This window comes from Triturus cristatus, chromosome 7 (assembly GCF_964204655.1).
Source record: "Triturus cristatus chromosome 7, aTriCri1.1, whole genome shotgun sequence".
Lineage (NCBI taxonomy): Eukaryota > Metazoa > Chordata > Amphibia > Caudata > Salamandridae > Triturus > Triturus cristatus.
This window is the reverse complement of record NC_140590.1, coordinates 219,403,782-219,655,225: the sequence shown is the minus strand read 5'-3', so window position 1 is coordinate 219,655,225 and position 251,444 is coordinate 219,403,782. Positions and strand designations below refer to the sequence as shown.

General features: G+C 43.8%; 1 protein-coding gene across 1 annotated transcript; it reads right to left on the bottom strand.

Moving 5' to 3' along the window:
- Nucleotides 1-18,903: 18,903 nt before the first annotated feature.
- On the bottom strand, nucleotides 18,904-178,611 carry LOC146809261 (inducible metalloproteinase inhibitor protein-like). Its single transcript, XM_085616083.1, has 4 exons — nucleotides 178,578-178,611; nucleotides 176,295-176,368; nucleotides 139,503-139,538; nucleotides 18,904-19,481 (listed from the first exon to the last, which is right to left on the bottom strand). The coding sequence occupies exons 2-4, from the start codon at nucleotides 176,332-176,334 to the stop codon at nucleotides 19,096-19,098; spliced, it is 462 nt and encodes a 153-aa protein (XP_085472209.1). The 5' UTR covers nucleotides 176,335-176,368; nucleotides 178,578-178,611; the 3' UTR covers nucleotides 18,904-19,095.
- Nucleotides 178,612-251,444: the final 72,833 nt, after the last annotated feature.

Sequence of the window (251,444 nt, the reverse complement as noted above, 5' to 3'; positions counted from 1 at the left end):
TTACTTTTTCTTAAGGCCTCAGTGAACCAAGGAGCTGAGGTTCTTCCCTGTACGGCACTACGCATCTTGGGTGGGGCTAAATACAACGACCATTTCTGAAGCCAGCCTTCCAGAGCGTGTGCCTCATCTTCTAAGGAGCCTTTCACAGTGATAGGATGGTGGTTCAGTATTTCTGCCAAGGAGTCAGACGTAATCAGATTAAAAGATCTATATTCTTTAGCTCGTTGGGTACAGTGGGGCTGTGCTCTTCCCAGGTCTTTTTTTTTAACCTAAACGTGATAAGAAAATGGTCGTACCATGCAATAGGGAGGGGATTGTCTAAGTCGATGTTACATGTTGAAAAGATCTGATCCAAAAAGTGCCCCTTTTCGTGCGATGGGGAAACCACTTAAGGGGTCAGGCTAAAAATATTCAAAGATTCGCACAGCTTCTTGCTATCTGGATCTTCCGTTTGGTCTAGGTGTATGCTAAAGTCTCAGAGAACTAAGCATTGGCTGAATCTTGTGACAATGGGCGCAATGGCATGACCGATAGACTCCAGAAAACGTCCAGCCGGCCCTGGTGGTCAATATGTAATCAACCCTGCAACCGACTGGTGGGCGGAGACCGTCAAATGGAAGCCTAGACCTTCAGCTCCCTCCAAGTCGGTAATAGATATAGACAAACATGAGAGAGAGCTCTTATAAATAATCGCTACCCCCGCCTCTATTTCCCACTCTATCTTATCTGATTATCAAATAATTCGGGGGAATAGCATTTGCGAGGGTTAGATTAGATCCCTCATGGAGTCAAGTCTCTGTAATAAGCATATCATGGCTTCAGAAAGGAGATCATAGAGTTGGAATTCATGTTTTTTAGTAGATCTGGAATTTGTGAGGATGGCTTTATGGTTTACCCTGGTCTCATCATTCAGGGAGGTTTGTACACATGGTCATTTTCCCTATGAGCACATCCCGCTCCCACATGGGGGCATGCACTCCAATTACAGGCATTGCATGGCAGTAAGTCTGAATCAACAGAGAATTTAGCCAGGGTATGGCATATTGCCTGTCTACCAATACTTATAAGGCTATCCCTGCTGTATTTTGCCCTAAGAGTGCTGATACCTCCACAACTTCCAGGAAGACCGGCAGCATTGCGAGCTCTGTCCGCCTCCGGGACGCTGACGGGTGCAGACGGGCTTGCCTTAGGCGCGCCTTCGGTGCCCCAGCGGCACGCCAGCTTCGTGCGTCTGCTGCGCGCTCGTGCAGCGTCCCTTTTTATCCCCTCCAGTGAGTCACTAGACCGCACGCCAGGAGAAAAAATGGCAGCCAGGGAGTGTCGGAAGTCAGTCCACACCCCGGATCGAATCCCACCTGCACCGAGTGCAAACACAAATTAAAATTCCCCACAGGACAAAAATCAATAGCCTCTCAGAACAATTTTAAAAAGCATAATTTTTCAAAGTACAATTCAGTTAAAAAGTAATTGTGCAAAATATATTATGCATATTTATTGCTATTTTTATGTACCGTGGGACTCCTACTCTGAAGACTGGGAATGATTCAAGCATGTGAATCTATGAAAGATACCAATACTGTAGAACCACAGTTTACAGGTAAGTAACCTTTGTTCATATATTATTATCCAGTGTCTAAAGCTCACCCAGGTTGGTGAGCTAACAAGTAGATTTCTGGACTTCAAACACAGAATGATTGGTGGGACCTTTCTTAATTGTATAGAACCACCGGTGGCAAGATCTCTATACTTAAGGTTCAGATATGATATTCTTCTGCTGAAAGAGACCTGGAGCAGATGGGTAGGAAGCATTGCCTCTCCAAATTATCCCTTCTTTGAAACTTTGGATCACTTTTTGTTTCTTTGTACTAAATATACAGCCACCAGGAGAGTTTGGTTGTTGGCAATCTGCCGGACTTTTTCTCTGCTGCAACTAAAAGAGACCGTTAGAATCTTAAGGTGTGATACTACACATTGTCTAGTGTTTGCTGTGTCAGGATAATTTGTTTATAAACACATTTTTATTGGGTTTTAGACCAGTAGCACTGATGAAACAGTTACATCATTGCAAGTCATAAATAGTCCGTACAGGGCAAGACATTCATAAATTGTAAGGCAAAACATGCCTGCAAAACCCACCAGAACAGGGATAGAGCCAATTAAGCAAGTTGTCCAAGCCATTTCCCCCACACCTGTGCATGTTTCTGGGGGCAGCCACCTACTTCAAAGACCCCAATCAACATATCTTCTTGACTTCAATAGAGCAGATGTTCTGGAAGCCATCCATTGCAAGGCGATATTGTGCTTCACCACCAGGAGGGCCGTACCAAGGAAAGACCTTTCAGCCCTTGTACCCCAGAACCCTTGAACACCCCATGAAGGACCAATAAGGAGGAAAGAGGAGCCTCCTATCCCAGAACCTCCGATAACTCCCGGGTCACCCCTCTCCAGTACTGGAGCATTACAGTGGAGGCCCACACCATATGATAAAAATCTGCTTGGTCAGCTCTGCACCGAGAACATGTGGAGGCGTGTTGTGGACCTGCTCAGTGCAGACGGAGTGGAGATAGGTATACAGAGTAAAGGTAGTTGGTTTGAATAAGACGCGGCTTAGGGGAGGCGGTGAGTTCCCGGGCAGCCATCAGTGCATCCTGCTTGTCCTCCACGGAGCCTATTCAATCCTCCTACTGGGTCCTAAGGTGGCCTAGCGATCCAGGCCAATTGATAATAAGTTTGCGGTAAATCTGAGAAATCCCACCCCGGCCCATCAACATCTAAACCTCCAAGGGATTGAACTCTGGGAGAGCATCCGTTGGGTAGGAGTAGACTTGAAAGGAGTGACTGATTTGAAGATATTTATAGAACTGGGCCTGTGTAAAGCTTTACACCTGTTGGAGATCTTAAAAGGACTGTACATGTGTCCCTGACCATACATCCCCCAGTCTTGTAATGGCAATGAGGTCCCAGGAATGGAAGCTGCTAAGAGCCATTGTTTCCTTTAACCAGGGCCATGCCCAAGTGGTTTCTGCTGCCTAAGCTTGGTCTCCCATTGTACATGCCACTCGGGTCACCAGGGGCAATGGGAGAGAGATTGGCAACCAGTAGAGCATGGCTTGAAGATAGGTTCAATCTAAAAGGGAGAGTTCTACCTGGTAGGCGGGGTCCTACCAGCCCCCATTGAACCAAGTATGGATGACAAGCAGATGAGAGGGTAGATAGCAGAGATAGAGATTGGACATAACCAGGCCTCCGTCATAGGACCCCCGTTGACAATACTCAAGGGTGACCCACAGCCAAGAGCCCCACCACAAAAATGATTACACAGAGCAGAGAACCAAGTTTGGGGCAAGTCAAGCGGTATATTTTGGAAAACATAAAGAAAGCACAGGAGAATCATCATTTTGTAGAGGGAAATATGCCCTAGGACATTGAGGGGGAGAGTGTACTACCTAGTGAGGTCTGACTTGGTTTTCCGGACCAGAGGCTGGAGATTAAGGGCCCAGGTAAGCTCGGGATGCAAGGTTATCCAAATACCCAAGTATTTAAAGCTAAGCCGAAGCGGAGCAATTGTCGTTTGCCAATCAAAACAGTCCCTAGCTGGTACCAGAGGAACTAACACTGACTTAGAGGGGTTCATCTGCAGACCGGATGCCTGCTGGAACTGCTCAAGCAGCAGGAGACACCTGGAGCCGCTCATAGCCGGTCAGGCCAGGTATAGCACAACACCATCCACCTAAAACGCAATGCAGTCCTCGTGGCCCCACATCCAACCAGTGTAATGGGTATCCGTATGGATGAGTTCAGCCAGAGGTTCTATCGCCAGAGGAAAAAGGAGAGGAGACAGGGGGCAACCTTGTCTGGTCACCACCTCTACGGGGAAGACGTCGGAGAGGACTCCATTTACCTGAACCCGGGCAGTGGGATTTCTATAAAGAACCTGGACCATGCCCTGAAATTTAGGCCCGAGTCCTGCCCGAGCCAGCACTGACTGTAGATAGCCCCAGTCCACTGTGTCGAGACTTTCTAGAAATCGATAAGGGGTAGAGCTGAGCCCGGAGGAAGTCAGTGAGCCAGGGCCACATGCAGCCCTGGGATGGCATGAAGCCACTTTGCTCTGGGATGGTATGAAGCCACTTTGTTCTGGGTGCACCAGACCCACTAAGATTTGCTGAAGCCGGTTCACCACAATCGCCGCAAAATGCTTACTCCACAGTTAAGGAGCGATATTGGATGATAATCCACACATGAGGTGGAGGGGGCTGCATCTTAGGCAGCACTACTATAGTAGATGAGTCCACCTCAGCCGGAGAGGACCCAACTTGACCAGCCTCTTGGTAGAGCTGCAAAAGATGGGGAGTGAGAGTTTCCTGGAATGTATTATAGTACTCCACGGGGAAGCCATCGGGCCCAGGGTTTTGCCCGGTGCCATGCCAGTCATTGCTTCTCCAATTTCTTCTGCTCATCCAGTGAGTGGGCCTCAGAGGGGGATAGGCAGGGAAGAGGGAGTGTGTCGAGGAAAGCCAGATATACCGTCACGTTCCCAGCTACAGGTTTAGTATGAGCTATCTCTGGGAGGGAGTGCCCGGATTGACCGTACGCATTGTGGACATCAGGGATGATCCTGTTGGCCTGTTGATGGGAGACCAAGCAGTAAAGTGGTTTCCTGTTTTTGTCCCCCCTGCTTAAATCCTGGATGTTGTGGCCTTCTAAATGTGCTTGTCAGCCTCTAGGGAGTGTAACCAAATATCCTCCCAGATGGGGCTCAACTGGCGAGCAATGCCCATCTGATAGTTGGACTCCAGCTGTTGCTCCAGCTGGAGGGTCTGCGCCTCCAGCCGAGCATAGAGAGCTGAACAGTCACGTTCCCAGCCCTAATTTAGCTCTAATGAGACCTCGCATTCTAGCTTTACTCGCGTACCCTAATTTTCCCACCCTGGCCTCGGAGCCTGTATTGGTCTCAAAGTAGCACAGGAGCTCATACCTGAGTGGGCGTATGAACTCTTTGTCCAGGAAGTATCAGGGTTTTATGTGCCACATTAGTCGCTGAGCCATCAAAGGGCAACCCAGGTGCAGGAATAAAGGATATTGGTCCGAAATAGCACAGGCCAGAATCTGAATCTGGGTCAACATTTGGCAATCAGGAGTGGGTAAGAAGGCCAGGTCTATACGGGAGTGGGTGTGGTGAGCCGCTGAGGTTTGCATGAATTTCCAACACTGGGGGTGCCAGAATCTCCAAATGTTGCAAAGCCCCCAGGCTGCAGCCAAGTCGGTGAGACGACGGGCACCAATTCCAGGGCAAGCAGTGGGGGCGACTATGCTATCCCTGTCAGGGTCAGGCACTGCATTAAAATCACCTCCTATCACTGTGAGCCCTTGAGGGAGGCGGGTCAGGAGACGGGAGAGGTCCTGAAGTCCAGAGGACAGAGATGCGGGTGGTACATAGACTCACACCAGTAAAAACACCTGGCCCTCTAAGGTGCCCTCCAAGGTGATAAAGCCCCCTTGCCCCCTTCCCTTCTAAGCGAAAAAGAATGGTGCAGCAGTATGATAACCCCCTCACTCCCTGGGAATACCTCGCATGGGAGACTCTGATGTAGCATATCCGGGCTGCGAATAGTCATAGGTCCTCCCTGCAGCAACAGGACTTCAGGGCGGTTTCGGTGAGCAAAATCAAATACAGTTGCACATTTCACTCGGTCCAACAGGCCATTTACATTCCATGACATAACTCAGAAGGCCATATGGGTGTGAGTTTAAGTTTATTATGAAGTGGCCTGTGAAACTCTAAAAAGTGTGCTAGTCGAGTGTGGTAAAGGGATGTTACCCCAGAACTGTGCATAGAAGTATAACATGTGAGTGTGCCAAGACCTAAGGAGGAAAAAAGGTAGGTTAATCGTAAGAACAAATAACAGTTTGTAAACATAGCCCCACCCCCAACATCCACCCCCTCCCCATACTTCTACCCCAGAAGAATCTGTTGCCCAGTAAAAATGGTAAAAAAAGAAAACAGCATTCTGTACGCCTTGACAGGGGTAGAGAACCCCCATCTTTCCATAGAAAGTTTGACAAAAGTTGCTGTCAAACAGACAGGTGAAAGCTACTTAGCCATATGGGAGGCCTAAGGGGCCCAGAGGAGTTAGCTTAGCCACATTACGAGTAGGCCGGTGAGGCAGGATAAAGATTAGGAGCATACTTTGTCATTAGGTTCAGGTTCTTGGTAAGCCTGGGTGGTGAACTCTGCTCATGGAGTTTGCAGATTTTTCCTCACTCTCATTAGTCAACATAAAGTTGGCAAGAGTGCGTGAGGGAAATCCACCTCCCGGTGAGATTTTTCAATGCTAGCGGTCAGATTTCTCATTGCGAGTGGTCAAGTATGCTCGTGTGAGAAACCGTCCAATCTTGCAGAGAAAGCTGCCGCTCGAGTAAAAAATCTACTGGAGCAGCAGAAAAGAAGCAGCGCCCACTTGTGCTGTGCATGGTGCTGTTTGCAATGACTGCATAGTGAGGACAAACACCCAGCGCTGAAAATCAACATGAGCGGCATTTATCTATCGCACTCCGTGGCTTGTGGAACTCTGCGTAGTGCGGCAGAGTTTTTTTTGCACTTCACAGAGCTCATCGTAGCGGAACTCAGCAAACTCCGACCAGGCCTAGCTGCAAGGGAGCGGCAGCCGGGTCAAGCGATGTATGATGAGGAAGGAGGCTGTCCCTTACCCGGGTGCCATGGTGTCTGCACCCGCTGATGCTACTCTTCCTCAAACTAGTCGGGGACCCATGGGGGGATATACACAGTTTCTTTGCATCCTCTGCATTGCTGTGCCAGGACAAAAAGGGGAAAGTAGGTTTTCCTTTAGATCAGGGAGTAGCCAGCCAGCTGGCCATCAAATGATGGGGCTGCCGAACAGGTCGGAGTCAGAGTGGGTGACAGCCAAGTCCCGAAGTGAGGCCACCTATTATTTGGCCGCTACTACGTTTTCTTCACCTCCAGAGGCAGGAATCAAGGTTATCCGAGAAGATGTTGGGGGCCTCCTGGGGGATCCCACATGTCATAAAGATCACCCCATCCTGCTCCCTCTCTGTGACAGGTTACGTTGTCTATGTGGTCTGCATTCCTAAGGTGCCGGGTGCGTCCCAGTGCCGGGAGGGGGAGGCAGCAAGGCGATGCAGTAGACGCTCCTCCTTGAGCCACTGCCAGGCTGCTTCAGGTGTATCAAAGAACTGTGATTTGTTCAGGTGGAGAACCCAGTGGCGTGCCAGGAAGAGCAGGTGATATTGGAGCCCCATCGCTCTCAGCTTCTGCTTAACCTCTGTGTAGGAGCGCTGGTGTTGCTGCATCTCCTGGACCTGCTGTAGGGTTTGTTGAAGAATGGCATCCCTGACCTGAAAGCTGAGGATTCAGGCAATCATGGGACAAGGTATAGCCCCCGTGGAGGACTGGGGATCTAGGCTTGATGTGCCCTCTCAATTGCAAACCATGAAGAGAGGAGATTGGCCAGCATCCAAGACCCTATCCAACTCTCCACACGGTCCACCACCTGTCAAGGGTCGTCTCCCTCTGTCCGCTCTGGGACTCCAATCAAGCGGATATTATTGCATCAAGAGTGATTTTCGGCATCCTCCGTTCTTGTGAGTAGAGTGGATACTTGTTTTTTTGAGAGTGGAGATGTCATCTTCACTGGAGGAGATCTGGTATTCGGCCTCCATGACCCATGCTGTACCATTGCGGAGATCCTTGCGCAGTAGGGCCACGTTCATTCAAACCTCTCCTATCTTGTTGTCCACCAATGATTGTGAGGTATGAATCACCTGTAGTATCATGGTAAGGTCTGCAGTTGAGGGGCCAAGCCCGTTACTGTCTGGTCGACCTGAGGAGCCAGTGGAATTGCCAGCTGGGAACTGATTAATTTTTGTCTGTGTCTGTGTAGGTGCCGAACGGGCAGACCTGTATTTGCCCATCTTGCTGAGGTGGAACTTGACAAGGCTGGCAGCTCAGCATTGGGGTGGATCACATCTGGGCCACTAACAACTATGCTGGAGAGGAGCGAGAGGGAGGACGGCCAGCCCCAGGTGCTCTAAAACATTGATTGTCCATCTGTATATAATGAAATAATATTTTTAGGGCCTGTTTTAGATATAGGGTTGTTGCACTTGCACTTTACTGGAATAGATCGCCATTACAGCAGAGTAACTGGTTGATAAGTCCCAGAAGCATGTATATTTTTATTGCATGAAAAGTTTTGAATACCATACAAGTGCTGGTAAGGAAGCCCTGAGTCGTTGTTCCAGATCCGTTGTCAACGTCAAAATGGAAGGCGAGCCGTACACGGCCCACACTACTTTAAACATCTCTCGGACTTGAAGGAGTTTATAATGCCCGAATAAGTGATTAATCGGCCTTCATTGCTGGATTTTATCCTTAAACATGTAGCTCCTGATTACTCACAATTCAACCAAGATCCATGCAGAGGACGTGATTCACTCAAGTGCATAAGGAAGGTTTTACACCTCGACATTCGCCTTTTTTGATGACGCTGTACATTCTAAAATCTATAGTGAGATACTAGTCTTACCCTGATAAAGCCCTGTTTAGGGTGAAGCGCGTTGGCTGCACATGTGTTGAATTAAGAATATTAAAGAAGAATACAGACGCAATATTGAAGACTCAAGAACCTCGTTCTTATTTATGTTCAATTACTGTTATTGCCTCTCTTTTTTTGTTATTAAGTGCTGGTGATTGTCATTATGCAAAAAGATGTGCGATCTGAGTATTACCTTGTATTTTAGAGCTTTCATCTCCTTTTGTTGATGTTATTGTTCTTTATGATTTTATTTTAATGTACTTTTATGGTTTTTAAAAAGATTATTAAAAATGATATTATATTTTATTCACTTACTGTGGTAGTTCCTCACACATGTGAGATTTTTTAATCTCATATTCTACCACAACACATGACAAATAGCAGACTCACCAGATACAAGTAAAGGATTCTAGCGACTGAAAATGTCACTCTAAAGTGATGCCACACTTTGGTATACTTTTGTGTTTTCCTATGTCTGATGAAGATGATGATGGGGTTGACCATGACTGTCTGGTTGTGATTGCCCCCCAATTAGTAATGGAAACTATGTTATGTCCTTAATGTATTCATTGCTATTGACCAATGAGATAGCTGCCGTGAAATGTGCAGCACACAATAGTGGAAAGGTTTTACATTACTGCATACTTAATATTGATAACGCTGTTTCGAACATGCTGTTGAATGTTGCTGGAGGAAGTTAAGAGTATTCAGGAATGAGCCCGAGAACACAAACATGAGATCTGCATCAGGTCTTGGTGTGTGAGGAATCAGGATGAGATCTGGGTTTCAAAAAATGGGAGCCCAGACCTACTGGATGCCACATTGTATTCCAAGGCAAGGTATTCCCAAGATCGTGCTCACATGGGGAGAAATGCTATGGTTTCTTTCTTCAAGTCTTTTGGGCTTATTCCCCATTTCCGTGTCATTGTTAAGAATGTGTCACAGATATGTTACTTTCCAGTAGTTAGGTGCGGGCAAAATGACAATCATGACTGTGAGTTAGATAGGAAGATCAGGTGGTGCCTTTAATAGAATTGACTTTGTGGAAATGTCCATTTGTAATGGATACCACTATATCTTGCTTGTAGTCTGTCTATTTTCTCATTGAGTGGAAGTTTACCTGACATGGAAGTCTCACAGTGACCAAACTATTATAGAGGGAGTTGATCCCTCGGTTCGGCCTGCCAGTTTCCTTGGGTTCCGATTCCTGGACCCAGTTCAAGAATGGTTTTCATGAGGATTCTGTGTGTGGCACTTCAAGCAATGCAAAGATTCCATTACAGTTACAGGACAGAGGTGTCTGAGATTGTTAAACAAATAAATGGGACACTGAAGTCTCGATCTGTCAAAGTGTGCATGTCTATTTCCCTGAAATGGTCTGAAACCCTTCACCTAGTTCTGACAGGTCTCTGAAGCAGCCCTGTTCGGAGAGAGGGCCTCTCCCCCCACAAGGTTCTGATGGAGAAGACCATGAGACTTCCTAGGGTGCACAGATTAAGGGCTACATGCATCAAAATTGTAAATTGTGCATACCTAATTGCGAATTCTTGAGAATCTCAATTAGGTAATCACAATTTACAATGTATGAAACTCAAAGAGTTTCAAATAGTGATTCCTAGGGATTTGCAAATTGCTCCACCTCATTAAAATTAATGAGGTTGATCGCAATTTGCGACCCCCTAGGAATCGCAAAAATCACATGGATGGTGGCCTGCTGAGGTCAGAAGACCATCATGTCCGTGATTGCTTATAAATAAAGTATTTATTTTTTTAAAGCAGCCTGTTTTCCTTAAAGGAAATAGAGATGCTTTACAAAAAGTTCAATTAAAACTTTGCTTTTCATTTTCAAAGAGTAGGAAGTTGCCTGTGGGACTACTGCCTGCTCTCTAAAAACACAGTAACAAACATTCACATAGGGGAAGGGGTCCCTTGGTGCCCCTTTCCCATTTGCAAATGGGTTACCGCCTACTTTGAGGAGGTGGTAAAATATGAATGTTTGCGACTGCATTATGGTCACAAAACATTCCTACATAAGGATGCGATTCGGCATTAGGAAGGGACGCCCTAAACACACTCCTTCCTAATAGCGAATCGCAAACCCATTTTGCAATTCGGTAACAGGTTACCGAATCGCAAAATAGGGTTTGCTGCATCTTAAAAGCATTTTTGTGTTCGCAAATGGGAAGATTCTGTGAATCGGACTGTTTGCGAAGGCAAATATGCTTGATGCATGTGCACTCATATAATTTATGGCTACTGCAAATGACTTGTTGACATGGTGCATTCTGTTCCTTACCAGTTTGAGTTGGCTACACCACTTTCAGAACAAGAACAGAGTCATGACCTAAGTCTGGGGCACTGGGTCTTGGGGAAGAAACACATCAATAAATCATGCCTGGAGCACTACTGATGTGGTTCTTACCAAGTTATCCTTATAACAAACACTGCTGTGAAGTCTAGAGTCCATCTGAAGTGAATTAATGCATCCCATACCTAAAGAGTGAGACAAGGTGATGAAGAAGTGGTGACAAAAACCACTGATCTGCAGAATCAAACTTCAGTGCAAATCGAACGTCCCGAAGGAGGACAAGATTGTGCAAAAGTGTCTCAGAGTCGAAGCGAGACAAGTGTAGAGCCTGTGGTGAATTAGCCAAGAGTAGCCACAGTAAACCAAACTGCAGAGATGGGAAGTGTGCATCCCAGGCTTGAAGAAGGTAGAAGCAATTTTGATTGAGCAGAGTGAAAAAGAGATAAGCAGCCAAAAATTGGTGTGGGACTGATGACTGTTGCATCAGAGGAACATGTCCCAGAAAAGACTCATAAAGAGACAGAGAGAAGTAAAAAGTGACAGTTACAGTGAACAGCCAGTAGTCAGAAGTTCAGGGAAACAACGGAGGCCTAACTAAAGGGACTCAGCCTCTGAAAGGGCTTACTTTTCTGGAAGTGGGCCTTACTTGAGAACATGTGAGACTGAGAATCAATAGAAAGATTTTGGAAATCCTCTATGAAGAGTGCTATCACATTGAAAATTAAACGATTTTTCAGTGATTCATTTTAAGTGACATATTCGTGCTTCATATACTAAATATATTGTGAAGTTATTATGGCTCAGTTCTACAGCAGAAGAGTAGGGCTGTCACTTTAGAGAATCTGGGATGCAGGGTTAGTTTCTGATTCTGAAATTAACTGAGCTGATACATCAAATAAACTAATATGTTTGCTGAATTTGCACAGTGGAATCAAGAAGTAGAATTCAGTTTTTTACTTTTTTTTTATCTTACTTGAGAAAAACCATGGTGTCCAATTCACCAAACAAATGTAGAGTTATATTACCTAGATGTGGGTAAAATCTCAATTGCGCCCGAGCAATTTTGATAATTATGCATTGCTCTTTCACATGGAGTTATGGATAATAATGCAAGTATGTCTACTCCCAGAGTTAAAAGTAATTTAGAAGAAACAATCCTAGTGGAATAGCACATTTAGTGAGCTTGTGAGCCTTCGGTTGCTGCTGTTCATGTTCTGTTGCATTTAGTGCTATTTTCTTAGCCCTAAATACATTCACATGTCCATTTTGGATGCAATGGTGCATTTTGCACTATGAAACACATGCTAAAAGCTAGGAGTAAGCTGGGGGAAAATCCTACCCCAAGTGCACAGTCAGCAAGCGTGAGCAGCTGTTTGGTTACACTTAGTGTTATTTATCTATTTTGTATGATAGGGGACATTTTAGCCCTAAGGAAATAGAGGTAAATGAAGAATGACTCTTCTTACATAATTCCAGTGAATCTTGTGGAATTTGTAAACGATTCCGCGTAGTTATGCTACACAGAATTACACAAGTTATGCCCATCCACTATTGTAACAATATTGGCAATCATTCCAGTTTCTTGGTGATTGGTGTATTAGTGAGTCTGAATTCTTCAGCTGAGCATCTTCCGTCGACTAAGCCTATGTAAAAGATCAACATAGATGAATATATTGCATAGAGATAGTTCCAGGGGAAATATTGCTGAGAATGTGGTCTTTTGGTTATTGCTAGGGGTGGGCAGAATTTGCGAAATTCACTTTCGCAAATTTATCGCGAAAATGTTAAAAATCTCCGTAAACACACGGAAATATCGCGAAGATCCGGAAGTTTTTTTCCCGCCCGTTCGCAGTACTTTCTGCGTGGTCGTGGCTCACCAACTTACCCATGCGGTTGATCGCGGGTGCGGCCATCTTGTTTTCACTTGTCTCGCGGTGCATGATCACGAGAAGAAAGACGTGATCGCGCGACAATAACGTTACTGTGGGCGCGAACTGTTGCGAGACAGCGCAAATGGCTACCAACAATCCAACATCTCGTGGAGAACGCGACCGGATCGGGAAAACTTGTCGCCGAACGCGGGGATTCAGGTAAGGCGATCGCGCGCATGCGAGAATGTATTACTTTACAGCACGAGCAAGCAAAAAATTTCCTGTAAAATGCTGATTGCGGAAATTTTGACATTTTCGCGCTCTCCGCGGAACGCGAAAATGTCAAATTATCGCAATATCCACGAGCGGAACGGATTTTTAGCCCAGGCCTAGTTATTGCAAGAAAATCCGAATGTTATAAATGCAAAGGAGTGCAATATTTGCAGTTATTTATCTGCCTCAACAGCAGTTGGTGACCTCATCATTTGTCATTAATCTACGCCTTGAAGTATTTATGAATTTTTCTTTCATCCTGCATACTTCGAGTATTATTTCTCAAACTGTAACCTGCCTTTAGATAATTTACATATAATTAGGCTTGTGAATTTTCAGAAAGGAGCCATTCTGTTCTTTGAATGTTGACTTTAATAGGACCATTCTCATAAATACAGTCTAATAACTCATCCAGTTCTAATGTCTCATGTGAATTGTGCAGGGATGAGAAACATTTTATGGAAGAATTAAATGAGAGGAGATAGAAGCTTGAAGAAGAAGAAAGGAGTGGCTAAACAAAAAGTTTGGGAAAGGAGGAAGAACCGATGAAGGTTTTAGAGGGTACATCCAAAACCGAGAATGGACTGAGGATGCAGAAGAGAACCTTTTATGTTGTAATGGAGAATGATGAAGTTCAAGATCCAGAATTTTTGGCATGGAGTGAATGTGAATGGGCATATACGCCTAAGGGAGTTGTTGAAGGGAAAAGAGCCTGTTATTAGGGAAGTTATGCAGAAGGAATGCTTATTTCCAACTACAGTATATCGGATTGGTTGTTGCTACTTAGCTATAGTGTTCCCTAATGTGTACTACCTAGGTGAAATAGGTGATAAGTGAGCAGCGACTCAAGCAGGTGCCAAGTGTAGTACTTTATAAGAGACCAAAATGCAGTACATCTTCAGCGCTATGATTCCTTCTGTAGGGGTAGTTTTAAATGATTTATTGATTCGAAAATGGTCTACTTTGGTAGACCACCTCTCTACTAACACTGCTGGTGATTTAACAGCTAATAATTCTGCGTTTGTGGCAAGAATGGCAATTGTTTTACCAACAGGCTTGCTTTAGATATCTTGCTCGCACAAGGGGGCAGAGCCTGCTGCATATTACTCATTCAACAGGGCTGAACCAGTGAAACAAAAATTAATACGTTTGTTACTAACATTTCTGACTCTCTAGAGATGTGAAAAATGTGAAGGGGAGATACATTCCTGGGAAGCAATTAGGGGGAAGGATGTTCTGTGGCTGGTAGATGGCATAGTAGTTTTTGTAGTGCCTTTCTGGGAAGCATACTAAGCTCTATATGAATATTTTTCATTTGCGTCATTTAATCAATCAATCAGGATTTATGAATCTCAGCTAATCACCAGATAGGGTATCCATGTGCTTGAAGGCCTTGGATGCTTATTCGAACAGCCAGGTCTTGAGGGCCATTTGGCAGTTTTGTGATATGCCTATTTCTTTTTATAAGTTGGATAAATTTGATCACCACAAAGGGTGGGCCAAAATCTAATGGCAGTAAACAACTGATGAAATTGAATGAGAGAAAAAGAAATCAAGCTGAGGTGGAACTTAAAGAGTTGCAGAGCCACATATACAATGAATTACATGATTTTGGGATGTCCAGACACAATCTTCAAAAGTTGACGATTGCTACGTAATGTGAGTTGTTGGAGGGAATTATGTGTGCAATGTCTGGTGACATCAGAGAGAGGGATTGGGAGAGATTTGTTCATAATGTAATGTTTTAATACAAATACACAAATTAACAAGCAACCTGCACATTTTTTCTGTGCATTTTCCATACAACCGACTGTATTTAATATAGGCAACCTATTTAAATGCATAGCACAAAAAACGGAGAAGGGGGTGTCCAAGGGAAACTGTTTAAAGACCTGCAAGGAAAATATTTCCCCTATAAAATACACTCTCGACATAAACCATATCCTTGGGTCTATATTACCATACACATGTACCCTATGAGATAACAAACTGATGTCCCACACAATTCTCCACAAGGGAGAAATCCCTTTCACAATGAATACCCTCACCCACCATAGATGGCATGCTTCATCATTTGGGTATCTCCTCTTAGTGGGAAGACCTAGTCTGACTAAGAGCTACAACTTCCTATCTAGGAGGAAGGAGCTCGCGGATGTTTTTAGATGTCACTACACTACCAAGGATACTAAATCCCACAGATTTAGTATCCTCAGTAGAGTAGAGTGATGTTGTGGTGAGGACACAATGCATAGCAAAATATAACGAGTGAGATAGTGAGGTTAAAACTGCCTAGTAGGGACAAAACACATTTTTAATAACTTGTACCCAGTGACAGGATTCAAAAGTTTGTGTTCAGAACATATTTAAATGGCCCAAGTTAGGCTACCATATTTGCTCTTGTAGTGTTTATTCTTTTTTCTCATTTCTGGAGAAAGGCTGGGTTAGCAACTTTGAACGATTTATCATTTATTTTATTTCTCTGTGTGAAAGTTTATTTTACGACATTCTTATGGTATGTGAGTTGGAGCTGGACATCTCTGTACAGTCATCCCAAATGTCTTGTCTTCACTCTTCCTGCTTTGCTGAATTTATTAAAGTCGACTTTAAGACTCTTTGCACTTTACCAGTGCTACCCAGTGCTACCCAGTGCTAAAGTACTTGTGCTATCAGCCTAAAACATGGGAAAGTGGGCCTACATCTAATTGACACATTTAATTATGGAGAAGTGTGGCTCAATGGTTAGAGCGGCAGACCCTGATGCAGAATTCTGGCCCGGGACCAGAGTTCAATCCCCCGCCTCGGTGGGTCTTGGATTCAATTTCCTCGGACCTGATAATTCCCGCCTTGGTGCCTATTCTTATCATGGGTCCCATGCTGCAACTCTGGGCAATAACTTGCTTAATCTCCACAACGGCCCCAGCAGCGCTGGGATGCCTGTCTTCACCATGGGGGTGCCCAGGAGTGGACATTTCACAGGGAAAGGCCAGGAAGGGTTCCACAGCGGTATGAGTAAAAGCGCCAGGATACCCCCGTTGGGGGTGGCAGTGCGCTATACAAGTACAAACACATTTAAATTTACATTAGTATATGGTACTGTATGTACCCAGGGCCTTTAATTGAAATGTTACTAGTGGGCAGCAGCCACCCACTAAAGTTGCACTTTAAAATGTGTCTTGGGATTACTACTGCAACCTTAAGTGCAATTGTAAACTGACATATTGACCTGTCAAAATAAATATTTTGCTAGACCTAAACTTTCCATTTTACTTTCTATAATGTACCCCTAAGGTAGGCCCTAACCTCTTATAGTGCAGGGTGCATAATATTTAAAAAATAGGGCATGTGTTTAAGTTTTATATGTCCTGGTAGTGAAAAACCCATTAAGTAATTTTTCACTACTTTATGGCCTATCTCTGCCATAGGCTAACACTGATTTACCATGTTCAAAATAATAAGTATTGACTATGGATTGGAAGCAGGTAGATATATGATGTTTGCATTTATTGTAATGTAAAAACAACTTTCATGGTAAAGTTGGATTTTAGATTAGATTTGAAAATTCCACTTTTAGAAAGTTGGCATTTTCCTGTACACACGTTTCTGAAGCATTGCAGGAGTATTCATCTGTCTAGGCCTGTTAATGGGCCACCCATTAGTAATCCATATTGGGCCAGAACAGTGAACAATAGGACCTTGGTATAGCTGGGAGACAGGATGATTGGGACCGAGCTGTACCCTGACCAATTACACTTTAAAGACCCTATCTTCCAGCATACACAAAGGAACCTGACATCAGTCCTGCCCTGCCTCTTGTCACCCCTGACATCTTGGACTCTTGACAAGTTTAAAAGTTTTCTAGTACCAGTCCTACCACACAATAACCGGTAACATGTATAAAAATGAGACAGTTAAGACCGTTCTTAATTACACTCTTAGGCCTGTGGAAAATTCAAAAGAAGGCCTGCTCCCTTCTGCCAGAAGAACTGCCCTGATCTAGAAGGACTGCCCTGATGCTTTCTGAGGAAGGAGGACTGGACCTGCTCCATTGAGCCCAGCACCACCAGTGTGACCCCAAAGCTACTGTGTGAGCTACAGGGACACATTAAGCTTCCAGAGGCCTCCCTGCACCTGACCAGATGACCAGTATCAAGTAGACCTGCTTTGAACCCTACTGTTGGCCTGTGCTGGAATTAGTGCAAACCCCCCCAAGTGATGCCCCTCTAGTCCTGGACCCTTTGAAGGCGTGTAAGTGATACTCCTCCTACATAATCCTAAATGCTGAACCTAAGAAACCTTTGCACCTAAATATGCCTGGAGAAATGACAGAAGATTGTGACCTTTCTGCCAAGGAGCATCGCTAGTCAGGTACCATTCCAATTTACTCCGCAGCGTTGAATCCTTTTCCTTGGGAATTTTTGGTGTAAGTATCCGGTCTCTCTGAGCCCTCTTTGGCTAGAGCATGCAGTTTTACCATGTTGAAGCAAATATACTTTGGAAGAGTCTTACGGTAGAACTTTTCTGCAGAACCTCGTACAGCAGCTCCCTGATGATGGCGGCTTCCACTTGGATATTGCCTGCTGGCTTCCCTGCTTCAAGTCTCTACCTTCTCAAGAAATCTTCAAGAAACTTTATAAGTCTTAAGGTAACTCTGGTACCAGTGCTTCATGGTTGGCAGTCTTAAAGTATGACTTTGACCAAGTCTCACACAACAATATTTTCGTAGTTGGCACTTTGTTCTTTTTACCACTATTTTTCAATAAAACATTTCCAATTTTATAACTCTAGTTCTACTTTTCTAAATTGGCTTTAGATTTTTATTGTGTCGTATTTGTACTTTATTATTGCGCACTGCCTAAATTCTTTGCACATTGCCTCTAAGTTAAAGCTGACTGTTTTTGTGCCAAGCTACCAGAGAGTTAAGCACACGTTACTTTAGTGACTATTGTGGTTCACCCCGACCAGGACTGTGTTTGTTGTCTGAGTGAGATTTCCACCCGTCTCAACCTAGAACCCAAATTCTTACATTGTGTTAATAAGCATCTACCAAGTACAGTTTTCACCCAATGTATCTCGTTATTGCTGCTGAAAACTGGAGTCTGAAGGACATTTAGAAAGCTGGAAATCTGCTTCTGCTTGTGAAACCGATGACAATATTTTATCCCTCTGTTACTTTAAACTGATTGGTTCCCCTCTTGGGAATCATATGTAAGTGTAGTGAAATGTTAGAGATGAACAATTTACAACGAATGCAATGTATAGATAGATGCCCTTTCCTTCTTGTTAGAAGAAGCTTTACCTTACTCTTGGAGAGAATTCCCTTTCCATGTGCACCTGAGCAGATGCTGTTTACTGCCTTTCAGTGGTTTCCTTGCTGACAGGCCCTGTTCTGACCACTTCCCAATTTCTCCTGATCCTTTCCTAGGTTTTCTGTGTAGAATCTTCTCTTCATGGGTAACAGAATTTATTTTGCTTTTTTAAGACAACTTTATAACAGTTTGCTGCTCTATTAGGAATTTGGAAATGCTTTGAAATAAATATACTAATTTATTCATGTATTGGTCATTTAATTTCAACTAATTTGATGATCTGAATTCGTAACTTTGCTAACTGTTTAATAAACCTTCATGGTTTGTACATCTAATATGCTCTGTTATCTTTGTGAGGCATTGATTTTAATGTCAGCCTCAGTCTAAAATAAAGATTCATCAAAAGACGCTCAGTTTAAACCCAAGTTTCCACCAAAATTAGCATGGTGAAAGCTCTGCATCACATCTATATAACAATAAACATATGGAAGACACAAATGCATTTACCAAATCTATAATTCTAAATCCATTTGCAGACCTTAGTGCATGATCAAAAGGACTTCACAGCATTACTAATATGAATTTAATGATGCATAGAAAGCAGAACAGTTTTTGAAAAAACATGCATCATTGACAGATCATTCGGGAAACAAGAAGGTAATTCAAGAGAAGAGCCACTGAGCATTAAATGCATTCCTTTTCTGAAAAGATAACTGATGGAATGAGCGCAGACATTCTTTTCATGACATGTCTTCCTATTCCTATTTGGGGCACTCACTGATGGGCACACATACGAGATCATCAAAACTTTTAAAAGAGCGGTGCACAAAGCCCTCATTGCAGACACACCAAGGGGAGCAGGGGCTCGCCTCAATAGGTTTTACATCCGGATTGTCACAGGTCAATCTGGGGGATTTGGAGCAAGGCTCATAATGCATGTTCTCAGGGCAATTTACTTGACAGGCTGCATACTCTACACACTCCTCCGATGTACTGGACTTGAATATGTAGCCATCATTACATTCACACCCCCACGGGCATGACACGATACACACAGGAGGTCTGATATCATTTAGCTTGTCGCAGTTTTCTCGACAGGTTCTCTTGCATCCATAATGGGCATTGGGTTGGCACACTTTGGGGTCACCTAATGGGAAACACAAACGTGTTAGTCATTTTTTGTATTTGTTTTAATTTCAGCATTATTGTGAAAAACATAACACACAACAACCACTATACACTTACACATGCAAATTAAAATAACATTTTAAGAATTCAGAAATCAAAAACAGTCAAGCTAAATAATTTCTTTGAATGATATGTAAATGTGCTGGAGCAGAGTTTTCTGTTGAAAATTTATCGGGTTTTGAAGCTCCAGTTTGTCTATGTGTTGTGAATTAAAAATATTAATCGTAATCTTAATTATTTGTTTTTGTGTGAAATTTTGATTAACCAACACGTTTAACAAGAGAAATTACACGTTGGAATGCATATATGTTGCTTAATAATAATGTGCAGGTTTTATTAAATGAATGTTGCTAAGTGTTGTTTGTTTTAAAGCACAAAACGCTTTTGAAATAATGTGTACTAATGCTTAAATATGTTGCAAAAGGCTAGATAATTGCATACACATAAGGGTATTAGTGGGGTTAACACTGTTTAATCACTATGCTGTGGTAACGTTGTTTTTGTCTCTTTTAATTAAGATGGTCTGTTTTGGCCTGTGATAAAATGGCTGCCGTTTAAAGCCTATGTTCGAGTGATCGAATTTTGATGAGAGGGCCTTGCTGAACATGGTCGAGAGTCATTTGACCACAGTCTTCGCCTGGTTTGAAAGTTTTCCGTGAGGACAGCAGCTCTGGGCGTGAGTCCAAGTAACCTTGGAGGACAAGGGAGCCACAATGAACTTTGTGATTACAGTGGTGGCTTCGTGATGATTCCGAGGAAGAACATTTTAAAAGTTACATTTGTAAACTCGAGTTTCCTTCTTCCGTCTTTTTATTTTTGTGATTTTTTCTGAGCGGAGATTTTCCAAATGTAGCGATGCTACATCCTTTCCTGCTCGCTCTGCTCAGCGGTTCAGCGGATATCTAAAACATTTTATGTTACTTTAATTTGTAAAATTTACTATAAGTATTGTTAGCTTAGAGAGGGTCTGAGGCCACTTCTTCCCAAACTTGCGTTGGTGAGGATCGATGCTGTGAGGACGGCGACTTGGGAGATTTCTACTGAGAGACCTGTCCTGACCCATTTATGACATTTAGCTAGAATAGGTAACTATGAGAATAATGATTTTGCTTTTGAATTGATTTTTTCTTTTGAACTAATTTTAGATAAATTACCATTATTTTAAATACAGTGTTGGTGGTTATTTCTTGTCAATTATTGAGTACTCTATTTTGATTATTGTTGTTTAAATCATGACTCAAGACAGTGTCAATTTGGTCTTATCGACCTTAGTGTAGATGCAGGGCATTTAGGAGGTTTCTTTCCACAGGTTCAGTAATCTGAGTGTATGTTAGTGAAATGGGCCGAAGTGTATGGTGAGTGTATGTGCGTGTAACTGTGAATTTACTCTATCTGTGGAAGTAGGGAGAATTTATATGCCCTAATCTGCACCAATTTCCTGGTAGCAGAATTTGATGGTTTTGATTATTGTCTTGATCTGATTAGATTGCTTGTACATTGGCTTTTTTGATTTATTGATTATTGATTGATGTTGGTATATGTACTAATACTATATGTTGGAGTCGTCGTATTGAGTTTTATGTAGTGCTTCTGGAACTTGGGAGCTAGTAGCAATTCCGTAGTAGAGCAGAGGGAAGTATATACTGCTCTCGGGAAAGATGGGATTGTTGGTCCTGTACGTATGCAGGAGAAACGTGTGACAATTGAAGTTGCGCGTCACATTGTCTGGGTTCGGAATCAGTGACATCGTCGTGTGTTACTATTAGGGATATATTTCTGGTATAAAAGGAGTGTGTATGGTAGCGAAGGTTATCTGTGAAACTCTGGTCTTAAGTCCTAGGGATCCGTAAGGTTTGCCGTTAAAGCTTATCGCGGGAGAAGTAACGGTATTTTCTGAGCTTGTCTGAAGGACTGGGCAGAGGTAAATACTGCTTGGTTAACGTGTGTTATAATTCTGTAGCAGGGCAGACTGATAGCTGTTCTCGGAAAAGCAGGATTCTGTGTGTATGTACTATATTTTCTTGTATGAAAGTGCGTGAATGTATGAGCATTTAGTTGATTGTAAGACTCTTTGGAGCAGTCCTAGAGGAAACAGTTAATGAATGCATGTTAGAAGGGCAGAGTAGAGAGATGTGCTACTGTGTCAACGAGAGTATTAATTCCGTAGTGGAACAGAAGTGAGTGCTGTGTCAGGGAAAAGACGGGATTCTTGAAAAAGATTTTCTTTACTATTCTGTGGTTAGTGAAGCAGACAATGGAGATGTTTATATGTTGTAACTAATAGATTTTGTAGAATTTGACACGAAGTCTACTGAGAAGTTTTGTAAAGGAGGGGTAGACGAGTGACAGGAGACAGGAGCAGGAGCGACTGCAGCGACTGCTGACGTCAAACAGACCGCGCTCTGATTGGATATTGGATCAGTACAGTGTTCGCGCTGGGATTGGTGCGTTGGTGTGAGCCGCGCAAGGATTGGAAGGGGTACAGGGTGACGTAGACGTTCCAGGATTGGTGCGTTGGTGTGAGTCGCGCTGTTATTGGATAAAATATCGTACAGTATAGTTGTATTACGGAAGGGATTATAAAGTTTTGGTAAACGCTAAAATGTATTACCAAGAAGAGAAAAAGAAAAAATCCTTGTTCGGAAAAATTAAAAAATGGTTTGACAAGGATAAAGATGTTAAAACAAGAGAAGGTGAATTGTTACCTCCAACGAAAACGCCTGCATCCTTCATGGTTGCGAGATATGGGTATCATACCTGTATATGGTTGGAGAATTGGGCTAGGTATACTAAGGAAGATGGTGTTCTAGCATTCCCAGAACATGGTTCATTTAATTTGGCCGTGTTGAGAAATTTGCGGGAGAAAATGATGGGTCTAGAACCTAGACCAAGGCCGACACAGTTTGAGGCTTTGGTGGAATGGGAAGAGGAAGTACATGAGCGAGAAAAACAGAGGTCTGGAGGCAATTACAGATACATGTTTGGGAGAAAACATGATCGTGAAACTCATCATTATCGAATGAGGAGATGGCGAGATGCTAGTATGCCAGAAGGATTATATCCTATGAGAACAGTTGACGAAAGGGAAGAAAGGAAGGGAGCGGAAAGGCTTCCTGAGGCAGAAGTGAAAAGATATGGAGTTAGTGAGTATGAGGATGAGGTCTTGAATGACATGATTTACAAGAGACCACCTCCATATAGACCAGAACCAGAAGAGAGCACACCAGTTGTTTCTCCGATAAGAGATACATTGAGTATCAATGAGACAGAAGTTGTGACACCTGAATTAAGAAGTGGTAACCCTTTCAGAGAAAAAGAGAGAGAGAAAAGATGTGGTGATGAGAATACGAGAGAATTAGACAGAACTATATCTGAACTGACTGAAAAGATTAGAGAACTGACGAAGAATCTAGAAGCTGTTACGGTGCCTGTAACCATAGGTCCGGTTATGCCTGTTTTTGATAAGCAGAGGACGGGTGAAAATGGTTTGGTGATTCCATATGTTGGGAATAAGATAACAAGTTTGGCTGGTCCCTCAGGAGACTCAGGAAAAAGGACAGAAAGTGATGATTTGAGACAATCCAGACATGACACATGCAGTGGGGGATTAGAGGTACAGTTTAATTCGAGATTGGATGCTAGTGATGCTAGTTGTTCAGGGATGCCAATTTTAGAACCACAGAGGAAGCCAGAAAAAGTGGTTCCAGTGAAGAGAACTACTGAAATAACAGCTGAAGATTTGAATGATTGGATGAGAGTCCTTCAAAAGAGGGATAAAGATTCACAGGCAATTGATGTGGCCAGGTTACGCGTAGAATTAGAGGAGCTTGTTGCAGGGACAATTCCTACAGACATTCTAAAAAATCATCATGATGGAGAACTGTTGTTCATGTGTAAAAACATAACCTGGAGAGCTAAAAATACGCATGACAGGTTAAGAGCAATAGCGAATGAACAAGGAGTAGACATAGATAAGGTAAAAGCATTGCAGAAGACTTACAGGATGGATTTTACGGACAAAGACATTGAAAATCTGAATGGTGCTGGTAGAACAGGTCAGATTAAGGAAATGATTGCATTGTTGCGAAAATGGGGTGATGTTGAAAAGTGGAAGGATAGGTGGTATAAGAAAAGGGAAGAATCAGTGGATAGGACTTATTCAGCATTTCCTGTGAGAGAAAAAGAGAAAACAGTGGATGCTTATCCTATGAGAGAAATACCTGGAGGAGGATATGTACATGTTCCATGGACCAGACAGGATATTTTATCATTCACGAATGATTTCCCTCGACTGAGAGAAAAGCCTGTCGAGTGGTATAGGCAGGTAGACAGGTTTGTGAAGTTGTCAAAAGTGCTGTGGATTGACCTGAATAGTCTGTTTGATATAATTGTTCCAGCAAACTTGTGGGCTGAGTGTAAAATAGTTGTGAGTTGGCCTACTGAGGAATATCCAAGAGATCAGAGAACAGGAGCACCAGATCCAGAAGTGATGAGGAAGTATGATCAGGTGATCGTATACCTGAAAAGTAAAGTTCCTCCAAAAGAAACAGACTGGGTTAAGATAGATCGAACACATCAGGAAGCAAAAGAATCAGTTCATGCTTTTTATGAGAGGCTGATACTGGCTTTTAAACAATTCAGTGGAGATGAGCACCTGGGTGACAAAGATTTGAGTCATTTTGTATACAGATTTGTATATGGCCTGAGACCAGAGATTAGTGAGAGAATTCGTGAGCATACAGTGGACTGGCAGAGTAAGAAAATAGATGAGATTCTGAGGCATGCAAAGTACTTCAGTGATGAAATTGAAGCAAAACAGAGAAAGCTGAAAGAAAAGGCAATGTGGGCACAAGTGAAGGTTGCGGAGAGACAAGAAGCACAGATGGTGGAACAGGCAAATAATCCAGGGAATAGGCCCAGATATGTGGGGAAAGCAAAGGGGAATTTAGAGGAGGCGAAAAAGAAGTTCCCTTGTCACAACTGTGGCCAACTGGGACTTTGGAGATCTGAATGTACCAATCCACCATTAGCGAATAATGAAAGTAAAACCTTAAATCAACAGGTGCAGAACGAGGGGAATAATCAACAGCAGCACCAACAGAAGGTTGTAAGACAGCAGAGTCAAGAGCCAAAAACGCCCTTGCCGCAGAATAGAGGGTCACAAAAGTACAATCAGGATTCGGGATTCTACAATGAGGAGCAGGTAAACAAACCAAAGCGTTCTAACCAGGTACAACAGTATTTGTTAAAGAATGAAGGGAGTGAGTCTGAAGGTGATTATTGACGGTGCCGAGGAGAGGAGGAAGAGTGCATACTTGGTGCAACTCTAGAAATAGACCAGGCAGGATCATTTGTAGATGGGAAAATAAATGAAGAAAGTGTTACTTTTTTAGTAGACACAGGTGCGACGAGATCAACTGTCAGGTCAGCAGATATTAGAAATCTTCCTCTATCGGATGAAGCAATCCAAGTAGTTGGTGTAGCCAATACACAAATCAAGACGCGTCTTACTGAACCAGTAAGGGTACAAATAGGGAAATTTTCAGACATGCACAGAGTCGTAGTCTGTGACACTAGTCCAGTGAACTTGTTAGGCAGGGATCTGCTATGTAAAATGAATTGTACAATTTTTTGTACTCCAGATGGAATAGCTTTTGAAACACAAGATGAGGATGTTTTGTACCGAATGACTCTAGATAATAGAGAAAGTGAGATGATTGGTACATATGCTGTGTTTAATCCAGAGGATTTACCTCAAGAGCTGAGAGACACAGTGAAAAAGACAGTTTGGGATTTTACTGGAGAGGATGTGGGATTGATGAATAATGTAGATCCTGTGAAAATTTCAGTGAAAGAGGGAATTACTTATCCTAACATTCCTCAGTACAAAATGACACCAGAAATAATTGAAGGAATAACTCCTATTATTGAGAAAATGATTCAGCAAGGAGTTTTGAGAGAACTACTGAGTAGCCCGTGTAACTCACCGATAATGGGGTTAAAGAAACCTAATGGGAAGTTCAGGATTGTACAAGATTTGAGAAAAGTTAACAAAATTGTGGTGGCATGTTGTCCTATTGTGCCAAATCCTTCAGTGATTTTGTATCAGATTCCACATGATGCTGAGTGGTACACAGTGATTGATTTGTGTCATGCTTTCTTTTCAATTCCATTGCATCATGACAGCCAGCCGATTTTTGCATTTAAGTTTGGCCAGCGTATTTTAGCATGGTGTCGAATCCCACAGGGGTACACAGAGAGTCCTTCGATATTCAATCAATTATTGAAAAAGTCATTGAAGAGTTTGATCATGCCTGAAAACTCGGTACTAGTGCAGTATATCGATGACCTACTTGTGGCATCGAAGACACGTGAAGCTTGTGAAGTAGATACCATAGCTTTACTCAATCATCTGGCAGATGGAGGGTTAAAGGTATCTCCAGCCAAATTGCAATTTTGCAAAAAAGAGGTGCATTATCTTGGACACAATATTGAAAAAGGTCTGAGAAAGGTGACTGATGACATGATCAAAATCATCAGGGGAATGAAAGCCCCAAGGACCCAGAGAGAAATGAGGATGTTTCTGGGGATGGTGGGTTATTGTCGTCAGTGGATAATTAATTTCTCCCTGATAGCAAATCCACTGATTAAGCTGACAAAAAGTGAGATGACAGACCCATTGGAACTAGATGGAGAACAAATGGCAGCATTTGAGGAATTGAAAAGCAGAATGTGTGAAGCCCCTGCTTTGGGTATGCCAGACTATGAAAAAGAGTTTGAGCTGTACTGCAGTGAGAGAAATGGATGTGCACTTTCAGTGTTAATCCAGAAGCATGGACTACTGAGAAGGCCTATTGCGTACTTCTCATCGACACTTGACCCTGTAGCTGTAGGTTTACCAGGTTGTCTGAAATCTGTAGCTGCAACATGCAGAAGTCTGGAACAGAGTGAGGGAATCATAATGGGATATCCTGTAAGGGTATTCGTACCTCATAATGTGGCAATTCTTTTGACGAGAAGCAGAACTCAGTACATGTCACATAGTCGGCTGACTAAATATGAGAAAGTCATTCTGGGAGCATCAAATGTGACTCTTGAGAGATGTGTGAATGTGAATCCAGCGACATTGTTGCCGGATATTGAAAGTGTGGGAATAAAGACAGAAGATGATCACAATTGTTTGGATGTGTTGGATTACTGTACAAAACCGAGACCAGACATAAGAGATCTTCCATTGCTTGAGAGTGATCATGTGCTGTTTGTGGATGGATCCTGTCTGAGGAATGATGAGGGTGTGCTGAGTGCAGCATATGCAGTGTGCAAGGTTTCAGAAGTGATGGAAGCTTCACCATTGAAAGGAGTGAAATCTGCACAAGTTGCTGAATTGGTGGCATTGACGAAAGCTTGCGAAATTGGGAAAGATCTGAGAGTGACTGTGATGACTGATAGTCAGTATGGATTTGGAGTTGTGCATGATTTTGGCCAGCTTTGGCTACAGAGAGGTTTCTTGACGTCGAGTGGGACTCCAATAAAGAATGCTGAAGTGATTGGAAAATTACTTGAGGCGATACAGCTGCCTAAAGAATTAGCAGTTGTGAAATGTGCTGCTCATGGACAAGGAGATGATTTTGTAACACTTGGAAACAGGTTTGCAAATGACATTGCACAGTATTGAGCGAAGAATAATCACTCAATTAATAGGGAACGAGAAGGGGAAATGTCTTTTTGTTCTGTGATGTTTACTAATGTCCTAGAAACGTGGGATGAGGTGAAACAGTTGCAGGATGAGGCAGGAAAGGAAGAAAAGAAAGACTGGATCAAGGCAGGTTGTGCCCCAAGAGAAACAGACCATGTCTGGATCTATAGAGATGGTAGACCAGTCATGCCTAATTCCATGTTGTCGGCAATGGCAAGGATGTATCATGGCCAGGGACATTTGGGAAGGGATGCGATGATCAGGTCTTTTAAACAAACTTGGTACAATGCAAAGTTCAGGATGATTGCAGAAAGCATTTGTCAAAGATGTTTGATTTGCCAACAATTTAACACTGGGAAAAAGACAGTGGTGAGTTTGGGAACGATAGGCAGAGAAGGTGGTCCTTTCACGAGAATGCAGATAGATTTCATTGAAATGCCCCAAGTGAACAGATTGAGGTATGTTCTAGTGGTAGTCTGTTTGTTCTCAAGATGGGTGGAGGCCTATCCGACTAGGAGAAATGATGGAATAACAGTGGCAAAGTTACTGTTAAGAGAGTTGATTCCTAGGTACGGGTTTCCAGTAACGATTGAGTCTGATAGAGGTGGACACTTCTATAATGAGCTCATGAGTTTGATTTGTGAAGCATTGAGCATACAGCAGAAGCTACATTGTGCTTACAGACCAGAGGCTTCTGGTGTTGTGGAGCAGATAAATGGCACAATCAAGAATAGAATTGGTAAGATGTGTTTAGCCACTGGAATGAAATGGCCTGATGTCTTGCCTCTAGTGCTAATGACTATTAGATCTACTCCAGATAGAACTACTGGTTTGAGTCCACACGAGATTTTGATGGGACGTGCAATGCGTCATGCATTTGTACCTGTCAATAAGTTGATGACAATAACTGATGACATGATTTTGGATTACTGTAAAGGCCTGGCTGACGCAGTTCATTCTGTGTTTCACCAGGTTGGAGAAGACGCTACCACACTTGAGAAGAAGCAAGCTCATGATCTGAGTCCAGGGGACTGGGTGAGGATTAAAGTGCACAGAAGAAGAAATTGCTTGGTTCCAAGGTGGGGAAGGCCAAGACAAGTTATTCTGACTACGACAACTGCGGTGAAGTGTGCTGGTGTGAAAAACTGGGTACATGCAAGTCATACTCTGAGAGTTCCAAACCCAAAAGATGGGACTGGTAAGGAGTATTTTGAAGAGTCAGATTCTAGCGATGATGAAGAAACAGAACCAGTGAGAAAGAATCAGAATTGTGAAAGAACTGAAGGAGGAAGAGAGTCAGGTGATTCTTTCTTTCCAGGAGAAGCTTCAAGAGAAACATTGAGAGTTTCAAAAGGGAGATCAGATTCTGTAAGAGAGCCTGAAGTTCCAACAAGCAGTGGAGGGAAAAGAAGAGAAAAGAGCAGTTCCACAGAGACTACTCCTGAATCAGATGAGGAGGTTGAAGAACCACTTGAGATTACACCTGAAGAAGCAGGGTTAGAAGAAGATAGAGAGGGACAGATTGCGGAAGACCCCCGAGGAGGTGTAGGGAACATTCCTGATAAGTTAGGTGAAGGGACAAGTAGACAGCAAGAAGATTGCGTGTTGGAGACCCGAGGAGGGACAGAAATAGGGAAGTCTCAAACAGTGGTGAAAAAGACGGTGGAGCAAAAGAAAACTGCTGAAGAACAAGAGGCATTTGAAACAGAAACGGATGAGAGTGAGAATGAGAAATCAGAGGGTCGAGTTCTGAGAAAGAGAACTTGGATTGGAGAAAGAAATAATAAAGAAGTAAGACCGAAAAAGATTGTGAAAGGAGATCTTTGGCCTAACAACAGAATAAAGAGGTTGAGATATAGACTGATAAGAGCAAATACCTCGAAAGCTGAACAAGTGAATGAGGTATCGAGTCAGAATTCAGCAAAAGGTGAAAAGCGAAAAGAGTCGAAAGAACCAGAGGAGATCAAGAGGATAAGGAAACCTAACCAGAAGTATAGGTCGCCTGAATGGTCGTACGTGGCACTGTCTGAAGGTGAAGAGGCAGAAAGTCAGGGAAATCCAGAGGAGACCTTACGTGAAGTGGTTGAGGAAGATACAGGTGAAATCCTGAAAGTAATCTTGACTGACATTGGAGAAAAGTCGGATACTGAGGATGATGTTGGAGATCTAATACAATTTGATGTTGAAGAAGATGAAGTGAAGAGTGATGAGTATCCAAATTGAGTGAACAGAAGAAATCACTTGGATAAAAGTGAAAAGAAGAAAGTCTGAAATTAATTGTTTAAAGTAATCCAGAGTTTTAGAAATTCAGTAGTGGAGTAGTAGAGGCTAAGTCAAAAGACACGGTCAAAGTAGTAAAATGGCTAACATAGAGAATAATCAAAGTAAATGTGCCTTCTTGAAAAGATGGTGTAGAATGTGCTGTTGCTGTACTGGATTATTAATGCTACTATGGGGTGTATTAGCTTTATTAGTTACTTTTAAGAGTTACAATAGGTACATTTGAGATACATACTGAGAATGTGACTAATGTAGAGAAGAATTCACAAAAAGTAGTTCCAACTAGAATTAGTAATACTTACATACATAAAGATAGGTCAATTAATGATTTTTCTAGTAATGTTTTTTCAAAATTGTTATATGAATATGTGAAGACAATGGAAGTAAGGGATTGCTACGTATGTATGCAGTTACCTGCATCCGTTTCAGAGGGTGTTACTTATCACCATTTACCAGCTACGTATGGAATTTCATGTAGTGTATTGAGTAGTGTTTTTTATTTGTTAGGGAAAATAGATTATGTGATGTCTAACAAAGATAGTATTTTTGGGCAATTGCCTATGAACAAAAAGCTGAATCCGGCTAAAGAAGCTAACATTTTTGGTGAGATTTTTATTGAGAAAGAAGAATTAACACTAGATTACATTTTTAAGAACAATTTAACTTGCAGCTTGAAAGAAGAGGAGAAGGCTTTCCTAAACATGGTGGAGGAAAGGAGAATGAGCATGCATGAAAAGGCAGGAAAATACAAAGTGAGTGAGACAATTTGGGACATTGAGATGGGGAAAGAATTGAGAAATGGGGCTAGTCCAACTTTAGCTCTAGATGCACCACAGAAGGGTAAGCTATGCATTACAAGAAGGAAATCCCAATATGATACATATTTTGTTGGGACTAGTGAGTGTCATGATACATACTTCATTGCAACAGGATGGGGTTTCAAAGGAGGAGAGGATCCAGTTTTCCCAGGAGTGTATTATGTTTGTGGGAACAAGGCTTATTACAAGTTGCCTGACCATTGGTATGGCACGTGTTATGTGGGCCTGGTTTTTCCAAAGATTTTTCATATAGATAGAATAGAAGATGTAGAACATATTAATTTACTAACGCGTTTTAAGAGAGAAACTTGGTCTGAAATTGTAGGTGATATCTTTGGAGCTTTAATTCCAGCAGTGGGAATTTCTTTGAATGCATATGGAATTCGGAAACTGTCAACAGTGGTGGATCGCTTATCGACAAATACCGCTGGAGGGTTTCTTTTGGTGAATACGGAATTGATTGCCGTACGTGCCATGTCTATGCAAAATCGACTTGCCCTTGATATTCTATTAGCCAAAGAGGGTGGGGTTTGTGGAATGCTGAAAGTTCAACATTGTTGCACTTACATTCCTGATGAAAGCAAAGACCTGAAGGTCTATATCAAAAATATTACTGATTTGCATGAAGAATTAGTACCACTGGAAGCTGAAAGTATCTGGACAAAAATAGCTAATAAAATAGTTGCTGTTAAGAGTTTTATTGCAAAAATAGGTAGTACTATTATAGGTAAGATATTGTTTCCTTTGACTTGTGTAATTGTTGCTTTATTAATACTAAGATTGGGGTGTTTGTGTTGTAAAAACAGGGGAGGGAAAAAGAAATTAATTAAAAGAAACAGTGAAAAGAAACATAAAAGGTCAAAAAGAGATCCACAAGAAATAGAATTAGAAGAATTGAGGGAGAGTGTTTACTTGGAAACGAAGAGGGATGATGAAAGGGAGTCTGGTGTGTGGTGTTGTGAAAAGAGAAAAAAAGACATTTTCAATTTCTCCTAAAATGGGACTAAATTTTTACAAATTTTTTTTTTTTGGGTTGTTTATTTGGTGATAATATCACCAAAGGGGGGATTGCTGGAGCAGAGTTTTCTGTTGAAAATTTATCGGGTTTTGAAGCTCCAGTTTGTCTATGTGTTGTGAATTAAAAATATTAATCGTAATCTTAATTATTTGTTTTTGTGTGAAATTTTGATTAACCAACACGTTTAACAAGAGAAATTACACGTGGGAATGCATATATGTTGCTTAATAATAATGTGCAGGTTTTATTAAATGAATGTTGCTAAGTATTGTTTGTTTTAAAGCACAAAACGCTTTTGAAATAATGTGTACTAATGCTTAAATATGTTGCAAAAGGCTAGATAATTGCATACACATAAGGGTATTAGTGGGGTTAACACTGTTTAATCACTATGCTGTGGTAACGTTGTTTTTGTCTCTTTTAATTAAGATGGTCTGTTTTGGCCTGTGATAAAATGGCTGCCGTTTAAAGCCTATGTTCGAGTGATCGAATTTTGATGAGAGGGCCTTGCTGAACATGGTCGAGAGTCATTTGACCACAGTCTTCGCCTGGTTTGAAAGTTTTCCGTGAGGACAGCAGCTCTGGGCGTGAGTCCAAGTAACCTTGGAGGACAAGGGAGCCACAATGAACTTTGTGATTACAGTGGTGGCTTCGTGATGATTCCGAGGAAGAACATTTTAAAAGTTACATTTGTAAACTCGAGTTTCCTTCTTCCGTCTTTTTATTTTTGTGATTTTTTCTGAGCGGAGATTTTCCAAATGTAGCGATGCTACATCCTTTCCTGCTCGCTCTGCTCAGCGGTTCAGCGGATATCTAAAACATTTTATGTTACTTTAATTTGTAAAATTTACTATAAGTATTGTTAGCTTAGAGAGGGTCTGAGGCCACTTCTTCCCAAACTTGCGTTGGTGAGGATCGATGCTGTGAGGACGGCGACTTGGGAGATTTCTACTGAGAGACCTGTCCTGACCCATTTATGACATTTAGCTAGAATAGGTAACTATGAGAATAATGATTTTGCTTTTGAATTGATTTTTTCTTTTGAACTAATTTTAGATAAATTACCATTATTTTAAATACAGTGTTGGTGGTTATTTCTTGTCAATTATTGAGTACTCTATTTTGATTATTGTTGTTTAAATCATGACTCAAGACAGTGTCAATTTGGTCTTATCGACCTTAGTGTAGATGCAGGGCATTTAGGAGGTTTCTTTCCACAGGTTCAGTGTTAACAGAGTAATCTGAGTGTATGTTAGTGACATGGGCCCAAGTGTATGGTGAGTGTATGTGTGTGTAACTGTGAATTTACTCTATCCGTGGAAGTAGGGAGAATTTATATGCCCTAATCTGCACCAAATGCATTGTGTAAGAATAACAGCAGTTCTTCTTCAATTGAAGTACTCTAACCACATTGCATGGATAAGCCCAATTTTCTCTTATTTCAGTGCCTCCTTGAAATCCTGTGACTGGGATACAACATCAGGATTGCATTTATGACCCTGTGTGGAGTGCCTGCTAATATCTTTGCAGTTGTGCACCCTGAGATCTTGCACTGTTGAGTCTGCAAGTGTAGCAAACACGTCTCCAGGCTATCCTGATACTTTGATACTGTCAGCTAATTTGTTACTCTTTATGGCCATCTGCTTATTTATGTAAGAAAATTCCTCCTTTTGGCAGAATCAACTGCGTATTTTTCTGCACTGATGCTGCTGTTTTTTCACTCTACTTGGACTCTACTAAACATGTGCAATGCACATGCTCTGACCAGTAAAACATATAAAAAATGGATACACGTTTAACTTACCTCTAAGTCTCTAGTATATGGTACACAAGTGTGGTGCACATACATGCCCTTAGGGCATGTATGTGCACCACATGTGCACACATGCAGATTTCAGGGGTGCAACAGGGTGTCCTTTTGGAACCCTTGCACCCTTGAAATTGCATGCGCAATTTGTGAGTACCTATTGCGTACTCGCAAATTGCGCATGCAATTCCCATTCATTCCAATGGGCCTCTTGACCCATAGTAATGAGGAAGCCATTCCTTAATTGTGACTTGCAATTTGTGAGTGGCAATTAAGGAATGCGAAGGAATCGCAAAATATTTGCAAATATTTAATTACATCTCATTTTGCGATTCTCAAATAGCGATTCTCTAAAAATCGCCATTTGAGAATCGCAAAACCATTCTTTGATACATATACCCCACAGTCTTTTGCCATTTCTAGACCCAAATCTCTAAAAATAGGATTAGCTATTGCCATCCATGCCCAGCTGTAAAATGACAAAATACCTTTACCACTTCAGGCACAGTATTACAGCTTTGGATTGGTAAAATACCATCCAAGCTAACCTGGAATCAATAAAAGCAACCCCTGACACATATTTCACTGTCATTAGAACCCTTCAAAGACATTTAGCCTTTTTCAGACACATGGGAGCACCCAGTATAATTCAAAACAATGCCCGTTCACTGTTAGAGTGCTGCGTATCATATGCAAAAAATGAAGCAAAGAACTATGGGTAGTTTCCAAGGTCAGGTGGAGAGCAGCCCCTTTATAGAGAACCCTACAACACCAGAGACAATCTGGATCTGCTCACCTCAAATATCTGTATCTATGGCACCACTAGATAGTTTTAGTTGGGATGGCTTTTCCATAAGAAAAGCATTTTTTTGTGTGCTTCTAATAACTTTAGAGATGTTTGACGAATCTCCACGAAACTTTAAAAAATGGGCTACTTTTTGACTAGATCACAATTGGCAAATTTTTGGTGATCCATCAAATGGGTTTGAGAAAAAAAGGGGGGCCCCAAAACACAAAATTCCCATGCAAATTCTATCGGCTTCTTTACGACCGGCTACAGCAAAAACTGCTAAAAGGAATAACACCACATTCAGCAGAAGACTTGATCTTGGCACGCAATTGTGCTTTTCGTGATTTGGTGTAAAGCGGTTCAGCAGTTTTTGAGATATTAGGTAAAAAATATAGATATTTGAACGGTTGGGTTCGTAAGAGTCTCACAAGCGTTCCTTGAGAGCACAAATAAAAGAATTGAGCCCTGTGATTGATCCAAAGGCACGTTTTTCCAGAGAGCCTTAATGCTCTCTTTGGAGTGAGAGGATCCTGCGAGATTTGCAAGCATTGTCATATGTCCCGTGTAGACCCATTGTCATTTTCCGTATGTTAGCATGTTGCAGGCGGCTCTCTACTTTGCATAAGTTACTATACAAACGTATTTCGCTTTGTGCCAAGCTGTACTTTCACACAGAACCTGGTGTTGTTTTTGCGTCTGAACACCATAGGCAGGTCATACAAAAATACCCCTTGATATTCTGTTTTGGTCAGGCTCTAGCACCTAGACAAAACATACAAATGAATGTCATATAGGTATGCACGGACATGCAAATACACACTTGCAGACAGATTTTACACAGAAGAGATTGCCTCTACACCTGAGATGTAGAACTTTCATCTGTGCATGCTAAGGTAAGGGGTCTGCTATAAACCCCCAGAGATCTTCTGATATATAATCACTTTGCTTCTGTAGAAGGGAAGGAGGGGAGTTTACCCTGTCTAATACAATGAAGCTCCTTTTATGATCTATTGATTACTTAAGGTGCTGACCAGATTTTTTTGTTAACCATCTTCTTACTTATTGTGGCATGTATACTGCATACTAGAGCCTGGTAGTTAAAATAAATATTTTAAACTTTTCTAATGTCACTGTCAGATCTAATTATGGAAAAGTACGAGTGTGAGAGCAAAATGGTGTGTCCTGTCACTGCGATTCCTGAGTGAGTCGGGAGTGTTGTGCTCTGGGGTGTCTAATCACTTGTTCCTCTGTGAGTAAGTAGGAGAGCAAGTGATACACCATAGCTAGTTGGTCCCGGGATCATGGGTACTAAGGTGGTAGGATGACTCAGTCTCTACTAGTAAGGTTCTATTGTCCCAAGCATAGTTCTGTGTCTTCACAGAATCCCTGCAACATGACGTCGCCAATGTTTGGTCTGGTACTTATTTGCAGGACCCCTGAGTAGCGTTTGTGCTTGTCCTCAATACCATTGCACCATTTCCAGGAGACAACCGTGGTGCGGGGGCTTTGCCTCCTCAGTTTGTAGGAAATGTATATTGCTGTAGTTTTTTCAAGCTTAAAAGGTTTTGACCCTCTTTTGTGCTATCAGTTGAATCCCTTCCTTTTCCATATGGTTCAACCCGTTGCGATTCCGGCACATAGGCATGCAGCGTTTACTCATCACTTGTTATAGCATGGGCACGTATTGTGTCCCTTCTATATAACATTGATCCTGATTCTTTGTCATTTGTCGATGACATATACCATACCATTGATGAACTAAATCCTAATTTGGCTGGAGTGGATCGCATTATTACTCGATTTGCTGAACTTGGTTACAAGTTCAATTTTGCAAAGTCCCACATTGTGTTTCTTGCTGTGCTTTTTCTTAGTTATGAATAAACCAATAAGGGTAGGGGTTTGGTTCTTCATTTTTTAGAAAAATGTTAACAATTACAACCCTGTTCTACCCTCAAGAAATTGCAGTCTCTGCTTGTTTTTTTAAAAAATTTGGTAGGACGTATATTCCTGATTATGCTCAACGAATGAAACCTCTTTATGCTTTAATTCACTCTCAAAGTGTACGCTTCAGTCTGATCTACTTGCTGCGCAATTCTTACAGACCAGGCTTAATACCATCAATTTGGTCATATGAATAGTACGGCGTGCAATTGGTTTTACTTATTTCATGCTCACTGACATAGACACTGTTCCCATTGCTTATAAATTGCTTCTGTACACTCCTGCTGGTGTGCGTTTTTCTTCTACTGAATTTTTTTAAACTCCTGTGCAGATGGCCACACTGAAAGAACGGCCTGTCACTCAAAGTAAACACATTTTTGTCATTGCACCTGTGCCTTCCTCAGAGGCAGTCACAAAGGCTAGTGTTCCTAATTCTAAAGCCCTTTACCCACTTTGGATACAATGGGCTTTATTGTCTGTGGATGTTTTTGACCCTTCCTTGCAAACGCAAGAATTTCTTCAATATGAACATGTTCATCCTTTGCCTTCTTCAATCCTTCCTCTTTATCAGTATATATGTATCATTTACACTGATGGTTCAGCCTAAGCGGCCATTGCTTCTAGACAGACTTACTATGCAGCTTGCGCTATTGTTGTAGGCACTATGATCGATGGAGTTTTCCAATCCAGTTTAATTCATACTCAGTTTCTTGGCAACTGTACGGCACAGTTGGCCGAGTTGAGAGCTTTGCTTTTGGCTCTTGAGCATTCTGATCCTGAGTTACCCATCCTTGTGGTGTGTGATTCTTTTTATTGTGTACAATCCTTTAATGACAGTTTGCATTTTTGGAAAGAAAATGATTCTCAGGTTTCTAAAGGTAGCACAATATATCATAAAACGCTTTGGGTTTGGGCCTACCGCTTACACATGTTCTACATACATTGGGCCATCAACGTGCAGGTCTGCCTGCTGTTGGAAATGCAGTGGCTGATGAAGCAGCCAAATATGCAGCAGTTGAAACTAAAGTAGCAGCACTAAAATTGATGATGACATCCTTTCTGCCATCGCTCCATCTCAGATGGTACTGCTTTCCCTCAAAGATTTCCTCCTAAGTATTCTCAACAGTTGACTTCTGACGAAGTTCCCTTTGTGAACATTCCAGGGTTGGGTGATATTTTGTTACCCAAACTCGACCCCAGACATTCTTTAACCCCTTCAGCGCGGCGCGGATTCCCGCGCCACGCTGAAGGTTCGTTGCGCGGGCGGGCTCATGACGGAACGGTTCCGTCATGAGCACAGCCCAACCGACGCTCATGACGGAACCGTTCCGTCATGAACGTCAAAGGGGTTAATAGTGCCTGCTCATCAAGGTACAGCTTATGCACATGTAGTAGTTGCTGCAACAATTTCCCTCTTACAGCAACGTTATTGGTGGCGATGCATATACCAGTAAGCTTGTTGTTATGTCCTATGTTGTGACGTTTGTCAACAAATTAAGTGTTCTACTGTGTCCCGTCCACCACATCTATATATTTCCAATCAGCCATTTGGCTGTATTTATCTTGATCATTGAGGTCCTGTTATTTCTGATAATGCATTCAAATATTTAATCGTTGCAGTGGATTCTTGCTCTAGGTTCCTCTGGTTCTGACCATAGCGCTTGGCTAAAATGTGAACTGTAATTAATGATTTGCAGGTCTTTGTCAGATATTATGCTTGAGGTGCTTTCCATTTAGACCAGGGTCCAGCTTTTACCTCTAAGGCATACCAAGATTCAATAACATCCATGGGGGTGCAGGTGCATATATTGTCTCCAGTGAGGACAAATGGCAATTCTGTTGTGGAGCGGATGAACCGTGCCTCAAAACAGTCTTTAACTGCAAGGGTATTAGGTACAGGAAGTGGCAGGTTAACTCATTGTTATGGGGTGCAATGAGCTCTTAAAAACCTGCATGAAAAATCTCTGGGTGGGCGGACCCCGTTTGAAATGCTCTTTGGTTACAAGATGTATGTTCCAGACTTTGATGGTCTAGACGTTGTGGCAGCAGCCGCAACTGTTGATGTAGATAACCACTGGGCTGTCTTGCAGGATCTACAAAAAATGTCATGATGTTATGGTTAATAGTCATTTGCCTTCGACTCTCCAATTGAATTCAAAGATTTGGATTCCTGTTTCTGGCTCGCTTACTAAAGTTGGTGATCTGGTTCTTGAAAGGTGACTATCAAGAAAGATTTCGGACTCTCCTACTGTGCTCCTGTTGCAGCGCATGGTCTTCAAGGTACCTGAACTGTGATTTTGCCTCCACTTCCAGGATACAAAGAAAATTGCTATATTTCCATTGAACATGCCAAGTTATACCATAGGGCCAATTCTAAATAGTATGCCTAGAGGTGTTCCAATGCAGAATATTGCTTTACAGCCAGGGAAGACAATCCTTGATGCTTCTGCCTGGCTGCATGAGGGGGATATCGAGTCTAGAATTGACGTGTTTCCTGTTACAGCTTCTTCACACTTCATAATGGACATTGTGTATTCTGACCCACCAGTCGAGGCCACTTCTGCATTGCATGCCTCAGGTGTCCATCCAGAATTACAGCCTTCTTTATTGCAGCTGAGTCCTTCTGGTTGCTATATCGATGAAGATAACTTTTCTTCGGACAGTACTTCATTGTTTTATTTTGCCTCCACCACCAGCACAGATTTGTGTTTTAGTCTCCTGGTTAAAAGACACTTATCTGGTTCCACCGTAGATATAAATCTGGATTGTGTTTTCAATGGTATTTTTGTTCATGAGGAATGGATTTGTCACAGTTTTTCTTTTGATCAAGAGCACTACCGCTCAGAACGTTCTTCTGTAGAACTGGTCGATGGAATACTGGCCCCACATTCTTCCTCGCATAAAATAAAAATACACCAGTCCCGTGTTAACATTTCGGTGGTCCCAGTCACGGATGGAATTCTGTGTGGTAATATTACCATTCAATGTATTCTGTCCTGTGGAGACCATGCAGATACCATTATGTTCCGAGTTTCCATGGGTGATGTTATAGTGCCTGGGTTGCATTTGGATGATTTAGATGTTGACAATGTGAATTCCATGTTTTCTGAATTGCAATATTACACTTTCTCTGAGGATTTATATTTAAATTCTGCAAACTATGCAAAATTGTTCTGTTACCAACATTATGGACATCATTTTTTGCATAGAACAAATGTACAGCAGCCCAATATAATGATACTCAATGGGAGCATTGCCTAACTCCACCTCAGGGTAGCTCAATTACACAAAAGATGAAGTTTACATATTTCATCAGTTATAATGCTTCAGACTTGAAATCATGCTATTTTAAATTGGTTCCCACTATCTCGAAGAAATATATGCTTACTCAAATCAAGCTAATCTATACAGAATCCTTTATTGAGGACCTAGCCTTGATAGGCTATGATTATTGGAAAGACAACATTGACTTGAAATCAATTTGGGGCACTAAGTCTTGGCAAGTCCATGGTACAGAACCTCCATTTTGCACATGTATCATACCTACACAAATTATTTTTCTAAATGACACAATTCAACAGACAAATTGTCTGGGATTGGCTAAAATGAGTATGATACAAGATGGTATGTTTAATTATTTAGTTATTGCAATGAGTGGGTGGTTTGTATGGCAAGTAGACACTAATGTTTGCCATGCGCATATTTTAAACTCCACATCTGGGTTCAAATCAAATAGACCTGATCCCCAATATTTACAATCTACGCACCATTATACTGTTACTACTTGCTTCATGGGTAAACTATGCCAACAATAGTTAGAACATTCCACAAAATCTGCAGTGAAACAACATCTTTCCCTCCTGTCCGAAAACACAAATCTGTCAGACTTTCTATTGCATCCAAAATCTCCCCATTCTAAACAATTTGTTTATGCTTCTTACAATGAAATTTGGAACTTATCTCATATGGAAGATGCAGTATGTTTACGCTAAATTGATTAAGATAATTTTGATAAAGTGGTTGCTGTAGTAGACAACAATACTAATACTTTATCATCTTGTATATTTAGTTTAGATACTATTGTTTCATCTGTCATTGATATTGGGCAAAGTGATGTATCTACGTTGTATCATGGCCATTTGGCTGGACACTACCAACACTTAAGAATGGGTGCATTCTTTGGCATTATCTCAATACTACCGCTTTGTTGTTACCCTTTAATTTAACAAATAAACAGCAATCAATGGCAATGAAATAGGTTAGTTACACCATGTTACACATAGAGAAACTTGAACAACTTCCTTTTACTATAGCGGAAACACTTTCAGCAGTCTGGTTAATACACTGGGTTATTTTGTTGCCCCTCTCGACCTTTCAGTTCACTGCCTTCATGAAATATTATCAAATAGGTAGATATGAACCCCTTGGGAGCAGTTCTATAGTTGAGTTGTGGTCCCTGTCATTTACATATTATTGTCAATGGGCTGAAAGAGAAGTTTTTCTTCTAGGGGAGGAATGTGACTCCACTGCCGGTCATTACCTTGTTTGTCAACATGTAATCTAATGTGTCTGCCCCTAATTTGCCTTGTTATTTAAAAGGAACTCATGTTCCCACTATTAATCCCACTCTCACATTACTTTTGAATTGAGGCTATCCCAGTCAGTCACTTGCTGCAGCAATGTCCTGTTTCCCCGTTCGCACAGGAGTGTAGATAGTTCATTAGGGCCTTTCATTCCAACTTTTAAAACAGATTTCAAAAAGCTAAGCAGACTCAAAGCATTGTTGTTTCCACAGGAAGTGGCTCTCACTTCAGCTCGCAAAACCTTCAAAGTGCAGGTGGAGAGAATTTCCAGTGAAGTACAGTCATAGTCAAACACAAATTTCCTTCACAATTTCGGTGAACTGATACAACAAATATTTTATGCTTCTGACACCGCTGATGTAGTACACTTTTTAAACTTGTGGGCTCCGGCCTCGTGACATCTTTTAAAACTATTTTTGGAGCAAAATCAGCTTTTATGCATTCCATTTCATCCATCGTGTTCCACGAGTTTCCACTGCTGATTGTCTTTATTTTGGGCGTTATACTGTTGTTCCTTCCCTTCTACAATGGATGCTCCCTCTGTGGTCCTTCCAGGCTAGGCATCACTGCAGCTGCACTGTGATCGCATGCTATGTTTTGTTTAACCATCCACTATGCTTACTTCACCTGTGTGCAACCAGTGTTTCATTGCATCCAGAGCCCCCTTTTAATAGGTTCTGGGTGTCAGCCTAGTTACGCCATTACAAGCTGCCCTCCATTTTGTACTGTTGATGAGTCCCTTAGTGACTTTTTTGGGGGATTGTGACTTGTTCATAACCCAATGTTATGGCCATTGGCCTGGAAATGGTCCCTGTTTGACGGCACAGCGTCTTCTGGATCTCAGTTTCATCAAACCACTTGTTGCTCCATGATGGTCTAATCAACAACTGGCACTGAAGAACATGTTTGTTCCTTTGACCTGCTCAATTGGATGGCTGATATATTTACCTTGAAAGGTTCAGATTTGTTATTGGAATCATTGGCTTTTTTACCTGGCATCCCACATTTTGCATCTCAGCGGCACACTTTATTGGTTTACAATGACGCAAACATATTTTTTTCTCTCTTCTACATTTTTATTGCTGTTCCCTTTGTCTATGATACAATGACTGAACTGATCTTCAAAAGCTTTGTTTTTGCTTATCTCTTGATTCCCGTCATCACTTTGGTGCTATCATCCTGACCATGGGTAGGTTGTCATATGTCCCGTGCAGGCCCATTTTCCTTTTCCCTATGTTAGGATGAGCATGTTTCAGGCTGCTCTCTACTTTGACAGTTACTATGCAAACTTATTTTGCTTCATGCCATGCTGTACATTCACGCAGAACCTGCTTTTGTGTTTGAGTTCTGTTCTTTCCTAGGATTTAGTCTGAACACCGTAGACAAGGTCAAACAACAATGCCCCTCTGTTTTGGTCAGGCTCTAGCACCTAGACAAAACACAGAAATGCAGCTGGTGTTCGGGAACACGTACTCTTTGTCACATAGGTATGCACTGACTTAAAAATACACACTTTGAGAGAGATTCTACACAGAAGAGATCGCAAGTACACCTGAGATGTAGAACATTCATCTGTGCATGCTAAGGTTCTGGGTCCACTGCAAATACCCAGAGATCTTCTGATATATAATCACTGTGCTTCTGTAGAACGGGAGGGGGTTAGTTTACCCTATCTAATACCATGACAGCTCCTTTATGATATATGGATTACTTACCGGATTTGTGTTGGGCATCTTCTTACCTATTTTGGCACGTATACTGCATACTAGAGCATGATAGCTAAAATAAATATTTTTTACTTTTCTAGTCTCTCTGTCGGATCTTATTGTGGACATGTCTGAGAGCTAAAGAGTTTGTCTTGTCACTGCAATTCCTGAGAGGGTCAGGAGTGTTGAGTTCTGCGGTGTCAAATCACTTGTTCCTCTGTGAGCAAGTAGGAGGGCAAGTAAGACACTGTGGTGCCAATTCCGATCCTGGAAAAACCGGGTACGAATCGTCAGACGGAGCGTTTTCTCTGTCCGACTCGTACCCGGGAAAAATACCCTACAAACATGCAAGTACGATTCGTACGGAAACACCATTTCCGTACGAATCGTGAAAAACACTGACCGGCAAGAAAGTACATACAAATCGGATCCGGGACACCACATACGTGACATTCGCACGGAGTCAGGCAGCGTTTTACGGATCAGCAAGTACGATTCGTACCCACAGCACTTCGCACGGCAAAATTTTTAGGAGACCCAAAAAGTGCCGGAAAAGGTAGGTACGCCGCGATGCACGACGAAAAGGGGGCCCGATACGCACCGTACCCCCAGCCCACCCCCGTAGGTACGCGCCGTACCCCCAGCCCACCCCCGTAGTTACGGAGCGTGGGGTGGGGGTACGGCGCGTACCTCCGGGGGTGGACTGGGGGTACGGCGCGTACCTACGGGGGTGGGCTGGGGGTACGGCGCCTATGCGGGCACATGTTTGGACGTCTCCATGGATTGCTATGGGTGTTTTTTGCATACGGTTGTGCATTCGGACGGACGGGACGGATCGTACTTGCGCGCTCGGACTTCAGTTTCCCGATTCGTACGTAAAACTGTCCGGGGACGTGTCGGACACTTTTTCCGACCCGAGGACGTGTCGGGGAATTTTCCCAATGCGATTCGTATAGATTTTTTTACATACAAATCGTACTTGCCAGTTTGTATGGGACTTGTACGATTCGCATGTAAAAAAATCCGGATACGATTCGTACAGGGAATATTTTTCACGGATCGGAATCGGCACCTGTATCTTTTACTGTTGAATGGTTTTAAGTAATCACGCAAATAAAGATATTATTATTTTTTTTTTTATTATTATTATTATTATTATTATTATTATTATTATTATTATTATCATTATTATTATCAGTGTCCAAGCTTTGGAGTTGATACCTCGTAGAGGGTGCCTTATAGTTGAGGAGATGTAGTGCCAGGTTCTGATTGGCTGGGACAGATGGAATGCAGGGGAGATTTCTGTGCAGCACATGCGCGGTGGTACCTTGGTGGCTATGGGAGTAATAGATTTGCTAGTGTAGAAGAGATGGGATTGGCAGGGGTCAGCAGGAATTGGGGAAATATTTGTATGGTTATGGCTGGGATGTTCCTCAGTGGACTGCTGGCCTTGAGATTATTGCATGGCCTAGTTGAAAAAACTAGTTATGCTGAAAATTAGGGTGGGCTTGAATGGGCTGGGCGTGGAAGGTGTGAAGTGCAAGAAAATGCCTCTTTTAATGTTATTGCAAAATGTTATTGCTAGATTTTATACCCAGGACAATGGCAACTGCTGTTCAGTGGCCAGTCTATGTGTTTTGACCCGAAAAAATGTAAAAATTGGCTAATCCCTAACTGATTTATTTAACTTTTCTATAAGTCCATAGTATATGGTTTTGAAATGTACCCACTGTATGAAAAGTTAAATGTTGCCTGTGGGCTGTATACTTACTGTACCATGCACGTGTGACAAAATTAAAAACTGATTCAGGCTTGCATTGTAGCTTTCTCCTGCAGTGTCAAACTACAGTGCACTATGTTAAAATAACCCTTTGTTGACAGATAACAACCATGTTTTAAATATTAGCCCTTTCCGTGCGTCGGCCGGCCAGAGCCGTCCGACGTCACAGTGGGCATGTGCGTGGGATGGCTCCCGGACGATCTATCACCCACCCATTGGGGAAGCACTGGCGCTCTCCCGTGGGCCTCCCTTCAAGATACCTCCACCGGGGAAGGCAGGGGAATCCCTTCCCCTGCCCGCCCCCCCTCCACGTCATCTAATGACGTCAGTGCGCGCGGTTGTATCAGCCCCCCAGGGGGGCAGATCTCACCATTTGTTTTTAAACTGTCCCACTAGACCACCAGGGATTAATTTGTGGGGAGTGTCCCCTTGGGCAAGGGTCGCTCCCCTTTGGGTGCTATATGTCTCAGCCCAAAGGGCAGACCTCCCATTTAAAAAAAAAATTGGGCCCACTAGATCATCAGCGATTTATCTGTGGGGAGTGGCCCCTTGGATAGGGGTCACTTCCCCTTGAGGGCAATGTTTTTGGCTGTGTCTGCCCCCTAGGGGGCGGATCATACCATTTATTTTAAAATCGGCCCACTAGACCACCAGGTATTTATTTGTTGGGAATGGCCCCTTGGGCAAGGGTCACTCCCCTGTGGGGGCAAATGTTTTTGGCTTTGTCTGCCCCCCAGGGGGACAGATCTCGCCACTTTTTTAAACCAGGCCCACTAGACCACTGGGGATTTGTTTGTGGGGAGTGGCCCCTTGGGCAAGGGTCGCTCCCCTTTGGGAAGCATTAATTTGGCCGTTTCTGCCCCCTGGGGGCAGATCAGCTGATTTTTGTTTTTATGGCCACTAGGCCACCAGGGATTTCTTTTTATGCTGGGAGCGGCCCCTTGGACAAGGGTTTCTACCCTTTATGGGAGGATGATTGTGGCCATATCTGCCCTCTTTGGGTGGAAGATCAGCAGTATTTTTTAGGACCATCTGTCCCCAAGGGGGGCAGAAGCCACTAGACATCAGGGTTTCTTAAATTTTGGTGTTGGGGAGTGGCCTCTTGGGCAAGGGTTGCCCCCCTTTTATGGGGGTGAATATTTTATTTATACTCTTAGGCCCACCTACCCCTTAGCATGGCTGGTGTATTGTGTGCGGACTGGTGCATTATTTGCATATGTGATTGTAATGTTTTTTTCTCCTTTTATTCAAGTGCAAAGCTTTTGATTCTTGTTTACGGTTTTGGCAGTGGTTGTTATGCAGTTTTGCGTAGTTGCATTTATTTTGTAAGTGTTAAACTTGACATCTTTTGGTATGTTTTCCCCTGAGCTTTTGCTTTCTGACCTCCCTGTTTTGACTGCTTTTGCTGGCTTAGTGTTTCTGCGCACTTTTCTCACTGCTATTCAGTGGTAATGTGCAAGTGCTCCTGTGGTAAAATATGTCATGGATTGGTGTTTCCATGATTGGCCTATTTGATTTATGTGTCAGTCTCTAGTAAAGTGCACTGAGTGTGCCAGGGCCTATGAATCAAATGCTGTTAATGGGCTGCAGCACTGGATTGTGCCACCCACACAAACATGTAACTCTGGCCTGCCATTGCAGAGCCTGTGTGCAGCCTGGGACTGCCATGTTGACTTGGCAAGTGTACCCACTTGCCAGGCCCTAACCTTCCCTTTTCTTACATATCAGTGACCCCTACGGTAGGTCCAAGGTACCCCTGTGGGCAGGGTGCAGTGTATATGAAAGGTAGAACATGCCCTGGTGTGTGTGGCATGTCCATGATAGTGAATGACTGCCAATTTCGTTTTCACTATTGCAAGGCTACCTGTTCCCCATAGGACAGAATGGGGAGTTTGTTTATAACATCTTATAAACATAACTGGCCCTGGGAACTGGGTGGGAAAAGAAAGTTTAGTATGCCTCAACTCAGACTTTAAAGATGCATATTTTACTGCTTTTAGAAAGTAGGCATTTCTTGCTCAGCCATTCAGCAGGCCTCTGCTGGGTTTGTGGATTGACGGTCTGGGTTTTGGATAACAGGGGCTGGGGAGCAGCAGAGGCTTCAGATAGTCTAGGTGGGTCAGGAAAGGGCTAAATAGACCTGGCCTGCATTTAGATTAGGGGGAGATTTCCTTGCACCTAAATGGGCCTCTGGCAATGCCGTCTCCACCTCCTGCCAGAAAGCCACACCAGGGAGGGCAGAACTGGTTCTGGCTGGGCACAGACACTCTCTGCCTGGGAGGACAAATGATTTTTGTGGTATAAATATTAGGGCCCAAACCCCTGAACTTTAGAACTCTTTTGGACCAAGAAGACTGTCAAGAAGATGGTCTGGAGAAGCTGTGAGGAGGAACTACCACTTTGCTGTGTGCTTTGCGGTTTTGGCCTGCAGTGGCTGCTTCTGTCATGGGCAGTGAAAGGACTGGACTGAACTTTCTACAATCTACTTTTGTGAGTTTCTCCAAGGGCGTGAGGTAGAGCTTGCCCCCTGTTCAAGAAGTCTAAGGAACAGCAAAGACTTCAAGTTCTTCTGCCCTCAGCACTGGGAACTGTGTGTTTTGTGCTGCAACAGAAGAAAAAGCAACCCGACGCCGTCTACAATACCGCTGCCGAATCGTGTCCTGAAGGCACCACAGAGGACACTGCCGCAACGTAGCACCTTGACCCTGGTCTCACCGATGACGCCTGCTGATGCTGCCAATGAGCCGCTGCTCGCACCGTGACCTGTCGGCACCGCACTCCGCACCACCTCGCTTCACGACTGCTCCTTGGTATCCCCGACGACCCGCTCCATGCTGAAATCGATGCTGCTGTTTGCACAGTGGTTTGAGAGCACCGCTCGTAAAGTTACACGATGCACCGCCCTCATCCCGCACCGCAGGCTTGGCCTATGATGCCGGTGCTATCGACTCAAGTTCGCCAGCCGACGACAGCCCTTCAGCAACGACAATGTAGCTGCTCGTACCGTGACCTGCCAGCACCGTGACAAGCACTGCACTCACTTTGCACCTCGACCTGAGGGCACCGCACGCTGCACCGCTGCACTTTGCACTGCAGCACCCGACACCAGCACTCCTGGCTTCAACTGCGAAAAGTTCGATCTGCAACGCGTGTGACTTCAAGGGCTCAACGACTCCTGCACTGACCTCAGGAACTGACGCTGTGCTTTCGGAAGCTCAACACGAGGTCGCCGACGCCCTGCATTTCTAAATGTACTGTTTTGCGGGTCTTCCAGACACCGTAGCTGGCCCATGACACTGCAGTCAGCCAGAACTGTTTGGATTTGTTTGTTCACGACGCTGTGAAAGCCCCAGAGGGAGCTATCAACTTCTAGGAACTGTTTTTCAAGGTTATTTGATTACTGAAGATTTTTAAGTACTGTATTGTGGATTTTTATCATTTTTGGTCTTGTCTTAAGTACATAAAAATATTGGATATTTTTTTTAATTGGTGTGGTGTCCTTTTGTAGTGCTTACACTGTATTACTGTTGGTTATGAGCAAATGCTTTACACACTGCCTCTAAGATAAGCCTGACTGCTTGTGACAAGCTACCAAGGGGGTGAGCAGGGGTTATTTTAGGCGTGTAACTACCTTATCCTGACTAGGAAGTAGGGTTCCTACTTGGACAAAGGTACCTTCCTCTGCCAACTAGAGACCCCCATTTTTAACAGGAAGAAAAACATTTTTGTTGTGTTTACTCCAAATCAGTATTATTCTCATGCATGAATGAATTTTTCTGTAAGTGGTGTCATAATGGCAGCATATTTAGTTAGTGTTCTGAGCATGACATTCTTTGTGATGTGTTTTGCATTGTCTTATGTGTAATTTTCTTTTCTTTTTTCTTTTTCTTTTTTAGTGGGCTATTGTTGATCCTTACTGTGTCTGTGCAGAGTGGGTGGTGGTGAGTCTAGCTGCTTCTGGCAAGTGAGTGGTATAGTTTTGGAGTATATAGGTCTTTGTGATAAAGACACTTTTTGTTTATTACTTATTTTACAAAGTGTTTGTTGTTGTTGACTTGTTTGACAAGTTACCTTCATTAGCAAGGATTATGGCTAGCCATTGAATTACGGCTCAGCAGGTGGTTGGTATGCTTTTTGAACCTTCCTCTGAGCAGGATTATCAGACTGACAGTGCGTCTGAGGTAAAGGAGGGAGTGCAAGATTCTGGCAGTGAGTTTTTTGTCCACGAGGAATCATCTGATGATGAAGCTACTCTCAGTGCAGATGAGGCTACTATAAGTGCGGATGAAGTGTTTTACAGGAGAACACTGATGTGTCAATGGTGCAGCAAGAGACATCGGGATTGCAGCCTGAGGCTGCAAGGCTTCCTACGGGAAGTGCTGGACTCTGGGTTGATACAAACATGGTGCAGCTGGTGTTGCCTGCCTTTAGTGGTGATGCAGGGTGTAAAGTGGATTGCGAAATCTTTTTGCCTATACATTTTTTTCAGTTGTTTAGTGATAATGTATTTTTGGCTGAGATTGTTGAGCAGACTAATTTGTATGCTGAACAGTTTTTGAGGGACAACAGTGCCAGACTTAGGCCCCACTCTAGAGCTACCCGGTAGACTCTCACAAATCTGGATGAGATGAAGAAGTTTTCGGGTCTGGCTTTTTTGATGGGCTTGATAAGGAAGCCATCCCTGGCTTCATAGTGGTCTTACAGTCCCTTGAAGGAAACTGCCATATTTCCTGCTATTGTGAGTCGTGATCAGTATTTACTTTTACTTCGGATGCTGCATTTTGTTGATAATGCTTTGACGTTGCCATAAGAACACCCTGACTGTGACTGTCTTTTTAGGATTCGGCATGATCTTGATCACTTTGTAGATCGATTTTAAGAGATCTATACTCCAGGGAAAGAAATAGCTGCTGATGAGTCTTTGGTCCTGTTCAAGGGCCGTTTGGTTTTTAGGCAGTACATTCCTAGCAAGAGGGTACATAATGGAATTAAGATTATTATGCTGCCTGAGAGTAGGACAGGATATGTCTATAATTTCAGGGTGTAAACTGGTAGGGATTTTACAAATGACCCCCCTAGTTGTCCGTCCACTTTTGGAGTTTCAGAGAAAATTGTGTGGGATCTTAGTAGAGGACTGTTTAACAGAGGTCACCATTTGTACCTTGATAACTTCTACAATGCTGTGCAATTGTTTAAGGAATTGTTCAAAGTGGACAGTTTTGCTTGTGGCACTATCTGCTCTAACCGTAAAGGTTACCCAAAAGAGCTTGTTTGCAAAAAGCTTTAGAGGGGATAGTGCAGTGCCTTGCGTAGTGAGGAACTGCTGGCTGTGAAATTTGTGGACAGGAGGGATGTGTACATGCTGTCTACCATCCATGATGAGAGTACTTCACCTGCGACTGTTTGGGGTCAGGTTGCTGAAGTGCACAAACCTGTGTGCATAGTAGACTACAATAAGCACATGGGTGGTGTCGATAGAGTAGATCACAGGTTGGAACCTTACACTGCTGTTCATAAGGCTTAAATTGGGTATAAGAAGTTTAGCAACTTTTAATTTTTTTTTTGTGTTCAAGGAGTGTTCTCCTGCGTCAAAGATGACTTGTGTTCAGTTTCAGGAGTCTGTGATAGGCAGCCTTGTTGTAGTGGAACAGCAAATGTTCCTAGAGTTGGAGTGGTGGAGGATGTGGCTAGATTGAAAGATTGCCGCTTTCCTGATTTAATTCCTCCCACGCCCAAATATACAATCCCTGTAAGAGATGAAGAGTCTGCTTGCAAAGAGGTGTGCGGAAGGAGAATCGTATGCACTGTGCTGATTGTCCTTCTAATCTGGGCTGTGTGTGCCGACATGTTTCAGATTGTATCACACTCAAAAGAGTTTTTGGGAGCAACCGTGAGTATAATAGTGTACTGCCTGGTCTGTATGGTTTTATATAGTTGTTGTTCAGTTTCACGGTTGGCATTAGAATGATGTCTTTAGTTACTGTTGTTGTTTTATAGTTATAGTTTTGTATCTAGTTGCAATTATTTTGTGTTTTCCTTGTCGTTAAAAAATATTTAATGGCGGTGTGCGTTGACTGGCGCTTGTCTGGCGGTGTGCGTGGACTGGCGCTTAGCTAGCGGTGTGCATGGACTGGCGCTTGGCTGGCGGTGTGCATGGGCTGGGGCTTGGCTGGCAGTGTGTGTGGCTGGCGCTTGGGTGATGGTATGCATGGGCGGGCTGGTTTTTGGCTGGCAGTGTGCATGGGCTGGCGCTGGGCTGGCAGTGTTGTGGTAAATAAAATAAATATTACCGGACTGAATTTCATGCGGAATCTTAAATTAAAGTAAATAGCTCAAAATAACAAGAGGCAGAATCCGTGGTATAAGAGGTTTTCTAATGGGCTTTATTCCATTCAAAATGGCCGACTCGAGTGGCGGCCTTCAGGTTCCGTCACCACGAGGGTTCAGGAAGTGAAGTACAATAACTTATTAACAGACATACATTTTTATAATAAGTGCATTACAATGAAACGAATGTAGAAGGCGTAACATTTGATAAGAAAAATGACGTAACAGTGACATAATCGAAACTAGGCGTAATAAGGAATAAAAGAAACATAATTGGCTTGCATTATCAGACATAGGTGGATCTATAAGATAATACTTGGCATAGATGCGCGCGCAGCAGCATGACGTGTAATTGACGTGTAACTAGGGGGTGAAGGGGACTTGACATTTAGCTCTACATGTGGAGACGAGAAGTCTGGGGTCAAGTCATCCTAATCCCAAATCATATCTAACATCCTATGTTTAAAGAACTATGTTATCCACAAGGAAGAGACTCTCGGACAGAATCTATTCTATACTGACTATGTGCGTGTACAAGCGTCTAAGTGTCTATATGAGATGCGAGGGGCAGAAAACTTTCCATAGCAACAGGGCTATGAATCACTTGCATGAAGACAGAGAAGCCTGGCCTTTTGCTTGGTAACTGGAGGAATGTTTACTTAAACTACTAGGCAAGAATGCATCGGCTGAAGAGCAAAATAGATAATTCGAAGGTGAAATACAACTTCTTGGCAGACAGGCGAAAACTGGCCGAGGCAGGCACCGTTAGCTGCACAGAGAGTAGGACAAAGTTCATGGATACAGATGCGAGCTCAAGCTGAAGCTGTCAGAGACAGAGAGCAGGGAAAGGCTTTGAGGACAGAATCGGGCCTACTCGCCTGAACTGTAAAAATGGAGTAACTTGGCCATATAAAGTCGGTGGCCTTTTATACTTAGGAATCGAATATCCAGCCCATTGATGGCGGATCTGACAGAGAACATGTTGACGGTAGACACACATATGTTTGCGTCTTAGAAACTGGAACTGGAGGGAACATACATGTACTTGTAACATGCATATAGAACCGTTGGGGTCCAAGATAGGGGACATAACTGACCAGGAAAATCCACATTTCCACATTCCCTCCTTGTCCCCTTCTTGCCCTTCACGAGACATCAATCTTCATCATTCCATCGATTTGCTCATGGAGCATCATTTCTTCTTCCTTCTTCTTCCGGGATCTTGAGCGAAAACCTTGATGTGGAATACACGATGTGGCACACAGACCACAAATCGCTGGTCCACATTGCAAACATATGCAACAACTGAAAAGCATAAGAAGGCCAATACCTAGGAAGGATAGAACTCTCCATCCCCAGGCTGATATCACACTCCAAAACCACCCGGACCACGTCCAAGTGCCTGGATTCTCGTGTATCTGGCTTACAATCTTATGAAGGCGTGTTATAGCTTTATATACAGATGGCGAATTTTCTGGTATGAAAATGCAGCAGCTGGATCCGATGACCCTGCAAGCTCCGCCCCTATCGGCCAGGATGACGTCAAGGACAAGACGATTCTGGAGAACAACAATTCTCATCACTGATTGTTCCTCTGTCAGATTGCCTAGGGCGGCTATAGTCTCGTTTACTACAGCTTCAAGAGTCTTGGTGAGTCTGCGTATCAGCTTACTATTTGATATTGTACCTATATAGGGAAAGATACCTTTATTGAAATCTACATACTTGTCCCATGCCGTCTCAGTATAATCGACAACTGGGAGATCTCTTCGCTCTCTATTGTGTACTAAATGAACATTTCGATAATAATCAGGAGGAGCTAGGAAAACAGGTGGCAGAAGGAATGCTATGTAACAGGTACCATCCCAATCTAGAGGCAGACGCATATATGCCGTCTGACCACATATAAAGTAAGAATGGCGAGAAGCTCTAAATGAAGATTTGCCTTGATCACTATATTCTACTGTAGTAACGCATTGGCTATGGCCCATATGTATGGAACCAACTTTTCTCACACATAATTCACCCTTTACTGGAAATACTGACATAGTGGGCAGAATTAGTTCAACTTCGGATTTGACATTCAAAATCATAAGATTAGGCGTAAAATTACCTAATTTATACACTTCATTTTCTAAATCAGTTCCTGTTCTACTGGGGTGACCCTCCTTATTAGGGTGACAGACTTTGAATAAAACTAGATTTAGATTTCCCCATATCCAATGTTGTTGATAAACTGCTGTGTCTGGGTCTATGGAATTTAATAAACTAAACCATGCTCCACAGGAGCCATTGCGTGTAAATGGATGTGGAAAGAAAGGCAGAACTCCTTTGTTATTCTGATAGGGAGGGAGTCGGCCACACACCCAACAATTGGTCACATTACTAGTCTGATGGGAATGATGTAACATACTAATGAATGTGTTATTGCGCAGCGCAAGTCTATAGGACAACTCATGTGGCGGTAGGTCACTAAAAGAATGTTCATCAGTTATATTGAAAACACGTTTAGAAACAGGATGATATATGTGCAAAATCATACTCGTAATAATTACTAAAATACTCAATAAAAACAAAATTAATAATGTCACAATACAGTGGTTACGCAGTAATTTACAATAAGCATGTTGTTTCATTATGATTCTGGACTCTGCATCATTCAGACCTAAGGGATACATGTCGGGACAGATTCAACCGCTTCACCTTGGAGAGGACTTAAACAATCAAATCGTCCGACAGTTTAGATCTGGACCTGAGTTTCTGTTTATAGCACTGAGAGTCATTTTGTTCAACAAAAGGAAGTTTTGAATCAGTCTGTGAGGGAGTGCAGGGCACAGTGTCTATATCTGAAGGTAGTCCATGAAATTTTTTTATATGGGTGGAATGCACCCATCCTTTCCGTCCTTCGATCTTCACAGCTGTTCTGGTCGTCAGCAGGACCTGCTTAGGCAACTTCCACCTAGGATCCAATTGGCTTTTCCTATCAAAATTCCGAACCAGGACAAAGTCCCCGGGGACCACGTCATGGGGTTTCACCTCAGTGTTGTCAGGAAAAGCTGCGACCACCTGTGAACGAGAAGATTGTAGTGCAGACATCAAGGAAGCCAGGTAATCTGTCAGCATATTACAGTCAACATCAGTTATTTTACGGGGTATAGGCGTCCCCCACATATTCGGTGGTCTACCAAAGATCACCTCATACGGGGATAGCCCTGTTCGAGAGTGTGCTACCATTCTCATGTAGAATAGCGCAACTGGTAAGGCTACTATCCAGTCCACACCTTTTTCCTGACATATTTTGGACAATCTGATTTTTAAAAGTTGATTATGTCGTTCCACGAGACCTGCTGCCTCGGGGTGTCGGACACAGTGGAATTTCCACTGATATCCCAACAAAAGTGAGACATGTTTCATTAATTCGGATGAGAAAGGCTGGCCGTTATCTGAATATACAACACGTGGTAAACCGTACCGTGGGAAGAATTCTCGAACTAGCTGCTTGGCAGTAGTCGGGGCAGTGTAATCTGATACGGGATACGCCTCTGTCCAACGGGAGAGAGCGCAGACAACTACGAGGACATATTTGAATCCTCGACAACGTTCCATCTGAATATAATCCATCTGGAGGACTTCAAAAGGATGGTCAGGAGGCTGAAATCCACCCTGCTCTACGGGAACACTCTTTCCTGGATTAAACTGACAACATATCATACAGGTACGAACTTTTTGTTTAGCTGCTGCTCGTAAATGTTTGTTGAACCAAATGTGCTGAATGCTGTCTAGCATAGCCTTCTCTCCTAAATGTGCTGGACTGTGAACTGTAGCTATAATGGCTTGAACCATGGAATCAGGGAGAAACCATACAGATTTCTCTTTCGTCATCCATCCTTGATCTGTCTGGATCCCTCCTAGTTCAGTCCACTTCTTTATTTCTTCTGCTGTGGCATGTGTCTGTATGTCAATTACATCAAGTGTGGGATCCTTAATTGTCATACACTGTGTTGGTGTCTGAACTATTGGCTTTGTCATGTCGGATGTGCAATTCTGAGCAGTCTGTTTGGCTGTTCTGTCAGCTAAATCATTGCCTTGAGAAATGATATCAGTAACCTTCGTGTGTGCTTTACATTTCATAATTGATATTGCAGTCGGTAAATGAATCGCGTCTAACAGAGCATGAATGAGGGACCCGTGTTGAATATGTGTTCCATGAGAAGTTAAATAACCCCTCTCCCGCCAAAGCACTCCGAAGTCATGTACGACTCCAAATGCATAACGTGAATCAGTATATATGTTGACTTTCTTGTCCGTGGCTTGAATACAGGCTTGTGTTAGAGCAACAAGTTCTGCTGCTTGGGCTGACAAAGTATCTATACAATTTGTCTCAATAACTTCAGTGTCTGTTGTGACTGCATATGCGGCAACTAAATTTCCTGTACTTGTCCTCATACACGAACCATCTACATATAACGTCAGGTCTGGATCTAGCAATGGAACGTCTGTCAAGTCTTGTCTAGGTTTCGTCTTTATTTCAATGATTTCAACACAATCATGAGCTAGTGGGTCTGTTCCAATTACAGGTAATAGTGTAGCAGGATTCAATGTATTACACCGTCGGATCTCTATGTGTGGTTGAAACAATGTCAGTTCATAACCAGTAAGTCTTGCTATGGTCAAGTGTTGTGTTTGTGTTCGGTTCACAAGAACCTCTACTGCATGTGGTACTTGTACTGTCAATGGGTGTCCTAATACTATGGCATCGCTTTGTCTAATTGCTAAAGCTGTCGCTGCCACTGATTTCAGGCATGCAGGCAAAGCCTGAGCTACGGGATCTAATGTACTGGAAAAATAAGCACATGGCTTGCGTGATCCTGCTTGATCCTGAGTGAGTACTGATAAGGCAGTACCTTCGCGTTCTGTAACAAAGAGTGTAAAATGTTTGCTATAACATGGTGTTGCTAAAACAGGTGCTTGACATAAAGCTTCCTTTAGGCTTTCAAAAGCTTGTGAATGTTCCTGAGTCCAAGGGAGAACAGTCGATGTGGCTGCCTCCTGTGTGGTTAACTGAATGAGTGGTTTTGCTAGAAATGCGTACTGAGGGATCCACTGTCTACAATATGAAGTGAGGCCTATAAAAGCCCGCACCTCCTTTTGTGTCTGGGGTATTGACATGTTAGCAATTAACTGGATGCGATCTGGTGTAAGCTGCCTTCCCTCCTTGGACAGCGAGTGACCAAGATAAATAACTCGCTGAACACAGAATTGCAGCTTAGAAGGGGACACCTTGTGCCCCTTGTCGGCTAGGAAATGTAAAACTGTCAGAGAAGCTTTTTCACATTCTGGCTCGCTTCTCGCGGTGATCAGCAGATCATCGACATATTGAGGCAGTGCTGTATTGACTGGCATGTGGATACTGTCAAGTTCTCGTTTCAGTGCTTGGCTGTAGATGCTGGGGCTTTCTGTAAATCCTTGGGGAGCGCGTGAGAATTTAAAGCTGCGCCCATTTAAACTGAATCCGAATAAGTATTGGCTCTCCGGATCTATTGGGACGCTGAAAAAGGCATTCTTGAGATCAATTACGGTAAAAAATGTAGCTTGAGAATCAATGGCTGTCAGTAATGATGAGATATCGGGGACCACGGGGAATTGTGGCACAATGCATTTGTTTAATTCCCGCAAATCAATAACTAATCGATATACTGGTGGGGCCATAGGATCAGTTCGTTTAAGAATCGGAATTATCGGTGAATTACACACATTGGAGTTGGTTTCTACAACCACTCCTTGCGCAACTAGCTCGTCAATGATCTTCAGTAAAGCCACTACAGCATCGGGTGGTAACTTGTATTGTCGCATTCGTGGTAGTACCACTCCTGCCTTCAGTGTGACTCGGTATGGTGTAATGTTCATGCAGCCAACATCAGTAGGGCCTTGTGCCCATAGATGCGCTGGTAAGTTCTGTAGTCGGGAATCCATGTCTCTGGATACATAGTGACCTTTGAAATCACGTAAAAACAACCTTACTCCTTCCGGAGAACAACATATTATGGCTCCTAGTGCTTTCAGAGTTTTAATTCCTAACAGATTTTCTGGGCATGATTTAGTAAGCAATAAATCTGTAGTTCGTGTCAAAGGTCCTATCGTAAGTGGTAGAGGCTTTGATACTTCATTAACAATAGGTTTTCCTGAAAAACCAAGGGAAACATTTTGAGAGCCTGAGAGGGGTGCCCCTGGAACTTCACTACGTTTTATAGTTGTTCGACTTGCCCCTGTATCGAGTAAGAATTTTCTATCTTGACCTAATAATTCACTATGTACATAAGGTCCTTCTTGATCTACAGGAATCTCGATAAGTGGTAAGTCAACTTCCCTCTCTAGGCTGGTTCATGCGTAACGCTGGTATTCAGGGTATTCATACTGTGCAGTCTGATACAGTTGTCGTGTTGCGGTTTGTGTGGCAGTAGCAGGCAACGGTGGTGCAGCTGGCACAAACTGTATGGGTTGCTGTGAGGCTGGCATGGACTGTTGCTGAACTGGCACGGACTGTCCATGCAGCATAGCTCCTTGTTCATTCTGATCTTGTCTAACTAATCGTGGTCTCTCCTTTGTAATGCCTGTAGCTATATTACGTTTCAGGACTGGACAATCGTGTACATGATGGCCCAGTTGTTTACAGTAATTGCAGGTTCCTTTTACAGGAACTGCAGAATCACCAGAATGTGTCACACTCTTTTTGTGACCATCTGCTGGTACTGTCTGAGAAACTAGCATTTTCATTTTTGTATCCTTCATGCGTCTATGCTCGTGTTCTTGTTCATCCCTAATTCTATTGTGATGATACTGTAACATTTGTAGCATTTGCGACGGAGTGTTACTTTGCCAGGTACTCTCGAATTTCAATATTCTATTCTTTACTGGAGGTAATGCATTTTCCACTAATTTTGTCACAAATAAATGTGGATATGAGTCACTACTTGCTTTCATACCACTATTTATACCAAAACATTTTTCAAATCGAGCATAATAATCGCTTGTGTCTTCATCTTGCTTTTGTTTGCAGGCTGTGATTGCACCCCAATCTTCCTTTTTTGTAGTTAATAAACGTGGCAGTACCTGTACTAGTAAACCTGGTAATAGTTTAACTTTATCCCCGAGCCCCGAACCTGCAGTTCGGCCCCTTTCTTCCTCTGCTAATGCTGTCCAGTCTATCTTTTGGTCTCCCACTTCCCACTCTTTTTCTTTCAGTTTTTCATAAATGCCAGCAGGCAAAAGCACCTTTAATATCGTCATAATATCAGGAAAGGTGTACTCTCCCATCAGTAACATGTCTTTAATTTCTCGGTGGAAACCCGCTGGGTCTTTATCATGGCTAGGTACTACTTTCTTCATTTCTAATAATTCCATTTTTGATATGGGTGTGTAAACAAATACACGGTGAAACTCATTGTCTTCGCCTTTTATTGGGTGCACTTCTCGTAAAGGATTTTGTCTATCCATATAGTACGGCGTTCTTTCTCTATGGGGCAGCGAGAGAGAATCCGGACTTACAAAAAGGACATACTGTTTACGTGACACTAATATCTCTTTAATTAACTTGTTACTAGAACCTCTCCATCTGTTCGTGAGTAGTTCCGTTAATATATCAGGTAAAGGACCAGGATCAGCATGTTGGCTCTTATATAATATGAGGAGTTGCTGAATCATATAGATTCCAGCTAAACGTTGTTCATCTGTACTGAGATTGAGAAACGTGTGTGCTACGGTCTCATCACCATATTTTTCAGGACTAACGATCCAGTGAACGGCTGATCTGGCTAATTCTTGCTCATCCATGGAATCGAGGAGGTGGTAACCCCTTCGTTCTCGTAGTATTTTATCTGCGGCTTGAAACGAATGTTCAGGAGACTTCAGATTTATTACAGGCGTTGGATACGTTCTGCTATTATTTGGACATACAGAATGTATGGGATCAGAAAAACATCTAGTATTTTCACAGGATCTTCCTCTGCCTACATAGGCTATGGTCTCTGACTGTCTTGCAGAGTCCCCAGATTCGGACACTTCATCTTGCTCAAACTCGTCTGTTCCCAATCTTTCTGCATGAATACGTTCTATTTCTTTACGGATTTTTCGGCACATGGCTATTATACAATTTTGCTTATCGTGTCTCCCTTCTGATATATTCTGACTCCATCTTGTAAGAGTAAGCATTACGTTCATGTCTACCCCCGGACGATCTTGATTTCTGATCACACAGTTTATGAGGAAACGTAACAGTTCCCCCTGTATTTCTACTTTCTGGAATTCCATAGCTCTGTTAATACATCCTGGATCTCGTCCTGTTTGAACAAAATGATATATGTTATCCAGATGCGTAGCCATCCCTGGTAACCTTGCTAAATACTCTGCGGCTCGCCTAATACGTAATGATGCCAGGACCATTTCATCCTCTTTACCAACCACCGGGTCATATCTACAATTTACAAGGAGTTCCTTAAGCGCACGTTCACTTACGAACTTAGGTGTACGTGAATGTGCTGACTCTTGAAAGACAAGTTTATTTATTCTAGGTGGTGTAAAAGTACTGCTAGCACCTCCCGTGGCCCCATCTGGGGCGTCGGGTGTGAAAGGGTTCGTTGAACGTGACACAGCAACTATGGGTGTCGATACCCCTGTAGAGTCGACTGCGGAAACAGATGCGGAAACAGATGTGCTTGCCGAAACTTGCGTCGGGACTTGCTGTTGCACGGGGACAGATACCTGATCCTGACGTTGAACCCCTCCGCCAGACGGTCTATGTGGTGTGGCGTTAGCATACTCGGGGGCTGCATCATCTAGATATGAGGAAAGGAAAACGTCTTCTGCGGTTCTGGGACGCCCTTTTGGATGTACCTTAATTGGAAATAATGGGGGTGGCAAGTCTTTTGGTATCTCTGGAGCAGCCTTAGGTAATCCTTCGGCTAGAAGGGGATACATACCATTCATAAGAGCATTACTTTGTCTATTTACTTGTTCTGATTTCACTCGGATACCTTCCTCAATTAATAGATTTTCTTGAACTTTATTTGAACTTTCTTTACTCCTCTCTTCTTGTCTACGTGCTTTTTCTGTTCGTCTATGAGATTCTTTACGCCATAACTCGATAGCGTCTTTCTGTGACTGTCTGACCTTTCTTTTCCATAACTCTTCCTCCACTTTCATGATGCACTCTGCATCCCAGGTTCCCGCTATGGGCCACCTTTGACTTTCCGGTAATCCCTTGGTATAATCTACCCATAGATCAAGAAACAATATGGCATCTATGCCATGTTTATGGTACATGAAATGTCCTGGAGTGTCTCTAGGAGGAATAGGAACTGCTTCTTCAAGCACCCCTTTTCTGGTGGTAATCTGTCTTAACTTCGAGAAGAGCGGCATATTAACAACTGATCTGATACTTACTCTTGAACTTACTTAATACGAGAAACACAATAATGAACAGTGAACAATGAACAGTCATTCATACCACAATATGCAAGACATTTTCTGAATACTTTAAACATTAAACATTAAACATTTAATAATGGTCGACAATGATGACAGTCTGCTTAACTAATCACCACGCTGAATTCTTGACAATAACTGAATACTTCGGAATACTTGATATACTGCTAAACAGTACATATACACTGCTAAACAGTGCAGACCGGATTTGTGTACCCAAATCCGTCTTGACCGGCACAACCTATGTGCACGTCAACATGCCTCCCCGGCGATGGTACTCACCGAGTAGCTCCTTGAAACGGAAGGCCTCAGAGAATGGACAGGACTCGATAACTGCGGACATCGGACCCTCTGGACGTCGGAATTTCGGAAAACCTGGTGGGCCTCTGTATACCTCGGATCTTGCTCTCTCAGCTAGGCTCTGGTCGGGATACTTCGCACTTCTCACCGCCTCGTCTGGGTTGATCGCAGCCTCAGTCGCCCCCGCTTGACCGGAGGGAGCTTACAGGAAATCCTGCTGGTACGCGTTTATGGTCCGTCCAGCTGTGGCAGGAGACCGGGCCTGCAACGCACCGCCGGCGCGTGAGATGAGAAAGTGTCCCTGTTCGGGCGCCATTATGTGGTAAATAAAATAAATATTACCGGACTGAATTTCATGCGGAATCTTAAATTAAAGTAAATAGCTCAAAATAACAAGAGGCAGAATCCGTGGTATAAGAGGTTTTCTAATGGGCTTTATTCCATTCAAAATGGCCGACTCGAGTGGCGGCCTTCAGGTTCCGTCACCACGAGGGTTCAGGAAGTGAAGTACAATAACTTATTAACAGACATACATTTTTATAATAAGTGCATTACAATGAAACGAATGTAGAAGGCGTAACATTTGATAAGAAAAATGACGTAACAGTGACATAATCGAAACTAGGCGTAATAAGGAATAAAAGAAACATAATTGGCTTGCATTATCAGACATAGGTGGATCTATAAGATAATACTTGGCATAGATGCGCGCGCAGCAGCATGACGTGTAATTGACGTGTAACTAGGGGGTGAAGGGGACTTGACATTTAGCTCTACATGTGGAGACGAGAAGTCTGGGGTCAAGTCATCCTAATCCCAAATCATATCTAACATCCTATGTTTAAAGAACTATGTTATCCACAAGGAAGAGACTCTCGGACAGAATCTATTCTATACTGACTATGTGCGTGTACAAGCGTCTAAGTGTCTATATGAGATGCGAGGGGCAGAAAACTTTCCATAGCAACAGGGCTATGAATCACTTGCATGAAGACAGAGAAGCCTGGCCTTTTGCTTGGTAACTGGAGGAATGTTTACTTAAACTACTAGGCAAGAATGCATCGGCTGAAGAGCAAAATAGATAATTCGAAGGTGAAATACAACTTCTTGGCAGACAGGCGAAAACTGGCCGAGGCAGGCACCGTTAGCTGCACAGAGAGTAGGACAAAGTTCATGGATACAGATGCGAGCTCAAGCTGAAGCTGTCAGAGACAGAGAGCAGGGAAAGGCTTTGAGGACAGAATCGGGCCTACTCGCCTGAACTGTAAAAATGGAGTAACTTGGCCATATAAAGTCGGTGGCCTTTTATACTTAGGAATCGAATATCCAGCCCATTGATGGCGGATCTGACAGAGAACATGTTGACGGTAGACACACATATGTTTGCGTCTTAGAAACTGGAACTGGAGGGAACATACATGTACTTGTAACATGCATATAGAACCGTTGGGGTCCAAGATAGGGGACATAACTGACCAGGAAAATCCACATTTCCACAGTGTGCGGGGGCTGGCACTTGGCTGGCAGTGTGTGCATGGACTAGTGCTTGGCTGGCGGTGTGGGTGGGCTGGTGCCTGGTTAGAAGTATGCGTGGGCTGGCGGTTTGGATGGGCTGGTGCTTGGCTGGTGGTGTGCATGGGCTGGTCCTTGGCTAGTGGTGTGCTTGGGCTGGCACTTGGCCGGTGGTGTGCGTGGGCTAGCGCTTGGCTGGCAGTGTGGGTGGGATGGTGCTTGGGTGGCAGTGTGCGTGGGCTAGCATTTGGCTGGCAGTGTGTGAGTAGTGACTTGCTGCTGGTCATTACACACTCTGCTAGTCAAACGCCACTGCAGACAACATGTCAATCACCAGCTGGTGTGATTGCTGTGTCATTCATGTGGGCATATGAAAGTGATGGGCCCTTGAATGACGCTGTCTGTTGATGTGAATGTTATAATGTGCGGGTGTGGGAATGGTCTTGTGTGTCATGTATGAAAGGTGTGTGAATGACCTGTAAAGAGGTTGGTGCCTTGCCATGGCTTCACAGATCACAAGCTGTGAGTCATTGGTTCAGGTTTTTAACCTTTTAAATATTAACAGTGCATTTCCTTTTTGTGAAATCTCTTGTTAATAGAATTTTAAGCTCTGAACCTTCACTCACCCTCATGCCAAATCCAACTAGAATGTGTGAGTACTTAAGGAATTGTTCATTTTGAAGGAATACTTGTCTTTTCTGTCTCTCTCTGCCAGGGTGTACATTGTCTCCACATTTTCTGTGGATGTGAGTGTTGTAATGTGCTGGGGCCACAGCTGGTGGTGTGAAAGTATGTGTCAAGTATGAAAGGTGTGTAAATGGCCTGTAAAGAGTTTGGTGCCTTGTCATGACTTTGCAGCTCACGAGCTGCGAGTCATTGGTTCAGCTTTTTAACCTTTTAATTATTAACAGTGCATTTCCTTTTTGTGAAATCTCTTGTTAATAAAATATACATTTTGAATCTTTCACTCACCGGTATATGTGTGTACTTGAGGAACAGATGGATAGGCAGTCATATTTGTCTCATCCGTCTTTCTGTGCTGAGGTGTAGTCTGTCTCTAGGGAAAATTTACCAACCTTAGATATTTCTATTAAGTAAAAAAAAAATGGGGAGTGCTAGGTGGTGTGCCTCTCATGGATCCCAACACGTTTTTTTTACTTACAATGCCATGCAAACCTCAAAATGTGACTATAGTCACGCATTTTCCTTGCATGACTGTGTCATAATATTCTGGTGTCAGAAAAAACACAATTTTCCTACCACCCAACATTCCCCCCAGGTCTCCCACTAAAAATGGTACCTCACTCAGGTGGATGGGTCAAGTCCCCTGGGTTTTTAGACCCAGGCTCGAGGGCCATCTTGGGAAACATACCCAACCCACACATTTCTGAAAACTAGACACCCGGGGAGTCCAGTGAGGGATAGCTTCCATGGATCCCCGAACATTTCCCTACCCAGAATCCCCTGCAAACCTCAAATTTAGCTGAAAAAAATCACTTTTTCCCTACATTTTTGCGTGGGATCACCATGCCGGCACAAATGTCCTGCACCCCAGCGTTCCCTCTGTTCTCCTGAGTAAAATGAAACTTCACTTGTGTGGGTGGGCCAAAGGCCTGTGACGGAGAAGAGCCCAAAACATAGGGATTAAGGGTACAGCACAGAGAATCCTATGCGCTAAATTGTTTTAAAAATACGTTTGTAGCCAATTCTGCATTGCACACCCACACAAGTGAGGTATCATTTTACTCAGGAGACTGAGGGGAACGCTGTGGGGTAGGACATTTGTGCCAGCATTGGGATTTCAGCTAAATTTGAGGTTTGCAGAGGACTCTGGGTAGGAAAACGTTTGGGGATCCACGCAAGCCATACCTCGCTGGACTCCCCTGGTTATCTAGGTTGTTTTGTGATAGATCATTTTGATGTCTCCTCAATACGTTTTGGGCGATTGCCTGTCGCAGGTACTTGACCCACCCACGCGAGTGAGGTACCATTTTTATTGGGAGCCCTGGGTGAACGCTGGGTGGTAGGAAATTCATGGATCCATGCAGATTCCAGAACTTCCACACACCGAAATTTGAGAAGAAAATGCTTTTTTCAGCCAAATTTGAGGTTTGCAGGGGATTCTGGGTAGGAAAACATTTGGGGACCCATGCAAGCCATACCTCACAGGACTCCCCCAGGTGTCTTGTTTTCAGAAATGTGTGGGTTTGTTAGGTTTTCCAAGATGGCTGTCGAGCCTGGGGCCAAAAACCCAGGTGAGCCCCCTTGCAAAACCAGGTTATTTTTTGATAGGTCATGTTGATGTCTCCCAAAACATTTTTGGGCCCTTGCCTGTTGCAGGCACTTGACCCACCCACGCGAGTGAGGTACCATTTTTATCGAGAGACCTGGGGGAATGCTGGGTGGTAGGAAATTTGTGTATCCATGCAGATTCCAGAACTTTCCCTCACAAAAAATTGAGAAAAAAATGACTTGGTTGGTGCTGCTGGCCATCGGTGGGACTGCTTGGACTTCCACTTCAGCCTTTGAATCACTACCGCGCCTCGCGGCCCCCGCTTCGCGGGAGCCGCTCGAGGGACCGGGACTCTGCTGCTTGTCAGTCGGGGCATTGTTGGTGTGCTGACCCCACGATCCAGGTTACTGGCATTGCTGCGACGAACCGGCGTATTCAGGACTGCGAGGACCAGGGTGCTGCGCGCGAAGCAGAACAGCCGCACTTGGTACTCTTCCTGACTCCTCCCCCAACACCTTAATCAGGCGGTGTAGCCTCCGTATCACGGGCTTCGTCTGAGAACTTGGTTGGTGCTGCTGGCCATCGGTGGGACTGCTTGGACTTTCACTTCAGCCTTTGAATCACTACCGCGCCTCGCGGCCCCCGCTTTGCGGGAGCCGCTCGAGGGACCGGGACTCTGCTGCTTGTCAGTCGGGGCATTGTTGGTGTGCTGACCCCACGATCCAGGTTACTGGCATTGCTGCGACGAACCGGCGTATTCAGGACTGCGAGGACCAGGGTGCTGCGCGCGAAGCAGAACAGCCGCACCTGGTCCTCTTCCTGACTCCTCCCCCAACACCTTAATCAGGCGGTGTGGCCTCCGTATCACGGGCTTCGTCTGAGAACTTGGTTGGTGCTGCTGGCCATCGGTGGGACTGCTTGGACTTTCACTTCAGCCTTTGAATCACTACCGCGCCTCGCGGCCCCCGCTTTGCAGGAGCCGCTCGAGGGACCGGGACTCTGCTGCTTGTCAGTCGGGGCATTGTTGGTGTGCTGACCCCACGATCCAGGTTACTGGCATTGCTGCGACGAACCGGCGTATTCAGGACTGCGAGGACCAGGGTGCTGCGCGCGAAGCAGAACAGCCGCACCTGGTCCTCTTCCTGACTCCTCCCCCAACACCTTAATCAGGCGGTGTAGCCTCTGTATCACGGGCTTCGTCTGAGAACTTGGTTGGTGCTGCTGGCCATCGGTGGGACTGCTTGGACTTTCACTTCAGCCTTTGAATCACTACCGCGCCTCGCGGCCCCCGCTTTGCGGGAGCCGCTCGAGGGACCGGGACTCTGCTGCTTGTCAGTCGGGGCATTGTTGGTGTGCTGACCCCACGATCCAGGTTACTGGCATTGCTGCGACGAACCGGCGTATTCAGGACTGCGAAGACCAGGGTGCTGCGCGCGAAGCAGAACAGCCGCACCTGGTCCTCTTCCTGACTCCTCCCCCAACACCTTAATCAGGCGGTGTAGCCTCCGTATCACGGGCTTCATCTGAGAACTTGGTTGGTGCTGCTGGCCATCGGTGGGACTGCTTGGACTTTCACTTCAGCCTTTGAATCACTACCGCGCCTCGCGGCCCCCGCTTTGCGGGAGCCGCTCGAGGGACCGGGACTCTGCTGCTTGTCAGTCGGGGCATTGTTGGTGTGCTGACCCCACGATCCAGGTTACTGGCATTGCTGCGACGAACCGGCGTATTCAGGACTGCGAGGACCAGGGTGCTGCGCGCGAAGCAGAACAGCCGCACCTGGTCCTCTTCCTGACTCCTCCCCCAACACCTTAATCAGGCGGTGTAGCCTCCGTATCACGGGCTTCGTCTGAGAACTTGATTGGTGCTGCTGGCCATCGGTGGGACTGCTTGGACTTTCACTTCAGCCTTTGAATCACTACCGCGCCTCGCGGCCCCCGCTTCGTGGGAGCCGCTCGAGGGACCGGGACTCTGCTGCTTGTCAGTCGGGGCATTGTTGGTGTGCTGACCCCACGATCCAGGTTACTGGCATTGCTGCGACGAACCGGCGTATTCAGGACTGCGAGGACCAGGGTGCTGCGCGCGAAGCAGAACAGCCGCACCTGGTCCTCTTCCTGACTCCTCCCCCAACACCGTTGCCCCTCACTATATGTACGTCTCCCCGCCTACACGCGCTAGCGGGACGCGCGAGGGTCTAAGACCGGGCAAAGAGCGGGCCCTCTGAGGCCCTCAGAGGCACGAGGAGACCGAGGTGACCGGACCGGGGGAATCCCTTCTTCCTGCCAGCAAACGTGAGTCTTGACCCACAGAACTGCATTATTCACCATGGCTGAGACTTTCTCTACAAATACGCCCATAATTACTGGTGGTACAAACAAAGGTACATTGGTCGATTATTTCATTAAGGCTGCTGCGGCCACTGGAAAGGAGACTATGCTAGCTGAACGAAGGGCCGAGCGACGTCGGTCCATAGAATGTATAAAAAACAGGATGCCTATGGATAACCCGCTTCCTATTACCCCTTTTGAGCTAAGTCCCCCCACTCTTACTCAGGAGGCACTAGCCACTGACAATGTTCCTGTGTTGCTCAGAGACATAGAATCTCCACCTGATAAACCCAATTGTCTACATGTTTCCACTGATTTGCTCACCTCCAGCATTATTATTAAGGAAACTGATACGATTACTATCCCTTCTCAATCTAAGGTTAAAGCCACTAACAAGAAGGTGGGGAGGGTTGCGGTGCCTAAAGCTCCAAGGCCCCCTCGCACTAAAAGAAGGAAGAGGCTAGGTGATCTGCCAAGGGATAAGATTAATCACTCAGATTTTGGCAAAGGACCCATTCATACCTCAGAAAAAGTATCCTTGCCAAAGGTAACACCTACTTTACCTACAGTAAACACCATGGCCACAAGATCCTCTACCTTATTCGTACCCTCCTCTTCTGACCCGATCTGTCCCCCGCTGTGCCTACCTAACGAAGGTCCGATGCCAGCCCCTCTTGAGGGCATCGAACAATTGATAAGGTCATTCGTTCTACCTATAATCGAAAGATTAAAAAATATAGAGCAACGCCTAGGGGATCTAGAATTAGATATCACTAAACACGCGGGGGCACCCAAAGACCACGTACATCCAGTTCTGCCCCCCCTGTGGTACTAGTCTCATCCCCTATCCACACCAGGAAAAACGATATGGCTGGTCTTGATAGCCAGTCTATGGCCAAATCTTCCAATATAGCCCACCACTACCAAGTACAAAATGATGTGGGTGAATCGTACCAGACCCTACCCTAGGAATGATTCCAAATGAGAGGGGTGGGAATCATCCCCTAGTTAGGGCAAGAGACCGACCAAGGCACCAAGTTGACTTACCCCCAGAAGCAGTCCCATATGTGGTAGTGCTCACGAGAGTCCCGCTTCTGGAAAAGGGTAAAAAGGAAGGTTTCCATGAGCTTAAAAATAAAACCATGCATTGGCTCATGCTAAATAGACCCCTTCCCTTCAATGTCAACTGGGAGATACTACATGTCCGGAGACTCCCTTGGTTAGGCTGTAGAAATAAGGATATTGAGGGGGACATAATCATCATCTATTTTCGAGACCCCAGAGCAGTTACCCACATTCTTGACTATCCTTTGGGTAATACTCGTGGGTCCATTAATCCCCGTGAACTGTTATATTTTTATCCAAGATCTCCAGTCTTTCATAATGCATACCCTAGGGCCCCAGCCCGAATGCCGACATACCCCTTTGCATTCTGTGTACCCTCTGACAACCATTGTCATACTTATGCACCCAGTTCCGCGGTTCATGAAAACGTACCAGATTGGGTCACAGTGCCCCTCGGGAGCCACCGACATGGCCCAAGGAGGGTGAACTATAGATTACCATTTACCCCCCTGGAAGTCGCAAATAGATTCGATGCCCTATCACGCATTGATGACTGCGATTGACAGAGGAGTCTCTCTAACAATGGGCCCAGTACTTTGGAGTTTCAGGTTGTGGATACTACTGATCTGACTCCCCCACCGCAGATTTCTTTCCCGCAACAATCCACTCTTTCTGGGCTAGCTCTATCTTTACCTGACCCCTACGAAGCGCCTCACGAACACGCTTTTGTGTTTGTAGAGGAATCAGCTATAAATCCCTCCCGTCCCGTATTCGGGGCGGAGAGTAAAAATGCGGTGGGTGGGGGTTTGCTAAGACAGATCCACTCGACACAGGTTGTCCCAGCCAGGGAACGCTCTGATATCGGGGTCCGCGCCCCCTCAGGGCCAGCACAAAGTAGTCCAGATGAGATTGTTATAAGTACAGATAGGGTTTTGAGGTCATTAGAAATCCTATCTTGGAACATTGCTGGGTTGCCCAATAAGTTAGATTGTAGTGAATGGGCAACCTTCATAAAGAAATATGATATATGCATGTTCCAGGAGACGTGGGCTAGAGAAAACTATTGCTACCCTGGGTTTGCAACTTTTAATGTCCTAGCCAGATGGGGAGGGAAGGGACGTCCGTCCGGTGGTTTGTCAATATGGATTGGCTCCCATCTTGGCTGCAAGGCCGAGATTGTAGAAACCAACTCAGTTGACATCCTGTGTGTGGTCTTACGCTGGCCCACTGGGATGGGCCTGACACTGGTAAACGTATATTCCAGACCGGTCGGAGTCGCGGGCACTTCAGGGACAATGGAGGATTTGGTGACATTCCTTGACTCTCTCTCAGGTTCAGTAACACTCCTGGTTGGAGGTGACTTCAATATTCAGTATGAACCATTCCCGATTCACTTAGATGGGCTTAGTAGTGAGGAGGATGATCTCTGGGATATTCCAAGTATTGCGGGTCCGCCAGTCAGGTCATCCTCACCACTCCTACTCCAAGTAATAACAATGACCCTTGCAAACTCACTTAGAGCTTGCAATGGCAGGTTCAAAGGGGACACACCTCCGCAACCAACCTTCAATAGACTAGGCCAGGAGTCCCGGATAGATTACATAATGATCAAACTTCAGGACTGGAAACTAGTTTTAGATTTTAAAATAGCCCCCAGGTTCGACAGTGACCACAATGGCCTGATCCTCTCCCTGGCTGTTGATGGCTTTCTTAATGCTGCTGTCCCAGAAAATAAAGCAAGCGCCCCAAGTCTAACCTTATCTAGCAACAGGCGAAGAATAAGGTGGGACAAACTCTTAGAGAAACCAAACTGCATTAGGACCATCTATGAGCTAGTAGCATCAGCCCTTGAAAAGGTGGGAAGACTTCTCCCACTACTGCCCTCGCCTGACGGGTGCCTTTCCCTTGGGGACATTCATCAGACCCTGTGCAACAATCTTGCCGAGGTATTGAACCCTGTGGTCCGGGACAGGAAAGTGAGGAGAGAAAGAGCCTCATGGTTCAATGCCAGCTGTAGGAAAGCCAAGGCAGACCTTCTCCGGGCATTTAAAAGTAAGGAGGCCTCATCGGTAATTAGGGAAAAGCGGGCTGCTTACAAGCTCCTCCTTGAAAATGCCAAAATAGACTGGGACTGGGAGAACTGGTCAGAAATGACAACTGCACTTAAAATCAGAGACCCAAGGAAATTCTGGCAAATAGTCAAACATGGCTCAGTTGAGCCTGTTCTGGCTATAGAGGGAAACATCGCGCCTGAAGTGTGGGAGGAACATTTTTCATTGCTCTACAGTGCGCCTGGGCTGGACCATCTAGGAACTCAGGTTGGGGCATTAGCCGCCCTAACCACTGATAACTCTTCCGAGATGGGAGACTTTAATTTGGAGGAATTGGAAATGGCAATTACTCGCCTTTCCTCGGGAAAAGCGCCAGGTCTTGACAAGCTTCCAGGCGACCTTTTAAAGCACGAGGTTAGAATCTGGGCCGCCTACCTCTTGGTTTTGTTTAACGCCATCGCCCACGGTATGGCGGTCCCCCCCACTTGGCTTGGGGCAGAGATCGTGCCTATTTTTAAAAGGGGCTAACCTTTAATCCCGGCTAATTACAGACCGATCAGTCTGATAGACGTCCCTCAGAAGCTTTTTGCGAGGCTTCCGTTGGATCGTCTCTTGGACTGGATCGAAGACAGAGACATTTTGAGCCCCCTCCAGGCTGGGTTTCGGCAAAAGACTTCCACCATAGACCAGGTCTTTAGACTGTCCCTTTTATACTGGAAAACAATACAGTTGGAGGGTGGCAGCCTCTATACTGTATTTGTGGACCTAAGGGCAGCCTTCGACCTGGTTCCACGTGGTAAGCTGTGGGAAGTGCTGGCTAGAGCCGGGGTGCCAGGTGATCTTTTGTCAATGATCATCCGCCTCCATACCAACACCTCTGCTCAAGTGAGGTGTGGCAGGCATGGCGCCCTATCAAATAAGTTTCCCGTTGACAGAGGGGTAAGACAGGGGTGTGTACTCGCACCGACCCTGTTCTGCCTCTTCGTCAATGGGGTTATTGATCACCTCAACAAGGTCCCCAATTCCGACGTCCCAAAGCTGGCGGGAAGGAGGGTTCCGGTAATTATGTTTGCGGACGATACCCTCCTTCTCTCCAAGTCGCCGATGGGAATCCAGCGTGTGTTAGACGGCTTTGGGGACTTCTGTAGAGAGCACGGATTGGAGATCAACACTCTAAAGACCAAATTTATGGCCTTCAATTCGCCACCCAGGTTCCACCGTATCCCACGCATAGGGAACAATACACTAGAACGAGTCAACACCTTTGAATATCTTGGTGTAACCCTTAATGAGGAATTGGGGTGGGGTCCGCATCAGGAGAAAGCAAGGCTGAAACTAGCGCAACATGTGGGTGGGATACTAAGGATGGTGGGGAAGAATAGGTCGACCCTCAAACCCATAAGCCCTCCGCTCCACATCTACAGGGTGCAAGCCAGAGGAGCCGTTATCTATGGCAGCGAATTATGGGGTCACAAAGTCTTGGCTAGTCTGACAAAAGAGGAGAATAGGTTTCTTAGGTGTCTAGTAGCCCTTCCTCCAAGTACACCTTTAGTGCCATTAAGACTTGACCTAGGCATCAGACCCCTGGAAGAAGAATTGGCGCTTCGCCCTCTGATTTATTGGCGTAGATTGTGGGCTCTACCCGAATTGATTCATTACAGACAGGGCTTGCAGGAGGTCCTTAGTCTTCCAAATTCGGGGAACATTGCCTGGTTTAAATTTATAAGGAACAATCTGGTGGGCTTAGGTCTTGATGCTCTTTGGAACGACCCCCTGGATGCTTGCCCCAGGCTTCCCAAAAAGGTTCTAACCAAATTGCATTATAATTCTAAGGCTCCCACATTCCGACCTTCTATAACCCTAGGGACTCTAACGCACCAATTCCTCTGTATTAAAAATGCCTACAGCTTTGAACTAATCCTGGACAATATTTACCCTGTACTAATTAGGAAGCTTTATCTACAATGGAGGCACAGGTCCCTGCCAATACGTGCACTCACTAGTCATTGGTCTGTGTCTGCACCCAGTACTTGCCCGGCATGCAGAGTATGCGATGAAACTGAGCTGCACATTATATTTTTTTGTCCGGGCTAAAGTGAGGTGCGCAGAAAATGGATCATTCCCGTTTGTAGGAATTTGGGTTTTACCAGGTGCCACGAAGCCTTCAGAATTCTTAAGAGTGAAATGGCTGCTCACATTGTGTTTGCTGTGGCCAAATTTCTGGGGGCTTTCTGGCATAAGAGAAAACGGTACCTGAAAATGCTAACCTGATTAATCTTGCACTGGGTTAAATTGTACATGATTTTATGTAATTAGCAGATATATCGCTGTCCTGGTGTTTTAATGTTCCAACCTTTTTAACTACTTTTTAACTACCCAATGTATGGTTTTAAATGTTTTTATATTCTTATTTTATGTACCTTTTATGGAGAGTTTCTCCGAAATAAAGTTCTTTTGACTTGACTTGATTTTTTCAGCTAAATTTGAGGTTTGTAGGGGATTCTAGGTAGGTAAACATTGGAAAACCCAGGCACGCCATACCTTGCTGGACTCCCCTGGGTGTCAAGTTTAAAAAATGTATAGGTTTGCTAAGTTTACATAGGTGCCGTCAGAGCTAGAGTTCGAAATCTACAGCTAGGCACTTTGCAAAAAAAAAGGGTCAGTTTTAACTGTAAAAATAAAGTGTGTCCACGTTGCATTTTGGGCAATTTCCTGTCATGGGCACTAGGCCTACCCACACAAGTGAGGTACCATTTTTCTTCGAAGACTTTAGGGAATGCAGGGTGGTTGGAATTTTGTGCATCCACACAGATTCCAGAACTTTCTACCACAGAAATGTAGGAAAATGTGTTTTCTTTTACAAAGTTTAAGATTTGCAAGGGATTTTGGGTAACAGAACCTGGTGATAGCCGGACATATCACCCTATTCTGGATTCCCCTGGGTGTCAAGTTCTTTAAAATGTATAGGTTTGCTAGGTTTCCCTAGGTGCTGGCAGAGCTAGGGCTCAAAATCTACAGCTAGGCAGTTTGCAAAAAAAGGGTCAGTTTTCACTGTGAAAATGTAGTGTGTCCTTGTTGTGTTTTGGGCTGTTTCCTGTCGAGGCCACTAAGCCTACCCACACAAGTGAGAATTAATTTTTCTCTGAAGACTTTGGGAGATGCAGGGTGGGTGGAATTTTGTGGATCCACGCAGATTCCAGAACTTTCCACCACAGAAATATGGGGAAAATTTGTTTTCTTTTTACAAAGTCTGAGATTTGTAAGGGATTCTGGGTAACAGAACCTGGTGATAGCCAGACAAGTCACCCCATCCTGGATTCCCCTGGGTGTCTAGTTTTTTAAAATGTATAGATTTGCTAGGTTTCTCTAGGTGCCGGCAGAGCTAGGGTTCAAAATCTGCAGCTAGCACTTTGCAAAAAAAGGGTCAGTTTTCACTGTAAAAATAAAGTGTGTCCACGTTGCGTTTTTGGGCGTTTCCTGTCATGGGAACAAGGCCTACCCACACAAGTGAGGTACCATTTTTATTGGGAGAATTGTAGAGCAACTGTTATTATTCATTGCCTTTTGATGCATTTCTGCCTTCCAAATGAAAGACAATGTGTTAAAAAAGAAAAATGTCCTATAATTCTCCTGCTAGTATGGGTACTCACAATTTCGGAAATGTGCAAATAGCTACTGTTTCTAAACTCTATATTTTGTCCCGATTTCTGAAATTTATAGGTGTCTTTCATTCAGATTTTTCACTGTATATATTTTCTCAAATGAATTGCTATATAGCCGGTACATAATAAAAAACCATTGCAAGACGCTGCTCAGTTATTGGCTCTGGGATCGTCGGACTCTTGGTGAACCTACAAGTCCTGTATATCTCCACAACCAGAGAGGTCCAGCAGATGTAACGGTATATTGCTTTCAAACATCTGTCATAATTAGAAGAATTTACAGTTGAAAACGTTGGCACAAATGGCTGTTTCCTTCAACTCATTTTCAATTTTTACTATTTTCAACTGTTAGTTTCTATAAAGACACCTTAAAGGATCTACGCAAATGACCCCTTAATGAATTAAGAATTGTGTCTACTTTTCTAAAATGTAAAGCTTTCCAGGATCCATTATTGCTTTCATAACCATTTCTACTATTAACTGGAAGAAGGTTTAAAGCACAGACAAATAGCAAAAATAGGTTATGTCCCAGTAAAATGCCAAAACTGTGCAAGAAATGTTGGTTTTCTGACAAAAGTCTGTCAGTATCTGAAATCTGGGAAAATGTTGATTTCAGCCCCACAAACCCTTCGTTGATACCATTTGCAGGGAAAAAAACTGACAGTTTTCCCATTTTTTTAAAAAAACCCACAATTTAGCTGTATTTTTTTTTTTTTTTTGTCCTCATTTGCCAATACCTCCATCTACCCACGAGAGCCAACCACCAGACGTCTGCCTTAGACTGATTTTGATGGTCTATCCGCCATATCGTATTCCAGGCAGGATTTGTTGAATAAGGCGGGAGACTACCTCATTAGGCAGAAAAACGGAGAAGCACCAGTCAGTAGTAACAAAGACCCAGAGCTTACATGCGAGGGGGACCGCTTCCCAGGATCTTCTGGAGCCTAGTTGACATAATCATCGGACCCGGGGAAAAAGAAGAATAAAAAAAAACAAAAAAAAAAACCCCGGTATCCTAGCTCCAATTTATTAGGAGATCCCAGAAAGACAAATTCTTATTGGAGCATGATCTGGCCAAATCAGTCTTGGAAGTTTCATACAATGATGTCAGCCAAGCTGTGTGTGATGGGGCTTTAGCTTCTACCCAAACTTTGCATATTTGTCGTCTTGCGAGAATAATGGAGTAAAAAAGAAAAGACTTTGCCTGTCCATTTATGTTTTCCTCCAGTCCAAAAATTATTAACGGGAGAGTAACTTTCAGTGATATACTTAAAATAGATTCCATAGTAGCTGTTACTTCTTCCCAAAATAACCTAATAACCGGGCATTCCATAAACATGTGTATATCTGAGGCAGCCGCCAAATTACACTTATTACATTTCTTCCCTGGAAGAAACTTGGACAGCCTTAGAGGTGAAAAATAGGCCCAGTGCAGGGTAAACAGGTGGTTACGTCTTAGCCAGGCTGGTTTCACTATTTTATAAAGAAAAGAAAAGGATCTAATCCATAAATCCTCACACTGAAGGGCAAACTCATTTCCCCATAACTTATCTGGTAAGATGAAATCTCCATCCGCCTCCTCTACCATAGACCAGTACCAGACAGCCACTTCTTTGCCCCCTTCTTGCTTTTCTACAAGTTGTTTTTCAAATTGGCTATATTTCCCCACTTGAAGACCCTTCCTATTCTGTGCATGTACCCAACTGTCCAACTGTAAATATTTAAACCTAGAAAAGGCCATACCCACCTTTTCCCGCAACACCTCCCAATCTTGTACCCTGCCATCCTCCAGTAATTCTCCCCATCTTTGAATCCCAGCGTCCTTTAACGGAATTGCTAACATGTCCTGCATACAAAGTGGGAGCCCGGGAGAATCCCAGACCGGCGCAAAGTTTGAGTAATAATGTAGCCTGACATTTTTTCTAATCTGAACCCAGTTTGATATGGCTGACTGCAAAATCTTTAGTCTAACTTTCTTGAAGTATTTCATGTCTCCAAACTTAAATAGAAAGCCATCAGGTAGTATGTCTACTCCCCTTAACATGGCCCTGAACATAACCCCCAAAGATGATATTGCGGGGGTTTTCAAAAGCATGCTTGAATAGGTTAGCTGAAATGCCCATGCATAATATAACAGGTCTGGCAAAGCCAACCCCCCCTTTTCCCTCCTCCTTCTCAACTTTTTCCAGGCCAGCCTAGCTGTTCTAAAATTCCAGATGAAGGAATTTATTTCTCGCTGGCATTTCTCCAATTTTTTCCGATCGAAGGACAGGGGAATTGAGTTAAAAATGAAAGTAAATTTTGGTATTATGGACATTTTAACTAGATTTATTCTCCCAAAAATCGAGAGTGGCAGAAACGTCCATGATCTCAGAAGTTTCCTACAGTCTGTAGCAACCCGATCTAAATTGATCTGTGCCAAGCTTCCTATATCCTGAGTGATACGTATTCCCAAGTATCTCATTGATGTTACAACTGTAGACTGTATATTTGGAACGTTCCAACACATAATCTCTGTTTTACTGGGATTGATGTCATATCCAGAAATTTGCCCAAATTCTCCTGCCTTTTTAATTACCATCGGGAAAGCTCTCCGCCGGTCTGACGTATACACCAGGATATCATCCGCGTAAAGTGCTGTCCGCTTCTCCCATTCACCAAATACAAAGGGAGGAATGTCCACTTCCTCTCTCAGAGCGTAGGCAAACGGCTCAATATAAAGGTTAAATAATAACGGGGATAACGGGCAGCCCTGTCTAGTGCCTCTAGTAATTTTTATCGAATCTGTTAAAGTGCCATTGACTAATATTCTGGCGGTGGGGGCACTATACAATATCTCAATTACCCGACAAAAGGGATCCCCCAACCCGAATCTTCTCATAACCTCCGCCAGATAGGGCCAGTTGACCCTATCAAAGGCTTTTGTGGCATCTAGGGTCAGGATGGCCAATGGGGGAGAGAAGGTAGTTGCAATATCAATTGCCCCCACTAAGTCTCGAGTATGGTCAGCCAACTGACGTCCTCTTATAAAGCCCCTTTGATCTTGATGGATTATTGATCCGATTACCTCCCCCAATCTTTTTGCTAAGATTGATGTAAAGATTTTGTAATCATTATTTAGGAGGGAAATCGGCCTATAAGACCCACACTCTGAAAGCTTTTTTCCAGGCTTTGGAATGAGAACCATCGTGGCCTCTTTCCATGATTCAGGGGAATTCTCCCCTCTCAAAAGAATCCCATTAAAAAGACTTGTCAATATTGGGGTAATGACGGGGCTTATCACTCGATATAATTCTCCAGGTAGGCCATCCGAACCTGCCGCTTTCCCCTTTTTTAAATGGCCAATCGCAACTCCCACCTCCTCTTCTGAAATCTCCTTTTCTAAGCTAACCCATTGTAATGTTTGCAGGAGTGGTAAATCGATGTTATATAACCAACTCTCCCTGGCTTCCGGGTCGTCCCGGACCTCTTCCTTGTATATTTCTTGAAAAAATTCTTGGAAAGCAGTTCCTATTTCCCGATCTGAAGTCCTGATAGTGGTCTCTCCATGTTTTTGGATTTCTTTGATATATTTTCTAGCCTGTTCTTTCTTAACCTTCCATGCCAGAACTTTTCCTGCAGCCTCCCCAAATTCAAAATTGGAAATCTTGCTCGCCTCCCATCTTTTAGTTAATCTTTCTTGTAATATGGTTTCAAGCTGACATCTCAGATTAGCCTGTTTTTCTGCCACCCCCAAGGAAGCGATGTTAGGACCCAGCTGTTGCTCTATTCTAGCTAGCTCCATCTCAATGTTTTGTATCTTCTGCCGATAAAGTTTCCTTCTGTAGGTAGCTCTATTAGTTATGCAGCCCCTAATGAAAGCCTTCATGGTATCCCAAACTAAGTTAATATTTGCCGAACCCAAGTTTATATCTAAGAAGGACTTCACTTCTGTTAACAGGAAATTGGTCTCTTCTACTTCCAGTAGTATCGTGCGGTCAAAAGACCAGGAAGATTCTTTCTTAAAGGTGGCCCCTTGAAGATCAAAAATGATGGCCATATGATCTGACATATGTGAGGGAAGGTATTTAAGCCCTGTTAAAGAATCTTTTAAGATGTAGCTGAAAAGGGCATAATCAATTCTTGATTTGTGTTTATATTTAAAGTTTTGAAAAGAAACCCCCAGCTTATTACCTGACCTTTCCCTCCATACATCTGCTAGACCAAGGTTTTCCATAATATCTAAGAGAGCCAATCTTGATTTCGATAGGACAAGTGCTCTTGAACTAGAGGATTTATCTAACAAAGGATTAAGGACAATGTTGAAGTCACCAACCCATATAACTGGATCCTGTGAAAGTATAAGGTGTTCCTGAATTACTTTCAAGTGAGAAGGGTCATCTTGATTCGGTCCGTAATACCCTACCAATGTTAGCGGAATACCCTCCAATAGTATCCTCGAAATTAACCATCTCCCACTGCGATCCTCCTTACATTCCAAAATCTGAACCTTGACTGGTTTTTTAAAGATAAGTAGTATCCCTCTGATATTAACCGCTTGGTCCGTGCATAGGAACGTCTCTACCCAACTCTGTTTTTTTAATATCTCAGAGACCTCTAGCTTTAATAAATGGGTTTCCTGGATGACGATGACCTGTGCAGAAGAATCTCTCAAGTACTGTAAGATTTTATGTCTACGGCTTTTTACTCGCAGGCCATTGACATTCCAGGATAGAAACCTGATAGAGATCATCATCTATAAGGGTTTATATTATTCATTCTTTTGTTGTTTTTTTTGTTTTTGTTTTTGTTTTTTCCTCCTTTTTCCAGCGTTGCCTTCGACTGCCATAGAAAATATGATATCACATGTGATGCCACGAGCTAGAATAGACCCTTTCTCTAATGGTGTAAGGCTTATGAAAGGTACAAAAATCCTATCCTTTATGAAGTCTGGCTCTTGAGAACTTTTTATTGCTTTTCCCCACTTCCCCCTATACCCCCTGTGCCCCCCCCACCCCTTCCCTGGAAAACCCTACCTTCCTAACTCTTGCCAGATGTATAGCAAGGTTTACGTCTCTCCCTCCCGTCCCGCTCCTTGTTTTAAAGAAAGAAAAATAGTTTCTGTGAGTCCAGGATCTCTTTTCCTTGGGCTCCTCTCTTACGTTAGAGTAAAAAAAATCGTAGACAATACCTAGAGGGGAAAAAAAATTAAAAAAAATAAAAATAAAAAAAAAACCTAGTGCCTCCAAACGGAAACATTGCTTTCACCCCATTGCCCCCTTCCTGTAACAGGGAAAGTAGGGAAAGAAAACTACTCGATAGAAAAAAAAATAGAAAAGAAAACTGGAAAAAAAAGCTTCTTAGACCAGACTTTAAACAACCGTCACTTCAATTTGATCCAATTTTTCCTAGGAATTCATCTACTTCAGTAGGGGAACAAAAGTTATGCATCTTATTGTTATACATGACCCGCAGAAATGCGGGGAATCGCATCTGAACGGAGGCCCCAACCTCCCTAAGCTTTTGCATCCTCTGGCCCAATTCCCACTGCCGCTCCAGTGTTACTTTAGACAAGTCTGACCTAATTTCCCAAATGAAGTCAGGACCCTTGAGAGACTTTGATTTTAAAGCAAGAGTCAGAATTTTTTCTTTCAAGGAATAAGTCTGAAAGTTAACCAGAATCTTACGCGGTTTAGTTCTGCCAGGATTAAGGCGGAAGGGGTCACGGTGAATCCGTTGTATATCATTTTCTAGCACCTCTGCGGTCTCGTCGAGTTTAAGTGAATCTCTCAAAAGTGTCACCATGAACGCTTTTAAGTCCCCCCCCTCTCTTCCCTCAGGAACCTTAAGGATCCGCAGATTATTCCTCCGTGAAAAATTCTCCAGCGATTCGACCCTCTCCTTCAAAACTTCCCCTTCCTTTCGTAAAGCTTGAATCTCTCCCTCAGTATCCTCAAATGTTGCTTTTAAGGTCCCTACCTCTACCTCCAAAGAATCTGTTCTGTCGCGAAGGATATCCACCTTTTTATCGAGTGTATCACAGACTGCTCTTATTTCCATCTGATTAGTCTTGGATATTGCAAAATCACTCCGAATCTCCTCCCTCATAGCTAACATAGCTGACATAATAGACTCAAGAGAGTAGTTTGACTCTCCTGCCCGTCTCCCACCCCCACCCCCACCCCCGGTAGAGCCCAACGTGAGCCCTGCGCTCTCTGTGTTTAATGCTTGCATGAGAGTTGTATCTATATTGTCAGAGGGAGCAACTATAGAAGCGGGGGTAAAAGCAGGGGTGGAACCGATAGTAGGGACGGAAATGTGTTCAAGGGTGGTGGAAGAGATGGGAAAGGGAAGAGGGGGGTTGGGGACTACTAGGCCCCCTGAACTAGGGGCCGGTAGCACTTGTAGAGGCGAGAAAGTTGTGGGGGGAGCTATGTAAACTCCTTTGTCCGGGACATCACATACCTCAGGCAGGTAAGCCTCAGCCATACCTGCCCTTTTTGTTAGGCTATCGGGGCCCTCTACGTTGATGTTCAGAACCTGGGGAAGTACTTTGAAGAAGGAGCGAAGGGAGGGGGTTACCCGCACTACGCTATTTGCTCTGCTGTTATTTTTGCCCCTTCTTTTTTTTCTGTTTCTTTACTCAAATCACCCTCCCTGTTTTTATCCGTAAAAAAGTCTGAGCCCCGGCCACCTTCAGCTTGATCTCGCCCAGCACAGGAGGTCACGGAGGATTTCTCCACTGCTGATTTACTCAGACCCTCTTTAATACCGGATTTTAAGCATCTTACACTTTTACCTTTTCCCTGTCTTTTCCCTTTGCTTTTTGTGGGAGACCCCCCAGGTATTCTCTTTAGGTTATAATCTCTGCTTCTTGCCTCAACCTCCTTTCTCCCCTCCTCGTCCCTCCTCCCCTCCACGAAGTCACACCTCCCTTGAGAAGGGACTGTAGGGCCCCCCTGGGCATCCAACGTGGCAGTCAATGAGAGGGCCAACCCTCCTCCTGCTCTCCCCAAACCTCTACACAGGAGTCCACGAGCCGCCGCTCTACGTCCTCTCCTCAGCTCCACGGCTGCTTCTCTCCACTTCAATATATATGAGGGAGGGCAAAATCCCTGTAAAGAAGCCAAACACATCCCCTCCGATTCACCATCCACCGGGTGGGGTCCGAATTTACATAGTAAAATCACCGGAGTCAGGTTTGGGTGTCTTGTTGAGGCGGAGTGAATATCCTAGATCATATTTTATAACTTCTACCTAGTAGTGCCTCGCTGTTTGTAGTGAGACTTATGCAGAGAACAGATAGAGGCTTATGTGATGTTGGAGGATTCCCTTCAGAGAGTCAAACCCAGTGGTTGACAGCGGCTGACAAAGGGAAGGAAAAAAAAAAAAAACGGCATAAGGAAATTTGCTGAGTGCTCGGCTCCGTGCACCTCCGTGAACCTCTCAGTGGAGGGGGGGGCTGGTGGGAGAGTTCACCAGTTCCACCGGCTCCCCTTAACCGCAGTGCCAGCTTCTCCCACGCTTTCCCGCACACTGCACCACGAAAAGAAAACTTGACACAGCAAACAGCTCCCCAATCTATGGGAAACTTGAATCTTGAATCCGGAAGCGGGAGGTGCTTCAAGCTGCTTGCAGTGCTCCCCCAGCTACTCAGCTGCTCTGTCACGGCAACACCCCAGCAGCGCGGGTCCGTAACTAGGAATCCCAGAAAGCACTAAAACCAACAGGGTCAACAAAAACAACAGTCATGGTAGAATCTCCAGAGTCACCAGAGTCCGGGCATCCACTCCGTTTCACAAGCCGCCGGGTAGGACTGAATTGCCTCTGTCAGGCTCCGCGAGGGCAGCCCTCTCCCCCGTCTCTGCCACAAAGCAAGAAAGCGACCACAACCGCCAAAAAACCGTTCCGCAAGACTCCCGGCACTCCAACAAGCCCCGCAGCAGGTAACGTGACAACGACGATCGAACCGGATCCCGACTCACCACCACCAGCTAACTATGAGCGGAGCAGGGACGGGAGCTCCAAGAGAGACGTGCGCACCGCGCTAACCCGCAGCCGCCATGTTTTCCCCACAATTTAGCTGTATTGTGGGTAATTTATGGGTCCCCTCCCGGGGGAGGCCACAAACCCTTGGTACCTTTAGAATTTTCATGATGTTGGAAGGAAAGGACGTAAATTTGGTGTGGATACCTTATGTGATCGAAAAGTTACAGGGGTCTAAGCGCGAACTACCCCAAATAGCCAAAAAAAAGGCAAAGCACTGTGGGGGGGGGGAGGCCTAGCAGCAAGCTCTTTGTAAGCCTTGTAGTTCAGAAGGTAGGGTGTGTGATATTTAACACAGTGACACTTCGAAAGTATATGTTAGCATAATTCCACAGTGAAAAGGACCCCCAAAAATATTTGCACTGTGGCAGGCCAGGCTGTCCTGCGTAAAGTACAGCTTACATGCTAATACTGCCACTTCAGAAATGGAACAAACTAGAAAAATAATTAAGCAAGTATTTTCTAACTGTTATTAAAAGTCAAATCTAATAGTCTGAAGTCTGATTTTTAATAAATATAAGGAAAAGTAACTTTCTTTAAAGAAAGAGTAGGGGCTGTGGGCATCCTTTTGATAGCACACATTGTCAAATCCTGTTTGACAGGTCTGTTACACCACATGCAACACCTGGGGCACATTTAAAAGGGTAAAAACAGGATACCAAGATAATTCTTGCTTATCGCCTTTCCATATTTCAACATTTTTATCAAGCCAAGCCAATCTGGGATACAGCTACCATAGGTACCATATGCTCCATGTTTCTTTGCATAGCCCTGCCTCATTACTCTTAACACTCATACTTCCGGTGAGGTTCTGAGGTAAGAAAGTGAAGACATACATCTACATTTTATATGCATGTAGGTGATGGATTTTATCCTTTGCATAACTTGATTTCCCTGCGAAAACGGAAAGGAAAATAAGTGAGATGTACACATTTAAAACAACCCTAAAGGTGACCTATCTGCCAGCGAATAACCCACTGGTTTACGTTTAACCATATATATGGAAAACCATGATTTGTATACTGCTCCTTGCATAATTCTGAGGACTTCTGTAAGTACACACTCAGTCAATATTGTACAGACACTATAGTAGTAAACATGTTATTCAGGTTTTGCAACAATGTTCTGACTCCATAGCCACCTTTACTTTGCCTTTGAATTATAAGCAGATGGTCCAAAATGCTCCCACAGGACTAACATTCATTCATTCATGAATTTTCCCTATTACACATTGATTGGAGTATGTGCCAAGAGCAGCACTATAGTTTTATGAGACAGGCAATTTAGTATTTTGCAATAGAAACCTTAATAATAAGGCACTGACCCTCCTTATTTCTATATCCCTTCATTGCTTCAGGAAGGTTAGCTTGTCATTTTGTTGAAAGTTGGAGTGTTCGGAAAGTAGTGTTTTCAGAATATCTCTAGTCATCTTAAGATAGTTTCAACTCATTGTTTTTGGAATTTGCTGTCTGAATACATAGTAAGTTACCAACAAAGATGTGTCTAGTCTCTGGGATGTAAGTCCTAAAATGATTATGATGTCAAGGACCAGTGCTGTGTTCTTCTTTTTATTTTCTCAGCATGGTTCTGAAATGTAGCCTTAATAGATGCACAGCGTGTAGCAATATACAGCCATTACGTCTCTTAGGAACTACTATTTTATGTGACATTACTGAATCTCACCTAATGTTGTGTCCAGATACTGTATCGGCTCTTTTTCAGTTTTTACCTCTTCACTTAAACCACAGTCATATTTTCCATTTTCCAACCACGCTCAAATTTTCTTCTCCATTTCCAAATGAAACATTTAGCAGCCATTTATTTATTTTACCACATCTTTACCATCACAACCACATAAAACTTTCCCTTTTAATACTCAGAAACAGTGTGTTGACCAAACCAATTTTTTTTAATACATATGAAGTGGGTCTTGGCTCAGCCTCTTGCTCATGGCTGGGTGGCTTTGCTGTCTACCTCACTTCCATGCTCCTGAGTCAATAGATTTCCCTCCTAATCATGCATTTGTCCCACCCAGCTCTCACAGTGTTATGATTGGTTGACTTTTGTCCTTCTAGCGCTGACCTTGCTATTGTAGTTTAAGCACCTAATTGGATTACATGTGTTTGCTCGCTCTCTTCTTTTATTTTGGGTTTTGGTGCAAAAACAGTGATGTCACTTTCTGTGCAGATGAGTGATGGGAAATTCAGTGATGTTGCTTACTGTGCAGGTACATGATTGACGATCTAGTGATGTCACTTCCTGTGCAGATAGTTCATTGGAAATACAGTGGTGTTGGTTGCAGTGCAGATGGATGAGGGAAAATGTAACCGAGGATTCACAAATGACTAGCTCAGTCAAATATCTTCTATATGTATCTTCTCAATATAATTTCCTTTCTCCTCATGAGCAAAACTGACATTTGGTGAAATTCCTACTGTCTTGCGTTTCGGTTTCTGCCACATGCGTCTTTCCATTGCTGCTTATGAGCCGGATATGTATAAAAATGAGTACATTGTGGGAGGAATTAACACTGTGTTGCTCATTATGTAGGGGGTTGAAATTCTCTCCTTCTGAGTAATTATTTGTTTATGTAGGCGTGAAAACGTTGTCTTTCTTCCACAGGTAGAAGGAGTATTGGTGTCAGGCAACACTGAGCACAATTAAGAACAACACATAGTTTAACTATTTTCTCAGCAGTATAAGGTGGACAGCTGTTGACATCTGCTATATTCAAAAGGATTTTCCCCAGTCTTAATAGTACTTTATCTATGCCTGTTCATGTTCACAGTAGGTCATGCATGTATGGTACCACCATTTCAGATGGAGAGATCTAATCTGACAACTCTCACGTAGTACTAGGCATCATATTTTAAATGGATAATCTCACTTATAATATGTTATGCTATGCTAGGTTTTATTATGCTATGCTATGCTATGGTATGTTATGTGAATGTATAAAGGCACTTAGCAAAATGGTAGGCCTCCTGGAGGATATTTGAAAAGCCAGGTCTTTAGCTTCTTGTGGAATTCAAGAAGTGAGGAGAAGCCTCTGATGTGCTGTGGGAGGTTGTCCCATGCGTTGAGGGATATGTAGGAAACGGAGCAGCTGCCTGCTTTCCTACTGTGAATGAAAGTACTTGTGCAAGTGAGAGTATGTCCTAGTGGAGGAGTCTGGAGTGTTGGTGGAAATATGTGCAGCTGTTGAGGTATGTGGGGCCAGTGTTGGGTAGTGTTTTGCAAGTTTATGTGAGATAGTAAAAATGGGTGCATTTGTGTAAGGGACTCCAGTGGAGTTTCCTGAGGTGATGAGATCTGAGAGTTGTGTAGTAAGTTGAGGACATGTCTTGCTTCTGCGTTCTGGATTGTTTACAGTTTGTTCAGGAGCTGTTTCGTCATTCCAGCATAAAGTTGTTTTCGTAGTCAAGTCTGCTGATTGTGAGTGCATCTGTTTTTTAATGGCAGCCACTTGAAGATTTTTCACAGCATCCTCAAGATGTGGAAGCAGGTGTAGGTTAATGAGTTGACCTAGGCAGTCATGTTGGTTTGTGGGTATTAGTTGTGTGACGTCTGAGCAAGAGAGAATATTGATGTCAGGTGACTGGGATGTTGGTTAGTGAAGTCATGTATATGTTGAATAGAGTCGGGCTGAGAGATGATCTTTGGGGAACTCCAGATATGAGGTTCCTGTCTTTCAAAGGGTAGGCTGGCATGATGTTCTTCCAGTGTGGAAGGAGCAGATCCAGTTGAGGGTGGGTTCATATATGCCTGTCTTGTGAAGTCTTCTAATCAGGGTAGAGAGTGTGACTGTGTCAAAGATCTAGTGAGATGATTGCCCCTGTTTCTCCACAAATGAAGATCATCCTGATGTTGTCTGTTGCTGTGATTTGGGTGTAAAACATTACTGAGTGGTATTCAGGAGTTAATGTAGGTCCATGTGGTCTGTGAGTCGCTTTTCAAATGCTTTTTCCATTACCATATCTGGGTATGGTATTGGGGAGATCAGGCAGTAGTTTGTTAGCTTGGTAGGATCTGCCAAAGGTTTCATTAGTAGTGCATTGACTGCTGCATGTTTAGGATGCAAGTCAGTCCTTCATAGATCGGGGAAGTTGTGAAGTTGTGGATGTGGTTGGGACAAGGATGCTCTGGAGTAGATGGTTCTAATACCAATTCTGCCACACCTTCCACCTTGGAAGAGGATGCCTGGTGATAATACCTGCCGTCTATGCAATCAAGGACCTGAAGATCTCGCCCATATAATCTGCATCTGTCCAAGCATGGGAAAAAATGTTTACTACTTTGTCCCCTCTTCAATCAAGCAGGGATCCGTACCTGCAGACAGGCGGTGCTCACCTGTTTTAAATCCAATTCTACACAACTGATATGCTGCTTCACAAAACTCCTTAATACAGTAGAGAAGCGTCTGAATATCCCAAACAATTCAGCTGATAACAAGAAGCAAATGAAACAAGAGACATTCTACGGCGGATCCTCTCAATCACACCTACTCTAATTAAAAATAAGGACTTTTTAACAAATTTCTATCTGGTCTATTAAGCATTTTATATGTTTTGTATATGCAATGGCTTTAATTAATTAAGCATAATAAAATTGACTTGGTTCTCATGATAACTATTTCCTCCATGGTGATATATTTCCAAGTTTTCATTGCATTTTCTGAGCTTTCTGTGGGTAGGCTGGAGGCAAAAATGCTGAGATTTGGTTGAGGTTTAAAATTGTTGCAGGTTGTTGTGATTTTGTTGCTGAAGAATTCCGATAGGTTGTCACAAAGATCTTGGAAGGTGATGATACTTTTGGTGGTGGATGCTGGAGCGGTGAAGTACTTGAAGATTGTGAACATCTCTTTGACACTATTGGAGTCCTGGTCTATGCACATGGCTATGGACTACTTCTCAGTGTCTCTGATTTTTTGGTGGTAATGTCTTAGGGCTGCTTTGAAAGTGGACTTGTCAGTTTGATTCTGACTGGTTCTAAATTGTTTTCAAGTTGTTTGGAGTACTGCTTGGTTGATTGGAGTTCCTCTGTATACCAACTGGCCAAGGAGGTGATGCAGTCTCTGATCCACTTTTTGAATCGGTTAGTGTTGCTCATTGTGTTTCTATTGGGGTTGAACCAGTTCTGGCATAGGGTATGAGACATATGCGATTCCATGATGTTGTTGCAGCTGCGACTGGTCAGGTCTGTAATGGTGAAATATTTTGTGGCAAGAGAAGTTGACCTAGAAGTGCATAATGTTGTGGTTGGTCAAGCTGACAGGTGGGGCTGTGATGATCATTATGATGGTGAAGGAGGTAAAGTTAGTGTTCAAAGGCCTGCCCAGCAGAGTGGGCGGGTCCATTGACATTTTGTGTGAGTTCCAGATTCACAAGACTTTCTGAGTTGTGGTCGGTCTGGTCTTCCAGGTGGAAATTGAGATTCCCTAAAAGGATACATATGCTTTGTAGTCAATGGTGTGGGCAGATTACAAAATCTGAGATGTTGTTGATGATGTTTGCTCTTGGTCTGGGTTCCTTTCAGGGTGGAATTTGCAGAAATGTGTAGCTTGAAATGCAGGTACCCCAAGAAAAGGCCACATTCTCTATGGGTGTTTGCAGCTGTAGGTTTCCTGGAGATTATTGTGATTTGTTCTCCAGGTCTGAGTTGGGTGTCTTGTGTGATTTTGTACCCAGAAAAACTGGTGCCGGCACAAGGGTTAGCCATGTCTTGGCGAGGAAGAGGAGGTCCGGAAGATTGATGTGCTATTTTCAACTGAGACTAAGCTACCTGAGTCTACAGGACTTGACCTTGCACTCTCTATTCTGGATGGTTTTATAATTCTTGGTGGAGACACAGTCTCACTTGTAGGTGGAGGGTTCGCAGTGATTTAAAAAAAAAGAAGTTCTGTTTTTATTATCAATATATTTAAAAATGCTGAAGTACTTGGATTTAAAATTATGCTATCATTCTCCTGCACCTACAGTAGAATTCTAATCTATAGTCCTCTGGAAGTAATACCAATTTTAGTTTGTAATTGATTGCATTTAATCATTTTTAAGGTTGTAGTATGATCCTTGACATTTTGAACATTTGAACATTTGTGGAAATCTTCGAGAGCATTCTGTTTAACAGACCCTAACAGATGTTTGTTCTACCTTTGGACTGACTCAATTTGTTTATGGCCCAGTGCAGGGTAAGGCCATAATAGTAAATTTTATCTTTACTTCTCTATCTAATATTCCAGAGTTGGGTGTCTGCTCCCTTCCTTGGTCTGATTATTATTTGAATAACTTTAATTGACTACTAAATTACAATGCTAAAACTAGATTTCCGAGTGAGACCTTATTTATATCCTCCATTCCTCATGATACATGAATCCAGGTTTTTAATACCATTTTGTAGGCAAGGCTAACTACATTTATTTAAGGCATTGCACACATAAAGACAATCCACCCCAGATATTTTCATCCCGCTGCAAACTGTTTTTTTGCAATACTCACACCCACTAAATGTGAATGTAAAACAATCTAGGGTAGCTGAAAACAGGACCAAAATATTGATATAAAAGCAAATATTTAGTGGCCTTCAAAGCTGTAAGGTAATATTGGAACTGTCATAATTTTCTTTATCCTCTAATTCTACTAAGAAGAGCTTAAAGGTAGTTGTCTTTTTTCTCCATTTTTCTCCATTCTTCATGTGGCCACCACACTCTTACTAATTTGAGCAAGTTCTGTGAATTCTGAGCAGATTTTTCTCCTGCCTAATTACAAGTACCTGACCAAACAGTTTGGCTATCCATATTTTTTGTCTTGTTCAGCTACATTAGGAGACACTTGCTCGATTATCTTTCCTTGTCAAAAGCAGGTTGACCTTAGCACTACTTAACTACACTTGGTGCGTGACGTAAGCAACAGAGCATCTTTGATTCACCTTGATCTCTCTGCCTCCTTTGAAGCCATAGGATTTTTCCGTTGCAGCTCTATGCTACTGGGATTAGCAGTGTTGCCATTGATTGGATTACCTCTTTCCTTCGAGGTTGCATCCAACTTATTTAGCTTTCTTCTTAGTTTGCTACAACTAAATTGGTGTCTCATAGAGTTCCACAGGGCCCTCCTTCATCCTGACTTTGTTCAATACGTTTGTGGTCCCTCTATCCCACCTCATTGGTTTATTTGGTTTTACATTTATGACCTTCGTAGATCACACACAATTGGCCATTTGCTTAAGCAGATCAGCATTGCAGGAAAATGAGCAATTCATAAACTTCCATTCAGCAATGACTCTCTGCTTACGAGACAATGCCTTAAGACCTAATACGGATAAGATTGAGGTCCTCCTCATCTTTAGTGGCTCCTATGTGATTTGGTTGAAATCCTCCCAGAAGCCTCCACCCCCCCACGTACCTGTGCTTTTCACAGTTGTTTAAAAACAGTGCCTTTTTTATTTCACTAACTAACACTACTTTCCCAGGTCAAAAACGTCATCTAGCTAGATATGCCCATTTCTTTCTTTGGAGTGCTGATACATTGTGGCTCAGGCATTGATCAAGTTTGAGACTTGATTTACTGTAATACATTGTTTCGATGCTTTACTATGTGCTTTATTGATAAATTATAAACATTTAAAAACAGGTCCTTGTCGATCAATTTCCGCCTTCAAATACACAGTCTCTTTCTTCAGAATTTTGTTGACTTCCCAATTGCATTGTTCTGTTCAAGACACTTTGCTTTGTTCATCGAGCCTTCTACCAGAATCTTCAGGATGACTTCCAGCCGTACCACTCATCTACGCTAATTATCTCTGCTATAACTACTGTAAGGAAGAACATACTGGAAGGTGCTCTTCTGCAGTGCAGACAGCCAGAGAGTGGAATGTCCAACCCCATCATCTCAAGTTCATCTCCAGACATTTGATTTTCAGGAAAGTAGGGAATGCACTGTTCTTTCAATAGGGCTTTTTTTGTCTGGAACCTCTTTTGTCTCCTACATCAATGCCTCAGTATAGGTGTGAGACCGGCCTCACGGCGTTGCCCCCTCCATCATCCCGCCAACCTGCAACCACCCTCAAGACACGACATCCCCGACTCCGGCCGCCCCAGCCAAAACGATCCACGGGCCGGCCAGAGACCTGACAGACTCAACACCCTACCACGCATGCCCAAACGAGGGAGCGGGAACCCTCGAGCCAGACCCAGAGGCGCCAGCCCAGTCACACCTCGGGTCGCCTTCCCCGGGAGGACTCAATCGGCCACCAGGCCCCTGGGGAGCAGGCGCCTCCCCTACCGAGCGTCTGGGGTCTCTCCCAGACCCACCTGAAAAGACCAAAGAAGTGAGCGGCAGGAAATCCCGCCGAACCCCCTCCGTCACCCCAGTCCCCCCTCTGCGAGCACTCCGGACTTCAAAGAACGAGCGGAGTATAACAAGGGGTGCCGGAGGAACAAGGAGGAGAGACCTGGAACCATCTGAGCCTGCTGACGCTGTCGCGGCTCCTGAAACGCTGAAGTCACCTGGGCCTGCTGAGTGACTCGCGGCCTCTTGCTATTTGAACCATCTGAGCCCTGCGGACGAGGTCGCGGCTCCCGAACATTGAACCACCTAGGCCTGCTGAGCGACTCGCGGCCCCCAGCATTGAACCATCTGAGCCTGCTGACGGAATCGCGGCTCCTGAACTCCGACCACCGGTGCCTGCTGAGAGACTCGCGGCGCTCCCCTTGAGGACGACTCGATAAGAGATCACCCAGAGACACGACACCCTCCAGCTCGAGGATTGTGAGCTTCCGCAGGGTATTTCGCAGAGACACTACCTTGAAAGACTGTCCCGCTACCCCCATTCCCCACGACTGATTTGTGGTACGTTGTGCCACTGCTGTACTATTTGCCTTTTTGGGTCATAAAGATCCCTGAAATCATCGATAAAAGAACTTATCGTCCTACAAAGAATACGTGTGGTGTCCCTCTGTTCACAGTGCAGCTCAGGGTGTGCGCGCCTGGTTCGGCTTACTTGGGAGAGGTGGGTCAAAAGGGGTGGGCAAGACGTGGTCGAACCCCCTTCCGGCGGACGCCTTTCCAACAATAGGACAATGGTTTGTGCCTAATAAAACATTTTAACATAAAAACAATATGCAAACAAATGTAGTTATTGCATTGGAGTAGTGCACAGTAAAGAGTAAGGAAGTGAACATCTGTAATTACAAAAAGCATTGACTAGAGCTGAAACACATTATAGAGAAGAGCAACAGGTAATAATTAGTCATTAAAGCTTGTTGCCATGAGATTCCTTCATTCAGGCTCTTTAGTACACGATTCCTAGATTGAGCACCTCATGTCTGAATCTAGGTGATCCAACACCTGATCGGAGATGTGATCAACAAAGTCACTAAGCAATGGCTTAAACAGTCCACTGGATGAATGGGGCTGTATTTACAAGCAAAGCTGTCAAGCTGGACCTAAAAGGTGATAGCCAAAAGCAAGCCATTACTAGGTACTTGAGGAAAATTTCATGCCATTGTTGGTTTGCTCACCACAACATTACTGATAGGCAGTGCTTAATTTTTAGCCGGTGGTTTCCGGTGCTCAGAACTGTCACTTAATTGGTTTAAGGTGCTCAGCACCGGCCCTTAATTGTCAACACCACACTTATGACAGTCTGCCACATGGTGGTACTGCTCATTTAATTTAAAGCGGAGCAGAACAACTGTTTTTTATGAATACAATATACATAAAAAATTACTAATACCTGCCTCCCCAGCCATTCCTTTAGCTTTTAGGCCCTTTAATAATCTTAACTGTCGCACTTGCAGGTGAGAGAGGTGGTTAGTAGTTGTTATGGTACTGCCATTGGCAGCGATGTCTGGGGCAATGGGTGGCACAAGCTGCAGTGGCCTCCTGGTCAAATTATTAAGCACTGCTGATAGGGACCATACATATTCAATTCAATTCTGTATTAAAATAAACTCTTTTCAGTCAGGAAACCTTGCATCATCTGCTCTGAACATGAAACTCAATCTACCACTGACATTTGTTTTTGTCAAAAAAATGTGAGACCATAAGGGAACAGGGAACTACGAATGCTCACATCTGAGCACATCTGTATCTCTTGGAGTAATTCAGTGACAAAACAGAAATGGAGGAACATTTAGATAAAAACCTTCACGTTCAGACAGTACTTCTCTTTAATGTTTATGTTCACCCTGGGTCTGAACAGGATACAATACTTTTACATTTATTTGATCAAATAGATATTTCCCTAGGCTCAAATGAAAATATGCAGGTACTCCTAATGGGTGATTTTAATGCAAAAATCATATTGGAGCGAATTAAGGAATTCAACAGAATAATTTTAAATGGGAGAATGAGAGGAGATGTGCCGGGTTCATATACCCGAAAAAGTCCAACAGGGTTATCTATATTGGACCATGCCATCAGCAACAATGATTTGTTTAATAACTCTTGCAGCTTCTCTATAGACTTTGTCCAAAGTAGTGATCACGTAATACTTCATCTTGAAATAGACCTCCACCTTAAACCAACTTCCTCATGGTCCCTATTATATGGTAGGTGGGAGGTAATAATTAAACAAAAGCCAGCTCAAATACAGTGGAGCAGCAAGAACTATAAGGAAATTTGTAATGAAATCAATAAGATTATAGAGTCCCGAATGTATGAACAAACCAACAAGAGAGTTAACCCAATCTCCAATTTTGAAAGCTTAAAAATATTAATATCTACTATTTTGGAAAAGAAACCTCTTCCTAGTAAAGTCAAAGCACAAAAGACAAAGGACCCGACAATAAATCTCCTGTCTAAGAAATTAAACCAGCTGATTAGGCTCAAATTTATGAACTTTTCTCCAGCTAGGAAGGCCGAAATTTCCATCTTGAAGAAAAGGCGATAAAGGCTATGCAGGAAAGAGAATAAAATAAAAATGGATAGATGTTGGGTGGACCTGCAAGAAGCGGTGTGTTAAAAAAACTCTAAAGCCTTTTGGGATATAGTTAAAGAATCTAGTGGATATAAAATACCACCGAGAGATACTCCTGTCCCTCAAAAAGAATGGGCCACTTATTTATCGAAACTATATGAAGAAAATCCACCTTCTACTGACATTAGGAAATCCCTATGCGATGGACCGACAGCGAGATCGACCTGCAGGTAAAGCCACCTACTGATCAGCCAATTGCAGTGTATATAAGGAAAGCAAGAGACACAGCAGCAATGGGACCAGACAGGTCAGGTGAAGGTCCTAAAAGAAAATACTGAAGGATGAAGTAAACTCTTGGCCCCCCTATTTACATACTGCTATCGAACTGGCAAAATTCCGAACTCATGGAAGGGCAGTATAGTAGTTCCCCTTTTGAAAAAAGGTTCTCGCTTCTATCCGAGTAATTATCACCAGATTGCCCTCCTTGATGCTACAGGAAAAATATTAGTGGCCAGCATTTTGGAACATCTGAATGATTGGGCCACAGATAGGGGGGTAAAAAACATTCTGTAATTGACAATATTGTCATCCTTCAAATTATTATTAATAAATATGTCATTAGTAGGGCTCATGTAGTCTACAGATTATTTGTAGATTTTTCTACAGCTTTTGACAAAGTGGATAGGCCTTCCCTGTGGAGGAAATTATTGAAGTTAGGCGTTCCGATAAGTTTGCTAAGAATAATAGTAGCACTTCATACAACCACATGGTGTAATGTACAAATGGGAGGAGATAAGGGCTTAAGCCAAGAGATATCCACGCAAAACGGTCTCAAACAAGGATGTTTACTTGCCCCCCTCCTTTCCTCACTATTACTTTGTGATTTACCAGACTGTTTCGAGGAAGTAAATAATTTCCACCACAATTATTATCACAAAAAATTAACCTTTTAATGTATGCCGATAATGTGGTTTTATTCGATCCGACCCCAATTGGACTGCAGCGTAACATGGAGGCCCTTTTTAATTATACTGAAAGTCACTTTATAAAAATAAATATTTCAAAAACAAAAACGGTACCATTTAGGGGAAGGAATAAAGCCATATATTTTACCTGGAAATTAGGAGGAAGAACAGTAGAAATAGCATCTAGTTATATCTATTTGGGGTGATTTTTCTCTAAGTCCACTGGTGCTGCCTCGCACTTTCAGCAGATGGAGCAAAAGACAGTATCCCATGTAAGTGTATAAAAAAGTGTTACTACTCTACCGGGAGGCACCATTTTTCAGCTCTCTTTGAAGTTTATCGAACAAAGATTACCCCGATTCTATCATATGGCTTGGAGTATATTCCAACAGGCCATTGGGTTTCCAACAAGCCATTGAGTTTTTTTAAATCTCAGGAAGGGAAAACTCTTGATCATGCTTATGACTACAAGCCAAGCCACTCCTGTTCAGGCACTTCAACTGGAATTAGGGGTGGTGAGTGCATACGCGACAGCTATGGCAAATCTTGTTGGATGGGCATATAACATACTCCCGATGGTACATTAAGGGCAATTTTACGTCAGGAAACTTTTAAGGCGGATTTAGGAGTATATACTTTTAAGCAAAATTTAGAGTTTTCTCTGGAACACTTTCAATGCTCAGAGAAACCTTTTACAGAGCTGGTCCACGAACTTTTGAAGTTCTTTCTGGTAAAAACTACCCCGAGGTTGAGCTTCGAAATGGATAAACTTTACTGTCATCAGTTATCGCACTACAAGCTGGCGTTAGCTAGTGTGGAGTATAAAGAGTGCCCAAAATATTTCAGGTGTTGCAGTCAGATGTTAAGGCTGAGGATACTACCGTTAAAAGATGTAACAGAAAATTGGGGCTGCAACTTTAATAAAACAGGCCAATGTGATTCATGTAATGGAAGAATCCAAGACTTGGCACATGTTTTATTTGTCTGTCCAAATAGTATTCTGGTTGAGGCGCGTCACGATTTTTAAAACCTATCTGTATAAAACATAGTATTCTTAGAAATACGGATCTGATTGAGATCATAAGAACCCCTCCAGATGAATTTGTATGCCATAAAGTTTTTAAGTTTTTTTAAAGTGTTATTTCCGCTATTTTAGAGATATACAAGCTAAGAATAAATTTTGCTTATAAAGATTTTTATGATATATTGAAATACAATGGTATTGGTAATTTGTATATGTTATTTCACTATATTGTTGATCTCAAATGAGGTCTAAATCGCTAAAATTTCAAATAAAAAAAAATGGATGAATAGACGGCTTGACTAATTCATAGTTCATTGCAGTTTTATAATGTGAAATTACTTGAAAAATATAAATATCCAGACCAAAATATAAAATGTGGGATGTATAGAACTATTTTATGTAACAAACTTATTTTACCCGGAAGTTGAATTTATAGAAAATGGTTTCATATTGAAAGAGTCCTAATGAGGTACGCCTCCTGAAGAGAAAACATTAGACTTTAATGATAGTTTTGATGTATTCTGTTTTTATGAGCAACATCAGTGAGGCTAGTCACATGACAACTGAATCCACTTAGGAAGTTGTGGATATTTGGTGTAGCCATCCGGTCAGAATGAGTGTTCATAAAAAAATAGTAAGTTAAGTGAGGGGAGAGGATTTGATCTAACGACTAGGGCGGTCGACCACGAATCTGGGGAACTTGGTTTGAGTCTATGAAAATGACGCTGAACATCCTGTGATTCTGGGCAAATCATTTAATCTCCCCATGCCTAACAAGAAAATGAATGTGTCCTCATGAAACGCATCTGGTGCTTTGTAGAGCGCTATGATAAACAATACCTTCGGGTCAAGTTCGCACTATATAAAACTCTGCAAAAAAAATAAGAAAAAAAATACAAGAGTGGGGCACTTGGAAGGGCAATGGGCAGTATTTAGGTTTGTGGAGGTTCAGCTGTACGGGCTGTACTAGACTATGATAGCCCTCTACTCCTGCCATTTCTCATCATCAGATACCCACTGCTGCTTGAAGAAATTCAAGCATTTGGCAGGCAGCGGACAGGGTACATCCTCATAACCTGAACATTCCTTCGATCAGCTAACTTTAATGTTTCCCAAGTTTTGATTTTTCTGGTTGCAGGATTCTGTTTGTTTTTTCACTGCCAGAGTTACAGCGCATGTGCTATTCCCCTGAACCATATATACCGCAAGAGTAGCTTAACGCAACTCTCAACGTTGCAGCCTATCGCGGGAAAATATTGCTGTGCCAACCAAGTATTCACAACGCGGCGGTAGCATCCGATAGTCACCAGATAACACGTCAAATGTCAGTGTGAAAATCAACGCCACGCTGCAAAAATGCAAAGCGCGAATGCACAAAATCATGCGATGAGGCCAATCGCGGTACAAAAATTTGCGACAACAAACCCATGCCTGCAAATCCCACGCATCTGGCAGGAAAATGCACTAAGAAAAAAAACACCAAAACCAATTCAAAATGTGTAGCACCATGGATGCACCCAGACCGAGTGCAGAGAACAAGCCAAACTCCACAATCCCCATGGAGGACAAGCCAGGAACCCCGTGTTCAGGGAAGGGCAAGGAGAAGAGGAAGAGGAAGACGGGGTTCGGTCTGCAGGAAGACCGGATCATCGTCACGGAGGTGATAGAACACCATCAAGAAATGTTCGTCAACTCCACTGCCGCACTGGCAACCCAAACGGAAATATAGCAGGCCATCATCACCAACATCAATGCAGTCAGAGTGTCGAGGAGGTCAATGGAGGAGGTCAAGATGCGCTGGCATGATGTGAGAAGGCAGGCCAAACAGAAAGGCAGCAACGGCAACTGGAGGTGAGAGTCCTGCGACACAGGAGGAGCTGGATGAGCTGGAGGAAATGGTGGTCACAGTCAGCAGTGTGGAGACGGTGGCAGGATTTTGGGGCCTGGACACAGCTCGATACGACCTTACCCAACAGCAACAGGGTGAGTAACAACCAGGGACTGGGGGGACGGGGCGGATGGGCACAATGGCACACATGCACAATTATGTGTAGCACAATGCACACCCACAATGATCATGGAACATGTCCCTGATAGCCTTTGCCCCCTCAGCACACATAGAAACACCAAGTAGGCTCCCCTCCACAATGTGCACAAAGGGGCCCCCCTCCCTATCATCAATATCACAACCGAAACATGCACACGTGCTGAATCCAGCAAAGCAGCGGCTCTGTGAGCCACACTGACTATGCAAATGACACTGCATGCCTGATAGCAATGCAGAAGCCCAAAAACATGCCCTGTTCCACGAATCGACATGGAGGAGGCCAAGTGCGGATCACATCCTTAAAGGAGCAGGTCACACTCTGACATATCCACGTACACCCACAACCCATGCCGTACAATACATGCAGCAGACGAACAATACACCAGGCCACAAAATCAGTTCAAGAGTGTGAGAAGTTGGCCTGATATATGCTGTCCAGTAGTTCTAGTGGGCACCTTGTATCAGTCAAAAAGCTTTTTTTTTTTAACACTTGAGCACAGATACTGTTGGCCACCTCGATATATCCTGCCGCGGGCACAGTAGCCAATCAATAGGAAAGAGTCGCAAAACCCAAGGGACAATATAAGCCTTGGTTCTTAATAGGCAGAACAGATGTGAATGACCATTGGAGTTTCTCGCATACGTGAGGAAGTGCCAGGAAAGCCTGAAATGTAATCACCTGGCAACAAGTATTCGTCTATTAATAAACAACTGTCACTAGAAATAGTGCCCTGACAAAGTTCTTTCTATAAGAACGAAACGCGTTGCATCTTAAAAGTTTAAGATAACATAAACAGATTGATATAGGCTCGATGACTAGTACGGGTTTATATCATAATTTGTTTAGATAAGGTGCATTGCATTACTTCTATTTTCCTTTTTCTTCTTCTTTTTGCTTTTCCCTCATATTGCTTACTGTAAGTAAGGGAAAGAGGTTTATGTCTCTAAACAGCAGTACATACCTCTGGGCCTTCTATTACACATAATTTATTCTATGTGTTAAGGTCTTTGTGCAATTGGAACACAATATGTAAATTGTAGGATGGATTCAGTTTGACTTGCCTTTTGTGCTTATATTGTAATTATCAAAACAATTTTATTATTAACTAAACATTAACAATAAGGGTTAGTTGCCCAGGTGTCTGATATAAATTAGAAATGTTCAAAGTAAAATATGTAATTTGGAGGCATTTTGGAGTATCTTCTGTCTTGTTGGATTATGTGTTCATATATTATTGTGTGTCAACTTGTTGTAACAATTGTATTATACATGTATTTTTAAATGTTTTTTACAGCCCTGACGAAGTTCTTTCAATAAGAACCAAACGCGTTGGCTGCCCGATGATTTGCCAAAAATGAAAGAAGAATAAAGAAAATCTGAATAATACAAAATATTGGATGGACATTTATAAAATTACTGTTTTTGTTGATTGTGCAAGGTGGTGCAACCCATAGTGGGTATAAGTTTGTATTGATCTTGTGGATCAACCCTTGGGAACAGTGGGGGTAGTGGAGCTGCACACGGTGTTAGCTAATTGCTTACATATTGATTTGAACTGTAGGAGGGTAGACGAGAGGAGTCATGAGAGAGGTGCGACACAAACACTTTTTGTGTGTGTAGAGTTGAGCTGTTTCCTCTTTTGTTTTAAGACAATGTTCATTGGCATGCAGTCTGAATGTAAACATCTGCAAATCTTCAACCTACATGTGTAACTCTGTTAACCTGCATCTCCCCTTTACATTTCAGAGGGACAAGCAACACCTCCTGCAGAGCACACCACACTTCCCATCATTGAGGACAACCTGCACATATGTCAAGACACCCTCCAATGGATAATGGACAGCCTCCGCACCCCATCCCCAGGAGCAGGGCAGGCCGGCTGCCTCGAGGTGACCCCACCACCTGCACAGACCACACAGCAGGAAACACACACCACCACATCTGGCTCACAGGACCCCCGACTAATACATGCAATTCCAACAGCGTGTGTGGGGTTGCCAGGTGGAGTTGGCTGAACAGCTGCGGGTGGGTTTCGAGCTCGTGGCAGCCAAACTCGATGCCATACGTGGGTGTCTGAGTCCCATCAGGGACCACGTACAGTCCCTATCGGACACCCCCTGTATGCACCATGCTCCACCACAGGCCTTAGCTGACCTCGCTGGGGCCATTAATCGGATACAAGAACTGTCTGGTCAGACAGGCACCAGCGATGACAGCACAGAGTTGGCACAGATGGGGAGGTCAATGGAGATCATGGAGCAGATGCAGGCTGGAAGTATAGCTGCCACGGCTGGACACCAGTGAGTAGTAGCTGGGAACTTCAATGCCCTGCAGTTCATCATCTTGCCATTGCTGCCACTGAGTCAGTCCCAGATGACTGCAGCGGGAACATCGACACACACAGCTCCGACCCCTGATGTATCAGTGGCACACAGTGATGCAGCCACATCACCTTTGCAGTCTGATGAGTCAGTGGCACACAGTGATGCAGCCATTACCCCGCCACACACACTGGACACACGAGACACAGAACTCGTATCAGGGGAGTAAGATGGGGATGGTAATTACTGTGTGAGGAAGGAGGCAGTAGCATCCACCACCGCCATGTGGCCTGTCCCTGCCTGGTTCTGCCCTATGCATCATGCCCTGGGACAATACCTCCCATTGACCCCCGGAACACTCTGTGACATTTACCCTGACCCTGTCACGGACTACCATATCTTCACTGCTGGACAATTACACAGAAATCCTGCTGGGGACTGCACTCCCCCTCTTCGTAATCACTTTTCATTCCCCAAAGGACTCTAATTGGCCCATCACTGTGCTTCTATGTAATGTGGGCTTGGATGGCCATGTGCAGCTCCAGCTCCGTCAATCACCTGAATGTGAATAAAACATTCTAAATCACACAGATGTGTCATGACTATGTTCACTCACGAATGGAAGTATGGCTGGATGTAGGGACAATGATTGCACATGAAGGTACACCCTGGTAACTGACATCTATGCGCATGTGTATCCCTGAGACACATTGCCAATTGGCTGTGTCACCATTGCACATCAACAACAATCTCATAACCCCCCAACGTAGGCACACGTCCATGTATTGAATAGGGCTGTGTGTAGGAATGACCAAATCGGTAGCAGGCCAGGAGTGGTGTCCTACATCACAACTTGACAACAGAACTTCAAGTCGCATACCTACTCATGCACAACTGTGTGGACACATTCTGTTATGATATATGACATTGCTCCACATGGTCAGAGGTTGGACACCATACTCACATTGCTGAAGTCACGTAAGTGCACAGGTCGGCCAGAAACTATCCCAAAACAATGTCTGGCTCACAGAGGTGGAGCTTGCAAAAGGGAGCCACCCCCATTGCACAAGCATCAGTCAATTCCTCCCTGTGTAGGGACGATGCTCATTGTGGCACACAAATGGACAATCTAATCAACACACATCACAGTTAGACACCAGTGTAGTGGCATAGGCTTTATTTGCTTGTGTGTGTCATTACTGACGAGGCAACGGCCACAACAGGCAGGGACATGCTTAAGACACTTACACGCAGCATGGGAACATGTCGAGGTTCAGAAAATGGAGAGGCTAAAATGGACAACAATCATCACGGATGGCAACGGTCTCAGCCCACCTTGCCTTGCTGGATGAGTCATGTGTTGTTTGGCATCTGCCCATTGCCCCGTGCTAGGGGGCACGACTCACTGCCCATGGGATCTGCATAGTGCTCTGCCCCCGGAGTGTGCCGATTGTCTGCTCTGCTGACAGTGATCAGGTGAAAGGGTCCAACAGGTTCACATGTCGTGCTTCATTGCCATGTGTGTACTCTCGCCCCAGCAGTGTGTCCGAATTGGTAATGTTGCCAAACAACGCTGTGTTGCTCCGACCATGGACACGTGTAGTTCCACGCACATGCATCCAGAGTCCTGATGAAGGCAGACATGGCCTCTATTGTGGTGAGATATGTGAGCATTCCCCACGATGCAACAAGTTGTTGGGACCTGTGCTGTGGGTGACAATACGATGTGGCTGCAGGAACGTAGTTACTCGTCCATGAATGCCCGTGCAGCTTCATGTGCAATGTGTTCCAATAGTACATCGTTGTCATGTTCAAGGAACACCAGGGTGAGCCAATCCATCAACTGGTTCAGGCAGGTGTGCTCAGCCCACGCTGTTTCACCAATCCGCAACACAGCCCAATAGGGGAGTGCCTCGATGTGGTCAATGCACATGAAGAATTGTGCAATCTCCCATGCACAACTGCCAATACATACGCAGTATGTCAATGCATCCTATGCAACGCTGTCTCGGTTACACTCCTGTTTGTGATCCAACAAGGGGTGCAGACACAAGTCATAGTCCAATTCATCTATGTTTGTGTTGGATAGGCAGACATCCATGGGACACTCAATTGTGCATGTTCGGCAGTGGAAGCAGGTGACGTAGGCATGGCGGAAGCTCAGCCGGTAACTGATCCGCAGCACTGCCAGTGGCCCAGTAAATGCAGCATACATGCACGGTACTGTTCCACGTGATGGGGGTTGTGCATGTACCCGGGATGCCTGCCATTGCGCTGGTGCGTCTCGTGGAACCGGCACTCTTCTGAACTGCGGCACTTGTGTGGAGAATATGTCACAGCTCTGAGCAATGATTCGAATGTTGGGGAGAATAGGTTGCTGTGTCAAGGGCATCCCATGTGGGGGTACCTCAGGCAGGGGCTTCTGTGTGTGGGGTGTGGATAAGTTGGATAGTTCATTTGTGCAATGCGTGGTGTGGGAGTCATCCCCATCTCCCATGTCATCTCTCTCAGGGTGTTCCAGCCGCGTTCTGGACCAAGGTCAGAGGTGCAGGTGTCCTCCCGCCTTCTGCATTGGAACAAAGGAGCTTTCATCCCTGATGTTTGTCTGACTACTACGTTTTTGGAATGTGATGTGGCAAGGCGCTGAGATTGGGACAAGGCCATGGGCTCATGGTGTATGGATGGTGATACACACACACATGTTGGCATGTGGAGCCAGGTGCCCGAGAGGCCTTGCGCTGCGTGTGCAATCTCACTTCATCTCTCTTCCTCTCTCTCTCCCTCTCTTTCCTTTGATGGGCGCATGGCACACCTTCTTCTCTTGGATTCGGTCTTCCAGGCTGTGTCCTACAGATTGTCCAGTGAGGCCCCACTAGGACTCATGTGAACGGTTATTTTGCCTTTTGTTTGAATGGTGTTTAGTTTTGTGTTGGTGATTGCATTGCTGTATGACTGATTCTCCATTTTCTGGCCATGCATGTATGTTGATTTTCCTGCTTGTGCGACATCAGGCAAAATATTTGTTTTGGGATTTGTGGTGTTGGTGTGCATTTTCTTTGTCCGGGGTTGGGGGTGGACTCGTGGGGGGGGGGGGGGGTTGTGGGCCTGGCTGTGGTGTGAAGGATTTGAGTTTTATTTTTTGGGAGCGGTTTTGTAAGAAGGAGGAGAACCATTGTAAGACCACCTCGTCAGCACCTGCTCTGTCTTGCAGAGCCTTGATGAGTAATTTGTGATCCACCGTGATAAAGGCTGCCGATAAGTCCAGGAGGGTGAGTATGCAGCATTTGTTGGTATCTAGAGATTTGTGCATGTCGTCCACGATGTTTATGATCGCTATCTCGGTGCTGTAGCCTTTGCGGAATCGCGATTGGTGGGGATCTAGAAGGTTGAAGTTGTCAATGTGCTGCGTTAGTTGTGAAAGAACGCATTTTTCAAGGATTTTAGCAAGGAGGGGGAGGTTAGAAACAGGTCTGAAGTTGTTCAAATCATTGGTGTCAAGGCTGGGTTTTTCAGGAGAGGTGTGACTTGGCCGACTTTGAGGCAGTCGGGAATGACGCCGGAACTCAAGGAGCTGTTTATGATCTTACACCAGAATGGAGCTATGGAGAGTTGCAGTTTTTTGGTCAGTTGGGTAGGTACAGGGTCAAGTACGTGAGATGCGGGTTTGGAGGTGGTGATCAGTTTGAGAATCTCATTTCCAGGTACAGGGTTGAAGGATTTCCAGGATTTCGCTGGGTATTTGCATGTGTTGGTTTTGGTTTCAGGGGGAGGGATTGTGCATGAGGCGTTAGGGTTGATGTCAAGTGAGAGCTCGAGCTTGGAAATTTTGTCTTTAAAGAAGATGGCAAAGTTTTCGCATAGGTCTTTGGAGGCTTGGCCAGGGGCAGCTGAGGGCTTGGAGGTTTGTTGTCTGATGATGTTGAATAGTACTTTTCGCGGAGTCCAGGGTGGTGCAGAAGAAGCTGTTTTTTTTGTTGTTAATGTGCTTTTTGTATTTCCTTCGGGTTTCCTTGAGTTGCTCGAGGAGGAAATTGGAGGGGTTGTTCCTCCATAGTCGTTCTGCGGCTCTTAGTTGTCTTCTTTCCGCATTGATGTCAGAGGTGAACCATGATCTGGACGGAATGTTCCTGTTTTTTTTTGTTTCAGGGGGGCTACTTGATCAAGGATGGAAGTCATAGTAGAGTTATAGTGAGTGGTGAGTTCCGTTGTAGAAAGATCGTCCAAGGTGGTAGGCAGGAGTGAGCATAACCGTCTTTCAAAGTCGTCCATGGAGATCTGTCTAAGATTTCTCATCCATTTGCAGGTGTCTTGGGTGGGTGGTTAAAGTGTAATTTGTTGATTGAAGTGGAAGAGGATAAGGTGGTGGTCAGACCAGTCGACATGTAGGATCTGATCGATTGTAGTGGAGTCCTGCTGGGAGATGATGGCATCCAGGATCGCTCCTTTGTCGTGGGTAGCTTCTGAACAATGCAGGGTGAGGTTATTGCTGAGTAGCAGCTCATTTAGGTTCTGGATTACCGTGTTGTTGTTTTCCTTCCAGTGTAGGTTCAGGTCTCCCAGAATTAGGTTGTTGGCGTCTCGGAGTGCGCAATGTGCAATCATATCAGAAAGATGTTCGGTGAAAGTAGTGGTGTTTCCTGGGGGATGGTATAGAAGATGACACTAGAAAGATTTGATGTTGCTTGTGTTGATGTTGACGGAAAGGTATTCACAGGAGTTGTAGTTAAAAGTGTCGATTTCAGTCACAGATATATTGAATTTATGGATGATTGCTATACCTCCGCCTTTTTGGTCAATGCGATCTTTGTTGATGATTACAAAGCCTGGTGGCATGAGAGTGTCCAAGATGGGTGTCGAGCAATCATTTAGCCACGGGTCTGTGATGAAGGCTATGTCATGGGTGAGGATGGATTCAGCTAGTTCAGTAGCATGTTTAGTGACTGCCCTGCAGTTAATGAGCATGCAGTTAATGGTGGGTGCCTCGTTATTGGGGTTCTTCTTAGGGGGGCCCTTGGGATGTTGGTAAGGAAGGCAGGGGGCCTAGGGTGATGTGAAGGGGAGGGTTCTCTTCTGAATCTGGTGATCACTTGGATTTTGGATAGAGCGGAGGCGGTGGAGGGGATGTCGTAAGAGGCGGCCAGATCAGCTACTTCCCTCAGGGACATGGCTATTCGAGTTCTGTTTGATCGGTCAAGGTTTCCATTATGCTTAGCGGGGGGGATGTGGTCACTCTGTGAAGGGGAGTGGAGGAACGCTCATGGAAAGTGGGTTTTTTGACTGCTGGGGTGAAGTGGGGATTAGGGGGAGGTTTACGGAGCGAGGCGAGGTTGGAAAGGATTTCGTTGAAGCCCTTGATAACAATAGCTAGCTGGTCTTCCAGCAGGTGAGGCGTTGGTCTGTCTCTTCAAGGGAGGGGGTAGGGGGAATCTGAGTGGGCGCCTCCCTACGAGGGGGGTCCTGGCGCTTCTGCCTTAGCATCTGTTGGATAGCGAGGTGTCTGAGTGTTCATTGGGTGGGGCTGAGGGCGCAGCAGGAGGAGGGTCGTGTTGTGGTTGCCGTGTTCTTATGAGTGAGGGTATAGGGAAGTAGCTGGTGGTCTTGGACTGAGTGTTGTGGTTGATCATAGACACTTGGGGAGGGCAGGGGGAGGGCAGGGAGATGCTTGGAGAGAGGAGCCATGTTATTAGAGGCAGCTGAGAGGGTAGTGTCATGTGCCGGGAGGCTAGTGTTGTTCTTGGGGCATGAGTGAGAGGTTAGGGTGCTCAGCTGGAGGGACCGACTGTCCAGGTAGCAAGTATGGGTAGGGAAGGGCCGGGGGGCATGAGAGGGAGTAAACCGAAGTGAGGAGAAGAGTGCGTCGAAAGCCTCAAGGTTGTCATTGTTAGCTTGGATTATATGGTCACAGAAGTGTTCCCCCTCCGGCTTGAGCGATTGGGTAAAGCTATCGTTAGTTTGCAGCTGAGGGGTGAATTTGTTGTTTTGGAACTGTGAAGTTGGAATCTAATGATGGACGTCCACTCATCACGTTTTTCAGTATGAAAGATGAAATCCATTTTAAACTGGCCTTTGGAGGAGCAGTGATAAACGTCCGTGAATAATGACTCAGGGTGCTGCCCAATCAGTTTGTGTTTACGTTTTTTTTGCACTTTGGGAGACAGGTTGGGGGGAAAATGATCGAGTGGGAGTTCGGGCTCTGCGGTTTTAGGTAGCTCGAGGTGGTCAGGAGGTGGTGGTTAGACGTGACCAACGGCATATTGGATATCCTGGTCTAGGGGAACGTTCCCATTAGGTGAGCGGAGGGTCTGGATGACCGGAGGAGTAGAATGGATGTTAGGAGCGGAAATCACTATGTTGTCAGGGCCCACATCCCTACCTGGCTGCAATCAGAGGGTCTGGATGAGAGAAAAGCAGCAGCGTGTTCGCCCCTCTTATGGAGAGGTGTCGGCTTACCTAAGTCGTATGTTCATCCTGAGGGTTCAGATCCTATGGTAGCCATCTTGAGGTCAGGTACTGGAGGCGGTGGAAATCTTTATGCAGGGCCCTAAAAAGAAACAGTGTTGGGACCAGCGGGTCAGAATGGGGGGTGGTGCGACCACGTAGGTGCTTACTTTGCTGTGCTGGAGGGACATCTGTGCGGTATGAGCATGAAACCGAATCATAAATCAGGAGCGTCCATGTCTATAGAACCGTAACCAAAGTGTAAAAATGTGTCCAGATGAAGAATTAAAGAAGAGAGCCAAACCTGATACCTCCATTGATAGAAATGAGCACTTCTTCTCCGTCTATTGTCCTGTGTGCCTATTCTATTATTTTCTCTAGAAATCTATAATGTAGAATGTTATGGGATTATGTGTAAATTCAAATAGGTTCTTAACTGCTGGACTGTTGAGAAAGTGAAAATGATAATATTCTAGGACGTGAGCCTGATGTTCCAAACTTCAGACTGCATTTGGTGGCAGGTAAGCAAAGTTTTCAAAATGAATTGAGATGAATTGCACAACACTGAAATTCGAATCACAATCTAAGGTGGGCGTTTTAAAAGTTAATCACCAGAAGTAACCGCTTTCGTTGCGGTGCAGAATGAGACAGGCTTCACTCTCAGTTATGAAGAAAGATGATCAACGTGCATCAACATCTTTCAAACTGACCAAGTATGCCTGTACTGCTTAAAGGAGGGCCGCGCAGTAGAGCGGTAAGCTGTCATGAGGGGATAAACATCACAAGCTTGTTTTTTGTTTCTAGAAAGAAATCAATCTTATCGATCGCCTCTCACCCGTTACAGCGTTTCCACTAACCAGTCAAGAGAATCCATTTTAAATACCAGAGATGAAGAATTCGTCTGCTTTGAAGTGAAAGAGCCCACCCCAACCAGGTACTGGCCAGTATGCTTGGGATCCTTACACAGTCGATATGGAGAAAGGGAAGGAGCATGTATGTAATAGCCACCATGTCCATTATTATTTTTTAGATTACACCAAGTCTAAGCCCTGAAGAGAGTTCCACGGAAGCCACTGGGTCTCGAAACGCATCGGCATTTCTCCCACCATTGAGGAATTGACAACTCATGAATGTGAACAGTGTAGAGGGATATTAGCACTGATTTAACCCTAGCTGTTCTTATGTTTGTTCCCATTGGCTGGCAACCCTTTAAAGACTGTATAAACTACACACATGGGATTGCTATTTGTTTGAAAACTAAAATCTTTGAAACTCTGAAGAAACCGACTGGTGAATTGCTATTTGTTGCACTAATTTCAAAGCTACTTTATGTAGTATTTGTTAAGTGGTCTATATTGTATGTTGCCTTTCATGTCTTAATTTAATATTTTTAACTTGTGTGAAACAAACAGTATATTCCCCGTTTCCGATGCTTGTGAAATGAAAAAATAAAAGAATAATACGATGAGTAATGGTTGAATAAATAACCAGGACCAATGAAATCACATATCGGCCCTTTGTCTGTTTAAGTCGATAGCAGCACATAAATTGGAACCTAGGTTACCTTTTGTGTTACTTTTAGAAAGTGGGAATTTTCTTGCTTAGCCATCCTATGTTCCTCTGCTGGTTTGTGTATTGACTGTCTGATTTTAAAGTGTGCATTCACTGTAAACAGCCACTGGGGGGTTGAGGTGAATGGGCCTGGCCTGCATTTTGAGTAGTGGGAGAAGTTTCACTTACAAAGCAAACACAAGGAGATGATGGACGGAGTGCTGAAACTTTTCAAACACTCACCCCCAGGCTGGACTGTTCCCATGAGGCACAGGGTCTAGACTGATTTGCATAAAGCTGTGTCTGTACTGGGGTGGCGAAGTGAGCTAAAGAACGATGGTGGATTCAACCCAGATCTGTGACTCGGGGTGAGTGTCTGAAAAGTTTCAGCGCTCCGTCCACAATCTCCTTGTGTTTGCTCTGTTTGCCCAAGTTGGCAGGGTATGCGCAGACGTGGGTCCCTTGCTCACTTTGCCACTGGATTCAAGCTAGCCTGGCTGATGAGGGCTGTTAGCCCGAAACCAGTCCCAGGATGCTTGTTTCCGGTCCAGGGAAGACATGGCTTGGCAGTTCGGGCTGGACTGTTCCCATGAGGCACAGGGTCAAGACTGATTTGCATATAGCTATGTCTGAACTGGAGTGGCGAAGTGAGCTAAAGAACGATGATGGATTCAACCCAGATCTGTGACTGGGGGTAAGTGTCTGAAAAGTTTCAGCGCTCCATCCATCATCTCCTTGTGTTTGCTTTGTTTGCCTTAAGTTGGCAGTGTATTGCCAGACGTGGGTCCCTTGCTCACTTTGCCACTGGATTCAAGCTAGCTCGGCTGATGAGGGCTGATAGCCCGAAACCGGTTCCAGGATGCTTGTTTCTGGTCTAGGGAAGACATGGCTTGTCAGTTCGGGCTGGACTGTTCCCATGAGGCACAGGGTCAAGACTGATTTGCATATAGCTATGTCTGAACTGGGGTGGCGAAGTGAGCTAAAGAACAATGATGGATTCAACCAAGATCTGTGACTGGGGGTGAGTGTCTGAAAAGTTTCATCGTTCCGTCCATCATCTCCTTGTGTTTGCTTTGTTTGCCCTAAGTTGGCAGGGTATGCCCAGACGTGGCTACTTTGCTCACTTTGCCACTGGTTTCAAGCTAGCCTGTCTGATGAGGGCTGTTAGCCCGAAACCAGTCCCAGGATGCTTGTTTCCGCTGCGGAGAAGACATGGCTTGGCAGTTCGGGCTGGACTGTTCCCATGAGGCACAGGGTCAAGACTGATTTGCATATAGCTATGTCTAAACTGGGGTGGCGAAGATAGCTAAAGAACGATGATGGATTCAACCCAGATCTGTGACTGGGGGTGAGGGTCTGAAAAGTTTCAGTGCTCCGTCCATCATCTCCTTGTGTTTGCGAAGTTTCACTTACACCTGAATAGGCCCTGTTTCCTGTACACAATGCTGTCTCCACCTCCTGCCAAGAAGCTGGACCAGAGAGGACAGAACTGTTTTGGACTCAGCTATGAGAATTTCAGCCATAGGAAACAAAGGAAAATGAGTTTTGAATATTGGGGCCCAGACGTCAGAACCTTATAATACTCCTGGACTCAAGAGGAACCTCTACCAAGGAGAAGAGCTGGAGAAACTTTTAAGGAGGAGTACTGTCTCATTGCTGTGTTGATGCTTTACTGGATTTGCCTACAGTGGCTGCTTCTGCCAAGAGGATAGGTCAAAGACTGAACTGGGCTGTGTATCCTGCTTGCAAGGTCTTGGTGTGGAGCTCGCCTCCTGTTCCAAAGTCTCAGGGACACAAAGACTTCACTTCATCTGTCGTCCTGCACCTGGAACTGTTGTTTCAGTTGCCACAGAGGGAAAAAGCAACACCAACGTCGGTGAGCGATGCTGTGACCTGCAACAAAGCTGTGGGCACAGATCGTGAAGTACACAATGCACAGTCCCGACTTGCACTGCAGAGTCCCTCTACCTGCCGATGCTGTCACAGAGCCCACTGTCTGCACCGGAGCTGAGGGCACTGTTCCTGATGCTCTTGACGCACCACCCGCCTCGCACCGCAGCCCCGACCTCACCGACGCCAGTGTCTCATCATCACGGAGCCAATACCTGAGGTTGGTGACCTCCTGCATCCATTAATCCTGCACCGTCGTAATGAACTGACACCTCCCTGCCAACACGACGTGACATGCCCAGGAACAGTAAGGAACAGACACCTCACCTCTCCTGTCTCACAGTAAGGAACCAATGCCTCACCTCCCCTGTGGTCAGAAGGAAAGAATGTGAATCGGCGCCAATGATACATCACTTCCTCAACGACATTTTATCGTTTGCCAAGGTACTGTTCTTGGGGGTCCGTGCAACTCTGTGCCATCCCTAGGTGCTGTACTTTGGGACCTCGAAATAGCACCAGGTAGAGCTATTTGTTGCTACATGCTTTATTTTTGTGAATAACCTATCTTTGGTGATATCTTGACATACGCATGGTGGATTTTTGTTCTTTGGTCTTGTTTTGGTTTAGATAAAGATTTCCTATTTTTCTAAACCTATGTGGTGTCCATTTGTAGTGTTTTCACTGTCTTACTGTTTGTGTTTACCAATGCTTGGCAAATTGCCTCTGAGATAAGCCTGACTGCTCCTGCCAAACTACCAAGGGGGTTAGAAAGGGGTTGCCTATTGGTGTAACTCTCTTACCCTGACTAGACGCAGTGTCCCTACTTGGACAAAGATGCAAATCATTGCCAGCTAGAGACCCTCATTTCTAACACTGGTGGTCAACACTACTAATATAGTGCAGACCATTATGCAACCACATACTGTTGGTGAAATTTTCCTTTGAATTTTTCTACAACGTGGAAACTCCCAGTTTCATCATGTCTAGACCAGCATCAAGGGCATCTGTGGATATTGATTTTGAAGAAGATAGAGTGGAGATTTACACTGTGCCACAATTGAAATCACTCTGCAATCAATAAAAAAGTCTCAGCAAGAGGCCTCACCAGAAAGGAGGAATAATAAAAGGTGCTGAGGGTCTGGTTGGAATCTAGGAATGCCAGTGGGCATACTGATGAGCCTATGGTGGAGGCAGAGGATTTAGATGTGCAGCAGAATGAGCTATTGGTCCTGAATGGAAAGAGGGTGCTCTCCTGGGTAGGCAGCAGTTTATCTTCAAAGGGTTTGTCACCATGATTTGGAGCTTGCCAAGCTCAGGCTGGGGAAAGAGAGAGACACAGAGGAAAAGAAATTGAAGTTAGAGATGCAGAAACTTCCCATAAAGGAAAGGAAGATGCTCTTAGAGCATGAGAGAAGTTTGAAGAAGCTGGATATAAAAGCCAAAAGTGTGAAGTCCACTTCCAATGGTGCATGTTGAAGGGAGGGTGCATATTACTAAGGTGGTGATCAAAGATTTTGTGATGGGGATGACCTTGGTCAGTGGTTCAAGGGGTATGAGGTAGCAATGAGGTCCCACAGGTTCCCTGAGAGATGTTGGGGATCAGGGTTGTAGAACCATTTCACTGCACATGGGAGGGACATCTTGCTAGCTTTACATGAGGAGGATAAAGTGATTTACACTCCCATGAAGGAGGCCTTGATCAGAAGGTATAGGTTGACCCCAGAACTGTATAGACAGAAGTTCTCGGCCTGTAAAACATTTGAATCACACACTTGGGTTGAGTATGTTGCTTCCTTTTGCAGAGCACTGGATGGTTGGGTTAAGGGTAGCTAGGTAACTTTATGATTTGATGGCATGGGGGCACTTGTCTGCTAATAGTTTTCCAGAGCTACACCAGCACTTGATTGACAGTAAGCTGACTGACCCCTTGGTGAGGAGGAGACCACTGGGTCAGCACCAGGGTCCACAAGGGGTATGTAGGAGACTAAGCCAAGGGTACACGGTCCCCAGCAAAAGAGTTTGGGGGACAAGGGTAAACAGAAGGAGTTTTCATAAGGGCCCCAATCTAGTTCCCAAGGTAAAGGTTCTCAGTCCCTGGGTGGTAAAAAAACACATGGATCTCTAAAAGAAAGCATGCATAGAAAGGCTCCCACAAATGTTTTGCTTGTGATCAGGTGGGTCACTTCATTGGCGACCTTAAGGGGCCCAAGTCTACACCCGCACCCACTGGTGCACCGTCCCGTAGGTTAACTAGTGTAGCCCTGGGGGAAGAGTTGGATCTACAGGATGGGTTGGAGACAGCTGAGTTGACCCTTGTCTCACTAGGGGACAGTGAGATGGCCCTTAGGACCCACCTGCCTGCAAACACTAAGAAATACGGGCAGTGGGTGACCACCAATGGCCATGGGGTGGAAGTTCTAAGAGACAAAGGAGCCAGTTTGACAGCTGTCAGTTGCCAGCTGGTGACTGAAGAGTAGGTGATCCCCAACGTACTTCACCCGGTAGTGGCAGCTGACTACTCGGAGTGCCTTTGTAAAGTGGCACAGGTTCCCTTTGAGTGGGGAGGGATCTCCGGTTCCTTAAGAGTAGTTGTCAGACCAGCCATGCCTTTTGACTGTCTGCTTGGCAATGACGTGGAGAGTTCCCTTTGGGAGAAAGTGGAATGCATGTCTCATCTGGGTTTGGCTGCGTGGGCGTGTGTGGTCACTCGGTCAATGGCAACCGGTAAAGGTGATCAAAAGGACCTGGAGCCTGAAAGAGTGGCCTAGGTACCTGCCAGAAAGAGGAGAGGCAGGGGGCTTGGGAAACTGGCCCCAAAGTTCCCACAGTCCAGGAGGAGGCAGGCCTTGTCTGGGATGCCCTGGAACCTACAAGGGAGCACGTGGCCAAACTGGAGGACCTGCCTGAGCTGGTGCATTGGCAGCAGGAAGGGGCTTGTACCAGGGGGGAATTTTGCAAGGAGCAGCAGGAATGCACTTCTTTTGTTGGTTTGTAGCGGCAGGCTGCAAACCAGGCAACTGGTGATCAGTCTGGATAACATTGGATTTACTGGGAGAATGGTCTCCTGTATAGTGAGCCTAAGGTTGCTGAGCCTGGGCAGCCTGTATGCTGGTAATACTCCAGTGCTTCAGAGCCTTCCTACTGGGTTTGGCTCATGATGTGCTTTGGCAGGACATTAGGATAAGACCTTTGAAAATCTTGTCAGCTTCTTCTTTTGGGCCCAAATGTGCAAGCACTCTAATACTCATTGTAGGTCTTGCCAGACTAGCCCGGCAAGTGGAAAGAGTAGGAAGATGTGTAAGGCTCCTCTGAAACCTTTTTCTGTAGTCTAAACCCCCTTTAAGAGGGTTAGTATTGACATTGTGGGGCCACTGGACCCCAAGACAGCCATGGACAACTGGTTCATCCTGGTCTTGGTGGACCTTGCCACCCATATCCGAGGCTATAACTATCAGGACCACAAGGGCCCCTGTGGTGAGCCGGGAGTTGATGGGGATCTTTTCTCATGGGAGGGTCGCCAGAGAGGTGGTACCCAACTTTGCTACACACCTCATATCTAAGTATATGATGTCCTTGTGGCAGGAGTAAGGTGTTACCTACAAGTTCACCACTCTTTACCAGCCCCAAGGTAATTGGTTGGTTGAGAGATACAACTGGACCCTCAAGGGCATGATTAAGGGTCTTGCAGAAACCATAAGGAGTAAGTGGGACATCCTCTTACCATGCCTACTGTTTGCTTACACAGAAGTACTACAGAAGTCCTTAGGGTTCAGTTCCTTTGAACTCCTGCATGGGCATCCTATAAGAGGAACTCTGAGTTTGGTCAAAGGAGGCTAGGAGAAAGCTCCCAGTCAGCCATGTAGAACACCTCTACTTCCAGATCCAGACCAACCCTAAAACCATCCTCCGCTGTACCCTCATCTACATACCACCCAGTCTCCGTGCCTCTTTCACCAACACCATTGCAGACCTCCTCATACCCCAGGCCCTTGCATCCACCCACTGCATCCTACTCAGAGGCCTCAACTTCCAACTGGACAACTAAAATGATCCCAACACCTCCTCCCTCCTTGAGAACATTGCCAACATAGGTCTTAAACAGCAAGTCACCTCTCCCAAGCACACAGCAGGACACACACTCGACCCCGTCTTTGTCGCAGGAAGCAGCATCTCCTACAGCCACACCACAGAACTCCTCTGGACCAACCACCACTGTATCCACTTCTCTTTCAACAAACCCACCGCATACCAGCATGCCTTATGTTTACCACACCGGAAGCTGGAACAGAGTCACAGAAGATAAATTCACCACCTTTCTCAATGACACATCACCATCGACATCCTCAGACGTCAACACCATAGCATGCAACCTCGACCATTGGATCGCAAACTGCGCCAACACACTTGTCCCCTCAAGAAAACCACTGGCAAACAACACGTCAAGAAAGCAAGGTGGTTCACGCCCGCGCTTCAAGAGTCCAGACCCACCTGTAGATGGCTCAAAAAGATATAGAGCAATGACAAAACCCCGGAAGCCCAAACCACCATCAAAGCAGCCACCACCACACATCACCAGCTCATCAAAACCACAAGGAAGAAGGCCCTCCAAGACTTAATCACCAACAACGAACACAATAGCAAAGAACTCTTCAGCATCATCAAAGAGTCCACCAAACCCAACATCAAGGCTACAGATGTCCCACCCTCCCAAGACCTCGGCAAAAGACTCAGCACATTCTTCTACCACACGATAAAGACTATCCACAACAAATTTGACACTCAGGACCACCCACCCATGCCAACAACCCCCACAACCGACATCCCCAACCAACTCTGCACAGGTGGTCCCCACTCACCACATACAACATCATGAAGATCATTAAAAGCATCCAGTTCGGAGCCCCCTCGGACCCCTGCCAACACCGCACCTTCCATAGATCTGCCTCCACCATCGCACCCGAGCTATGCCAAACCATCAACAGCTCCCTCGAGACACCACCTTCCCCAATGACTGGAAACACGCGAGATCAACCCCCTCCTGAAGAAACCCTCCACGGACACGACAGACCTCAAGCCCTTCAGGCCCATCTCCCTGCTCCCATTCCCAGCCAAAGTCATTGAAAAAGACATCAACGCCCAGCTCGCCAACTTTATCGAAACCAACCACATCATGGACATCTCGCAATCTGGATTCCGAAGCAATCATATAACCGAGACTGCCCTACTCACCGCCCCCTATGACATCCACTCCCTCCTCGACTAGGGTGAAACAACGGCCCTCGGCCTACTGGACATCTCAGCGGCCTTCGACACTGTCTCCCACCGCACCCTAGCCACAAGACTCTGGTATCCAAGCCAAGGCCCTCAACTGGATCCTCTCACAATGGACCGCCAGATAAACATTGTCTCCTTGGCCTGCTTCAGCACACTCTGCCTGCTTTGAAAGATCTTCAGATGGATCCCCACAGAATGCAGAAAGACAGTCACCCGTGCCCTCATTAGTGGCAGACTCGACCAAGGCAACGCAATCTATGCTGGCATCACCCGGAAACTCCTCGAAGACTCCAGAGGTCCATAACACAGCAGCAAGACTAATCCTCATCATCCCCCATCACAGCCACATCACTCAGCACCTCCATGACCTCTACTGGCTCCCAGTTGACAGGAGAATAACCTTCAAAATCCTCACCCAAGCATACAAGGCCCTTCACAACGCTGGACCTGCATACCCTAATTACCGCCTCACATTCCACATACCCAAAAGACACCTCCGCTCTACCCAGCTTTGCCTAGCTACCATCCCACAAATTGGCAAGACTACAGCCGGAGGAATGTCCTTCTCCTACCTCGCCTCCAAGACATGGAACACCCTTCCCATTCACCTCAGGAAATCACCCTTGCTGACCCAATTCAGGAAGGACCACAAGACCTCGCTCTTCGAATCATCCCTGCATTTGGTCTGATCAGCTGCGCTCCCCCCCCCATAGAGCCTTGAGACCCTTACGGGTGAGTAGCCAAGCTTTACAAACCCTGAATGATTGATTGATTGAGTAAGCCTCCTTAGGATGTAGTTAGTTACATAATGGCCTTCAGGAACCAGACAAAGAGCTTCAGACAACTCGCACAGGTGAATCTAGAAGCCAGCCAGGAGTAGATCAAATGCTGGTACAATACTAATATACTCTGAGTTTCTGCCTGGCCAGAAAGTGAGGGTCATGGCCCCATTAGAGACTTGTGCTCTCCAGGATAAGTGGGCTTTCCCTTTCGAGGTGGTGGAGCGCAGGAGTGACATCATGTACCTGGTGGACTTGCAGTCTCCAAGGGACCCTTTGCGGGTCCTACACGTAAACTACCTCAACGCTCAGTTTGAGAGGTCTGAAGTGACCATGCTCATAGCAACAGATGATGGAATGGAAGAGGAGACTGAGCCTCTCCCCGTCCTCCTGTCTGCTAAGGAACATGATGTGTCAGTGGATGGTGTGAACCTCTTCCCTGCCCTGATCCCTAAACAGCAGAGTGACTGTCGCCAAACGTTGGGACAGTTTGCCACTCTGTTCTTCCTGACTCCAGGTGCTGGAGCCGCTTATATCGGGGAAAATAGGTGGGCAGCGAAGGAACGGGATACAATGGAGACAAACAGAAAAAGAATTTCAAAACAAATAACCTGCTGCCCTCCAGCATCACGTCATGCTCTACTGCTCCTTTTCACTGCAGGCAGGCACAGGCACCCAGCATACCAAGTGGCCAATCTTGAAGCTGCTGTCATACGAGAGCAGCTTCAGAATTGTTCTGAATTGATTTGTGCTCCAGGACAGAGTGGGAGTCTGTGCTTCATTACACCTGTGAGTTTAGGCGGCCTGAGATGGCCGGCCAAACCTACATGTACAGTGAAGGTAGTGCAAAACACTCCACCTCCAGCCTGTCACCACCCCACCCCCAAGCCTTGGCACAAGCTAAATGAAAAGATTTGTTATCATATTATTTTCCACATTTTTAAAAGTACTAGGCAGGGAGGGGTTGACGCTCTTCCACAACAGCAGAGGGGACATCATTGTCCAGGTGTCATCCAGTGGTGTGTCCATGGCGCGGACACTCAGGACAGTCCTCCTGTTAAACACAAAATTTACAGGTTGACTGCCAGGGTAAGAGCCAGCAACAAGGAAAAAGTTTCCAAGATGTTGGCACTAGGGATGATTGAGCCCAATGGTCTTAGTCCCAAAGGTTGCCATACTCGGTGCCTCCCCGAGACTCCGGTTCTGTGTGGACTTATGAGGGCTCAATTCAGTCACCAGAACTGATGCCCACCCCATCCCCAGAGCTGATGAGCTCATAGATCGGTTGAGAGCTGCCAAGTTCCTCCGCACGTTTGACTTCACATCTGGGTACTGGCAGATTGCCTTGACTGATGGGGACAAGGAGAGGTCTGTATTTTCAACACCAGGGGCCACTACAGGTTCTGGGTGAAGCCCTTTGTGTTGGTTAACCTTTCAGAGGTTGGTTAACCAGGTGTTGACTGGAATGGAGTATTTCAGCGCTGCCTACCTGGATGACATTGCAGTGTTCAGTTCCACTTGGGAAGAATATCTGCAACACTTCTGCAAAGTGTTAAGAGCACTGCAGAGGGCAGGGCTCACGATCAAGCCATTAAGTGCCAGTATACAACTCACTGAGCGATCTTTCCAGCATTTCCACATGTAATGAAACTGCCCGTCTGATGCCTGCCAACACTATTTTACAGTTTGCTTTGATTGTGAAATTTTTTTACAACTTTACTATTCTCTAGTATCATTTCAGAAATCATATGTGTGGTTACTTTAAAAGCATGATATAAACAAATAACGCTTCCTTTAACCCCTTTGCCGCAGTGCAAATTCTGCCGCAGTGTCGGGGTGCTAGGGGGCAGACGCAGCGCTTCCGTGCTCATGACGGCACCACGCCATCATGAGTCAGGGCGGCGTGTGCTTGTGACGGTGTGGTGACGTCATGACTCCGCCCACTCAGTAATTCGCCCGCACAGGCGGGGAATTAGTGCCACGTGGGCGGAGCGGCGGAGGCATGACGGCTCAATGCCGTCATGAGCACACGGCTACCGTGACTCATGACGGCGTAGAGCCGTCATGAGCAAGCAAGGGGTTAAACAAACTTCAGCTGTACACCATTTCTGTCATGAAACATAATGATGGAAAATTTTTGAAAACTACAGTGTTAGCAAACTGTATTACAGTGTTGATATACTTTGAGAATACAGTTTCATAAAATGTGAAAATGCTGGCAAAACAGAACAGAACTCTGCTAAACAAAATAGAGTTCTTCACTTAACATCCCCCTATGCACAGCTGAGAAAACCATTCTTATTCATCTCTCTGTATAACAATTCTTTCAATTATTTTTTTTGCCAGCAGTATTTTAATCCATGAACAAGTATTATGTAAATCGTTTAACAGAAACTGATTTGAAGGCCATTCACCTATACCCTCTGCAAGGCCGCTCTCACCCTCTAAATTAGCACAAAAAGTAAACTAACTCACTGCATCACTTGCTGCAGTTTGAAAACCTCTGTTGGACCCACCAAGACTTGCAGTTAGATGAAGCACAAGGCAGGCTCAGAACTCAGTGTCATAGTCCAATTTCCAAATTGTCTTGCATCCGTAAGCAGCCCCCCAGCTCTCCTCTGCAGTTCGAAGAGGCACTGCTCCACTAGGTGTGTAATGTACATTTACAGGGCGCACACTTGATTATATTACTGGGCTATAGGCTTATAGTACATATGCTAGACAGGCGCAGCTGAAGCCCTGGAGAAAGGAGGAACTGGCATAAATCCTAAATGTTACAGCAGACGGCTATTGGTGAAAATAGACTGCTGCTACAACATTCAATTAGGTGCATTAAATACCTTGTGAATGAGGAAGCCTGAAACAGGCCCGCATGCCATGCCAAGGATTTACTGGATCTGAAAGTGGGCAGCCAGTCCTGTTGTTAAGCAACAAGAAGCTTGTCATTTTAGGAGGGCCACACTGAAATAAAGAGTGGCCCGCCCCTTGTCGGCCCTCCCCGTGGCTACGGCCCTGACATGCACTGGTGTGTGTGACATGCCCTGGTAGTGAAATACTATGGGGTATATTCACAAGAACGTGTGATAACTACCGCAAGAGTAGCTTAACGCAACTCTCAACATCGCAGCCCATCGTGGGAAAAGAACCCTGTGACAACGTGGAATTCACAACAAGGCAGTACCATGCGATAGTCTGCCTAAACCGCGGACAATGTCCGCGATACAACCACCCCGATGGATATAAAAACACAAACCACAACATAAAAAACCTGCTATGGGCCAAACCGACATGAGGAAATCAGCGATAAGCAGCGCCAGGCCTGCAACACACACCTGGCATGTGGGAAAAATCACCATAAAAGTAGGAAAAACACCCAAACACAAACTGACCAACACCCAAGCACCATGGAGGCAGCCGCAACAGGCACAGTGGATGAGCGCAACCCCACAAGCACCCAGGACGACCAGCCCGGGACCTGGGGGACAGGGAAGGGCAAGGACAAGAAGAAGAGGAAGACAAAGTTCAATCCGCAGGCGAACAGTATCATAGTCACGGAGGTGATGGAACACCATCAACAACTGTTCGTCACCTCCAACGTGTCATTGGGCACAAAACTGGAATATGGCGGAACATCGTGGACAAGGTAAATGCCGTCGGAGAGCACAAAAGGACAATGGACAAGGTCAAGAGGCGATGGAATGACATCAAGAGAAAGACCAAGAAGAAACTCGCGGCCAACCAGTAGACAGCAATGCAGACTGGAGGTGGGGGCCCCACGCCACAGCTCGTGCTGTGCTGGATGACATGGAGGAGCAGGTGTCGACAGTCATCAGTGTGGATACTGTGGCCGGAGTCAGGGGACCGGACACTGCTCGACAGGACACAACACAACCGCAACAGGGTGAGTGACCACCAGGTACTGGGGGGACGGGTGGAGATGGCCATGATGGCACACATGTACAATCAAGCAGAGCACAGTGCACACCCTCAATGACTCTGGGTCATCGCCCAAATCTATAGACTGTCACAATGTACAATGCCATGCTGTCTGAATGTCAACGTGTACCATGCGGCTACATACATGTGGACACATTACAATACACCATCTCCCCTTCACATTGCAGAGCCACCGTCAACACCCCCTGCAGAGCAGTCCCAGCCACTCTTCACTGATGACGAGGAGGTCATCCACAGCATCGACGCACAAGCCCCACAAGACATCATTGACATCATCCGCGACTCACCTCCAGGATCAGGGCTGACCAGCTGCATCAAGAAGACCCCACCCACCACCCAAACTACCCAGCAGGAGGCACCCACGGCCCCAGCAGTCTCCCAAGACCCCCAGGAACAAAACACAGCCTTCCAACGCGTGTGCTGGAGGCCCAGAGGGAGACGGATAAGCAGGTGTGGGTGGGGTTTGACCTCATGGCCACCAAACTGGACACCATCCATGGGTGTCTAGGCCCGCTCCATGGTCTCCAACGAGCCCTGACTGACATCGCTGGAGTCCTGACATGGAGAGAAGAACACCTGTCCACTCAGAGGGGCACCAGCGATACCAGCCGCGAGCTGGCACACATGCGGACACTCATGAAGGACATGGTGCGGATGGAGGCGGAAAGGATGGCAGCCACCGCTGTACATCAGCGAAATATAGCTGGGATCTACCATACCCTGCAGATCATCATAATGGCATTGCTGCCACAAGGTGTGGGGCCGATGAATGCTGCTGCCCCCACACCATCCACATCTCCTACCCCTAGTGTGCCACTGCCTCACAGTGCAGCAGACATATCCACTCCGGCACCTGATGTGTCAGTGGCACACAGTGCCTCAGCCGGTACTGCAACACCCACAGGTGGGGCAGAGCACACATCGGGGGATGAGGATGTGGATGGGTTTGTGATCAGGAGGCACTAGCATTCATTTCCACCTCCTGGCCTGTTTCTGCTTGGTGCCGCACATGGCCTCATGACCTTCCACTGACCCCCGACACACTCTGATGCACTCACCTTGGACAGCGACATGGACTGCCATAACGTGTTTGATGACCAATGACACGGCGACCAGACTGCGGTCTGTACCCTTCCTCTTCCGAAGTACTTGTCATTCCCGGATGGACTCTGGCTGGCCCTCTAAGGGCCCATATTGTGTAGTGTGCTAGGCATTGCCCCGTACCGCTCCAGCTGCAGGACTGCACTGGATGTGCAATAAACATCTAGTGACACACTGCTGTGTCATGTCTTTCATCATTCATGTATGAATGTGTGGATGAATGTAGGGACAGTGATTTCCCTTGCGTCAATGATGCTCATCCTGTGGGATGCCTGTCAGAAGGTGCTACATTGAATATTGTGTACCGGGTCCCGTGAACACCACAACAGGGACACATGCATCAGTCACTTCCATGTCCGGACATGGACTGAACCACGCCCAGAGCCCATGAGTCATATTTGCAGGCCCTGCGCTGGTCCGGCGTACGGCAGGCCAGTCCACTCTGCTTACGCTCCGAGGGGGGCTCTCATTGCTACCCATCGCAGGCGTACTCGCTGGTGGTGTGCAGGTCACTGGTCTAGTTGTCTGCATGTCACAGCCACTCCCTTAGGGCAGGTTTGGACGCACACCACACCCATCCGGCACAGGCGTCACAGGCCACGTGACTCCGCCAACATAAGGGGCCGACGACATTACATTCCCCTCTGCCGGTGGTGACTGGATGACGGACGCTCTACGGTTCCCAATTATAAAGGGCACATGAGTTGTTGCGCACAGGGTTAGTGGCACCCAAGGCCTTGCTGCCATCATGGGCCTACCACCACAAGGCGCTGACTGGCTTTGCACAGGGTTAGTGGCACCCGAGGCCTTGCAGCTGTCATGGGCCTACCACCACGTGGCACTGACTGGCGTTGCACAGGGTTAGTGGCACCCATAGCATTGCAGCCGGCACAGGCACCCCACCATGGGACGGTGACTTTGGGTGCACTGAGTCAGTGGCACCTTAAGCTGCTGAGCGGGTGTGCAGCTTGCGATGATGCCCCATCCCGGCGGTCCGGACAGCTCAGGTTTAGTGTGGCCTGCTGGAACGAAGTGTAGGCCAGAGCCAGCAAGCAGCTCGGGCCTACCACCACGTGGTGTCGCTTCCAGGATCCCAGAATTAGTGGCACCAATTGGGCTGAGCTGGTGTGCAGCCTGCGATGGTGCCGGGTGCACTGGTATGTTCTATGCCATGGAGTGATCAAGACCGAGCACCAAACGTGAGACCTGGTGGCCTGTGGAGCGAGCTGCATGGTTTGGAGGGTGCCATGTCTGCGGACTCCAGGCCCCAGGCTTGTGGCTTGCACTGGCACATGCTGGGACCTCCTGGCTTACATGCCGGTGGCGGAAGGTGAGCAGTGAGGCCTGGGTGTGCATGGGCGGGCATGCTCCGATGGACGGCGGGAGGGGCTGGGGTGCCTCTGCCTGGGTGTTCATGGGCGGGCTCGTGATGTTGTCTTGTGCAATTGTGTGTACTGTGCCAATCATGTATCTGGACTCTGTTTCAGATGATGGGTCTGTCTCAGATGTATGACCTGGTGCACTGATATACATACCAGCAAGTGTTTGGAGACACACCGGTGGCAGCAGGTGAGCAGTGTGGCCTGGGTGCGCAGGGGCGGTACTATCTCTCTCTCTCTCTCTCTCTCTCTCTCTCTCTCTCTCTCTCTTTCTCTCTCTCTCTCTCTCTCTCTCTCTCTCTCTCTCTCTCTCTCTGTCTCTCTCCCTCTCTTCTTCTTTATCTCTCTCCCCCTCTCTTCTTCTCTCTCTCTCTCTCCCACTCTCTTCTTCTCCCTCTCTCTCTCTCTCCCCCTCTCTTCTTCTCTCCCCCTCTCTTCTTCTCTCTCTCTCCCTCCCCTCTCTTCTCTCTCTCGCTCTCTCTCTCTCTCTCTCCCCTATCTTCTTCCCTCACTCTCTCTCTCTCTCCTCCAATCTTCTTCTCTCTCTCTCGCTCTCTCTCTCTCTTTCTCTCCCCCCTCTCTTCTTCCCCCTCTCTCTCTCCCCCTCTCTTCTTCTCTCGCTCTCTTCCCCTCTCTTGACCTATGGATTGTCCCGAGGGGAGCCACCATGTGTCTTCATTTCATTTCAGTGTTCAGTTTTAATAAAGTTTCATTTGTTGCTTCGAAAGTGAATGTGTGATGCTCATTTTTGTGATGACACATGCATGTAACCAGTTGTGATTATGCGACATCAAGCAGATTATTTTGAACGTGTTTAGGTGTAGCTTATGTGGCATGTCTATAGTCGATGGGGCTACCGGGGGGGGGGGGTCCTGGTGGTGGTGGTGGCGGGTGTTGTTGCCCTTTTGGCCCTCCGGGCTGCATGTTCAGTTGCCCGGGTGCATCTGTTGTTCTTCAGGTGTAGCTCTGGGCTGTGCTCCCTTTTGTGGTGCAGGCTGTGGTCCGACTTTGCACCAGGTCAGAGTAGGTGTTATTTTCCTGCTGCTAACGCACCTTATCGCCTGTTTTGTGCTCTTATCGCAGTTCTGGCTGGTCGTTGTGAATGTTGTGGAGTGGTGTTGTCACTGCTTTTGGCACGGGAATGCCTACCCTGCATCTCATTAGCAATAGTTGTGGGGGTCATCTGTGGCGATGTTTTTGCGGCTGCTATCGAGGGTAAACTGGTGCTGTGGGCTGTTAACACCAGCTTGTGATTGGGGCGATAAGTTTATCGCAACTTTGGCTGCGATAATGTGCCGTTAACTCGGCTATAGATCCTTGTGAATATCCCCCTATGTATTTTGTTTTTCACAATTGAAAGGCTCTCTGTCCCATAGATTAACATGGGAGTTTAATTGGAACATCTTACAACTATAACTTTCCACTGGGACAAGATAAAGGAAATGGAGTTTAGGCTCTCTGAACTCAGAATTTAATAGCACACCATTTAGTAAAGATGTTTTTTAAATTGTGTGTTCAAAATTGCCACTTTTATAAGGTTGGCATTTTTTTGCTTAGACATCCAATGTGCCTCTGCTGGTTTGCATATTGACTGTATGGTTTTAAAGGAATAGGGGCTAGAGATGTACATTCACTGTGGACAGCCACTCGGGGGTTGAGGCATGTCCTGCCTTTCCTGGGTGACTCAGAGCTGAGCTGTATTGACCTGGGCTGCCTTAAGTGTAGCAGGAGTAGTTTTACTTGCAGCTGAACAGACTCTTTCTCCTGAACACAATGCTGTCTCCAACTGCTGCCAAGAAGCTGGACCAGAGAATACAGAACTGGTTTGGACTGAGATATGAGAATTTCTTCCCCAGGAGAACTAAGAAAAATGTGGTATGAAAATTGTAGCCCAGACCCCAGAACTTTAGAAAACGTCTGGACTCAAGAGGAAACTCTGCCAAGGAGAATAGCTGGAGAAACTGTAGGAGCAGTACTGCCTGATAGCTGTGTGGATTCTTTGCTGGGTTGGCCTGCAGTGGCTGCTTCTGCCAAGGAGAGGACAAAGACTGAACTGTGCTGTGTATCCTGCTTGAAGAAGATCTCCAAGGGCTTGGTGTTGAGTTTGCCTCCTGGGACCCAAAATCTTCTCTTCCTCTGTCCTCCTGCACCCGGCGCTACAGTTTCAGCTACCCCAGAGGGAAAAAGCAACACTGACGCCAGTGAGCGATGCCACGGCATGCAGCAAAGCTGTGGGCACTGCTCGTGAAGTACATGAAACAGCACCCCGACTTGCACCACAGGCCCGTCACAGCACCGCATTGACTCTGATGCCATTACTGAGGCCACTGCCTGCACTTAAACTGAAGGCACCACTCGTGACTCTCACGACGCACCATCCCGACTCGCTCTGTGGCCCCGACCTCACCAACGCTGGTACCTCATCGTTGCAGAGCCAATACCTGACATGGTTGACCTACCACATCCATCGGCACTGCACCATCAAAAGGAACTGATGCATCTCCACCAACAATGCGACTCCTTCCCAACCCTGTGGTGCGCCTTTATTTTCATGGTTTGCCAAGGTACTGTTCTTGGTGGTCTGTGCAACTCAGTGCCCGGCCTGGGCACCGCACGTTCGATGCTGTATTTTGGGATTTTCATATGTCACAATGTCTTACTAGCCCCAGGTGGAGCTTTGTTGCTAAAGGCTTTATTTGTGTGAATAACCTATTTTTTATAATATCCTAACATATGTATTGTGGATATTTTTCATTTGGTCTTGTTTTTGTTTAGATAAAGATTCAATATTTTCTAAACTTGTGTGGTGTCCATTTGCAGTTCTTTACTGTGTTACTGTATGTGTGCACAAATGCTTTACACATTGCCTCTGAGATAAGCTGAATGCTCGCCCCAAGCTATCAAGAGAGGGAGCAGGGGTTGTCTAAGGGCGTAACTCCCTTACCCTGACTAGACGCAAGGGTCCCTACTTGTGCAAAGGTGAAAACCATTGTCAGAAAGAGACCCCCATTTCTAGCAGTCGCCATTTTAGTCTCTAATGTCACAAGTACGTGAGCTCATCCTCAGGACCATGAATATTAATGGGTTGTAATGATGACCCAAAATACAAAGATGTAGCCAGTGCTCATTAGTCTCTACTTATTGTTCACAGAGAACAGCAGCTAAATCAGCTAAGGGTAAATTAATATGAAGTCAGGCTTGAAATTGGGAAGTAACTAGTGTTGGCACTGCTAGACTATTAGCAGTAGCATTGTGCTGTTGCCTCACGCATCACACAGAAAGCATGACTTTATACTAATTTGCCCTTACCTGATTTACGCAAGGATACTACTAGGCCATATGGGGAGTTATTCTAGTCTTTAATGAAAGTCCTGTGCAAGACTTTTATAAGTGAAGATTTCTATTTTCTTCAAAACCCAGGGTTGGAATTCTCTTCAGGTTGTAAAAGGCAGCAGAAGCCCAAAAATAGTGAAAACCATGCAAAACTATTGAAAGGTATTTTCTTTTGTTGATCCTTGGAGAGAAGCATTCCCAGAAAGGAGACAGTTCACATATGTGTCATGCAGATTTAGAAATGTCTTTCTCATTGTTTTGTTTCTAGTCTCAAGGAACCTATGTTTTAAATATCTTCAGATACTTCCCAGTTTAGTTTCGGATTACTTAATTCTTGAAATGGATATATGTGGTGGGAGGGAAAAGCCCCAAGGTAAGAAGTGGGTTTCAGTAAATAATATCTGCAGGAGGAGGGTTAGTTTAAAGTGTGTAAGGATGAAATTCAAGAGTTTGTGACCAGTAACCAGGGGTCGGCAAGCGATTGACTGATTGTTGGAGCTCCTGTCATGCTCTGCGACTGAAGGCAAGGCAAGCTTGGCAGCTGGTGGGAGTTCATACAAAACTGCAGCTGGCGGTTTCTGCTGTGAAGGACGGCGGTAGAGTTTACGTCACTGTAAGGGGCTTTTGGTTCAGCAGGTGCAAGCATGGCAGGGGAAACGGCATAGTGCAGTGGTGGTGGAGGCAGGGGCTGACCGTGTTGAAAGGGGAAGTGTAGTGAAGTTATGTGGAGTAAAGAGTAGGAGAGTTGAATGCTTCAAGTAATATGTTTATTAGCCACAGCTGCTGCAGTCCCAGAGTAACTGTGAAACATGGAATCTTTCCACTGCAGCCTCACACAGTACATTCTACATTCCAATGACATAGCACCATGTCATTGGAATGTATGCCAGATCACCACAATATCTCCCTTCTTTACAATAAATAAAACAGAAACATATTACATAGAATAAAATAGCGTAAATACATCAATACAAACATAAACATCTGATAATTAATACCAAAAGAACATTAATCACGATATCTTAAAGGTTTGATAACATTCCGCCTGCTACTTCTACGCTCGAGTTCAGGATGTGAGAAACACTTGGATTCAGAAACAACAATGTCAGTAGAGGAAGATGAAGGAACATGAGAATGCAAAAACGGTTTGGGTGAAAGACAAGAATCATGTGAAAGAGCATCGTGACAATCCACCTTCACCACCCTTCCCCGATTCCACCATTCATTTTTGCTAGTTTTCACTGCATTCCTAGTCACAACCTCAATTCTGACAGCAGGTTTAAATTTAGACATTCCCTTGGGAACATGATTGGGGTCCTTGATGCGAACCCAGTCTCCTACACATAGTTTACTTTCAACAGGTCTAACTCTGTGGGTAGTGTCGTAATGATTTTTCATTTTACTTTGAAAAACTTCAACTTTTGGTCTCACAATTTTGTCCATTTTTAACAAATGATCACTTTTGTGTTGACACTCTCTCAACCAAGCAGGGCACAACTTTGAGGCAGGTGGACGTCCTCGTAACAATTCAAATGGTGTGATACCTGTGACAGCATTTGGACAACATCTATGTGACCACAGCATTTCTTCAACAGAGTTGCAAACATCAAACTTGTTTTGAATTGCCCATTGTATACACTCAACTAGTGTGTGATTCATTTTTTCTACCAGACCATTGGCTTGTGGGTGGTATAAAGCAACACATTTGTGTCTGATAGCATTGTTGCTAAGGAAACTCTTCATTTCCTTAGAAACAAATTGGACACCGTTGTCCGATACAATTTCTTTAGGAAAACCTTCCCTTAAAAACAGACTTTTCAAGAACTTGACAACGCTAACAGTATTAGGTTCTTCTACAAATTTCACTTCCCACCACTTGCTGTAGTAATCCACAACTACAATGGCAAATCTTAATTTCCGTGGAAGTGAACCAAAAGGACCTATAAAATCTATAGCGATCTTTGACCAAACTGTGTTAGGTAATTCAACAGGTTGTAATGGAACTACCTTTGTTTTAAGACCTTTGTCACTAGAAGCACAGATAACACATCCCCGCACACTTGCTACAATGGCAGAGTCCATTCCGGGCCACCAATAGCTATCTCTAATTTTCCTTTTGGTTATAGTTTGTCCCAGATGACCCTCATGACCATAGGAAATAATCCTTTCCCTTAATGATACTGGTGGAATGAATGTATCCCCCCGTAGAAGCATCCCCTTTTCTTCAATGGATAGTTCATCTGCCACTTTGAAATAAGGTTGTAAATTTTGAGGCAGATTTTTTTCTTTAGGCCACCCACTCTTCGGAAACTGGGAGATCCGGATGTCGATTTAGACCTAGCCATATCCCTGAATAAAGAAGTTTTTAGATCCACCAATTTGAGGGCCCAACATTATAAAACAGTATTCAATCTTTATTATTCCCCTGCAAAACTATTTGCTTGGGGGGTTAGGGGGGACGACAGATGCCCCAGATGTAATGCTGGGCAAGCTGACCTTCTGCATATGTTTTTCTATTGCAGCTCATTGTCTCTAATACAGAGAGAAATCTGTAAGTTTTGGGAGGGGCTGCTAGGTCATAGAATCGATCTATCTCCTACCTTGATGTTATTGGGTTGTGATCACAAGCAGAAACTGGTTCAAAGCGAGGAAGCGCTGGTTTTTATTTCGGTGGCGGTCTTACGGATTTTAATCTCGTCAGGCTGGAAAGATACTCTGGCCCCCTCCTTCCAAATGTGGCTCGCCAGACTGCTGAGTATCCATAATATAGAGAGTCGTTTATATGAGCAGAAAGGCAAGAGAAAGAGAGATTTTGGTAGGGAATTGTGGGCCCCGATTACTACATGGAGGGAGATGACGGGTAGCTCTTCGAATTAGACTCATAAATCTTAAAGAATCTGCTTTTATAAGTCTTATTGGTTGGTATTTTATCCTTTTGTACTCTGTGCTGATTTCTTCATGTATTTTTTCATGTATATATGCTTATGCCTTTGCTATCGATGTATTCAAACTGCAAACAATTAAAATTATTTAATAAAAAGGCCACCCACTCATGACATACTCCCTGACACTATCCAGTTCCATATCTTTAGAAGATTCATCCAACCATTCACGTTCATTAAAAGTGGTGTCATAACAAATATCGATACATGCAATTAAACATTCTTCATCGTTTTCCTCACAATTTTCAGGATAATCAGTGAAACTTAGGGGTGAGCGAGATAAATAGTCTGCCCTTATGTTTTTACCGCCTGGAATGTATTCAATTGAGAAGTTATATTGTAGGAGTTTTGAGCTCAATCTTGCTATTCAAGGGGTGTGATCTTTGATAACTGTCCCACTTAGAATGCTAACCAAAGGTTTGTGGTCAGTTTTGAGTACAAATTTCCTCCCCCAAATAAAACATTTAAATCTTTCAACCGCCCAACAACAACTCAAAAGTTCTTTTTCAATAACAGAGAATTTTTTTTCATTAGACCTCAATGACCTTGAAGCAAACCCAATTGTTACTTCACTTTTCCCTTTCATCTGAGCAATGGTAGCACCAAGACCGTCATTGCTGGCATCCACAGTAATAATGCATTCTTGTGAAGGTTCAAATGGTGCAAGGACTCCGGCAGAAATTATTTCCTTCTTCAACCCTTCAAACTCAGCTTGACATTTCTCTTCTCAAGAGAATTTTATGTCTTTCTTTAACAATTCCCTCAACCTTACAGTTTTCGCTGACAAATTCTGAATGAATTTTGAATAAAATTCACAAAGCCCTAAAAAGGAGGCCACATTCTCTTTAGTCTTAGGCGTAGGTGCTTTGGTGATAGCATCTACTAAGCCAGGTCTAGGTTCTACCCCTTTCTCCGAAATTACATGACCTAGATATTCTATTGTAGTCTTGGAAAATTCACATTTACCCCGATTGGCCACAACACCAAATTTTTTTAATCTCTCTAATACATCACTCATACGTTTGTCATGACTAATCTGATCTTTTCCCGCTATTAAAATGTCGTCCTGGAAGGTCACTACCCCATCAATACCTTTCAGTACATTCTCCAACACACGTTGAAAAACAGCTGCAGCCGATGTGAGACCGAAAGGCATTCTCTTAAATTGGTAGGAACCCATAGGAGAAACAAAAGCTGTTAAATGCCGTGATGATTCCTCAAGTACCACTTGATGATAAGCAGATGCTAGGTCAATTTTCGAAAATAACCTAGCACCTGAAAATGTACTTATGATGTCGTCAATCCTGGGCAAAGGGTGTGAGTCAACCCAAATTACTTTGTTGAGACTCCTTAAGTCGACACACACTCTCAATTGCCCATATTTTTTTCTTGCGATAACCAATGGACTTAACCATAAAGATGATTCTATTGGTTCTATTACACCATCATCACACATTCTTTTAAGAATGTTTTCCAAGTCTTCACGTACACTGAATGGTACATTCCTCAATTTGTGTTTCACAGGAGTAACACCCTCTTGGACCTTAATCTTGTGTTTGAATCCATTAATTTTACCTAACTTGTCACCAAACACTGTAGGAAACTTCTCAACACATTTGATATTATTCTCACCTCCTGCAACAACCTCTCTATTTTCCTCACCATCAGTCACTAAGGAAACTTGTACATCTCTCCCAGGTCTAAGCGTCATCCCAAAAAGACCTTGGTGATACCATCCCAGAATATTTAGACCTTTCTTAGCCATGTATACCTTCCCAAAGATGCTACGATCCTTGAATTTGAGTTGACACTCAAAATATCCTGACAATTCAATTTTTCTTCCATCATACGTGGGTTCCTATCTGGAGGACACAACATGCGTTTACCCCATATTTCATCATACAACTCATCAGTAATCATCGTCATTCTAGCACCAGAATCAATGAGAAGTCTAAGATCTTTACCGTCTACCTCAATTTGTTCATACGGATCTACACAATTAGACTCCTCATCTTGTACTACAACAATCATGTCTCTGACTCCTCTTGTACAATTTTGTTCTTCATCTCAACTGTCAAATACATCTCCATCTTGCATTGCATTAATTCTGTCTCTAGGCGTCTGACAGACCTTTGCAAAATGTCCAATTTTGTTACACACTTTGCACTTCACATTTTTAGCAGGACATGGTCTGCTGTTAGGTCCATGTCTATTATTAGCACATCTAAAACAAATATTCTTTTGTTGGAAAAAATTATTCTTAGACTCTTTTTTCTTTGAATTTTTTTTAAAATTACTATTTTGTTTTGAAACTGTACTTTCATTCATATTTTCTTTTGCAAGTATGCTTTCTTTCACCACAGACACACCACTAGTTTCTTTGCGAGTGAGTTCTCTAAGTGCTTTCCGTGAAACCTCAATCCCCTTTACTATGTCAATTGTTTCAATCAAATTTGGGTTTCTCATAGTGAGGAGTTTTTCTTGTACTTTTTTATCCCAACAACGTACTACTATTTGGTCCCGTATAAGCTGGTCTGTAAAGTTTTCAAACTCACATTCAGCAGCCAACATACGTAACACCGCTACATACGTATCTATAGATTCATCTTGCAATTGCTCTCTTGTGAAAAACTTATGTCTGTTAACAATTAAACTGGGTTGAATGTCAAATTGTTTTTCCAATTTCTTAACAGCTAATTCGAATTCATCTACATCTTCTTGACCAAGAGGAGTAACACACGGTGGAAGATGTTCATAAATAGATTCACCCTTGAATCCTAAATTGTGTTCCAATAGGAATCTTTTACGCTCTGGTCGATATCTATTACCACCTAAAGCTCCTAAATATTTTGTAAAGGCCCTATACCAATTTCTCCAAGGTACAGGTGGATCTCCAGGGGTTTGGAGGAAAGGAGGAGGAGCACCAACAGTTTGCATAGTTGCCATTGCGTTTAAATTTTGAACAATATCAATTCCTATCCAGTTTTTTTTTAAACCAGTCACCACAGGAAGCTTGAACCATCTGCAGGTAGACACAGACAGGTCACACACAGTAAAAAGCAGCTCTTAGGCTTGCCACGTTTGAAAACATCAATTTTCAGGTCAGAGATATCCTTTTTTGAGATCTTACTAAATGAAGTTATTATTACACTAGCTACTTCAATCTTCTACCACCCACACCACTACTCCTCCTGGACTGCCATCTGTGACTTAGGTAACGCAGGGGTCAGGTTTAGGCAAAGGATGCATGCCGAAGTGGCCTAGACAGCTTGCTTCCACTCCTTTAGGTCTCCCCCCAAATGTAGGGGGGAGAAAAAAAGGTGAAAAAAGGGGGAGAGAGAGCAGGATTTTTTTTTTACAAAATACGCTACAAAGTTCATGAAAAGGCTCTCTCTCGACTATACAGCTAAAGCCGGGTTAGTAGCGAATCCTACATGGGTTACATGCAGCTTACATAGAGAAAATACCCTTCCTACAGGTACCCGGCTGGGCGCCGTCCTCACCAATCACAATGCTGCCATTGCAGCTTTGTTATTGGCTTAGGGGAGGGAAGGGAGGATGCCTGCTTCCTGACCCGGCCAGGAGCAGAGGGGGTGTTGGACCCAGGAAGTGAAGTTTTTTAATGTAATTTTAAATCCCCTCTGTGCGAACATCCTCACAAAGCCCTGTGCGACACAAACCTGCCCCCCCATCCGCGAGTCATGTGAGCCGCGAATGTCCAAGTAGCTCTTGACGGCGGCACTGGAGCCAAGGGGGTCCATGGAATGGGGAGTTGAGGAGTCACTGGGGTGTGGTGGATGGAGGTGGGGATGGGGTTATGGGGGGAAGTAAAATATAGCAGAAGTGAGGTAATTCAAGGGAGTAAAATAGTTTATTTAGTTCTTACCTTTGTACGAAGATTTCCCTTAGATCACTAAAGGTAGTATCGTGCAACAAAAACAGCTTCAGCAATAGAGTGAAGCGGCGATTTATGATGGCATGGTTTAGGGCCCTAGAAGTTAATATAATTTTCCTTCAAGAGACACACTATAAGGGAGGATCATTAAGGGATAAAGCCCCAGGCTTTATTCAACAAGAATTTGACGCTTCCTCTAATGGGGCCATAACGGGGATAGCGATACTAGTAGTCAAACGATTTACAGTGTGAAATTACAATGGTACAAAGAGACCACTGTGCTAGATAGATTTGGGTGCAGATGAGGATATCTGAATAACTCTTTAACTTTGTGAGCTACTTTGGTCTCATCAGTTCAGTTCAGTGAATCTTTATTTCGATGGTTAAAAATCATCATAAAAATACATTTTATAAAATCATGTAATTTACATTTCTGAACTTCATTAGGATAAAAAGCAAACACCAAACAAAGCTGATACAATTCATGCAAAAGAGGTAGAATATTGTATACATCATTGCTTAATCTCTTGTGTTCCTTAACCTTACTGCTACTTTTAAAAAGCTTATTACAGAGCATAAAGTGCGCGTGTCATTTGCTCTTTGAAGAAACAGTAGTGCGGATTTAGCATGACGACATTTTCCCTCTCTTAAAATATCAACCAAGAACGTGCGCCGAGTGGTACGATAAAATGGACACAATATTACAAAATGAAGGGTGTCCTGCGGAGACCTATTGTCGCAGCCGCAGGCACCCTTCGGCTCAAAAGTTACAGTAAAACCAGATGGATAAGATAAAATATTAGGTAACAAATTGAGCCTAAAACGACACATTAAAAGCCTGTCCTGCTAATTATACGTCAGAAATAAATAGGGTTCCATGCCCTCCACATTCTTGACCAGGCAATAAGCCGCTACTGAGCGCTTTGATAATGTGGGAGCTGCTCTGACAGTTTCCAATTTTTCCAACAGCAGTTTTTTTAATTTGTGGTTTCCGCGTCATAGAAATTGTACACGGATTGCTAAAGAAGGTATGCTGGTCTATGGTCTCTAGTGTTGTTTTAACATAGTTCAGCCAGGGGATTTGCAACCCCTTATCCCTTTGCAAACAGTCTGTAACAATTTCCCTACTCAGTTCCGCGTCAGGATTGGCCCAAATTCTGAGCCATGCCATAACCGGCCTAATCTTCACCTGGTCTGTGATGTAGGGAATCCCAAGTTCCAAATGTGCAATTACTTTGGTCTCATCAAGGACTTTCTCGAGATGCTGCAGTCTCTTTATGACTTTGCTACGATTCAATCTGGATTTCTTGTGCTCTGTGGTGAGTCAAGAAGGCTATGTCAGGACTTAATTTGGGATTTTGCATCTTTGACAGTTGGGGAGATGAATTTCCAAATGAGAGGAGGTATACATGTCCTTCAAGGAGATTTCACTCCTTGTCGCAGATCGATTTCTTTCTCATCTCCCACGCTCTCCTAAACACTGAGTCGGAGATTATTGAAAATCCCTTCTCTGACCATGCAGTAATTTGAGTTAAATTTAAAGTTCGAACTCAAGCCCAAACTGGGTAGAGATGGGTATTTGACAAGGCTCTTCACGTAGACGAGCTGTGGTTACCCATATGAGCTTGGCATTCGAGGAGTTTTTTTTAATTTAATATTAATACAGCTTCAGAATTTGCATTATGGCGTGCTCTTAATACCTTCTTTAGAGGGGAAGTAATTGCCTATAAATCCTATAAGAGGAAAAAAGAAAACGATGAAAGATTGCAGTTAGAAAAAGAACTCTCTATAGCTATGGCAAACTATCTAGCCCTACCTTCCAAGGGAGGTAAAAATAAGCTCAGTCAAGCAAAGAATAAATGACAAGAATGTGTTACATCCAAAGAAATTCAAGATTCAGTCTTGCAAAAAAGATATGAAGAAAATGATCATATCAGTAGATACCTGTCTTTGTTAGCGAAGCCTAGGGCCAATACTAATAGCCTTAAAAACAAAATAACCCAGCCACTAAGAGACCTACCTCTCAGCCTCTTGCTGCCATTGCTGCCATTTTTCTTAATCTTTACAGGGAGATTGATTCCGAGTCCCATAATACCTCTTAGGAGGAAACTATAAACTGGTTAAATGGGATTAATTGCCCCATAATATCTACTGAACAGAGGAATCTCTGCTTGCTGATCTTACATCTGAAGAAGTCAGTCAGGCAGTGGATACATCACCATCTGCCAAAGCATGTGGGCAAGATGGGATACATTTGGTGATCATTATTCAATAGGATTCTAAAAGGAGACACAGTGCTCAACACTTTTCTCTAGCTGCGGTGATTAGCTTTGCTAAAAAGGGAAAGTCCGAGGAAGAGGTAAACTCTTATCGACCAATAAGCCTACTGAATGCTGACTACAAGATCTTTCAAAAATATTTTGCAAATCGATTAGCACAAGTGACTTCTTCTCTTATACAGTGCAACCAAAATAGCTTTGTGCAAGGTAGACTTTTGGCTTCTAATACTCACTACATACTTCAATCAATCGACTATTTCAACACTAATAAAATTAAATCAGCAATAATAATGCTACATGCCGAAAAAGCTTTAAACAGAGTGAAGTGGAATGTACATTTCACTATTATGAAAACATTTGTGATTCCATCTAATTTTTGCCAAGTAGTGAAGAATCTATACTGTGATACCTAGGCCCCATAATTGTTAATGGGAATATGGCTGGCTCTATTTCTATTAGCTGGGGGACACGGCAAGGTTATCCCCTATCTCCAGAGCCCTTGTCGATGTTTATTGAACCATTGCTTGTGTCATTATGCAGGACCGTGTCATCCTAGCTCCTGTCCCTGGATCTGCAAAACTTACGTTGTATGTGGATGATAAGGCCCTGTATTTGGCTGCCAATGTAGACAACATATTGGGAAATTTTGCTAAAATAAGTGAATTTACGGCTATCGGGGGTATAAAATAAATCACAAAAAGTCAGAAGCACTATTTTTTAACTGCTCTCCTGATATATTACCCACCCCCCAATGCAGGAACATTATTCAACGACTCAGCCCATAAGGTATTTATGGATATTTATAACCTCTTGATTGGAGGACTTATTTGCGCAAAATGTTATCTTTACACTTAATAAGATGCGTAATCTTTTTAAGCAATGGAAGGATCTCCCCTCAACAATTATGGGATGAGTGGCTCTTGTTAACATGAATATTCTCCCCTTGTTCCTATTCCTATTTTCCAATATAATGGTTAAGGTTCCTCAATCATTTTTTGATCAGGTATATTCAGAAATAAGACATTTAATATGGAAAGCAAAAAAACCTAGATTGAAGCTACAAACATTACAATTGGATGTTGAAGATGGTGGTCTCGCTTTACCTAATTTTCGTTCATCCCATCAAGCTTCACTTATTAATTGGCTGAACTATACCAACTTAGAGGACATGATCTATGCCATTTTTTTCCTGACACCAATGCTTCAGAAAATCTGAGATTGGTCTTGCTCCTTTCTCACAATTCCCCAAATTACAGAAAAGATCACATTATAAGATCCCAAGAGTTATAACATCTCACTTCCCAAAAAATTGGGAAGCCCCCGGAATCCCCTGGCTACATCCTCAACTGACTTCAGTAGAATGCATCCCCTTGGGGCTCCAGTGGTCTGCTCAGATTTGTGGTCAGTGGGCTAAACTTGGGTTCCATAAAATACAAGACTTTTCAAAAAATGAGAATTTCTTATCCTGGCAGTAAATCACAGAACAAAACCCGACTACAAACATGCAAGAAATTCTGCTCCGGCTTAATAATCTCAGCAAATTGTGATGGTTCTCAAATTGGGAAAGCCCATTTAATGCTTAGAACTAAAGGGCATTTAGAAATAATTTTCACATCTACTGGCTAGTGCCTCAACCTCCAAAAATTCAGAGATTTAACAGAATGAGCAGTAAAATAATAAGAGCTGCTAGTTTAAGAAGGGTGGCTTTTTTTAGTAAATGGATGATTTACTATACCCCTGGCAGACTCCATAAAATCTATACAGCAATAGACCCAACGTATTTCAGATGCATACAAGCAATTGGGGACTGGATGCATTCGGTGTTCACATGCACCCACCTAATGAATTTTTGGCAGAATGATTTTGCTGAAGTTGGAAGAGGTCTTTCACTTGATCTCTTTCCCAATGTCTTAGTCATCTTTTTAGGCTCAGCAGCTGGCATGTTTTTCACTATTGCAAAGCTTATTTCATAAGCCCTAATTTCTAACTGGGAACAACTAACCCTTTCATGTTTGGTATCTATAAAAAATCTTAACTTATGGTAAAGTCGGATTTTAAATCACAGTTTTGAAAATGTTACTTTTAAAAAGTTGCAAAAAGAATAGATGATGGACAGAATGCTCCACAAATCAAACAATTCCCCCTTAATCACAGATCTGGGTAAACCAATTGCTTTTTTGCTTGCCATACCATTTCAGCTTAGACCCAGCCGTATGCAAATCAGTCTTGACCATGCTCCCAAAGAGAATAGTCCACCCTAAAATGCCAAGACAGGTCATCCCTGAACCAGAAACAAGCAACCTTGGACTGATTTCAGGGTATCAACACTCATCAGCCAGGCTAGCTTGAATTCAGTGACATAGCAAGCATGGGATCCACATCTGGGAATACCCTTCCCACTTAGGACAACAAATGCAAAAAGATCAGATGGACAGAATGCTGTAAAAATCAAACATTCACCCCAGTCACACATCTGACTTAAATCCACTGTTTTTTTTGCTTGCCATGCCATTCCAGTTGACATCCAGCCATATACAAATCAGTCTTGACCCTGCTCACCATTGAGACAGTACAGACTGAACTGCCAAGCCAGGTCCACTCTGGACCAGAAACAAGCATTCCTGGACCAGTTTCGGGGTCTCAGCCCTCATGAGTCAGGGCTAGCTTTCATCCATAGCAAGCACAGGAACCACGTCTGGGCATACCCTTCTGACTTACCATGACAAATGCAATAAGAACAGAGAATGGATGGAATGATGAACAAATCAAACATTCACCCCCAGTCACAGATCTGGGTTAAATCCATTGTTTTTTGCTCACCTTGCCATTCCAGATTAGACCCAGCCATATGCAAATCAGTCTTGACCCAATTCCCCCATGGCAATAGTCCAGCCCAAATTGCCAAGCCAGGTCCTCCCTGGACCAGAAACAAGCATCACAGGACCATTTCTGGAGTATCACCCCTCATCAGTCAGGCTAACTTGAATCCAGTGTTATAGCTAGTTATAGCAAGCACAGGACCCATTTCTGGGCATACCCTTCCGACTTACCATGCCAAATGCGAAAAGAACAGAGAATAGATGGAATGCTGAACAAATCAAACATTCACCCCCAGTCACAGATCTGGCTTAAATCCATTGTTTTTTTGCTCACCTTGCCATTCCAGATTAGACCCAGCCATATGCAAATCAGTCTTGACCCAATTCTCCCATGGGAATAGTCCAGCCCAAACTGCCAAGCCAGGTCCTCCCTGGACCAGAAACAAGCATCCCGGGACCATTTCTGGGGTATCACCCCTCATCAGTCAGGCTAACTTGAATCCAGTGTCATAGCAAGCACGGAATTCACATCTGGGTATCCCTTTCCCACTTAAAGTGACAAATGTAAAAGAACAGATGATGGATAGAATGCTGAACAACTTTTAGACTGTGAAATTGGTGGATAACCCCTTGCTCATCATATCAGAACTTCTACTCTATAGCAAAGGAGAGAGATTTACTTCTATATATCCCTATGTCCTTGGAGATACATACACTTAGATGCACCTTAGTCCATCTTGATCTTCCTCATTATTTCATTAATCTGGATTATCTCTAAAGAAAGGACCATTTCTGATTGAATATCTAAATTGGAATTTGCAATATTCTTCAGCTGAAGCATATTGCTTCACCTATTAGTGCTATCTTTGGAAGAAGAGCTGAGCGACAACATTAATCTAATTGAAAATTGGCATCCCTAAAGGCCTGGCTCTCTTGCTTGGATGGTTCCAGCCACTGCCCTTGTACTATGTTCAGCGCCCTGATGAAGGTGACATGTAAAATCCTTGTTTGTGCTTTATTGAAACACGCTTTAGTGCATTTCTTTTAGTGCTAAGTTAACCATTCATATTATTGAAGTATTTGGATGACATGAGTTGCAAGATATTAATTTAGACAAATTCTGTATCCATTGTGTGGAATGCAAATCAATTCTTGGATTATATATGTAATTGATTAAGGAATCAGTAACGTCAATATGGGATTCTAAGCATTGTTTTTTAGTGACTAAGTTGGATGTGTGCTTCTCTGAATAAATGTGTCTGGATGCTTTGATGTATGAGTATGATTTTCAGATATTTGTAGCAGGATAGGGAGCCCATGATAAATACAAATGTAAGTTTATGTACAATTTACAACCAAAAATAAATGTATATCATCTATTAAAATATTATTTGAATATGTCTGATTCATGGTATTGATTATCTATTGAGTTATACCTATCTGAAAGTAGGTGGAGGAGTACTGTTTTTCTTGTACCCTGATTTTTAGCTTGAACGCAGTAGCATAGCAAGAACCAAACTCATAGCTGGGTATTAATTTCCCACTTATGGTGACAATTGCAAAAAGAATAAATGATGGACAGAATGCTGAACAACCTTTAGAAAGCTGGCTTTTTCCTGCCGTAGCCATTTGGTGCCTTCAGCCTTTCTCTGGGTCACGTTACTGGGCGCAGTTGACAGTCGGGCATTCTGTATTCTTCCTAGTCAGTCACACACAATAGGGGACTTAGGTGTGCCTGGATGGGCCATTACTGGTAGAATGGAATGGAGGAGCGAGGCACAGCCTCACTTAGACTGCATAGGAATTGTCTTGCCTTCACACAAAGGAATACGTACCCCTTGTAGTTAGTCTGGAGCCACAGTAAGGAGATCAAGACACCTGTGCACTTCAAAGGCATGCTGTATAAAAGAAGGACCTCAGACACCAACTCTTTCATACACTGTGGATACTTTGACAGAAGGAGGTCTGCTGTGATGCTATAAGGTTTGCCACTTAACTCGACATCTCCTCCGAAGGAACTGCTGCCCTAATGTTCTGATCTGTTTCCTGTTGCCCTCTTGCCTAATTGAGAAGAACTGGACTTGCATCCCATGAACCCAGAACTCAGGGTGACTCCAAGGACTAGTTTGCTGGCCTCCTAATCTGAATCCTTGGGGACATTCAGCCTTTCAACAACCTTACATCTGCACCCAGACCCTGCCATCAGTGATTCCACTCTGACAAGAGGTGAAACCCCGCGCCTGTACCCTTGCAAGTGGGTTTAATGTGCACTATCAGCATCTCTAAAGCATCCCCTCTCCTACATGGCACAAACCCAGACAGAACCAACACATTGCCATTCTCTTGTGGATTGGACATGTCACTAATACCCACATCACATCACAGTTCTTTGGAAGTGCTGCATCACCACGACGGTTCAATGCATCCTCAGTGCAGGCCCTCTCACCCCTTGTCCACGACTGCCTTGAGGATGGCGCTGGGTTCTACATTGCAGCTTTACAGCTCTGCAAAACCGGCATATTGCCTCAACTGTGTGCTGCATCATCGACCGTAGACTTTGCATTGTAAGCCCCATCATTGAGGTTCTCAGTGACAATGTAGGTCCTTGCATTGCAGTCTCTTTGCATCTCAAAATGTTGCATTGCTTTGTCTGCATGACACATCTTTGATGCAGATCCATACAATGATCTATAGACCAGAATTAAAGGAACTTTGTTCAGTGGGCATAACTGGGTTCCTGTTGCCGGCCCAGACTGCATCATAGTCAGTCTGAACTTGTGACTTTTTCCTAGTCTGGCACAACCAGAAATCCACATTTGGTGCTATGTGCTTTTTAGCACTATTTTTACCTAAATCTGTAAAGTTGAGAATCTTTGGTTCTATTGATTGGATTTTTGTTATTTGGGTCTTGTTTTATTTACTGACATCAGTTCAACTTATCTAACTTGGTGTGTGATCCTTTCTGTGTGGTGCGGTCGCCATTTCACTCTTTAAAGTATTACACAAATACTTTACACATAGGGCCCGATTCACAAAAGTAAACTGAGACAAAAGTCTAACATTACGATATTTGGTATTCACAGAGGGCATTTACGAGTAGTAAAGTTAGACTTTTGTCTCAGTTTAACCTAAGTTTTGGTCTTAAGTCTAACTGAGACCAAAACTTAAGTTAAACTAAGACAAAAGTCTAACTTTACTACTGGTAAATGCCATTTGTGAATACCGAAAGTCATAAAGTTAGACTTATGTCTTAGTTTCACTTAAGTTTTGGTCTTAAGTCTAACTTAGGCCCAACTGAGAGTCGAAAGTTAGACTTTTGCCTTAGTTAACCTTTGTGAATCGGGCCCATTGTCTCAAGTTAAGCCTGACTTTTCTGTGCCAATCCATCTGCGGGTTGAGCAGAGGTTAATTTCGGCTTTGATTGTGCCCTAACCTGACAAGGATTGAGGTTGCTGCTTGATCAGGGATCACACTCCAGTCAACCAACAAACCAATTTCTCACACAACCCAACATAGGGAGATTGTTGACATCATCCAAATATACATCTATGACACATTCGAGTATTTATAGTCTGTACATTTAGAATTTTGAGGTATTATTTTACTAATCTGTATAAATAATATGTGCCTCTTTTTTAAGATTGTTTTTCATGATGTTTTTAGGAATCCTCACCTTCGGTTAATCCATTCTCAAACATGAAGGAGAAAACTGTGAAGAGAGAACACAAACAATTCTGTTAGTCAATCTGTGGGCAGTCCTAAGGTCTGTACATTAATTGCATAAGCATAATCCTGGGCTAAATCATATGGGGCAATGTATAGGGAAATACAGACAAGTTATATCAGTTCACAATTTGACTTTCATTAAAATTTTATTTGCCACGTTACAGCTTGATTTTCAGATGATACAGTTCCAAAAGTGTTGAAGGATGTGCTCCTTTTTATTTCAGAGCTGTGCTTTACACATTGCATGCACATATAAACAAGCGCTCAGGTCTCCACCGAGCCAGCACAGACCAATGTGATATGGCCTCAGAATTTCATATACAAAATATTGTAGGCATATGAATGTATAGATAAATATATAAATATCAAATACCTAATATATATATATATATATATATATATATGTATATATATATATATATTATCTACTGGCGGTCGCCAGTAGATAGTTATAGTTAGGACCTATTTTCCATAGGAAATCCGCAACATTCTATATAGAATATCTTTGGCTATATTTACTAGCAATTTAAGGCATGCTCTTCCTATTGTGAATATTTGTGCAAAACGTTTTGGGGATCTCTCTGGCTACAAACTTAATTTGGACAAAACGCAATGTTTACATTCAGATAAATCCCGTCCTCTCGATATCACAACCTCAGAGGCTACTTACTTGGGGGTCAAAATTACTTCGGATGTAGAACGTATTCCTGAACTTAACATACTACCCGCCATTCACAATATTAATACTACTCTGGAAAGACTTAATCATTTGCATTTATCATTATACGGCCGTTGCAATGTTATTAAAATGACTATTTTTCCTAAATTTCTATATTTTTTTAGAACTATTCCATTAATTTTTGCGTCCTCTCTCTATGCTAAAATTGAACAGACTTGTTCTCGTTTCTTATGGAGCTACCGCAAACCTAGAAGAGCAAAAAAATGGATGATTCTCCCAAGATTAAGAGGTGGCTGGGGTATGCCGAATTTTTTATTCTATCATGTGGCCGCTTTATTTCAGCACATGGAGATACATGTGACGGCAAAAACAGCTAGGTTAGATGCTAATAATCCTTCTATTTACGAGATGCTCTTAGGTGAACAAGCCCGACAAAGACTAGTCAAGACCCTGGAACCTAGTTACTATAAGAAAACAAGATTCAAAATAATCAAATCTGCATATGCTGTATGGCAGAGAATTCGGAAGCTTTTTAATATCCCTAATCTTAACCTGTTTACTCCTTTTTCAGCTCATGGCCTATTACCCTTAACATTCCAAGATAAGATTATGTTTAGATGGGCGGATATAGGTATGCAGGTTATTGGGGATATTTGCCAAAACGGCAGCTTGAAATCATTCATACTTTTACAGAAGGAATTTGGCCTCCCTAAATGTGATTTTTGTCAATTTTTACAAATTCGCAGTTTTCTTAGTGCTAAATTAAAAACGGGCCAGGGGAATTTGGATCCTATCAATATAGTTGAAGTGCTTCCACGACAACTACGCATTGGGGCACTATATCAGATAATGTTGGCTGAACTTTCTGATGATTTCATAATGCAATGTGCTCGCTGGGAACGGAAATTAGATAAAATATGTATTAATTTGGTCAAATCATTAGAGTTGTCAAATTCAGTGGTTATGTCTGATAGTCTTAAATCGCAACATTTTATGTCTGTCTTTGATCTGTACTACTCCCCTGCCAAAATTTCGAAGTGGACCCAATCTATGGGGAACTCTGGTCATTCGTGTAACCGCTGTGGATTGTATGGGGCAGACTCAATACATATGTTTTTCTTATGCCCATGTTTAAACAATTTTTTTCAGGATATAACGGGCTTCTTAAATTTAATTTTATTAATTCCTGTTATATTAACCCCTGAGCTGGTTATTTTTGGTGTTGAAAGTGAAGATGAAATAATATCTCGGGAAAATGACGAAATTAGTTTTCTTTTTATTTCTGTGTCTATTGTGCGATTATGTATAACTACTAATTGGATTAATTCTGATGCTCCTACTTTTTGTAATTGGAGAGCAAGGTTACTCTCATTATATAATCTAGAATTATCTGTCTATAAAAAATGAGGCCCCAAGAAACAAAGTTGGGGGCAAAAAATGTGGTCCCCGATTACTAAATGGCTTGATGCTACTGTATAGTTTAGCTTTATATTTTTCATTTTGATATAATTGAAAAATCAATTCTTGTAGACTGTATTTTCTTTCCTGTTTTTATTTCTTTTGATCTGTATGAGATGCACAAACTCTGTAATTCTTGGTTGCGTGTCAAGTAAATCAATAAAATCATTTAAAAACCAAAAAAAAAAAAAAGGGAATATCTTTGGCGCCGGTTGACGAATCTTCGCGAAATTTTCCAAATTTTTGGCCAGCTCCGCTCCTATCCTGAAAGTTTCGTGGTTATTCGTCAAGCGGGGGCCGAGAAAAAAGGGGGGTCCCAAAACGCGTTTTCCCCATGCAATTTCCCATAGGATCTGTTGACGCAGCTACAGCCCGAACTGCTGAACGGAATTACACCAAATTTGGCAAAGAGGTAGTCCTCAGTTCAGACTCATGTCTTTTGCATAAATGGTGTAAATCTGTTCAGTAGTTCCTGAGAAAATTAGGGTAAAACAGTTAGTGATATCTATGGCCAGGGAGGATCCGCGCACCCTACCCGCACCGTAAGCGCACCCTCCCCGAAACAAGCGCGCACCCTCCCGACACGCACTGAATGCTAATTGGATGTTGAGTGTCTGTCAACATTCGAAACCAGGAACTGTTGGTGGCCATTTTCTGCCTCGGTAGAAGCGAGGCTGAAGAAGTAAGGGGAATAAGTGTGTAAAACATATAAAGGGGGCAGAGTGGAAATACTCTGACCCTCTAGACCTGCTTAGGGGGTCCCAGAAGGACACCCTGGGGCGTTGGGTGCGCGAATCCAAGGAAAAAAAATGATATTTTTGGGAGATAAACATCAAGCTTAAGTGTTTTGTTCTTGAGTGGCTCTAAAAAGAGCCGTTGTGTTCATTGAGAGTTTTTGGTACTTAAAAGTAAGTACCTATACAGAGTCTAAAGTTGTTGAGGAAGACTCTGTTTCCTTCATCAGTTAAGTGTACTCCATCTCTCCTGCACATCTCTTGCATATGAAAGCGCAGATTGTTATTGTAAATGGACCCCATTCTATAGTCTCAGAGAAAAGCAGAAACAGATTTATTCACATGCTTCCTAGCTTTCTCAATTTGTGGACAAAAATGATTGGACCAGATCCATTTCTGCCTTTGGCATATGTTAGAATACACAAAGGCAGTTTTGGGGAAAAGTGAAATCAGTTCTGCAAAGTTGTCCTTCATAAGCATTTCCAGACCTACACCAGTCAATGTGCCTAGGTCATTGCCACCACAGTGCACTATTATGAGGTCAGGGTGTTGGATATGCCTGATTTCACCAATGGCATCAATTGGTGCCACTTTAACCCTCTCTGTCCAATCCATTTAATGTCTACATTTGGCAAACCTAGGTCTTTGTGAATGCCTTTGTTTTCTGCATACCTTTGGCTCCAGAAAATATAGCTGTGTCCCACAATCCACACTCTCAGCATCTTGAAAGGAGGTCTGGATGCACTCAGATGGTCTCTATAAATGAAATGGCAGTTTGTAAAGTAAGATTTTTCTAAAATGGTGGCTAAGATGCAGGTTTGAAAAAAGACAAGAAATCATTGGTTGTTTGACAACCTTCTACACTAAAAGGTAGGGTGCATGTTTCTGTTTTTTAAACGCATGTTTCTTATTGGTTAACAAAAACTGATTGAAAGGAACATTATATATGATAAGCTGATATGTTGAAAAGTCAAGCACACTTGCTGTCTTGATTAGCAACATTGTGTGTTGAACTTGTGACCTGTGTGCTCAGTACAGTGTTCTATGACCTGTTTCTATGGTAACAGGCAAAAGGCGGAATGGGGGGAGGGTTCAAATTTATGTCATTTGGAAAGGGTTGAAATGTTTAACCAATAGAAATGTGTGTTTGCTTTTGAATTTATGTGGGAAGGAATCTGATTTGATGTATACATGTATATGTGTGGAAAATGAGAGGGAAACTTTGCCATTCTTTGGTTTTGCTGACAGGTGCACAGTGCAGAAATTCTGTATAAGAAAATCTGGTGTGTGACTGATATACTTCTTAATCTACAAAACAACTTGAAAGGTGAGTTATTTAATTGAGAGGAGGTGTATGTGGTCTATTATGATTTTAATCATACTAATGTATTTCTCCTGCTAAAGTGCAGGGAGTACTTTTTTGTCTACAATCTTATTGACAGTGTGTGTGTGTGCATGTAGAAATAATTTTGTGATAATCATTTGTGTTTTTCATGTGTTTGCAGGGAGATAACTCTGCTGTTTTTATATTTTGGTACAAATAGAAATCAGTGATTGTTTATGAATTTGTAAAATGAGTCATGTTTCTACACTAAAATGTAGTACTCCTTCTAGATGAAGAAATGTGTATTGGTATAGTGCAAGGGACAGTGTTGTTTGACTAGAATCACACAGTGAGTCTGTGTGCATTTGGGAGCCACTGTGAGAGAAGCATTTGGTAACATCATGTATTTGCTGACAGATAACTCTTTTAAAACCTGTCATGTTGTCAAGTTTTAGTAGCATTAGAAGCCAGTCTTTGCTTATGCATTGATAAAATGAGTCATGCTTTGACAGTAATGTGTTGTACTTTAATATGTAGATTGTGTGCAGTCCCCTTACCCCTTGCACAGTAGTGAATGAGTTTTGGTAAACTGGTATGGATAGTGTTGCTTGTCTAGAATCACACTGTGAGTCTGTGTGCATTTGGGTAACCACTGTGAGAGAAGCTTTTGGTAACATCGTGTAGTTGCTGACAGTTAACTGTTTTAAAACCTGTCTTGTTGTAAAGTTTTAGTAGCATTAGATGGCAGTTTTTGCTTATGCTTTTATTAAATGAGTCAGGCTTTGACACTAAAGTGCAGTTCTGAAATATGTAGATTGTGTGCAGTCCCCTTACCCCTTCCACTGTAGTAAATGAGTTTTGGTAAACTCCAAGGGATAGTGGTGCTTGTCTAGAATCACACTGTGAGTCTGTCTGCATTTGGGAACCACTGTGAGAGAAGCATTTGGTAACATCGTGTATTTGCTGACAGATAACTGTTTTAAAACCTGTCATGTTGTCAAGTTTTAGTAGCAATAGAAGCCAGTCTTTGCTTATGCATTGATAAAATGAGTCATGCTTTGACACTAATGTGCTGTACTTTAATATGTAGATTGTGTGCAGTCCCCTTACCCCTTGCACAGTAGTGAATGAGTTTTGGTAAACTGGTAGGGATAGTGTTGCTGGTCTAGAATCACACTGTGAGTCTGTGTGCATTTGTGAACCACTGTGAGAGAAGCATTTGGTAACATCGTGTATTTGCTGACAGATAACTGTTTTAAAACCTGTCTTGTTGTCAAGTTTTAGTAGCATTAGAAGGCCGTTTTTGCTTATGCTTTGATTAAATGAGTCAGGCTTTGACACTAAAGTGCAGTTCTGAAATATGTAGATTGTGTGCAGTCTCCTTACCCCTTCCATAGTATTGAATGAGTTTTGGTAAACTCCTAGGTATAGTGGTGCTTGTCTAGAATCACACTGTGAGTCTGTGTGCTTTTGGGAACCACTGTGAGAGAAGCATTTGGTAACATCATGTATTTGCTGACAGATAACTATTTTAAAACCTGTCATGTTGTCAAGTTTTAGTAGCATTAGAAGTCAGTTTTTGCTTATTCATTAATAAAATGAGTCAGGCTTTCACACAAAAGTGCAGTACTGAAATATGTAGATTGTGTGCAGTCCCCTTACCCCTTTCAGACTAGTGAATGAGTTTTGGTAAGCTCCTAGGATAGTGTTGCTTGTCTAGAATCACACTGTGAGTCTGTGTGCATTTTGGAACCACTGTGAGAGAAGCATTTGGGTACTTCATGTCTTTGTATACGCATAACTGCTTAAAAACTTTCCTGTTCTCAAGTTTTGGTAGAATTAAAAGGCAGTCATTGCTTATGTATTCACCCAGGAACTGTCCTTGCAATACTGTAAACATTCAGTTAATATTCAAGTAGTAACAGAGTGAGGCAGGCCTTCACACATGCATTGATTCAAATGCTTATCCACTCTGCATGCAGTCTTATAACCACCTACACACTTGTCTTTGACACCTTCAATTCCCCAGTCAGTATACATACACTCCAGCAAACACCCTATCACTCCCCTTGCACTCCTCCAGTGACCAATTCAGCACCATGTACTAATGTATTTACTGCACCAAAAGCCAACCTCTTATAAATTCACCTAGGCACTCTCCGTGCAGTACTCTAATCATTCAGTCAGTACCCAAGTACTCATGCAGTGAGCCACCTACACACTTGTCTTTTACACTTCAAATTCCCCAGTCAGTATCCATATACTTCCAGCCAACACCCTGTCACACCCCTTGCACTCCTCTAGTGATCCATTGAGCACCATGTACTAATCCATTCACTGCACCAAAAGCCAACCACTTATAAATTCACCCAGGCACTCTCCTTGCAGGACTCTAATCATTCAGTCAGTACCCAAGTACTCATGCAGTGAGCCAGGCCTTAGCACATGGACTGCTTCAAACGCCTATCCACTACGTATGCAGTCCTCTAACCACCTACACACTTGTCTTTCACACCTTCAATTCCCCAGTCAGTATACATGCACTCCAGGAAACACCCTATCACTCCCCTTGCACTCCTCCAGTGACCCATTCAGCACCATGTACTAATCCATTCACTACACCAAAAGCCAACCACTTATGAATTCACCCAGGCACTCTCCTTGCAGTACTCTAATCATTCAGTCAGTACCCAAGTACTCATGCAGTGATCCAGGCCTTTGCACTTGGACTGCTTCAAACACCTATTCACTATGCATGCAGTCCTCTAACCACCTACACACTTGTCTTTCACACCTTCAATTCCCCAGTCAGTATACATACACTCCAGCAAACACCCTATCACTCCCCTTGCACTCCTCCAATGACCCATTCAGCACCATGTACTAATGTATTTACTGCACCAAAATCCAACCACTTATAAATTCACCCAGGCACTCTCCTTGCAGTACTCTAATCATTCAGTCAGTACCCAAGTACTCATGCACATGGACTGCTTCAAACGCTTATTGACTGTGCATGCAGTCCTCTAACCACCTACACAGTTGTTTTTCACACCTTCAATTCCCCAGTCAGTATTCATGTACTTCCACGTAGTTTTGGAGTGATGCAAGTGTTATTGTATGGACTGTTTCAAATATCTATCCAGTATGCATGTAGGTCTCTAGCCACCTACACACTTGTCTTTCAAAGCTTCTAAAACCCAGATAGTATTCATACAGTTCCCGCAAACACCCTGTCACTCCCCTTATACTTCTCCAGTGACTTATTCACCACCGTGTACTAATGTATTTACTGTACAAAAATAAAAACAGTTATAAATTCATCCAATACTCAAAACATTCAGTCAGTATCCAAGTACTATTGGACTGAGACAGGCCTTAATATATGGATGGATTCAAACACATGCCCACTATGCACGTAGGTCTCTAATCACCTACACATTTGTGTTTCACACCATCAATATCCATGTCAGTATTCATACACTTGTAGCAAACACTCTGTCACTCACCCAGTGTGTCTCGTTATAGTACTGTAATCATTCAGTCAGTTAGCATGTAGTATTTTAGTGAGGTAGGCTTTAGGGCATGACCTGCTTCATAGTAGTATGCACTTTGCATGTAGTGTTTTAACCATTGTTACAAATGTGCTTCAGGGCTATAGTTTCTTAGTCAGTTTTTAAATAAAATGTGTTTCTACAGTAATAGAGTAGTATACATTTGTAAATGATTAATGTACATTTGTTTGTGATTCTTTTTTACAGATACTGTTTTTCAAGGTTAAAATAGAGAAATCATGCCAGAAAAAAAAAGAAAAAGAAAAGAACAGAGACAGGAGGATTACTTGAGGAAACGTCAACCATAAGTATTGAATGTACAAGATAATGTGGCTAAAAGGAAAAAATCTTCTAGTAAGGTCACAAAGCAATTTATTAAAAATGTTTGTAGGACCAAACAGAATGTACATAATGCTGGAACTACTGAGAATGCTTCAACTAAGAAAAAAATTCAAAATAGGAGGAAAAGCAAAAAAGCAAATGGTCAGTCAAAGGAGATAAAGTATGGTAAAGGACGGCAAAATCAGTATAAGGAATTATGCAAAAAAATTATTTTACAAGAGAGTAGTGCATAATTTGCTGAAAGATAAATATATATATATATATATATATATATATATATATATATATATATATATATATATATATAAAAAGAAGAAGCATATTGAAAACATTGTTGAAAAGGCTTTTGAAATAAAAAGGAAACTATTCATTTTAATATTAAACAGAATTCGATCACTAGATAAACTAATCCATGTAATGAAGACCAAAAGTAGGAGGAAAAGAGTTATTAATAAAAAAAAAATTGTGATTTTTTTTGGGAGAATGGAAACACAGTTCCAGTTCAGAGCCTTTTTTTAACGAAGAGAGTTATTCACAGAGCGAAAAATTATTTTATGCAGTTGACACCAGTGGTAAAGGATATGAGGTTAGAGATGGTTGTCCAATTGAGAAAGAGAAAATGGTTGAAAGAAATGCAGAAGAAGTGATAGCTGATGAAGTTTTAGGGAGACGTCCTAAAAACCCTGTGTACACTTGGGATTGCAGTAGTATTTGCAGTGTACAACAGGAATCTATTGAAAAATTATGTAGTTTTTTACGAGCCTATACTAAAAAAAGTGTAAAACAAAAGATTAAGCTGTTGCAAGGACTAGACCCTTGCAGAGTGAGAAAACATACTGGTTTGCAAGGTCATTCTCTGGCTTGTCTTTCTAGGAAAGTTTGTCAAAGTGTTTTTCACCATTTCAGAATGCTGGCAGTACATCATACTCAAATGCAGAAGTTAGTGAGAAGGTTGTATTATGCAAAAAGTCCAGCACTAAAGTTAAATGAGTTGAACAGTGCTCTTTTGCGTGGGTCAGTATCAGATGTGAAGAAGGTTTGTGATGATATTGAGTTTTGTTACTTTGGTCCTCAACAAGAGAGTGAATAAACTGACACATGAGTAGAACAAAATGTTGAAGACAATGTACAACTCGTAATTACAGAAAAATTTGAGGATGAAATCACAAAGTTTAAGGTAATTTCAGGTGAAAGACCAAATGTTTCTTGTATTTGTTGTCAGTGAAGTCACTATAAAAATCTGACTAGGGGTGTCAATCTGTATTTAAAAAGTGAAATAGAAGATAATGATAAGTAGATGGAATTTGCAACTTATTTGATGGTAGAGGATTGTTTTGATTTGGTATCTGAGCAGCGTATTTGCAAATATTGTTATAACAAATTTGATGAGAATAAAATGCCTGCTAGAGCTGTTCATAATAATCTAGAGTTGGTTGCTATTCCACCAGAGCTGATAGATTTAAATACGTATGAGTCTATTCTCATACAATGTGTTCACCCGTTTCAGGCTATTCTTCGTATGGAGCCCAAAACAGGTAAATTACCTCCATCAGAGTTGCAAAGAGGATCGAAAGGAAGAGTTGCGTATTTACCGTTAGATTTAAGGAAAAATATTGAAACTATTGGTGTAGACCATGCAGAAAATGAGCCACTAGTCATTCTAGTTAATGGTGTTCCTACTAAGAATAAGAAAATTTGAGAAGAGTTAGTGGATGTTAAAAAAGTGCAAAAGGCGTCATTGTATCTGTTAAAAAATAATGAGTTCTATAGAAAGGAGTATCAAGCAAGAGGTGCTCCTCATATACATATGTTGTTATGGATCAAGGACGCCCCCAAATTTGGAACAGATTCAGATGAAACTGTTTTGTCTTTCATTGAAGATTATGTGACATGTACCGTACCCAATAGCAGAGAAGATACAAACTTAAAACAACAAGTCTTACGATTTCAAAGCCACAGGTGTGGAAAATACTGTCGACGAAAGTACAAGTCAAAGGATAAGTTCTATACCAAATGTCGTTTTGGATTTCCACGTCCTGTATTATCCAAAGGAAGAGTGAACAGTTTTATGTCAGCTATGCGACATACCATCACAAGAAAGTCTCCGAAAAACACCTACAACTTAAAAATCCAGTTATTTTATCCATGTGGACAGCTAACATGGATATCCAGTATGTTGCAGACAATTCCATTGCTGTTGCTCGATATGTAACGTCCTACATTACTAAATCAGAAAAGACTGAATTGAAAGAAATGTGGGAAGAGATTTCTCACGAGAAGACTCTAAGTAAGAAATTATACAGTTTCAGTTTCAAGATGTTATCGCATTGTGAAATTGGAGCATATGAATGTTCAGATCGGTTATCATCTGCAAGTCTATATTCCAAAAGTAGAAGAAGCATTTGGGTGAGTCTGGGTCTTGCAGGAATGCGAAATCGGGTACTGAAATCTGTTCAAGAAATTGAATATTTAGCAGAAAATGAACCAGAAACTACAGATATTTTGAAAACGAATATGTTGGACACATACTACCCAAATAGAAGTCATCATCTTGAGAACATGTGTCTCTATTAAGTGCTGCAAAACTACACTTTTAAACGGAATACTACAGATAACATCAACAAGGGAAAATATGCAGTGATTGGTTCCGAAGGATGTCTGGTGAAACAAAGGACAGGAAATTTTATTAATCACAGTAAACTGAGTTGCGACACTGCTGACAAAAGGGAATTTTACTATTTAGCCCTTTTGCAAATGTTCAAACCATGCCGTTCAGAACTGGAATTACTTGGAGATTTTCCCAGCTATGAAGATTCATTTATTGCTTCTAAAGATAGCATACAATGCAGTGCTTTCGCAAATTATGTTGAATGATGAAATTGATCAAGAAGCTACAATTGCAGCTGAGATTGCTAGAGACAGTTCTCAAGACAGTCAAAGTTCTGCTGCACTGAGTCAAGATCGACTAGGACAACCAATTGTTGAAAATGAAGCAGCAATTGCAATGAATGAGGTGGAAACAGCAATGTATCAAGCTCAAGAAGATGCAATACAGTTAGGAAACTTGGAAGAACAACTAAATATTGAACAGAAACAAATATATCAGCAAGTGAAAGATCAGATTGACCATGGATTACTTCATGAAAAGAGAGGGTGCTCATGTACATCATTTCAACCTATCCAAATGTATGAGAGTGGTCAAGCTGGAACAGGAAAAAGTTTCTTAATTAAAGTAATTACAAGTTATCTGCAGAAAACAAGTGAGTCGCATTTGTCTTGTGTTGTCACTGCTCCAACTGGCAGCACATAACATTAAAGGAATTACTTTACATCGTTTACTAATGCTACCAGTAGAGCATGAGAACAAATTGGAATACCACAAGCTATCTGGAGAAGCTTGTTGTGAAGTTTCAAGAGTCATGAAGAAAATGAAACTTCTCATTATTGATGAGGTGAGCATGGTCTCAAACTTGATGCTTGCCTTTGTGCATTTACGAATGCAGCAAATTCTTAAAACAGAGTATGACGTGTTATTTGGAGGAAAACATATCATAGTTTTTGGAGATCTACTGCAACTGACTCCAGTAAAAGGACAACCGGTATTTAAAACACTAGCCCATGAAGATACCAGAAAGTCTCTTGGCAGTGTTGGTAATGTGAACATTTGGACTCATTTTGAATACAAAGAACTGACAACAAATATGCGAATATGGAAGTATTCTTCAAGATATAAGAATTGGAATTCTTTCAAAACAAGGCAAACAAGCTTTGGAGAGTCGATTACTTTGCAATGTGTTTCCAAATGAAAATGCAGTTCCTGCAAAAGTGTACGTGGAAATTGCTAAAAATAAATCAGTGATTTGCTTAATGCCAACACTGCGCGAGTGTTCCATATTCAACGAAGAACTATTGAAATTGGAAAATGAAGAAATTGTAAAAATGGAAGCCATCGATAAAATACAGCATGAAGGAATCACTATTATTTTGACGGGAAAGTTGAGATCAGAACTGGATTGTTTAGAAAAAAAAATATCTATAACTGCTGGTTTAGAAAAGACACTATATGCGTGTGGAAACTGTCGGGTAATTTTAAGGCGTTATTTGGATGTAGAGAAAGGTTTAGTTAATGGCGCAATGGGTAAAGTGGTGGATTTTGTGAATTATCAGAAAAAAGAAGGAATTGAATTTTTAAAAAATAAATTTGATCAGATTGAAGAAGGTAAAGAAATTGGTCGTTGTTCAGTTCGTTTTTTGCTTGTTAAAGATTTATATGTCCGTAGGAAACAATTTCCATTCTCTCTGGCATACGCAGTGACTATTCATAAATCTCAAGGATTAAGTGTAGACAGTGCATTGGTGAACATTGGATCTACCGTATTTAAGGAGGGTATGGCATATGTTGCTTTGTTGCGAGTCAGAACATTATCTGGTTTGATTTTGATTGATTTTGATGAGACGAAGGTTACTGCAGATGCAAACTGTGTAAAAGAGTATAATAGATTAAAAAGGGTTTATGCTCCAAATTTAGGTCAATATCCTGTATTTGAAAAGCATGTGGTTGATCGAAAAAGAAGTTTAGAGAATATCTGTTCTGAAGGTGTCGAGAAGGTAAAAGAACAAGATAATGTTGTGATTGCGGTTTGACTTCCAACATCCTACAATGTAATTAGGTGGTTGGAAGTCAAACCAGGGATGTCAGTCGGAAAGCCTCTGACTCTAGGTCAGAGGCTTTCTAGCTGACATTTTAATGAGGCCCACAGTGTCAAGAAAGATGTAATGTTGATGTTTTGGTCTAAAAAGGCCATATAGGTCCTCGAGACCACCCTCAGGAGTAAGCAGTGACAGGGAAATTACACCTGTAAGCGCTTGCTTTCACAGAAATTGCTCCATAACGGATGCCCATTCAAGCAAATAAATTGCACCGCACACAATTTTAGTACAGGTTATTCCATTTCGACTCTGAGTTGCAGCATCCGATGTGATTCTCCCCTATAACTGGTAGACAACCAATGACTAAAATTCGCTGAGCCAAACCACACTATCTGTGTTCATTTACTTTTGAAAATACATAGCAGCTTACTTATAGGTTTATGGCCCAGCCAGTTTTTAAATCTAAAAGCTGCATCTGTTGCCCTTCAAAATGGCAAGACTCTTACACTCAACAAAATATTCAGTTAAAATCCATATCAATTAGGACACCCAGGTGAGTAAAGTGAGAGATTTTTTCACTTCTTTGCCACCAAGGAAAGAGTTTCTGATCTTTGACATTTTTGGGTCAATGACTTGGTTTGGTTAGTTTTGAAGTCCTAGATTGTCCTTAGAATTATTAAAAACATTTTAAAAGGATTGGAGACCACTAGCTGTATGGCCAATAAGGTCAGCATTATCTGCATAGAGTAAGACAGGGATTTCTTGTGCAGTCATTTTAGGGATATCTTTTCTGGCCTTTACTAAGTGGTCTCCAAGTGTTTTAAATTAAATTGAAAATAGGAATGGGGTCAGGACACATCCGTGCCTAATCCCTGTTACTGACAGAAATTCTTCAGTAAAGTCCCCATTCACAGAGTAACACACTCTAGCTGCGGGGTGTGCATGTCGGCTGTGCAGGAAGAAAATTATTGCACTGACTATACCGAGTTCTGACATTATTGACCATAATCTGGAACAGTCCACTCTGTCAAAAGCACATGTTAGGCATATCAAGGCAAGATGATCCCTTTTTAGCCTTTGTGCATATTTGGAGTAAAAGGGAAACATTTGAATCTGCTCCACTGTTCCTAAGCCAGGTCAAAACCTAAATGCTAGATCTGATAGCCCCTGAGTCTCTGCAGCCCAGCTTTCTAATATAACCCTTCCTAAGATCTTTACCATGCTATCCAGGAGTGAATTTGGCTGATGGCAGCATTGGTGACTTTTATCTCCCTTTTTAAATTTTGGCATGATGGTGGCCTCTTCCCAGGTTTTAACCAGAGGTAAGATAATTGCACATCTTAGAACTTTAGTTATGAAGGTTGCCCAAAACTGGGGTAGGGATTTAAAAATATCTAAGGGGATTCTGTCAGGTCCTGGGGCTTTCTTGGAAGGGCAATTTTCAATTGCTAAAATAACATTAGAGACCTTAATGGATCTACTCCGTTTCCAGATGGCAGTGGGATCCCTAATAGGTGTAGCATCTATAATTTGTGTTACCGCCTGTGCCTTTGGGCCAAACATATTTTGAAAGTGGGTCACCCAGAAGTTGCTTGGGATGGAACACTCAGTTAAATTCAATTCAATATTTATTAAAGATTTGGACCTCCAATGAGGTCCGCATAAAATATACACATGAATATTATATAGTAAAAAATAATAAAACATAAGGACAATTCGTTTCTCAGTCGATTAATAAATATTGAAACCCTTCATAGCTGGTCTTAGATTTTCCGTTACATATCATAAATAGATAATTTCAAATGCCCTAATAAGCGAAATAAAAATAAGCGTTCTCAACATGAAGGCCAAAAAAACGCAACAAAATATTAAATGTAAAACCTCCTCCGAAAAACAGTGGCACAAGTTTAGGTCCATACTAAACAATAGTATCTTCATGATAGAATTGATTTATAATAATGTACAACATATCAGTTGCTTGATAAAAAACAAAAAGTGTTATGAAACAATCAACGTATTAGTATAAACAATACATTTTCATTTAATCATAGAACCTAAGAACTGAATATACTCTAATTTTGAGCAAAAAGCACATTAAATAGCAGCAACTACATATGCAAATTTCTAAAACATTATACAGCGACGTATAATAACAGCTTCTTTATAGAGTCAAGACTAAAAGTAGCAGCGAGAGTGTGGGAGTACAACATACCCCGATTGTGCAAATAACAGTTGAATAGCAGCCAATACATGTGCAAAATACAATACAAAAGGGGAAAAGGAGTATTGAAACTCCTTAAAATGACACCAAGGCCCAGGAATTAACAACAAAATTAACAGGAGAGCCAAGCGTCTAAAAGGAGAAACCGTTAAAAGGGTAAGTAAAACGTTCATATATATTCATAAACTCCTTAAAAAAATGTAATCGTTTTACACAGACTGCTTCATTCTTTCGGCAAAAGAGGAAATCATGGGCAGAATTTACATTTTTAATATAGTTTTGAAAAAACTTTGGACGCAGCCAATAACAACGACTTCAAACCAATACTGGCCATACAAACAAGACATGATCCACGTTCCTGCGACATAGGGTAATCCATTTTTGTATTCCATGATCTAGGTTCCAAGATAAATATTTCTGAGATATTCTTGGTGAATTCGTCCTGGATATAAATTTTAACCTCTCTTTAGAATTACAAAATGTAATATCTCTATTATAGCTGATCTTACCACTTTTAGTTTAAAAAATAAACATTTACATTCTGAAAGAGAGAGAGCGATCACTGATTCTTATTGTACACAGAAGACTTTTTGTGCTAGAGAAAAGTCACAAGAGAGGGAATATTTACCTACTATACCAGCACACATTTCTTGGCACATGAACCCTCTTAATGTGTATGACTCACTATTTTTTAACTGATATCCCCAACACAGAATCCTGGATAAACCTTGGATATAGGATCTTATCAAGCCAAATTCTAATCTGATAGCTGCTATTGGGACTAAAGTGTTAACATTACATAATTTACATAAAATCTGGCCTTCAATCCCATCTAAAAAACTCTAGTAACAGGCAATGTTGTGAGGGGTGAGCTAAAGAATGATGATGGATTAAACCCAGATCAGTTGACTGGGGGTGACTGCTTGCAATGTACAACACTCCATCCTTCATCCCCTTTGGTTTTGCTTTGTTCGCCCTAAATTGGCAGAGTATGCCCAGACGTGGGTCCCTTGCTCACTTTGCCACTGGATTAAAGCTAGCCTGGCTGATGACGGCTGATTAGCCAGAAACCGGTCCCAGGATGCTTATTTCCGGTCCAGGGAAGACATGGCTTGGCAGTTCGGGCTGGACTGTTCCCATAAGGCACAGGGTCAGACTGACTTGCATATGGCCATGTCTGAACTGGGGTGGTAGAGTGAGCTAAAGAATGATGATGATTTAAACCCAGATCAGTTGACTGGGGGTGAGTGCTTGCATTGTTCAACACTCCGTCCATCATCCCCTTTGGTTTTGCTTTGAGATAACTTTGAAGACAGATTTATATTAATATTGAAATCTGGGAAAGTAAAGTCTTCGGCCCAATTCACAGAACTAACTTAAGACGAAATCCTAAACCTACTACCATTTTGATGTTCACAGAAGGCACTTACTCATATCGGTATTCACAGAAGGCACTTACTCCTTTTGGTATTCACAGAAGGCACTTGCTCATTTCGGTATTCACAGAAGTTAGGAGTCCTAACTTTAGGACTCCTAAATGCCTTCTGTGAATACCGAAAGTCTTAAAGTTAGGATTTTTCTCAGTTTAGGAGTAGTAAAGTTAGGAGTCCTAACTTCTGTGAATACCGAAATGAGTAAGTGCCTTCTGTGAATACCAAAATGAGTAAGTGCCTTCTGTGAATACCAAAATGGTAGTAAGTTTAGGATTTCATCTTAAGTTAGTTCTGTGAATTGGGCCCTTCCATCATAGGGTCTCCATCTTTTGGGACTAGATGTGGTACCCCTTCAGGATGTGTAACTCCGTTAGAAAGATAGTTGATGGTTAGATTTGCCAGCAAAGAGTCATCCACCCTGGTTTCAGAGAGTGGCGCATCCCTAGACCAAGTTCCTCCAGTTTTGGGATATAGGTTAGTAGGTTCTACTGGCGGTGATTTTCCCAGGACTGCTTTAACTTCTCCATAAGGTTCTTGATTGGACTCCAACATCCCTGCTGTGTTTCAGTGTGTCTCTTTTTTACAAAAAAAGGAAGAGATGGCTTTGAAATCTTTCAAAGTGTTTATTTGTATTGAGTTGTTTCTTAAAGGATTTACTTTAGTTTTTTGCACGCTCCTATATATAACAATCTTCCAATGTGCAATTTTGTTACGGTCATATCTAAGTCTTAAAGTTCTTCTACGTGCAGACGCTAATGTAATCTTTGAGAGGGATGGGGCAATTGAGTGGAGAGAGTACAAATGCGGTCTGGAGAAAGGTGGGGGCTATATATCGAGTGTTACCCTACACTAGCTCACTGTGTCTCCACCATGCCTCTATTGTCCCTATCCCAGCTCCTTGCTCATTTTGCTTAATCAGCTACTTCAGCTCCTTTGGCCCCTCAGCACACCTCCAAAACCAGTACGTCCATTGATAGGCAGAATGATAGACACCCCAGGTGCATGGAAATGGGACGACAAGCGGGCATAGCAAAACTGCAGGCTGCAGGCTGGAGATAGGCTGGGACAGAGGGGAGGTGGTCAGCCTCCACACACAGCCAGTCGCCGACTCCTGGTCCTTCCTCCACTCAGCCTTATTGCTCCCCTCCTGCAACTCTTCCTGTGGATAGAAGAGTAGGGCACACCAGGTGGGCTGCAGGCTGCACCTGGGCCTAGCTGGGCCGTCTCTGTGGAACTCCCAGGGTTCGCTCTAAGCCGGAATCGACTATGGCGCCTGCACTTGTAACTGCAACTAGGGGAGGGGCTGGCTGGTGGTTGATTGCCAGAGAATGAGAGTGAGTATGGGTATAGGTGGGCTCAGTGGACTGAGAGAGCTGGGGGGGGACAGGGCCAGGCCAGCCAACCATGCCTTAAAACCATCTGGCCCAGCTTGATAGCTGGTCTCGCTGGCCCCTCCTCCTGCCACGTCACTCTTGGTTGGTGAAACTCAAAATGTTCACAATTGCAACAAGCACAGTGCACCAGACGTGCACTCGTCCCTCACAGCAGCTGCCGTGGTTGTTGGCCCTCGAGCCTGACTTTCCTCACACTGCACCGCCACACAACCAGCCACACAGCCAGCCACAGCTGCAGCCAGCAGCCGTGCACTTCACAAGTGTCTGCCAGGTTTTCTTGTGCCTGACTTCCCCTCTCTCTCTGTCTCGCCTGATTTCCCAACCCAATTATAACACTCAATTTTTGAGAGAGATCCACCTAGAAGGACCTGAGAGTTTACTATCTGCCAAAAGGCTTGGGACTCTCGTAGCTTGCTAGCAGTGCTTAGATCCTCCCAGGCCTTCTCCCTTATTTCTATTTTCCTTTTTGAGATGACTTCTTTGTAGATTTATCTGCCATCTCTACTCCCATTGTGCCCCATGGACATTTATTGAAAGCACTCTTTAGGAGTTTGAAGGGTTTAGACCTGGTGCTATTAAACCACCTTGAGCTGGAATAGTTTTTTCAGCTTTTTGGGTCAATTTACCTGTGATATACTTTGTAACGGAGGTAAAAGCCTGGATTACCTCCCTTGGGTTCGAGTCCTCTTGCAGGACCTGATTATTCTCCATTTGATTATGTATAAATAGGTCATCATGAAAGGCATCCTTGTCAATCTGTCCCCATGTAATGTTTAGACCTTTATTTTTATTACATTCTATTTGATGCTGTGGGTTTTCTGGCCATCTCTAAATAAAGATAATTTTAGACTTGGCGTTAGTGGGTTATGATCACTCATGCATGAGTCACCATTTTACAAGTGACCAACACTGGCAGCATCATCTTGGGGATTAGTATATGGTAACTGATGGAATTAGAACCCGGCCCAAAGTATATTGGAGTCCAGGTGGGGAGGCTAATACTATAATAGTTGAAAAGTGGATTATTAGTAGTGGTAAATAATATGCATCAACCACTGGCAATTAGGTCACTAAACGAGTCTAGGCCTCAGAATAGGGCTCAGGAAATTATTCCCATTTTCAACCCTTTGTAGCTTGGCTGCGAGCAGGCAGGCTTAACTTCAGAGACAGGTATGTAAAGCATTAAAAAAACACCAATTCAGTAAATATTTAAGACACAACGCACAATAAAAATCCAACACCAATTTATAGAAATAGGAAATATTTGTATCTTTAAGATGAAATGTAGTGTACCGGAGTTCTGAATTTGTTAAGATTTAGCACTATAAGCAAATAGAACTCTATAGCACCCAATGGGACATCTGGGATGGCTATAGAGCCTTGCATGGCTACCCCTTGCAGTAGGCCTCTGTCAAAGCTTTTGTCTGCGGGCCCTTGAAGCTCTCCACCAGTTTGGGATCTATGACGGTTTGCCCACTTGCCTTTTGACAACTTCCCGGTAAAACTATGGAAGCCAGACCTCTGGAGATTTCCAGCAGGATAAACCAGGTATCCAGGCCAGCAGGTGGTTGAAAGTGGGCGGCTTAACTTTCGAAGTTGGTCACAGTCAAGTCTTTTACCTTTGGACTTAGAAACTGTTATGGAGCTTTTTCTCCCGGGATCCTTTGATGCTGTTCACCAGAACGGGGACATTGAGGGTTCGCCAGCTTGGATTTTGACGAGCTCCCAGTCAAACTCTGGAAGTCGTACATCCGTAGCTTTTCATTGGGACGAACCTGGAAGGCCGACCGCCTCGCGATTGCAGGTAGCCGGCATGGCTGGCCAGGTCGAGTCGGTCCACTTATGGAGCTTTATTCTAAAGTTGCTTCAAAGTTTTCCAAACTTCTGGAACTTTGTCCTGAAGTTTCTCTGAGGGTCCTAAGGTATCCAAAACTTACAGCAAGGGTCTGGAAGCTCTAACATGGTCCTTGAAAGTTCCCACAGTCCACTTGGAAAAGAACCTTACAAATTCACTGGATGCACTCCAGGCTGGGGATTCTTGGTGCTGATGGTCCAGGTAAGCTCTATTAACCTCTAGCTTGCAGGGAGTCCAATCCAAGTTATGTCTAGGGGTGGGCGGAATTTGCGTAATCGCGTTACGCAAATCTCCGCGAAACGGTAAAAAATCTCCGCGAACACGCAGAAATTCCACGAACACGCGGAATTGCTTGTTCGCAATGCTTTTTTCCTGTTCACAATCGCTGTTTGCGTGCTCAGGGAGAAATATCTCATGAACATGCATTTTGAGAACGCAAAAAAGAAAAAATTTCGCGAAGTCGCGGAAAGCGGAATTTTGGGCAATTTCGCGTTCTCCGCAGAACGCGAAATTACCCAAATTCCGCAAATTCCGTGAACGGAACGGAATTTACCGTCCAGGCCTAGTTATGTCTACAGGGTTGTAGTTCCAGATGGTGCAGAAGGCTCAGTCTTTTAGAGGGCAGGGCCTTATTGGGGCAAAGGAAACTTCCAGCATGGACTCTTCTTGTTTCCTTTGCTTCAAACAACAGATCTAAGAGGCTCTGCCCCTCTCAGATACTTATTCAGTGTTCTAAGAGTCAGGCAGGAGGGAACTCTTGCCCAATGAGGTGCAGGGGAACACCCAAGAGCATGACCATTTCCTCCAAAATGTGGCACTATTGTTTCCCAGAAAGCCCTATTTTTCCAAAATTCAAAATAGCAGAGAGGCAAGAGCTAGCTAAACCAACCTCCAGGATTGCTCATCTCCATAGTCTCGCTCCCACTGGCATCTTCAAATTCCTTCCTTAAGCCTGCCATCTGGCTGGGTTCAGAGGGTAGGGGTGTAGATGGTCCAGGTTTCTTCTGCCTGCCCCCTATTTACGTTGAAGCTCATAGTTTTCGAGCCCTCCCCTTTGCTATGGCATTCCTATGTCACTATGGTAACAACCTTGGTTACTCACACAGGTCTTCGTTATCCCAATGTGACGACCTTCTTGGAACAGCTAGGATCTTTTCTGCCAACCTCTCAAGATACTTTACTGGGGATTCTCTGCACTCCAACAGGATTATAGACACCTTCTACTACTGCAGCAACTTTGGTCACTCACACAGCTCTTCATTATCCCAATGTGACGGCTATCTCAGAATGGTTAGAGGCACTTTGCTAACCACTCGAACTACTCTCTTGGGGATTCTCTGCACCTTCAGCAAGATCAAAGCTTCTACCTTCTACCACTGTACGTTTTCCTCCCTTTAGAAGCTCCACTAATAAGACACTCCCTTGTGCCTCACATGCCCTCCCCTTAAGATACACACTGGTGGAAAGTGAATCCACTCTCTGCTATCCTCCCCATGAGTCTTCACAGCAGAGGTCCATCCGTGATCATACTAAATCATGGCCTCAAGCCCACAGAGCAGACCGGACTCCAGGCTTGAGCGGCTAGCTCTGAATAGCTGCATAATTAATTATCCACCCAACCTATCTAAAAAGGTGGTTAGATCTCTCAAGCATAGATTGCTCACAGCTAATCCAGAAACCCTTTTCTCAAATCCATATTTTTGCCTAAAAAAGGAGCTATTACAAGTGATCTGATCTTCTATACTAAAGGAAGAGCCCAGTGGAGGAAGGCATTCTACTCACTACTCAGGATCTCCTCTGCTAAGAAATTTCCTCATAGCCTAAGGCTCTAAGCAGCCCCGTCACCCACATTCAGAGCAAGTGCTGCCATATCCATTTAGAACAATGGGACTATCCTCATACAAGCCATGAAACAGTACTTTACGGACAAAATTAAAAGAGCTGAAAATTCCACCAAGACGCTCTTTAATATTGCTAAGGAGTTCGCAAACCCCTCGGCTTTGGCATACCCTGTCACCCCTAGCCAACTACTTAGTGATGGCTTGTCGGACTTCTTTTTTGAGAAAATCGTGAACATTACGGCAACTATTCAACAGACTCCTATAGCAGCTACTTCAGCCAATGACACCACCTGCGCTATAGCATTTACCTCTTTTAAACCGCTGTCTGAAGATCACGCTTTGTCCCTGTTTCTAAAATGTAAGTCCGGCTCCCCCCTTGATCCTGCGCCGGCTCAGATTCTGAATGGATTAGCTCCGCTATTGATTACTCCTCTGTTAAAAATCTGGAACTCTTCTTTGCAATCGGGCCATTTTCCATCTTCGTGGAAACATGCGTTATTGTTACCAATCTTGAAAAAAACGGGTGCCGACCCATTATGTTTTAGTAATTATCGGCCCATTTCACTTCTCCCGAAACCAGCAAAAGTGTTAGAGAAGGCGGTACAAGAGCAATTGTCTGATTACTTGGAAACAAACCATTTGTTACATGACACCCAGTCAGGATTCAGGCCAAACTTTAGCACTGAGTCAGCCCTGCTGGAAGCAACTGAATCAATTTGCGAATGTGTGGATAGAGGAGAGGAGGCCATGCTGGTCCTCCTCGACCTATCTGCAGCATTCGATACCATCTCCCATAACATCCTTCTAAATCGTCTTTTAGAAGTGGGCATTGGCGGGATTCTGCTGGCCTGGGTGAAATCATTTCTGACGGGCAGATTCCAACAGGTCACCCTTGGCTCTTTTGTTTCCACGGAGAAACCATTAATATGGGGGGTTCCCCAGGGATCTGCCCTGAGCCCCCTCCTATTTAATGTGTATCTTAGGCCATTGGCGAAGGTGGTTGAATCTTGGGGCGTCAGAGTGATCTTCTATGCTGATGATACTCAGCTTGTGTTTTCATTCAAGGATCACTCTGACAGCTCTTTAGCTAATTTTCGCCACTGCCTGGTTAACATCGCCTCCTGGATGTCCACCAACAATTTAAAACTGAATGCTGATAAAACGGAGGTCCTTTTTTTCAATCAGAAATCTGCCATTCCTTCCAACATCTGGTGGCCAGCTGAACTTAATCCTCCCCCGGCGCCAGTTCAGGCTGCCCGTAACTTAGGCTTTCAATTTGATACAGAGCTTTCCTGTAAAACTCAAATTAATAAAGTTTCTTCCTCCTGCTTTGGAAAACTCCGAATGATAAAAAAAATTATCCCTTTTCTGCCTCTTGAGTCCCGCAGAACAGTAGTCCATGCCTTAATAACATCTCACTTGGACTACGCAAACAGTCTGTATGTCGGGGCTCCAGCGTACCTCATTAATCGTTTGCAGATAGTACAGAACTCGGCTGCCAGGCTAATCTGTAACATTCCTTATCGCCATTCGATTTTACCTTATTTGGCCAAACTGCACTGGTTACCAGTGAACTATCGTATTCAGTTTAAAGCTCTAGTTCTTGCCTTCAGAGCTCTTAATGGCCGAGGTCCTGCATATTTAATGCATAGATTTAGGTTGACTCAGGCGACACGGAATCTGAGATCTAACCATCTTCGCCTTATGTTCTGCCCACGATTTCGCCTGGCACGCATGGGAGGCAGGGCTTTTGCCGTGGCCACTTCCAGATTGTGGAACCTATTACCGAAGGAACTCAGTTTTGTGACATCTGAGCCTCTGTTTCGAAGGAAACTGAAGACCTGGTTCTTCTCTTGCCTTTAGCTTCATCGTTCCTCTTCAGCTTATCCTCCCTGACCTTCGCATTCTCTTGTTGTGAGCTCCGGGACACCCCCGTCGGGGGTAGCTGAGCGCTTTATAAATTTCTAAATAAATAAAAATAAGATAAAGCCTTTGATGATCGTAATCTGGGAATCTTTGATGAAAGTTTCTCTGTCATTAAAAATTCCCTTACCCATAGCGACCCTCTCAAATACTCAAAGGACTTAAGCTCTTCACCCATTCCTCAGGACCTCCTTATATAGCCCCAATCACCTGGTGACTTACCCTGCTACTTTGAAGAAGACACATGTCCATAGCTCCACCGCATCTAGGATTCACTGACTCACCCAACATATCCTGACAACCCAGAAATCACCACCTCCATTCTCTGGTGGCTGCGTTCACTGATATCCATAACATTGATTACCTCTCTAGCACTTCCTCCATACAATTACCTCCTTGCACTAACCTAGATAATCCAATTGAGGCAAGATGGCGTCCACTGGGCTGGACGTGTAAGCTGGCTGCTCCCGGGTGACCAAAACCCCCCACGCCATGCACATACTACATCGATACCTTTGAGAGAGGAGATGCAGGGAAGGGATTGTACGCGATGCTGATTGCCGCGGCCGCATTTTCGTTTGGATTTCGCCACTTTCGGTCTCGTTGTTGCTGGCTGTGTGTCCGGAGATGTGGCTGGCGTTTTCCTCCGGTGCCTGCATACTACGGCGGTCGCAGAGGGCTGGATAGAGCCGCGTCAACGATGCCTCCCAAGGCAGCAAGAGGGAGGACTCGCCCTCTGGTGGACAACGCTGGAATCAGGGAGTGGCGGTATTAGCTAAACCTGCTATACAAAGTACGGGATGGTAACCGGCTGACAAACTGGGGTGGTGGCTTATCGTAGAATGTTCAATACGGAAAAAACAATTTACGCTTTGTACTGTTTATGGCTCCAATTTTGATGAAGCCTTGGTGCTGCAACAACTTAATGTGGAGCTTGCATTATGACCCACCCCTTTGGTGATACGTGGAGATTGTAATATCAGTCTGACTAATAAGGAACTTCAGTTGGATACGCAAAATTATAATGGCAGGAAACCTAGGGTTTTCAAGGTGCTATCTCATTTACTTATGGATCATGGTCTGGTCGATGTATGGGATTATCTTTGTCCACTTGATCCTGGCTTTACATTTTATTCCCATCCCCATCAAAAGTTAGTACGACTAGATTATTTTTTTGTTTCACCGACACTATTCACAGAAGCTAAAATCCTAGTTTTTCCAAGAATTACATCTGACCATGCACCAGTAGTCCTTGATATACCCGCATTAGGCTCTTACGTAAATTTACGAATTTTTACTTTTAATAGGAAACTGCTTCTGGAAAAACTCTTTCTAGATCATATTAAAAACTGGATCAAGGTTTTTTTTCAAAATAATCGTCATTCAACCTCCACTGGAGTCTTATGGGATGCCTTTAAGGCCTGTTTTAGAGAGGAGGTCCTGAGTTATGGATTGTACCAGCAAAAAAACGCTAAGCTTGCAATGCAGGAATTGTATATTAAGCTTAAGGCTGCGGAAGAAAACTTAGCACTGGGGATATGGACCAAGATTGATATTTCTGATCTACAGACTAAGGTGGCGAGATGTAGGGCTAATATTAACTTATCCTGGCGCAAGGAAATCGCTGCTAAATATCTAGTATACAAAAAGGAATCCTATGAGTATGGAGAAGGGGTCGGGCGCTGCCTGGCGAATAGATTACGTTCTAAGGAAGCCACCTATAGAATAGCTGGTATGAAGAACCAGTCAGGTGATATGATCTATGATCCCCAGGAAATTGTTCAGATCTTTTTTGAATTCTATGAAAATCACTATTTGGGAAAAGAGATAGGGGTATATATAGGGGACTCAGCAATACAACACCTGGTGGAACAAATCGGTCAGGAGGAGGCAGAGACTCTGGAAAGCCCTATTACTATGGCAGAATTAGAATCAGCCATAAATAGTATGGCGATTGGTAAGGCGGCGGGCCCCGATAGGCTATCTATTGGCCGTCCTCCAAGCCGCTCAAATGGGAAATGGACCGCAATCCTGGGACGAGGCCAACATTGTTATTTTCAGGAAAAAAGATAAACCACCGGATCTCCCAGGGTCATATCGCCCGATCTCTCTTATTAATTGTGATGGGAAGATTTATGCTAAAATCCTGGCGGATAGATTAGCAATAGTTATCTCGCCTTTGGTCTCCCAAAAACAACATGGATTTATTCCTGGCCGGGGACTGTGAATCACATTAGTAGAATTGTGACACTCTTTGACATTTCACAGGTTGAGGCCAGGGATTTAGGGCTGATCCTATTAGATGCCGAGAAGGCGTTTGATCGTGTGGCGTGGAACTTCCTCTGGGCAGTTATGGAGCGGATGGGGTTTGGTCAGGGTTTTATCCAAGCTGTAAAAGTATCATATCGATCGCCCACGGCTAGGATTTGTTCTATGGTCCTGGTATCAAACCCAATAAAAATTTCAAGAGGCACTCGGCAGGGCTGTCCGTGCTCTCCCCTGCTGTTTGCCCTTTATATTAACCCTTTTTTAACAATGTTAGAGAGAAGCACTCAAATAAAACCTTTTTGCATACTGGAAAACCAGTTCCGTGTATTCGCATACGCGGACGATATTGCCATTATAACATCTGACCCTCGTAATGCTATATCTGAAGTAGAACACCTAGCATCTGAGTTTGGTGCGGTTTCGGGCTATAAGTTGAATACATATAAAACCCAGATTCTGTGTACTAAACAGATCATGGCCAGCGACCCTAGAGTGGTTAAGGAGGTTACTTTACTGGGTGTTAAGATCCGAGAAAACTTGAAAGATTTGGTCGATATTAACAGGCGGGATATCACTCGCAAAGTGAAGCAATCGCTAGATAGCTGGGAATGCCTACATCTCACCTTGGTGGGTAGAGCTAATATTCTTAAAATGAATATACTCCCGAAGGTGTTGTATTTCTTTAGGTCAGTACCGCTGGAGGTATCCCGTGCCCAGTTACAACATCTACAAGCACTCTGTGTTAAGTTCCTGTGGGCTCCAGGGAAACCCCGGAGAGAGAACAATGCATCTCATGACTCTTTCCAGAGAGAGGGGGGGGTGGTCAGTCCCTGACTTTACACTCTATTATTATTCCTGCCTTTTATTGAATATGCATATTATGCTGACTGGAGAGGATGTCAGCAATCTGGCAAAGGCTCCTTCATTATATCAGATGGTTTTAGGTTCAGAAGTCAAGAACTGTCTGTTTAAGAAACTGGATAGTAGTTATTATAAAAGAACACGTTTTAAAATTCTAGGGGCTGCATTCCAAGTCTGGAATGCAGTCTGAAAATTATTACAAATTCAGAGATTACATTTCTATACTCCAACCACGGCCGTAGGTATTTTGCCACCAATATTTTCTGATCAAGTTGCTAGTAGTTGGAGGCGGAATGGCATCTCTCAAATTGGGGATTTTTATGAGGCTAGGGGGCTTTACACTACTTTTTCAGATTTAGCAGGAAAATTCTCTCTCCACAAAAATCAATTCTTTAAATTCTTACAAATACGTGATTTCTTGAGTAAAGTACCAATGGTGATGGTACCACTCAAAATAGTTGAAGCTATTAGGGGTCAAGAAAAAATAGGGGTTCTTTATAAAATCCTATTAGCTTCAAGGAGGGATGATTTGGAAAAACATAATTGTAAGTGGGCAGCAAAAGTTGGAGAGCCTGGTGTGTCTATGGAGAAGGCTATTGCCACTGCCGGGGAAATTTGTTTATCGGCGAATCTTAAAGCTCAGTGTTTTAAAACTGCATTTAATCTCTATCATACCCCGGCCAAGTTGATGAAATGGGGGAGGGGCAATGATGGCAAATGCTTCCGATGCAGCACGGACAACGCTGATTGTCTCCATATTTTTTATGACTGTGTTAAACTAGGGCCGTATATACAACACATAGAGAAATTCATGACAGAAATTGTGGGGGTCAGGGCCAAAATTTCTGCCTCTATGATGTTGCTGGGGGTTGGTGAGGATCTCGAGCGAGGGAGACCTATGCATAAATATCGTTTCTTGCTTTTTATCGCCTTGGCGGTTGCTCGACTATGTCTAGCCTCTTTTTGGCTCCAGTCGGAAGTACCATCTTTTGAAATGTGGCGAGCCCGGTTCTATAATATATATAAATTGGAGCACAGTCTGTATTCTGTGAAAGGATCAAGAAAACGCAAACTAGGTTTATATATATGGGGGGCTATGGCTGATCATATGAAATGTTGAATGATAACCATTAATCCTTGGTTTGTGGTATAATGGAATGAAATTAATTACAGTTTTTTTTTCTCTCCTATGTTATATGATTCTGTATGTATTTCATTGATGTTTTTGATACTGTGGATATTAATTAAAAAAAAAATTTAATAAAAAACCTAGATAATCCTATAACTCTTCCGCAGGTTCACCCACTCTCCACCTTGAAGTCGGATCTCCCAAACGATAATAACAGTAATATGCCTCACTCCTTTGTGAATCCCCAACTCTTGAACCTAACTCCCCTGCTGCCCAAGCTCCTACACCACTCCACATCATCCTGCCCGACGCTGTTCCCATCTGGCCAACTCTGCCTGAAATCTTCCTCCGGAACGGCCCCTTTCCTTATCTTTCCCTTTCATGTGCTACTCCTCTTTCCACCCTAGTGAACGGCCCCTCACCTTCCCACACCAAGATCGATGATCCTCAAACCTGCCCCACCTCTAGACTTAAGGAAATTAACTGGAAGCTTCAAAAACTCAAAACGGGCATACAAAAACTCATAAACATCTCCTCATAGCTGGCCATTGACTTATCATCCAAAAGGACTTTGCAGGTGATCCTGCAAGTGACCAACCAATACCCTAAAATACCAACTCTTCCTTCGGAGTGCCCCTAAGCAAAAATCTCCCGCCCAGAACTTGACTACCACTCCCTACCCAAAGCTCCCTCTAGACCTGTTAGATCCAAGAACCACCTATCTGACCTGGACATTCTCTCCCTCCTTCTAACTTACAACTCCACTCAATGGGACAACCCAGACACTCCTGGACCCACTCAAATCAACCCACTAAACCCCCCCATTAGCTACTAGTCACAAGCACTGTTCCCTGTTACATGTGCGCCTGGGTGCCCGCGCACCTACGTCTCCCAGAGCACGCAGTTTAATATGCGAAACGTACACACTCAGCTGAGGACAGTTCACGCCGCCACTTTTAAAATGCATGCAGCGCGAAAGGCAGAAGGAGACCACCCGAAGTTCATCAGCAAGTGGCTCCTGCTGCATTTCTTTTGTTTAAAAGGACTCGGCTCTGGGGCAGATTGTGTGCTTTTTTTAAACAAATCATAATAATCACAGCGCCCGTGTGCGCTGCAATTAACATGATTACTTTAACAAAGGCACACAATCTGCCCAGCAGCTCTGCCCTATTAACAAATGAAAGGCAGCAAATCTACCAGCATGGTGTGTGCTTTCAGGGGTTTCTAAAAGCACACGTCCTGCCTGTAGACTTGCTGCATTTCTTTTGATAATAAAGCGGGTCAGATTGTATGCCACGCTCTATTTACAAATGAAATCCAGCAAGTCTACAAGCATGACGAGTGCTTTTAGAAACACCTGAATGAACACGTCATGCTTGTAGACTTCAGAGACGTTTTTCAGGTATGGCCGTGGGAGGGGGGAGGGGGTTGAGACAGTGTTTCAGCAGCCTGGTAGGTATTTTTATGCCAATGCAGGTAAAAAATGGGGAAAGCTCTTCATAATTCATAATTTTTCACTTTGAAATATAAACCTGCAGCTCCAAATACATCAACCGTGTTATTAAGTTGTCTAAAATTGTCATAAGTGAGTTTGAAAACATGGCACCTCGACAGAACGCCTACATTAAAAAATATATATATATATGGTTTCTTAAATGTTTTGTCCTGATTCCTCCGTGCTGAGCTGAGTCCTGCTAAGAGTGAAGGCCAGCCAATGTCTCTAAAATAAGAGAGCTGCGAAGCTGTTACTAACGATAAACTATTTAATAACAGTAAAATAGCTTTTAAAATTTTGGCGACTTGCAGACCATGTTTTCTCAAAAATTGTAATCAGTATTTAGCAATGAAATGCTTTATGTGAGCACTCACCTGTTGTGCCCGGAACGTAAGTCTGGTGTCTCTGTACTGGGTGCAAGGCACCTTACGACCTGCCTTTACCGTTGGGTACGCAGGGCTCGGCCTGCCCGCGCCAAGCAGAAGAAACAGAGGTAAAACCACAATGCATGCTTGCTTCCCTTAATGATACCGGTTGAGACATTGTTGTTAGTTTACGGAGTACATTCAGGCATAGTAGCCTGCAGATCATACCAGTGCTCTATGAGCTCCTGACTAGATTCCCCTTTCCTGTTTGCCTTGTACATGTATTCTGCTATTTTTTACCTCAGGCCTACCACATAATCAAGCACATTATCCTTTGCTTCTTTGAGAGGCTTTTGCAAAGAGTTTCTCAGTAGGCACAATGGCCCCCTTACAGGGTAACCAAACAACAACTCAAAGGGACTGAAACAAACCATTTTCTGTGGAACCTCCCTGTAGACAAACTGTAAGCATGGGAGAAGAACATCCCATCTCCTCCTTAGTTTCTCAGACTACCCATTGATCATGGTCTTCTTGAACCTCTCCACCTGACTGTTGGACTTGGCCCTTTTGGCAGGTTCATTCCTAAACTTTTTGCCTTTTCTGTGACCAGATATTGGTAGTTTTTGGCCTCTGCGCATTTTTAGCACTGTGGTTCAGTGTAAAGTGTGTGCGCGCTCTGAGTGCGTGTGGTGAGATTGGCCTGCCCTCCCATAGGAATGCATAGGGGATATGTGTGTCGATGGCAATTCCTAGTATGAGAGGAGTGCAGGGGCGAGTTTAATATGCATGAGTTCGTGAGTATAAATGCTGCGCAATGGTGCGCGCAGATTTATGGTGACTGGTGGAGAAGTGCCACTTTTATAAGTTGCCATTTCTATGTGCTATGTGTCTGCCTGCCTGATGTGGAGGGCATGGCTGGGTTGTGAGTCACAGGAGCGGAGGGTTGTGGGTGGGCTCCAGAAGACAGGGTGAGTCAGCCCAGTGGTGAATAGAGAGATCTGCATCTAGATGGGAGGGAGGAGTTGCACCTGGTACCTGAATAGGGTTGTGCCTTCCCTCCACAATGCTGGCTCCGCCCCCTGTGGTGTGTCTGAGCACTGAGCCCCCACCGGACAAAGGGGAAGAGGAGCTGGGTAAACAGAGTGCTCCAAATCCCCCCTGAACCAGTTGCATCTGGTTTTCCCCCCAGCCCTGTGCCGAAACACAAAGGAAATGTTGGTATAAATATAGGGGCTGTGACCCCATATCTGGTTTCTGTTGTGCTGTTCCTGACTTGGGTGGGGGCCTGCTGCTGCTGGGCTTCAGGAGGAACCGCCACTAGGGTCTGCCTCCCTGCTGGAGGACCCTGTGAGCTGGCCTGCCTGGGCCCAGCCTTTGCCCCCCCCCTTTCATCCTAAAGGGCTTACTTTGGACCATAGCGCCTGTGAGCGCTTTATTTTGCATTTGGAAGAGCGCTGGACTTTCGCCCTTGTGAGCGTTATATTTCTGCCCAGGAGGACTGCTAGTGGCCTCCAGCGCGAAGCTGCCTCGTAGGGGATTCCCCCACCTTGCTGGGAAACCGTGCAGGAGCCCACCCCACCATTGTGCTCGTTGTCGCGGCTGCCCACCCCGCTGGAGAGCTGTTGTGGCTGGTGCCCACCTGCCATTATATTTAATTTAGACAAAGGCGGGAGCCCACCCCACGCTTCGGTGAAGGAAGGAGAAAACTCACGCCGTGGTCCCGAGGGAAGCCGGAGTGTTGCCTGGCAACCGGGACTCCCACCACCACATCATCACGACACAGAGCGAAGGCAGGAAGTCCCGGCTCCAGGGAGATCGCGAGGAGGGAGTCGGCGTCTTCACACGGGGCCCCCGAGAGCGAGTGAGAGCCCCATGGTGCCCGGTGAGAAGCGGAGAAGTGCTGCAGTCATTGGAGGTGCTCACATGTGTCGGTAGAAGCCCTGCATGTGCCGGGAAACAGAGCCCAAATTTCGGCGGGAGCCTACTCCGCTTGCCGCCGGAAGCGTCGGAAGCCCTAGGGAGCCTCTCAGGCTCTCCGTTGAAGTCCCGGTCCCAGGAAGAGAGACCGGGTGAAGTAAGGAGTAGGAAGGGGCCTCCCCAACTTCAGGGGAGACTGCTGGTGCCTTTCCAGAGCAGGTCCCTGGGTTGCACCGAGTGGGCAATTGTTGTTTCAGAGTCCCAGTGGGGGTTCCGGCGGCCGTGAGTGCCAGTGCTTATTTTTCCTCTTCAGCTGCACCGCCGTAGCAGGCAGCTGCAACGTAGTGCCAAGACATTTACAGAGCCCCCAAGGGGGGGTTCACCCGGCACAGCAGCACCAGTGCCATTTTCATTGGGAGCATTTTGTTTTGAGAAGGGGGGTGAGTTACATTTCCCCAAGTCCCAGCGCATTAACGGGCAGTAAGAGTGCTGCCAAGGCAGTTGGAGGGCCAGTTGAGAGGCCCTAGGTTTTACAGTCCCAGAGCAGGACTTGGGCAATTGGGATATTGGTATCCCCCGAGAGGGCACAGCGAGTGCCCATGCCTTCCGTGATGTTCACAGCTGCCCAACAATTAGTGGGCAGCTGCAATGTTTAGGCCGGCGCAATTGCACACTTTGCTTCGCTGTATAGGCAGCAGACCTGACTTTGGGACATAGGGCCTTTTAAGCCCTAGAGAAGGCCAGTTGGCCCGGAGGTCAGTAGTAGATTGGTAGGGCGCAGTGCTTTAATGTGATTTTGGTGATGTTTTATACCTAATGTGATGCCTACAATGATTTATGCATAATGTGGTTATGCTGGAGGCCCATGGGGTAATGTGGTTTTACTAATGCGTTCTCCTAATATGTCTAATGCAAATTTGATAACGCTGAGGCCATTGTGGTGCCAGTAGTTACTGGTTGTGCTCTAAGTTTATGATACATTTTACTTTGACTATTTTTACTAAGTGATGGTTCTGACAGTGGTCCATGTGGCCCTGCCATGTGTATATAATCCCCTGTACATATTGCCCTGTGCCAGTTGGCACAGTGTATATTGTGTGATTACCATCTAATGTGTTTTATGATAATACAAAGGCTATTTTTATATATAACCTTGTGTGGAGTTCCTTTTGTGGTGTGCCTAGTGTGTTGCTGCTGTGTGTGTGTGTGTTGCGCCAACGCTTTACACATTGCCTCCGGAATAAGCCTGACTGCTCGTGCCAAGCTACCAAGGAGGAGAGCGGGGGTTATCGTCGGCGTGTAACTCCCTTGCCCTGACTAGAGTGGTGGTCTCTGCCTGGCTTTGGTGCAAGGCTTAGCCAACCAGAGATCCCATTTCTAACACAGACCATTTGTCTGTGGCTGATAGAGGTGGTGAACTTGTAGTTGACACCACACTCATCCCACATTGTAGTCAAATAGCTGGACAGATATTTTGTGCCCCTATTTGATACCACCTCTTTTGGAAAAACCACTCCGTTGAACTTACTAAGCAGTGCTCTAGCCACTGCAGGAGCAGCTGTGGTTTTAAGAATTCTTGCCTCAGAGTATCTGGTGGCATGGTCCACTATCACCAAGATATACCAATTCCCTGATGCAATAGGTGGCTTGACTCTTGCAGTTTTTCTCGGTCAAGTCTATTACCTTTGGACTTAGAAACTTTTATGGAGCTTTTTCCCCCAGGGGTCCATCGATGTTCTTCACTAGGCCGGGGTTGGTGAGGGTTCGTTGGCTTGACATTCGACAAGTTCCCGGTCAAACTCTGGAAGTCAGACCTCCGGAGATGTTCAGCGGGATGAACCTGGGGAGCAGGCCGGCTCAAGGTTGAGGTTCTCCAGCTTGGCCGGCCAGGTCAAGTCGGACCACTTATGGAGCTTTTTTACAAAGTTGCTGCAAAGTTCTGGAACTTCTTCCTGAAGTTCCTCTGAGGGTCCCAAAGTGTCCAAAATGTACTCCAAGGATCTAAAAGATCATATATGGTCCTTGAAAGTTTGGGACTTCAGTTCCCATAATCCACTTGGACAAAACTCTTACAAATCATCTGGACATACTCTAGGCTGGGGATTCTTGGTGGCTATGGTCCAGGTGAGCTCAGTTAACATGAAGCTTGCAGGGAGTCCATTCTTTAATTTCCTTGAAGCAAGTTAGTTCTACAGGGCTGTAGTTACAGATTGTGCAGTGGACACAGTCCTTCTGAGTGCAGGGCCTGGTTCAGAAAAATCAAAATTCCAGCATGGACCCTTCTTCTTTCCTTTGGTCCAGAGTATCTTTGAGCTAAATTCCCTCCATACACTACAGCCATGACCCTCAGATCGTCTTCGGAAAACCTCCTCAAGCCCCCCTGCTTTAGATATAAATCTAAGGGAGGGAAATCGCTAGCCTCTCTTAGAGCCAAAGCATGGAATCTCATGCCAGCTCAACTGAGGCTCTTGAAAACAGAAACTCAGTTTAGGAAGGCACTGAAGACCCAGATCTATGGAGCCCCGGAATTTTGCCGATCTCTCATATAGGTATTCACTGCTCTCGGCTCAGCTTGATCCTCATCCGTTTAGCGCCAGGATGCTCCTTCATGAGTGATAGTTGCGATTTATATGTACCCAATTCAATTCAATTCAAGAAGCAGATCTAAGAGACTCTGACCCTCTCAGATACTTATTCAGTGTTCTCTGGGTCAAGCAGCATGGCACTTCTGTCCAGTGAGGTGCAGGGAAACAACCCAGAGCAGGAACATTTCCTCCAAAGTGTGGCACAGTGGTCTCATAGAAAGAACTATTCTTCCAAAATTCAATATGGCTGAAGTCTCAGCAGAGAGGCAAGAGCTAGATAAACCAACTTCCAGGATGGCTCATCTCCATAGTCACCCTCCCCCTGGCTTCTGCTCATGCCTTCCTTGAGCCTGCCATATGGCTGCTTTCGGAGGGTAGGTGTGGAGGGGGGCCTGTTTTCTAATGTCTGTCTCCTCCTTACTTTGAAGCTCATAGTTTACGGACCCTCTCTTTTGCTCTGGCATTCCTGTGCAGTGGAACTCTCTCCTCCCAGGATGGCCCCTCACCCCAGGTGTCACTTATCAAAGCAGCCTTGCTAATCCACTTCACTGGAAGGCTGAATTTTGGCTTACAGACAAGAAAGCTGTATAACTTTGTGCCTGTACATTTTAGAATAAATTCAACAACAGAATTTTTTTTGATTTATCAATACCATTTTTCTAAGTCCTTGAATGATATTTCGGTATTTCCTAGTGGAAGCTATGAATTAATAAGTTCTTGCCATGTTAACCTATGTGGCTGGGGATCTACAATGGGAAAACTGACCTGGGCAATTTTTCCAACACCAGGGCTTATGCAACAGCATTTATAAGGGCCCTGCCTATATCCGTAGACCCCCACCCCCTGGAACACCTAGGTGAGACTTTAGAGGTCCTGGGTATGAATAAATATTGCATGTAATCACTCCACAGTGCTCCTAGGACAAAAGTTAATCTTGAGAAGCACTTTACTACAACGAGGGATGTGAAATGTTCAATTTCTCTATTTCCAGTGCATATAAAACCTCTTTTATAAGGGTCCACCTTATGAATACCTGAATTTCCCCATATCTGGGACACCTAGGGGAAACCCTGGGGATATCTAATATGCCAACATATTGTAGGTTATCAATTTGTAAGTGGCCCAAACACCAAAGTCGAGTTTGGGCACAATTTACTATTTAAAAGCAGTCCTGCAGTACAGGCATGCTTTTAAAGGGGCTTCAGGCTCTCAGCAATGCACACATGCAAGTGCAAAATGGCTGCTAGCCTTTAAACTGCCACGCCCTGTTATATACTAGGGACTTAAAGGTAGTTTCAATCCCCCTGCCCTATTATATACCAGGGCCATATAGGAGAGGTCCTGCTGTTCATAAGAGTATCCTAACCCTAGTGTGTGTAGGTGTTTCTCCTGTATTGTAGGTGTGTTTTTATCAACACATCCCTGGGCCTAGTTAAGCATAGACCAGGTACAGTCCGAGTCAGTTACCATCAGTATTAGCAAAAAATGGGGGTGCCCAGGGCACAGGATGACTTTTCACCAATAGTCTTGTGCAAATACCAGCTTGTTAGCAGAGGACACCCTGTTTAGTGCGCCCCCCTTAAGGGTTATGTCTAAAGTGTGAAAGAGGTTCACCAAAATTATCAAAAATTCACACATTGCAGAGGAGTCATTTCCACACATTTCTATATTAATATCTCCAAACCACTAGAATAATAACCACTTTCTGTGGTTATTTAGGGATTGATTCAAAGAGTCCTCTATCCCGTCCACAAAATCGGTTTCTGCGGGATCAAAATATTAAGGAGTAAACCTGTTAGAGTAATGGATGAGGCGGTTCAAATGGTGGCTTGCATTTGTGTCAAATGGTGGCTGGCAGTGCTCGAATGGCCTCTGGGGATGATGGAGTTTCACTAAGTGAATGTAGTAGAGACCTGACTAAGCATGGTCTGTTAAAATTGATGATTATACAGTTCCCCTGTGAGCTCTAAGGTTGTAGTCCAATCCGGGAGACCCTCCTCTTTGAGCTAATATTTTTTGAGAGGTCATTGGCACAAAGGAAGTGCTTTGGCAGCCTGTGCGCCACTTTATTCAAGAGGGATGTGTGTGATTTCATGTGGGGGTGAGCTAGAGTAAGTTAGCACTGGAGTGAGTTGATTCTCAGGACACCGGTCAGTATAGCATTTTGATTCTCAAAATGAAAATAGATCATGCCCAGGCAGTAGTACTGCTTTTGGTGGCAAGGGCTTTACTGAGTGGAGCTGAACAATCATAACGTCGTGTCTGTTTTTGTTGTAAAACTAATGTTAGCACTTAAACTCACATTGGTGCAAGACACAATTAACTCCCAAAATGGAGGTTAGTGTAAAAAAAATAGTCCAGGGAACTTGCGTTGAAGGACCGCTCAAGCATGTACTGCCCGCTTGATGTCACCACAGGTTCTCATGGGCAGAGAATGCAGACTTGAACACATGTTGTGTCAATGGTGCACTTGGTGTAATATGGACATTGGTGTTCGTTTACATCCCCTCCACTTTTCCATGGAGTCAACAGTCAGATGCCAATCATTGCCTTGAAGCATTTGTACAAATGATAGTGTAAATATGAGCAGGGTCTGGTTTGTTCTCTCCTTCTCTGATGTCCTCATCTTTTTGATTGACACACAATTATTATAAAAAGCAGGCTGCTTACATTAAGAGCTCATTATATGTTTAGAGTTCATGTGCACTCACCCATAACCAGGAGGAGAAAAAAAGACTCTGTTTTCATCATGATGAAATTATGTTGCTTTGGTGGCTTGCAGAATCTGAAGGAAACAAAACCTTTCATTGTTCAACTGTTTCAATACTGAGTGAGACTGGTCTAGTCTAGACACACCAAGTACAAAGAGGACATGGCATTCGCATTTACAAACTGGTAACTCATTTATCTTATTTTTTCACTTCCGAAAATGTGCTCAGGAAAGCACTACCTTACTCATTGAATTTAAGTAATTCAGTGAGTTCTGCTTTCATTTGTTAGATTGATATAGGAAATTTATCCAAGGATATCTGCTTCCAGCTATGGATTTGGGTGTATCTTTGGTTTTTTACACCGTCCAGCTCTGTACAGTGCACATCTTTATGGTAAAACACACAAGATGATGGACGAAATGTTGCACATTGGCAAAACATTCACCCCCAGTCACAGATCTGGGTTTAATCCATCGTTATTTTGCTCACCACGCCACCCCAGTTCAGACATGGCCATATGCAAATCAGTCTTGATCCTGTGCCTCATGGGAACAGTCCAGCCTGAACTGCCAAGCCATGTCTTCCTTGGACCAGAATCAAGCATCCTAGGACCGGTTTCTGGCTATCGGCCGTCATCAGCCAGGATAGCTTGACTCCAGTGGCGTAGTGAGCACGAAACCCATGTCTGCTCATACCCTTACCACAAAGGGCATTCCATCCATCAATTGTGTGTCTTTTGCTTTCTCGCCCTAAGTGTGCCGGGTATGCCTAGACGTAGGTCCCGGGCTCACTGTGCTACTGGACTCAAGCTATCCTGTCTGAAGAGGCGTGAAACCCCGAAACCGGTCCTAGGATGCTTGTTTCTGGTCCAGGGAGGACCTGCCTTGGCAGTTCGGGCTGGACTGTTCCCATGAAGACACAGGGTCAAGACTGATTTGCATATGGCCAGGTCTAAACTGGGGTGGCATGGTGAGCAAAAGAATGATGGATTTAACCCAGATCTCTTGACTGGGGGGAGAATGTTTTGATTTGTTCTGCATTCCGTCCATAAATTGTGTGTCTTTCACATCTTTATGGTGGCACCTTGTATGAAGTTCATTTCTACCACACAGAGAATACTAATAATAACATTCTTCAAATAATGTAAAAATAACTTCTCTCAATGTGTATTTTGATGATAAGCAATATTCCTGCTGTACCTTCTGCCCTAAGTAGCAACAGGTCTAGCCACCTTCTTTTTACAGCAGTGGATACACTGTTACTCTTTTAAGCAAGTCTGATTGGTGTTCATGTCATGTGTTTGCATCTTGTGAGTAGTGCATGCAAGACAGCCAGGTACTGTCAACAGATACCCCAAACTGATCAAATCTACTGCCCAGATAATGAGACCGTATGCCGTGGATATGCTTCTCTGGCCTAGGTTTGCTGTCATGTGGTCAGGATGTATGATGCAAGGTAGACAGTCTGCACCCTTAAGCTGCAGACCATGTTAAATGTATGTGAGAATACTGAGATACAAGCACTTTATACCAGCGAGAGTATATGCGTGGACCCATGAATTTGTGGCAATTTGCTGTTTTCCTATGCCAAGGAATATCTATCACGTGTTAAGGTTTTCTCAATAATGTAACGAGTCTAGGTTTAGTCATAATTTGGCCAGGTACATTTCTTTTGCTTACTAACACACTCCTTCACTCACTCATGTGGTCACTCACTCATTCACTTACACACTCAATGCGTTCTTCACTTTCTTTAGCCAACCCTTCAGTAGGTTCCAGCTGTTTCCAGGAGTATTATAATGGCCATAATGCCACTTTCAAACCATGGGTGAGCAATAATACATTAATGTTGGAGTGAACATGTGAATTTCATCAATTCGAAATTCCACAAGTTCAAAATATTTCTCAATTTTATCTCTGTAAACATTTTATGGGTGTTGCAGTAAAGTCTTTACTGGAAATTCAAAAGGTTCTGCTGGATCGGAGGATAAGAGAACCCCACAGGATGTCCTGAATCCCTAAGATGCAAACTACCTGCTGTTACACTGTTACACACTTACACAGAAAGAGAGGAATTATTGTTGCAGAGTGCAATGAAGTATATAGTATGTGTTCATACACTGTAATGCAATTTAAATATGTATTATTTATTTTGTTGTCCTTACTGACAATTGCTCAAGATTAAAAGCCTCTGAATAGTAGAGCGTGAATCTACACTCTTAAGCAGTTTTGCAAATTAATTTTTTTTTGCAAATTTAATAATGAATTAGTGGATACTACTCACCTCAGCTGTCTTTGTTTTTTCCAGGAGTATTACTGCCTGACACCAGTTTCTGTCAAACTTATATATCCAATTACAAATGTTTTTTTTAATGTATTTTCATATTCAAGATGACTTGACATTCTTATGTCAAGACTGGCATCACCAAAAATCATGTGAGCAAAAACATTGTGCTGGGGAACGCACTAGAATGAGCAAATATTGTGTCTTATGATGAGTAAACACAAATACGAAGGTGCATACAAGGATGCATACATTGTGTACCTTATTATTAGCAAGGACGCTTACATATTGTGTTTCATTATTAGCAAAATGCAAGGCCTGTTTTGTAGCCTGAGTAAGTGGCTGGATTCCTATCCTATGTCTAATATATATTTTGATAAAGTTAGTTTAACACAACTATTTGCCTCATTGTCGATTCAAATGTTGCATGACTGAATTCTTCTTTGTATGGGTTTTGTACTGATTTAAAGGAGGTAGTCTAGTAGCAAAACATTTAACTTTGGCATTGGGAGACCCAAGTTACAGTATGCTCTACATCCAATTCTTTTTGTTTCCTATTTCCAGAGCCTTTGTTGATACACTTACAAAAATCAGCAAAAATCTACAAAAAGACTGAAAGCATCATTTTGAATTGTGTTGAGTTAGAAATTGGGTTGTTGACTGACTGGGATGCAAACTTTAGCCAAACAGCAACCACAATTCTAGACAGGATAAGTGACAGGCGGGCCATAAGTTAACCTGTGCTCACCCTCTGGTAGCTTGGCACAGATCAGTCAGGCTTAACTTTGAGGCAAATTGTAAAGTAATTGTGCTACACTTCAAACAATAAAACAGTGAATACACCACACAACAAGAATCCACTTCGAGTTATCAAAATATAACAATTTAAAAAATAAAACATGACCAAAATGACAAAGATCCGATAAGTAGAACTTGAGATATGAATTTTTAAAGAATAATCTGTAAAATAGCACTTAGAAGCAATTAGTGCTTACATAGGATATCTGGTCGTGCCATACTGGGACAAAGACAAGAGTTCAGACCGACTGTGATGTAGCGTGGGCCAAATACAGGGACCAGTGAGGCCCGCTGAACTAAAGTACCTTAATCCTGGTTGCATAGATGAAGATGCAGGTTGTATCTGAGTGATGCATCGGTGTTGATCCCGAAGAAGAAGGAATAGTCGATTTTCTCAATTAAGTAGGGGAGATGCGTCAATATTCTCCATGCAACAGCGGGCATGAATTTTGAAAGTGAAGCAATGGTTCAGACATGAGGCAGTTCTGAAGGTGATGCACTTGGTTTCTCTATGCAGCAGAGGTGATATATCGATTTTCTCCTCGCAACAGCGATGCACCGGTTCTGTTCCTGGAACAGCAGCAATGTGTTGATTCTGCTTTTGCAGCAGAGGAAGCATTGGTTCAGCTGGAGCAAAGACCTACTTCCAAGGGTCCAGGACTGGAGTGCCACCACTTAACAGGGCAGACTCACAAATTGCAGAGTCTAGTGTAGGAGCAGAATGGTTGGAAGTATTTTATGTCCCTAAGACTTCAGATCAGGCTAGCCGGCTACTCCTTGTAGTCACTCTGGTTTCAAGTAAGGCCTTTCTAGTCCTTCTCATCCAGGCAAGAGAGAGCAGCAGGCAGTGAGGCAGCCAAGCTAGGGAGGAGTTAAGTAAACAGCAGCCCAGCAAAGCAAAGTGGCAGTTTTATCAGCAGCACAGCAGTTCTTCTTCCTGGAAGAGTGGTCACAGGTCCGAAAGTGTACTGCAGTGGTAGTGTCAGAGGTCCAGTACTTCTACGCAGTTGTGCCTTTGAAGTGGAAGAGACTTCAAAGATATGCTGCTGAAGTGCCCTTCTTGCCCTGACTCCGGATTCACTACAGAGGGGTATGCAGCCCTTTGCGTGGGGACAGAACACAGACTATTCAGGTGTAAGTGAGGCTGGGTCCAGCTCCTTCCTCTAGTCCTCCTAGGAAGGCCCATCAAGCCACAACTAAGTTTCCCCTGTGTATGGCTGTCTGGGGGAATACACAAAGCACAACTGTCACCTTCCCCAGAAATGCGATCAGAGAAAGGCAGCAGGCACCAAACGACTAAAGTAAGAAATGGCAACTTTATAAAATTAATCAAAATATATATAGCTGCAATGCACTCAATTCATCAAATTCTAGTCAAAGTGATCACTTTATCAAAACACTAATAACAGTTGAGTGTACACCTAGAAGGGGGCTCTGCCAGCCGCCTAATTTGTGAGGAAAAAATTAAAACCTGGATAGGTATCCTGATGCTAAGTGCACTACTATAAGTCTTTGTAAAGATGTACACAATGTTAACACACAGTACAAAACTCACTGTTCTGGATTTAGTCAAATTTCAGCCAGATAGAGACATGACCAGATTGTTGTCTCATCATGAGACACACTAGATACGATTCTTGGACACCTTAGCACCGAAATGTTTAAATGACACATTTGAACTGTCTTGTTTTCTTTGAATATTACATGTTATTTTCATGTGAGGAACCTTTGTCATATCGTTGTGTGTTCACAATATGACATATGACATTTTATTGTTGAATCTTTTGTACATTTTTGATGTATTTATTTACTTTCTGCTTATGAGTGCTTAGGATCCTTTTGGAGTCACCTCCATCAAGTTATTTCATTTCATCACTTAATCACTGCACGCACTCTTTGCATTATTATTGAGTTTATTTATGTAATTATTTCCATCAAATGCCACTTGAGGTTAAGAACGCTGTATAACATGAGTAGTCGAAATTTCTCTTTTGTACTCAAATGTTTGAGCATGTAACACTATTATTGTAAGCATAAGTGACACCGGAAGGTAAGAGTAACAGTCACTTTATTACAAGCCATCCGCTCTCTGAACAGGCTAATGCCAACATTCCAAGGAGAGCTCCCGGAGATTCCAAGGGTGAGTCAAAGGATGGGGTTGGACGGAAGGTACCAAGGGGAGGAGTAAAAGGGTAGATACAACACATCTCCTTACCCAACATAACAGAGAAATAATGAAACACAGGCAGGAACATTACGTTGCTACTCTGTCCCCGCTCCAAACTTGACCGTCCTCCAACTCCTCCACATTTTTCCCCCTGTTTTGAACTTTTTGTGGAGGGAAAAATTTGCTCTGTCCCACCTGTACCCTGGTGGGTTTCCTTACCACCACGGGATCATTAACATTGAGCTTTAAATTCCTCACTCCATGTTTCTTGTCATACCATTCTTTGTAGCGAGATTGATGTTGCTGAACTCTAAGATGACTCTCTGATCTGTCATAGACAACAGTCTTACCCCCATCTAGCCAGAGAGGGAACAGTTTGGTGCCAGGTTCTTTCCCTCTTAAGACCACAAAAGGAGAGACGCCACTTACAAGGTTAGGTGCTGTGTGGTAGGCCCACAAACAGTCTCTCATTGAATTATCTAAGTTGAAACCATTGGACGTTGCCAGTTGAATATGATCCTTAATCATACGATTCATCCTCTCTACTAACCCGTTTGCTTTGGGTCAGTAAAGAGCAGTTTTCTCATGCTTGATGTTAAAGTTCTTCAAGAAAGTCATCATTTCATCAGATGTAAATTGTACTCCATTGTCAGTTACTAAAATTGATGGAATTCCTTCAAAAGAGAACACTGACTTTAAGAAGGCAATGAGGTTCTTGGTCGTGGTGGAAGGGGTGAACTTGGCATTTACCCAGTGAGAAGAGTAGTCCACCAGAACAAACATAAACCTTTTTTGTGGACCTAAGGCATCCATCGGGCCAATTATGTCCATGGCAAGTTTAGTCCAGGGAATTACGGGTACCTCCACTGGGGATAGAGGAACTTTATGTAAAGTCTTAATTTTGTCGCTTTTAGCACAATTGAAGCAATCCTTTACTTCTAATTCTACTCTGGAATCTAGTTTGGGAAACCAAAAACTGTTCCTCACTTTACTTTTGGTGATACTTCTCCCTAAGTGACCCTCGTGGGCGAGATCTATTATTTTGTCTCTTAGGGCCTCAGGTGGAACAATTTTGGTATTGCGGTAGATTTTGCTTTCACAAATGGTCAGCTCATTTCTAACTTCCCAGAATTCCTTTAAATCATCCATGACGTCGCAACATTTGTCAGGCCAACCGTTTATGATTAGATTTTTAAGAGCACTCATTTTGGAGTCCTTCTCCATTCCAACATCCCATTCCTCCTTAGAAAAAGAAGGAAGATGGATAGAGAGAATGGGGGTATCTAAAGGATCTTCCTCGACGTTGACTGCTAGAGGAGATCTAGATAAAAAGTCTGCAACAACGTTATCCTGATGAGGCAGATACTCGATTCTGAAGCAAAATTTCTCTAGCCCTAAAACCCATTTAGCTATTCTAGGGGACTCACAGTGTACTTTCCTGGATGAAAAAATGTGCGTCAAAGGTTTGTGGTCTGTTCGGACTGTAAATTTACTGCCCCAAAGGAAAAACTTGAAATGATTAATGGCCCAGTAGCAGGCCAATGCTTCCCTTTCAATTACGGAGTAATTCCATTCAGGTTGACTTAAGGTGCGAGAGGCAAAGGCAATAATCGTTTCTCCCCCATCCACCCTCTGTGAAAGGGTGGCCCCAAGACCTTTGTTGGAGGCATCAGTGCTTAAAATGGTTCTCTTTTTATGGTCATAAGGACCAAGAGCACGAGAGCCAATGATTTCCTTCTTTAAGTTGGTTACAGATTCAGAGTGTTTCTCTTCCCATTTGAATTCATTTTTCCCTTTTAACAGTTCACGTAAAGTCTCACATTTTTCTGAAAATCTAGGGATGAACTTGGCCATATACTCAACCAAGCCTAAAAAGGACTTAAGCTCTTCCTTGTTTGTGGGAAGAGAAGCATCTTCCACTGCTTGAATTAAGCTGAGCTTAGGTTTTATACCTTCGAAAGAAAGATTGTGCCCTAGATAATCCACTTCCGTGACTTTGATCTTACACTTTTCCTGTTTCACAGTTAACCCTGCGTCCGACAGCCTGGCACATACCTTCCTAAATATGGAGTCATGTTCCTCTTCATTGGCTCCATAGACCAAAACATCATCTTGAAAACACATGCTGTTCGGAATGCCCTCCAGGACACTTTGCATCATTTTCTGGAAGACAGCGGCCGCCGAGGCAAGGCCGAAAGGCATCCTTCTGAACATGTATGTGCCAAAAGGGGAGGAAAATGCTGTTAGAGGCCTGGATTCCGGATGGAGATCAACTTGGTAGTAGGCCATGGAAAGGTCTATGACAGAAAAAAACTTCGCTTTACCCATAGTACTTAGCATTTCGTTAATATTAGGGAGGGGAAAGCGTTTGATCCAAATATTTTCATTAACTCTGCGTAAATCAATGCAAAGGCGAATGCCTTGCCCATTAGCTTTAGAAGCTATGACGATGGGAGCTAACCACTCCGAGGCATCAATAGGTTGAATGACGCCTAAGTGGCAGAGTTTGTCAAGTTCATCTTTCAATGGCTGTCTTAAAAGTAAAGAAACTTGGCGTGTTTTATGTACAACTGGTTTGGCCCCTTGTCTAATTTTTATTTTATGCTGATAGTGTTTCAACAACCCCAGATCATTTGAGAAGAGATATGGAAATTCATCACAAAGGGGTCTCTCCCCAGCAACTTCCTTAACCAAATTGACTTGCTCCCTACTATTGGGGTCAAGAATGATACCAAGTTTTCTCTGGTGTCTCCACCCTAGAAGATTTGAACCCGAGCTGACGAGGTAGACCTTGCCCACGGTGGATCTTCCTTTGAAAATTATTTGTGTCTAAACCATTCCCACCAACGGGATAGGATCTTTGGTATACCAATGAGGTGTAATATCAGGTTTAATAATAGTCATACCTGGATCCCCCTTGATTTTCCTGTAATCCTCCATATTAAGCAAAGTAAACGGAGAGCAGGAGTCTGCGAACATTTCAAATAATTTGTTATTGATTAGGATGTTGCATTTGGGGTACTCCGTGGTAATACTGCCGCAAGAACTCTTTACTTGGAACACAAATCTAAGCTTATCATCACTAGATTCATTGATAGCTTTGACTTGGCTGCTGTCTCTGTCCCTGCACACTCTTGCTAAATGACCTCTTTTGTTGCATTTCTTACAGTGTGCATTGCGAGCTGTGCATAAAGGATTATTGGCTAAGTGATTATTACTCCCACATCTGTAGCATTTGAGGTCAGAATGTTCTCTTGAAAACTTATTGGATGACTCTCCTTCACTTCTGACTTTCGAGATACTTTTGGTGGGAACATCAACCTGAACTGCTGCTACCACTTCCTCTGAAATTTTTATTTCCTTCATACACTTAGCAGTGTGTTAAATAGACTGAGCTATAGATATAGCTTCTTCCAGTGAGGGATTTTTTGACAACAATTTCTCTTGGATTTTACTGTTGCTAGTGCATCTTACCAGTTGGTCTCGTATTAAAGAGTCATTAAGATCCCCAAAATCACACCTTTGAGTTAGACCTCTCAAATCAGCAATGTAGTTTTTCACAGATTAATTTTTCCCTTGAGACCGGCTGAAAAATTTGTGACATTCTAAAACCACATTTATTTTATCCCCAAAGTGGTTTCCTAGCTTTAACATAGTTATTTCATACACATCTAGATCATCTTCCTCATCCAATTCAGGTTCGGGGAGAGTCTCGTACACTTTGCGACCGTGAACTCCAATATTGTGTAAGAGAATATGCTGCTTCCGTAAAGCAGAAAACCTTTCCCCACCCATAGCAATTAAATAAGACTCAAAAAATGTTGTCCATTCCTTCCAATGAATGTCAGGATCTCCACATTCATTTAAAAGTGACGGAGGTTGACATATTCCTGGAGGGTATAAAGATAGAATATCGACGGGAAAATATCGACTAGCATTAATATCGTGGTAAGAATATCGACTGTTAAAAATATCGTAATAGAAAATATCATTGTAAAAAATATCGTTTCGTGAGAATGACAAAAATATCGTCATAAAAAAATATCGATGAACAGAATATCGTTGATCAAAATGTCGTTTTATATAATATCGACACAAAAATATAAGGTGTTATAAAAATTTTTAAAAAATATGTATTATGTTTTTAAAAAACTTACAAAACTCCTACTAGTAATAATATGTGTTAAAAAATATTTTCTACGAAAGAATTGTTAACATTTTAGTAGCGGGTTATTGGTATTATAGGGGATAAGGGTGGGTAGTAATTTAAAATTTGGTTTTTAAAAAATTTATAAAATATAAACAAATTAGAAAATAATTAAGAAATCGAAATTTTAATTTGAAATTTCGAATTGTTCACGAAATTAAATTTGTAATTAAATTTTAAAATTTCAAATAAAAATTTTAGGAGCGGGTTTTTGGTATTATAGGGGATTAGGGTGGGTAGTAATTTAAAAATGTAGTGTTAAAAAATTGTATCAACATTTTTTATAAAATATAAACAAATTAGAAAATAATTAAGAAATCGAAATTTTAATTTGAAATTTCGAATTGTTCACGAAATTAAATTTGTAATTAAATTTTAAAATTTCAAATAAAAATTTTAGGAGCGGGTTTTTGGTATTATAGGGGATTAGGGTGGGTAGTAATTTAAAAATGTAGTGTTAAAAAATTGTATAAAATATTAATAAATTAGAAATTTATCATGAAATCAAAATTTAACATCGAAATTTACAATTTTACACGAAATTTATTTTTTAATATTAATAAAAATTATTAAATTAATATTGAAGAAGCGTTATTTTGGTATTATAGGGGAATAGGGTCTAAAAAATAATTTAGATAGAAAAATGTATATTGTTTACTAACCTGCACATTTCCTGACTTATGTTGGATTGGAGTTAGAATAGTAATTTATTATAGTTTACTATCCAGCACTTTCCCTGAGTTATGTTATGTTTGGAGTTAGAATAGTAATTTATTATGGTTTACTATCCTGCACTTTCCCTGACTTATGTTGGATTGGAGTTAGAATAGTAATTTATTATGGTTTACTATCCAGCACTTTCCCTGACTTATGTTGGATTGGAGTTAGAATAGTAATTTATTATGGTTTACTGTCCAGCACTTTCCCTGAGTTATGTTATGTTTGGAGTTAGAATAGTAATTTATTATGGTTTACTATCCAGCACTTTCCCTGACTTATGTTGGATTGGAGTTAGAATAGTAATTTGTTATGGTTTACTATCCAGCACTTTCCCTGAGTTATGTTATGTTTGGAGTTAGAATAGTAATTTATTATGGTTTACTATCCAGCACTTTCCCTGACTTATGTTGGATTGGAGTTAGAATAGTAATTTATTATGGTTTACTATCCAGCACTCTCCCTGACTTATGTTATGTTTGGAGTTAGAATAGTAATTTATTATGGTTTACTATCCAGCACTTTCCCTGACTTATGTTGGATTGGAGTTAGAATAGTAATTTATTATGGTTTACTATCCAGCACTTTCCCTGAGTTATGTTATGTTTGGAGTTAGAATAGTAATTTGTTATGGTTTACTATCCAGCACTTTCCCTGACTTATGTTGGATTGGAGTTAGAATAGTAATTTATTATGGTTTACTATCCAGCACTCTCCCTGACTTATGTTATGTTTGGAGTTAGAATAGTAATTTATTATGGTTTACTATCCAGCACTTTCCCTGACTTATGTTGGATTGGAGTTAGAATAGTAATTTATTATGGTTTACTATCCAGCACTTTCCCTGACTTATGTTGGATTGGAGTTAGAATAGTAATTTATTATGGTTTACTATCCAGCACTTTCCCTGACTTATGTTATGTTTGGAGTTAGAATAGTAATTTATTATGGTTTACTATCCAGCACTTTCCCTGACTTATGTTGGATTGGAGTTAGAATAGTAATTTATTATGGTTTACTATCCAGCACTTTCCCTGAGTTATGTTATGTTTGGAGTTAGAATAGTAATTTATTATGGTTTACTATCCAGCACTTTCCCTGACTTATGTTGGATTGGAGTTAGAATAGTAATTTGTTATGGTTTACTATCCAGCACTTTCCCTGAGTTATATTATGTTTGGAGTTAGAATAGTAATTTATTATGGTTTACTATCCAGCACTTTCCCTGATTTATGTTGGATTGGAGTTAGAATAGTAATTTATTATGGTTTACTATCCAGCACTTTCCCTGAGTTATGTTATGTTTGGAGTTAGAATAGTAATTTATTATGGTTTACTATCCAGCACTTTCCCTGACTTATGTTGGATTGGAGTTAGAATATTAATTTATTATGGTTTACTATCCAGCACTCTCCCTGACTTATGTTATGTTTGGAGTTAGAATAGTAATTTATTATGGTTTACTATCCAGCACTTTCCCTGACTTATGTTGGATTGAAGTTAGAATAGTAATTTATTATGGTTTACTATCCAGCACTTTCCCTGACTTATGTTGGATTGGAGTTAGAATAGTAATTTATTATGGTTTACTATCCAGCACTTTCCCTGAGTTATGTTATGTTTGGAGTTAGAATAGTAATTTATTATGGTTTACTATCCAGCACTTTCCCTGACTTATGTTGGATTGGAGTTAGAATAGTAATTTGTTATGGTTTACTATCCAGCACTTTCCCTGAGTTATGTTATGTTTGGAGTTAGAATAGTAATTTATTATGGTTTACTATCCAGCACTTTCCCTGACTTATGTTGGATTGGAGTTAGAATAGTAATTTATTATGGTTTACTATCCAGCACTCTCCCTGACTTATGTTATGTTTGGAGTTAGAATAGTAATTTATTATGGTTTACTATCCAGCACTTTCCCTGACTTATGTTGGATTGGAGTTAGAATAGTAATTTATGATGGTTTACTATCCAGCACTTTCCCTGAGTTATGTTATGTTTGGAGTTAGAATAGTAATTTATTATGGTTTACTATCCAGCACTTTCCCTGACTTATGTTGGATTGGAGTTAGAATAGTAATTTATTATGGTTTACTATCCAGCACTCTTCCTGACTTATGTTATGTTTGGAGTTAGAATAGTAATTTATTATGGTTTACTATCCAGCACTTTCCCTGACTTATGTTGGATTGGAGTTAGAATAGTAATTTATTATGGTTTACTATCCAGCACTTTCCCTGAGTTATGTTATGTTTGGAGTTAGAATAGTAATTTATTATGGTTTACTATCCAGCACTTTCCCTGACTTATGTTGGATTGGAGTTAGAATAGTAATTTATTATGGTTTACTATCCAGCACTTTCCCTGACTTATGTTATGTTTGGAGTTAGAATAGTTAATTATAATGGTTTACTATCCACCATTTACCCTGACTTACGTAGGATTGGAGTTAGAATAGTTAATTATTATGGTTTATTATCCAGCATTATCTATTTACTATTTTTAATAAGAATAATATATGTCATGTTGTAATATTCATTTCAACAATATAAATTAAAAACATTTTTATAACAGTAAATGTAATTTTTTTAAACCTATATTATATATTTTTATATCAATAAGTATTAGGAAAACTAAATAATTATATGTGTGAATAGTTTTGTAAAGTAAAATAGTAAAAAAAAGTGAGTAAAATAAAAGAATAGTGCATATCGAGTTGGTAATAAAAAGACGATATTTTTTGTATATTTCTATAAGCAGATAGGTCGTCGATGTTAGTGTAGTCGATATATATGTCTAAGGTAATGTTATTTAAAATAAAGTCGATAATGTAGTAGTCGATATTTATGTTGTCGATATTAGTGTGAACGATATTAGGGTTGTCGATAAAAAAAAATCGATATTTGTGTGAATCCTTGTTTAAGTATAGGATGACGATATTAATGTAAGCGATATTTTAGTGACGATATTTATTTCTGACGATATTTATGTTAACGATATTCCACCATGGAACCTTCCTGGAGTACCCATTCTAGTAGGAACGAGAGGAGAATATAGTATGCAAGGAATCCAGGGCAGACTGGTATGAAGAAAATGTAAAAATCTTGAATCAGGAGTTCAATTGCAGGCAAAACTCTAGCGTATGGGATGAAAACTTGAAAAATCACCACAAGTACCAGGAAAGCAAAGTACATATCATAGCGCTATGTTCATGGTGCAATCACAGAGGTTGTCTCACACACGAGCAAAAATAGGAAAACTGTTTATAATCATGCGGCAGCGCAATCAGCTGCGAGGAAACTCTACCCCCAGCTGGAAGCAATTATGAGGTAACTAGCACCAACACCAACCTCTAGTGATGACAGCAGGCTGTGAAATAATGTGCATCAGCAATGAAAACCAAAATGATACTTGTTCAAAAAGGGGCACCGACATCCAACGAAGGATCACTGCCGTGACTACCACCCGCTGGAGGGCGTGAGACGGCGTCCGCAACCTCGTCTTCGTGGAAATGCCATGAATCCCCCAAATGCTGAACAGACAAGGTGCACAGAGACCCAGCGAAGAACAGCTGCGATGAAACCCCGCCCGCTGGTGGGCGTGAGGTGGCGTCAGAGGCCGCGTCTTTGTCCGGGAAGCCAGGAAGCTGTCAGCTAATGCGGAAAAGTCCGCAAGACAAGGGCTGCTGAGGGTAGACTTCACAGGGAAGATAGGATCAGCTGATAGAAAAGTTTGTCAGGACTCACGTTAAGTGAGGAGCTGGTGCACAGCAGACAGCAAAGTTACGGTGAGTGGCTGAACACCGAAAATGCCCATGTGGTACGCACCAACCTTCTTTCAGAGCACCCAGGCAGGCCCGATGAGCTTGAGAGTCCATGCGCACCTGACACCAACAGAGCTGAACCTGTCCTCCCAAGGGCGCGCCGCTGGTAGGTCCTCACAAATACTTGAGAGCAAGCTCAAAGGGGAAATGACTTGTCCTGCCCCCCTAACAGGATCGTCCCCAGTATTGTAAGCATAAGTGACACCAGAAGGTAAGAGTAACAGTCACTTTATTACAAGCCATCCGCTCTCTCAACAGGCTAATGCCAACATTCCAAGGTGAGCTCCCGGAGATTCCAAGGGTGAGTCAAAGGATGGGGGTGGACGGAAGGTACCAAGGGGAGGAGTAAAAGGGTAGATACAACAACTATCATGTTGTACTTCACCATTTAGTGACTCTCTGATCACACAATTTATGTGCTAGCGATTTCATTTTGTTTTGACTCCTCATATTAATATCTTCCAGTTTACCAGGCAGCTATTTTGTCAATATCGTTGGCAGCATGAGCATTGTTACATAATGTGCAACCTCTTGTTTGTTGTAAACTCACTGTGTTTATTACCACTCTACACGGGCAGATCCGATCAATTTCTAGTTTTTTCTTGTATTTAATCACAATGGGATTTTCACTTTTGTATGCTTGTCACTATCTTTATTGAACATGAGCACCAGCTTTCAACCTTGGTCCTGTTTCCATGGCCATGAATTACGCCAGTTACATTACGGCTTTAATTTCCTTAATCGAGATAAGATTCAGCAAACTCGTAAGCGTCCACTTGCTTTCTTTGAGGATTAAGTTCATGCATCGGTTTTCAGAACACTCACACCTTGGATTAGTAGTGACACCTTGGCACGGTGAGCTTTCAAGAGTTTGTTGTATAGAGAATCACAGGATTTCAATGTATTGTCATATTCAAGATGACTTGACATTCTTATGTCAAGACTGGCATCACCAAAAATCATGTGAGCAAAAACATTGTGCTGGGGAACGTACTAGAATGAGCAAATATTGTGTCTTATGATGAGTAAACACAAATACGAAGGTGCATACAAGGATGCATACATTTTGTACCTTATTATTAGCAAGGACGCTTACATATTGTGTTTTATTATTAGCAAAATGAAAGGCCTGTTCTGTAGCCTGAGTAAGTGGCTGGATTCCTATCCTATGTATAATATATATTTTGATAAAGTTAGTTTAACACAACTATTTGCCTCATTGTCGATTCAAATGTTGCATGACTGAGTTCTTCTTTGTATGGGTTTTGTACTGATTTAAAGGAGGTAGTCTAGTAGCAAAACATTTAACTTTGGCATTGGGAGACCCAAGTTACAGTATGCTCTACATCCAATTTTTTTTGTTTCCTATTTCCAGAGCCTTTGTTAATACACTTACAAAAATCAGCAAAAGCCTACAAAAAGACTGAAAGCATCATTTTGAATTGTGTTGAGTTAGAAATTGGGTTGTTGACTGACTGGGATGCAAACTTTAGCCAAACAGCAACCACAATTCTAGTCAGGATAAGTGACAGGCGGGCCATAAGTTAACCTGTGCTCACCCTCTGGTAGCTTGGCACAGATCAGTCAGGCTTAACTTTGAGGCAAATTGTAAAGTAATTGTGCTACACTTCAAACAATAAAACAGTGAATACACCACACAACAAGATTCCACTTCGAGTTATCAAAATATAACAATTTAAAAAATAAAACATGACCAAAATGACAAAGATCCGATAAGTAGAACTTGAGATATGAATTTTTAAAGAATAATCTGTAAAATAGCACTTAGAAGCAATAAGTGCTGACTTAGGATATCTGGTCGTGCCATACTGGGACAAAGACAAGAGTTCAGACCGACTGTGATGTAGCGTGGGCCAAATACAGGGACCAGTGAGGCCCGCTGAACTAAAGTACCTTAATCCTGGTTGCATAGATGAAGATGCAGGTTGTATCTGAGTGATGCATCGGTGTTGATCCAGAAGAAGAAGGAATAGTCGATTTTCTCAATTAAGTAGGGGTGATGCGTCAATATTCTCCATGCAACAGCGGGGATGAATTTTGAAAGTGCAGCAATGGTTCAGACATGAGGCAGCTCTGAAGGTGATGCACTTGGTTTCTCTATGCAGTAGAGGTGATATATCGATTTTCTCCTCGCAACAGCGATGCGCCGGTTCTGTTCCTGGAACAGCAGCAATGTGTTGATTCTGCTTTTGCAGCAGAGAAAGCATTGGTTCAACTGGAGCAAAGACCTACTTCCCAGGGTCCAGGACTGGGGTACCACCACTTGACAGGGCAGACTCACAAATTGCAGAGTCTAGGTGTAGGAGCAGAATGGTTGGAAGTGTTTTATGTCCCTAAGACTTCAGATCAGGCTAGCCGGCTAGTCCTTGTAGTCACTCTGGGTTCAAGTAAGGCCTTACTAGTCCTTCTCATCCAGGCAAGCGAGAGCAGCAGGCAGTGAGGCAGCCAAGCTAGGGAGGAGTTAAGTAAACAGCAGCCCAGCAAAGCAAAGTGGCAGTTCTATCAGCAGCACAGCAGTTCTTCTTCCTGGAAGAGTGGTCACAGGTCCGAAAGTGTACTGAAGTGGTAGTGTCAGAGGTCCAGTACTTCTACCCAGTTGTGCCTTTGAAGTGGAAGAGACTTCAAAGATATGCTGCTGAAGTGCCCTTCTAGCCCTGACTCTGGATTCACTAAAGAGGGGTATGCAGCCCATTGTGTGGGGACAGGACACAGACAATTCAGGTGTAAGTGAGGCTGGGTCCAGCTCCTCCCTCTAGTCCTCCTAGGAAGGCCCATCAAGCCACAACTAAGTTTCCACTGCATATGGCTGTCTGGGGGAATACACAAAGCACAACTGTCACCTTCCCCAGAAATGCGATCAGAGAAAGGCAGCAGGCACCAAACGACTAAAGTAAGAAATGGCAACTTTATAAAATAAATCAAAATAAATACAGCTGCACTGCACTCAATTCATCAAATTCTAGTCAAAGTGATCACTTTATCAAAACACTAATAACAGTTGAGTGTACACCTAGAAGGGGGCTCTGCCAGCCGCCTAACTTATGAGGAAAAAATTAAAACTTGGATATGTATCCTGGATGCTAAGTGCACTACTATAAGTCTTTGTAAAGATGTACACAATGTTAACACACAGTACGAAACTCACTGTTCTGGAGTTAGTTAAATTTCAGCCAGATAAAGACATGACCAGATTGTTGTCTCTTCATGAGACACACTGGATGCGATTCTTGGACACCTTAGCACCGAATTGTTTAAATGACACATTTGAACTGTCTTGTTTTCGTTGAATATTACATGTTATTTTCATGTGAGGAACCTTTGTCATATCCTTGTGTCTTCACAATATGACATATTACATTTTATTGTTGAATCATTGTACATTTTTGATGTATTCAATTAGTTTCTGCTTATGAGTGCTTAGTATCCTTTTGGAGACACCTCCATCAAGTTATTTCATTTCATCACTTAATCACTGCACGCACCCTTTGCCTTATTTTTGAGTTTGTTTATGTAATTATTTCCATCAAATGCCACTTGAGGTTAAGAACGCTGTATAACATGAATAGTCGAAATTTCTCTTTTGTACTCAAATGCTTGAGCATGTAACACTATCATGTTGTACTTTACCATTTAGTGACTCTATGATCACACAATTTATGTGCTAGCAAATTCATTTTGTTTTGACTCCTCATATTAATATCTACCAGTTTGCCAGGCGGCTATTTTGTCGATATCGTTGGCAGCATGAGCATTGTTACATAACGTGCAACCTCTTGTTTGTTGTAAACTCACTGTGTTTATTACCACTCTACAACGGGCAGATCCGATCAATCTCTAGTTTTTTCTTTTATTTAATCACAATGGGATTTTCACTTTTGTATGCTTGTCAATATCTTTATTGAACATGAGCACCAGCTTTCAACCTTAGTCCTGTTTCCATGGCCATGAATTACGCCAGTTACATTACGGCTATAATTTCCTTAATCAAGATAAGATTCTGAAAACTTGTAAGCGTCCACTTGCTTTCCTCGAGGATTACCTTCATGCACCGGTTTTCAGAACAATCACACCTTGGATTAGTAGCGACACCTTGGCACAGTGAGCTTTCAAGAGTTTGTTGTAGAGAGAATCACAGGATTTCACCATTTGGTTTCTGAACTTTTGGTTTATTTTCAGCTCATGGCCGTTCAGTTAACGCATCAAGTGCGTGTCTTAGACAATCACGGTCAAAGGGACAATATAGGTGATTAGCATGTATCAGCATGATTTACTTTTGCTAGCACGTCTCACAAGGGTTTTCTTTTCAAATTCACTCCTTATTTTTTTTCTTATTTAATTGAGATTCCTTTAGGCAGCTTTCAGAACCATTGAGGGAACACTTGTTGTTTTCTTTGCACTTGGATGAGGGGCTCTATAACACACTTTGCTGAGCACTCCAATAATGTAATAAAGCCCTTTCCAGCATTACGTTCAAAAGCCCTGCTCCTACTGGATTCAGTAGTATCATCTCTGATGAAAGTATGTTATGATTAGACATCTGTTGTATTTGATTTATTACATTGATGTTTCAGAATACCCTGATGAAGGGCTCATGTAATGCCTGAAATGCATTGGGAGAAAACGTTTGTACTACAAGACTTTGTTATCATGCACTTAGAGTTATTTCAATGAACTTTACATCATCTACAACTCTTGGAAATAACGCAGATTGAACAACAACCTGCATCTCATTTATTTATTTATTCATTTGTAGAGCGCATGGTTACACTATCGGTGTGTCCCCACGCTGAGACACATGCTCTGAGGAGACGCTGCTGCCATCCGCATATACTGCTATGTTGTGCAGACTAAATGACATTATCCTTATCCAGTTTGCCCGAACTGCCATGCTTTCAGCTGTTTACGAAATATACTTTTACACGGTTCTATTCTTACATCTAATGGTAGGCAGTTCCACATTTTAGCTGCACGGTACCTGAATGAGTGTGCTCCCATTCTTGCTGTAAATATTCTAGGTACAGTCATCAATGCCTTACCCATAGATCTTAAACTCCGTCTTGGGATGTATTGGGTTATTAACGGTTGAAGGTATTTTGGGCTTTTCTTCAAAAAAATACGATGACAGTGGCACATTGCCTTGAATGCGACTCTCCTTTCTACTGGCAGCCAGTGTAATGCCATCAGGGCCTTCTTCATATTCGCTCTTCTCGGAAGGCCCAGTACCAGACGCGCCACCGCATTCTGCACTCTCTGTAGTTTAGCTAGTCCCTTTTTAGTAGCACCAAGATATAGTACATTCCCATAATCCAATTGGGAAGTTATTGATGCATGTACTATGGTTTTCCGGGCATTAGGTGATAAAAGATCCAGGACTTTCCTCAGGATTTTCATGGTCCCGTGGCATTTACCTGCTACCTTCCGAATATTCAAATGTCAGCTCGCAATCAAGCCATATTCCGAGGTTTTTCACCTCTGTTTTGGGGGAAGGCAGTTGGCCCAATATTTCAGGCCACCATGTGGATGACCATATGGATGGCACCCTGCCTACCGCCATTACTTCTGTTTTACTCCTGTTTAGCTTGAGGCAGTAGTTAGACATCCAGTCTGCTACCTCGTCTAAACATTCGGAGAACCGGATAGCTGCTTGGCCCTTGTCTTGCGATAACATCACAATTAGTTGCGTGTTAACTGCATAGGAGACAATCAACACCTTATTCTTCTCCACTCGCTCCGCCAACGGTCCCACATCAATGTTAAACAAGGTGGGGCTCATTCCCTTGTCCCAGGGACCCCCTGGGACAAGGGAATCTTCTCTGATAGATATGTTTGATGCGCAACTAGGAAGCTCCGTGTGGAGAGAAATGATATCATCCAGCTCAGCGCCTTTAGCCTTATGCAACACGCCTCTAATCTTTGAAGGAGCAGTTTGTGGGAAATAGTGTCAAACGCCGCACTGAGATCTAGTAGAATCAGTGCGGCCGTTTGTCCTTCATCTGCATATTTCCTCAGTGTTTCTGTGGCTATGAGTAGGGCTGACTCTGTGGAGTGGGCCATTCTAAAACCTGATTGGGAGGGATGCAATAGGTCGTCCTTGTTGATATGGTCTATCAGTTGTTTATTCGTTACTTTCTCTGCTATTTTGGCCACAAACGGTAGCAGTGAGATAGGGCGTAGATTTTCCAATACTGTTTGCTCCAGTGATGGCTTCTTCTTGAGTGGTTTCACAATGGCCTGTTTCCATTTAGTGGGAACCACACCCCTTTGAAAGGAGCTTGAGATAAGCTGGGTCTAAAGGGGATCCAGATTTTATCCCTTTTGCTATGGCAGAAATTTCTTCTAGTTCCTGAATCTTAAATTCATCCAGAGTTACCCCTGCAAAATTTGTCTGGCTACAACATGTCAGGCTAGTTCCTTCCTGTGCTTCTATCGGGAAGGTGTCTTAGATTCTTGTCACTTTATCCGCGAAGAATTCTGCCACCTTATTACAGCTCTCTTCAGAGGAAACTGTGTCACTCCTATTTTCATGTGTTCTTAGGGACTTCAGTATCGTGAACATTTCTTTAGGGGAATTGCTAGCCTCTTCTATTCTTTCAGTATAACATTTACATCTGGATTTCTTAATTAAAGAGTGATATTGTTTTAATTCTCCCCGTTTTGGATTGATGATTGGACACATAGATTGAGTCGTCGCTTACTTTAGTTTAAAGACTTATTGAATCAGTAAAATTTGTTTCGTACTGTGTGTTAACATTGTATACGTCTTTACAGAGACTTATAGTACTGCACTTAGCATCCAGGATACATATCCAGGTTTTAACATTTTCCTGGACTTTATAAAATTGGCATTTTCAGATCTGCAATTTAAAATCCGACTTCACCATATTTTGTGATTTAAAATTGTGATTTCAGAGACACCAGACTCAGGGTTTTTTCTTCTTACCAATTGGGAACTACACTTATAAAAAGTAAGAAGGTAATCCCAATGTTATCCTAAGGGAGAGATACGCCATGCTATTGTAAAAAATGACTTTGAGAGTTTTTCACTACCACAGCATGTAAAACCTAAAAGTATATGTCCTGCCTTTTAAATACATTGCACCCTGTCCTCTGGGATGTCCAGTGATTACCTTAGGTGTGTCTTAAATGCATAAAAAAGAAGGATTGGTCCTGGGAAAAGGTTTAATTTGCCAGGTTGGCATGGCAGATTAAACTGCACACACAGGCTCTACAATTGCAGGCCTAAGACAAGGTTAGAGGGCTACTTAAGTTTGTGGCGCAAGCAGTGCTGCAGGCGCACTACTAGCATGTAACTTATAGGTCCTGGGCACATGTAGTGCACTTTACCAGGGACTTATAGGTAAATTAAATATGCTAATTGGGTATGAGCCAATATTACCATGTGTAGAGGTGAGAGCACAAGCACTTTAGCGCTTGTAGCAGTAGCAAAATGCTCTGAGTCCTGAAGCCGACAAATACCAGGTCAGAAAAAGTGAAAGAGGAAGGTAAAAAACTTGGGGGTGACCCTGCAGAGAGGACCATTTTCCAACCTGTGTGTGCAGGCCATCACTGGTCTTTACTGTCAGGGAGTGACACTGAAGACATGCACCCCAAGGGATGCAGAAAGCCTACTAGACATAAAGGAAACAATTGAAAAGAAGCACAAAGGGATGGGCTGACCCATCAGAGCAGGGCCTCATCTCCACCACAGAAAGGGCACACCAGTCTTTTTGTGTGCGCTGAGGACAGATCAGGGTGTGCCCCACAATCTGCCCATATGGATAACTATGACGCTCATTATACTCCTGGGTTTAGTAACAAAAAAGCACAGAGGAGTCGTGGAGGGCCACTAAGTGAAGGGACATGCCACGACCTTATGATACAGCACAACATTCTTTCTCTCTCTCTGGGAGCATATTGAAGGGGTTTGCCTCTAATCTGCCCTCCAAGAGAAGCAGAGGGCCCACTAAACACCATGTTATCAAAATGGCACCAAAACAAGTGATAGGATGGGGCCAACTTATCTTGGCATCGAGCCATATGCCCCAACCTCAGTAGAGGCAATAGAGACTTTCAGCTCCCTGGAGGCCAGACAGGAGGGTTTACCCGATTGTCGAGTTTGCCTCAAATCTGCCTACCGGTATGGTAAAAAGCCCATTAGACATTAGGGATTTTGTATTTGGAGAAAAATAAAGGGGGGGGCGGGCGTTCCCCCTAAGCAGGCCACTCAGGGAAGCAGAGAGCCCAGTAGATACCAGTTTTTTTTATGCTGGAACAAGAACAAACAACAGGATAGGGGTAACCTTTCCTGGCATCAAGCCTTACCCCACCCTAGTAGTGGAAACAGAGTCTTTCCACTCTCACTTCCTAGAGCAGAAAGGAGGTTTGCCCCATAGCAGAGGTTGCACTGGGGGTGGCTTCTCTGTTTGAGCAGAGGAGCGTCTCATCACTGAACTGCCCCCAGAGAGACAAATAAAATGGTTATGAAGGTAATTCATTATCATTGTAATTTTCTTCACCCCGAACAGACGGGGGGGTGGTGTGTCTGCTGCGCATGTCTTTTTGGCCAGCCACACATGCGTAATTTAAACCTCTCTTACCCAGCTGTCTTAAGATAGCTAGGTCAGAGAAAGCAAAAGCCTCCAGAGTCCTGTGAGAGAGCCAAGTGAGGCCACTCCCACCAATCCTAGCACTGCTCTCCTGGCTGATGAGAGCAGCGCTAGGATTGGTTTGGGAGTTTAAAGCCTACCTGCCTACCTTAAGTAGAGAAGACCATCGAGGAGGACATGGTGTCTTGCTCTTAGGTAAGTGCTTTTAATTACTTTTTTTTTTTACTGTCCCACCCGCTCCACCACCCTCAGGACATGCCAGCTGCCAGTTGGTTGCAACAAATCTGGGGGAGTGGTAGAAAGCCCACAAGGATTTTACATGTGAGTAAAAGAAAGTGCAGTGGGTGTAATACATTGACATTGGGCCATACCCACGCCCCAAAAGTGACAAACCAGCCTTTCTGCCACCCTCCGCCTGAGGAGCAGAGAGTGTTTTGGGCTGATTTTGTGGGGGTGGGCAGAAAGTCCACTGGATGACAGAACTGTTTTTCTTTATAAAATAACGGGGTGGGTTGAGATTTTTGCCACTCTCACCCCTAAAGACACAACAGACGTTCTGTTCCCCTAGGGACAGAAGCATTTCCATCCCAATGGCAAGCAAGAGCACTTTTTTTTTTTGTGTTGTTTTTATATATGCCCCAGGGGAGTTTGGTTGAATCCCAATATTCCCACCTGACATGCTGAATGGTTGCAATTTTAGGGCTTGCATCGTATACCATTTGAGGAACGCTACTGAACCCAGACATTTCTGAACACTAAACTTGATTATTTGACAGGTGGTATAATGAGTGGATCTCACAGTCATTGAATGTTTGAAAAGTGGAAAAAACTATTACACTTACACATGTGACTGTTATCAATAAATGCAAATGAGGTATGCTCAATATGTCCACCTGCACTGAGCAGGAGGTCATTTGCTAGGGTGCCTATTGGGTGAAAAGTGAGAATGGGGGTACAGTTAAATTCACCCAGAATAAAGGTTGTGCCTTTAGGTAGAATTGTCTACTGGATTTCTCACCATATGATGAACTTTACATACACCGAATCTGCAGTGTTCAGGTCTTTGAAACTGAAATCAGTCACTTAGTGAAAAAGAGGCTGTGAACCATATTTTTTAAAACAGAAAATATAGTTTAGAGTCATACACTTGAAACTTTCCCTGGTTCCTTTTTTTAATAGCCAATCTCCACATCTGTGTGAATAGTCTAGCAGACTGATAAAGAGTGCAGCTGGTGCTGTAGCAACATTTTGAGGGACCCACTGAACACCAAGCATATCTGAATTTTACCACAACCCAAGCTGTATGGGGAGATATTTCTTTACTTGAATTTAAAACTCTTGCCAGCTTTGCTGCGCCACTCACACACAACATGAACATACAATGAAAAGCATTTTTTATGTGACTGGCCCAACAATATTTGACACGTGTTGGGTGTTTTCCATTCTATCTGTCCCTATGACAACTTGTTTCTATGACGCTGATTTCCAGAACTACAACGTGGGAGGTTTATATGCAGGACACAAATGCTTATCTCTCTACAAGTGATGGGAATCTTGGGAATGTTTTAAACAAGATGAAAAAAATCTAAATTTGGGGGTAAAACTGTTAAAGGACACTCCTAACGCCCTCATCACAAGTTAAGGGCTACCATCCTATCCCTGTGCAAACAAGTGCTTGCACAGGGATTATGACTATAAAGTGAGTGCTAACAATCACACGCAGTTTTCCCCTGATATTTTCGGGCAGGTCAAAGCTGACAAAATGTATCGCAGGAAAAGGGTGACTGACTCATAAAAAAACATAAAAACTTGTATTCAGTCTGTTAAATACTGACTGCATCTCATGCTTAATTTTGAGTTTGGAATATGAATTTTTTACCACGTGGTAAATAATTTTCCCTTGGTAATGGCCTTTACAGTATGTGGCAAGAACCTCACTCTATTGTAGTATACTGTTTGTGTAATTCACTGTCTCTTTAAGTCGGTGCATTCTATGTTCAGAATGGTAGTATGTCATGTTAGGTTCTAGTCATTTTGCCAGTTACTATGATGTTCCTGCTATCTTGACAGCTGTGTCCGTGGGCTCTTTGTTACTCCTTATTTACTGCTTTTTCATGCGTAAATAAAAGACCAGGATTACTACCAGGAGTTCCTGTTCCCTGTCTTTCCTGCACACTACAATTTGGTACCAGGAGTGGGGTCTGAATTTCATCTGCGGATAATTCATCACGAAGGAGCTCACCGGAGCGATTTTCGTCAAGATTCATACCAAGGTGCGATACCTTCATCGTTCAAACTTTAAGGGACTTATCCACTCAGGTCAGTGGGATCAAGTTTGCAACCTATTTCTTAACGACTCAACTTTAAAAACGAGGCGCGAGGCTAGCGTATTCAAAAAACGCTACTTACTCAAGCCGGTCTCGTCTTGTTCCATAACCGAATCTGCAGGAATCCTGTCACTGTCTTCTCTTTGATGCCTCATCGCGCACTGTCTGCCGCGCAGCATCCTGGGAAAGCGTAATTGCGTCACACGCTTTGGCGGCCATTTTCGATTGGGAAGATATTGATTTCCATTTAGAGTGTGTGATCGTTTCATCGGTGACTCGCACACCAAATTCACCATACGCAAAACGGGTCATTGCATCACGATTTCTTCATCGGTGACTCGCATCGGTGACTCGCACACCAAATTCACCATACGCAAAGCGGGTCATTGCATCAGGATTTCTTCATCGGTGACTCGCACATCATATTCTCTGCAAAGCGAGTTATTGCATCGCAATTTCAGCGGCGGATCGTGTGTGTAATACATCTTTGTTTTGCACACCCCTCATTTCAGGTGATTTATTTATTTGTTTGGGCTATCATATATTTCGTTTTACATTCGTTGTGGCATTAAAAAGGAGAACATTTTCTGCAGCGTTTTCTGACATTCTAATATATGAATTTTGACACTTCAAGCTTCCATGGCATCTGTCCAGGGGGTAATTCAGCCAGCACCTTTTCTTACCAAGCCCGGCAAACCGGATCTAAAATGGTCCGAGTGGCTGAGGGAATTCGAAAATTACCTCACTGCCATTGATGCTGACAAATATGCACCTGTGAGGAAATTAGCGCTATTAGTAAATCACCTTGGCACAGCTGGTCGCAGGGTCTTCGATAATCTCCCACACATTCCTGCTACCACTTCGGAAGACACTGTGTGGATTGTCTTCATTGAAGCTAAGTTGCGTATGGGCAAGCAATATACTGATACGACAAGCGTTCTATTGGAAAGGTTTAATTTTGCTATGTGCAAGCAGTCTCCTGAGGAGTCGGTTGAAGATTTTGTCGCAACTTTGAGAGTGTTGGCAGAGAAATTTGGTTTTGGACCTAATGTAGATATACACATAAGAGATCAGTTTGTGTTTTGGTGCTATTCTAAGAAGGTTCAACAGCGTCTTCTCACATTTCCAAACCCTACCTTGGCAGAAACAATTGATGTGGCAAAGTCTATCGAGAGATCAATTGTTACATCCAAGGTATTATCTACTCACACTAGTCAGAGTTTGTCGCTTCCCCATTCTACAGAGTCTTCAAATGTAAATGTAGTTTCTGACGATAACTTAGTTTGTGCAGTGAATTCTAAACAAGTATATCGCAAGAAACAATTGGGGAATCAACCGCCTAGAACTCAATTAATATGTTTTCGTTGTGGTTCAAGGAGTCATATTGGAAATAGTCCTGCCTGTCCTGCTTTGGGGAAAAAATGTACCAGATGCCAAAAGTTTGGGCACTTCCAGGGTGTTTGCAGGAGCACTATGTATAATTCTCAAGCCAACAAAATGAAAATTTCAAGTGTTTCGTTAGATACAACAGAGACACAAGAATATAATCCACAATATAACAACATAGTTGTGACTATTGAAATTCCTGAATCGTTTAGTAAACCTATTAAAGGTCCACTAGTTGACATTTCCATTGATAAAAAGACTATCTTAGCGATGGCTGATTCGGGTGCACCTGTCACCATATTAGCTGACACTACATTTTTCAAGATTTGGCCTTACTAAACTACACTAATCAATCCGGATATAAATCCGAAAGCATTTGGTGAACAAGACATTGATCTTGTAGGTTTCTTTTGGGACATCCTAGAATGTCTTGGAAGATCAATCAAAACCAAGATTTAAAAATTCAGTAGGCACAGTCAAGGGATATGAACATAATATAATTCTTGAAAAAAATGCTATACCTATCATACATAAAGTGAGGCCTGTACCTCTAAGCATAAGAGATGACCTTAAATCACTACTAGATAGTTTACAATCCGAAGGTATTATCTCCCCTATAGATTCTTCGGAATGCATTTCTCCGATTGTCATTCGGAAAAAAAGGACCGCCGATTTGAGGCTATGTGTGGACCTGAGGTCTCTAAACCTGAACATATTAGTTGATTGCCACCCACTACCACTAATACATGAGATGTTGGCCAATATTGGGAGGTCAAAAAAAATTTCAACAATTGATTTACACTCAGCTAACCACCAAATTGAATTAACCCCTACTTGCCAAGATCTTACTGCATTCGTAACACCTTTTGGGGTTTTCAAATATCTGAGACTACCTTTTGGGCTTGCTTCTGCCGCGAGTGTTTTTCAAAAGCTAATGGACAATTTATTCAGCAACATTCCTCAAGTATAAGCATTCCAGGATGATATTCTAATACACACAGAAACAGAGGAAGAACACTTAAAGACACTTAATGAAGTTTTTAGCATTTTGCGCGACAAAGGCATGACTATAAAAGCTAGCAAGTGTAAACTACTTGTAAATGAGGTAGAATATTTAGGTCATACTATCTCGTGCAATGGTATCAAACCCAAATTTTGTAACACAGAAGCCATACGCAATGCACCCTCTCCATATGATAAAGATTCACTACGCTCATTTCTAGGCCTCTGTGAATATTATGCTAGATTCGTGCCTGGATATGCACAAATAGTACAACCACTGAGAAACCTCCTAAAGAAAGGGACAAAGTTTGAATGGTCTGACACCCTTAAGGAAACATTCGAAAACACCAAAATGTTAGTTATAAATGCCCCTGCTTTACAACCTTTTGTTTCGAATGCTAAATCATTCATTTCTGTAGATGCCAGTTAGCGAGGACTTGGTGCAGTATTCGGACAGTGGGTTGATGGCAGAGAGAACACTGTTGCTTTCGCTTCACGTGCATTGACATCGACTGAGTGCAATTATAGCACCATCGAACGCGAAGCTTTAGCCATTGTATGGGCAGTTCAGAAATGTAAAACTTATGTTTGGGGTTGTGAAACTGAAATTTTCACGGATCACAAACCGTTAGTTTCATTACTTTCTGGCAATGGGTTAGGAAAATCTTCAGCAAGATTGGTCAGGTTACTGTCCAAATTACAAGAATACAATTTAAAAATAAAATACATTCAAGGAGGGAAAAATATCAGGGCAGAATGCTTTGTCTAATTGCAGTGAAGGCGAGAATGATGATCATAAAGATTGTGTTGTGGGTCTTATTGATGCCATCTCCTCATGTAACGGTAGTATATCACAAACTGAATGGACATCTGCCATGGCATCTGATGAGACACTCAAAAAAGTAGAAATATTCATTAAAAGCAAATGGCCTTGTAGCAAGAATTTAAGTAGTGACTTAAGACATTTTGCACAGATCAGTGAACAGTTGTCTTTTGAGAATGGTATCTGTATCAGAAATGGGTTATTTGTTCCACCTGTATCTCTCTGAGGAAAAATCATATCAATTGCTCATGAAGGTCATCTAGGAATGTCTGCTACTTGTAAAAAATTAAGGGATATTTATTGGTGGCCAGGTTTAGATAAACAAGTTTCTACTTTCATAGATAATTGCCCAAATTGCATTGTATCCGACAAACACTGGAAAACCTGCAAAAAAACGTTGATTACAGTTCCATTCCCAGATTCTCCGTGGGAAAAGATTGCCTTGGATTTCTCAGGTCCTTTTAATGTTTTACCACCTGAGAATAGGTATTGTTTGGTTGCCATAGACTATCACTCTAAGTGGATCTACTACTCATTTACACACAGCCCTAACTCTACAACTGTCATATCTTTTCTTCAAAGACTGTTTAGAGTTGAAGGCACCCCTAATTGTGTGATTACTGATAATGGTCAACCTTTTCTCTCTCATCAAGTTGGTGAGTTTCTAGAACATTTTGAAATCAAACATTGCCAAGTTGCATTATTCAGCCCTTCCTCTAATGGCCTAGTTGAGAGAGCCAATAGGTTCTTAAAGGAAGGTGTACAAACAGCCATTGCATCAAATCTTGATGTAAAGGATTTCTTGCAAGAAAAAGTTTGGAGTTACCTCACAACACCCCATTCCACAACTGGTGTAACACCTTTCAAAGCACTAAGAGGTAGAGAGGCTAAATCTAAATTAATGCCAAATTGGTTTACCAATTTGGATGCAGGTTTAGCTTTAAAAATTAAAAGGAACACTTTACCAAACCCTCAGATTGTTAGAGATAGGGTGTTTGGCAAGCAGTTACAACAAAGGAACTAGTATAATAGCCCAGAGTTTAAGAACAATGATTGGGTGTTGATTTAAAAACACGCATAAAGTTTGCAAAGGCCAATCTAAATTCTCTGTTCCAGTTCGCGTCATTAGGGTCACAAAATCTTCTGTTCTTTTGGAGGACAAGGGTTGGTGGAACAGAAACAATGTTGTGAAACTTACTGAAAATTAGGCCAACATTTTTGACAAGGTCTATGAGAACAGGTTGGATGTGGATGATGCACAATTTTCTTTTGGGCCAGATTTTGAAGTTCCCAAAATCTCAACTAATGTAAATGTTGATTCTCATATGAATTTTGCTACCAGTTCTTCCAATATTGTTCCTATTGTGAACACTTCTGATTCACCAATATCGTCATCACGTGATCAACGAGTATGTAGAGTACCTGCTAAATTTCATGATTATGTTTTATATTAGTGTATTAATTTTGTTTTAAATTATTGTATAAGGGAGGGGTATGTAGTATACTGTTTGTGTAATTCACTGTCTCTTTAAGTCGGCGCATTCTATGTTCAGAATGGTAGTATGTCATGTTAGGTTCTAGTCATTTTGCCAGTTACTATGATGTTCCTGCTATCTTGACAGCTGTGTCCGTGGGCTCTTTGTAACTCCTTATTTACTGCTTTTTCATGCGTAAATAAAAGACCAGGATTACTACCAGGAGTTCCTGTTCCCTGTCTTTCCTGCACACTACATCTATTCTTCCCTATTTGTAATCAGGACCTTAACAGTGCAAATTGCCATGTTAACTTTCTGACTTGTGAAAGGTTAACCCCTGGTATTAACTAGTGGCACATTCTGGGAAAATGAACATTGAATGGCAGCAAGGTGCAGGTTGTTACCACTGAACTCACTAAAACTGTGCACATGACTTTGCAGGTGTAGGTTAAGCTAGGCTAGCATATGTGTGGTTCTTGCAGAGGATTTTAAATAAACTCTATAAGACTTTAGCAAATGTATCTATGCCTTCAACGTTTTGAAACTTTTGACTTACCCAGGTCCACTCATCGGGTGGCTTTTTTAAAATCTAAATTAGGAACTTAAGCTCCTTGGGTGTGTGGAGCTGACCTGAACTGATGTTGCTGCTTGGCTGTGGTCCTGGAAAACTTTAACAACCTGGTTCATTGGGCCGCCAGGAACTCCAACATACATAACAAAGACTCACAAATAAAGTACCAAATGAATCCATTTTATGCATGGGCCTTTTGGTTGTGATGATGTTTTAGCTGTCAGAGCTTTGAATGATGTGATTGGTTTTAGTACCCAACTGTTAAAAGCTCAAGACCCAAAATGAAACGTAATGTAGACTGAAGGTCCAGGAAACACTAAAATTATTCAGGTTCAACAAAAGGTTGGAAATCTTTTGTAATTCTAGTGTTGCCTATATGTTTGTTGAGTTTCCAGTACTTCATATTTGCTGCAGGTGTGTCGCACGTGCGGCTTTATATTTGTGACACTGTAGGATTTGGGTCTTCTTCCTGCAATGCCCAGCACTGTGTATGGCAACCGGATCTTGAATCTCAGGTTAACCATTACAAAAATAGATGCATTCCAATGTACACCTGAGCAGGATCTGGGATGCGGTGGAGTGTGAGAGCAGGAGGGAAGGGCCTGTATGTGTTTGCCTGTGGGAATGTTTGTGGTAACCACACTTAGATTTCCTACTCAATATTCTCCAAACATCTTGTACGGAAAATGCAGCCTAAGAGCGCAAAGCGCCACTCATGGTTAGCTGATCGCACTAGACCGTTGGGAAAGTCACAAGATCAGGCCAACCGCTATGGAGTATGGGTCGGTCCTGCTGAAAAGTGATCTTCTGAAACAGTCCCAAAGTGTTGCATTCACAATGTAGGCGGCTGTGAGGGAGAAACTGCACTGCGAAGAGCAAGTCAGGAGTTGCAGATGATTTTTGCTGTAGCACGAAGATTTGGTCATTGCTGAAGTGTTGCCCAGGCAGTCGTCACAGGCTGTTACTTTCATGTGTGAAGAGCAGGTCTTCCATTAGTCAGTATGAAGAGCCAGTCAAGTGTAAAGGACAGTCTTTTGTTTCGCGCAATGATCCAGTCATCCCTGGGGCTTCAAATTGACTGTCATTGTGGGTGCTCGCTGTCTGCATAAAGAGCAGATCTTACTGGAGCTTCGCATTGTCGGTTTTCAGGGATAGCTATTCTTCAGCAGGAACAGGTCACTTTACTGCTCCAAGGAGCCCAGAAGTTCTAAATCTTCACCTTTTCTTTAAGAGGAACTCACACTGATGCCAGTCAAGGATAGAGGACCTGAAGGGCACCTCTTGGAGATCATGACACAGTCTAACAGAGGGCTCAGGCAGGTCCAGTTGGTTCAGTTGGTGCTGGTTACTTGACGGATGCAAGAAGGTGTCTGGAAGCTTGTTGTGTCCATGTAGCTTACACAGGAAGTCAGCCAACTGATCCTTGGAGTCATTCTGTGTGGCCTTAGATCAAGGCAAGCAGGTCCAATCTTCCTCCTTCAGATAGCTAAGCAGTGCTTTAAGAAGCAGGGTAGCCCTTCTTCCTCTAACAGTGGGGCAGTCCGTCTTCTGAATCTTCCACAGGTCCAGGACTGTTGTGATGGTTTGTTCTGTGGGCACAAACGTTATACCTGACACCAGCTTTTTTTGTAGATAATTCCATGCCTTACTCCCAAAACAAGTTCCCTTTACCCTATGCTTGGAAGGACTACACAGCCCACAAGAGTTGACCCATTCAAGGTTATGTGACCTAGGAAACTGGCAGAAAGGCACCATAGAAAAATGCCAGCCTTTCTAAAGTCAAGACTGATTTGCTTATAGCTGGGTCTAAACTGAGGTGATATGGTCAGAAAAATAACGATGGATTGGGCTCTAGCCAAGAGTAATTACCAGTAGCTGAGATTAATTCAAGCATTCCATCCATCACGTTTTTGTACACTTTATGTGGGGAGGGCAGAACTCTCTGAGTTTTACTCTGTGAAACTTTACAAATTATATAAAAACTTCAAGAGATTCCAAAGAGTTCTGCTCACACCTTTTGTTTACCCTTTATGTCAGGCAATGCATAATTCCACGAAGTATATTCACAAGAACGTGTGATAACTACCGCAAGAGTAGCCTAACGCAACTCTCAACATCACAGCTCATCGCGGGAAAATTACACCGTGCCAACCAAGTATTCACAATGCTGCGGTTGCATGCGATAGTCACCAGATAACGCGGCAAATGGGCGCGCAAAATCCAATGCCACGCCACAAAAATGCAAAACACGAATGCAAAAAACCATGCGATGAGGCCAATCGCGGTAAAAAATTAGTGAAAACCAGCCACAGGCCTGCAGTACCCACGTGACTGGCGGGAAAATGCACTATAAAAGAAACAAAAAAAACCACCAAAAACAATTCAAACTGCGTAGCACCATGGATGCACCAGGACCGACTGCAGAGGACATGCCGAACTCCTCAAACCCCACGGAGGACCAGCACGGAACCCCGGTGTCGGGGAAGGGCAAGGAGAAGAGGAAGAGGAAGACAGGGTTCAGTCCGCAGGAAGACCGATTCATCATCACGGAGTTGATTGAAAACTATCAACAACTGTTCCGCACCTCCCCTGCAGCACTGGCAACACAAACGGAAATATGGCAGTCCATCGCCACAAAAGTCAATGCAATCGGAGTGTCGAGGAGGTCAATGGAGGAGGTCAGGAGGCGCTGGCATGAAGTGCACAGCCAAACAAAGGAGAAACTCGCCACCAACAGGAATGCAGCAACGACGACTGGAGGTGGAAGCCCTGCGACACAAGAGGAGCTGGATGAGCTGGAGGAAATGGTGGCCACAGTCAGCAGTGTGGAGGAGTTGGGGGCATGGACACAGTTCGATACGACCTGACCCAACAGCAACAGGGTGAGTAACGACCAGGGACTGGGGGGAAAGAGGGAGATGGGCAAAATGGCACACATGCATGAATATGTGGCGCACACTGCACACCTACAATGATCGTGGAACATGTCCCTGACGGCCTTGGCACACTGCAGCACACATAGAAACACCAAGTAGGCCCCGTCCACTATGTGCACAAAGGGGCCCCCCTCTCCAACACCAATATCACAACCTCACCATGCACATTTGCTGAATCCAGGAAAGTAGCGGCTCTGTGAGCCACACTGACTATGCAAGTGACACTGCATGACAGATAGAATGGCTGCAATCACAATACATGCCATGGCCCACGAATCGACATGGAGGTGTCCCAGTGTGGATCATATCCGTAAAGGAGCAGGTCACACTCTGACGTATCCACATGCACCCACAACCCATGCTGCACAACACACGCAGCAGACGAACAATGCGCCAGCCCACAAAATCTGTCCGGGAGCACATATGACCCTAGTCAAAAACAATACAGCCCCAGAAAAGCACACAATTCAAAGGCACCCCGCCTCAAAGGGAGAAGGGTACACAAAATCAGAGCTGTAGGGGCAACTCCCCCACAATGCAGCACACACACATAGCAATCAAAGTACATCAGCAATGACGGCAATGTGGTACAATGCGCAACACTAGAGGACAGCGCTCACAACATGTTCTGCTCGTGCGTATCAACTGTCCACTCACATCAGGCATTGCCTGACACTGTGTGATAACAATGTACGGGTACTACCACACATCCGTCATGTAATCGGTAAACACTCTGTCTCCCATCAAATAACCAGCTCCACCAAAACAGTCACAATGTACATTGGCATGCAGTCTGAATGTAAACATCTGCAATCCTTCAACATACTACATGTGCAACATTGTTCACCTGCATCACCCCTTTTATTCAGAGGGACAAAAACACCTTGTGCAGAGCACACCACACTTCCCATCAGTGATGATGAAGAGGACAACCTGCACATATGTCAGGACACCCTCCAACGGATAATGGACAGCCTCCGCACCGCATCACCAGGAGCAGGGCAGGCCAGCTGCCTCGAGGTGACCCCACCACCTGCACAGATCACACCGCAGGAAACACACACCACCACAGCTGTCTCCCAAGACCCCTGTGACCAATACACAGAATTACAAAAGCATGTGTGGGCATGCCAGCTGGAGTTGGCTGATCAGCTGCGGGTAGGTTTCGAGCTCGTGGCAGCCAAACTCAATGCCATACATGGGTGTCTGAGTCTCATCAGGGACCACATACAGTCCCTATCGGACACCCCCTGTACGCACCATGCTCCACCACATACCTTGGCTGACCTTGCTGGGGCCATTAATCGGATACAAGAACTGTCTGGTCAGACAGGCACCAGCGATGACAGCACAGAGTTGGCACAGCTGCGGAGGGCAATGGAGACCATGGAGCAGATGCAGGCTGGACGTCTGGCTGCCATGTCTGGACACCAGAGAGCAGTAGCTGGGAACTTCAACACCCTGCAGTACATCATCTTGCCATTGATGTCACTGAGCCTGTCACAGATGGCTGCAGCTGGAACATCGACGCACACAGCTCCGACCCCTGATATGCCAGTGGCACACAATGATGCAGACCCATCACCTTCGCAGTCTGATGTGTCAGTGGCACCCAGTGATGCAGCCATTACCTGACACACCGGACACAGAACCTATATCAGAACCTATTTCAGGGGAGTAAGATGGGGATGGAAATTACTGTGTGAGGAAGGAGGCAGTAGCATCCATCACCGCCATATGACCTGTCCCTACCTGGTTCTGACCTATGCATCATGCCCTGGGACAACACTTCCCACTGACCCCCGGAACACTCTGCGACATTCACCCGGACCCCAACACAGAGTGCCATATCCTCACTGCTGGACAATCACACAGCAACCCTGCTGCGGACTGCTCTCCCCCTCGTTCAAATCACTTTTAATTCCCCAAAGGACTCTGGCTCACCGCTGGGCTTCCATGTAATGTGGGCTTGGATGGCCATGTACAGCTCCAGCTTCGTCAATCACCTGAATGTGAATAAAACATTCTAAATCACACATATGTGTCATGACTATGTTCACTTACGTATAGAAGTATGGTGGTACGTAGGGACAATGATGCACATGTAGGTACACCCTGGAAACTGACATCTATACGTATGTGTAGCCCTGAGACACATGGCCAATTGGATGACCGTGGAGGTGAGTACTAGCTGTGTCCCCATTGCACATTAACTACATTCTCACAACCCCCCAACGTAGGCACACATACATGTATTGAATAGGGTTATGTGTAGAAATGCACAATCGGTAGCAGGCCAGAGATGGTGTCCTACAACACATGTGACAACCGGACCTCACATCGCATACCTACACACACACATCTATGTGGCCACGTCCTGTTACAATTCATGACATAGCTACACATGGTCTGAGTTTGGACCCCATACACACATTGCAGAAGTCAAGTAAGTGGACAGGTCGACCAGCAACTATCCCATATCAATGTCTGGCCCACAGAGGTGGAGATTGCGAAAGGGAGCCACCCACATTATACATGTGTCAGTCAGTTCCTCCCTGTGTAGGGATGATGTACATTGTGGCACACGAGTGGGCATTCGATTCAACACTCATCACAGTTAGATACCAGTGGATTAGCATAGACTTTATTGGCATGTGCGTGTCAGTACGGACGAGGCAACGGCAACAACAGGCAGGGACAGGCTTAAGGCGCTTACACGCAGCATGGAAAAATGTCAAGGTTCAGGGAAGGGTGAGGCAAAAATGGACAACGGTCTCAGCACACCTTGCCGTTCTGGACGAGTCATGTGTTGTCTGGCATCTGCCCATTGCCTCGTGTGAGGGGGCTCGACTCACTGCCCATGTGATCAGCATAGTGCTCTGCCACCGGAGTGCGCAGATTGTGTGCTCTGCTGACAGTGATCAGGTGGAAGGGTCCGACCAGTTCACATGTCATCCTACATTGCCATGTGTGTTCACTCACCCCAGCAGTGTGTCCAAATTGGTAACGTTGCAAAACGACACTGTGTTGCTCCGAGCATGGACCGGCATCACCTTGCACAGGTGTGTGTACACACGCGTAGTTCCACGCACATGCATCCAGAGTCCTGATGATGGCAGACATGTCCTCTGTTGTGGTGGGATATGTGAGCATTCCTCACGATACAATGAGTTGTTGGGACCTGTGCTGTGGATGACAATCCGGTGTGGCTGCAGGGACGTAGTTACTCGTCCATGAATGCCAGTGCAGCTTCATGTGCAATGTGTTCCAATAGTACGTCGTTGTTGTGTTTGAGGAACACCAGGGTGAGCCAATCCATTAACTGGTCCGGGCAGGTGTGCTCAGCCCACGCCGTTTCCCCAATCCACACACAGACCTATAGGGGAGCGCCTCGATTTGGTCACTGCACACGAGGAATTGTGCAATCTCCCATGCACAACTGCCAATACATACGCAGTATGTCAAGGCATCCCATGCACGGCTGTCTTGGTTACACTCCAGATCGTGATGAAACAGGGGGCGCAGACACAAGTCATAGTCCAATTCATCCACGGTTGTGTTGGATAGGTAGACATCCATGGGACACTCGAATGTGCATGTTCGGCAGTGGAACCAGGGCTGGATCTAGGGCAGGCGGAAGCTCAGCCGGTAGCTGATCCGCAGCACTGCCAGTGGCAGTGCGCCCAGTGAATGCAGCATATGTGCACGGTACTGTTCCACGTGACGGGAGTTGGTCATGTGTCCGGGATGGCCGGACATTGCGTTGGTGCATCTCATGGAACCGGCACTCTTCTGATCTGCGGCAGTTGTGTGGAGGATATGCCACAGCTCTGGGCTATGATTAGATTGTGTGTGCCATGTTAGGTAGCATGGGTTGCTGTTTCAGTCAGTGTCAAGGGCATCCTATGCGGGGGTACCTCACGCAGGGCCTTCTGTGTGTGGGGTGTGGATAAGTTGGATTGTTCATTTGCGCAATGCGTGGTGTGGGAGTCATCCACGTCTGCCATGGCATCTCTCTCAGGGTGTTCCAGATGCGTTCAGGACCAAGGTCAGAGGTGCAGGTGTCCTCCCGCCTTCTGCATTGGTACAGAGGAGCTTTCATCCCTAATGTGTGTCTGACTACTACTTGCGTTTTTGGAATGTGATGTGGCTTTGGTGCTGAGATTGAGGCAAGGCCTTGGGCTCATGGTGTCCCACTAGCGATACACACACTGACATGTTGGCATGTAGGGCCAGGTGCTTGGAAGGCCTTGCGCTGCTTGTGCAGTCTCACTCCGTCTCTCTTCCTCGCTCTCTCCCTCCCTCTCTCCCTCTCTTTCCTTTGTTGTGCGCATGGCACTCCTTCTTCTCTTGGATTTTGTCTTCCAGGCTGTGTCCTACAGATTGTTCAGTGCGGACCTGCTACGACTCATCCGAATGGTTTTTGGTTTTTGGTTTGAATGGTGTTTTTTGTGTTGGTGATTGCATTGCTGTATGACTGATTCTCCATTTTCTGGGCACACATGTGTGCTGGTATTCCTGCTTGTGTGACATCAGTCAAAAGATTTTTTGGGGGGGATTCGTAGTGTTGGTGTGCAGTTTATTTTTCCTGGGTTGGGGCCGGGGTGGGGGCCCGAGGGGGTGGGGATTGTGGGCCTGGGTGTGGTGTTGGTGGGTGTTGTGGCCCTCTTGGGTGTCTGTGCTGCATGGGCAGTTGCTTGGGGGCATCTGTGGTTCTTCATGTGTGGCTCTGGGCTGGGCTCCCTTTCTTGGTTCAGGCTGTGGTCCGACTTTGCACCAGGTCAGATCAGGTGTTATTTTCCTGCTGCTAATGCACCTTATCGCCTGTTTTGTGTTCTTATCGCAGTTCTGGCTGGTCGTTGTGAATGTTGTGGAGTGGTGTTGTCGTGGCTTTGGGCATGGGACCGCCTACATTGAATCTTATTAGCGATAGTTGATAGTGTCTCTTCAGCATCAGATCTCCTTTTATTATCACACCAGTCAGGTCAACAGCTAACTGGCTGGCGGGTTGGCATACCATGTTACATGCACGCTGCCTATACAATTTGGCTTCTGACAGCAACAAAAATCAATATTTCCTTCAGCATTTAAGAACCCCCAGATGGTGTATGGCATGTTCCTGTGTACACAGTAATCAGACGTAGACCGGTCCACCCATCACTGTTGGACGGCTGGGTCAGTGGAAGCGACAGAGCAGCCTTGCCTTTCTCCTCTCTGCCAGGCAGAACTCCCACCATGGATAAACACCTCCCCAGCTGATCTTTCTTTTGGCAGCCGGGTAGAGTTAGTGCTTGGTGTTGTCACCTCCCTAATTACCTCCTGGGCGTGAAGGACTCATGGTGCGTCGTCTCCATGCCATGCGCGGCCAGCCTGGGAAATGCATGTCTATGGAGTATGTGTGTCCAGGTCAAAGTGTGTGCATGACAGCGCTAGGCAGCACAGCCACAGTAGAAGCAGCTGCTGGCCTGGGTCTCTGCTCTCGCTCTTGAGTCAAGCGTTGCAGAAGTTACAGTTAGCCCGTGCCGGATCAAACCCTGGCTGTGCTAATCAACGTTCACCCTTCAGAGGTGGATAAAATGATTATGAAACTGTCACCTTTACAGTGACTCAAACCTGTGAAAGTGTGAAAGTGTAATGCTCCACACTGTTCAAAGATACTGTTACTTAGATACGCATTTCTTCTCATGTACCAATTTACTCATCTCATCTATACTGCACTCCAAATTGAATATTTTTATATTATTTCACCATTTAATTGTAGACAATCAGAGAATAATGCAGAGTGGGTGGTTTCTGGAGAAGGGTCAGAGGTTGAGATGCTCAACAAAGTAAGTAAGAGAGCTGTTTCTCTAGTGCTTACTGCCTGGCACAATCAATGTAGTGCTCATCAAGCCAGGCCATACAGGCAAGAACTGTACTTTGCCTAAGAAAACCAAATACTAACTGTTCTATGTCCTCGCTGACGTCCAGATCGAAGTTACTCTTGAGTTGCATGCGGCACCAGCTCACCAGGGAAAGGATTATAACTATTAATTCAGCTTCCCAGTGCTAAGCTTAGACAACCTACATGCTCAGGAAGGCTAGAAACTCAAACGACAGACAAAGGGAAAACTATGCACATAAGCAGAGACAGAAAGAGATGTATTCTTTTCTTCAAGATGGAGTTTAACTGATGCCATGCCAAGGGTCCAGGTCTTGAGGGGCACCTCTTGTTGTCAGGATTTCACACCGGTAGAGGCCAATAGAGCTATGCAGGACCCGTTGCAGGTCCAGGCAGCTGGTTAGCTGGTTAGCTGGGCAGATGGAGGTAGGCCTATGGAGTTTTGTATGCCACTGCAGCTCTAACAGGAGGTCAGTCAGCTCAGCCTTGGAGTCACTTCCGTCAGGCTAAAGTGTGCAAGTCAAGTCTTCCTTCTCAGCAAGCAGAGCAGCCCTCAAGCAGCAGGGCATCCTTCTTTTGTAGTATCCACAGGTCCAGATGTAAAGTGAAGAACTGGGTTTGAGGGTCCGTTATTTATACCTGGTGCCCACTTTGAAGTAGGAGAAGCTTCTAGAATCTTCCCTCCACAGAGGTGCCTGGAATTTACTTCCTCCCTGCCCTACCCCCAGCTTGTCTGGGGGCACAAAAGACTAGTGGCAAACTCTTTGTTAGTGTGCTGAGAAAGGGTCCTTGTGAATTGGTAGGATACAGCTCCTCCCCCTCAACCTGACAGAAATGACTCATTCTGACAGCAACTTTTCCTCCATTATCTCACTGTCTGGGAGAACACACAAAGACTAACTGTCAGCTACACCTGGTCACGTGACACAGGATGCAGGCTACAGGCAGCAAATGGTTATGAAAAGAAAATGCCAATTTTGTAAAAGTCAATACAACAAAAGTACTGCCAATACTGATAAATATTCACTGATTCACTCCTAACAATCACACGTGACACTCATAGTGATTGAAAAATTAATTAATAGATGTTTTATTTTTGTATTTTTGTATTTTGTATCTTTTTTCAAAAAGAACCTGTTCATGTTGTTATTTTCATAAACACTTCAAACGTTTTTCGGACCACAAAGCACAATACAACCATGTAACATAAACCTTTACATTTACAAATAAGACATTACATTACGTTTCATAGATTAAAAGCATTTTACAAAATATGAGCAAGCTCAAATTCCATCAAACACTAGAAAAGAAAAAAAGGGGGGAGAAATGAAAGAACCCAAGGGAAAGGTTAAAAGGTACACTACATCAGTAATCTAGGATGCAACACAGACCCAGGGAGAAATTTGGCCAAACAGTTCGGTATTCAGGTCATAGGAAAATCTATTTCATTAGTTAGCTTAGCAGATTGAATATACGTGCTTGCCATTTAACAAAGTTGCAGAGTTCGGTCCCAGGGAAATCATGGCAACCTTTTGAGGTATGTTGAGCAGACTGCTGTTTAAATATATTTTGGTTTTACAAAATGCGATCCGCGTTGCATCGTAGATTACTGCAGTGGTGTACCTTTTAACCTTTCCCTTGGGTGTTTAGTTGTATTGATTATAGATTGCTCCAACATTACTAATTAAGGGCCAGAACCCTTTATTGATTAGCAATTTTGTAAAAGTAGCATTTTCAGAATTGTCACTTAAAACCCAATTTTCCCATTAAAGAGGGGTTTCATTTACAATTCTTTAGGGGCCAAATTCAACTTTCCTACTTGCTCCCAATTTAAAGTCATCACTTGTTAAATGTAATATGGTAACCAATGCTATCCTTTAGGAGAGAGATGCCTTGAGATAGTGAAAAACGAAAGCTTTAAAGCTTTTCCACTACCAAGACATGTAGAGGTTAAAAGTATATCTAGCTTTTTTTTTTTTAAGTTTGAGTTTATTGAAGAAATAAAGAAGGGAAGGAGAAGGGAGGGGAACGGGGTATAATCATCATGATAAACATATACAAAAAATAAGCAATTCAATAGAAACTCTCATTAAAAGCAATTATAACAAGCATGAAGCTTACATGAACAGAGCCTACGTATAGGAATGAAAAATACCATATAGTATAGTCGAACGTGATATCATAACAAAAAAGGCATTAAAGAAAGAAGAAAATCATGGTGGCTTACGCACCTCAACTGTGTTAGGATCTGGAGAGGCGTGCACTGGAGCAAAGGAGGAGAGATAGGATACCAAAGGGAGCCAAATCAGGTCGCGTTTAATTGCCAGGGAAATGGGAGATACGTAATTAGTATCTAGGCGATGATGGAAGCAAACTGCATTCCACCAAGATTGGTAGGAGACATTTGCAGCCTGTTTCCAATTAGAAGTAATGGTATGGAAAGCCACAGCAACTAGAAGGTCAAGTAGTAGATAATGGGAAGGAGATTGTGGGAGTGTCGGTGATAGGGAACCTAGAAAAAATTACAAAGGGGAAAAGGGAATTTGAAGTTGAAATATCTTTTGTATTTGCGTCCATACTAGGTGCCAGAACTTGGAGATAGGAGAGCACTCAAACAACATGTGTTTGAGATCTGCGACGGGACAGGAACAGGACCAACAAATAGGGGATGTGTCAGGTGAAAAACGGGATAAAGCTTGTGGAGTACATAAAGTTCTGTTATAAATGAAATATAAGGTTTGGGTAGTATTAGCAGCTCTAGAGGCTTTATGAAGCTTAGCCCATATTTTGTCCCAAAAAGGTATTGGCCAACCCTGAGAAAGATCCAATTCCCATGCATTCTCGATTTTAGATTTTAGTCTGTCAGTGGAGTACCGGAAAGAGTTATAAATAGCAGAGGCTGAGGGAGACGTCTCCAATAATAAAGAAGTAGCTTTGCGGTCCAAAGGAATATCGGTAGATGGCGCCAAAGAGCGAAGATATAAGATCAGGACTGGGAGAAGAGCATTGTATTGCGAACGAGCAGAAGAGGGCAGTGAGAAAGAGGATTGAAGTTCCTGGAATGAGAGAGGGGTATCTTGGGAAATTAATTGAGAGATCCAACACAATCCTCGAGAATGCCATGTCTTCCAAAAGATGGTGCGATTACCAATTTTGAAAAGAGAGTTGTGCCATATCGGTTGTTCGTGAATGGAAAGGAGGGAGGGATAAGATGATATTATGTAAGGGAGAAGGAGAGTGCGGCAATGAGAAATAACAGGCGTACGAAAGCGAACTAAAGAAGACATGAAGGATAAGAACTCGCGAAAGGTAAAGGGGGATAGAAAGGAAGATTCCATACTTAACCAGACGGGCGGATAGTGCGGAAGATCAGAAGAGAACCAACGGGTCGATTGTTTCAAAGAGAAAGCTCGATGATATTCTCTGAAATTCGGAAAGCGCACACCAGACTGAGCCTTATCCTTGCGCAATGAAGCCAAAGCTATCCGAGACCGCTTGCCATTCCATAAGAATTTCAGCAACAAGGAATCAATCCGTTTAAAGAAGGAAACTGGAATGTGTACTGGCAGCATGGAAATGGTATAAAGAAGAAGAGGGGATAACATCATTTTTATAGAATTGAGCCGACCCCACCAAGACAGAAAGAGCGGGTTCCAGCGTTGAATAGCCGTGTCCATTTTCTTGAAGACATAATCAAAATTAAATTTGAGTGTATCAGACAAGAGAGGAGCGAACCAAACACCCAGATATTTGATCCTAGATGGTTGCCAGGAGAAACTCGTTTGGGAAAAAAGATGCTTTTGACAAATAGGGTTTAAAGGTAGAATCTCGCACTTATCAGCATTTAGGCGATAACCAGAGACCGCGGAGAAGGAAGACACCTGCTGGAGAAAAGAGGGAATAGAGGAAACAGGATCAGAGCAGTAAAAAAGAATATCATCAGCATAGACCGAGAGTTTAACTTGATGCGAACCAAATTTAAAACCAGAAATACTGTTGTCTAGACGAATTTTAGTAAGAAAGGGTTCCAAGGCTAAAACAAAAAGTAGGGGGGATAGAGGACAGCCTTGTCGCACTCCCCTGTGTAACGAGAAATAATCCGAGGTCATCCCGTTGACAAAAATGGAAGCCTGGGGATTAGAATAGAGTAAAGAAATAATAGAGATGAATTTGGAAGAAAAGCCGATCCAGCGCAAGGCCTGAAACATAAAATCCCATCCAATCCTGTCAAAGGCTTTCTCCGCGTCTAAAGAAATAGCCACGAAGGGAAGTGACAAAGAGGAAGCCTTGCTAAGTATATTAAGAAAAACACGGGCATTGTCAGATGAGAGACGGCCCTTGACAAAGCCTGATTGTTCAGGGCCAACGAGATCGGGTAAAAGGGGATCCATGCGCAATGCCAAAATTTTTGCCAGAATTTTATAATCCGTATTGACCAGTGAAATTGGTCTGTAATTTTTGCATAATGAGTGGTCCTTATCTTCTTTGGGAATTAAACAGATTAAAGCCTGTTGGAAGGAGCCGCTGGAAGAACCCGCTGCAAGGAAGGATCGGAATAATAATAATAGTTTAGGGAGAAGTAGAGAGGCGAAGTGGCTGTAAAATTCAATAGTGAAACCATCAGGGCCTGGAGACTTACCGTGCCGCAATTTAGAAACAGCATGAGAGATTTCAGAAAGCGAAATGTCCTGTTCTAGGGCAAAAAAATCAACTTGAGAAGCCGAGGGGGAGGGAAGCGAATGAAAATATGAAAGAAGATCCGTAGTCTCCGGGATGTGTTCGGGGGTATAAAGATTGTCATAAAATTTCACAAACTCAGAGAGAATGTCTTTATCTTTAAAGCAAGAGTTCCCAGTGGAAGTCTTAATGGACTCAATCTTTGTACGCTCCTTTCTTATCTTTAAGTAATTGGCCAAAAGTTTCCCCATTTTGTTCTTACCTCCATAATACCTGGAATTAAATTTTAGCAAAAGGTTAGAGGCAGCATCAGTTGTAAACTTATTGAAGGAAATTTTCGCATCAATAAGCTTTTTATGAGAAATCTCAGATTTAGAAGCATGATAATCAAGCTCTAAAGTCTTAATATTAGCTAAAATGCGTTCGGATTTGGCTTCTCGAAGTTTCTTTCGTCGGGCTACAAAATTAATAATAAAACCCCTAGAGGCTGCTTTAAAAGAATCCCAAACAGTAACAAAAGAGGAATCAGGGGTATGATTGAAAAGGAAAAATTCAGTGGCAAAGGCAGTAAATTCGGAACAAAAAGTAGGTTCCAAAAGCAAAGCATTGTTGAAACGCCATCTGCCAGAGTGAGGGGAAAAAGGAAGTAGGTCAAGGTCCACATGAACCGGAGCATGGTCCGAGATTAGGATGGAACCAATGTCAGAGCGTATAGCGTGCTGGGATAGGGATTTACTAAGGAAGATATGATCAATGCGGGATTGTGATTGATGTGGAGGGGAGTAAAAACTGTATTCTCTAAGATCAGGATTACACAATCTCCAGATATCCACCAAGGCATTATTTTGAAAGGTGTTAACAAATTGAGAGTGCATCCTAGAGGGGACAAATTTAACATTGGAATGACGATCGAGGAAGGGATCAACAACTTGGTTACAATCTCCCCCTAGAAGTATGTAATCTCCAGAAAGGGAGGACAGCTTAGTTGAAATAGAGGGCCAAAATAATCTGTCAATCCCAGTTGGGGCATACACATTAAAAAGAGTGATAGGAATATTATCTATAAGCAGTGTAACAATAACCCATCGACCATCAACATCACATTCGTGAGAAATTGAGGAAACATTTAACTTTTTATGTAATAAAATCACAACACCATTTTTCTTGGAAACTGTGGGGGAGCAAAAAACATGACCCACCCAACAACGCTTGAGTTTTAGAGCCTCGTTTTCAGAGAGATGAGTCTCCTGAAGGAGGGCAACATCAGACTTAAGTCTCGCTAAATGTGATAAAACCCTTTGCCTTTTAATGGGATTGTTTAAACCCTTAACGTTCCACGATGTAACTCGGAATGGAACAGCAAAGAAAAACAGCTAACAGCAACATGCTTATTACTGCAGAAAAAAATAACTTGAGAAAACTGAGAGAATTGTAACGAATTGATGAAGGAGAGAGGGCAGAAGGAGAGAAAGCAAAGAAGAATAAAAGGAAAGGAAAAAAAGGGAGGAACCACTATGAATATAATACTGAATCCAAGGAAAGGAAGGAGCAAGAAGGGGAGATGGGAGGTGAAAGAAAGTGAAAAGAAAGAGGAAAGAGCAAAAGGTAAGAGATCAAGTGTAGGAAAAAGGACAGAAACAAAAAACAACAAGAAGACAGTACACGTTCGAAACGAACGACTGAAAAACATACTTACAGAACGAAAAACTCAAGAACGAGGATGGGGTGATGGCGCCGGGAGACAACGACGACGACAACATCCAGAGCAGATATCAAACCTCAACTACCATGGATCCAAAAACGCAGCATATAGAAAGTAGCATGGCATATCAGGGTAGGAGGGAGGAAGGAGATGTCTGTAGAAACAAGAGAGATATACAATTGAAGGGAAAGACGTGTCACAGGGGAACAGGAAACAATTGAACTACATAGGGGACACATGAGAGTGAAACAACTATCGGAAGAAGAGACAGTAGGGGAATCACAACATCAGCGATAATGGAGAGACAACAGAATCATAACACAACGAGTTCCAAGAAGAAGTAGCAGATCTTGTCAACCAGGTCTGGATACATCCATAACATCTGGGCCTTGCCGTTGGAGAAACGCCTGCAAGGCTGCAGGGTCTTCATATGTGGTTGTTCTATCTTTATATGTGACCTTGAAGAGACAAGGATGTAGTAGTCCATATCTAGCATTCAGGGCCCGTAGTTGAGGTCGCATGTCCAAGAACTTCTTCCTTCGATCTGCAGTGGCCTTGGAGACATCTTGTGAAAGATAGAGGCGATGACCTTCCCACATAATTTGCTTCTTGAGCTTGGCAGCTGAAAGGACCTGCAGGAGGTCAGTGAATTGCAGGAATACCATAATGACACCTCTAGGCTTACTAGCGACCTTCGGTCCAAGGCGATGAGCCCTTTGGATGTTAATGGAAGTTAAGGCCGGAGCATCTAAGATCTTGGCAAGAAAGGATTGGAAGAAGACGGTGGGGTTTGACCCCTCTGTAAGTTCTGGAAGACCATAAAGGCGTAGATTGTTCCTACGATTCCTATTTTCCAAATCCTCCGTCTGACGTTTAAGTAGAAGTATCTCCGCCTCCATTGACGGAATATGGGAACAAGAGGATTGCAAAGAGTCTGTGGACGTTTCCAAAGTTTGAACACGGGACTCCAGAGATGACCATTTTTCCTGCATAGCCTGCATGTTCTTTGTGGTAGCTTCCATAAAGGGTTTGAACGCACAAAGTTCTTCCAAAATGAGATCCATGGAAGAGGATGAGGAGTTACTCCCTGGGGATGGTGGATCCTTCTTCAGGCGCTTAGAGGAAGCTAGAGAGGACGCCAGTTTTCCTTTGTTGTGCGCTTTTGGGATGGCTCCTCGAATTAAATCTGATTTTGGTGCCATGGAGTCTTCCATGTCCTGAGGAGGAGAATCCGAATCTGAGTCCACAGGTAATTGAGAAGAAGTAGCCAGCTTTAAATTCCGGAGTTTGCCCATGAAGAGTCTAAGAGTCAGTTGAACGAAAGCAATAGGTTAATGATGAAAATACAGGAAACCTGAGACCAAGGAAGACAGGCAAACACGAAAGACAGGCTGAGGTCACCACAAGGCGAAGCAATGCTGAGTCGAAGCGAAAGCAAGCATGGTCATGCAGAAGTAGAATGAAATAACAAATGTGTGAGAGGAAACACAGTTGTGGTCCTGTAAGACATCTCCAGGGTTAGCAAGTCCTGTTAGCGACCTCCATTGTAAATGTCCAACTTCAGGGCAGCAGACTCCATAAAAGCAAATGCGAGGCTCTTCAGCCGGCCGCCGTGAGGAGACGCAGCCAGCAGAGAAAATGGTGGGTAATTGCGCAGGAGCCAGAGGTGCTACCGCCGAGCGGCATGCAGGAAACGCCTCAGAACCGGGAAATAATGAGGTTCCAGCTCACCTCATGGTCCGAATCATGAAACACGCAGACCGACAGGAAAAAGACGCGCTTTATTAAACAGTTCTATTGTGTTCCATGCATTTCAAAGGCACTCCAATTGTAGTTTGCTTCCATTAACTGCCAGAACACCATAACAGGTTGACTGTCCATAAATACATCAGACAGGACCACGTTCTGCCAATCGTTCAAATGAAGCTGGGCTTGGGCAGAATAATTATAAATTTGTAGTGCAACACTGTACCTGTATTCCAAGAGGCACAAGTCCAGACAGCTGCCTTCTGTTAAGAACCGAAGTGTTACAGTTGGTAGCGAAAATGGCAATGCTATGTAGTACATTTAGAAGAGGTGCAAGCTCAGCTGTTTCCAACAAGTGTAAAAGCATCACCTTTAATTTCAGAGATGGGACATACCAGGTGTTCAGGGTAGCAGGCAAGTGTTTCCAAAGAGTGAATTTCTGTCTGAGGAAGTCAGCGGTCAATAACCTTCCTTTGCAATATTGCTGTTGCAAATGACTGAAGGGCCAGTGTTGTAGAGCAGAAAGTCAAAAGTTGTTATAAGTGGTTTCACATAAATTACCTCATCAACATAGCCTCTGTGTTTTATGAGGTGTTAAATCATCAATACACAGTCTATTTATTTTTAAACTGTGGACTTCCACCATTATATAGAATGGAAGAAACTATCTTTTACTCTGAAAGTCTCTACTGTTAATAAATTATGGTAAAAGCTGCCAGAGAATTCCTGTCTTCAATTGAAACCCTTCACTGCACAAAAGGGTCAAATACAAGTCACTGGCATACAATGTTGCAATTTAAGCAGAAGCTCTCCAGATTTTCCTCAGCTGACGTGAACCCTTGAACTGAGTAAATCACCTCATTAGCACAGTTCCCGGGCTTCAGTGAATTTTAGTAGCTTTAATTTAAGTTCAAAGAGCTCTTCGTAAGGAAAGAGAAGCCACTGCCTCACCTTCCGGTCCTTCCGCTCCGTCCATGAGGTGAATTTCCTGTCAGCATTGGAGAAATCATTTACGAGGGCTGTGACAAGCAGCAGGTGCCTTCATTTGAAAAAAAAAAACACTGTCTCCGCTGTCACAGAAGCAGTTTATAAATCATCTCTGCACCACCAAAGAGCTGCAGCTGCCGGTCCGGGGTCTCCCCACAGCCGGAGCTCCGGTTCTAAGTGGCCATCTTCTTGCGTGGCCAGACCACGCCCCCCCATATCTAGCTTTTTTTAATACACTGTACCCTGCCCTACAGGCTGATTAGAGCCTACCCTAGGGGTGACATATGTATGCTAAAAAGTAAGGTTTAGGCATGGCAAAAGGTTTATTTTGCCAAGTTGAAATGGCAGTTTAAATGTGCACACACAGGCTGTAACTGCATGCCTGAGACATGTTAAAGGGCTACTTAAGTGGGTGCAACAATCAGTGCTGCAGACTCACTAATAACACGTATTATCAAAGCCCTGGTCATGTGTAGTACCACTGTCCTAGGTATTTATAGGTAAATTATATGTGGCAGTTGGGTGTAAGCCATTTTAACCATGTTAAAGGGAGAGAGCAGAAGCACATAAATATTCATAATACCGAAGGGTAAAGTAACAAGCATTTGCAATGCAATAGGTCTCGCTTTTACCAGAGTTTGAGCTATTGGCATTGTAAATGACAATGCCTTTTATTTAGGTTTTGTTTTGAAAATAGATGAATAAAAGACACTGTCATTTTCAATGGCAATAGCTTAAGCTCTCTCAAATGCGAGATATTTTGCATTTCAAATGCATTCGGTGCCCGTGCTAGCCCTCTGAGTGAATAAGACAAGCCACTGTCAACATAGTTAGGATTAGATAGGAAGATTTATGAGCAGCATGGATGGCGCTCATGATGGTTGTTTGGGTTACTGCATTTCTCACCAGCTGTCTTAGTTAATAGAGTGCGTAAAGCGCTTAACAGGCCATTGCCTCAGCCCACGGAATGTAAACGAGCTGGGGCATGATCAGTGCTTAATTTGTAAATTATAAGTGCCAGTGCTCTTGTCAGGAGGCTGCCACAGCTTGGACAACCCAATGCCCATGCAAGCTTCACCGATGACTGGACCAACACAATTATGAACCATCACACCTTACAAGTGTGACAATTCAGTCAATTCCATGACACCCACAGCTATACGATTGGCTTGGGGGCAGGTATTAGACATTTTAATGTACATTGAACTAATGAACAAATGGTTCGTTCATCTCTAATTTAGATAAAAACTGCCACCATGTGTCAGACAGCCATAAATGCTGGAGTTGAAGATTAATTGCATGGGCCGAGCACCAGAAACCACCAGCTCAAATTAAGCTCTGGGCTCGGCCAATTTATGTCAGTGCTCCCGCACCACCAAACTCTGCACGTGCGCCTTGTTCTACTGACGCTTCATGCATCTCTGAGGGTCATCGTGACTGAGGGGTCATCGCAACTGAGGGTCTCGTAGGGGTGGAATGTAGGACCTCTCTTAACAAGGAGGGTAAGTGCTAGAAGAGAGGTGAGAGGCAAGACAGTTGTCCTGTGAACCCTGTAATTGGTCAAGGTTGTTATGAAACTACATTATAGTCTATGAAACATAATATGTTGTTATACAACTGATATTTTGAACGCCCATATTTGAAAGTGCTTCCATATGCGAATAAGAAGAAAAAAAGAGTAAGAGTTTTCGGTGAAATAAAATATTGGCCCAAGATCATCCAATGCAAGTGGGGAAGCCGCGATTTATTCAGATCTTCTGGTGTCACTATGTACAGATCAGGCACTAAATTGACGCGTATCTCTGTTTTTTTATACCAATGCTTTGTTTTTACCGCTGTGTATTTTTCTGCAGTTTTCATATAGCACAAACTCGACCTGGAGGTTTTACAGCGCTTTACATGAGCACCGGTTACATTGCACAAGATCACATGCATTGTTTGTAGGCACGGGGGATTAAGTGATTTGCTCAGGATCACAGATGCTGAGCGTCGTTGCTGAGACTCGAACGTTCCAAAGAGAGAGAAAGACCTATATTCCAACACAACCTCGATCTGAGCTGGGATTCAAGCGTGATCCTCGCCGAGCTTTCAGTGGCTCACCCACCTGGATTTGCTGACTTTTTCTAACATGTTTTCATACTGAATCGCCTATTAATGATTTGTATGTTTTTACTTTTTATTTCATTTTAAAAAAAAATTCTACATTCAGTGATTTACTCATGTTTGTTGTTACATTTTTTCCTACAGTGTCCCATTACTGCAGCTAGCGCGCGCTTTCCGAGTGTATGGAATAATAACAAGCAACAGTGTGATCTTATGCAGATCTCGGTCTGCTCTCCCTGCGCCTCAACATCCCCGATCTTTCGAAAAGCCTTTGGACACAAAACAAAACTAGGACTGATGTTTTTAAAGACCCCATAAATCCTGCGGTCCCATTAACCCTGACGGCTCAGTTTTTGGTGCGATGTAATGTTACTTACGTCTTACCCTGAACAGGGCCCGGGCACTCTGGCGTGCAAAGATCTGATGGATAACAGCCACAAATACATGACAGGGCCCTCCCTTGAAGCCTCGCTGGTGCTGACTTCAAACAACAAGCAACAGTGTGATCTTATGCAGATTTCGGTCTGCTCCGCGCAGCACGAGCTGGCAGCAGGGGGGAGGGGAGAGAAGAAGGGGCCTGCTCCTGTTTCCCTTATGTGAGCGAGCAGAAACCATCTGTTAATTACTAACAGATGGTTTCAAAGCTCACTCCCGAAAGGAAATCGCCAAACGTGCACTCGTTCCCATTCAAAGCAATGGAATGCGTGCACGTTTTTGGCAGCAAAGCTGAAGCGATGGCTAAAGGTCATTTCCCTAGCAGCGCATGTGCGCTGCTAGGCGAGACCTAAAAATGTTTGGGGATGACCTTGAAGAGAGGGTCAAGTCCCAGAGTAGTTTATGTTGTATCACACATGTTCGATGTAGATATGGGCTCTGCAATGCAGTGGAGGGAACCTGGATGCTGTGCTGCGTGAACCATTAGGAAACCTTGACATAGGAATTGTTTTATTGTATTAGCCCCTTGCACCCATCATTTTATTTTGATTTAACAACCTTTCCAAATCAACAGTATAGTGACTCTCCTTTACATTTCATGGCACTTTATTTTGGCATTCACTGGGTTTGATACATAGGAGCACCACCGTGAAGTTGAAAGAAGCTCTTTTAAAGTGTAGAGAAGGAGCCTCACTAAATTGAAGCTGATAAAAACTGGGCAGACATTTAAAAAAAAGCCACAAGAAAGTTATAGGTCAACCACCCAATCCCAAAGACATCGCTGCACATTTAGAAGGCCCATGGCTGGAGTTGGCTAAACCTCCTCCTAACTCACACACTATGACCAAGAACGAATGTGTAAATTGTTAACGTTTTAAGATGCCTTTATTAGGATCAAAATGCAACTTTTAAGATGTCTCATTTTTGTGACTGACATCTTCTACCTGACCGAATAAACCAATGTTTTACAGGGAAACACTGCACTGGAAGAAGCAATATTTTAATTCACGCTGAGACTGCATTTTTGTCTAATTTAAAAGCGTCGCTCTGGCAAGATGAGCGAAGCTGTTCATTTGGTTTGCTTTGGCACAGGAATATATTTACCTAAACCTTTGTCAGCTGCGGATTGAACAACGTGCATCTAAATATTTTACAATCTCATGACACCTGCGAGGACAGAAGAATGATGCAGTTGCCACGGCCATTCTCGCTTAAGGGAATGCTCATTGAGAGTGCATACGTGTGCATTGCAGTTCATTTCAAGGCTGGTTTGACTCCCCATCCTCAGCGGTAAAAGTCAGCTAAAGTCCTTTCGACGGTTCAATTTCATTTGACCAATTCAGCTCTCTTTCCAATTTTTGTATTAGTTGCTATCTTTGCACAATTTTTAGTTTGGCTTAATGGCGTATGGGCCCTTCAAGGCAAAGTATTACCATCTGCACAGAGAGGAGGGCAACGGGGCATGGGTTGTGCTGTCAGTCACAAATTGATCAGCCCACATTCACAATCAATGATTAATTTAGCTGCTAAATATGATACATGGGGGCATATTTACAAGCCCCATTTGCCACCGGAGTGTCACTTTATTTTACGCTTCAGTGGCGTCGCACCTTTTCCCATATTTACAAGGTGGCGCTAAGCCACGTAATGTGGCTTGACCTCACCTTGTGAATATGCCCCTTTTCGCCACAGTCCTCTGCGGCACAGGGGCCTGCAGCGGGCGTTGCTGTGGGCTTTCCATCGCTACACCCATTGCTTTTTGATACTGCCCCAGATTTACAATGCTGAGGCAGTGCCAAAAACAGCGCTATTCTAACTCCATAGATGACCAGGCGTTAGAATAGCAACACGAGGAGAAATTACTATGTTCTCCTCGTTTTTTGCTCTTTTCATGTGTGCTGCAAGCTGTGCACACATCGAAAGAGCAAATCACCATGAATGATTGCTTGTGTGTAGGAAGGGGTTCTTACTGCACATAAACAATTGCCCCTTCAGCGCAGGCACCCCTGCAACATGGCAGCAGGATGCCTGCACTGGTGGTAGCCAGCTTTTTTTGCACCTGTGCTAGAAGGAAATACAGGGAGGTGCCATATTCTTGTGAATACAGCGTATTGTTGAGTTGTCAGAGCGGGGCGCAGCTGAATTTGGCGCCGAGCCAACCTCCTACGTATTTTTGTGAATATGCAGCATGAAGTTTTTATGTTCACTAGCATAGAATTGGAATTGTGTTCCTATGAGTCCTTTTTTATCTTTTGTGCCATCCATGATCTAGTGTTGGCGGCCTTAGGCACTGGGCCACTTCAGAGGCATGGGTAGCATATGTGACGTCCCACCTGAGGATGTCCCTAACCTAGAATCTAGCACTGCAACCTGACAGATGACACTCCAGGGTGCACATCTTGAAACGGGTCTGTGTCCATTTACAACAAAATAGTGCTTTCTGCACTAGATACACTGACTTGCTAATTCTGAAAGCAAGAACAGGAACATGCTTGGATGCAAGAAGGAGCCACTCTTTGCACAGTTACCAGGTGCACATTAGTTACCAAGTGAGTGTGTGTAGGGTGAGGCGTTTGAAACTAGTCCATTGCCCTGTTCTGCAAAGGTCAGGCTATGGTCCTGATGCCCTTGGTCCAGCAAGCACAGGCCACCAGCAGGCATGAACTGTGGTTACCACTGATGCACCTCAGTTCAATTTTCAACAATCAGGGGTGGAGGATGAACTAACTGAACTACACACAAACGATCTGAGATTTAATGTAATCATTTTGCAGTAAATGAACAATAAATTAGTCAAAGGCAGACATACTGAGCATATTTCAAAAAATGTGTGTTTTGAACATAATAATTGTCATCAATTAAATACAAGTGTACAAAATGAAATTCTTAAATTGCAGATTAAAGGAACAAGGATTTAGCTTAATGGTGCGGTAAGCAACACAGTATGAACCGTATTGCTGAGAGGGTTGAATAATATCAAATAGGCCCTCAAAAACTTAATTTTCAAAGATTCAGTCCAGTAGGGTACTAGGCATCTCTGAGCACTGCAAACAGTGAATTACTTATTTGTGAGGCGCTGACTCCACCACCTGTTGGTAGCTAACAACACAGTTCTCTGGGAAACATCTGCAAAGTTGCAGGTAACTCTGGGAGAAACAGAAGCACATTTCCTAGGCTAATGATTAACAGGTTGAAGCTTTGTCCTGCTGGAGGCTCCAAACTGTTGCCTAAGCCCAACGGTAAAAAACTTCACCAGAATCAATAGAGACCAGCTACAAACGACTACAAACTTCTCAGCCTAATGAGCTATGAATGTTTTCCAGCCAGCAGTGTCCAAGGAGGAGGCATTGGGACCAGGGAACTGTAAAACAAAGTCATTGTGAAGGTTTGTACGTTCAAAATGTGTCACTTTTTTGGTATGAGAAAATCTCAAGCAGGACAAAGATGAAAGCTGTGGCCGATGAGGGCTCCACAATGTCATATACCCCTTCTGAGAGAAGCCGCTGAGTAGGATTTGCGTCTGCTGCAAAGAATATAGTGGGAGTTACTGCGAAGTCAGGCCAACCTGTGATGCACTTTTGGAGGATCGGTGAGCTGGTAGGTTCTGCTCTACTGGCAGTTCTCCGAGCACTTTTAGATAGCAGCTGCAGCATTTCTCTTCTTGGTGTGGCCAGTCAATCAGAGCATGAGCTCCTGCAGGATACACAGAAATCTTTATCTCCACAGGTGTGAGGCAGCTCTTGGGGGGAAAAGGTCCTGTGGCCAATCAGAATACTTTTTCAGATTTTGGTTCTATCAAGACTCCCCGTAGACTTCCACAAACTCAACCGTCTAGATATGCATACATTTTGAACTCCAATTTCTTAAGAGTTACTGCACAGAATTATACCAAGTTTGACAGAAAGCTAGATCTTTATCCAGTTAGCGTGCATTTTGCATTCGGTGTAAATCCATAAAGTAGTTTTTGAGAAATTAATTTTCAAAATGTATGTGTATATCATGCCACAGAGGATTTGTAAAACTGCCGGATCCAAAGATAAGATCTGATTGATTGCCACCACTTAAACAAAGATGTGGCAGCAGCGGCATTGTAGGACTTGGGACACAGCTCTGAGACGATCTTGGCATCAGGGACCTGATCTCATGGGCACTGATGAATTTTTAGATGGGGATGGAGTATGGCGCCTGCCTCCCAGTTCCTTGATCCAGTTCCATCTCTTTGGACCCCAAGTCCCAGGGCCCAGCAATTTTTAGGTGAGCGGCATCAGGCCCCACTTCCTGAGTCTTAGTGTGAACTCAGGGAAGCTGTCCCGGGGGGCCTCCAGGACAGTGTCCTGCCCGCCAGAGCACAGGCAGTAAATATTTCATTGCTCTTGCTAGCAGGAGCAGAAAAGTTCTCTTTAGGTGACAGCACTGATCTATCCACCTGCCCATGCTCTGCCAAGTATTGAACAGAAGTCTGCACTTGCCTGTCAGAAGCAGATAGAAAATCTGCGCCCATCAGATGGGAGCAAAGAAGACAAGTAAGATCTTGCTGGCACCACAGGATGGGTGGGACCAGGGCACCCACTCAATTTGTAATGGGTCTGCTTGCAGGTATTTGACGCACTGAAAAGGCCCAGCCCCCAACAAGAAAAACAAGGCCTGCATGTTTTAGGGAGATTGGAACACCAGCAAAATTTAAATAAATAAAGGAAAATAATTATAAATGAGTTGACAGGGCCAAGGCACACCTCATAATGTCCTGCAAGGGATTTTAATTGATATTCTTTTCGGATGGACTGCAGGAACCCCTTGTGGTTATTTTCGGCCAATACTTTATCATGAAAAAAGCAGGTAATCTGCCACCGAATCATGTGTGTGTCACTGTGTTACTTTAATCATTTAGGTGCACATGCATCAACATTCTAAAAAGCGATTCCTTATTAGCGAGAAATAAGGAATCGCTAATAAGGAATCGCATTCCGGAATGCATGAACAGATTCGGTATAAATTAGAGTTTCCTAAAAAATCGCTAAAAATTACCGAAAACTCAATAGCGATTCCTTAAAATGAAGAATAGCAATTTCCGAATTCGGTATTACCGAATTCGGTATTAGCAAGTTCGGAAATAGCGAATTCGCAAAAAACGGGTCGCACAAGAAGCGGGCTGATGACATTACAACCAGGAAGTCATCCAGTCCATCCCTCATTCACTGCCCTGAGGAGCTCACAGGAGGAGACAGAGCATACAAGCTGAGGCAAGAGACTTCACCCTCTGAACCCATCAACTCTACCTTCATCCAGGATGGACAAGAATGCACCTGCCACTTCAGACGAGCCCAGGAAGAGGAAGAGAATGTTCTCTGACAGGGAACTTGAGCATTTGATCGAGGGGTGAGCAGCAAGCATGACAAGCTGTTTGGGAAGCTGTCACTCAAGGTGCCCGAAGCTGAGAAGCGCAAGATTTGGCTTCGCATCAGGGAGAGGGTGAATGCTGTCGGAGTGACGCACCGCAGCATCGTCAACCTTAAGAAGAGGTGGTATGACCTCAGGAAGAGGGCACAGGAACGCATTGCCGAAAGGGTCAAGGAGGCAGCTGGCACAGGAGGGGGGCCATCCAGAGTACCTGCCAACACTGCCCTGGAGGAGCTCGTTGAGGGGACCATTGAGCCAGAGGCAGTCGTCGGAGTAACCCAGATGGACACCTCCGGTGCAGCAACCACAGCACAAGGTAAGATGCATGCCTGCGCCTATATGCTGCGTATTGTATACCCATGCCCATCCCCCCAGGTCAATCACAGTGTGCAGGGAGAAGTGCATAACACATATGCCCTCACATTAGTATTGAATCATGGGAGTCGTAGTCATGTTAGCCAAGTGTGCATGTATGATCACCAATGCACAATAAATGAGATCAGCAGTACAGGCCCAACAGAGTGTCAAATTATGTAATTTATTGTAGGAAATAAATGCTGAATGACAAACAGATGTAGTCACAAAATAAACTAACAATGCACTGTTTCACACACAGATGCATGTCCTGGGGAATCTGATGACAGTGAGCGCCTCATCATCTCCGAGACACCGGCAGATAACGATGGCGAGACTCCGCAGGAAGGTCAATCTCCACCACCACCAGCGACAATACCACCACCACCACCACCACCGACAACACCACCAAGATGCAGGGCACATGTCCCCTCCCTGCAGGTGATGGATACAGACCCGAGTCCAGCACCCACAAGTGCCCACAGTCAGACACGCGTCACACCGCCATCCCTACCACCAGCACGTGGCCAAGTCACACAGCGGCGTAGGTCCATGCGCAGGACTGCCGAACGAGCCAAACAGCCAAGGAACATCTATGGTGGTGTAGAGGCCCAGATGCTGCATGTTCAGCGCCTGCAGGTGAGACACATGGGGACAATGAACCTCAACATCTCCAAACTCGCCAAACACATGTGCATTCTGACAGACGCTGTGCAGCACATGACCACAGTTGTGGCTGAGGGCAATCGGGACATCAGTCAAAACCTCCAGGAGCTCACCCGTGCCATCCGAGCAGGACAACACAGCGAGCACAGGAGGCATAGGCAGAACTTGCTCCGTACCACTGCATTGACCAGGGCCATCACAAAACTCTGCAATAGCACAGCAGTTTTGTCCCGCCGCTCCGTGTCACTGCAGGTGGATCTTGGCCATTACTGTGGGGATGTGGCGAAGGCCTTAGGCCAGGAGACAACTGCAGTGGAACACTTGCAGTCAGGGACATTCAGTGGCAGCAACTTGGGTGGGGAGGAGGGCAGTGAGGCCGCATCCAGTGTGAGCAGCGTGTCGGTGCCGGAGACCTGCACCAGGAGGCGCAGTTCGCGCTGTTCCACAGCCACAGAGGCACAGCGTGGTGAGGTAGAGGAGACACGTGACAGGAGGCTGGGGGTACGTGGGAAGCGCCACTAGACATTCAGTCCTGCTTCTCTGTCCATGGTGGTGTAACCATGGGCTAATTTAATTTTGCCTTAGCACTCCCGTGATGCCAACGGTTATGTTTTTTGCCACAATGTGTGGAAGCACTGTAATTTTGTATAGTAATGTTACATCACTTTCGCAAGTGCTCATGTGAAGTAAACAGTAACACTCCAAAATATAGAGTCATGGCTCATTCTTACCTGGCTCTGAAATGATGTTGTGTGATGTATGTCCGCCTCCTTTGACCTTCAGCTGTGTTTGGCACGTGTGACTGTCGGTGTTGTGCGAGTGGTTGGTCATCCCGATAGATGTCATTTCTGTCCACCTCTATGGGTATCCCCCTTCTGGTTGCAATGTTGTGCAGCATGGCACATACTGCTACAATCCTGCAGCAGGTGTCTGGTTTATATTGCAAAGCACCACCAGTCTTATGTAAGATCCGGAAGTGACTCTTCAGGATCCCAAATGTTCTCTCAATCACATTTCTTGTGCTAATATGTGCCGCGTTGTAGCGTTGCTCCTGTGGTATTGCTGGGTTGATGTAGGGGGTGAGGATATATTCCCGCAGGGCGTATGCATTGTCACCTACAGGGGGGAAGCAAAGGCTTAGCGGCAGTAATGATGATACATGTGTGATATTGATGTAATGAATAGGTATAAGCAGGAGTCCCTCTCCGAATTCTCCATTGAGCAGACGCCTGTGGATGCCACTGTGTCTGAATATATATGAGTCATGTGTGCTCCCTGGAAATTGTGCCACTATGTCCGTGATGATGTGCTTGGCATCGCACACGACCTGCACGTTGATGGAGTGATAGGACTTCCTATTACGCAAGATGTACTCATTGGCTGAGGGGGGACAGATGGGGACATGCGTGCAGTCAATGCATCCTATGCGACCTCTGACCCTGTTTCCCAGGCAGGTCGCTCCCCTCACCGCCACGCAGCCCCCAGTGTGACCTGCATTCTCTCGCTGCCACTCCTACTAGCCCTCTGCCTTGGTGATTTTCCTGCCGTCTCTCTGCCTCTCCCCGCCCCTTTCTACACCGTGCCCTGATTGCCTGTGTCCCTTTTTGCCGTCTGTGTCCCGAGTGCCTGTGTCCTTTTCTGCCTTCGGTGTCCCGAGTGCCTGTGTTCTTTTTTGCATTTTGTGCCCTGATTTGTTCTCCCCTTTGACCTCTGTACCCTCGTATTTGCGCCTCGTCTACTCCCCTCGCCACCCGTTCCCGCTGCTGCGTCCCGGTGGCCCCGCCCCCTTGCATCCCATTGGCCGCCCCGCTCCCACCTCCCAGCTGCTCCTCCCTCCCTCTCCCCCTCATATGGAGACCGCGCAGTGGTAGAGAGAGCGACCTCTGACCCTGTTTCCCAGGCAGGTCGCTCCCCTCACTGCCACGCAGCCCCCAGTGTGACCTGCATTCTCTCGCTGCCGCTCGTACTAGCCCTCTGCCTTGGTGATTTTCCTGCCGTCTCTCTGCCTCTCCCCGCCCCTTTCTCTACCATGCCATGATTGCCTGTGTCCCTTTTTGCCTTCTGTGTCCCGAGTGCCTGTATCCTTTTCTGCCTTCTGTGTCCCGAGTGCCTGTGTCCTTTTTTGCATTTTGTGCCCTGATTTGTTCTCCCCTTTGACTTCTGTACCCTCTTATTTGAGCCTCGTCTACTCCCCTCGCCACCCATTCTCGCCGCTGCGTCCCGGTGGCCCCGCCCCCTTTCATCCCATTGGCCGCCCCGCTCCCACCTCCCAGCTGCTCCTCCCTCCCTCTCCCCCTCATATGGAGGCCGTGCAGCGGCCGCGCAGCGGACGCGTGCAGCGAGCACGCCACTGGCGCGCCTAAGGCAAGCCCGTCTGCACCCGTCCGCGGCCGGACCGCGGCCAGCGCCAGGACCCCTGGACCTCGCCGGAGCCAGCATACCCGTCAGAGATACAACGCCGCCACCCTCCACGCACTCAACACCGGCTGACAGCCAGCCTGCTACCAAGCCATCCCGAAACGCACCCACGGAGCATTCACCTGCCACGCCTGCAACTTCACCTGCACCGCACCCACCAAGCCAGGCCCCAGCGACGATCACCTCAAGTGCATCTTGCTCAACACCCGCTCCATCCACAGGCACGCCGTCGAACTCTGGAACCTTCTCGAAACAACTTCACCAGATGTCGCCTTCCTCACAGAAACATGGATGAACGCCTCCTCAGCTCCCGACATCGCCATAGCCATCCCAGATGGCTACAAGATCGCCCAGAAGGACCGCGTCAACCAAGCCGGAGGAGGCATCGCCATCGTCCACAGAAACACCATCCGAATCACGGCCAACTCCGACGACACCCTCACCGCCGCCGAACACCTTCACTTCCAGATACACACCGACCCCAAGACCACCCTCAGAGGCACCCTCGTCTACAGACCCCCAGGACCACGCACACAATTCAGCAAAGCCATTGCAGACTTCGTCAGCCCGCAAGCCCTTACCTCCTCAGACTACATCCTTCTGGGTGACCTCAACTTCCACCTGGAGAACAACAACAACAGCAACACCGCCACCCTGCTGGACAACCTCGCCAACCTCGGACTCGAGCAACTGGTGAACACCCCCACCCACAACACCGGCCACACGCTTGACCCCATCTTCTACTCCAGTAAGCACATCTCCTTCAGCCACTCCACCGGACTGCACTGGACAGACCACAGCTGCGTCCACTTCAACTTCGGGAGAACCACGACCCACTACCACCCTCAACAGGTTCCCCGCAGAAGCTGGAACAAGATCACCGCCGACCAGCTCACCACCTCCCTCAGACGGAACACTCCCACCAGCGCAACGGACCCCGACGTAGCAGCCTGCACCTTCATACAGTGGCTCACCGACTGCGCTGATGACCTCACACCACTGAAGACCCCTCCCTGCAGACCCGGCAGCAAGAAAACCTCTTGGTTCACCAACGAACTCAAAAACTCCAAGAAGAACTGCCGCACCCTCGAGAAAGCCTGGCGCCACGACCAGACCACAGAAAACATGACGGCCCTCAAAAACGCCACCCGCTTACACCACCCGCACCACCAAAAGGTCAACTTTCAAAGAACGACTGGAAAACAACACCCACAACAGCAAGGAGCTCTTCAGCATCATCAAAGAGCTCTCCAACCCCAGCTCCGAAAACAACGACATCACCCCCTCGCACAACCTCTGCGACTCACTCGCCTCATTCTTCCACCGCAAGATCGCCGACATTCACAACAGCTTTGGCGCACCAACCACGCAACCAACCACCAAACCAACGCCCCCCACCACCAACTGGACCCCGGTCAGCACCGCAGACACCACCCGCACGATGAACACCATCCACTCCGGATCACCAACCGACCCCTGCCCCCACCATGTATTCAACAAGGCCGACTCCATCATCGCACCCCAACTCCGGGACATCATCAACGTCTCCTTCACCACCGCCACCTTCCCGGACAGCTGGAAGCACGCAGAGCTCAGCGCACTACTGAGGAAACCAACAGCGGACCCCACCGACCTCAAGAACTTCCGCCCCATCTCGCTCCTCCCTTTCCCTACCAAAGTCATTGAGAAGACAGTCAACAGACACCTCGCCGTCTTCCTCGAGACAAACGGTTCCCTCGACCCCTCGCACTCCGGCTTCCGAGCCAACCACAGCACCGAGACTGCCCTGATCGCAGCCACCGATGACATCAGATCCCTGCTCGACACTGGGAAAACAGCAGCCCTGATCCTCCTGGACCTCTCCGCTGCGTTCAACACTGTCTGCCACCGCACCCTAGTACAGCGCCTCCGCGACATCGGCATCCGAGAGAAGGCACTGGAGTGGATCATCTCATTCCTCGCCGGCAGAACCCAGAGAGTCCGCCTCCCCCCGTTCAGATCCGAGGCCACTGAAGTCATCTGCGGCGTACCACAAGGATTATCACTCAGCCCGACCCTCTTCAACGTCTACATGAGCCCTCTCGCAGCCTTCGCACGCCAACACAACCTCAACATCATCTCCTACGCCGACGACACCCAGCTTATCCTCTCCCTCACCAACGACCCCGCCACCGCCAGAGCCAGCCTACACAAAGGGATGAAAGACGTCGCTGAGTGGATGAAGAACAGCCGCTTGAAACTGAACTCAGACAAGACGGAAGTCCTCATCCTGGGATCAGCCCCCTCCGCCTGGGTCGACACCTGGTGGCCCCCTGCCCTGGGCACCACCCCCAAGCCAACGGACCACGCACGCAACCTGGGCTTCATCCTGGACTCCTCCCTCTCGATGACCAGACAAGTCAACGCCGTCTCTTCATCATGCTTCAACACCCTGCGCATGCTCCGTAAGATCTTCCGATGGATCCCCACCGAAACCAGGAAGACGGTCACCCAGGCGCTCGTCACCAGCCGACTGGACTACGGAAACACCCTCTACGCCGGAACCACAGGCAAACTACAGAAAAGACTCCAGCGCATACAGAACGCCTCCGCACGTCTCGTCCTGGACATACCCCGACACAACCACATCTCCGGCCACCTGAGAGACCTGCACTGGCTCCCTGTCAGCAAGAGGATCACGTTCAGACTCCTCACCCACGCACACAAGGCCCTCCACGACCTGGGCCCCAAGTACCTCAACAACCGCCTGACTTTCTACACACCCACCCGCCAGCTACGTTCATCCAGCCTCGCCCTCGCCGCCGTACCACGCATTCACAGAGCCACCGACGGAGGAAGATCCTTCTCCTACCTGGCCGCCAAGACTTGGAACTCCCTCCCCATCTGCCTTCGAACGACCCAGGACCACCTCTCATTCAGAAAGCAACTCAAGACCTGGCTATTCGAGCAGTAGCGGACCCCTCCCCCCCCAGCGCCTTTAGACCCTTCCGGGTGAGTAGCGCGCTTTACAAATGCTATGATTGATTGATTGATATGACATGGGGGAATTGAGCCACCTGGTAGAATTCCTGTTTGGTGTGGTCCATCTGCTGTGGGGTTGTGGGGAAGCTGATGTGGGTATGTATCATTGTCAGCATGGCATCAATGAATTTACGGAAGAAGCATGAAAGTGCGCTTTGTGATAAGCCTCCCGCTACAGCTATGACCCCCTGGAAACTTCCAGACGCCAGTAGGTGCAGGCTGCATAGGACCTGGACGTGCGCAGGAATGGCATTTGTCCTACGTGGTTGTATGACATAATTTCGACAGACAGAAAATCGACCTACAAATATATCGCAACAAAAATATCGATGTCAAGTAAATCGACATCCTATCTACAACATGGTAAGTACAAAAATATCGAAAATTAAATATCAATGTCAAAAATATCGTTATTAAAAATATCGTTTTTCTTTTACTTTAAAAATATATGTAAAATAAACCAAATTATACTTAGAAATTAAATAAACATAATTAAATATATTGTATAATATTTAAAATGTATAATTAATATATATAATTTAATAAAACTTTAATTAAACATATATACTTACTTAATAATTAATTTTAATAATAATTTCTGTAACGTATAAATTATTAAATGTTTTTAAAAATTACCAATACATCTATACACATAAAACAATAACATTAATAAATATTTAATAATTACATATAGCAAATAATAATCAATATTTTTAATGTGAATAATTTTTATTATTCATGATATATTACAATAGCAAAAATAATACAAAACATATTAAATATCAGACACAATAAAACTACTAGTCCAACTCCAACAAAAACAACAGTAAGGAAAATGTTGGATACCGTAGGGGTAAAAATTACTATTCCAACTCCAAAGAGTGCAACAGTAGGGAAAGCGTTGGATAGCATAGGGTTAAAATTACTATTCCAACTCCAGAGAGTGCAATAGTAGGGAAAGCGTTGGATAGCGGAAAGGTAAAAATTACTATTCCCACTCCAGAGAGTGCAACAGTAGGGAAAACGTTGGATAGCGTAGGGGTAAAAATTACTATTCCAACTCCAAAGAGTGCAACAGTAGGGAAAGCGTTGGATAGCGTAGGGGTAAAAATTACTATTCCAACTCCAGAGAGTGCAATAGTAGGGAAAGCGTTGGATAGCGTAAGGGTAAAAATTACTATTCCCATTCCAGAGAGTGCAACAGGAGGGAAAGTGTTGGATAGCGTAGGGAAAAAAATTACTATTCCAACTACAGAGAATGCAACAGTAGGGAAACCACTGGATAGCATAGTGGTAAAAATTACTATTCCCACTCCAGTGAGTCCAACAGTAGGGAAAGCGTTGGATAGCGTAGGGGTAAAAATTACTATTCCCACTCCAGAGAGTGCAACAGTAGTGAAAACGCTGGATAGCTTAGGAGTAAAAATTACTATTCCCACTCCAATGAGTGCAACAGTAGGGAAAACATTGCATAGCATAGGGGTAAAAATTACTATTCCCACTCCAGAGAGTGAAACAGTAGGGTAAGCGCTGGATAGCGTAGGGGTAAAAATTACTATTCCAACTCCAGAGAGTGCAACAGTAGGAAAAGCACTGGATAGCGTAGGGGTAAAAATTACTATTCCAACTCCAGAGAGTGCAACAGTAGGGAAAGCGTTGGATAGCGTAGGGGTACAAATTACTATTCCCACTCCAGTAAGTGAAACAGTAGGGAAAGCGCTGGATAGCGTAGGGGTAAAAATTACTATTCCAACTCCAAAGAGTGCAACAGTAGGGAAAGCGTTGGATAGCGTAGGGGTAAAAATTACTATTCCAACTCCAGAGAGTGCAATAGTAGGGAAAGCGTTGGATAGCGTAAGGGTAAAAATTACTATTCCCACTCCAGAGAGTGCAACAGTAGGGAAAGTGTTGGATAGCGTAGGGAAAAAAACTTACTATTCCAACTCCAGAGAGTGCAATAGTAGGGAAAACGTTGGATAGCGTAGGAGTAAAAATTACTATTCCCACTCCAGTGAGTCCAACAGTAGGGAAAGCGTTGGATAGCGTAGGGGTAAAAATTACTATTCCCACTCCAGAGAGTGCAACAGTAGTGAAAACGCTGGATAGCATTGGGGTACAAATTACTATTCCCACTCCAGTAAGTGAAACAGTAGGGAAAGCGCTGGAAAGCGTAGGGGTAAAAATTACTATTCCCACTCCAGTAAGTGAAACAGTAGGGAAAGCGCTGGATAGCGTAGGGGTAAGAATTACTATTCCAACTCCAGAGAGTGCAACAGTAGGAAAAGCGCTGGATAGCGTAGGGGTAAAAATTACTATTCCAACTCCAGAGAGTGCAACAGTAGGGAAAGCGTTGCATAGCGTAGGGGTACAAATTACTATTCCCACTCCAGTAAGTGAAACAGTAGGGAAAGCGCTGGATAGCGTCGGGGTAAAAATTACTATTCCAACTCCCGAGAGTGCAATAGTAGGGAAAGCGTTGGATAGCGTAAGGGTAAAAATTACTATTCCCACTCCAGAGAGTGCAACAGTAGGGAAAGTGTTGGATAGCGTAGGGAAAAAAATTACTATTCCAACTCCAGAGAGTGCAATAGTAGGGAAAACGTTGGATAGCGTAGGAGTAAAAATGACTATTCCCACTCCAGTGAGTCCAACAGTAGGGAAAGCGTTGGATAGCGTAGGGGTAAAAATTACTATTCCCACTCCAGAGAGTGCGACAGTAGTGAAAACGCTGGATAGCGTAGGGGTAAAAATTACTATTCCCACTCCAGTAAGTGAAACAGTAGGGAAAGCGCTGGATAGCGTAGGGGTAAAAATTACTATTCCAACTCCAGAGAGTGCAACAGTAGGAAAAGCGCTGGATAGCGTAGGGGTAAAAATTACTATTCCTACTCCAGATAGTAAAACAGTTGAGAAAGCACTGGATAGCATAGGGATTCTATAAACATAATAACCAATTAAATAATTAGTTATAAAAAAATAGCATATTAATAATTAATTTACAAAATATGTATTCTTAAATACCAATTATTTAAAATAAATATGTATATAAATAACTTTAAATTACATCCCACACTATTCCCCCTTTAACACACAACACACTACACATACAAAATACACAATACATTTAAATATCAGTTTATCTATTATTTACAATTAATAATACATTCTTTATAATTAATATACTTATTATATACTAATTTATACATATTAACTACCAAATTACAATTATTCACAAATTAATTATTAATTAACAATACATTAATTAGCAATAACAACAAATAACATGAAATAATAAATTATTTATATTTACTATATTTAACGTACTAATACCAATTAATTACCAATTAATAAATAATTAACAATTAATTATTATTAATTACAAGTAAATAAAAATTATCAGTAATTATTTGAATTTAATTACATCCCACCCTATTCCCCTATAAACCCACAACCCACTGCACATAAAAATTCACATAATTAATTTAATCATCAATTAATCACTTAATAAAATTAAATCACCAATTAATTAGTAATTAACAATTAATTAATTAACAATACCAAAAAATAATTATTAATATTAAACTAATTATAACTTATATAATTAACCAATTAATAAAATTAATTTACAATTAATAATTAATTAAAAATTAATTAATCAATTGATATATTTAATTTACAATTAGTAATTAAATAACAATTAATTAATCATAAATACCAATTAAACAATACGTAGTAATTAATTAATTATAATTAAATTACTTCCCACCCTATTCCCCTATAAACCCACAACCCGCTCTGATACTAAAACGCTAAATTATATTTTAAATAATTATTAATCTCTAAACATTTATTTTTAAATGTATTAAAATACATTACAATAATCTTTAACATACAAATAAAATACATATTAAAATACATTACACTAATAAAATATCAATATTATTGACATCGAAATTTTTCATTACGATATTACTTACATCTATATTAATGACTTCGATATTATTAACTTCGATAATACTTACCTTGGGGTCGATATTCTGTCCATCAATATTCTTGACTTCGATATTCTTTACCTACGATATTAACAACTCGATATACTTGTAGGTCGACATTTAAAACTCGATATTTAGACTAACCACCGTCCTACGTGTCTGGTGCTGCAGTAGTGGTTCCAGGTCAGCAATTAGGCGCATTATCATGGCACGATTGAGACGGTACTTGTCATATACTTCATCCTCATTTTGGCCCAGCAATGTAATGCGCACTCTGAATACCCTCTCCTGGATCCTCCTCCTGCGCTTTTGTAAAAGAAAACGGGGTCTCCAGGCCCATATTTTAAGGCTTTCGGATTGATTACACCTGTGGTACACTATGGGCCCGATTCACAGAACTAACTTAAGACAAAATCCTAAACTTACTACCATTTTGGTATTCACAGAAGGCACTTACTCATTTTGGTATTCACAGAAGGCACTTACTCATTTCGGTATTCACAGAAGTTAGGAGTCCTAACTTTAGGACTCCTAAATGCCTTCTGTGAATACCGAAATTCTTAAAATTAGGATTTTTCTCAGTTTAGTAGTAGTATAGTTAGGACTCCTAACTTTAGGACTCCTAAATGCCTTCTGTGAATACCGAAAGTCTTAAAATTAGGATTTTTCTCAATTTAGTAGTCCTAAATTTAGACTTAGGACTACTAAATTGAGAAAAATCCTAATTTTAAGACTTTCGGTATTCACAGAAGGCATTTAGGAGTCCTAAAGTCAGGAGTCCTAACTATACTACTACTAAACTGAGAAAAATCCTAATTTTAAGACTTTCGGTATTCACAGAAGGCATTTAGGAGTCCTAAAGTTAGGACTCCTAACTTCTGTGAATACCGAAATGAGTAAGTGCCTTCTGTGAATACCAAAATGAGTAAGTGCCTTCTGTGAATACGAATATGGTAGTAAGTTTAGGATTTTGTCTTAACTTAGTTCTGTGAATCGGGCCCACTGACTTTTTTTTTTTTTTTTTTTGTGTGTGTCTGCAACTTTACCTCCTGGTTCTGATTCCCCTTATTCTGCTCATGTTAAATACCGAATTTGGAGCTTTTCGGTATTAGCGATTTTTGATGCATTCTTTAGTGATTCTTTATTTGCTAATCGCTAATACCAGGCGCAATTTGTGTTTTCGGTATTACCGATTCTCTATTTTGCGATTCTTTAATTTAACGGGGATTATTTTAGCGATTCTTTGTTTTTTCGCTATTGGTGTTGATGCATTGGAATTGGTTGTTTGCCACTCGCTAACGGACGATTTTAGCGATTCAGTATTTTTGCGAGGAGATTTTTGCTTGATGCATGTGCCAGTTATTTTATTACATTTTCTATTGGAAGTTGTTGCAGTACTAGTGACAGGCTGTATGTATTGCTGGATTCACAATTTTTTTTATTGGTGGTAACTTAAACTCAGAGGGGCTGATTCAAAGAACTAATGTGAGACAAAGTCCTAAAAAATACTACTTATAGTATTCACAGAATGCACTTACGACTGCACTTACGTCTACTAACTTTACGTCCGCACTCGGGCCGGAATTCTTGCACCCGGAGCGGAAATTCTGCCCCTGGAGCAGAAATACCGCACCTGGGGCCTCATGTAGGTAAATACATTTTACCGGTTCTTAAATACCGAGCCGTACCGAATCGGTAAATTAGAATCGGTAAGTTATATGTAGGTAAAAATTCGGTAACAGTTACCGATTCGGTAACATTCGGTAAATACGAATCGGAATTCACCGATTCGGTAAATACCGAGGTGATAATTACCGATTCGGAAAATACCGAGGTGGTATCTACCGATTCGGAAAATACCGAGGTGGTATCTACCGAATCGGAAAATACCGAATCGGTATGTACGGATTCGGTAAATAACATCACATGACTTGACGAAACAGCTAATCCTGTGCAACGACAGCCCACCCAACCAGGAACTGCCCACACCCAGGCAGGTGTACACAATTAGCCGAAGTGGCCACACCCAGGCAGGTGTACATAATTAGCCGACCCTGGAGAGGCTTGGAGTGCAGAGGAGAGGCAGGGAGCAGTTGCATGTGCGAGCGGGAAACGAACAGCATGTCCAGCCAGAGAACACAGAAAGACGGAGGGGAAAGGAGGAGGAAGCTCAAATTCAGCCCCAAGGAACTCCAGGCGCAACATATGGCTGGCCATCCAGGCGCAGGTCAATGCTGTGGGAGTGACCCACAGGGACATTGAGGTCCTCAAAAAGCGCTGGTATGACCTGAGGATTGTGACCAAGAGGAAGATGGGCGACATCCAGAAGGAGGCCAGCCAGACCGGAGGTGGAACCAACAGGGCACCTGCCCTCACCGAACTGGAGGAGCTGGTGGCGGCCACAATCGAGCAAGAGAGCGTCGTGGGTCTTGGGGACGCCGACAGCTCTGCCAGAGCCGCAACACACCAAGGTAAGACGAAAGCACAGCAATGTAGCCTCCCCTACCCCTATCCCACATCCCCCATTGTGAAACGAGAATCACACTGCAGTCCACACGTGTCAGTGCAGACAGGCAATGCATTACGGGAGATGTAGTCAGGGCAACACTAACCATGACGTAAATGTCACAGGGCAACAAGGCATGTCACGCACTCGAGGCACAAGGAGACAGAGGACAGATTGGAATGTGAAATGATTTATTGTGACGCTTGCAATGCAGCCCTTCGGGGACACTGAGCCAATGTTGTTTTTCTGTCCACAGATGTGACATCATGCAGTACAGGGCATGCTGCAGGGGAGACGGCACACCGGCCACAAAAATCACCTCTAGCCAGCACGAGTTCAGACCAGGGAGCAGGCCCACTGGCAGCCGCACCACCAACACAGCCAGCCTCGCCGCACACAGAGCCAGCATCACCTCACCGAGAGCCAGCATCACCACCACCAGAGCCAGCATCGCCACTCATGTTCGACTCACCGGCCACATCTCCGCTTGCAGGTGTGAGAATGAGGAGGCGTCCAGCAGCCAGGCTACGAGCCTTAGACACCTCGTCAGACGACAGCATGGGCCCAGAAGACCGCACCGGGCCCCAGGAAGGGAGCCATGCCACTGTGCCCCACACCTCACAGGCAGCACAGACGGGAGCAAGAGGGCGCCGCAGGTCGCGTGTCCAGAGTCCACCAGCACCCACTGACGGCCATGGTGTCTTCTTGGGGCTCGAGGGCCAAATGTTGAAGCAACAGCGCCTGCAATCAAAGGCAGTTATGTCAGTCCAGAGGCACATGCGGGTGATGAAGACAAGCTTAGTCAACATGGACACAAACATTGGCGGCATGGCTGCGGGCATTCGGGACATGTCCCAGTCAATCCAGCAGTTGTGCAGCAAATTAGATGCTGACATCGAAGCACGGCGCCGGGAACGCCAGAGAAGGGACACTACCAGCAGGGCACTCAACCGTCTGGCAACTGCGACTTCCCTACTTTGCCGGCGCTCTGTGACGATGCAGGAGGGCCTAACACAGTGCTGCAGCGACCTGTCTCGGGGGATGGTGCAGGTGACAAGTGCACTAGGGGTGCTATTGACTAGTCAGGCGTCGACAACTGCTGCAGGGGATGCTGCGGAGAGCATCGACACCAGCAGCAGCATCACACCCCCCGTCCCCGAAGCACGCAGGAGCAGCAGGCGGCTTGGGGTTGGCTCTAGTGAGGATGCACAGGCCGTGCAATCCACCACTGCAGCGCGTATGCGCAAACATTGATGTGGCCCTGCTTAGCCACTTCCCATTGGGTGACGTAACCCTGGACATACTCCTTGTATAGATGGTATATTGCCAGATTGGCCTGTTCATGTGTTCATGGCGTGGTGCCACATTAAACTACGTCATGACTTCTCACAACTCGCTGTGTCCCCTCACTTACTCAGAAATAGTTGCATGTGATCTCTGCCCGTCTCTCTCTCCCATCGATTGCAGTTGGCACTCTAGCTGCGCTGCCCTCTGGCTGGCCTGACTCATCCTCGTTGTCCTCAAAATATGTTAGTTCCACATCTGTACCTTTTTTCGTGGCAAGGTTGTGCAGCATTGCACAAGTGGCAATGATCTTGCAGCAGGTGATGGGTTTGTACTGGCGTGCGCCTCCGCTCTTGTGGAGGCAGCGGAACCTGCTCTTCAGTAGTCCAAACGTGCGCTCCACCACATTGCGTGTTGTTTTGTGGGCCACGTTGTATCGTCTCTCACTCTGGGTTGCTGGGTGTAGGTAGGGAGTGAGGATGAATGAACGGCATGCATATGCACTGTCGCCTGGATGAGTAAAAGGGAACCATCAGTTACATGCCTCTATACACTCTGATTTGCAGGTTTCAAGGGGCGTCACTGTTACTTACCCAGCAGGTATCCCTCTCCGAATTCGCCGGCACGCAGTCGTGTGTAGATCCCACTATTCTGGAAGATGTACGAGTCGTGGGTGCTCCCAGGAAACTTTGCAACAATATCTGTGATGATGTTCCCTGCATCACAGATCACCTGCACATTGATGGAGTGGGTGGACTTCCTGTTCCTGTAGATGTGCTCTGTATCAGCTGGTGGACAGATTGGGATGTGTGTACCATCAATACAGCCGATGACATGGGGGAACTGTGCCATGTGATAAAAGTCTGTTTTTGTTTTCTGCAGTGCAGCCTGTGTGTTTGGGAAGCTTATGTAGTGGTGCATTCTCTGCATCATGGCATCCAGGAACTTCCTGAAGAAACGGGACAGGCAACTCTGGGATACACCACCCACCGCAGCTATCACCACCTGATAACTGCCGGATGCCAGTAGATGTAGGCTGCAGAGCACCTGCACATGTGGTGGTATGGCGTGCGCCCTTCTTGTTGGCTGGTCCAGGTGTGGGTGCAGGTCCCTTATCAGGTCCATGATGGTTTCGGGGTGTAGCCTGTACCTCTCATGTATCTCTGCATCAGTCAGCTGTAATAGTGTGATGCGCTGTCTGTAGATTTGTTCCTCCCGTCGCCACACCCTCAGTCCTGCTGCCTGTAGACGTAGGCGCCTTGCAATGACGTACATGGCGGCCATGTTGTCCACGCTGTTGCATTTTGGGATTGCTTATGTGCATTGTTGATGGTTACCACCTGCTTTCAATCCGTGTTAATTACCGACTCTTATTTACCGATTTTCCTGGATTTCTTAATTACCGACTGCTCCTACATGTCATTTTAAATTTTTACCACTTCATATTTACCACTTCATATTTACCGATTCGTTAATTATGTATTCGGTAAATATGAATCGGTATTTTAGAATTCGGTAATTATGAATCGGTATTTACCGCCTCATATTTACCGAAAAGTGGTTTTTGGACTCCTACATCTCACTTGTCTGAATACCGGTCGGTAACGGCATATTTACCGAAAATCGGCCGTTACCGACCGGTATTTCGCTACCTACATGAGGCCCCTGGAGTGGAAATTCCTCAATTGTGCCAAAATTTCCACACTAGGGCCGGAATCTCTGCTTCCGGGCCGGAATACCCACAATCTGGTGTTAATTGACTATATCTGATGCATGGTGGGGATGGTAGGCACTTGGACAGGTGATTAGCATTGAGGAAATGCTCAACCGGCCAGAATGTGGGTATTCCGGCCTGGGAGCAGAAATTCTGGCACACATGCAGGATTTCGTGTACGGATTTTCCGCTCCAGGTGCGGAAATTCCAGCCCGGGTGTGGACGTAAAGTGGACGTAAAGTTAGTAGTTGTAAGTGCAGTATAAGTTAATTCTGTGAATACCATAAGTAGTACATTTATGATTTTGTCTCAGATTAGTAATGTGACTCGGCCCCAAAGTTTGTGAATACCAAAAAGTCGTAAACTTACTCATAAATATGTCACCTTTGTGACCCAGGCCCTTAATGCTGGCATGCTAACTCAAACATTTTGTGGAATTGAAATAATGCATCACACAGTAAAAAATACTTTTTTTGGACTGCAAGGCAATGTTGTCTATAAGTACTACGGCTCTGCAAACTGGGCTAATTACACACTTTCCACACTTGATTCTCAGAGTAGTGATAACAAGTAACTACAGACTTCTCAGGGAGGTGGTGTGGGGGTCGAGAGCAACAGAGAAACAACAGACAAAATAATGTTTAGTACAGGTGAGTGTTTATCTTAAGCCAAAAAGAATATCAATTTCGCCCTCAGGTGTTGTGGCTTGTACTCTGTGCAGAGCCATTTTTCCACGGTTTGTTTGGTTCCTGCCTTTACACTCTTTTTTTTTTTTTTAAATGAATGCAGGCCAAATGTCCTTCTTTTTTTTCCACTGTGTATCCATTTTGAAGCCATGGAGAGTTTGAGAATTCCCCTGGTGAAAACAGAGAATAGCCAACATGAAGCAAAACAATATATATTTTTTTTAAGTGGAAAAAAATACTGTGCAGAAAGTATATGTTTTTCTTCTAAAAACAGCCTCATCAGAAGTTTTACTGTGCTAAGATTATCAGAAATAGGTAGTTTTAAAAAATATATATTTTCACCACATTGTTTGCAATTTTTGCTAAGGGGTATTCAATATCTCCTACTTGTGCAGTTTCTTCATAGTTCCAATTTCAGTTTGGGGAAGCGGTGCGATACCGATAGATGGAACTGCAAAGCTGTACATTACAGATAAATATACTGAATTCAAAAAGTGGTCATTGGTGTGGATCGATAATGGATGTATAAAAAAACCATTATGGAAATCAGGGAGTGAAGAGAGTTTGTTGGAAAAAATAGAAATAGATGATATTCTTTATATCAGTCATTTTGTGAACTATTTGCCAATTGTACAAAATCTTCTGTACGGTCACCCCAGATTTTTTGCTTTTTTCTGTGCCCTAATTTTGCTGAGTGTAGAACTCTGTACACTATGGTGCCAATTACGATCCGGTAAAAAATGTCCCCGTACGACTCGTATCCGGTCTTTTTACCGTACGAATCGTACAAGTGCCGTACAAACTGGCAATCACGATTCGCATGGTCAAAAGTCCATACGAACCGCCTTGGGAATTATTCCCCACACGTCCTCGGGTCGGAAAATGTGTCCGACACGTCCTCGGACGATTTACCATACAAATGTGAAAAGTGAAGTCCGACCGAGGAATCACGATCCAACCCGTGCGTCCGATCTCACAACCGTATGGTAAAAGCACCGTCCGCACCGAACTCCCATTGCAACCATGGAGACATGTGCCCGCATACGTGCCCAGCACCCATACATTCGAGTCGTACTCCCCGTGAATGTACACCCCCCCTGTATGTACACCCGTGTACGTGTCGAACCCCCACCCGTGTATGTACACCCCTGTAGGTTCGAGTCCTACCCCCACCCATGTACGTGTCGTACCACCGTGTATGTACACCCCTGTACGTTCGAGTCGTACCCCCACCCCTGTACGTGTCGTACCACCGTGTATGTACACCCCAGTACGTTCGAGTCCTACCCCCACCCGTGTACATGTCGTACCACCGTGTATGTACACCCCTGTACGTTCGAGTCGTACCTCCACCCCTGTACGTGTCGTACCACCGTGCATGTACACCCCTGTACGTTCGAGTCCTACCCCCACCCGTGTACATATCGTACCACCGTGTATGTACACCCCTGTACGTTCGAGTCATACCCCCACCCCTGTATGTGTCGTACCACCGTGTATGTACACCCCTGTACGTTCGAGTCCTACCCCCACCCGTGTACATGTCGTACCACCGTGTATGTACACCCCAGTACGTTCGAGTCCTACCCCCACCCGTGTACATGTCGTACCACCGTGTATGTACACCCCTGTACGTTCGAGTCCTACCCCCACCCCTGTACGTGTCGTACCACCGTGTATGTACACCCCTGTACGTTCGAGTCCTACCCCCACCCCTGTACGTGTCGTACCACCGTGTATGTACACCCCTGTACGTTCGAGTCGTACCCCCACCCCTGTACGTGTCGTACCCCCGTGTACCTACACCCGTGTACGTCAGAGTCGTACCCCCACCCGTGTACGTGTCGTACCCCCGTGTACCTACACCCATGTACGTCAGAGTCGTACCCCCACCCGCGTATGCATGGAGCGTACCCACACCACAACATCCTAAGGACGGAGCGCACCCCAGGCCCCAACATCACAACCGAATGTACGACTCGTACTAAGCCACACACAAGGACAGCACTGTACAACAAAAAGGCCCATGTACACACCGTATACACGCCAAAAAACGCACGTACACAACCAGGACAAACCAAAACGACACAAGAATACACCATTCGAATGGCACAAAGCCACAAAACATGTCCAACAACTACCAAAACAACACATTCACTGACCTGCAATAGCCAAAAACAAACAGAGGCCCAAAACACCACCACTCCTTATAACACACCCACCCAAAGTTCAAACACAGCCACACCCACCAATGGACCAATAAAAAGGGCCCACACACACAAACCATGAGCCTTTGCAACAGACTCACTGCTGCCAGACCCCACAGACAACCTACAGCACCAAACTAGAAGCTTCACCACACCTTACACTTGCACACCTTCACACAACCACCTTCTCAAACACCCCCTCATCACATTCACACACACACCTGCACAA

Bases quoted from the DNA above. Each gene is read 5' to 3' on its own strand.
- LOC146809261 (XM_085616083.1), bottom strand. From the start codon at position 176,334: ATGATGAAAACAGAGTCTTTTTTTCTCCTCCTGGTTATGG. The intron at 139,539-176,294 runs GTGAGTGCACAT...CTCTCTTCACAG, and splicing joins TTTTCTCCTCCTGGTTATGG to TTTTCTCCTTCATGTTTGAG. The intron at 19,482-139,502 runs GTGAGGATTCCT...GTTTCCCATTAG, and splicing joins TGAGAATGGATTAACCGAAG to GTGACCCCAAAGTGTGCCAA.